This window comes from Sminthopsis crassicaudata, chromosome 3, assembly GCF_048593235.1.
Source record: "Sminthopsis crassicaudata isolate SCR6 chromosome 3, ASM4859323v1, whole genome shotgun sequence".
In the NCBI taxonomy this organism is placed as follows: domain Eukaryota; kingdom Metazoa; phylum Chordata; class Mammalia; order Dasyuromorphia; family Dasyuridae; genus Sminthopsis; species Sminthopsis crassicaudata.
The window spans coordinates 385,184,735-385,473,092 of record NC_133619.1 but is presented as its reverse complement, the minus strand read 5'-3'; the positions used below and the strand labels follow the sequence as shown (position 1 = coordinate 385,473,092).

Sequence of the window (288,358 nt, the reverse complement as noted above, 5' to 3'; positions counted from 1 at the left end):
TGTGGCAGCTCTTTTTGTTGTAGCTAGAAACTGGAAGATGAATGGATGTCCATCAATTGGAGAATGGTTGGGTAAATTGTGGTATATGAAGGTTATGGAATATTATTGCTCTGTAAGAAATGACCAGCAGGAGGAATACAGAGAGGCCTGGAGAGACTTAAATCAACTGATGCTGAGTGAAATGAGCAGAACCAGAAGATCACTGTACACTTCAACAACAATACTGTATGAGGATGTATTCTGAGGGAAGTGGAAATCTTCAACATAAAGAAGATCCAACTCACTTCCAGTTGATCAATGATGGACAGAGGTAGCTAAACACAGAGAAGGAACACTGGGAAGTGAATATAAATTGTTAGCACTACTGTCTATCTACCCAGGTTACTTATACCTTCGGAAGCTAATACTTAATGTGCAACAAGAAAAAGGTATTTACACACATATATTGTATCTAGGTTATATTGTAACACATGTAAAATGTATGGGATTACCTGTCATCGGGGGGAGGGGAGTGGAGGGAGGGAGGGGATAATTTGGAAAAATGAATAAAAAAACAAAAAACAAAAAAACTATATCTTGGTTCAAGGTCCAATGGACATTAATCCAGTGAGATTTCTACCTATTCAACAAGTACCATTCATGACAACTTTGCCAGGTAGAGTTATTGTTGTTGTTATTTATGTTATTGTCACTATCTGCCTTTCATTCTTGAAGACTATCATGGTGTCAGGCAGGTGATACCGTGACACAAGTGAATTAGATTTAAGTGGGGGAGGGCTGTGCAAAGTCACCATCCTCGCTTTCTCCTCTGGAGCCATCTGGGTCCAGTGGCCAGATATAGATCAGGACGACTGAAGAGGGCCCTCACGAGACAGAGTATTACCTAATGCAGGAACTAAGCCACTCTGGACTTAGGAAAGCATCCTTGACCTCTTCAACAAGAATGTTGGGTTTCAATAGAAAATTAGGCACTTGTAGTACCCTAATTCTGTCCTTCCCTTCATAGATGACTGCAGGGGCAGAGAAGACAGAAGCAAGGGCACATCAGAAGAGATTTAGATGGAAATGACACAGATCTCTGCCACAAGGGACACATAGGGAGACAGAACACAGGAGAACAATCAGGCCACAGAAAATGTTCTTTTGTGTCTGTCCTGCCCTTGACTATACCACAGATCCACAGGCAATGAACAAGCCAGGCAGTGAGATCAGTCCTAATGATGAACCGTGTACTTGGAGGCAGTCAGAGGGAATTAGAGATTGCTTCCTAAAAACAGAACTGGGTGGGGGGGAGAAGAGGGGAATTGAGATGTGCATTTCTCCCATCCACCCAACAACTTAACATGAAAAATTGTGAATGGCTTTAATGGATTAAAACTATATTTTAATCAATCAATAGAAATTTGAGCATCTACTATGTGACATCTACTGGAGAAAGAGGCTATGGATTGGACAAGTGATTTATTTTACTAGGAGAGGGTGTATTTTTAGTGAGGAAACTCCCCCTATCAATGTATGTCAGTAACTTCTGTGCAACTTAAAGTCTTTAATAGATGCTGGGACATGAGATGAAGTGATGCAATACAATCAGTATGTGAGAAGAAATCCTTCCAACACCAGTTATCTCTATATTACCCTGACTCTAGAGATAGAAAATCAAAAATAAAATAATACTTGGGAAAAGTTGCAGGTCCATAGCCTGCATGGTAATCATTTAGATATACCTCTAAATTTATTCATTTTGATAATTATAAATAAATTGTAAATTATATAAATATATTATAAAATATAAATTTTAAAATTATAAATAAATAAGTAAACAGATAAATATAAATGAATGAATAATGAATGAATGAATGATGCTATATGCAATTAAGCATTTCTGTTTGTTTTTCTGGCCAATGACACTATGACTTGGTTCCAAAACTGGGATTTAACAAAGTAAAATAGTTTCAGGGATTAGCCAGGCACTTTCCTCTGAGATAGGATCTTTAAACTATTCTGATTAGGTAAATTCACACTGATCATGTCCATAGACCTATAAAAGAAATATGGTTATCTAGAAAGAAGTGAAATTGTGGGAGGGAAGGACACTGGTCCTGAATACAGTAAAGTTGGCATTTTCCCAGAGCTCCCTCTGGTGTGAGATCAAGTGTATTGAGTGTGGACTTTCCCATACTGTTTTATATTGAGCATTAAATCAGATATATATCTAGCAAAATTATCTAGTGATTAATATATATATATATGCATATATATATACACACACATATCTGTATATGTATAATCAGTCAACAAAAAACATTTGTTTTATTAGGCATTGTGCTAAATGCTGGAGATGCAAACATACTCCCTGTTCTCTATGGCTCCCTTTTTAATAAAGAAGATCATCTTCCTTATTTATATTGCATTTTAAGGTTTGTGAAGTATTTAACATATGCCATTTCATTTTTTCTCACAATAACTATGAGAAGTAGATACTACTTTTATCCCCTTTTTACACAAAAAAGTTAAATGAGTTGCCAGTTAAGGAATTAAAAGTGATGTCAGGAAGAGTTATTAGAAACTGGTGATCTTAAAAAAATATCCTAAAGAAGGTGGGAACTCAGCTGAGTCTTGGAGGAAGTTAGGAAAATAAGGAAATGAAGATGAGGAGAGTGAGTGTCCAGACATAAAGGAGAGTCAGAGGTGAGGTTAGAAGAAAGAAATCAAGAAATGTGTGATCTGTACAGAACAGGACATAGGCTAACACAGTAAAATCATAGAGTGAATAAAAGGGAATGACATGTAAGAAAACTAGAAGAAGAGGTTAAGTTATGAAGGACTTTAAAGGTCAAAGAAGGGATTCAATATTTAATCCTTGGCAGTCATAAATAGCCACTGGGTATTATTGAATAGGGAAAAGACACCTGGTAAATTAAATGCTGGGCTTGTAAACTGTTAAGAGCTGAGTTCAAATCTAGTCCCTGACACTTACCTGCTAGATGGCTCTGGATAAATTACTTAATTTTTTGGACTCAGTTTCCTCAACTATAAAATGAAGATGATAGCACCTACATCACAGAGCTGTTTTGATAACCAAATAAAGTCACATTTGCAAAGTACTTAGCACAGAGCATGGTACCTAGTGGGCAGGATGTAAATGCTTATTCTCTTCCCCTCCCCCTTCCTTTTTTTTTTAGGATTTAGGAAAATCACTTTGGCATCTAAGTGGAGGATGGATTTGTATGGAGAGACTTGAATAAGAGAAATCAATTAAAAAGTAGAGAAATTTCATATTTATATACATAAACATGAACAACATTCAAGCATATATCGAATTCTAATATAAATACACATGTGTATGTTTACATACATGTATATATGTATATATAAACATGTGTGTGACACATTGTTGTTCAATCATTTCAGTCTTGTCCAATATTTTGTAACCCCATTTGTAAGCCCCTTTTCTTGGCAAAGATTCTGGAGGGGTTTGCTACTTCCTTCTCTAGAGCATTTTACAGATCAGGAAATTAAGACAAGCAGGATTAAGTAATTTACCTGGAGTCAAAAATTACTGAAACTGCATTTTAATTCAGTCTTTTTGATTCTAGACCTAGCATCTTAATCCCTGCATCATCTTGGTTTTGTGTGTGTGTGTGTGTGTGTGTGTGTGTGTGTGTGTATGAGTGTGTAGATGATGAAGATAGAAATAACAAAATTAGGCAACAAATTGGATATATGGAATGAATGGAATCAAAGATGACACCAAGATTGGTGGTAAAGTGCCATGAGTGAGAGGATGATGGTGTTTTCCACAGTTATAAGATGAGGAGAAGGAAAGCTAATGACAGGAAATTTAATGAGGTCTCTTTGTGCATGTTGAGTTTGAGATGACTCTGGGACATACAATTGAGTGTCCCAAAGACAGTGATGTGGGACACTGAGATCTGGAAATCATTTGCATAGAGATGATAATTGAACCCATGGGAGTTATTGAGTACAGGGGGGAAAAAAGGGAGTCCAGGAAAGAATTTGGGGAATACCTACTGTTAGTCATCATGACATGAAGATTCAGCAAAACCAAGCAAACAAAAACTGAAAAGGAGTAGTCAGGTAAAAGGAAAACTAAGAGAGCAATATCACAAAAACCTAGATAGGAGAGAGTGTAAAGGAAGAGATGTCTTCAATGTCAAAGATCCCATAGAGGTGAAAAGAATGAAGACTGAGCAAAGGCCATTAGATTTGGTCATTAAGAGATCATTAGTAACTTTATGGAATGCAGTTTCAGTTGAATGATTAGGCGGGAAGCCAAAATGCATAGGATTTAGAAGGGAGCAAAGAGGAGAGGAAGTAGAGGAATGGAGTTTAGATAGCTTTCTCAAAGATTAGATGAGATAGAAAGGGGAGATATAGGATAATGATGGGGATGGATAAATCAGAGTTTGTGTATGCAAAAATGCTGAGGGAAAGTAAGTTTCTAAAGCTAGACTTTGAAAATAAAATCTATAAAGGCAACCATTTTCTTATACTTGAAATTTAAAGTTGGCTATTATAAAATTTGAGTTATCTATCTATATATAGACAGAGAGATACAGAGAGACAGAGTGAGAGAGTTCTAAATAGATTTTTAAACTGAATTGGACTTTTATTTTTTCAATGGTTAATTTGGCTAGTTTATTCCAATGTTTGAATATTATTTTATTTTCACCCTAACTCCTGAAAATTGAACATATCACACGTCAAGAATTCATTCTGAATAGATATAAGCCTGCCATGCTCTCCTTATCTGTGTTCTTTACTTCATAAATCTCTATGTGTTTAGAAAAACAATGTCATGAGCAAGGGACATTTGAGCTCAAAGAAAGTGCTGCTCTATAAATGACAGATATCATGAGAAATTATTGGGAATCCCATAGGATTTCAAATTGGATGCACTGTGGTATACTTCATTTCTGAGTTTCAGTCTCCTCTTTGGTAAGGTGGGAATATAATGGGTATAATCAATTCAACCTCCACTCTCCACACCCTCAATTTGCAGGATTCTGGGCCAATTCTGATGGGATTAATGATTAAGGATTTGGTACTTTGAGATGACACAATGGATTCTTGTAATGTTAGCAGGAGGAGGGAGAAGCTTCAAAAGAACTGGCCACAGAGCTAAAAACTAGGTAACTTTAAAGGAAGAGACAATTAGTCCCTACTCTCCCTTTCTTTTTCTCTGTCTCTGCCTCTGTCTCTTTCTCTCTATCTTTCTCCCTCCCTCTCAGATGTAATGGTCCATTATTTTACAGACCTATGAGTGCAGAGGGAGGGAAGGGATCTTCTTCCCCATGGCAGTGATGTCAATAGTAGTGATACATATGTGCCTAAACAAGATTGAACCTGCCTCTAGGACTTTGACCATTTCTGCTTTGTGTTTCTTTCACTAGGAATAGTGACTTTGGACTGAAGGAGGCTATACAGAGCCAGGAGTTTTCAGAAAAATGGAACCCATGCCTGGGAGCATGAGCCAGGAGCCAAGGAAGCACCTTAATGAAGGCAAGCAAGGCTGCTAACCTCACTGATACAGCAATGAGATTTGTTAGTATAGAAATAATAATAATACTTTTTGCTATCACCTTAATAGTGTTACTGACCAGGAAATCACTTGTACCTATGCAGAGGGGCACTGCACTAAATGCTGGGGATATTTTTAAAAAGGCAAAAGACAGTTCTGGCTCTCAAGGAACTCATAGTCTAATTAGAAAGCATTCCATTAAGTATTATAGAAATCTGCTATTTTTACCTTTGTTTTGGGGTTAGATTTAAAGGAAAAGATCAGGAATTCCTGGCAATCCTTGTTTCCATGTCCAAATGCAATGTACACTGAATACAAAGTATGAAGCAGAGCACAACTCTATACTAATGTATCTCTACATGTAGAAACAGCCCAGAAAGTACTCGTTCACTGGCCTTTTTTTTTTTTTTCCCAATCTGGTACCAAACACGAGAAAGATTGAAAGGACATTGATGTTTAAAAATAGGATGCTTCACTTCATAATGAAATCTGAGTCTTTATCATTTGGTGTTTTTTTCCAAGAAGAAAATGCCAAAGGTTCCATTTTAGGAAAGTGATGTCAGAAACATGGAGATTAAAGAGAGCACATCCAGGAATGATCATTCTTTTCTGAATATTTATTGATTTGTTATTGGCATTAACAGTGTCAATAATTCATGGTAAAAGAGGAAGTCTCCATAAAAAGGTAAGCCATAGTCACTGTGTAATCAATATAGAGGACCATTGTAAATGATGGATCATTAGATACTAGCCAGATAACACTTGATCATGAACTCCAATACAGATCTTATTAATTATTTGTTTCCTCATGTTGAGATTGAGTTATATATAGATTAACCTGAATTCCCAGCTATACTTCTGTTCTTGAATATGCAATTTATTTCTAACAAATCTATTTAAAGCAGGGGCTCCTAACCCTTTTTGTGTCTTGAACTCCATTGCCTGCCTGGTGAAGCCTATAGATCCCTTCTGAAAATCATGTTATTAAAAGACTAAAATAAATTATGTAGTATTACTACCAATTACCTTGCAATATGGTAATTAAAAAAAAATTACATCAAGTTTATAAAGCCCCGGTTAAATATCCTTAAAAAAAACCTGTTATATAAAGTATTTGGTCTAAAAGTAAGGCCTCAATAATTAGTTTCTGCCTTAAAATTTTCAGTTTAAGTTGCAGCAAAAATAACACACTCACAAAAAGAGTTGCTTTTCTCTCCTGTCACACTATATTGGGTCACTTTGTGCCATGATATGATATAATGTAACTCAATGTGAGGAGACACATGTCCCTTCTCATTGGAGATTTAAAGAAACAGATTTTTTGGTTTGTTTTTGGTTCATTTATATATTTATTTATTTTTACCCTGTGGGAAGCAAAGCATGTCAGGTTCCCAGAAGTAGCTGAAGAAGTTTGTGATTATCTCTATGCTAGTTACTGCATTTTTTTTTTTGATGCAGTAGCATTTTGAAATCAACAGTGATTCTTTAATAGAATTTAAAATATCAAAATTTCTGTTCATTACATTGATTATAAAAATCAGATTATAATTTCAGGATGTTTTCAAATGCACTCTAAAAAGTCTTAATGTAAATCATGAAACCCTAAGCAAGATATTCATTTCAAAGAGTACTATTGAAGTGATTTTACTTATTGTTCAATAAATTTAGCTAAAGCTTCTTTCATTAAAAAATAAAATATCACATTCTATATTTGATTAAAGATTATAGTCTGATTATAGTCTTATAAAATATCTGGAGTTTTCATGCCAAGCTCCAACAAAATTTGATATGTATTTTTATTGTTCCTTCATGCTCCTTTGTAAAATGTTATAGACAGCCAAGAGTGATTTATTTGATTTGCAATTTTCAGCTGCTGTCTTTTGAGTACAAGTATGTGAAACCAAAGTAAAATACCAGGTGAAAAGGTAAATCCAGGGATGATGTAACTCCATGGATTTCCACCTCTGCAAATTCCTGGGTAGTTTGGAAATAATAAAAAGAATACAATTAAGGATAATATATCTTCTTATTTCCCCTGTGTTACTTCAGCCCAGGCTCTCTTTGTCTTGTCTTTGTTACATTACTTCTCCATTAAAACTTTAGCTCATCCCTAAACCTCTTTGACATACCCCAACACTATATTCTGCTCTTGGTCAAATTCCATACCATTCCCCTAATAAAAAAAAAAAAAAAAAAAAAAAAAAAGTATCTATGCATTGTAAATGAATGTTGTGAAAATCAATCATCTCAAAAGGGGAAGGGAGTACACAAAATTATATGTGTAAAGATAGTAGTATTTCGGGGACAGTGGCATATCACTGTACATTTGCTAATTATGAGCAATATACATTAATGTCAAAAGTAATGCCATTTCCTTTCATTTTATTGTTTGGAGATGGTTCTGTTTATCAGTTTTTAATGTGCTCTTTGAAAACTGACGTGTACTTTACCCACATCTCTTTAGGAACACAGGGATTCAGAGGCTGGATAAAATACTTTCATGCTTCCAACACAAACCTGAGAGGGTAATTAAGCAGATGGTAACAATAAACCGAATCTCAAAGCATCAGGGACTAGAGTCCCTTATTAAAAGTATGCACACACTGAAGGGAAGAAAAACTCTGGGGAAGGGTTTCAGCAGCTAACACCTTTGAGCCAGCCTGTACCTCAGAAGCAGGGGCTAATAGCACATTTAGAAAACCATTTGAACCCTTCACCATATCTCAAGTCAGACTGGTTCTATCCCCACAACCCACTAAATCTCATTAAAGTACAAACTGTGTTTAACATACAAACAAGTGAGTGTGAGTAGAGTACAGAGTGCTCTTATAAGGCAATAAAAATGGATTTCATGTTTAACTTTTGCATTTAGTAGTCTTAATTTATAGTGACTCAGTCCATGTCATCAGGAACTGTAACTGAGGGCACCCCAAAGTCTGGATACCTGAGTTGAAGAGAAAGACTTAAAGATTCAGAAGCAGCCTTAAATTAGGGGGGAAAAGAAAGTTTATTTGCTCTTTTCAGTCTGCCTAATGCCAATGGAATTTTTATCACACAAAGGCAATAGCTGCAAATAGACCCCAGTGATGCAGTGCTCATTCTCTCTTTTTTTTTTTTTTTCATTCCTGAAACTCTAGTGATCTAGCAGAATCTCATCAAAATACTCCAACTTATTCTGCATGTCTTAGAAGTTTCAATATATCTTAAACTATATCTCTAAAGGTGAAATATAACTATGAACAATTTTCTAGACATTTGGGGAGTGGATAGAAAGATAAATGGATGATAAAGATTCCAATTAATATCCAAATATGTTTCCTTGAAATTTTCCCTAACATTCCATTCTCTGCTTCATTTTTGAAACTGTGTATATAAAAATAGTTCTAATGATAAGTCAGAAATTATATCCTATACAAAAGTATCCAGGTGTGAATGTCACCTCTGCCACTTACTAGTTCTGTGAACTTGAACAAGACATTTAACTTCTCAAGCCTCAGTTCACTTTTATGTAAAATACTCTAAATAACCTAAAAAAATCTCTTCCATTGCTAATGTAATGACCTAATGGATTTAGAAACAGATATTTAGTAAACTATTTTACAAACACATCATGAGGAATATGATCTAAAAGAAAGCAGTTAAAGAGTTATTGTTGAAGAATGGGGGAGCTTATTTTACATAGATACAGGAAAAACTGTGAATCAGAATTCTCCAATCTATTTTTACTACTTATAGATGCTTAGAGATGGACACAGAGAAGCACAGAGAGGAAGGAAGCATATCTTTCATCTTCAATTTTCCCTTCTGTAAATTAAGGTAAGGATCAGTGTAATTCAAACTAAATGTTCTTTCTGGTCCTCTCTTCTAACACTTGATAAATATTTGAATCTTCAGACTATCATTTTTTAACTTTTTTAAATTTAATGTTTTTTAAAAATATTTTTCCTGCTTCTCCACACAAAAGCATGTTTTAAATTAAAATTTCATGTGGAATATGGCTAATATTCCTCATCTACAGTATGTTTCCAAGTGACATTTATTAGATTTCCAAATTATTTTAAGATTGAAAAGTATTAGAAGCAAGGAATAGGGGGAGAAAAAAAAACAGCATAATTTGGAAGATGGGAGAAGTATAGATGCCATATGGGGTATTAGGTAACTATTTTAATTAGCATATATACTTCCAAATTACTGATTAAGAACATTAGGGGACTTAAGATTTTGATTCATCAGGAATTCTCCTTTATGTCTATAGTAAGATTTAAAAATGAGACCTCTGACTCTGATTCTCAGATCTCAGAGCTATCTCATGTGCCTATGGAATCTGTTTTACCTGGAATCTCTAGTACTGCTCTGCCCCCTTGTGCTACGATAGTGAACTCAACAGAATCAGAGTTCGCCTTCATCTTTGAACATAAACTAAAAAAAAAAAAAAAAAAATATCCTACCACTGTCACTTTTCACTTTTCTGGCAAGTTCAAGGTCAGTGTCTAGCTATTTTCAGCTCATCTCGTCTTGATCCATGCAGAGAAATGACAAGGTAACGTGATGCGGGGTCAGCTGTATTACAGGAACCGTTACATAAACGGAGAAAGTGGAAATCAATCCTAGCTGACAGTGTCTTCAGGATAATCAGAGCTCACTCGATGCCGCTGTCAGCAACCCAGCATCAAACACCATGTTACTTCTGTCAGATCTATTTAATAAAACTCTATTCCCACTTTTAGCAAATCACATTTTTTAAAATGAGCCTGAATATCGTTTATAGCTCGGACAACCTGAGAACTTTGGATTTGGAAACAATCTCAACCACCCCTTACCCCCACCGGCTCCCAGAAAAGACATTTTTGCTCCTGATAACCGTGGTTCCTCCTGTTGGCGCTGGCAGCGAGTGGAAGCTACTAATGTGAAGTGTGCCATGCTTTGTGTGATCTGGTCAGGCTTTTCTTTCAGACTGTTGCATGTTCTGAAGTCGAGTCAATCCCACCATCCCAACGCACCCCTCCAGATCATTTGCTGGAACTGTGGGTATTTTTCTTTCGGATATTATTCTCTAGAATAGCCTTTTCCTTAAAAAAAAAAAATAAAAAAAAATCCTTTACTCCCCACCTTCTCATCTTTCCTAATGTACAATTAGAAGCATAATATTTAACAAGATGTTCCCTGTTAGTGGTCCGTGTGTTGCAATGAGAGCATAAGGTATGCCAGTTTAGGGAAAGAATAGCTATTCCATCCCACCCACCTTGTGCTCCCATGGAACTGCCAAGCATGCAGTACTCCATTGAAGAACAATTTACCATAATATTAGTTGTCAGTAAATTCAAAGACGGAACTCCTAAAGCTATAAAATGGATTAGAAGCAATTTAAAAAAGAATTAACAAACTAGAGTAAGAGTATACTGTCAACAAACAAATGCTTCATCATAGCACTGTAATTTGGAATTTTAATTACCCCTCTGCTTCTGTAACAAAACAATGTCTGAACTGGCAGCTATTTGAATCTCTCACAGGTCATTGAGCATTCTAGTTAATTACTCTATGAATAGCCTGTTTTTCTCCCCTCTGGAAACACGTTTCTAATGGCAGTCAAGGTCTGACAAATGTGTCATCTACATAATTAGCTAGGAAGCAACACAAAACATTAAACATGCTTTGTGCCGACAACTATCAAAACATTTCATTTGTTGTCAATTATTCATTACTTTGTAGGTTCTGAAGGGGTTGTTATTATGGAAATAAGTCCAGATGCTAACAAGGTTAGAGTTTGGGATTCAAATTAGTAATCAGAGGACTAACTTTAAAAAATGTATCTCATGTACATTCATAGCCATGTTCAATCACTAGGACGTCACAAGTAAATTTAGCTATGTCGAAGTTTCTGTAGTCCCAGGCTCTGCACAGACTGATGGTCCTTTGCAAGACGAGAGTTAGCTCTTTGAAGTGCCGGCCTCTAAACTGAACTAATAAACTTTTTCAACCTTTGGCAAGCCTAATTTGTGCTTAGTAAACAGAGTAAAGATTTTCACAGCATGAGATGATGTGGATTGCAACAGCAAAGGGAAATAAAAAGCACTGAAGGTTTTTTAATCTTTTTCCCCCATCCTGCAGCAAATTGTGGAAAGGTCAAAAGTCCAGTTATTAAAGCTTTTTGTCTGTGTGGAATACACTGGACCAGTTAGCTTTGGTAATACTTGAGCCTGATGTCGCCTGCACTTTTACGATTTCTGACATTCTGACTCCTTTATTATATCGTAATATTTTGTAGGAAGGCAAGAGCAGAAGTATTATCTTGAAAGCTACCCTCGCAAATGTAGATAGGCAGGATTAAAAGATATTCACAACAAAACTGACCTCTCTGTGCCAAAGAAAATGCCATCAGAAGGAGCATTATTGAAAAGTCGTATCTGTGGCTTAGATCTAGCTTGAGCCTCGTTCCATCAGGCTCTGGCTTCTCCTTGAAAACCAAAATGGCTTACATGTGCCATCCTACACAGCCCAATAGAGATTAGGAACAAAACACTGTTTTTACAATGATGAGATAAGAAAGAGTTAACTGCGGACTGCACCATATATAATGAGCCCATAGGAAGTAGGCAAAATGAGAGAAACAGGACACAAATCATCTTTGTTTAGTACTCTACTTTACCTCACCTAATTTACTTCTTTTGTATGGAGTGTCTGATCAGATCTCTGCACTGAAAAGTCAGATATGAAAGACATATGCATATGTATCACAGAAAGACAGAGACAAGTCTATCAGAAGAAATCAACGAGATGGGTTTTCTGAATCGCCGACAAAATAATATTGTGCTCTGGTGCCAGGAAATAATTTTATGCTGGATGCTGAGAATGCCCAGTTAATAAAGATGATCAGCCACTTGCTAAGAGGAAATAATTGTCAGTATCTATATTTTTCAAAGCAGGAACACATCAACATCTTACACTAAATAGGGCACATTAAAATAAGCTTTAATAATCTTTATGCAGAAGGAAACTAATCCATTTTCAGATCAGACGATCCACAGCAATAAAAGGAAATCATCAAACTAAAAACAATTTTAGAAATGGCTGCAGACTCTCATTTAATTAACATGCAACAGATAATATATTTATGAGGAAGTCAAAATATTTAGGAAGCCTATAATCCTGTAAGCCTTAATGTGGTATAAAAAAAACACAAATAAATGCAAAGTGTTACTGTTACACATGCCTGCCTGATCAATGGTTTTCACATATCGATCTATAAATGGAGTTGACAGTCTGTGTTGGCTGCACATTTTCCAAGCAGCTCTATTTTTGTACAAAACCAATACGGGCAATTACCTTTGTTGGAGATGCCAAGTCTTATCAATTCAATGTGATTTAGTGTCATTTTAATTAAATATCAGGATCCACTTCAGGACAATTTATACAAACAAAGCCTCATACTTGACTATAAGCTTGATTTGAAGTAAACACGGGCAAGCTCGGCAATCTCATAATATTTCTCCAAAACTCTGCTAAACAGAAGGCTTATATTTTTAGCAATTTTTATGTCTGCCTTTTTGGCTAGCCACAACTTTGGCAAGTATTCTATGATCACAGGAATAAGGAACAAAAGAAAAGTGTTTCCTGTCTTCCCAATAACATATTTTTAAAAAAAGAAGAAGAAATAAAACAACACAGGCTATTTAGTTACAGAAAAGAGGGTTCTGATATGTTAACATTTTTGAATGATAACACCTCTAAGTCTCAATCAGAATACCAATAAAAAAGACATGGAATTATTTGCATTAGTTATGAATGAAGCAATGAACTTCAGTCTGGTTTAAGAGAGGAAAATAGTGAATATTCATGCAGCTTTGTGGAGGAGACACCAGCATTAGATGTAAAAACTACTCTTGCTTGCTACAGCCAGTATTTGCAGTTTCATGATTTCTTCTATTTAAACTCTTCATTAATATCTATTCTAAACTGCCTAGTATGCTAGCACATTGCTATTATAAATAAGACCAACTAGAAAGCTTGAGAAACTGTATTAAGCCTTTCAAATGAGCTAGTTGCTGTATTGCGTATTAGCTTTTTTAGCCTTTAAAGGGGCACAATTCTCTTGCCTCTACATTTATACAAGCTGAATATTTTACCTATCTTGTCACATTATGGAAAAGAAGAATCAGTCCACCTTGAGACAGATAAATTCTGGGTGTTGTGGAAGTGATTACTGATTACTTAGACCAGTGAGCTCTTCCCTGTCGATACAGGTTAGCAGATCGCCTTCATTGATATACTCTCATGCTCCACACCATTTCCCAGGTAGCAATGCTCAGATTGCTATTTTAATTTTACAAAGGCTTTACTCTATTGATCAAGTGAAAAATGATTACTTGGTATCTAAAGAAAACAGGAGACACGTTTAATATATTTCTAAAAGATTAGCAATACAATAATAACAGGGGCATTGATAACTGATTTTCTCCATCTAAATTGCCTCCAGAAAGTTAAAGAGACAAAAATAGAATAAGCTTAATAGATGCACATAAGCATGCACATATTTTAGGTGCAAATTAATGTTTTATATATGCTTTAATATATTTATCTACTTCAAGCTATGAATCAGGACATAGAATAAATACTGACATGACAATGATACACTATATTTTAAATTGTATTCCGAACTCCTGAAATAAGTCAGAAAGTGCTTTACTTATAAATTGTTTATATATATACATATATATGTATATATATACACACATATATATACATATATATGTCATATATACATCAATGAAAATATAAAAATATGAAAATATAAAATCTCACATATGGGGAAGAAAAAATTGGATTTTGATCCCTGAAACTTTAAGGAACACTCATACTAATTGAGATCATAGTTTATTTGAACAGTTAAGCATCTTTCACTTCTTTTAAATGATTATTAACATTAATATCACCAAATATACAATACAACAAGTTTTCTAAAATGTTTCAATTCTAACAATCTTTGTAACAATTTTGTTATGTAGATGTTATTATTATCCTCATTTTACAGATGAGAAAATTGTGATCCAGTGAAGAAAGGTGTCTTGTCTAAGGTCACATATCCAGTAAGAGCCAAAAAGGAGGATGAAAATTCAAGTCTTCCTGACTCCAAGTTCCTATCCTCTATTTGTTACTCCATTTTGAAGCCTCATATAATGAGCATATCAAGTTTGGTCTGGATGAAGTCAAATCTATCACTGCCCAGTTCAAAAAAGGCTTTCTGTGCACTTTACATAGAAATCAAGTTTTAATTGAGTACCTATATGTATTCATTATGAGATCTGCCACTTACTACTTGTATTTACTGGGCAAGTAAATTAACCATTTTTGGACCTCCATTTCCTTATCTACAAATATAGATTATTCAATTTGATGACCTCTAAATTTCCTTTTAACGCTGAATCATCTCCACTGATCTCCTTTCCTTTATCTTCTACTTCTTCCACCACTTCCACCATCACTGCCATTACTACCACTACTACCCCCTGCCCCAATTGAGCTTTTAGTTTGGCTTGAGCAGATAACTTTAACAGGCTTGTTTGAATAAATATGCCAAAATACTTTTCATTCTGTCAATATCTAGTCAGAAAATTGTGCATGGCAAAAAGAGATGAAAAGAACTGAGACAGAAAGGAAATTAGTGCCATGGCAAGCTTTCAATATCGCACATCTGAGCCAAGTTTTCTTGGTGAAATGACATATCCTAGCGAAAATACCCCTTTTATGTGATTATGCACTGAGTAGACATAATCCAAAGTAACTTTTTTTCATTCCTTACCCAGGAATATACATGGTCCATACTAAGAATTCAGAAATGGAAGTTAGGATAATTACATCTCATTTAACTTCGCCAAACTCTTACTCTCTAACAGTCCAGCATACAACCCCCTAAACTAAAGTTATGTAACAAGGTAATATCAACAATGAGAAACTGCATGATAAAATCCTGCCCAAAAGTGAAAAATGCTAATTTTGTCTCATTTAGCAGCTGGATACAGAAATGCTCATTAGTTTTAAGAGGGTTAATCCTTTTAACTTTTGCATATTGATATGCCAATTATGCCTAATTGTACAAGAGGCATCAGTCAAGGTAATAGTGCATAAACACATGAAAGTTATTAAGTACATCCCAACATGTAATAAAGTAGGTGTTAATTGGTAGCTGAGTTCTGCAGGCTATTGAGGTGGATAATTCATTGAGAGATGGATCACTTGTAATTTCTCTACATAATTCCTTCTGCAGTCTCATGCTGTGATGTTTTCATGCTTGTCAAAAACAACTGCAGCCTAGTGCCTTTTGTTAAACACAGCCAATAAAATATGTTAGGCATCATTAAATATACTTAACTTTTAAACTTTTTCAAAGGTACAGTTCTTACTGATAATACATTATAGCATTTCCAATAATTTACTGTAAACACTGTCTGGAGTTCAGGGTTGAGGAACATTGTAGTTGGTGGAAAAGCTAAGTCAGGTTCACAAAGCGTTTCCAGCTGATGATGATACTTTCAAATGAGAAAGTAAATAAAGGGAAATGAATCTCTCATTAGTTACCTTGATCTAAAGAGATATTTCTCACTCCAGAAATATAATCATTGCCTTCCCAATGCCAAATTTGTCTAAGTCGACTGAAGAAAGGATGATTAAAATCATATATTTCTCCAGCTCCCGAGAAGAAATAGCTGTGGGTTAATTTTACAATTGAACTTGGAATGAAAAATGCAGAATAAATACAATTGGTAACAGGCTACCCAGCAAGTTTATTCCATTTAATAACTCAGTTAGGGATCTAAATATTTCATGGGCACCTACTATATTAACAGAACAGCCAATTAATAGCCCACATGGTTTAGAAGGGTGACTGGGATTCGGAGCCTGTCCCTAGCTAACCCATCTCTCGCTCTTGATCTTGCTGTGAGAACAAAATAGATATGGAGTCCAAAAGAGTGGCTAACATTGCATCAATAATTTTGTAACATCATATGGCCTCAGCTGCAAGTTACCACCATTATGAAAGAAAATTAACCAGAGGAGACTCATAGCAATCAGTTTGTTTAGTAGCTCAGGATGAGTGCAGGGGCAGGGACACAATTGGCAATAGAGTTCATCTCTAACTATTGTATTTCAAATCTTTCTGATAAAAAGAATCTCAACAAAATAACTACCTTGCCAAACCTTAAGCAGACATACTCCCTTGGTTCTTTAGACCCATCATCATATCCCAATATCCAATTATTTTTACCTCACAATATTTGGCAATTTTGAGAAAGGGAAACTCTTTGGGGGGAAATTTTTTAATTTTCAGTTTGTTCCTAGTTAATTTTAGCCCCTGGCTTTGGGAAGTGATATACTGTATTTGGAAGTACAAACACCACATGCTAGCATAGCCTCATTATTTTTATGACACTGAAGCATGATAGTGGAGGCCCTTAAAATGAGTCAAAGGTGCTCTTCAGTCTACCACCAAATCCATTTTATAACTCTGGATTAAGCCCAGCTCTTTCTCTCACAACTGGGGTGGACAGGTGGGCAGGGGAGGAGGATATTATAACTATAAGTAGGAAAGATAAAACACATTACAGAAGCAGTTTTCTTATGTGCATTCCAAGCACAGATAGAGTAAAAATAATTAGCTTTCAAATTTTTTAACAGTAAAAATCAGTATGCTAGTAAACTCGGGGTATTTTACTTACAGGTTCAGTGACCTTCCCAATATCAGTAAGGATCATGGATTTACTTTGGCTCAGTCTGTCATGGTGGCTGTTGGCATTTTTGATCCTCATTTGTACAGCTCCTGTGCTTTGGTTGGAAGAATTCCGTTTTTCTGCAGAGGTATCAGAATTGGTAGAACTCTGCATGTTAGAGTGCTATCCTGAAAAAAATGTAAAAAATATTATATTATTTTAAGTATATGTATTCTTTTAGCAGAACATACATAACATTGCCTGTTAATCATTAGAGTAAAAAGATTAAACAAATGTAAAAGACAGCTTCTGAGTACTAAAGACTTATAACTCTGTAGTTGTTTTAATCAATTTAAGAAGCCTCTAACGTGAAAAAAATTGTACAACCTTAAAGGACTTCAAAAGTAAGCAAATATTATTACTCAAATAAAATAAACACACAGGATAGTGTCAACTCCAAATAGTATCAACAAGGAAATACATACAGGAAAGTTTGCTATGTGGAGACTAAACTATCAACTCCATCACTTTCCGGACATACATTGCTGGTGGTGATGGTGTCTGTATAATTGGTGATATGTGTTGGTATTACATAGTTTTCTTTTCTTGAAAAATATTGAAAGATCCACACTCTTTTGCTTAGCCCATCATATTCCCTAAGACATATAAGTACAAGTTAATCATCAGGGTTTCTGCAAAAGTTTTTGGTCATAGAAAGGGCAAAGCTAACTGGTTCACATGAGTATCAAACTCATGTCCTTGGCCTGAAGATCATACTTTTTTATGTCCCCCCCACACACATACACAAAATGTAACAACAGAGAAGATTAAATTGTTATTCCCTGACCAGTTAGCATCTGCCAGATCACTGACTTTGCTGGACATAGGCCTAATGTAAAATTTGGAGAAGAGAGAGACGTTTATTTTTTTATGAACCTAGATATAAAAGATCAGTTTGTAAGAACTTAATGGTGCAAGAATAACAATACAGAAAATGGCAAAAGAGACGAATCATGATTATATGTCCCCAGTGGGATGAACCAAGCTATAGACATAAATTGGATGCTCAGGGGAGAGCAATATAAATGTTGCAGGAAGAAAGAATTTTTTTGTTTGTTTTGTTATTATTATTATTTTTTGTCCAGTGATATTGTCTAAACAAGCTTTAAGGGTATAAAAATAAATAAACTAATTGTCAAGACAATGAAACTGAGACAGAAAGGGAATCCTCTTTTTCATGTTCTTCCCAACTATGAGAATATTTTAAATAAAAATTGGGCAAAAATCTACAGTGTTATCATGGTCTCAGCATGCATATCAAGCCCCCTCCTTAGCATCTCTGCTCACAGTTCTTCAAGTGATTCCTATTTTATAGCTGATAGTTTCTATAGAGAGAAGCAACAAGAAGGAAGTAAAAAATAGAAGCCAAGAATGATGACTTCTTTTTATTTTCTGGGAATTTTCATTCTCTTCCAAGATAGTAAAAAGAATTAGTAGCCTAACCCTATTAAAATTTTTCCTATGCCTCCCTATTTCAGTATTTTTTTTCATTAGCTGCCTTACTATGATTAAAGAAATTGGGAGGTCCTAAAGAAATGAATTATCTCACTGGACCCATTTGATCTTCAGCCCCACCAGATTTCAAGTGAATGAATTGGTTTTAATCAGAGTGCTTAAAAATAGGCTAAGTCCATTCATACTACCAATATCTGAAGTCTTATTATCATGACAATCTCATGGAAAACCATGACACAAAATCTGAGACATGTTTTAAGAGTAATAAATACTTTTATTGTGACCAGTTTAAAAGGAAAAATAAAGCATATAAAGATGTAGTTATGATTATTAAAAAAAAGAAAATGAATAAAAAGAAAAGTATGATTTAGTAGGAAGAATTTTGGCCTTGAAGTCAAGAATACTAGAATGCATTTCCAGTCTCTGACTGGATTTAAAACCAATATTTAAGCCAGCCAAAAATCAGCTTTACTGGCTAATCTATGACTACATAAAGGAATTCTCTGGTAAATGGCAAACACTATCTATTCTTTTTATTACATACATGCATCCATAATTATACACACACACACACACACACACACACACACACACACACACACACACACAGCATGCATTAGATCTTACCTCTTGGTCTAAAGGGACTACATTCTAGACTCCTCTATAACTGATACGAGAAAAATGGTCAAAAAAATAACAAGCTAAATTTAATCATATGTAGAAAGATAAATGATTGTTTCTTTAATATCCTTTATCCACCTTTGAAGTCCATAGCAGAAAGAAAGCTTTTTTTTCTTATTATATTTTTTCATCTTATAATCATCATTACAAATCAGTTTCTCTCCATAAAGAACCCAATAATTAATCACCTTGAATTTTAAAAAAGCACTGAATTTGAAGATATTTATGAAATTATCTGCTACAATAAAAAATAAAATTACATCATAGCAAATCTTTAAGAGTGGAGTAAGGAATAGTCAGTGAAGATCCAGGTCACAATTCTGTCCTAGCTTTAAATGGTTTAGACCACTTTAGGAATGACAGGTTACATTGAAGCCCTAAGTATTACTCTTTTGGGGAGAAGGTGGAAGGAGAGAAGGGAGGAAGAAGTTCACCAAGCCTAGATTTAGATCCATTAGTGCTTTGAAACCAAAGCAAATACAATTTTCCTAGCACCTTATAGAGATCATTATGCAATGTAAATATGCATACAATATGTATATACTGTATATATGTATACATATGTGTATATACATATATATATAAATTAAATTTCAATAATTATTATTACATTCACAGTGATTCTAATCATATTATCCTTTAGCAATGGGGTAGAGGAAAGAGTATCTCCCTTTTTCATTCACTGGACCTTGAAGAATAACATTCTGTCATAAACAGTTTACTTTTTCTTTAGCTATCTTCCTTTGGAACCACTTCTATTGCCTGACCTTTAGAAATACCTGGTTCCCATAGTTGTAACTTTACCCCTAGATATTCTTTCCTAACTTCCCAGAAATCTCATATAAATCCCCATCTCCTGCAAGAAGCTTTTCCCAGACCTCCTTAATATCAGTCCCTTGTCTAAGATTAACTTCAATCAATACATATGTGTATATATGTGTGTGTATGTGAATAATATATATTATATGCATGTATATACATTATATACAATATATGTGTGTGCATATATATGTATATACACACATATTATATATGCTTTACTTGAACAGAGAAATTAAAATATTGCTTCCCCATTAGATTGTGAGCTTCCTGAGAACTTTTGCCCTTTCCTTCATTCCCTTAACACTTAGCAGTGTCTGGCTCATAGTAAGTACTTTGTTAATTGACTACCCAATTTTGTTATTTAATATTCTCCAATTCAGACCTTTTTATTTCAGATAGGCAGATCTCCTTCCAGGTTTCCTATACTTTGTCCCTATCATTTCTAAGCATAGGTTATTCACTAGGCCTTCAACTTCCAATATGTTTCTGTGCCAGCAATTTTGAGGGGTGGGGACTTGGGCTTTGTTGTTGTTGTTTTTTCAGATCATATTCCATATTCATGTTTTCTAGGCCTTCGGATCACTTCTTTCATTTGTATTCTCTCAGCTCTTCACAGTTTGTTTAACTTTTATGTGTGTGTATTCTTTTATTTTCTTCTCACAGTCTTATATGTAGAGAATATCTTCTTTCCAACTTTACTGTAAGCTCCCCGGGGACAATAATTGCCTCTTCTTTCCTCTACTCTTCATCATTTTAATACTTAACATATTTCTCACTGCATTTTATGTGTATAAAACACCCTGAGCACTATGTCTCTTTGGTTGTCCCTGTGAAGCATCCCCAGTATTCTTGACATTTCTCTGGGCAGAAAGCTTACTGTGGCAGGTAAACTAGAGGAGAAGAGATGGAAATCTCCCAAGTGGTGTCAGGAAATAAATCTGTCTGGCTGTGCTATTTAGTGGAAATTTAGTATTACAAAAAAGGGTAGGAGAGTGCTGAGACATTGATGCTTGCTTTTCCCCTTCATGGAAAAGGGTAAGAATAAATGGAAAGGTTTGGTTCTTTGAAATCTCCTACATCCACCCCTTAGATTCTAAGTGCCCTTAGATTGTGTTTTGGCTTCCTCAAATCCCACAGTTTCTTGATCCAGTCCTCCCCTTCCCAGCAGTGCTTCATGTTCCAGAACTACCTACTGATCCAGTCCTCTCTAACATACAATATTTGAATGAACTTTGGCACAGGGAATCAAAGTGTGCTGGATCACCTTTTTTTCTCAAATTAGCTAAGTGTCCAATTATATTGGATGACATAAAATTGTTAGCTATTAGGTGCTACTATATCCTACTAATCTTATGTTCAACAACAACAACAACAAAAGTCAGGATTTAGGTAGGATATTTTTTTCAACTTTAATTAGGGTATCTTAACTTGGGGTCTATGAATGGATTTTTTTTTTAGTATTTTAATTGCTTAATTAAAATAATTGTTTTCCTTTGTAGTCCTATTTTGATTTATGAATTTAAATATTTTGAGAAGAGGTCTATAGTTACTCAAGTGCAAATGAGATCAATGATCTAAACAAGGTTAAGAACTCCTTATATAGGTTACATGCTCACTATGGAAGTTATGGTGCTTCATCCTGAAAAATAGAAGTGCTAGAGGAATAACAAGTTCTCAATGGTTTTCAGAGAGTGGACTGCTTTCTCTTTTCCAACTTCATTCTCAATTCATCTTCCTGAATTGGAGATCTATTTAATGGATTAATCCAAAGAAAATTAGCTATATGGGACTGTTCTCCAAAGAAATAGGGAGAATATGATCAGTTATATACAGTGCTTTATTTACTATTAGCATGGAATACAAAAAATAAACAGTCCATAAATTTACCACTCAGTTTCACATCTAATACTCTTTCTCCAAGTTAGGCAGTTTCCTGTTAGGCTGTTCCAAACCCAAGAGATATAAGAAATACATAGCTCAATTAGCTTAGAACCAGCACCAATCTTCATCCAGTGACCAGGAAAAGAATTATAGACCATACAACACAATTTACAACTAGCATAAATTCATGCATTCAAAAAAGGTAAGTCATAAGTGAAGACTCAAACATGGAAATTAATCTTCTTTCAGCTTGGACTCATAATCTGGCATGAAGTGCAGTTCCTGAAGATTGGTACCTATTACTGCTTCTCTCCATTGCATTCTCTCCATGTTTATGGCTCCTGCCATTCTATCCTGGTGTCTCTCACTTGAAGTTCTTTATTTCTGTTTCTGGTAGTGGGCTATATAACACAACTCTTCATCTCTCCAAGTTCAGTGACTCTGAACCTCTCCCCATGTTTTCTTACCTAGTTATTCACAATTGTCACTCATTCACCATTCCACACAATAGGGAAGCAGGAAAGGCTCATAGAGTAAGGGGGAGACACAGCTTTACAAGCAAAAGAGACCTTAATTGTCCCCTAGTCTAGGGTAGCTAAGTGGCACAGTGGGTAGAGTACCAGGTCTGGCATTAGGAAGATGGGTCATTGTGAGTTCAAAGCTGACCTCAGATACTATCTATGTGACCCTGGGCAAGTCCCTTTACCCTGAGCTGGAGAAGAAAATATCAAACCACTCCAGTGTCTTTGCCAAGAAAATCCCAAATGGGATTACCAGGAGTGAGACATGATTGAAAAATGACTAAATCTAGTTTATACATGTATTTTACATGTGAAGAACCTAATAGCCTGGAAAGTAGAAGTAATTTGCCCAAGATCACACTAATAGCAAATGATTTATCTAGAATTTGAACCTACTTCCTCTGTCCTCAAAGCCAACTTTCTTGTGAATGTTTCATGCTATTTTTCAATAAGTATACAGATAGCAAGGTTACTCCAATCTTAATCAAATATATTTTAGGATCTATGTACCTTGGGATTTATAGGCTCCTGGATTTAAAGGTGAAAGGGGTTTTTGACACCATCTAGTCCACTCCCGCATTTTACAAATAGAAAACTGAAGCCCCTTGAAATTAAGTGACTAATAGAAGACACAAGATTGAACAAGGGTTCACCCAATACTCTTCCTGCTGTGCTGTACCATACATCTATAATTCTTAGGAGGTGCCATGAAAACCATCTGCCAAGAAAAAAGAGACTTGTCCACCTGAGTTTCTCTGGATTATAGGTCCCAGAATTTAGAACATAGTCAAAATTTCCTTTTTTATAGATAACCTGTCTCCTCCTTCTGCCTTCCAACTGACCTTAGAAATGCTGTGAGTAAAAATACTAATTACATCTATTTAGAAGAATTGCTTTTCATTTGAGTTTAACTATCATGTAATATAACCATCAATCATGCATTTTATTAAATAGGTCAAATTATTTTTGTTGTTTAGAATCATCTGATTCTAAAATTAAAGTTAGCTTTACTGTCTGTGGCTCACAGTATAGACATAATTTTTAAAGCATGATCATTTTCTACTCACAACTTATCAGGGAGAATGCCCATGCTTTAAAAGGTCTTTGTCTACAGTAGGAACCACACATGTTGTAGAGACTACAGAAATGTATTTTGAGGAAATGCAAAAAAAATCTGAAACCTTTGTTCACTTGTCCTATGTTCTACTTTGGTCTAGTTCCATCACCCTCTGAAATCCATTGAATATCCATTCATCCAAACAAATCCCCCTGAACTGGAAATTAAAATATAAATCTCCAAAGACTGGTTTCTCAGGTTTTTTTCTGGGCTTCCTGATTTTATACATGCCAGGAGAACAAGAATAGCTTGTGATATTTCAATACTTCCACTTTCAATATTCTCTTAAAAACAGGAAGCAGGAACTCAAAGATACTTGAAAGAAACCAGACAAACTTTTGCTCCCCACTACAAATTTCATCTCCTTGTAATTTGGGACTGATTTTCCCACTCACAACACAAGTAATAGGAGTAAATGTGATGCTTTATCTGTTTACAAATTTAAAACATTGCTCCTCAGATAATTGGTTGAACTATGTTAATTATGCTGGGACTTGGCTGCATGCCATTTTAGGGGGGGGAGGGGACCTTTTTAGATTCTCTTTCCCCTAGAAGAGATTTAAATAAGTACCTAAAGGGAATAAATAGCACAGAATTTGTGAATTTGGGAAGGATCTTGGAAATCATGCTACTCAATCTCCTCATTTTACAGAAGAGGGAATTGACCCTCAGAGGATGAATGAACTACTCAAGGTCACATAGCTAGTCAGTAGTTTATAGCAGGGAGCAGAAATCACATCTCCCAAATGCCTTTTTAATGGGACTGCAGCCCAAACATCTCTGATCTCTTCATAGCCTACAAAGCAAGGGTTAGCAGAGGGCCTGGCACATAGTAGGTGCTTGATAAATATTTGTTGATTGAATCATAGGATCTTCCAGGAGAGGGGACTCTGTGAATTATGACCAAGATAAGTTTAAAGATAAAGAAACTAAGACCCCAAATGGCAAAAGAACTTAACAACATCACATAGGTTTTGAGTAAGAGGGTAAGGATTCAAACCCAGGTTCCATGATGCTCAACCCAGTGTTCTTTCTATTTTATTATGTTATATAAGCCAGTGCAGAGAATAGGAAAGAATGACAAACTTAAAGTGACTATGTAATAGGTGTTTAATAAATGTTGAATTGTTGAACTGAAGTAAATACAGATTTTTGTGAGACTGACTTTGTGGGTACAGATTCCTTTGCTCTATTGCCTCTAGGGCCTTGCTGAAGTCCCTTAAATTCTGTAGGCCACGTTTCTCAAATAAGAATAAAATACACTTGAGGTTCTATGCAGCTCTAAAGCCTTGATACTATAATCCCAAAATTTGCTCAGAGTCACACAACCTGTAAATATCAGAGTTGTAAAATGAATGTCAGGCTCTTCAATCTGAACTCCACCATTTTACCTTTATCAATACAGCTTATATATTTTTTATTTTTTATTATAACTTTTTAATATACAAAACACATGCATGGGTAATTTTTCAACATTGACCCTTGCAAAAACTTTTTTTTTCCAACTTTTTCCCTCCTTCCCTTCCCCCTCCCCTGGCAGGTAGTCCATACATGTTAAATATGTTAAAGTATATGTAAAAACAATATAAAATACAATTTATATTTAAGATGCTGAGCACATGCATGCACACACACACACACACACATACACAAGAATACCATGCACTAATACTAGTACAATGATAAGCACATATCAGATACTCAGTAAGTTTTTTTCTAACCAACCAAATCCAAAAATTAAAACATAATCTAAGCAAGAAGTTAGATTGAAAACTGAGTGATAAAGGAAATGATATGAACACAAGCAAAACTGATTCAATTGTCATAGTGTTAAATAGACATAGTCTGCATCTTCCCAAACAATAGCTTCTCTTGCACTTCCTGTGGTGAAGGCAACAAGATTCAATACTTGTTAAAATGGATGTTTAATCTTAACTGAGAAAATGTTTTTCATTCTACTTCCTCCAAGATCACTACAGGAAAAGTACTAAGTTAAGAAAATTGCAATTTAAAAAATGATTCAATAATTTGTTATAATTTTTGAATAAATAATAGGTAGTGACCTTGATCTAGCTATATTGTAAATACAAAAGATATCAATTGTAAAAATTATAAAAATATATATTTACTTCAGTAAATACCTAGTTTTTTTAATCATTATTCTCTTTCTTCTTACAAGAGAGAGTTCAGAAGTTTTTGAAAAGGAAGGGTTTTTTGGTAGTTGTTTTTTTTTTTTAATCCTATTAAAACATTTACTGGTAGAAGAAAAAGCAGCTATGCTTAGATAGAATATACACTATGATATTTTTAAAAAGAAAAATCATCTTAGGTAAAATGAGGCATTATCCCATAGCAGAAATTGCTCTACATTTGGTGTTAGAAAACCTGATTTCAAATAGCTTTGATACTTTGATCTAAAGATCACTTTGACCAATTCCCTCTTTGACAGATGAGGAAACTGAAGCCCAGTGTTAAGATAGTGACTTGATCAACAAGGATTCCAGGGACATTAAGTAGCAGGATTTTTGAACTGGGCAAGTGAGGACTACTCTGAGTCTATTTCCTTATCTGTAAAATGAGGAGGCTGAACTAGATTACCTGCAAAGTTCCCTCCAGATCTTAACTCTATGACCTGCACTTTATGGACAACTCCGAGACATCCTTAATTTTCTTAAACAACATTTGGCTAGAGCTTTATTTTGTGTTTGGGTTAAACAGACCTCCTTTCTAGGAAAGATTCCTTTCCTACTGAAAACCTGTGGAATCAAATTCAATCGAATGTAAAAATAAAAAAAAAAAAATCTTCTCTCAAATAAAGTTGTTATATTGAGGAACTATATGCATGCAGATTAGTAAGGGCAAAGTGAATGCCAAGGGTGTGCCTCCCAGATGTTAGGGCAACCTGTTCTTGCTCTAACAGGAAGTGTCAGCTTCTATATATACACTGTAGATACCAGGCAATCAGATATGCAAATACAACTTTTTAGAAAGTCCATTCCTATTCCCTGAAAATATTTTTTGATCATATGTAATAAGGTGTCATTTTCTTTCTGCGCCTATTTCCCCCACCCCAGCCAAAATGATTCCTGACTGTGGGAGCTCTAGTAATGTGTAGCATAACCTCCGTGCTCTATTCTCTTGACAGGTCAGTAATTAACTCACATCACAAGTGTTTGTTGTCTCCACTATTGCAGCCATTTACCAAAATAACATTTTAATTCCACTTTCCTTTCAGTTCACTTTCTTTTTCTTTTTCTCCCTATGGTTTCTACATCTCTATTAAGTCTAATTTCCCCAGACCACTTCCATAAGCTGAGAGAATGCAATAAAACTCAGTTTCAGAAATGTCAAACATAATGAGAAAGGAAGATCACAGTAAAGAAATTTGACCATAGCTGCCCCATCGGGTGCCATCGTCTAGGCTGTGCAGGTGTTTTCCATAGGAAAGAAGATAATAAGGCTTCTCATGTATGCAGCACATTGAGTTGGGGGAATCCTTTGAGCATAGTAGTTACCAAAGACCAGCAAGACAGTTTTCTGCTAAGGTCTGCCACTGTTATTTCCAATAGATGGAAACAAGTTAAAAGGAAAAGACAGAAAATGGGAAGAAGCTATGTAAACTGTATAAGCAGGTTCCACCCTGAACTAAATTATGAAGTATTGAATCTCGCCCTAACTCCAGCCCTTTCACAGAATGCTTAATGTTCTCTTTCCCCACATTTCTCTCTTAAAATCCCCTGCTTCCTCTTCAGAGTTCTTGATGTTCTATCTACCTTCTATTTATAAGCATTTGTTTGCTTAATTCTAGCCCCTGGTAGAATGAGATACAGGATACAGGATGGTTTCGTTTCTTTAGAGAGAATTGTTGTTCAGTTGATTTGACATTTCCTTCTCCAGTTCATTTTACAGATGAGGAAATTGGGGCAAACAGTGTTAAACAGGGTTAAGTGACTTGGTCATTTAGTGTCTACAGCCAAATTTAAACTCAAAAAGGTAAGACTTCGTGACTCCAAGCCTGGCACTCTATTCACTGTGCCTCTGAGCTGTATTCAATAAGAAATAAAGCATATCAAAAGATATACACAAGATGCAGAGTACACTTTGTGACTCATAGAATTTCAGTGTCTTAAATCAGAACCTCTCATATTTAATCACTCCCTTTTTAGCTATAAGGTAAGAACTTGCCAAATCTCCCATATGAAATCAATAGTATTTATTTGATCATCCCATTGTCTTCCAAACAAGCATATAGTTTATTATTTTATGAGTTATAGCCTCTGAAACCTTAAGTGTTACCATCAGGACTTTGAAGCTCTAGCCATTTTTGAAGTCGTCAGAGAAGATGCATTCCATGTCCTTTAAAATTGCATTTCTTTATACATGATTTTTCAACTTTGCCCTTGATCAGTCACTGTACCTTAAAACCCCAGAGTAAAATCCTTCTATTCTTTACTTTACCCTCTGTACACCCTAGGCTTCCTATAAATTCTATCAATGTGCCCTAAAGACCTTTGGGCTTTTCCATCCACCCTAGAGATGAACTCTTCTATATATGTATCCTCTCCCCCATTAGAATGTGAGGTCTTCAAGTGCATGGATTTTCTATTTATACCCTCAGTCCTCAGCATAATATTTGGCATGGAGTAATTAATGCTTTTAAAAATATGTTTGTATATACAAATATATATTCGTATATGTATATATATGTAAATATATATGTGTACATGTATATATAATATGTTTATCTTCTCCCACAAAAAAGAAAAAAAAATAGAAATTCAAAGGAGTGAATCTCTAGTACAGTAATTTAATGCATAGTAGTACCAGAAAGGAAAATATTTTTCCTTAGCTACTTTCAAATGACACTCCATAAACAAACATCTTTTTAGTCTACTCATAGCACCTATTTCTCCACTCTATCTAAGATTTTATAGTAGGGTAGATAAGACTTGGGAGTTTCATGTTATAAGCACACAAGTTTTGACTCATATATGTGGTATGAGTAATATCCTAACTCCTTCTCTTATGCAAGTTGAGTTAGTTTTTCCTTTAATGGTTCTGAGACCATCTTTTAGACTTGCTTGGTCCTAGACACTTAAGGTCAGGCTTTAACTAGGATCACTTCCTCGATACTTAAGTACAAAAACAGTCATGAAGAACTCCAGGCTCTCTGTGATTCCTAGCTAGTAGAAAAATATGGGGAACCCAAGCAATGTAGCTTTATAAAGCTGAATCAGCTCAAGGGTTCCTCAACACTTATCCATGTGGAATATGGATGTACTATAATTAAGTCAATCTTCTTCTGGTAATTAAAAGACCTACAATAAGTCAGGCCTACCTCAAAACAACACCTTAAACATTTCTTGTCACCCAACAATTATGAAGAAAGGTAAAGAATATCAAAGTGATATAAAATGTTATCCTTGACCAAAAAGAAAATTAGAAATAACATTATAAGGATTACAGCTAATTAAAGAGAAAAAACAAAGGTGAAGTTAATATTAGTATAGCTAAGTTATCATTAAATATTTAAGAGAATTTATTCTGTCCACTGAAATGAATTTTGAGTTATAGAAAAGGTAGAGTGAAAAGAAAAAAATGTCTAAACTTTCAGAATTAAGCCTAGGGAGTGGACACAAATTTTAAAATGTCTAAACTTTCAGAATTAAGCCTGGGGAGTGGACACAAATTTTAAAATGTCTAAACTTTCAGAATTAAGCCTAGGGAGTGGACACAAATTTTAAAATGTCTAAACTTTCAGAATTAAGCCTAGGGAGTGGACACAAATTTTAAAATGTCTAAACTTTCAGAACTAAGCCTAGGGAATGGACACAAATTTCTTGTGACTGCAGCCTTCCTTAATCAGAGATTAGTACCCAAGGGGCATAAAGCAAGAATTCATTTACTGTTTCTGTCACTTTTAACTATCTGAGGGTGTGGGAAAGTTGTTATTTTTTGTCCATTATATCCAGGTATCAGCGGTAGAAAATCAGCTTCATGATGAAGGAGTTAGGAGAACATAGCTATTTAACAAAATGTATAGTGTCCATGGACTAAAGCTTAGCATCAGAAAAATACACATACATACATACATTTGGTCTGAAGGTCTTTTCATCACAATAGATGACTAGTTGAAGGATATGTATAGGCAGTTTACAAAATAAGTCATCAAAGCAATTAACAACTGTGTGGAAAAAATCACTCAAATTACGAATATTAAAAAAATGAAAATCAAAATGACTATCATGTGGCACACATACTTATCAGTTTCACTATCATAACAAAAAAAGAAAATGGCAATTGTTGAGGGACATATGCAATGACAAACTCATTAAAATAATATTAGTCAAGCTATAAATTATTGAATCCATTCCGGAAAATAACTTCAAACTATTCCCAAAGTCATTAGAGAATAATACTATCACTGGTCTGTTCATAGATGAATAAAATAAAAGCTTTTTAAAAATTGAATACAAATATTTGAATATAAGTTCATCAAATCACTAAAAGCATTTTTGTAATGATTTTATTAGTAGGAAGGACAAAGGACATCTTCCCACATAGTTCTTTTTTCTTCCTTGGGGTAAATTTACATTTAGAAATTTTCATTCTTTATAGCATAGAAATTATGAATCTTTGAGATGGGAATGTCTATGAAAAATTCTTTAAGGACATGATAATATTTTTGGATCAGTGCTATTTCTGGTTAGCTGCTCTAGTGGGCTAAGTTCAATGTGATTTATTTGCTAAATTCTTAAGGATATTATGAGGTTTACATTTGTAGCATAAGAATTTATTGTCTTGCTCTGAGATACCACTTCACACTTCTCAGATCGGTTAAGATGACAGAAAAAGATAATGATAAATTCAAGAGGAGATGTGGGAAAATTAGGACACTAATACATTGTTGGTGGAGTTGAGAACTAATCCAAGCAATCTGGAGAACAATTTGGAACTATGCCCAAAGAGCTATCAAACTGTGCATACCCTTTAATCCAGCAGTACTACTACTGGGCTTATATCTCAAAGAGATCTTAAAGAAGGGAAGGATACTCATATGTGCAAAAATGTTTGTAGCATCCCTTTTTGTACTGGCAGGAATTGGAAACTGAATGAATGCCCATCAGGAGGGAAATGGCTGAATAAGTTATGATATATAAATGTTATGGAATATTATTGTTCTATAAGAAACATTCAACAGGATGATTCTAGAGAGGCCTGGAGAGACTTACATGCACTGATCCTGAGGGATATGAGTAGATCCAAGAGAATATTGTGCACAGCAAGATTACATGATGATCAACTATAATGGATGTGGCTCTTTGAGCCATCTGCATCCGGAGAGAGGACTATGGGGACTGAATATGGATCACAACATAGTATTTTCACCTTTTGTTATTTGTTTGCTTGTTTTTTCCTCTCTCATTTTTTCCTTTTTGATCTGATTTTTTTTTGTACAACATTATAAATGTGCAAATATGTTTAGAAGAATTGCACATGTTTAACCTATATTGGATTACTTGCTTTCTAGGGGATGGGGGAAGTTGGAAAGGGAGAGAAAAATATGGAACACGAGGTTTTGCAAGGGTGAATGTTAAAAACTGTCTTTGCATACATTTTGAAAAATAAAAAGCTATTATAAAAATGATAACAACAATAAATAAAAAGGATTTGTTGTTTTTTTGCTTTATGAAATATATCAAACTTCTATATAATTCTAGACACCAAGTGTGTCTTGCTAGGTATTTCATAGGTGCTACATTTTCATGCCCTTCAGTGATATGTTTCATTGTTCTATTATTTCCTTGTAAAATATGAATTGAGCAATAAATTCAGGCTCCACCTATAATGCTTAGTAATGGTGATTGAGTCCTAAATAACATTCACAAGCCTATGGTTTCATAAACAAAATCGCATGATCTGGCCATTTCTTCATCACTTCTTTGGCTCCATGCTACTTGTTGCTTACTTTTTTGTTCTATTATTCTTTTGCTTTTTGCTACTAACAATCATTCTCAAGCCCCATCTATAGTTAATTTTTCTATTATATTATTAAAATTATATATTTATATCTATCAATTATATAGATTATAGATAGATATATAGATAATAGATAAAATATTATATATTTAGATATTACCCAAAACATTTCTTGTCTTTTAGTTGGCCATGATATTTATAAATATCCCTTAATCCATGGATTCATTTTAAACTGTAGACACAAGCTAGAAGTCTTCAGTCTCCTTTTTTCCATATTATACATTAAGAATTTCATACTTTTAAAATCCAAATTACATTTTCCTATCATTGGAGAAAGATTCCAAAATATGGAGAAAATACTTAAGTATATTATAATGGACATATGTAATTTGATATCATTTATGTGCAGCAAGTGATTAAAAAGATTTTCTTGTGATTTGACATCAATTTTTCTCAACATCATTGAGTGGTGATATATTGAAATAAAGAGTAGTTTTCTATGTGTTCATTAAATATTCTAATCCTTTTGGTCTATTTTAAATATGTGAGGCCATGAATGTGGAATTTTGTTCAAAGCTTTGTGATTATCATTAAAGGAAATTAAAAAGTTACAAAACTTTCAAATACTTATTCAAATATTACCAAATGAATATCAAGCTGCCATTTTATCATGACTTTTCCCATTTCAACATATTTCAGAGCAGTATAAGAAATTAAATGAGAATATGGAGGGGGAAGTTTTGTGGAAGCTTCAGACAACATGCAAAGACCAGCACCAACATAGGAAAAAATTAGAAGCTCAAAAATCATAAAATAAATGTATTGTATAATATCAACATATTTTACCTTTTAATACTGTAATAATTCAGGCTATGGAACAAAAGGAGGGCCCAAATATTTTACACAGATTTTACAGATTGTAGAGGTACCATGCCTTCAACCCTTGTGATATGAAAAGAGTAACTATATATCCTTCACACTTTAGGACATATCCATTTATATTTGCACAGCCACAAATTGTGTTTTTTTTCCCCTAAGTGTTCATAATATTTTAAAAAGTGATACAAATTTGGAAGGCTTTGCCTAAAATACAAAATACAAATTCGGCCTATATTTAGAAGACTCAATGATATTCTTAACATTTGATTGTTAAGCTAGCAAAATCAGACTTGTATCTGATCAAAGATGATAAAGTTCTCTAGTAATTCATGAGTAACTGAAGCACTTAAGACAGTTGTACATTGGGTCTGGCCCTGGAACTTTTCCCTTTTGCAGAGACTAGAGTTTCAATCACACTTCTTGACGTAACTTAACTGTTTCTTTGTTCCTTTTCTAAAAATACAAAAACTTTCTGATTTTTGTTTGATTTAACTTGTGTTTTTGTGTTTGATATCTTAAACCATAGAGACGACTAGAAATATTCCACATTCACCTTATTCAAGAATTCTCTTTCTTCTTCGATTTATTTTTCAAGCTACTATGGTAAAGCTTTTGATTAATATTGATAGCTTATTTTGTTCTTTGTATAGCTTTGATTTCTTAAATCGACTTAACCTTTTTATTTTTACTTTCAATTGTCAGTTAAGGGAATCTTGATTTTCTAGTATACTCCCCCCCACCCCGAATCTATAAAACATTTTTTGTTGTTATTTTTAATTGGGCAATGTAACATTCAGATTTTCTACTGAACAAACCAATTAGTTTTTGATATTACCTTTGAAGACTCTCTACAAGTCTTCAGTAGTTTTTTGAAGTCATCTCTGCCTTGGGAATGTCTAGTGCCTGTCCCTGAGGGTTAGTCTTTGATAACACTATTTTTCCTACTGTGTTTCTTAACTATGGCAATGACCAATCTATATGCGTTTGTGTGCAAATACCAAAATGATTTTACCCTTTATGTCAAATGCTATGGGAGGATTTATATGTTCATGATAGTAGCAAGTGCCAGTTTTAAAAATCATTCTGTTTTAGTGTAGTTGGTCTCAGTTTATATATATATATATATAAAACTTATATATATATATATATATATATAATATATATATATATAAAACTTATATATATATATATAACTTATATATATATAATATATATATATATATTATATATAAAACAGTTTATATATATATATATATATAAAACTTATAAATGCCTTTTGGAAATTACAGCTCATGTATGATCTTCAAAATTATTTGAGAAATTGATATTTTTTTATCTGATTCATTAATAGGTATAATTAGTGACATCTATAAAAATTTTACTTTGAATAAATTTATTTTTTTCCCTCTTTAGATCTTATCAATTCATTTATTTCAAATTTTTAAAATAAACTCTGGGTTTAAGAATGAAGTTTTTTTGTTTGTTTGTTTGTTTGTTTTTTTATGATTTTCCTAAAAACAGTTCATAATTCTTAGGAATGAGTAACACAGACAAAAAAAAAAAAAAGAGGCATAATATTCTTGCCTAGAACTAACAAGATTGGTTTCCAATTTTGTTTATTGGCTCTTAATGAGATCATTGATATCTGATCCATTTCATGCACAGCCAAGACTGGCCCATTTTAGGAGTCAGCACTATCTTCAATGAAGCATTTTTATCAGATAAAATACAGGAATTCCCTGCTTATGCCAATGTATCTTACCTTCTTGTTCTATTATAACCCAACATAAGGTAGCATGGTAAACAGAACTGGACCTGGAGTCAGAAGTCTGGCTTCATGTGACTCTTGACAAGTCATTTAACTTCAGTCTCAGTTTCCTCAACAGTAAAATACTAAACATAAAAAGACTAAAACAACATAAAAAAAAAAAAAAACTAAACATAAAAGATATCAACAGCACCTATCTCTCAGAGTTATTGTGAGAATCAAATATATTTATGAAATGTTTGGGTGTCTGGCAGATAGCTGGAACTTAATAAATTATTGTTTCTCCTTGTCCTTGTTCCTTTTCATATTTGTTTTACTTTTATAAGCAGTTGTGCCATACTAACCAGAATTAAAATCAACAGTAGGATTGTTTGGACTCAACTCACCAAAGCCTCAAAAAAAGAATACAAATTTGTCTCAGGCCATGGAAGATCTCAAAAGGGATTTTGAAAATCAAATAAGAGAGAGTAAGAAAAATTGTAGGGGGGGGGGGGATGAGAGTGATGCAAAAAGAAGCACAAATAGCTAATGAGGAGAAAAATGTCTTAAAAAGCAAAATTGGTCAAATGGTAAAGGACAACCAAATCTCACTAAGGAAAATAATTCCTTAAAAATTAGAATCGAGCAAATGGTAGCTAATGATTTTATGGGAAGTAAGACACAATAAAACAAAATCAAAAGAATGAAAAAAATAAAAACAAAGTGAAATATCTCATTGGAAAAATAATTGATATAAAAACAGACCCAGGGGAAATAATTTTAAAAGTATATGTCTTTCTGAAAATCCTTTTAAAAAAAGAGATTAGATATCATCTTTCAAGCAAAAATCACAGAAAACTGTCCTGATATTCTAGAACCATAGGGTAAAATAAAAATTAAAAGAATCCATCAATCACCTGCTGGTAGAGATCCCAAAATGAAAAGGAATATTTTAGCCAAATTATGATATTGTCAAGTCAAGGAGAAAACATTGCAAGCATTCAGAAAGAAACAATTCAATTATCATGAAACCTTAAGGTTGATTGAATCTTATTCTCATCAGAACTGACTCAACGAGGAAATAAAATACACACAAAGTATGGATATAGAAATCTATCTTACCCTCAAGGAAAATTGGGAGAGGATGATAGAAAAGAGGGCACATTAAGGAAGGGGCTGATCAGAAGCAAACCACTTTTGAGAAGGAGACAAGGAGAGAGAGAAATGAATAAATGTAGGGGAAATAGCAATAGTATATAATAGTAATCGCGATAGTAATTATGGAAAGAATTTTAAAGCAAATTTCTTTGATGGAGACCTCATTTATCAAATGTATAGGAAACTGAGTCAAATTTATATATACATACATATATATATATATATATATATATATATATATATATATAAAAGAGCCATTCCCCAATTGATAAATCAAAAAGATGTGAGTTTGCCCAAATGGTTATAAAATTATGCCTTCCCTTTGATATAACAATACCACTACTAGGCATGAATCTCAAAATAATTTTTTAAAAAGGAAAATAAATTTATAAAAATATCTACAACAGTTCTTTTCTTAGGGCAAAGAACTGGAAATTTTTTTCTTTTAAAATATTTTTTTTCCAGTTTCGTATAAAAGAGCAACTTTTTTTTTTTTGGTTATACAGGTACATTCTTTTCTTTTCTCTTCTTTTCTTTTTTTTTTTTTAACATATTTCCTTATGAATACTATTGGGAGAGAAAAATAAGAACAAAAAGTAAAAATCATGAGAGAGAGAAAAAAGAAGAAAAAGAGGGGGAAAAAGTTAACATAGAATTTAGCATAACATTTTGATTTAGATTAGGTTTCCATATTTCTCTCTCTGGATGTGGATGGAATTTTCCTTCCAAAGTTTTTTGGGAAAGTGCCTTTCACAAGTTGGATGAGCTCTATGGTACATGGTGTACGCCTGCTATGCTGAAGAGTCACTACAATCTTCCCATACACAAAATGACCCACACAGATTTATCAGGATTTTGAAAAGTCCAGAGATCCGCAGAGCCTCTGTGTATCACACAAAAAGATTCATCAGCAAGGACTTGAGAAGAACCCACTGAAGAGCTATCATGGTGAAACTGAATCCATGTGCCAAGACAATGTGCAGAGAATTAAATTCTATTTTAGGTTAAGAATCAGAAAATCAGAGAAGATAAAAAAAAATGGCTGTATTAAAGAAAATTATGGAGGCAAAGAAAGGAATAAATGAGAAAAAGAAGCTTTCAGGAAATAAGAAGCAAAGAAGATTCCAGGGCAGAAGATATCAGGGAAAAAAAGGCTGCAGCAGTGAAGAAACTTGTGGAGAAGCCCCAGCTGAAAAGAAACCTTTTGCAGAAAAGAAACCTTCCACACACAAAAAACCTGCAGCTGAGAAGCAGCCTGCTGCAAAAACTCAAAATGCCAGTTTTTCTATTGGGCCACGATACATGATGTCAGTATTGTGAATTTCTAAAGAATAAATGTTCTTGGGTGAAAAAACCAAAAGCAAAAAAAAAAAAAAAAAAAAACCCACAAAGTTTATTGGATCACTGAACTGCTGAGAAGAAGCCAAGTCTGTCATAGTTGATATCCCACAACCATGCCATGGCTGTGTACAATGTTTTCTTGATTCTGCTTGCTTTAATCAGCATCAGTTCTTGTAAATCTTTTCAGGCCTTTCTAAAATTAGCTTGCTCATCATTTTTATAGGACTGTATTCCATAACTTTTATATAACATAACATATTCCCCAACTGATGGACTTCTTTAGCCTGAAGAAAAAGGAGACATGATTTTTACCGGCATCCTCCTTGAAATGGAAGTTCTGGAAAGAACCAGCCTATTAAAGAGAGAATCTACAGAGAGATGAATGTTATTTCCAAGATGTAAAGTCCAAGAGTAAAGTGAATTTCCAGAGTATAAAGGTTTCTGGGGCATCACAGAGAGTCTGGGAGAGTTAGGAGAGTAGTTTGAATTATTAATATAATGCCTTTAGTTAAAACTATTTTAAAAGACTTATTGGTTGAAGTCAGTATAACAGATAAGAAATAAAATTTCTAGGAAACAAAAATTTCAATAAGACATAGGACCTGACTTCAAGGAGTTTATAATCTAGTAATTTTCCTTTCATTGACATATCAAAATGAAAAAGTATGAAGTTCCAGGACTCCATCACTAAAGGCTGTGCATGTGCTTAAATTCATTAACAGCATGAACTTAGTCATCACCTAGAGCTCAAGGCTTGGTCAAGACAAATAATGCCTGGCTTCAGGGACATTTACTGCTGGCAAGAACAAGCTATTCCCTGAGGTTATTTAAGAAGTGTCAGCATATACTCTCCATTCTGGGTGGGTGGATTACTAGTAGGACAATCTGTACTGGGATTTAGGGGAAAGGATCATAATGTATTCATTGGGGGACAGAGACAGAGGAGTGCATAGAGTGGAGATATAAGCCTGTGTGAGAGAGTGCAGGAATAAGTAGAAAAAAACTATTCACACAGGTGAAGGAGTGGCAAGAAATTAAGTGGAATCAGAGAAGGTTATTATGTGTTACAGGTAGGCTCTGCAAAAGTGGCGAATATGTGAGGACTTTTGCAAATATGAGCATTACAAAAGTTGGAACTGTGCTCTAGATATTGATGAGCTCATTCCATCAATATTACTAGCATGTGGAACTGTGAAAAACAGAGTGGTCATACAATACATTGGGCAGTATCCTGAAAGTAAAGTTTTCATATACTCTGAGTAAAGTTTATTTTGGAAAGGAAGTGGGGAACATCAGAAGTACAAAACTAGTAATGATAAGTCTCTAATAGATGTTGATCTGGAAGTGTCCAATGCTGGGTGCTCTCTTCTCTGTAGCATGTGAGACTTCCCCACCTGACTTTGTGTCTAAATTAGTCCAGACAGTTTCAAGAATTTATATAGTATTGTCATTCTGTACTCCTAGGAATCACTTTTTACATGGTCTGATTCTGACAAGTATTCCATTTTAGGCCATTCTGGCCCACTTTGTACAAAGAAAATAAGCAATTGAATGAAGTAAGAGTGACATAATATTTTATGCCAAATAATGAAACATGCATAAATAAACTTATTCTTACAAAAATAATGAATGTCAGAGAAGTGATGAAATGATAGATAAATTAAGGAATTGTTGGAACTTTGAATTGTTCCAACTATTCTGGAAAGTGATCCGGAAGTTTGTGAAGTGGTGACTAAAAGGAACATATTCTTTGATCCAGAAATTCTGCTTCTAGAAATGTATTACAAAGAAGTCAATGAGAAAAAGAATGTGGAACCTTTACTTAGGGAATAATCAAAACAAATAGGGTACCTGAATAGTACGGAATTTTACTGTGCTATAAAAAGGAAACGTTAGCATGAAAAGATTTATGTGAACTGATAAAAAGTTAAGTAATTAGAATTACAAAAAACTACATGCAAAATCACTACAACAGAATAAATGGAAAAAACATCTATAAATTGGCATGCTACAAAACTTTAATAATCAAGTTCAGCTCCGCCCCCCCCAAAAAAGAAGTATGAGAGGATACCTTTATCTATTTTACCCCCTCCTAATGAGTATAAGATTATGAGTATAGGACACTGAATATATTAAAATAGGGCTTTCTAGGAGGGAGAAGTAAAACTATAACTGAGGATACTTGAGCAATGAAGAAAATGACAACAATACATTTTCATTTGGAAAAAAGAAATACTTGTCTATATTGAATACCTAAAATGGATGTTGAATCTATTTCTCCTGTCATAATTCAATTGAATTCAATAATATTTATATAGTTTTTATGATGTTCAAGGTGCATTATAGGTACAAAAATAGTTCCTGCCTTTGAAGATTGTTATACTGGAGAAAATTAGAAATCAATTTTTCTTCCTCTCATCTTTTTTGAATTACAGCCATTTTTGTGTGAATCTATCTCCCTCCATTCTTCATCTGTGAATTCCATAAAAGTGAGAATGAAGCCTTATTTTTCTGTTTCTCACAATGCCTATCATAGGAAAAAAGATCTTCATTCAATATTTGTTAAAAGAGTTATCTTTTTAACTTCAGCAAACATGCATTGGTTAATTGATTGATTGATTTAATATTTGCCTCTGTAGGTTTAGAAAAAGGTCATGAATATTGATTCTTCTTTCTGAGGTGTATACTTCTGTAGCTGAAATTGAAGAAAATCATTAATATATATACTGTTTTCTAAGTAAAAGGGTAAGGAGTATATGAAAGTGGATCCTTATAGTGGCTGGATTCGTATAACTTGTAGCACTAAACTGGAAATAAAAATCAAATCTTAATGGCTTGAGAAGCACTTGGAAAAAATCCTGAGATGGTAAAATTAGAAGTAATTTGGAATGCAACTCTCCTCCCATATTCTTTTCATCCTCAAGTAAAAAAGTAAATGTAGCAAAAAAAAATGACTCATACAAGAAGGGAAAAATTGAAAAATTTCAGTACAAATGCAATTCTTAGAGATAAAAGCAATTCAAGGTCATTTCTATAGAGGTTAGCTATGTTGTTTCTGCTTCTCTCTTGCCTACCTTTCCCAATATCTTTGACCAGGTTATGCCACAGTAGGGCCATAACTTTCATAGCTTTTGAAATATGGGGCACTGATTTTAAGAGTTAATTCTCAGCAGTATCCAAGAGGGGATCCCTCTCTAAGGGGAGATTGAGGGTTATAACTCAGACGAACTTTAAGGCTCAAGAATGAGGAAATTATAATAACTAGAATGGAAATGTATTTTGCATGACTACATGTATATACCTATATCAAATTTCTTGCCTTCTTAATGAGAGATTAAGGGAGGGAGAGAAAGAGAGAATCTGAAGTCAGCATTAAAAAAATATTTAAAATTGTTTTTACATGTAATTGCCAAAAAGAAAATATTAAAAAAAAAACATTTAAAACAAAAATAGGGAGAAGGAATAGCTGTGTATAGAAGTAGAGCACTGGTGGCAAAAATGAAGAGGAAGGGGGTGTTTCAAATTCGCATCTCTGGTTACAACTATTATACCTCAGCAGATATAATCAACTAGCAGAAAGAACAAGAGAAAAGTGAAGAGAATTCAATGGTAAATATCTCTTTAAGTTCTCTCCTTACAATATCTCAGGAGACTTTACCTATCCTTATCTATCAACTTATCTACTCTCTATCTTACCTTCACTCAAGCTCAAATTTATCTCAGAAATAAAGATAAAACTATGCTTGTGGTCATATCCCTCACCAAGAAAGGACTCTGTTACTTTAGGACACTACATCTTACAGCTACAGTGGGGCAGGGACACTCCTAACAATTCCAGGGCTGAAAAGAGAGCTTGTGGTCAGGTCTCTAGAAGGATTTCTTAAACCAGATGCACAAATCTCCCTGAAATTTGAGACTACAGATTGAAGAATTCTCATTCTCTCTCTGTCTCTCTCTGTCTCTGTCTCTGTCTCTCTGTCTCTGTCTCTGTCTCTCTGTCTCTGTCTCTGTCTCTCTCTCTGTCTCTCTCTCTGTCTCTGTCTCTTTCTGTCTCTCTCTGTCTCTCTCTGTCTCTGTCTCTCTGTCTCTGTCTCTCTGTCTCTCTCTCTCTCTCTCTCTCTCTCTCTCTCTCTGTTTCTCTCTTTCTCTCTCTGTCTTTTCTCTGTCAGTCTATCTCTATCTTTTTCTATCACTCTCTATATTATACATTTTTTTTTCATGAGGGTCTTTTTAGGAGGGAGATCTATGTTTTCTTTCACAACTTGATTTTTATGGAAATGTTTTGCATAACTTCACATGTGTTTTCTTAATGGAGATTGGGGGTGATGATAAGGAAGATAATGTAGAATCCAAAGTTTTAAAAATAAATACAAAAATTAAAAAATTTAATTACAATATAGGCATATATAGATTAAAAATGGCAGGTGGCTGGTGCAGTGGATGGAGCATTTCTCTTGGAATCAGGAAGACTGGTCTTCATGAGTTCGAATCCAGATGCAGACACTTAATAGTTGTTTGACCTTGGCCAAGTCACTTAACCCTAATTACCCCAGGTTCTTAACAATAAATTAAGTTAGAGAAAGAAATGGCAAACCACCCCAATATTTTCACTAAGAAAACCCAAAAATGTGGTCACAAAGAGTTAGACACAACTGAAATGAGTAAAAAAAAAATTATAATTAATTTGCATAATTTAAATAGACGAGTTCTAATCATTGTCTCAGATGAGGCAATAATTAAAATTGATACAAACAGGGAAAACACACTATGCACAGAGCCATCATAGACAATGGAAAAAAATCTAATATTAAACATATTTGCATAAAATTGCATAGCAGGTAACTTAATAAAAAAGCTAATTTTTTAAAGTTAAGGATAATAACACCATTATTTAAGACATCTTAATATTCTCTCAGAATTTGATTAATCTGATGAAAACGTATAGAGAAAAATACAGAGGTAAAGCAATTATTGGAAAATTAGACTTGACTTATGACAAATTCTGAATATCTTAAAAGAATATTCATATTCTTCAATATCACATGATATTTTAGAAGAATTGGTAATGTGAATATCAATATTAAATAAATATTAAGAAGCAAAATAATAAATGCATTCTTTACAAAACGGAAGAACTGAAAAGGACGAGATTTGTGATGTCATTAATTTAGGGAAAGTTAGATAAAGAACATCTTCCTACTAATGCAAGTTGGCTTCTTCTTTAAAGTTTTAGTATTAGAAAGTTGCCTAAAGCATTAAGAAGTTAAGCATTTTTTCCATAGTAACACAACCAATTCTTATCAGAAAAAAATATTGAACCTGAGTTCAAGTAAGTAAGACTTGAGTCTTACTGAATCTGATGGCAAGTGTCTGCATGCTATTGCCTACTGATACCCTTGCAAAATATAATGCAATAAAAATAGATGTAATATGTGCAAAAGGCACAAAAGGTACAAAGTATTTAATGAGGAAATGAAAACAGAAAGTATGAACAAAGTGACTATGTAATTTAAAAGTATAGAAAAAATGACCTAAAAACTAGTCTGAAGGGAAACGTTATTAGCAGAGAAAAAAAACAAAAACAGAAAAACATAAATAAAATGATTAGAATTTTTATTAGCAATGACTAGTAACACTGATTAATTATTAATCTGATAAGAAAAAGGAAGATGAAAATCAAATTGTCAAAAATTTTAAGAATGAGCAAGAATTCATTAGAGAAAAAAACTTATAAGAATTATCAGAAATTTTTATAGAATTATATAATAATAAAATAGAGAGGTCAAAAGAAATTGATATATAAAATTATAAGGTTGAAATAAGAAAATAGGAGATAAATATCTTATATAATTCAATTGCAGGGAAAACTTGTAGGCATAAGGAAAAATTATTTCTCTCATTTCATTATAGAATCTAAGTATATAAATAGCTTTCAGAAGAACTGCAAACTACCAATAAGTATATAAAAGATTTAAAAAATCACTAATAATAAAAAATGAAAATTAATATACTTTATATTAATATACCTAGTCAATTGTTAAAAATAGAGAAAAATGGAAATATGCAATACTGAAGGGTTTACAGGAAGAAAGGCATAGGAAAACTGTTTGAAGAGCTTCAAATTGATGCAACCAACCTGAAAAACAACTTATTTTGTAAGAAAAGTCACTAGATTCCACTCAAAAGCCAGAAAAGGTCAAAAACAAAAAGAAAGGCTCAAACAGATCCCCAAAATATCATTGTGGCTGAAAAGAACAGGAAGCAACGAATGTGCCAATCATTGTGGTAAATTACTGTAATAGAATCTTATTACACCATAAAAATTGAATGAGGAATTGAGTAAAATACTAGGCACTTCCCATGAACTGACATAGAATGAAGTAAACAGAGTAAAGTGAACAATACGTACAGTGATCCTAATAATGTAAACAAAAAGAATAATGGAAGGAACACAAATGCCAAATAATTGCAATGACCACTCCTGTCTCTGAAAAAGAGTTATAGAAATATTGTCTTATTTTTGATAGAAAGAAGGTGACTGAAATATATATACCATTTGATAGTAGCATGTTAGTTGGTTCGGCAAAGATATTTTGTTGTTGTTATTATAAGAATGCTTCATTTTGAGTTGGGATTTTATCCAGAATTGACTGCAATGTGAAAATAAGACATTAATAACACTTAATAACATATATTTATTGAGCATCTAATATGTTTACAAACTTTGCTATTGAGAATATCCACATTCTCTCTGGAAGCCTAAAACAAGGTCATTCATTCTCATGACATTTAGAAAAAGAGTACCAAGTAAAGGATTCACACAGAATAATTCTTCTCCATAGAAAAAAGACAATCGTCAATGGATTGGAGTTGCTTCTATGAACACTCTCTTAAAAAGGGAATAAGTATAAGAGAATTGTGCTGGGAAGATGGGACAGAGAAACTGAAGGAAGATAGTTGAGAGAACAACTGGTTCATTTCAATCTAACAAACATTTAGTAAGAATTCATTGTTTAGGCTGCTGTGCCATGTGTTGATGACAGTAAAGATAAAAAAGAAATATTCCCTGTTCTCAAAGAGATTATATTCTGTTAGGGATGAAAAAGAATGCAAAAGGATTTGTAAATACAAAATGAGATAAAAAGAAAAGAATACTAACTGTGAGAGTCAAGATAAAGATAGACTCCCTCTAAGACTTCGTTCTTAAAACTAAGAATGAAGAGGTGGTTAGGAGAAAATAGATTCTAGGTATTGGACACAGACTGTATAAAAGTAAGAAGAAAGGAAGTAAACCTGATATTCTCAGAAAAGAAATAGTTTGATTTAGCTGGAATGTGGAAGACAGAAAATAGGATTATGTGAAATCCTCTTCCTCAAGAATGTTATTTCTCTGCTAAAATGTCTCCTATGGAATCGTCAGTTCAAGGAACACTCAGAAAACTTATATTAGGAAAGTAAATGCAATCAAAGTCAGAGGATCAGGAGGAAGAGGAAGGAAAAAAGGAGGAAGAATTGTTGTAGTAGTAGTAGTCATCGCTCAGATGCCTTTCACCACTTTTTTTTCCTCCTTCACTCTGTTTCACATGACAAAATGCCCTTACTCTTTCCCATATTAGTTCCTTCTATTTTTTTTTTTCCTAGAGATCTCGTTCCATCTCACCTCCTAAACAGATTGCCTTCTCTGTTTTAGCCACTCTTTGACTTTTTTAAAATCTCTCCCTCCTTACTGCCTAAAGACTTGTTAATGTCTCTCCAATCCTCAAAAATCCCTCACTTGATCCTCCCACCTCTTCTAATTAATCCTCCAAGATCTCTTTCGCCCTTCTTAGCTAAACTCCTCAAAAAATTCAACTATAATATAGATGTCTGCTTTCTTTTTTTCCTCTTCTTGATTCTATAAAATCTGGCTCCTGACTTTAATAGTCTACCAAAACTGCTCACACCAAAGTTATCACTACCAATTTAGTTGCCAAATCCAACAATTTTTTTTCTATCCTTTCTGCTTGACCTCTCTTTATCCTTTGACATTATCAATCATACTTTTTTCCTTGATAGTCTCTTTTTTCCATCTTTTCTCTCTTGTTTTTCCCCTACCTATCTGACTGCTCCTTTTCTGTGTTTTTTATTGGATCTACCTCTAGATCATACCTTCTAAGCATAACTGTCCTCTAGGGTTCTGTCCCCAACCTCTTCCTCCATACTATTTCACTTGGTGATTTTATAATTACAGATGTAATTACCATCCCTATGCTGAAGATTCTCAAATCTACTTTTCCTACCTCAGTCTTTCTGCTGACCCTTAATCTCACATCAGACAAACCCAAATGGGTGTCCAATAGGTATCTTAAACTCAGTATTTCTCCCCTCTTACCTTCCATATTATTATAGAGAGCTACACCATCCTCCAAATCCCTCAAACTCACAATGTAAGTGCATTCTGGATCCCTCACTATCCCTTATCCCCATGGCCAATTTACTTCTGAGGCTGGCTGATAACACTTCATTCAAAATCTCTCATATTTAGGCTCTTTTATCTCTTCTAACACTATCTTCACTCTAGAGCAGACCCTCATCACTTCAACCCTAGTGTGCTGGTGGGGGTGCCTGTCTCAAGTCTCTCCCCATTCCAATCTACATTAAACCACAAAAAATATTTTTCTAAACAGAGTTCGTATCATATATCTCCCCACATACCTTTCCCAATAATCTCCAGTGGTCTCCTATTGCCTTCAGGGAAAAAGTACAAAATTCTCAGTTTGGCATCCAAAGCTCTTTTAATCTAGCCCCCTCACATATTTCTAATTCTCTTCTAATCTTTCTAATCCACATCAATCCCTTAATACATATGTATTTTTCTATCCATTGTAATACTGGCTATTACACAAATGGGAGTCAGGTCTGGTGAATTCTCTAGCTGTCCCTCATACCTGGAATCCCTCCTTTATTCCAACTACTCACTACTTTGGCTTCTAAATCAGCTAAAATTCTACCTTGTACAAGAAGCCTAGGCTAATTCCATAATTCCAGTATTTTCACTCTTATTTTGTATTACTCCTGTCTATAGCTTATTTTGTATACATTTGTTAGACAAGAAGTTCCTTGAGGACAGAGATTATTTTTGCCTTTTTTTTTTTTTATCCCAAGTGCTCAGCATTTTGTTTGTTGTGTTTTGTAGTAGTGGTGGCAATATCAGCAATTGCAGTAATAATTGTAATAGGAATAGGAATAGTAGTCATTATTGTAAGAGATGCCATTGGTAGTAGCAGTAGTAGAAGAAGTTAGTATTTACATGACACATTAAGGTCTGCAAAACGCTTTACAAACATTAGCTAATGTGATTCTCACAACAACCCTGGGAGGCAGGCGCTATTATTGATCTCATTTTATAGTTGAGGAAACTGAGGCAAAGTACCCAGGATCATATTTGTTGTAGCTATTACTAAATGCTTTCAAGTTTTCCCTGATTCTTTGTGGTTTTCTTGGAAAAGATACTGGAGTGGTTCCGCATTTCCCTCTTCAACTCATTTTACAAATGAGGAAACTGAGGCAAACAGGATTAAGTGACACCCAGGGTCATACAGCTAGTGAATAACTGAGGCCAAGTTTAACTATCCCTTGAGTTTCCTGTTTGCATTTGTAGGGACTTGTGAACTGAGGGACATCACAAAAAAGGTATCCCAAAACATCTACCACTCCTGACTGGAAATGACTTTTTTTTTTTCACCAGTCTCCCTTCCTGATTTTCTGGGGATCTTCACTGCTATTTTCACTTCTTTTGATTAGAAAACAAAGACAACCATATCTTCTGAAAACTATTATTAAAAAGTTTACCTCAGGGAAAAGAGCAAACCCTTTTGATTTATTTGTTTTGCTTTGGGTGGGTGGAGGGCTGAGGAAGGAATATGGTGGGGGAAGAGGAAAAATTTCTTTAAGCTACAAAAGCATAAATTAATATAAATATATAAAGTTGTCACCTAGAAAGTATGGAAAGACACAGAGAATCTAAGCTAATAAAACATATGCTAAGTTCCTAAAAGATGGGAGAGAGACAGGACGAAGATAGTGCTGATATACTTAACCAGATATCCAGTAGATATTCTGAAGCTCTAAGCCAAAAATGTTTAGATCTAATGATGGGACACTGAAACAGAAGGGCAAACAACAGGCAAATATTGAGGTGTCCTAGAGAAATAAGCAACACAAAACAAAACAAAAAAAAACTCCCATCTTAAATTTGCTGATAACTGGCCCTGAGTTCAACAATAATTCTACTTTTCCTTTAATATAACTCAAAATCATAGAATTTTATAACTTGAAACAGCCTTAGAGATCATCAACCTAGAGATGACAAAAACGAGGCCCAGAAACATTTAAGGGATAGGACTAGGATTCAGTTCGCCTAATTGAAGGTACTACATTTTTAAACTATTCCACACTGTCTCTCACACTAGGAAGCACATTTATTATGTATGAATTCTGCAAAATATTAGCTGCATCCCATACTTCCCCAGTCTTTCATTCAAGTAGTCTTTTAGAAATCTCTCATCCCTGGTCCAGTAGTAGTTGGTTTTATGATCAGACTTGGATGAAGGCATAGAAACAGGCTCATCAAATTTTCAGATAACACAAAATAAGGATATATAATCAATAGTAGAGATGGAAGAGTCTGAATCCCAAGACGGACTGGAACAAGGGTCCAAAGATAGAAAGATGAAAAATTACAGGTACAAATATTATCACTCTACACTTTCTTAGGTTAAAATATTTCACTGCAAATATAGATAATAGAGAAAATATGGTTTGACAGCAGTTTATCTGAATATTTTAAGGGTTTTAGTTGGCCTCTAGCTTAATATGAGTCAAAATGAATGTGACATAGTTGCCACAAAAGCTAATACTATCTTTTAATATACATTATATGTTGGTCAGACTCTATCTGGAATATTTTGTTCAATTATGGGCATTACATTTCAGAAGAAACACTGAAAAACTGTTTTATGTCTAAAAAGAACAATGGCCAAGATGATGAGGGAACTCAAAACCATGTCAGATGAGGAAAAGTTAAGGTAATTGATTTTATTCCGTCTGGAAAAGAGAAAGTTTTGGATGACACTGATGGGCAGAGATGTGGAAGGATGTCATGATAACATTCTTCAGACATCATGTGCTTAATCTACTTGCCTTAAGAAAGAGGTAGAACCAAGTGGTGAAAATTAGAAGCCAATTTTGGTCCAATATATGGAAGATCACCCTATTAGACCTGTCCTAAAATGAAGTGGGTTGTCTCATGCAACATCATTTCCCTGTCACTGCGAGGATAGAAATAATGAATTTCTTATGTGCCTAGGATGTGCTAGTCTCTGTGCAAGGTATTTTTACAAATATTTCATTCCATTGTCACAGGACTAGAGGGAGGATTTATTATTAACTCCATGTTATAGTAGAGGAAACTGAGGAAAACAGACTAAGTGACTTGTTTAGGGACACACAACAAATGTATACGACCAAATGAGAAGTCAGATTTTCCTGACTCCAGGTCCACTGCTCTTATCCTGGGCCATCTAGCCATCTCTATATGTTCAGGAAGAACTGAGTAGCTTTTTGTCACAGTTTTGGTTGAAAAGTTTACTACATGGCCTAGAAAGTCCATTTTAGATATGAGAGTCTATAATTTCAAAGTAATGCCTCTTAGTTATATTGATCAAAGATTTTGCTCACTTTTCTTCATTTTCTTATTAGTTCTGATATTCTAATAATTCATTCTAATGAGAACAGGCAACCAGGAGATGCAATGGATAGAGGATCAGGCCTGGAGTGAAAAAAGATCTGAGTGATTCAATCCAGCTTCAGACACTTATTAGCTATGGAACCTTGGGAAAGCTATTTAACTCTGTTTGCCTCAGTTCCTCATTTGAAAAGGTGTGAAGAAGGAAATGGAAAACCATTCCAGTATATTTTACAGGAATACCCCAAATGGGATCATAAAGAGTCAAGTCATGCTGTCAAACCATATTTCATCTACTCTCTATTTGTGCAGTGAAGTATTTTAACCTAAGAAAGTATAGAGTGATAACATTTGTACTTGTAGCATTTCATCCTTCTACCTTTGTAGTTCTCATTTTCCTTATCTTTAAAATGGGACAGTTGCCATCAATGGCCTCTGAGATTCCTTTCATCTTTAAGTCTTTGCTCTTTTTTTTCCTATGATCTAAGTAAACTCAATATATTACCTTGGAATACTATTTCACATAATTGTGCCAAAAAAGGGTCAGGGCAGGTTTAAATTTCTACTGGTTATCCTCAATTCATTCACATTGTTCTAAATACTTTCCATTTTGAACATTAAAGATAAAATTATTTTCTTCACTTTTTCCTTTAGTGATTGTTTTGATTTTTCTGGTTTACATGTTTTTATTATTAATCAGAGAGAAAACTTAGAACAAAAGACAAATTGGAGAGGAATAGCAAACAAAAAAAGAAGTAACTTTTTATTTTAAAGTAGTTTTCTTTAAGTAACATCATCCCATACCCCATCAAAGTCCAGTTTTCAAAAATTTATGTAATAATTTGAAGTGATGCATCCTGCTCCTGGAAATTCTATCCATTAATATAAAATTGAAACCTCTCTCTGTCTGTAGATTATAGTCCTGACAAGGAATGGATATAAGAGGTCATTATGCTCAACTGCTTCTTTTTACAGATAAGGAAGGTCAGGTCCAGCTAAGTCATTTTTACCCAAAGTGACCCAGAGAGTAAAAACCAAAGATAGGATATGAACCTCTATTTTCTGACTGCAGAAATTATAGACTACAGAAACTATAGACAAATTATTATCTGATGGACAAGTTTCCAATGATGAGACTTTCCAATCTTACCCAGTCTAGCTTTAGCTTTTGGGTGGTTATGTATTAGAAACCTTCTAATCTGGTAGACTTCTGTTTAGACTTCATTATACTGACCACCCATGATCATATACATAACACCTTGAGGCATTGGAAAATCACTGGGAGAAGCATAAAGTCATATACCTCAAAAACTTCTGTTAAGTCCTTAATGTCTGAACTACACCTAGAAAATTATTGATGAGGATGTTTATGTGGCTATCCATTTCCTTTCCTTTTATTTTATTTTAATTGTATTTATGGTTTAATTCCACAAGGAACTATATCATCAGTGAGGGAAATCCTTATATCAATGAAAATCAGCACCTGTTCTACAACTTAAACTTTTAAGAGTGTCTGGGGTACTGAAGTGAGTTGCCTAAGTTCACATGGTTGGAGGTGTCAGAGAGAGGTCTTTCTCTCAGGTAAGCTACTTTCATCTATTATTTCTCTGCTGTATTATGTCATAAAAAATAAACAACACAAAGCAAGTGTATTAGCAAAGTAAATGTAATTATCTGAGTTATATCTTTTTTTAGACTTGTATTCCCTTTCATCCTTAATAGCTATAAAAATAAAATATTAAAAATGTAATTAGATTATATTTCAAAAAGCATAAATATGATTAAATTGAGAGATAATTCCAAAATACCAAATGAATGTGTGTTGTCAATGTCTTCCAATATTTGTCTAAATTACAGTGTGAAAGGCCTAGTGCATTAAGACCTAATCTATATTTTCTTACAATTATTTTACCTAATAGGTAGCTAACTTGGATACTAATAACATGATATTCTATGATAGCACATGTGTTATCATTTTTTACTTTTCCTCAAATTAAACAATGTCCAAAAGTATTCATTATTACCTATATTTAAAAAAATGAAAATGATTATTCTATGTAGGCCATGTACCTGTTTTGTAGGTATAGTCTATAAAACAATTCATCTGTGGGCTTTCCCCCAAGAATAGTCATACAAACAAATATAATGATGATTTCAGTGAGAGTCATATTTCAGAGATGAAAAGGAATTTGTTAGCTATCGAGTCCAACATACAACATATTCAAAAAATTATAAAAATTTTCCTTGCATTATTTCTGGTAAGAACATCTAAGCCATGTGACTACAAGAAAGAAGATTAAATATAATCTTCATTAGGCATGGAGTCAACAATTCAACATCTTCTTTTAGTGTTTTTCAACTTATAAATATCTTTCCTTAAATGCATCAAGAATTGAACATACCACTTTAGATATCAGCAAATCAAGTCAAAGTACAATGGAACTGCCACTTCCTTATTCCTGAAAGTTTTCTTTCTTCACCCCAGAATCTTATTATTTTTGATAATTTTTCCTTTGCCCCTTTAGCCCCTCTCAATTCATCTACTTACTGTATATTCTACTCATTACTATTTTCATTGAAAAGTTTGCATATAAACTGGAAATCTACACATTTCTTCTTTCTTTATCTTAAAAAATATATAGGACCAAGTACAGGAAAGAAAATTATTTTTGGTGATTTTTAACAAATGGTTCTCCTTTATATGATTATATGAGTTTTTTCCCCCATTTGAAAAGCAAAAAAAAATTCTTAATGATTTTCAAGACCTCTAATTTTGGTCTTGATAGTATGTTATATACTTTATGCCATTCATTCAATGTTAGTCAGATATAACTTTGTTTGCAATAGGATTTTTCCCTCCAGTGCCATTATCTAGAAGGAACAGTACATATTTTCAATGAAACAATTAAACATGCTATGACTAAAGTTTTGATTAAGAATGTGTATGCATGAATATAGTTCATAGATATAGATATGCATCTATTTTAAAGGCTAATTAGATCTTATCTATCATAAAACCTCATGGCATTCCAATTCCCATTGATGATTCTTACTACATGAAATTTTTATAGACATAAATATTACAGGATATACTTTTCCACACAAAAGAAAAGGTGAAATTATAATCACAGGTCAAAGTACTTCCTACAACGATATAGAATTATCATAATCTGCTATTTTTCTTTAAATAATATCTTTCAAAGCAAAAGAAGTCAAAAACTTTCTTACCTTCTCACCAGTGTCTCCTTGTTATTGAAACTGCCATCAGCTTGTAACAGTTAATAACTCAACAAAAACGGAAAGAGTAAAGTCACATGTTGAAAGAGGGGGCCTATGTCAATGCTTCTTAATTTTAGGGCAGTAGCAAAAAGGAAAAAAAAAACAACCAGCATATAAATGAAACCACTTCCTGACAAGATACAGTTCACACGTCACTTCAAACCCTGATTCTTAAGAAATTACCTTGTATAGTCAACATTATCAATTATTGTTGAGATGTAATTATTCATTTTGAAACACTACCCATCAACATAGATTTTTTTTTGCCTCTTTGATTTAAGAAGGTAAATGTGTGGTTAGGAAGTAAGTGGGGGTAGAGTAAGCAGGCTCCTAACTAAACACTGAAGAAACTTCCCTTTTTTCTGCATTCTAGCAAGTGCTAAAGAGAAAAGACAATTATTTTTCACAGTATTGTCGACGAAGACATTTAGAAGCAGTATCAGCAGAACCATTCTGAAAATCAGTGAGCTATCAAGATGCTGATGATTACAGTCTTCTGACTGATATTTGGGTTCTTAGGGGGAAACATATGAAATAACTATTCTATTTGAGGAAAAATTGCATACAGGAAGGAGTTTGGATATTGTTCTTACATAGGAATAATGACTTTATTTTTGTCTGAAAATTTACAGATATGGTTAGTGAAGCCATTGAGTAGTGTGTTAACATGAGGAAAAGCAAGGCAGCTGGCTTCAGGATGGTAGAGGATAACGTGAAATGTATCAGGAGCTCTCACACATGAAGCACTCACCAATTTTGGTAAGATAAATGTCACTCTAATACAGTTGATCATTCAATCACAACTTGAGAGTGATACTGAGGGGAGTCCAAAACCTGCCCAAAACCTTCCTAGGTAATTCATTTCCCTTTTGTGAAGCTCTAGTTGTTAGGAGGATTTTTTAAAATTAACTTAAATTTTTGTATTTGCAATTTCCACCCATTGTTCTTTTCTCTGGCCTCTGCAGCCAAATAGAGCTATTCTGATATATCTTACACATGATAGCCTTTCAAGTGCTTAAAGTCAGCTAGATATCTAAACAAATATGGCTTAATATGTATAAACTATTTTTATCTACTTTCCCTTTGACTGTATTATATGCTAGAACTGAAATATCTACCAAAACCCCTTTATATCTAAGTCCTTCAGAACTTTCCTTAAGTCCATCAGAATTTATAAGGTGGCTGAAGGAAGCACAGATATGAGTGAAGGATGTGCCACGTAGTTTTGCTTCAAATTCTTCCATGACACAAAATGGATTAAGATCCCCTGATCTAGGATAAATAAATTAGGGCATCCTTATAATACAAAGACAAACCCCCTACATAAGGAAGATATACTCACATGCATACACACATTCAAGAAAAGACATCTTTTATGGATGAGATCATGGAATGAATATGTAAGAGAACAATTATTTTCTATATATATATATATGTATATATATATATATTTAAAGGGTCTTCAAAGGAGAACAAGGTATATTTTGGGCTAACATTTGTAGTTTTATTTTTGTGATGAATTAATTTTTACTTATGTGATTTAATAACAGTAGGATATTGCATAATTTGTAAGATATTAGCTCTTATCAAACAAAGTATTGTTCTTTTCATTTATTCTGATGGCCTTTCTCTATATTGGCAAGTGGGAGCAGATGATATCTCAATGGGCCATGGAGAATTTTTGAGCCTACTAAAACAATCTATACAACAAAAAACATTTAAAAATCAGAGAAACACTATAGTAGCCATAAAGCTAGCTTAGAAATTAGAGAAATCATATACAAGCTCTGACTAATACTTATTAGGAATGTGAACATGTCAAGTTAGGTAACTTTAGTTTGCTCAACTGTTAAACTATATTAATAAGATCTAAAAGACTTATTTTATTGGAAATCCCAAATGAAGTAATGTATATGTAACTTTCAGAAGAGTTTAAAGCACATAGAATGTCAGCCTTCGTGTTTTGTTTTCATTTTATTATTTTGATTTCATTATTTTATTACATAAAATGTTACATTTTGGTTTTTTATAATACTACAAGTTTGTGATTTCATTGGCTTGAGGAAATATGCTCTACTAATGAAGACTTAGAAATGTTTCTCAATTTACAGGCTTAAAAATTGTCTGGGGCAATAAGAGGCAGTGTCTTCCCCAGAATTGTAGTCTTTATCTGTTAGACAGAAGTTGATACTAGATGATGATGATAATGGAAGTAACATTTTTATAGCATTTTAAGGTAGTTACATATTATTTCTTTTGATCTTTACACCAATTTGGTAAAATTGGTACTATTTTCTACTCTATTTTATATGAGGAAACTGAGATTAAAATCATTTAAATAACTTTCCATTAATAAATATCTGAGGTAGGATTCTAACCCAGATCTCCCTAAGTATAAGTGTAACACTCTGCCCTATACCACCTAACTTCCAATTTGTTTTTCATGAAAATTATTTTTATCAACTAATTTATAAGCAATAAGTATTTATTGAGTATCTACTATATATTGGACATAAGGCCAAGAACTGAGGATATAAAGAAAAGGCTAAAGAAAATAGAATAAGTATTAAATACCCACTATGTGCTAGGGTACTATGTGCTTACTCTATGCTAAACAATTTACAAATTTTTTTCATCCTCACAACTGTTTAAGTGCTATCTTTTTTCCTATTTTACAATTGAAGAAACTGAGGCAATCAGCAGTTAAATGCTTAGAGTCATACAGCTAATAAGCATTTGAGGCTACATTTGAATTCAGCTCTTTTTGACTCCAGACCCATAACTCAATTCACTGTGCTACCTGACCACAAAAAAAAATAGTCCCTGGTCTCAAAGAAATTCTGTTCTCATGGTGGAGACAGTATCTATATACATAGACCTATATAAGAGGTAGACTAAGTAGTTGGAAGGTAGCCTTTGGAGAGAAGACAACTGCAACATTGTTATAGGACCAAGAGGAAAACAATGAATATTCCTCATGGCCATTAAACAAAATCATTGGAGAGAACTCAATACTCCCTTTTAATGGGATTTCTAGGTTCTGGTCCATCTGTAGATTGAGGTCATGGGTAATGAGGTGAATAAAGATGCCATTACAATCTTTGAGTTATGGGAAGTGATTGTTGTGGCTGAAACCAGTCTGGGGTTCAAACAATAACTTCTGACTTCTGATCCCATCAGCCTCTACAGAAGACCTCCAGCAAGTCTTTGGATCTCTATCTACTCATGATTCCAGAATGAGCTTTAACCTGTACTTCTTCCTCAGTAGTAGTAGTAGTTCTAGTGCTGCTCTTGTTACTTTCTACCTATTCCTTAGCCAGAGCAGTGGCACCAATGAGAAAAATTTTAAAAAGTGATGAATATGAATTGTAGAGCATTCAATATAGTTCTTGGAACTAAAGAACACTTAACTACTTTTAGTGATGGTAATGGTTGGTTATGATGACAGTAATGGCAATGGCTGAGTAGAATTATATGGCTTCAAGTGGACAAATCCAGTTTATAAGGTCCAAACAATATCACATTGTTCCAAAGCCAAGAATTAGTTAATGCCAGCCCTACAATAAATGCCATAGGAGTGGTGAATTCATTCACTTCCTCCAAGCTTTATATAAAGTATATTGGATGTGTGCCATCAGTGACCACTTACTTTGTAAAAAGACTGTTTTGCATACTGCTCAAACCATGTGTGATATCTGGAACACTCAATTTGCATGCTCAAATTGAGCTAAAACTGAATATATACACAGCTGACATTGCAATGTATACCTAACTCTTCCTTCCCTAATTTCTCTTCATTGCTACTTTGCTCAGTGATTTGCATTTGCATGACTATTGGATTTAGATAAATGAAAGATGTGAATTATTTCTTGGCTTTTGCTAATGCTTACTGGCACAAAATTGTCCTGGAATAAAAAGGAATAGTAAATAGTAACAAGGGGAGGATTTAGATCACTGGTGAAGGGTAGAGAATCATCAGAATGAAGAACTAGCAAGTCCTGAAATTAAAATCAAAGATTTAACTAGGGCTCTTCTTTGTTGTTATTTATTGGGCTTCCAAATTGTTTTCCACTTGTCCTGAAGACTTAAACCAAGTTTTATAATTCAGCTTTGATATAGTTACTGAGAAAGCCAAGGAAAATCAAACAAAATTTAAAGAATAATAAAATTCATAAACATAAGCTCCAACTAAAAGTTATTATTTTAAATTGAATTTAGAGTTGAATTTACAATATATTTTTCCTTTGCACAAAAATATGGGACCATCAACAATAGGACAATCTCTTCTTTTCCAAATTCTCAAGAAGCATCCCATCATTTTGGGACTTGAGAAATGTGAATAAAGGAATGATTAAAGAGCAGGGACAACTGGAAGGTGATATATCCAATTTCATAATTAAAGGGGGAAAAAGCTCAGCCTTATTGTAGTGTTCTAAAAGAATCTCTTGATGCCTAAGGTTAGGCCAGAGTTGTTTTTCTTTTTTTCCATCATAGTAAGTTAAAAAAGCATCAAGAGTGGAAAAGCAATAAACCCCCAAACAGACTATTTTGGCTGGAATTCTCACTTTGTTAACAGACCACTTCAAACAATAGGGATTTTTGTCTGTTTTTGTTTTTTTGAAAAACACTGTGCTGAATTACACAAACATTGATGTCAAGGAACTCCTTTCCTCTCATCCATATTGTTTGCATGATAACCATTCTATCCTCATTAAAACATAAGCACTTTAAAGGTAGGAACTTTTAATTTCTATCTTTGGCACAATGAACAGAACCTGAAAGATTTAATATTTTTTAATTCAAAACTGACCTCAGTGAGGCCGAGGCAAGATGGCAGAGAGGACACACTCTTCATTCTGAACTCCTCTTCTACCCTCACTACTAATTACCAAATTCAGCCTCAGAAATAGCACTTGACTGATAAAATTCATGAAAATTGGAAGTACAACAACTTACCAGCCAAAGATAATCTGGAAGATTTCCAGAAAAGGTTTGGACTGAGTGGTGGGAGCAGACCAGCACAAAAAGAAGATAGAACTAGAGGCTAGCATACTGAGCAGACAGGAGCAGGGGTGGGGGTCGGTCTTCCTGGTGGAGAATTTGCCAGGAGGACTCTACCACAGGTTGGCTGCTCTGCTTTGGTTGCAAGGCACTATATCAGCAGAGAAGTTAAAGCCAAAGGTAGCATGTACTCAAAAAAACACCAGAATTTAACAGGACCTGGCCTCACCCATCCAGCACCTGGAGTGAGGCAGCATGGAGCACAGCACAGCTGTGCAGCCACATTCTTTAGTATGGGGCTCTTCCCAGGGCAGCCACACATATGTGAGGAGGGGGAGGGGGAGAGGGGAAGGCTCTGCAAGGGACAGTGAAACTTCCGCTGCAGGGCTCTTCACAGGGTACTTCTACAGCTTGGAGGTTCTTAGCAGCCCTGTGCAGGACAGCTACAATCCATCTATCTATCCCAGTTCTTCAGAGGACTCTAATAACCTCCTTGCCCTGATGGCAGACCCCTAAGGGCTTTTAAAAAATGAGAAAAAAAGCCAAGCAAACTCTAACTATTGATAGCTTCTATACAAAAAATGAGTAGGTTTTCAACTCTGGGGAGACTAATAGCAGACATTCTCCAGATAAAACCACAAAGAGAGATGTAACCTGGTCCCCTTTACACAAGGCCCTCCTAGAAGAAATTATAAAAGATCTTAAAAGAGAGCTAGAAGAAAAATGGGGAAAGGAAAGAGAAGCTCTGCAAGAGAGCACAGAAAAGGCATATAACTCATTAAAAGAAAGATTTGAAAAAGTGGGAAAAAAAGAAAACAACTTCCTGAAATGTGAATTGGAAAAGGTAAAGAACTCCCAGGGAAACAGAATTTGTGAATTAGAAAAGATAAAGAATTCCCAGGAAAGTAGGATTTGTGAATTGGAAAAAGAAAATAACTTACTAAAAAAAATAGTGAAATGGAAAAAAGTTTTATAGAGCAAAACAACTCATTTAAAAACTCAATTGGACATATACAAAAAGAAGTAAAAAAAGCTAATGAAGAAAATAACTCATTAAAAATCAGAACTAAACAAATAGAAATGAATGATTTGTTGAGATATCAGGAATCAGTTAAGCAAAACCAAAAAAATGAAAAAAAAATGAAAAACAATGTTAAATATCTACTTGGAAAAACAACAGCCCTAGAAAATAAATCTAGGAGACATAATCTGAGGATTATTGGACTTCCTGAAAATTATGATGAAAAAAGAGTCTAGACACTATTTTACAGGAAATCATCATAGAGAACTGCCCAAATATAATAGAATCAAAAGGTAAAATAGGCATTGAAAGAATTAATCAAACACCTTCTGAAAGAAACCCTAAAATAAAAACTCCAAGGAATACTGTGACTAAATTTCAGAACTATCAGATTAAGGAAAAAATATTACAAGCAGCCAGAAAAAAAAAAAAAAAAAAAAAATTCAAATACCAAGGAACAAAAATAAGGATTACTCAGGATCTGACATCTTGCACATTAAAGGATCAAAGGGCCTGCAATCTGATATTCTGAAAGGCAAAAGAACATGGTATGCATCCAAGAATAAACTACCCAGATAAGCTGATCATTTTCTTCCAGGGAATAAGATGGACATTTAATGAAACAGATGAATTCCATGTGTTTCTAATGAAAAAAACAGAGTTAAACTGTAACATTCTATTCTCTAAATTGTAATCATTCTTTGGGAGCAGGTTTCTTGGGGAGCTTTTGGAGGCAGCCTTAGTTTCAGTTCAGTTTCAATAATCACCTCAAATGCAGCCAGGAGTTAAAGTCCAAATCCTTTAGTGTCTCTTCCAAAATCTTATCTCCTTCATATGGGGCTTGGCTAGTTTTCTGGAAGCCTTCCTCTCTCCTTGGTTCCCAAGAGCTCTTGCTGCTAGTCCTTGTCACTTCCAGCTTCTGCCTCTTGGCCTCCTAATGTCTCCAGCCAGTATAAAGGTAGAAGTGGGAATGAATCATGACTCCGCCACTGAGAGTGGGATTGTGTGTTTCTATGGGCTTGTGAATCTCCCAGAAGTCAATCCTAGTTGTGAATCTCCCAAAGTCCATCACAAGGCTTTTCATTTCTTCCTTATGTATGCTCTTTAAATGTGTGAAGTCTAATGCGTGAATCAATGAGTGAACTCCTTTAAAGGTATGAATAATGTACATTACCTTGTCTCAAGTTCTGGCCCATAACATCTCCTTGTAGGGTTAGATCAATCATACTGAACCATGCTAAATTAGGTAATTATTGTCTCTTATCCATTCCAGGGACTTAGCACCTTGTAAGAATCCTAACACTAAACAAAAAATTTGACCTCCAACTATAGGATTCAATAGATGCAGAAAAAGGTAAAAAGAACTCTTGAGAACTGTATTTCTGTTATGGACATACATAAAGCATGAATGTATAATTTGATTTTACTGATATAATATAAAAAAGGGAAGTAGAAATTGAAAGGAGATAGTATCAGAAAAAGGGAAAAGGAAAGATAAAAAGAGGGAAAACATGCCACAAAGAGACAAAGGAAACCAATCATATCTGAGGGAATTTAGGGAGAGGAGGAACATTGTGTGAATCTTACTCTCATCAGATTTGGCTCAAAGAGAAAATAATAGACATATTTGGTTTACAGAGAATCTTCTTTCACCTCATTAAAAAGTGGGAGAGGAAAAGGGAAAAGGAAAAGAGTAATAAGGGAAAGGTATAAGAAAGGGAAAGGGATTCAAAGGGAGTGGGAGGGATTCTGTGTGGGCAAGTGGTGCCCATAAGTTTAATACAGGGGAGAGGAGTAAGGGGGGAAAGAAAAAGAAAATCATAATCTGGGGATAATATGATGGCAGAAAATACAGAATTAGTATTTTTAACCATAAATGTGAATGGTGTGAATTCTCCCATAAAGTGGAGGTGAATAGCAGATTGGATCAAACCCAGAATCCTACAATATGTTGTTTACAGGAAATACATTTAAAGCAGAGAGATACATACAGAGTAAAGGTAAAAGGCTGGAGCAGAATCTATTATGCTTTAGGTGAAGTCAAAAAAGCAGGGATAGCCATTCTTATCTCAGATCAAGCAAAAGCAGAACTTGATCTAATTAAAAGAGATAAGGAAGGAAACTATATCTTGCTAAAGGGTAGCATAGACAATGAAGCAATATCAATAATAAACATATATACACCAAGTGGTATAGCATCTAAATTCCTAAAGGAGAATTTAAGAGAGTTGCAAGAAGAAATAGACAGCAAAATTATAATAGTGGGAGATCTCAACCTTTCACTCTCAGAATTAGATAAATCAAACCACAAAACAAATAAGAAAGAAGTTTAAAGAGGTAAATAGGATATTAGAAAAGTTAGGTATGATAGATCTTTGGAGAAAACTGAATGGAGACAGAAAGGAGTACAATTTCTTCTCAGCAGTTCATGGAGCCTGTACAAAAATTGATCATACATTAGGATATAAAGACCTCAAAATTAAATGCAGAAAGGCAGAAATAGTAAATGCCTTCTTTTCAGATCATGATGCAATAAAACTACATCCAGTAAAAAGGAAGGAATAAATAGACCAAAAAGTAATTGGAAACTAAATAATCTCATCCTAAAGAATGAATGGTTAAATCAGTGAATCAAAGACACAATTAATAATTTCACTCAAGATAATAACAACGAGACAACATACCAAAATTTGTGGGATGCAGCCAAAGTGGTAATAAAGGGAAATTTACATCTTTAGAGGCTTACTTGAATAAAATAGAGAAAGAGAAGACCAATGAATTGGGCTTGCAACTTAAAAAGCTAGAAAAAGAGCAAATTAAAAACCCCCAATCAAATACTAAATTTGAAATTCTAAAATTAAAAGGAAAAATTGATAAAATTGAAAGTAAAACTACTATTGACTTAATAAATAAAACTGAGTTGGTTTTATGAAAAAAAAAACAACAACAAAATAGATAAACCTTTGGTAAATCTGATTAGAAAAAGGAAAGACGAAAATCAAATTGTTAGATTAAAAATGAAAAAGGAGAATTTTCCACTAATCAAGAGAAAATTAGAGCAATAATTAGGAGTTACTTTGCCCAACTTTATGCCAAAAAATTAAGTGAAATGGATGACTACCTTCAAAAATATAGGCTTCCCAGATTAACAGAAGAGGAAGTAAGTTACTTAAATAGTCCCATTTTAGAAAAAGAAATAGAACAAGCTATTAATCAACTCCCTAAGAGAAAAATCCCCAGGACCAGATGAATTTACATGTGAATTTTACCAAAGATTTAAAGAACAAAGCTATTTGAAAAAATAGGAAATGAAGGACTCCTATCAAATTCCTTTTATGACACAGACATGGTACTGATACCTAAACTTGGTAGGTTGAAAATAGAGAAAGAAAATTATAGACCAATCTCCCTAATGAATATTGATGCTAAAATCTTAAATAAAATATTAGCAAAAAGATTATAAAAAAATCATCCACAGGATAATATACCATGACCAAGTAGGATTTATACCAGGAATGCAGGGCTGATTCAATATTAGGAAAACTATTAGCATAATTGACTATATCAATAACCAAATTAACAAAAACCATTTGATTATCTCAATAGATGCAGAAAAAGCAATTGATAAAATCCAACATTCATTCCTATTAAAAACACTTGAGAGTACAGGAATAAATGGACTTTTCCTTAAAATAGTCAGTAACATCTATTTAAAACCGTCAGTAAGCATCATATGTAATAGGGATAAACTGGAATCATTCCCAATAAGATCAGGAATGAAACAAGGTTACCCACTATCACCATTACTATTCAATATTGTATTGGAAAAATTAGTTTTGGAAATAAGAGTTGAGAAAGAGATTAAATGCATCTAGCCATACTGGAGAGCAATCTGAAACTATGCTCAAAAAGTTATCAAACTGTGCATATCATTTGATCCAGCAGTGTTACTGCTGGGCTTATATCCCAAAGAGATCTTAAAGAAGGTAAAGGGACCTGTTTGTGGCAGCCTTTTCTGTAGTGGCTAGAAACTGGAAATTGAAGGGATGCCCACCAATTGGAGAGTGGCTGAGTAAATTATCGTATGTGAATGTTATGGAATATTATTGTTTTGTAAGAAATGACCAGCAGGATGAATACAGACAGGCTTGGAGACACTACATGAACTGATGCTCAGTGAAATGAACAGAAACAGATCATTATACACTTCCACAACAATACTATATTATGATCAATTCTGATGGACGTGACCCTCTTCAACAATGAGAGGATCCAAATCAGTTCCATTTTTTCAATAATGAACAGAACCAGCTACATCCAGCAAAAGAACTCTGAGAAATGAGTGTGAACTATTACATAGCATTTTCAATCCCTCTGTTATTGTCTGCTTGCATTTTTGATTTCCTTCTCTGGTTACTTTTACATTATTTCAAAGTTCAATTCTTCCTGTGCGGCAAAATAACTGTGGATATGTATACATATATTGTATTTAACATACACTTTAACATATTTAACATGTATTGGTCTATCTGCCATCTGGGGAAGGGGAAAGAAGGGGAAAAGTTGGAACAGAAAGTTTTTCAAGGGTCAATGCTGAAAAATTACCCATGCTTATATAATATTATAATAATTATTATTATATAATAAAAAAAGAAATTAAAAAAAAAAACTGACCTCAGACATGTCCTAGATGTGCTGTCCTGGGAAAGTAACTTAATCCTGTTAGATTTAGTTCCTCATCTGAAAATAAGCTAGAAAGGAAAATCGTAAACCATTTTAGTATCTTTACCAAGAAAACCTCAAATGGGTCATAAAAAGACCCATACTGACAATACTGAAAACTGTGAATAACTGACTGCCAACATCTTATGCTATGCCTGGCATGTAGTTGGTGCTTAATAAATGCTTATTAAATTAAAATGAAATGAATTGCTCTAAACATATATAAAAATATATACATTTTCATTTGTGAAATAGGATGAAACTTTAAAATTGTTCCATTTTATGTAGAGTTACTTATAAAGCACCTTATGTTAAAAAGAGTTTCCATATATTATATGAATTGGAAGCTATGATTTCTTTGCTGTAGGCAGTTCCTAGTGAAGAAACACTCTTCAATCCAAGTAAACCACCATTTCTTTTGCAATTTAAGTCTTTAGACTCAATTACCTGGACCACTGAGACATTAAGTGATGCACCCAAACTCACTTCCTGACTTCCAGGCTAGTCTTTTGGACCATACATCATTAATATGTACTATTAGAGAACAATGTGTTGTCACCCTTATAGCAGGAAATAACATTTTTCTCTAATAGTATATATTAGTGATGGTATGAAGAAAAAGGAGGGAATAAGTTCCAGGAAAGTCAAAGCAATCTCTTGATTGCTATCTTCACCAAAAGTCTGGAGTATAATAAGACTTCAAGTGTTCCCCCAACCAGCAGATCTGCTTTTATCCCAGACATAAGTTCTCTATTCAGGAAAAAAATAAGGGTAGAGAAAAGGTCTGATTTTTTGATCATGATCACCACAACCAAAAGTCACCAACTAAGGTACCAAGTATCAGAGAAGTTCACGAGCTCTGGGAATGGAAGTGTCCCATTCCTTGATGTGGGAACCCAACCATGAGTTCTGCCTCCAGCCCACCCTTCACAACCATGATGTGGAATAGCAACTTAAGATGGGGACCAGACATTCATCCCAGCTATCAACCAGTCCCAACAGGGCATACAAGCCAGCCTAGTGGAAAAGGGTACCCTGAAGGAGAACTATGAGATTCTGCAAGTTCCAGGAAAGTAAAATCTTGACTTTGCTTTCTCCCCTCTAACACTGAAAGAGCAAGCCCAGGTTACTGAGCTCAAGAACTTTTGGAATAGCAAAGCTTGTGGTCTAATGTCTTCAAGCATCATCCTGGGAAGCAATCAAGTGGAGATTCTGCCCAACAACTTTCCTGAAGGTAGTACAGCCATACTTACACAATGTAAAAAAAAAAGTTCTTGACACAGCATCTTTGCCACTATCAAATCTTTGAACATCAGAAGTGGAAATCACTTTATCAGTGGAAATGACATTACATACAGAAGAATTATTACCATATGTTTTATTGTACTGTAAGGAGCTTTGACTTGCAGCTAAAATCCCCTATGTATATTATCTTCCCTATTGGAATAAGAGTTCCTTTAGAATAAGAAATATACTCCTTTTTTATTTGTATGTCAGCTCTTTGGTCACTGCTTTGCACACAGTCAGACCTTTATAAGTGTTTCAGTCATTGGTTAGTTTACTCATTCATTGTCTGTAGAGTTTCCATTTAGCCATAGCTGCCCAGAGTAACATAATAGAAACTTAGATTTATCTAAGTACTTTATTGAACTTACATGGCTATAGACTATTGTGAATGAGCTTTTTGCCTGGAAAAGACCACATACATCAGTCTGAATAGCCTGAGTCTTTTCTACTGTTATTACCTCCTCGATGTAAACATTTAATAAATGCTTGCTGACTGACTTTGTTAATAGGTCATTGCTGCCAGTCCTCATTCAACTAGAGGAAGGTTATGTATCCTTCATATAACTTTAAGATAACATATTTAAAAACAATACTAGTAATTATTCTAAATACCACTGAATGATCTACATCACTTTCTCAAGAGATTAAAGATTTATTTTCCAACACTTTCTTTAAACAGAATTAAAAGCTAACCAAGTTTATGTAAATGTTTTTGAATAGGATAAAGAGGAAGTATTTCCTCATATCTTCTGTAGTAGAAAGCTCCATGCCTAAAAGGGAGCAACAAGGTAGAACCTCCCAAAGGACAGGTGAAGAGAAAAACCTGAAATTGTAAGGTCAGGAAATTTTTTAAAATGCATTGTTTGAACACGAAGAAGTAGTAAAACCAATGTAGCATTATAATAATATAATAAATAATAATAAATTACTTTAAAGTTTGCAAAGTGCTTTACAAACATCTCATTTGATTCTCATAACAACTTTGGGAGCTAGATGTTATTGTTCTCATTTCACATATTAGGTAAATAAACTATTCAGAGATCAAAACATTTACACAAAGTTAGTAAATGTCTAACTAGTAAATGTCTTAGGCAGTATTTGAACTTGCCTTTCCCTGATTACAGACCAAAAACTCTATCCACTGACCTTTATATGCCTGTTAGAGTTGTATTAGTCTAAAAAATTAGGTGACAAGTCTTAAAAACAGTTTTACTTATATTCTGGGGTTTTTCTTTTTGATTATTGATGTTATTCCCCAGTGACTCTTTCCCTATAACCCAGAACTCTCCCTTGTGAAGTCAAAGAAAAAGAAACAACCCATTGACCAGGAGTGGAAAACATTTCTCATTTTGCACTTATGGTCCACCACCTCTCTACTCAAAGATAGGACCTATATTGCCCCATCAATTCACAACCCTTTTTTTCTACTTTCGTGGAGCTGGGAAAGAATCTCACTACTCACGCCAATTCTGGGGTTCAATAGGATCTGAGATGTCAAGTGACATGTTATGATGAACCTAAAAATCAGTTTCAATACACTTCAATAAGTATCTATTAAATGCTTTCACTATACAAGGTTTTTGGAACACAGACGTGAAAACACACACACACACATACACACACACATACACTGCTTCTAGAATTTTATCTTCTACTAAAGGGATATAAAATATACATAAATAAATAAAATTCAAAGTAATTTGAAGAAGGGCAGATCTGAGAAAACTTCATGTAAGAAAAGAGTATCAACAGATAATATATATATTTAATAATACTAATTATATTAATTGTCTATGATATTTATACATTGTTTTAAGACCTATAAAATACTTTTGTACATATTTTCTCACTTGTTTTTCACCACAACTCTGTAAGGCAGGTACTACTATTATCTCCACTTTACAGGTATAAGGAAACTCATACCAGGAAAGTTTAAGTGACTTTCCTAATATCACACAGCTAATTAAATGTCTGAAGCAGAATTAAAAGCCACTTCTTTTTTACTCTAAATGCAGTCTTCATTAGACTGCCTTATTACCTATAAACTGAGACTTGAAATAAGATAAGGAATCTAAAAGGTGGAGATGTGGAAGTAATACATTCCAGGTGTGAGGACAATTTGTATTAAAGCATTGAAATTTCAATGTTTTAAAGCAAGGAAATTCCAAGTTCAGGGAATAGTAGTAGTACATTTTGTTAGGTCCTAATATAAGCCTTCTTATGAACATAGCATCTCTCTTCCTAAACCTATCTTTAGAAGGATGGAGGCAACAATAAAATCTCCCCTAAGTAGGGACCTTTTAAACATATCTGCCAGATTATGCAGCTGAAGCTGTTCTTAAAAATTCATAGCTCATAGATAATAGCCAGGTGGCCCAAAGAGTCAGCCAGAATAACCCATCTTGATTCCAGAAAACAGATGATGGAAGGTATTACACACAGCTTGAGAAAAAAGTACATGGATTTAATATGCTGAACGAGAAATACATTTTTGTACATGACCAATGTGGGAAGCTGTCTTATATGATTTTGCATGTTGTTACATGATTTTTTTTCTTTATTTTATTTTCAATGAGGGTAAGAAAAATAGTGAAAAGGAAGGAAGATCATGCCTTTTCCCAGTTTTTCTTTGCTAGTGACTCCTTGGAGATACTGTTTCTTTGGGAGGAATTTGAGTGTTTGCAGTTCCCTTGGGAAGAATGAGTTATTTGAATTTACCCATTTAATGCTATTAACTTCCTTTAAAAATATGCTTTGTTAATCTGATCATCAAAACTATATTTCAACCTCTCAATAATTGGGTTTCATTATCTTTGAATTTTTACAGTCACTGTATTTAATAATATGAAGGTATTTTCTATCAGATTAATGCAAAACTGGGGTAGAATTTAAAATATTAATCAAGAAATGAGACATGAGGCTTAATCTGAGGTAGTTCCGGGTAATTAGTTAAAACTGAAAATTATGAAAATTTTATATATAAGAGATTATTTTATATTTTAAGAACTTAAAGTCTACTAAATTTGAGTCAGAGGAAAGGGACAAATATTTGTCACAATGAGAATAATTTCATTATCCTATTCATTAAATTTAGTAGTTATATATCGTCTCTGATTAAGAAGGATATCTAAATTTTCAGAAATAGTGATAGTAGCCATAACAGCTGCAAAGATCAAATGACTATCTAAATTGAAATGAATGCAAAATATATAATATTTCTTACCTTTCAATATAGTAACAAAGATCTTAACAACTCCTTCCTGACCACCAGTTTGTAGGTTATCAAATCAATGAAAATGAATTAAGCATTTACTATGTGCCAGGCTCTGCTAAGCACTAGAAATATGAATTTAAGCAAAAATAAATATATTTTCTGTTTTTAAGGAGTTCACATTTTTATGAAGGAAGACAACAAATAGAAAGGAGCTGAGTATTGAGATGTACAAAAGTAGCTAGAAGGTACAGTAGATAGGGCATCAGCCTGGAGTCAGGAGGACCCGAGTTCAAATTCAAGCTCAGACAATTAATACATATTAGCTTTGACAAATCATTTAAGCCCAATTGTTTTACCAAAAAAAAAAAATCAAGAGGTACTCACATTATGGGGAGGGGGAGAATAATGGTGGCAAAGTTGGGAAAAATAAAGGATGGCTGGTCCATTCTTGAAATGAAGCTTCAAGGAGGAATTTGCCAATGAGAGAAGATCCCAAGAGAAAAAAGGCAACTGAAATATAGTGACAAAATCCAGAGAATGAAGCATGCCTGTTCCATGCACTTAATTAAATGCAGATTCTAGGAGGAACCACCAATGGTAGAAAAGGCTTAGGGGATGATATTTATTTTCATTACCTCCAATGGGCAAGCTGACATTGTTCTCTGGTGTTCTTCTTTCAACTTTGTCTGGAATAAATAATTTAATATTCTATTGCTCTAAGTCTTTTAGTGTCATAAACTACTGAAGATCTAAACCTTAGTTAATTTCAGAAGTTCCCATTTCTCTAATTCCATGGATGCCAGATGAATATTTGAATGAATATTTAACACTAAAAATATTCCATGAAGTGTAAACTATATCAGAGTACTTGCTCTCTTGGGGAGGGAGTAAATAAGAGAGAGAGGAAGAACAAAATGTGGAACACAAAATCTTACAAAAATAAATTTTGAAAACTATCTTTATAAGTATTTGGAAAATATTCTGTGGTATGAATATGAGTCCATGAGAACCCAGAGAAGTCCAGTATATGGACTGCAGAGGATTATATCATAATTGCTAGTTTCTATGTTTCATTATACTTATTCTCTACTATTCTGTCTTTTTATTAATTTGCTCAGGCTTTCAATTTTTTACAAATAGATCTTCATTGTTCTCATTTGTATATTTACCTTTCCCTATGTATTACACACAGCCACACACTCTTCCTTTCCTCCCATTCCAGATAACTATTCCTTATAATAAAGAACAAAGAGAAAAGATGGGTGAAAGTTCAAACATACTGAAAAGTGGATTAAGAATCAAAGAATCTTGGTTTAAATCATAGTTCTGTCAATTACAATCTCTGTGATCTTGGGCATGAAATTTAACCTCTTTTGTCTTCAATTTTCCATTAGATTGAAAGCTCCTTCATTAATACATTATTTGTGGAGTTATGAACTGAGTCAACTATTCTGGAGAACAATTTGGAACTGTGCCCAAAGGGCTAGCAAACTGTATACTCATTGTAAAATAGGGAAAAGGACCAGCATACACAACTGTCTGTATAGTCCTTTCTGTGGTGGCAAAGGACTAGTAACTGAGTGGATGCCCATCATTTGGGGAATTGCTGAATAAGATATGGTATATGAATTAATAGAATATTATTGTTCTATAAGGAATAATGAGCAGGCTGACTTCAGAAAAGCCTGGAAAGGCTTACATGAATCAATGCTGAGTGAAATGAGTAAAACTAAGAGAGCATTGTACACAGAAACAACAAGATTATGTGATGATCAATTGTGATAAACTTGGTTCTTTTCAACAATGAGGTGATTCGGGACAATTCTAACAGACTTGTGATGGAATGTGTCATCCACATCCAAAGAGAATACTATGAAGATTGAATGTGGATCACAGCATAGTATTTTCATCTTTTTGTTGTTTGCTTGTTTTTCTCATTTTTCCCTTCTGATGTGATTTTTCATGCACAGCATGATAAATGTGAAAATATGCTTAGAAGAATTGTACATACATATTTAACCTATATTGGCTTGTTTGTTGTTCATTTGGGGGAGTGAAGAAGAAAAAATTGGAACACAAGGCTTTGCAAGGGCTAATGTCCAAAACTATCTTTGCATGCATTTTGAAAAATAAAATGTATTAATATATAAACAAAAAGATTGAAAGCTGTCTTTTGTTTCTTTTTGTATTCCAAATGTTTAATATAGTATCTAGGTGCTTAATAAATATCAACTGATTGCATCTATATTTACATGCCTATATTGTAGAAAGATCTGTTGGATAGAGGTTGGATAAACATGTATCTTAGTGATATTTTTGTTCTTAACGAGGGTCAAAGTTGAGATAATTAATAAATCTGTTAATCTTTATTAAGTACTTATTATTTAGAAATACAAAGACAAAAGTAAAATAGTCTCATTACATTCTAATTAAGCAGAAAAAGCATGTCTACAGGTACATGGAAAACACAAAATAACATAGCTAATAACTATATACAAGACAATTTTAGAAATGAAGGCACTAAGAGTCAGGAGTGGGGGGAAAAGAGAGCAAAAAAGACCTTGCTCAGCAGACTCTTTAAATGAGTCTTGAAAATTATGAAAAGATCTTAAATGAGAAGGGAAAGAAAGATGAGGAGCATGGAGATGGCTGATAGAAAACTAGAAATGGGAGAGAGATTATATGTGTAAGGAACTTCAAAAAAGCTAATATGACTACACCAAAGAGAGAAGGGGATAATGCTGGAAAGGTAGGACAGTGTCAAATTGAAAAAAATAACAAATATAAATTTCTATTTGATGCTAAAGACAAAAAAATTTAGTAGGAGACTGAGAGGATGTCACATGACAAGAACCACACTTTCAGAATACCACTCTAGTCAAGGTAGAGAATGGGGTGAAGATGGGAAAGGCTTGAGATAGGGAAACCAATGAGAAGATTCTTGATATAGTTCAGGCAAGTAGTGATTAGATGATGAAAGTCTGAAATAGAGTGATTCTCTCTGCTATAGTTATGAGTAGAGAGAAAGGGAAAAATGTGAAAGATGTCATGGAGATAGAAATGGCAAGATTTGGTAATTGGAAATAGGAATAATACAGAGATGATAATAACATTCTACTAATTTAAACCTAGAATGTTGTTGAACGCTACAAAAATAGGGATGTTCACAAGATGGTTTGGTTTAGGAGGTAAAGTAATTAATTATCTTAAATTTGTCAAAATTTAGATGCCTACAGACTATTCAGTTGGTGATATGGGGGAGACATTTATATATAGATAAATGTTTGACACATATAAAGTAGATATAAGATAACCTTTAGGAGGGATGCAAAAGTAACTGGGAGGACCAGGAAAGACCTTGTGAAGAAAGTGACTCTGAGCTGATTTTAAAAAGAAAACAGGAATTCCAAGAGAAAAAGGAGAAAAGGAAGAACATTTCAAGCAAATAGAATACCCAGAATAAATGGGTGAAGATGCTAATGTGACTTCCTTAAGCAGGTACAGAAAAGGTTTGGGTTTTTATATTTATGAGTCATCTGCATTGAGATTAGAACTGAACCTTTGGAAGATTATGAAGTTACTGAGAGAGTCCAAAGAGAAAAGGAAAATCTCCTAGGCAGACCTTGTAGTATAGAGTCTGTAGTAAAACAAAAACTGGTATTAGTAATGCTAATTTATCTCTTTTTTGTACTTTTTCATCTTCCTTTCTCTCATTCTCTTCCCTCCTTATTTGTCTACTTTTTAAACCCTCCTCAGTATCTCATTATTTAATTCATACTTTTACTTTCTCCTCTTCCTATTGTTCTGGCTTTTCTAAATTCATTTGGACCCAGAAACAAGTTATAATGGTTTCTAAAGATCATATCTCCCCTACTTCACCACCATTATTTCTCTGATCAAAGATGGAGATTTTAATTCTCAAATGGTTGGTTTTACTTTGTTATTGCTTATAAAACTGGTAAACACTGATTGTATGAGATATTCTTTGCAAGAGTTAGTTTTTCTTTTTCTTTCTCAGAGATTTCTCTCTCCTCTTGATGTGCAAGAGCATTTAAGTCCTTCATCCATTACTGAGAGAATAAAACCCAAATCTGAGCCTGTAGAACCTCTTGTCACACAAGTGTTTGAAAAAGTGATACTTAAAGAAAATAGAAAATGACACTTTCTCCCTCAATCTTTTGAAGACAGAATGATTTCCCCCTTCATTCTACAAAAGAGATTCCTGGCTCATTTTCCTTAGCAAAAACTTTAAAGTGCATTAAAAAAAAGGAAGAGAGAAAGAAAGAAAAAAATTTTAAAAACCTCATCAAACATCTTGTCCTCTGAGACAATGTCATCTGAGTTCAAAGGATGTACACAGCCCTGCCAAAATGATGTCTTGTTTCAATGATAAGACCTTAGTTTCCTCTTTTCACTGAGTGTTTGATACCGAGAAATCAAATCTGTTTTTATGTACACTCTGACTATAGCGAAGCAAGGAAATTAGAAGAAATTATCTTTATTTGCAGACATCCAGAAAAAAAATCCCAATTAAAAAATCCTATAAAGAATCTTTAACTCAGTCACAGTTTTTTCTTCAGTCTCCAAAAATCTCTTAGTTCTTAGATCTAGAAAAAAAGATTTTTTTTTCTTCATACATCCTTTATAATGCCAGTGTTTCCAATTTATAATAGCTGACAGATTTCACTGTCACTTTTCAGGCTTACAAAGTACTACACACATGCAAACACACACACATAAACATATACATACACATATGTGTGTATATATATACATATATGTGTGTATGTATGTACATATATATAATCTCACTGATGTTCATGAGGTACATTACTACAGATTAACTAATGCCTATCTGCATTCTTTGTTGTGATTGTTTATCCTTTCAATTCTGTCCAACTCTTTGTGATCCCTTTTGGAGTATTTAAGCAAAGATACTGGAGTATTTCTCCATTTCTTCATTTTATAGATGAATAAATTGGGACAAATAGGGTCATATAGATAGGTGTCTGAGACCAAATTTAAACATCAATAAGACTCTTCCTAACTCCAGGCCTGAGACTCTACTATAACAAGAATTCTACATTTAAGAAAACTGTAGCTTTTGGAAGCTAAATGATCTGTTCAATGTTACCTACCTATTAAATGTCAGGGACAAAGAATATTTCTTCCTAATGCTAAGGAGAGTATTTTTCCCTGTTATCACATTACATTTATTAGGAATAGTTTTAATATTTTTTTCAATGATATCTGTCCAGCTTTTGTAGGTATTATCTTTTTAGATTTTAACTCAATTAAGGGGTTGACACTGAGCTTCAGAAGCCTTAGTAAGGCTGGTATGTGCAAAGTAGAAAGAAAAAGAGTGTTAGAATATTGAAGAAAGAGAATAGTTGTGGTTGTATTGCTGAGCAGCTCCTGATTGACTATCCCAGCAAGGGTGTGATATGACGTATCATTCTGCCCTCAGATAGGTTAACCACATACCTCTGGGGTTAAGCTGTGGCAGCCAGCCCCCATTTTTGGAGAGTGCTTTAGAGATCTATAAACATTTTTGGAATTGTGGCTGCACATTTAAATTTGCTCACTAGTTTTTAATAAAAATTTTACTTTTAGGGGGGCGGAGCCAAGATGGCGGAGAAGAAACACACTACTCAGTGAACGTCCTCACTCCCTCACAACCAATTAGATAAATTAAGTCTCAGAATTAGCTCAGGACTGATAGATACCACAAGGACTGGAAGCACAACTTACCAGCTGAAGAGAATCTGGAGTTTCAACAGGAAAGGTCAGTTCTCAGGGGAGGAATAAGAAAGACCAGCACAGACGGTGGGGTAGGGGCACACTGCGCCCATTGCGCTGGGAAGGGCTCTGGGATCAGAGAAGCCACTGAGGTAAAGGAATCTGGCACAGGCTGTTAGCTCTTCTCTGCTAATTATTTAGCAGTTCAGAAGAGAAAGCCAAAATATTTTAAAACTCAGATTAGATTTCCCCCCCCCCCACCCTGGGGGTGACTCGGCAGACTCGGCACCAGGGGGTGTGGCCTCAGCTACCTCCTGAGAATAGTTAAGAGACTGACAAGTGGGTGGATACGGCCCAAGGCAACACACTCGGCCTAGCTTAGCTGGAGGGAGTGGAACTCAGCTCCAGGAAGTCCCAGAGAAGCGGAACCTTTGAACTAGGGACCGCGGTTTCTGGCAGACACTTCCAGTTTGAGCGCAGGGGCTTCTCACGTCACCTGCTGCAGACACCCACTCCCCACCCGGACACATAGGCTGGGCTTCCTGCTGTCTTCACTATTCTACGCCCTCGAAGCACAGCAGTGCTAATCACCTCTGAGGCACTTCCAGGGAGGGGGTGGGGAACTCTCTCCCAGAGCTCTCTCTTAGCGCGGGCGCAGGGGCCGCTGCATCCATCCGGTCTGGGAGGAAGCTGGTAAAGAAGTAAATAATTTCCTACCCCAGGGACAGACCCCAAAACATTTTTTAAGTATGAGCAAAAAAGCTAGAAAAACTATAGATTCCTTCTATACAGAGAAAGAGCGGGTACCCAACCCCGAGGAAGTTAACAGCAAAGATTCAGAAGATAACAACCTAAAGGGGAACGATTCCTGCCCCCCATCACATAACTCTCTCCTAGAAGAAGCTCTTAGGAAATTGAGGGAGATCGAAGAAAAATGGGGCAAGGAAAGGGAAGTTATGATAGAGAATAACAACGTCCTGAAATTGGAGTTGGAAAAAATAAAGAATTCACAGGAGATGCAGGGAAACAAAATTAGTGAATTAGAAAAGGTTAAAAAAACACAGGAAAGTAGGATTTCTGAATTGGAAAAGATAAAAAAAGTCTCAAGAAAATAGAATTTCTGAATTGGAAAAAGAAAACAATTCTCAAAAAAAAAAATTAGGGAAATGGAAAAAAATTCAATAGAGCAAAATAATTCATTTAAAAACGAAATTGGGCATTTACAAAAAGAACTAAAAACTGTGAAAGAAGAAAATAACTCCTTAAAAGTCAGGATGGAACAAATAGAAATGAATGATTCACAGAGAACCCAAGAATCAGTCAAACAAAACAAAAAAAATGAGAAGCTGGAGAACAACGTCAAATACTTACTGGGAAAATCTATAGACCTGGAAAATAGATCTAGGAGAGATAATCTGCGGATTATTGGACTTCCCGAAAACTATGACCAAAAAAAGAGCCTAGATTCTATTTTACAGGAAATTATCAAAGAGAACTGTCCAGAGATAATAGAAACAGAAGGGAAAGTAGATGTGGAAAGAATTCATCGAACTCCTTCTGAAATAGACCCTAAAAAAAGAACACCACGGAATATTGTGGCTAAGCTGCAGAATTACCACACAAAGGAGAAAATCCTGCAAGCAGCTAGAAAAAAACAATTTAAATACCAAGGTGCCACAATAAGGGTCACCCAAGATCTGGCTGCCTCCACATTAAAAGATAGAAGGGCCTGGAACCTGATATTCCGTAAGGCAAAAGATCAAGGACTGCAACCAAGAATGAACTACCCAGCTAAGTTTAGCATCTTTTTCCACGGAAGAAGATGGTCATTCAATGAAACAGAGGAATTCTATATGTTTCTAAGAAAAAAACCAGACTTAAACAAAAAATTTGATCTACATCCACAAGACTGAAGAGAAACAGAAAAAGGTACACAGAACCCTTGAGAACTGTAACTCTGTTGTGGGTATATAAAAAATACTCAAGGATAATTTGATTTTACTGATATAAAAGAAAAAAAGGGGGGTGTAGTAAAGGGAAGGAGGTCGGTTCAGAAAAAGGGGAAGGAGTGATAAAAAGAGGGAAACTACATCCCAGGAAGAGACATAGAAAATACACCATATCTGAGGGAACTTAGTGAGGGGGAGAATCATTGTGTGAATCTTACTCTCATCAGAAGAGGCTCAAAGAGTAAATAATTAACATGATTGTTTTTCAGAGAATTTTCTCTCACCTCATTAAAAGGGGGGAGAGGAAAAGGGAAAAGGAAAAGGGGAATAAGTGAAGGGACTTGGAGGGAGGGGGGAGGGATCCTAAAAAAAAAAAAAAAAAAAAAGAGGGAGGGTTACGCGTCACAAGGGGGGTCTGTAAATTAAATATCGGGGAGGGGGATCAGGGGGGTCAAGGGAAAAAAGCATAATCTGGGGATAATACGATGGCAGGAAATACAGAATTAGTAATTTTAACTGTAAATGTAAATGGGATGAACGATCCCATCAAACGGAGACGGATAGTAGATTGGATCAAAAAGCAGAACCCTACAATATGTTGCCTACAGGAAACACACTTAAAGCAGGGAGATACATACAGAGTAAAGGTAAAAGGTTGGAACAGAGCCTATTATGCTTCAGGTAAAGCCAAAAAAGCAGGGGTAGCTATCCTTATCTCAGATCAAGCAAAAGCAGAAGTAGATCTCGTTAAAAAAGATAAGGAAGGAAACTATATCCTGCTGAAAGGTAGCATAAATAATGAAGCCATATCAATACTAAACATATATGCACCAAGTGGTATAGCATCTAACTTTCTAAAGGAAAAGTTAAGAGAACTGCAAGAAGAAATAGACAGTAAAACTATAATAGTGGGAGATCTCAACCTTGCACTCTCAGATTTAGACAAATCAAACCACAAAACAAACAAGAAAGAAATTAAAAAAGTAAATAGAACATTAGAAAAACTAGGTATGATAGACCTTTGGAGAAAACTGAATGGCAATAGGAAGGAATATACTTTCTTCTCAGCAGTTCATGGATCCTATACAAAAATTGACCATATACTAGGACATAAAGATCTCAAAATTAAATGTAGGAAGGCAGAAATAATAAATGCCTTCTTCTCAGATCACAATGCAATAAAAGCTACATTCAGTAAAAAGTTAGGGGTAAATAGACCAAAAAGTAATTGGAAACTGAATAATCTCATCTTAAAGAATGACTGGGTGAAAGAGCAAATTATAGAAACAATTAACAATTTCACCCAAGATAATGATAATGATGAGACATCATATCAAAATCTTTGGGATGCAGCTAAAGCGGTAATAAGGGGAAATTTTATATCTTTAGAGGCTTATTTGAAGAAAATTGAGAAAGAGAAGATTAACGAATTGGGCTTACAACTTAAAAGGCTAGAAAAAGACCAAATTATAAACCCCCAACCAAAAATTAAACTCGAAATACAAAAATTAAAAGGAGAAATCAATAAAATTGAAAGTAAAAAAACTATTGAATTAATAAATAAAACCAAGAGTTGGTTTTATGAAAAAGCCAATAAAATAGATAAACCTTTGGTAAATTTGATCAAAAAAAAGAAAGAGGAAAATCAAATTGATAGTCTTACAAATGAAAAGGGGGATCTTTCCACCAATGAAGAGGAAATTAGAGAAATAATAAGGAGTTACTTTGCCCAACTTTATGCCAATAAATTTGATAACTTAAGTGAAATGGATGACTTCCTCCAAAAATATAGGCTCCCTAGATTAACAGAGGAGGAGATAAATTGCTTAAATAGTCCCATTTCAGAAAAAGAAATAGAACAAGCTATTAATCAACTCCCCAGGAAAAAATCCCCAGGGCCAGATGGATTCACATGTGAATTCTACCAAACATTTAAAGAACAATTAGCCCCAATGTTATATAAATTATTTGAAAAAATAGGGGATGAAGGAGTCCTACCAAATTCCTTTTATGACACAGACATGGTACTGATACCTAAACCTGGTAGATCAAAAACTGAGAAAGAAAATTATAGACCAATCTCCTTAATGAATATTGATGCTAAAATCTTAAATAAGATATTAGCAAAAAGACTTCAGAAAATCATCTCCAAGATAATACACTATGATCAAGTAGGATTTATTCCAGGAATGCAGGGCTGGTTTAATATTAGGAAAACTATTAATATAATTGACCATATTAATAATCAAATTAATAAGAACCATATGATCATCTCAATAGATGCAGAAAAAGCATTTGACAAAATCCAACATCCATTCCTACTAAAAACTCTTGAGAGTATAGGAATAAATGGATTATTCCTTAGAATAATCAGGAGTATATATTTAAGACCGTCAGTAAGCATAATATGCAATAGAAATAAACTGCAACCTTTCCCAGTAAGATCAGGAGTGAAACAAGGTTGCCCACTATCACCATTACTATTCAATATAGTACTAGAAACGCTAGCCTCGGCAATAAGAGCCGAGAAAGAGATTCAAGGAATTAGAGTAGGAAATGAGGAAATTAAACTATCACTTTTTGCAGATGACATGATGGTATACTTAGAGAACCCCAAAGACTCTGCTAAAAAGCTACTAGAAATAATTCAAAATTTCAGCAAAGTGGCAGGATACAAAATAAATCCACATAAATCCTCGGCATTTTTATATATCACTAACAAAATGCAACAGCAAGAGATACAAAGAGAAATTCCATTCCAAACAAATGTTGATAGTATAAAATATTTGGGAATCCATCTACCAAAGAAAAGTCAGGAATTATATGAGAAAAATTACAAAACACTTGCCACAAAAATAAAATCAGATTTAAATAATTGGAAAGACATTCAGTGCTCTTGGATAGGCCGAGCGAATATAATAAAGATGACAATACTCCCCAAACTAATCTATTTATTTAGTGCTATACCAATCAGACTCCCAAGAAACTATTTTAATGACCTAGAAAAAATAACAACAAAATTCATATGGAAGAATAAAAGGTCAAGAATTGCAAGGGAACTAATGAAAAAAAACTCAGAGGAAGGTGGTCTAAGTGTACCTGATCTAAAGCTATATTATATAGCAGCAGTCACCAAAACCATTTGGTATTGGCTAAGAAATAGACCGGTAGATCAGTGGAACAGATTAGATACAAAGGACAAAAAAGGGTACATCTATAGCAATCTAATCTTTGACAAACCCAAAGATTCCAACATTAGGGATAAAAATTCATTATTCGGAAAAAACTGTTGGGAAAACTGGAAATTAGTATGGCAGAAATTAGATATGGATCCACACTTAACACCATATACCAAGATAAGATCAAAATGGGTCCATGATTTAGGCATAAAGAGGGAGATAATAAATAGATTAGAGGAACAGAGGATAATCTACCTCTCAGACTTGTGGAGGAGGAAGGAATTTATGACCAGAGGAGAACTAGAGATCATTATTGATCACAAAATAGAAGATTTTGATTACATCAAACTAAAAAGTTTCTGTACAAATAATACTAATGCAAACAAGATTAGAAGGGAAGTAACAAATTGGGAAAATATTTTTAAAAACAAAGGTTCTGACAAAGGTCTCATTTCCAAAATATATAGAGAACTGACCATAATTTATAAGAAACCAAACCATTCTCCAATTGATAAATGGTCAAAGGATATGAACAGACAATTCTCAGAGGAAGAAATTGAAACTATATCCACTCACATGAAAGAGTGTTCCAAATCACTACTGATCAGAGAAATGCAAATTAAGACCACTCTGAGATACCACTACACACCTGTCAGATTGGCTAAGATGACAGGAACAAATAATGACAAATGTTGGAGGGGATGTGGGGAAATTGGGACACTAATACATTGCTGGTGGAGTTGTGAAAGAATCCAGCCATTCTGGAGAGCAATCTGGAATTATGCCCAAAAAGTTATCAAACTGTGCATACCCTTTGACCCAGCAGCGCTACTACTGGGATTATATCCCAAAGAAATACTAAAGAGCGGAAAGAGACATATATGTGCCAAAATGTTTGTGGCAGCTCTTTTTGTTGTAGCTAGAAACTGGAAGATGAATGGATGTCCATCAGTTGGAGAATGGTTGGGTAAATTGTGGTATATGAAAGTTATGGAATATTATTGCTCAGTAAGAAATGACCAGCAGGAGGAATACAGAGAGGGTTGGAGAGACTTAAATCAACTGATGCTGAGTGAAATGAGCAGAACCAGAAGATCACTGTATACTTCAACAACGATACTGTATGAGGATGTATTCTGATGGAAGTGGAAATCTTCAACATAAAGAAAAGCCAACTCACTTCCAGTTGATCAATGATGGACAGAGGTAGATACACCCAGAGAAGAAACACTGGGAGGGGAATGTAAATTGTTAGCACTAATATCTGTCTGCCCAGGTTGCATGTACCTTCGGATTCTAATGTTTATTGTGCAACAAGAAAATGATATTCACACACATGTATTGTACTTAGACTATATTGTAACACATGTAAAATGTATGGTATTGCCTGTCGTCGGGGGGAGGGAATAAGGGAGGGGGGGTAATTTGGAAAAATGAATACAAGGGATAATATTATAAAATATATATATATATATAATAAAAAAAATTAAAAAAAAAATTTTACTTTTAGCATAGTGAACTATGTACCTGCAAGTCTATATAGAATTAGTCTCAATGCAGTAGTGGCTTGCAATACTTAAATTATCCCCTAGTTTTGGAATGGGGGATTTAGCCAGAGAAATGAGAAAATGTCTTAGTCCTTATATCACCACCCTCCAGACTTCTCAGAAAGAGTATCTAGGCTTTATGCATAATGAAAGTCTATGATTGTTCTATCCAAAAGAGAATATTTTGTTAATTTTCCCATAAAATATTATTAGGAAGCTAGGTGGGATAGTAAATAGAGTGCCAGGTATGAAATCAGGAAGACTTGAGTTCAAATCTAACCTCAAAAATTTTAGCTGTATGACCCTGGGCAAGTTATTTAACCCTGTTTACCTCAGTTTCATCATCTCTAAAGTGAGCTGGAGGAGGAAATTGTAAACCACTTCAGTATTTTTGCCAAGAAAACCCCAAATGGGGTCACAAAGACTCAAACATTACTGAAATTACTGAACAACAACAAAAAAAGATAATAAAAATGCTTACTTCATATGTCATCTCTCCACATATTTTGTGTTTTCTCTTTGTAATCCATCTTCCTCCAGCCATGAATTTCCCTCGGTCAAAATTTTCATTGGTTCCTCATTTACTTTAAGATAAAATACCAACCAAATTATGGTATATGAAATGTTATGGAACATTATTGTTCTGTAAGAAATGTCCAACAGGAGGAATACAGAGAGGCTTGGAGAGACTTACATCAACTGATGCTGAGTGAAATGAGCAGAACGATCATTATATACTTCAACAATGATACTATATGAGGTTGTATTCTGATGGAGGTGGAATCTTCAACACAGAGAAGAGCTAATCCAATTCCAATTGATCAATGATGTACAGAATCAGCTACACCCAGAGAGGGAACACTGGGAAATGAGTGTAAACTGTTAGTATTTTTTTGTTTTTCTCCCCAGGTTATTTTTTTACCTTCTGAATCCAATTCTTCCTTTGCAACAACAACAACAAAATTCGCACATATATATTGTACCTAGGAAATACTATAACATATTTAATATGTATGGGAATGCCTGCCATCTAGGGGAGGGGATGGAGGGAAGTAGGGGAAAATTTGGAACAGAAGGGAGTACAAGGGATAATGTTGTAAAAAATGTTATAATTATAAAATTAATAAAAAAGATAAAATACCAACCCTTCAATTTCTCATTTAAAGCCTACTCCAACTAAGTTTTCTAATGTCATTTCATATTATTACCTTTTATACACATTATAAAGTGGGCAACTAACTGTTCCCAAATTCAGTTTTTTACCTCTTTTCTCCAGGCCTTCATACAATCTCTCTCTACTATGGCTACAAAAGGCTTCCTTCTGACCTCTGCCTCTCATTGCTTGCTTTTTTCAGAGTTTAACTCAAGCAGTAACTTTTCTGTTAGTACTCTTACCTTGATTTATCTAGTTACAGAAGGTATGTCCCTCATATTTATGTAAATATAAGTATAATGTCTACCATTTGTGCCAGTTACTCCTTTTGAGCAAAAGACTAGAATAATAGTTACCATTTATATAAGGGTTTATTTACCATTTGCAAATACTTTATAAATATTATCTCATTTTTATCCTCACAACAACCTGAGGAAATAGATGCTATTATCTTCTTTTTACAGATGAGGAAACAGAAAACTTAAGTTACTTGCCTACGGTCACACAGCTACTAAATATCTGGGAAAAGATTTACATTCGGGCTTCCTAATTTTAGCTCTTATGTTGTATGTGCTGAGCCACCTAACTTCTGACAACTGATTGGGTAGTGAAGTGTGGGTGGAATATGCAGTTTCCTAATCTCTATAAGGAATGTTATAGGAAAGCAAATAACAGAATGTAAAATTTTGGTGTTCAACAGCTAGAGCTCAGTTGAAATTCATTCCATTACAAATTTGTATGAATCTCATCAACAGAGAACAGCAGAAAAATTGTAGAAGGCAGTTAGTTGGATCAATCACAAAAAGAAATCTGACTTTAATGAATAGATAATAAAATGTAGCTTCATATAGCTGCACTGATCTCTACTGGGCAAGGTATTAAAAAAGGAAAAATGAAATTGATAGATGTCTCTGGTTCCTTCAGTAAGAAGTATGTCATAGTAGGGAGAAAGTCTACTATAAGAATAATTCACAATTCTTTTACACTTTAAGTTTGCAAAACAATTTCCTTATAACCATCCTGCACAGTAAGTAGTGCAAAGTACTATTCTCACATTTTACATTTTATATCACAGAACTAGTCTGCATCTGAGGTAGGAGCTGAACTCAGATCTCCTGATTTTATTTGCAGCATTCTTTCTCAAGAACCAAACAATCTGACCTTCCTAATGTATTAATAATTATACACTATGGCAAGAACCTGGATTGAATCAACCTAGAGAAAATTTCAGTCCAATCACAGAACATTAACATCTAGGTATATGAAAACTAATCATCACTTCAAGCTTCAAGGCAAGGATCTATAACCTTTCAGAAAGGGGCTCCAGAGTTCCTAGTCCTTTTTCTTTAGGCATAGGTGAAAAAGATTGAGAAGTAGAAATAGTTTTGTTAAAGTGCATTAGCAAGTCACCACATTCCACTAATTAGAGATGCATCAAAGTAAAGAGGTTTCTCCTTTCCATAAAAATATGGACATTCTATTTACACCAAACTAACAGAAACAATCTTGCAAACATTTTTTAAACTCAAGTTTTTTAGTCTCTTACCAGATTTACTTCTGTTTCTCTGAATAAGAGATGGAGTTAGAAAGCATCCAATCTAGAAAAAAAAGAACACAGCTTCAAAATTTCTCTTTGCCTCTCTTCTTGGGGGCCAAGGGTGTTATAGATTGGACTTTGAAATAAAATAGAGCCACCAAGTACTCCAAAACTTCCTCTTTACTTTGTAAACAATTCTCCACATTACCCCAAATCTTCTTATGTTCCATATTTAATGGAATACTCTCTATATAATTTTGAAGCCTAGCTAGAGAGGCTAGGAAGTAAGCTTTTCAGTCCAGAAATATTGTGGTCCATCCCATACACTTCTTCCCCAAAAAAGTTAGAATGACTCTTACCAAGTAACTTGTTATCAGTCTCTCAAGCATAAGACCACCAAAACTGCCACAAATTTGCTATAAAGTGGTTTAGAGGAAAAGCTGTTGGCAGAGAACTGCCTATAAGCAAAGGTTAATATGACCAGTGCTTCTTATTCAACTGGCCACTGGCACTATAAAGACCAGAAGATCCCTCTCACTCACAGCTAAAATAATTACTAACATATGTATAAGTGCTTTCCAGCCCTGAGGACCTGGAAGATCAACGGATAATCATTATTTTTAAATTTCTAACCTGAAATACTTCAAACACACAGATCATTTCCTCTTTGCTTAGATCTGGAAGTTTTGTTTATTTTAATTTTATTATGTTGTTTGATTTGTTGCTCACATCATCACAATGAAATAGGTAGTATAACTATTATTATACCCATTTTATAGAAAAGGAAACTAGCTTTATACAGATTAAGTAATCTCCTCAAGTTCGGCAAACAAATAAATGCCAGATCCTAGGATTCAGGGCCAGGTTTTTTCACTCTAAATCAAGTCTTCTTAAAAATACCTCATAGCTCCTTCTCCAAACTAGGCTAGGATAAGAATGAGTCTTCTGTATTAATTCTGGTCATTCTATTATCCAATAGAAATGTGGAGAAAGCAAAGAACATTTCTCTTGGAATATAAATGGTCCACAATAGGATTTTTTGTTTCTTTAGTTTATGGGCCATTTTCAATCATCATTCTCTATACTTGACTGACATGCTTCAAAGCATCTCTGTCTCTTTATCCCTTCTGCCACTGACAAGAACTTATAAGACCATCATTTTGGGAAAGACCCGGAACAATACGCCTTTATTTTCCTCACTTGATAGGGTACTTTCCAAGATTCCCCTATTACCATTTTTTAGCTCCTTTTTGTCTATTGCCTTGTATATATGTCTTACACCTGTAAAATATAAGCTCTTTGCAAACAAGGACTGTTTTGTTTATATTTATAATTCTAGTTTTTAGCATCATGCTTGACACAAATTAAGCACTAAATAAATACTTATTTATTTGATTTGAGCAGGATGAGGAATTTTATTTAAAATCTCTATCCAGAGTTGTTTTCTTCTCTCTGCTCCCATGAAAGCAGGATTTTATTGAAGGGCCCTGAGGGTCTGCTTGTGCTGTAATGAGTCTGGAAATCCCTGAGGGATGGACTTGTATTAGTGGTATTATGGTTAATCATTGATTAGAGATGAGGTTTTAGTCATGGATTCTTGCCAGATCTACCAAGCTGAGATGTTTTATATAGATAGCTTGAGAAAATAGTAAAAAATGACATTTTATATAGGAAAAAAAATCCCGACCTCTGAATTTCAAGTTAAAGGAAGTACAAGTAAAAGAGAGAATAATCCATTGTTAGAAAGCCAGTATATTGACTGAGAACAAAAGAAATTTCTGGTATGATTAAGAGAGTAAAGAGAGTCACCTACTTGCTTTTGCTTAATATCTCCTAAGAAAGGGTGAAAATTCAAACATTTTGGGTCAATCTTGATAGATAATACTTGGTAATGTAATTAAAAGAAGTTCAATTAAATTCATGTTATGTTATGTTTAGAATGTGAGATGAAATTATTTATACCCTTTGACCCAGACATCCTATTATTTATCACAAGTAGACAAAGATAGAAAAAGAAACATTCATAACACTTTCTATAGTAGTAAAGAATTTGAAATTAAATAGATTTCCACTGATTATAGAATGGCTAAATAGATTGTGGGATTGTGGAACACAGCCGAATATTACAGCTCTGTAAGAATCAATGGATATGTAGAATTGAGAGATATCTATTTAAACTTGAATCAACTGTAAATAAATAAAATAAACACAAGAGGGGAGGGAATCCTACATACAGTATGACCACAAAAATGTTATAAAAAAGCAACAAAATGAAGTAAGTGACCATTTATCTCCAAAGAAGAGATAAGTATATATATATATATATATATATATATATATATATATATATATATATATATATATATATCACCCTTCTTTCTCTGCAGAGGTGGGAGATTATGTCTTTGGAATATTGCGTGTAGTGTCAGAGTCAATTGAAGTACTGGTTTGCTTTTTTGAACTGCTTTGTTTCTTTGTTTCCTTCTTTCTTTGTTGCTTCTTTGTTTTTTCATTCCTTCCTTTTTTGATTTCTTTCTTTAAAAAAATTTTTTACAGGGAAAGATTTCCTAGGTGACAAAGGAGGAGGGATGAAGTTCAGGAAGATATCTGAATATAAAAACAAAGTAGATTGACTTTTAAGAATATTTAAAAGTCAGCTAGAAATAAGATAAAAAAATCCATGTGCTATTAAAAAAAAACTTTGATTTTTTTAAATTTATAATTTCCTATAATTTCCTATTTTTATTCCAGTATCCCTCCCCATGTCCTTCCTAGAGCTCTATCTATATTAAAAAAATTTTTTTTCAAGGAAAAAAAAATAAGATAAATAGGAAAAGAAAAATCAGCAAAAAAACTATCAAAGCCTTAAAAAGCTCTGAAAATATATGAAAATTATGCATAAAAATGCATAAAACACTATGAATTTTGTAGTTCTGCAAAGGAATGGATGAAAATGTCTATCCATATCTCTTCTTTGGAGCCATGTTTATTCTTTATCATTTTGTAACATTTGCTTAAAACTATTTTGTGGGTGTTTTTCTTTCTATTACATTATTGTGGTTATGTTATATATTGTTTTTTTCTGACTGTTCCTAATTCACTCTGCATTAATTCATGTAAGTCTTTCCATATTTTTGATGTCATTTTTATATCACAATTTGCTTAGTCATCCCCCAATCAACTATTTCATGAGATATTATTAAAAGGAAATGGCTTTTGGCCAAAGAAAATGCAAGGAATCTAAGCCATATGTTATTCAGAAATCTCAAGCCTTAGAATAATCCAAAATATTGTAATATGAAACTTTCCCAAATCTTTCAGCATTAATTTTTAACTATCGAGTTTTCATTAAGAGCCACGGCAAACTTTTGCAAAACTGACTTGGTTTTTAAACAATTAATACAATTAAAAAACAAAGTCTGAGGTTTAAGGTATATCCCTGTACCTATAATTAATATATTTTCAGATTGGAACCTCAGAAAATTCAACTTTTAAAATTTTTAGAGTTCCTTTTTCCTTATATTATTAATTATCTCTTTAATTTATTTACATTACAACTATTACTTTCTGATATTTTCTTTACAAATATATAAAAATTTCACAATATTCAATATATTTTTATGAACTGTCATGGGTTACTTTGTGATTATATACACATATACAGTTAGGTATGTGGATAGATGCATATACACTTATATATATATACATATTTCACATGTAATATATAATTTGCACATATAATGCATACTACATGTGCATATATGATATGTAACACATGCATGTGTATGTGTATACATAAAATGTACATATATACACACATATACTAAGTTAGGGAAAAATAAAATGTAAAAAGGATATCTAATTGATGGAGAACTATACTTCTCAGGATGCTATAATCTCTCCTTAGAATAAAATAAGTATTCCATTTTTTATGAAGCCATGTGTCCATGTATTTTAGGCTGATTTTAACTTCCAACCTAAAATAATTCTAACAGCTGGCCTGGTACTTCAGGTTCTGTTTGGAAATTTAATAAGATGATCTAACAGTAAAAAGAGGTTTGTTTAGTTATAGAAGGAAAAAATATCCAGGAAGGATATAATATTGTTTCCTTTGAAAATAGCTTTCCTCTGAAGCTTTGAAAGTAATTTTGCCTCTGTGTTAGTCAGAAACCTGAGAGAGTCAGCCACTCTTGTCTCCTGAGGGTCTACCTATTGTACTTAAGCCACTAGTAAGTTTTTGTCAATGGTGTGAGCCCTAGTCCTGAACCAATAAAGTCAAGAGAATGGTTTCAATAGCTTTGAAGGAAAAACTATCTGTCCCCATCCCCACCCCTACCCACTCCCAGCAAATCTGGCAGATGTTGCTTCTAGCACATCATGACAGCTGTTGGTATGAAGTAGAAATTTAGGGAGGAGTATGTGTGTTTAGGGGAAGGGAGGGAAGGATGTGATTGGATCTCTTTAATAAGTTGTGATCATGAAAAACAATGAAGACTTTTCACAAAAGCAGTAGGAATATCAGGAAGTTTGCCTATAGAATATTACAAAAAAAAAAAAGTACTGCTGGGAGAAGAGCAAGGTGATGAGGTGATTGCTATGGAAGAGTTATCATGTATCCTGCTTGAAGTAATCAAGCTAGAGCTCTATCAACTTAGGTTCACATCTTCCCTGAGTTCCCTCATGGGACCTTGAGCTGCTGAGATATAACCCCTGACTTGAATATAAGAACTGCAAGCCTTTAAAAAACTCATTTGCCATATTATGCTGGGGTAAAAGTGGAAAGAATTGTGTGCATTAAGGAAATGGGTACTAACTCTATTTAGTTTTACTGTAAATTTCAGATTCAGTTAAATGTATTTTCTCTTTTTTTCTAGTAAATTTATTTATTTTAATACACATTACTTTATGAACCATGTTGGGAGAGAAAAATCAGAGCTAAAGGGGAAAAACCATGGAAGAGTAAAAAAACCCAGAAAAAAGAAGTGACCCTAGCAATTTTTATTTACTTTCAGGCTCCATAGTATTTTTCTGGATGCAGATGCATTTTCCAAAATCTATTGGGATTGCTTTGGATCACTGAACCACTGAGAAGAAGCAAGTCTTTCATAATTGATCATCATACATACTTGCTGTTATTGTGTACAATTTATTCCTGGTTCTGCTTGTTTTGCTCAGCATCAGTTCATGTAAATCATTCCAGGCCTTTCTAAAATCAGCTTGTTAATTATTTACAGAATAATACTATTCCATTATCTTCATGTACCACAATTTGTTCAGCCATTTCCTAATTGATGGGCATTTACTGATTTTCCAATTCTTTGCTATCACAAAAAGAGCTGCTACAAACATTTTTGCACAAGTGGATCCTTTTTGTTCCTTTATTATTTATTTCCTTGGGATATAGATATAGTAATGGCACTGCTGGGTCAAAGGGAATGCATAGTTTTATACCCCTTTGGACATAGTTCCAAATTGTTCTCCAGAATGGTTAGATCATTTCATGAATCTACAAACAATGCATTAGTTTCCCAGTTTTCCCACATCCCCTCCAATATTTATCATAACCTTTTCCTGTCTTCTTAACCACTTTGAGAGTTATAAGGTAGTACCTCAGAGTTTTTTTTTAATTTACATTTCTCTAATCAATGTGATTTAGAGTATTTTTTCATATAACCATAGATGGCTTTAATTTCGTTTTCTAAAAATTGTCTATGCATATCATTTGATAATTTATCAATTAGGGAATGACTTAGATTCTTATAAATGTGACAGAATTCTTTATATAGTTTAGAAATGAGACCTTAGAAACATTGGTTGTACAGGTTTTTTCACAGTTTTGCACTTCCCTTTTAATCATGTTTCTGTTGAGTTTGTGCAAAACCTTTTTTAATTTAATGTAATCAAAGTTGTCCATTTTTCCTTTTATATATGTTCTCTAGTTCTTCTTTGATCATAAATTCCTCTCTTCTCCAAAGATCTGATAGGTAAATTATCCCTTGCTCTGCTAATTTGTTTATGGTATTATCCTTTATGCCCAAATCATGTATCCATTTTGAGTTTATTTTGGTATGGAGTAAATGTATTGTTTCAATGCTCTTTCTTGCTTGAATCTGCTACATTGTAAACAACTGAGGACCTGGACTGAGTTAACCTTATTATTTTCTAGTTTAGGATCATAAAATGAAAGATCTACAGTTTAGAGGGAATTTCATAATTTTGTTTACTGGGAAACTGAGACTCACAAAAAATAAGTAGTTTGCCCATGGTAACATAGGTAGTAAATATAGAGGTAAAATTTTAACTCAGGTCCTCTGAATCCTGATTCTGTAATTCATTCCACTGAACCTCAGGCGTTGCTCACTGGGACGGGTAAAAACAAGCCAGAAAGTAACCATTTAAAATCCCTATGGCTTAAATGCAAATGCATGAAGATCCAGAGATCATTGGAGCACAGATAATTATTAGATCCCAATTTGCTTAAGTTTTGAGTTCTCAATGATATAAATTGTAAATGAAGTTTTAGAACACAATTCATTTATAAGTTGGAGACTATCTGTACACTGTGGGGAAATTAGCCTTAAGTGATAGTCATATTTTAGTATAACTGACTTAAATGATAATACTAATCACATATCTTTCCTCTTAATATGAAATTAAAATTAATCTGGAAGGAATGGAAGCTTTAGCTGCCAAGGATGTGGGGATAATGGAAGAATAGGACCCCATTCTGTAGTACACAATACTGCTTGGTGAAGTAAGGTTTTCAGGACAGAAATGGGCTTTGAGTGGTGGGCAAATGTTTAACCAATGGCCAGGGAATAGAAATAAGAAATGTTTACAAAACATACTTTTAAGTTTATTCTGCATTTTAAACATTTTCTCCAACACCTTTAAAAGTCTAAACAAGCAAGAAACATTAAATCGAGTCCTGACTAATATTTTGTGTATTTATGAGGTAAGGTTAACAGTTAGCTCTAAAGGAGTTGATAGGGCCAGTTCCAGCCACTCCTGGCCCTCAGGAGAGTGAAGAGATGAATAAGTAGAGATGGAACACTTCATTCAAAGAGGAAAATGAAATAATACTAACTTAGTCTCTGGGAAGAAAGGATGAAGTATGTATAACAGAGTGAGTAAGGGAAGACAAGGAAATGTCAAAGACAAATCTGACTTACTTTGCTGATGGTCTTCTGTTATAGGTAAAGGTCTTAGTCTGGGAGAAAAAGCATACTGGGTCTTCCCTCACAGGTTCTGTTATAGCTCTTTGAGTGACTAGCTATGAAATGTTTTAAGTTTTGCCCTGACTCTGCATCTTCATCTATAAAATAAGGAAAACCTTCATTTTTAAAAAGTGGCCTAGATGATATCTAAGAGTGTTTTAGTCTTTCTATTATTCTGAATTTGAGTTTGTTTCAGTAGCGAGGCAACACAGTGAATAGAATGCCAGGCCTATTAAAATTGGGCTTCAGATGATTATTAGTTATTTGATGCTGGACAAGCCACTTAACTCAGTTTGCCTCAGTTTCCTCATTTGCAAAATAAGTTAGAGAAGGAAATGGAAAATCAGTCCAGCAATTTTGCTAAAAAAACAAACAAAAAAGCCATGGGATCAGAAAGAGTTATATATGAGTGAACAGCAATCAAAATCATTAAAAACACTCCCTGATTTAAATCTGAAATGAAATATTTAAGTTGGTTATAGTCCTTCTGCATGAGTGGGTCTATCATTATTTTCGTAAGCTAAATTGTTTGCAACTTAATGATGTTGTTTTCTATTGTTTTCAATATGTTTATTGTGGTAAAAAAGATAGTTTAGGAGGGCTTGACTGGGTCAGTATGCTTAGGGTTATTCATCCAGAGCCATTGTATACTTTTATACAGAGCCATATATACTGTGTGTGTATGTATATATATATATATATATATATATATATATATATATATATATATATATATATATATATATATATACAGTTGTAGAACTGAATGGAACCTTCTAGGTCATCTTTCCCAATCTCCTCATTTTACAGATAAGAAAACAGAAACTCTGAGAAGTCAAATGATGAACCAAGATCACAGAGCTACTCAATGGCAGGGAGATAACTAGAATAAAAATCTTACTTTATTTAACATATCATGTTTCTCAGAATTCAAGAAAAATAATGACATCTTAAGATGACAGAAGAAGATAATGATAAATGTTGGAGGGGATGTGGAAAAACTGGAATACTAAGACATTGTTGGTGGAATTGTGAAAGAATCCGGCCATTCAAGAGAGCAATTTGGAACTAAACTGTGCATACTTAGTTTTTTCATTGAAAATCACATGAAACCAAGCCTTAAAAACAGAGTTTGATGGAGTTCATTCCATCAAACCAAGTCTCCAGTTCAAGATAGTTTGGAAAAACTTCAAGAAAGGTCAGTCTCCCTGAGATGAAAAGATGTTCAGTCCAGCTCAGGCAGAGCCTGGGAAAGCCAAAGAGAAGGTCTTGAACACAGGAAATCAGCAATTTGAGACCCTTAATCCTAGCTCAGGAAAGGAGCAGAGCAGCTTACAGCCCCATATCAGAAAGCAAATGCTAGGAAACCAGGGTATTTCCTGGAAAGGACAGATAAAGATATTCTTTACAAAGACAAGAGGTCTCTCTGCAAAAAGCCAAATTTCAAAGCTCAACAGGAAGCTTGGGACAGCATCCACTTTAACCCAGGAACAAAGCTCAAATATAAAAGTAAAAAAAAAAAAAAAAAGAAGAAGAAATACCAAAAGAAAATAAAATGAGTAAGAAACACAAAAATCCTTGGACTAGAAAGCTACTATGGTGACAGGGAAGACCAAAACATCCTTTAACTTATTCCCTTACTAGGAAACAAAATGTCCACAGAAGAAATCTGAAAGAGTGATATGAATTGGTATCAAGCACTAAGAGGCTTCTTGAAAATGCTCATAAAATGATAAAAGGTAAATAAAAGAGATAAAAGAAAAATAAGAAAAGAAATAAGAGATATGCAAGAGAGTCAACAGCTTGAAAAAAAAAGTAATTCCTTAAAAAATACAATTGGCAAAATGCAAAAAAAAAAAAAAAATCCACTGAAGAAACAATACTTTTAAACATAGAATTAACCAAATGGAAAGACAGATACAAAAGGTAAATAAAGAAATTTACATACTAAAAACTAGAATGGAGCAAATGGAAACTAATGATTTTGAGATATCAAGAATCAATCAAACTAAAAAGAATGAAAAAGAAGGAAAGAAAAAGTGAAATACCTCATTGGAAAAACATCCTACCCAGAAAATAGATTCAGAAGAACAATTTAAAAATTATTCGCCTACCTGAAGGTCATGACCAAAAAAAGAACCTACATAACATTCTTCAAGAGATCATTAAGGAAAAAATGTCCCAATATTCTAGAAGCAGAGGGAGAAATACTCATTGAAAGAATACATCAATCACCTTCAGAAAGAGATGCCACAAGGAAAATCCCAAGGAATATATTGTTACAAAACTCCAAAACTACAGTCTCAAGGAAAGAATATTGCAAACTGTCAGATAAAAACAATTCAAATATTAAGGAGCAATAATCAGGATTACCCAGGATCTGGCAGCTTCCACAAAAAAAAAAAAAAAAAAAAAAAAAAAAAAATTGGAGGGCCTGGAGTACCATATTCTGTAAGGCAAAGGAACTGGTACTACAAACAATAATTAATTGTCCAGCAACACTGAGCATCATCTTTCAGGGAAGATGATGAAGCTTCAATGAAGTAAGAAACATTCAATCATTTCTATTGAAAAAAATGAGAATACACAAAACACAGGATTCAAAAAAAGCATAGAAAAGTGAACATGGAAAAATATATATTATTTAAATTTTAAATTATTTTCACCCCTAGATAGGAAAATATAATCTGCAACTTGTGAAAACTGTATTGATTACAAGGGCACTCAGAGACGGTATAGTTGGAGAGTGTGGTAGTGAATGGATTCTGATGTAATGATGTCAAAGAAAAAATTTGGGGGGTGGAAAAAGTTCTTAACTGGAAGAAGAGGAAAGTAGTCGTACAATGGGATGAATTGGGACACAACAAGAGGCACAAAAGACCTATTACAATAGAGAAAGCTGGATGAGCACTATCTGAAGCTGGATCTCATTAGTGTAGGCTCACAAAGGGAATAACTTAAATATTCAGCTAGGTATGGAAATTTATCTAATCTTATAAAGAAGTAGGATGAGAAAAAGGAAAAATAAGGGAGGGGTTGGAGAGAAGGGAGAGCAGAAGCATTAGGGTAAAAAAGTAAGAGAAGGAAGGGTGATAGAAGATAAGATAGTGGGCAGAGTGGGTCAAAAATAAAAACAAACCAGTACTAAGGACATGAAGGAAAGAGAGAACAAAAAGTATATACAGGGGAGAAAATAGGATGGAAGGAAATACAAAGCTGGTAATCATAACTGTGAACATGGGTGGGATGAACTCTCCCATAAAATGAAAGTGAATAGCAAAGCAGATTAAAATACAAAATCCTACAATATGTTCATAAGAAACATATTTGAAACTGAGAGACACAAAGAGAGAAAAAGTAAAAGGCTGGAGTGGAATTTATTATGCTTCAGCTGAAACAAACAAACAAACAAACAAAAAAAAAAAAATCAGTGGCAATCACTCTGATCTCAGATAAACCAAAAGTTAAAGTAGAGCTAATTAAAAGACATAAGGGAGAAAAGAACATTTTAATAAAGGGTCCTATTAAAAATACTTAAGAGCATAAGAATAAAGGGCCTTTTCAAAAAAAAAAAACCAGTATCTATATAAAACCAACAGCAAGCATTATTTGTAATGGAAAGAAGCTGGGCACATTCCCAATAAGATCAGGAGTGAAACAAGGATTCCCATTATCACCACTATTATTCGACATTGAACTAGAAATCTTGGCTTTAGCAATCAGAAAAGAAAAAAGGAATTAAAGAAATTATAATAGGCAATGAGGAAATAAAACTATCACTCTTTGCAGATGAGATGATATGATGATATTATCTTTGCAGAGATAGACGTAGATAATCCTATAAAACGATCCAAAAATCTACTTGAAACAATTCACAGTAATAACAGATTTATAGGATATAAAACAAACCCACACAAATCATCAGCATTTCTATATATTACTGACAAAGTCCATCAGTAAAAGAAAGAGAAATTTCATTTAAAATTACTGTAGACAAAATAAAATTCTGGGGACCTCCCTGCCATGACCCAAGAACTATATAAACACAATTATAAAATACTTATCACACAAATAAAGTCAGATCTAAACAATTGAAAAAATATTAGTTGCTCATGAGCTGGTGTAGCTAATATAATAAAAATGATAACTCTGCTTAAATTGGTCTACTTGTTCAGTGCCAAATCAATCAAACTGCCAAAAATTATTTTATAGAACTAGAAAAAATAGTAACAAAATGTATCTGGAAAAACAAAAAGTCAAGAATATCAAAGGAGCAGGGGCAGCTAGGTGGTGCAGTGGATAGAGTACTAGCCCTGAAGTCAGGAGGACCTGAGTTCAAACCTGGCCTCAGAGACTTAACACTTCTTGGCTATGTGACCCTGGGCAAGTTACTTAACCCCAATTGCCTCAGCAAAAAAAAAAAAAAAAAAAAAAAAAAAAAATCAAGGTAATTAATGAAAAAAATACAAAGGAAAGTAGATTAGCAGTACCAAACCTAAAACTATATTATAAAACAACAGTCATCAAAACCATTTCATACTAAGAAATAAGTGGTAGATCAGTGGAATAGATTAGATACACACGACACAATAATCTAGGCCTATAACAAATTCCAGCTTCTGGAATAAGAATTCACAATTTGACAAAAATTTTTGGGAAAACAAGAAAATATGTCAGAAACTCACATAAACCTACATGTCATAATATATATATATATATATACCCCACATTAAAATAAGGTCAAAATGGATACATGATTTAGAGATGAATGATGATACCATAAACAAATTAAAAAAAGAAGGGATAATTTATCCATCAAATCATTGGAGAAGGAATGAATTTATGACTAGATAATATTATAAAAGCAAAATGAACAACTTTAACCACATTAAATTAAAAAGGGTTTGCACACAAAAAAATAAAAACAGAAACAAAATTAAAAGAGAAGTGTAAAGCTGGAAAAAAATATTTATAGCAGTGTTTCTGATAAAGATCTTATTTCTAAAATATATAAAGAATTCTGACAAATTTATAAGAATCCAAATCATTCCCTAATGGATAAAGGATCAAAAGATATGAAAGTACAATTTTCAGCTAATGACATTAAAGCCATTGGTCATATGAAAAATGCTCTAAATCATTATTGATTAGAGAAATGCAAATTAAAATGATTTTGGGATATTATCTCACAACTCTTAGACTGGCTAAGATAACAGGAAAACATAATAACATAATATGGGGAAACTGGGATGTATTATTGGTAAATTCATGAAATAATCCAATCATTCTGGAGAGCACTTTGGTATTATGCCCAAAGAGCTATAAAACTGTTTATAACCTTTGATCCAGGAGTGCCATTACTGGGTCTAAATCCCAAGGATATCTTAAAGGAGATAAAAGGACCCACATGTGCAAATAATGTTTCTGGCATCTCTTTCAATGGTGGCAAAGACTTGGAAAATGAGTACATGCCCATCAATTGGTTAATGGCTAAGTAAGTAGTGGTATTCAAAGATAATGGAATATTATTTTTACATAAAAATGATGAACAAGCTGATTTTAGAAAAGCCTGATTAGATTTACATGAATTGATGCTGAGTGAAACAAACAGAACCAGGAATACATTATATACAGTGAAAGCAAGAATGTGCAGTGATCAGCTTTGAAAGACTTGGTTCTTCTCACTGGTTCAGTGATCCAAAGCAATCCTAATAGACTTTGGATAGAAAATGTCATCTGCATCCAGAAAAATAACTAAGGAAATTGAATGTAGATCAACACATGCTAGTTTCACTTCTTTTTTCTTTCCCACTTTTTCCCCTTGTGTTCTGATATTTTTCTTCCAACATGATTTATAAAGTAATATTTAAAAAAAATTTTTTTTAAATTCATGCTTATTCTTTAATCCAGTTGTCTCACCCAGACCCCAAAGAAATCATAAAAGAGGGTAAAGGACCCAATATGCAAAAATATTTGTAGCAGTAGTTCATCTAGGAGAAGTAACATGAATTCACTGAGAAGTGGGTGTTTCTTAGCATTGCTTTACTCATGTTGGGTACCAATTTCCCACTAATCATTCTTATTTTGTCATTTACAATGTAAATTTTGTTCTCCTTTGCAGAGAAACAGAATTCAAATGAAAACTCAATATCTTAGGCATGTCTTTATTGTTAATCATCATCTTTTCATTTACCTGAAACAAAGGCTTTGACCATTCTTTGATCTCCCTTCTTTTTCCACTATAGTTGTTTTTTTTAGTTTGTTCTTTGTTTATTTTTTAGCTTACCTCATCAGTCTCAGAAAAATCAAATAACAAAGAATAAAAAGACCAAGAAGATATTTGTGTCAATAAAATATTTGCTTTAAATATGTAAAAAAAAGAAAAAAAGAAAAATAATGATGCATATTAATACAATATTTTACAAAGTTTTTTTTCAAAATATCCCTATGATATCCTTTTAAAAATTTAAAAAATTATCCCTAATTTTAAAACTATTTCTGATTTCATTTGAGCGTAGGAACTCCCAGTGTAGAAACACCCTCTAATATGCAATTGGAAATTCTTCTGCAACTTAAATTTAATTGACCAAGGCCTTAAACTAATTGGAATGAGTACTTTAATCTAGGTCCCCATTCTCAAGTCCAAGGCTCTTTTTACTACATCAAAGTTACTTCCCAAAAGACATACATCCTTGTGTAAGTCATACAGAGAACAGAGAAAAAGTTGCCTAACACACAGGCAGCTTTTTAGGGTTTAATCCAGTTTGTCTCATGTAGATATGATGACAATTAATGAGACAAAAGCTTTGACCAACAATTAGTTAATTATCATAATAAAGTGCGATTTGTGAGAATTCCTAAGTATTCTTGATTAGAAATTGACTTTTGTCTTTGTCTGCATGTTTGCATTGCAGAAACATTTCCATATTCAGAAAAGTTGGCAGTAAAAATGAACCTTTATCATACCACTTCTTTATTTAAAAAATCCACTTCAGTTTGATATGTAGCTATGTATAAGTTATAAGGCATATCAATGTTATAATATTCTGTGTATGTGCATGGATATTGATGGTTGGTGTGAATGACTAGATTTGGAGATTCCCATTAAAAGATCTTTCCTGTAATTTCTTGCAACTGAAGGTTACTGGTACATTTTAAATCAATTTTAATCCCTTTATAAAATTTATTTACAGGCTAGTGATTTTAGGTATTCAATGGTGCTTTGCTAAGATGGCCTTTCATATTTTTAAGTTGCTCAATAAAGACAAGTTTTCTATATGTATGATCCCACTATGTATTAAGGCCTTGATATACTGGTATAAGCTTTAAAAAAAGAAGAAAAAATCCCTTATCCCCATTCAAGAATTGCATGTTCTGTATGCATAATTAACTATATAATAACTTATCAGCCTCACTTAATAAAATTTTAAATGCAAGATCTGTTTCTTATTTTTAAAGTCTTTTCATAATGTTTGATTAATTGCTTAAAACTGAATGAAAAGATAAAGGGAACTTTGAAATCCATACCTTGGAGTATTAACATGTACTCAGGACTTGATGTAAATGTCAGAGAACGAAAGAGATCTAATGAACTCCTTATTGGTGAAATACTGTATTGTAGCTGAATAGAATTGCAAATGCCATGGGGCTAAGCACTCACATCTGATCCTGAAGCAAAATAATCATGGAGACGTTGGCTTACTACATGAACTTCAGTGCAGTGTTTTATGATATCTTGCTTGTGTCCATGGAAGCAATTTAGCCCAGTAGCGGCCACATTGTGGCCAGTCATTTCATTGTGGTTTAGCATTTTCTACTAAGGTTAGAAAATTGTCCAGAAAATAATATGTTTAGCCTGTGGAGTCTTTTCTTTCTGACAAATTACAGCCCCATAAGTTTTCATTTTCCCCAATGTCTTCTCTGCTATAATAATGGCTTCAGGATTTAAATCCTTTGCTGTTATTGTGACTTCAAAGCCTTAAAACGGCAATTGAATGAGGCAGTTCATCTGTCATTATTCAAATATGAAGCAATTATGATGAAATAAAGATAGAATTCCATTGAGAAATACTCCAATCAATTTTCACTTATATTTAACTAGAAACATAAAACGATACTTAGAAGACTAAGTTTAGGTAATAAAAATGAAGAATAAAAAAGCATGAATTACTGATCTATAACATACTCATTTGTGAAGGTTACAGGCCATGTAAATAAAATGTGTCACAAATATTGATGGGAAGTTGAGTGTATGATAAAAAGTATTGCTTAACTCATTGAAACTGGGCCCAACCTTATCTTTTCCACTGGAGGTCAATATCACAAGATAGTTTCTCAACAGAACCTAAATACATCAATATCATTTTCATTGAACCCAAGAGAATAATCTATTCGGTTTCTTCATTTAATTTGCATGAAATAAGTCAGGTGCAATTGTATAAAACGCAATATCCAAAAAATTAGCTTTGTTTTCTGCTAATGAGACATTTAGTAAGCTTTATCAGTGTCATTGGCATAGCTGCAGGCATCCCTTTGCCTCTGAATTGTATTGCCTTAAGTTTAGAATCATTTCTTTGGTTTTCATCCCCATTTGGAACAGCCTAACTCTCAGTTTTTGACTAAGCAAATTGACCCTAGGAGACCACTAATAAAAAGCTCAACCATGTTTCAAGTGAAAATAAGCACAGAAACAAAGTGAAATATAAACTATAATGTATTTCAAAATATCAAAAATACATTTTTTATTTATAATGTTCACATTCATTTATAATAGGATCACATGTCTTAGAGCTAGAAGAGACTGCAGCAATCATATGATTCAACCCTTTTGTTTCACAGATGAGGAAAGTGACAGCCAGAGATTCTGAAGTGCTAGATTTAGTGGTGATTTTATGGAATACATAGTGAAGAAGGGTTTTGGTATGGGACAATGATAAGAAATTTAAGTTCATGAATCTGTGTTATTATGAGAGTATATTTTAGATTATCTTTTCTTAAAATATATTCAAAAATATTGTGTTCAAATTAGGTATGACAATGACTACTGTATTTGACTAGTTTATAAAATGGAAATGAATTGTAATGATTTCTCTACTTAGAATGACTAAGAGAGTCTAAAGGATATTTGTCTTTTAAAAGAAAATTTCAAATTGATGTCCTATGTTTTCATTCAAATAAAATTTTAATTTTTCCCTTCAAGCCATCATTCCTTATATCTCAATGGAAAAGATACTATATGTATATCTATCTATCTATCTATCTATCTACATACATACATATATATATAAAGAGACTATATATATGTGTGTGTATGTATATGTACATATATATTTATGTCTGTATGTATGCATACACACAATATAAATACTCTATATTGTTGAAAATCACTATTGTTGAGAAGGACAATCTAAGAGAGTTGCAAATTTGGAGACGGAGGATAGATTTAGTACAAGGGCCTTGATAGTAAAAGGATATGTAACAAATCAGAAACTGAAGAGGGAAAGAATAAGTGTTTATTAAATTCCTATGTGCCAGCCCCTGTGTTAGTTAGCTATTATCTTACTTGATCTTTACAACAATCCTGGACGGTAGCTGCTGTTATTATCCCCATTTTATAATTGAAGAAACTGAGGTGGACAGATTAACTGAGATTAACTGACTGTCACAAACCTAAGAAATATCTAAGGCTGAATTTTGAACTCAGATCTTCCTTATTTCAGATCCAAGTTCTAACCACCCAGCTACCTATAAAGAAAGCAAACAGATCTTTTCATGTTTCACAATTTGTCTTGGGTTTGACCCAGATTCAGGGGATTTAATATAAGAGTAGGCAGAAGAATGTGCATTAAACATTTTTAAAGGTTAATATTTGGCCTTTGAGAACAGAAATATAACAGTGTTTTGATAGTACTCCTTTCTCCCTGGACCCAAGTTAAAAGATTAGTCAGTTTAAGTACCAATTTAGTGATCTGGAGAAAGAGTTTGGGCTCCCTTGTGCTTTATAGTCCATCTTCTTATGCTTTTAGTCATGATTTACTGGAATCATATCTTTCCTTTCAACTCATTATGACTCATTCATTTCTAACCTGCACAGAAAAGTCAAAGGAAAGCGAACTACTTGACAGATAGAAGAATCACAGTCAGAAAGGGAAGATGAAAGCTTTCTTTCCTTTGAGCTGATTAAAGGGGAGGGGAGAAAGGGGAAGTCCAAGAGGTCACTTGGGGTTTATCACATCATACTAAAATGCCATGAATTTTTAGTACTAGGCTACCACCTGAGGTCCACAGACAGAACTATTTTTGCAACTGACACTATTAACCTCTCCTCTCATTGGATCCAGAACCTCCTGATCTCACCAACTACAGAGATCAGCTCTAATTCTGGATATTTCCATCAGGAAGGCCTTGTTTGGTCACCCATTTAAAAAATCAGAATCAAGAAGAAAAAGCCAGTAGCTTTTCCAGGGTGAAACTCACCTTTGTGAGCCACTAGTCCTCAGGAGCCCAAGGGGTGAGGGAAAGAGCACTGCTCACCCCACAAAGCCCTTCAAGTCAAAGGACCTGAAGCAGAGTGGGTCCTACTTGCTAAACCACTGAATCAAGGCCAAGAGGGTGAGCTGGAAGTTGTCACTTCTTTTAACTGAAGCAATAAACAGAGGGAGGGGGATGACCAAGGGACCATTCAAGATTTACCACATGCTACTAAAATGCAAAGTCCCTTAAGCACTGAGCCACCACCTAATTGGAAACAGGCCTTAAAGCATCATGTGGTCACCAGAACCAGGAATGGCAACTAAAAGCATACTCCATGAGAAGAGAGATAGTATCTCTAATAAATTCATTCCTCCAATGATCATTTAGAAAACTTAGCTCAAAGAGATGTAGTCTGGAAAATACAAATAAATTTAAGATGTGGTCCCTGCCACACAGTAACTTAAATTCTAAATGAGAGGACAAAGCAATTTAAATAGCAATGCAGAAAATGGAACACACTCTTGGCCCTCCCATGCAGATTCAAAACAAGCATAACAAAAGACCAGTTGATGGAGAAAACTGGTAAGAAGGTTTAAAGAGAGATTGAATTTGAACATGATAAGAGATAATGGAGAAATGACATAAATGTTGGGCAGCTCATGATTATGATATCTAGGCAGGTTACATTTGGGGTAGAGGGGGAGAGAGAATCCCTTGGCACTTTTCCCATATTAAAGGGCCAGAGATGAACATAAAAGCCTACAAATGATAACAAAAATAGGAGAATTAGAGAGTAGTTTCCTTTAAGTGAAAATAGCATCTGCATGCTCAATATTCTGTGCCAGAGGAAGAAACTCCAAAGGAGCATATTATAAATCAAAGATTTAGAACTAGAAAGAAGAATGGAATAAGCATTTTTAAAATACCTGTTATGTGCAAGACTATATATTATTTGACCCTCATAACAAATTAGTTGGGTAATAGCTTCTATTATTATCCCCATTTTACAGTTGAGAATATGAGGCAAATAAAGGTTAAATGGCTGATAAATATATGAAGCTGGTTTTGATCTTAGGTTTCTTCAGACTCCAAGGTTAGAAATCCACTCATGCACTCATCATCACCTAACTACTTCTATAAGATATTTTTAAATATTGTTTTTTTTATTAATTTTTATAATTATAACATTTTCTCTGACAGTACATATGCATAGGTAAATTTTTTTTACAACATTATCCCTTGTACTCCCTTCTGTTCCGAGTTTTTCCCCTCTTTCCCTCCCCTAGATGGCAGGCATTCCCATACATATTAAATATCTTATAGTATATCCTAGGTATGTGCAGAACCAAATTTTGTTGTTGTTGTTGCAAAGGAAGAATTGTATTTGTAAAGGTAAAAATAATCTGGGAAGAAAAAAAAATGCTCTCAGTTTACACTCATTTCCCAGTGTTCCTTTTCTGGGTGTATCCGATTCTGTCCATCATTGATCAATTGGGATTGGATTAGCTCTTCTCTATGTTGAAGAAATCCACTTCCATCAGCATACATCCTCATATAGTATCATTGTTGAAGTGTATAATGATCCCCTAGTTCTGCTCGTTTCACTCAGCATCAGATCATGTAAGTCTCTCCAAGCCTCTCTGTATTTCTCCTGTTGGTCATTTCTTACAGAACAATAATATTCCATAACATTCATATATCATAATTTACCCAACCATTCTCCAATTGATGGGCATCCATTCATTTTCCAGTTTCTAGCCACTATGAAAAGGGCTGCCACAAACATTTTGGCACATACAGGTCCCTTTCTCTTCTTTAGTATTTCCTTGGGATATAAGCCCAGTAGTAGTATGGCTGGGTCAAAGGGTATGCACATTTTGATAACTTTTTGGGCATAATTCCAGATTGCTCTCCAGAATGGTTGGATTCTTTCACAACTCCACCAACAATGCATCAGTGTCCCAGTTTTCCCACATCCCCTCCAACATTCATCATTATTTGTTCCTGTCATCTTAGCCAATCTGACAGGTATGTAATAATATCTTAGAGTTGTCTTAATTTGCATTTCTCTGATCAATAGTGATTTGGAACACTTTCATATGAGTGGAAATAGTTTTAATTTCATCATCTGAAAATTGTCTATTCATATCCTTTGACCATTTATCATTTGGAGAATGGCTTGATTTCTTATAAATTAAAGTCAATTTTCTGTATATTTTGGAGATGAGGCCTTTATCAAAACCTTTAACTGTAAAAATGTTTGTTTTCCCAATTTGTTACTTCCCTCCTAATCTTGTTTGCTTTAGTTTTGTTTGTGCAGAAACTTTTTAATTTGGTGTAATCAAAATGTTCTATTTTGTGATCAATAATGGTCTCTAGTTCTCCCTTGGACACAAACTCCTTCCTCCTCCTTAAGTCTGAGAGGTAAACCATCCCATGTTCCTCCAATTTATTTATGATTTCGTTCTTTATGCCTAAATCTTGGACCCATTTTGATCTAATCTTAGTATGTGGTGTTAAATGTGGGTCCATGCCTAGTTTCTGCCATATTAATTTCCAGTTTTCCCAGCAGTTTTTGTCAAATAATGAATTCTTATCCCAAAATTCGGGATCTTTGAGTTTGTCCAACACTAGATTGCTATTTTTATTCACTATCTTGCCCTGTGAACCTAACCTATGCCACTGATCAACTAGTCTATTTCTTAGCCAATACCAAATGGTTTTGGTGACTGTTGCTTTATAATATAGTTCTAGATCAGGTACAGCTAGACCACCTTTATTTGATTTTTTTTTTCATTACTTCTCGACCTTTTGTTCTTCCATATGAATTCTGTTGTTATTTTTTCTAGGTTATTAAAATAGTTTCTTGGAAGTCTGATTGGTATAGCACTAAATAAATAGATTAGTTTAGGGAGTATTGTCATCTTAATTATATTCGCTCGGCCTATCCAAGAGCACTGAATGTCTTTCCAATTATTTAAATCTGATTTTATTTTTGTGGCAAGTGTTTCGTAATTTTGCTCATATAATTCCTGACTGTTCTTTGGTAGATATATTCCCAAATATTTTATACTATCGACCATTATTTTGAATGGAATTTCTCTTTGTATCTCTTGCTGTTGTATTGTGTTGGTAATGTATAAAAATGCTGAGGATTTATGTGGATTTATTTTGTATCCTGCAACTTTGCTAAAATTCTGAATTATTTCTAATAGCTTTTTAGCAGAGTCTTTGGGGTTCTCTAGTATACCATCATGTCATCTGCAAAGAGTGATAATTTCCTCATTTCCTACTCTAATTCCTTGAATCTCTTTCTCGGCTCTTATTGCCGAGGCTAGCATTTCTAGTACTATATTGAATAGTAATGGTGATAATGGGCAACCTTGTTTCACTCCTGATCTTACAGGGAAAGGTTCTAGTTTATCACCATTACATATGATGTTTACTGAAGGTTTTAAATATATGTTCGCTATTATTTTAAGGAATAGTCCATTTATTCTTATACTCTCAAGCGTTTTTAGTAGGAATGGATGTTGGATTTTGTCAAATGCTTTTTCTGCATCTATTGAGATGATCATATGGTTTTTATTAATTTGATTATTAATATGTTCAATTATACTAATAGTTTTCCTAATATTAAACCAGCCCTACATTCCTGGTATAAATCCCACGTGGTCATAGTTTATTATCCTGGGGATGATTTTCTGAAGTCTTTTTGCTAATATCTTATTTAAGATTTTAGCATCAATATTCATTAAAGAAATTGGTCTATAGTTTCCTTTCTCAGTTTTCGATCTACCTGGTTTAGGTATCAGTACCATGTCTGTGTCATAAAAGGAATTTGGTAGGACTCCTTCAATCCCTATTTTTTCAAATAGTTTACATAGCATTGGAGTTAGTTGTTCTTTAAATGTTTGGTAGAATTCACATGTAAATCCATCTGGTCCTGGGGATTTTTTCTTATGGAGTTGGTTAATAGCTTGTTCTATTTCTTTTTTCTGAGATGGGACTATTTAGACTACTTACTTCTTCCTCTGTTAATCTGGGCAAGCTATATTTTTGAAGGTATTCTTCCATTTCATTTAAGTTATCGAATTTATTGGCATAAAGTTGAGCAAAGTAGCTCTAACTATTGTTCTAATTTCCTCTTCATTAGTGGTGAGTTCTCCCTTTTCATTTTCAAGACTAACAATTTGCTTTTTCTCTTTCCTTTTTTTAATCAGGTTTACTAAGGGCTTGTCTATTTTGTTGGTTTTTTCATAGAACCAACTCTTAGTTTTATTAATTAATTCAATAGTTTTTTTACTTTCAATTTTATTAATCTCACCTTTTATTTTTTGAATTTCAAGTTTTGTGTTTGTCTGGGGGTTTTTAATTTGTTCCTTTTCTAGTAATTTTCGTTGTAAGCCCAATTCGTTGACCCTCTCTTTCTCTATTTTATGCAAGTAGGCCTGTAGAGATATAAAACTTCCCCTTATTACTGCTTTGGCTGTATCCCACACATTTTGGTATGATGTCTCATTATTGTCATTTTCTTGGGTGAAGTTATTAATTATGTCTATGATTTGCTGTTTTACCAAATCATTCTTTAGTATAAGATTATTTAGTTTCCAATTATTTTTGGTCTATTTTCCCCTGGCTTTTTATTAAATATAATTTTGATTGCATTGTGGTCTGAAAAGGATGCATTTATTATTTCTGCCTTACTGCATTTGATTTTGAGGTTTTTATGCCCTAGTATATGATCAATTTTTGTATAGGTTCCATGAACTGCTGAGAAGAAAGTATACTCCTTTCTGTCTCCATTTAGCTTTCGCCAAAGATCTATCATATCAAACTTTTCTAGTATTCTATTTACCTCTTTGACTTCTTTCTTATTTATTTTGTGGTTTGATTTATCTAATTCTGAGAGTGCAAGGTTGAGATCTCCTACTATTATAGTTTTGCTGTCTATTTCTTCTTGCAGCTCTCTTAATTTCTCTTTTAAGAATTTAGATGCTGCACCACTTGGTGCATATATGTTTAATATTGATATTGCTTCATTATTGATGCTGCCCTTTAGCAGGATATAATGCCCTTCCTTATCTCTTTTAATTAGATCAATTTTTGTTTTTGCTTGATCTGAGATGAGGATGGCTACCCCTGCTTTTTTGGCTTTGCCTGAAGCATAGTAGATTCTGTTCCACCTTTTTACTTTTAGTTTGAATGTATCACCCTGTTTCAGGTGTGCTTCCTGTAATCTATAAGAGATTTTAATGAACATCTTGGTAAACTCTAATTTAATCTTTTATTAGATGTAGCAGAGGTTTCATTGTTTTATTGGGGCCACCTTAGGAACATGTGCCTCAAGTGCCCCAAGAAATGTTCAATGACTGAGGAAAATATGTAATTTTGAGACTTACTGAAAATGAAGAAATGAAATGAAGAAATCTCCGTATGGCCCCAACCATTTAGTTACCCAAATCCTGAAAGGACTGGGCATTTTAGTAGAACTTGGCAAAGAGTGAGCGGTTCCTTGATGGGGTAAGGGAGGTGAATTGCTATATTAGATAAATGGAAATTTCTTCTTACTATTCTTCTCCTTTGACACTCCAGGGGGCATTATGTAGTTGCAAGGCTCACAGTCAGGGTTGGGTATGGACTGTTCCTTCTAAATTCTGGAATCTTGTTGACTTGGTCTACTGGCAGGAGTTTCAACTAGGAGAATTCAACTGCTTTATATTTCATGTTTATTCATTCTTGAACTCAAGTGATGAGATGCACATGTACAATCTTAGAGGAAACTTTGTAAATTCTAGAATTTTTGGAGCCATGAAAAAATGCACCCAGGGCAGTCTTTCATTAAGAAGATAATCTCTGGCAAGAAGAGTATTGAACTAAATCTTTCTGTTTTATCAGCAGACATATATCAGCAGTGAAATGGACAGTGCAGAACCAAGGTGAAATGTGAAATGCCTGCCTTCTGCTTCATATCTTGATGATGTCTCATATTACCTCCATATGCCTGCAAATGCTGAGTGGTTCCCATTGCAGCACAATATCATGTAGTATCTCCAAAAAATGATCAACTGAAAAGATAAATATTTATTGAGAATTTGCTAAGTACCAAATCCTGAATTATTTACATATAATGTATTCAGAAAGTGGTTCATGCAATTTATTCCTTTTATCCCAGATAACTACATTTGGGTCATACAATTATAGAATCCTAGAGTCAGAATTAACCTCAGAAATTATCTTGGATATTTCTATCTAAAATATCAAGTCTATTTATAAGCCTTAAAAAGTTTTGATTGCTCTTGGCAAGACAGAGTAATCCAACATGTGGCACACTGGATAGAGCAATGAGTTCAGAGTCAGGAAGACTTGTGTTCAGCAATACCCTCAGACATTTATGCTGTGTTACCTTGAGTAGAAGTAATTTAATCTCTGTATGATCCCAGTTTCCTCAACTGGAAAATGGAGATAAGAGTAATATCTAAATCCCAGGATTGTTGTGAGGATAAAGTGAAGTAACACAAGTACTTAGTATGTAAATTCCTATTGTGCAGAAACCTTTATTATTTATATCCAAATGCAGAGAGTAGATTTATTGTTCATCTTGAAATGTCTTAAGTCACTCTTGGAATAATTGTACTGATCCCCAGATGGCCCCAATCTTCTTCATCATCAAAACAATTGTTCTTGGTAACCTATACCCTCTAAAGGATCAGGACATAGTTTCAGATAAAAGAGATACTTAAATTAGCAATGATTAATCAATTGCTTTAAAGTTACTTATTTTTTAAAGTTTTATTGATGTTAATTATATTATATATGTTAATTTCTGAATACACCCTGTTCCTTTTATAGCCAAATAAATTTCCTTTGAAATAGATTAAAACAAAGCCAAATAGTGCATTAAAAACTGTTCTGACAACATATACAATATTTTACCTTCATTATTTATTTCTCCAATGAAAGTAAATTTTTAATTCCTTTGGAAAATATTCATATATTTTAACTATTCATGTATCAAAAAACAGATCTTGATCATATACATTAGTGTTAATCTTCTATGGAATTTGGATTTTTGTCAGCTATATTTGATGCAAAGATCAATCATTAATTGTTCACTTCTTAACCTGGCTGCATTATATTATAAATGTCTTCAATTTATGTAATCAATATTGTCTATCATTTCTTTTCTGTGGTCCTGCATATCTTGTCCTACCCTCCTACTTCTATCCTTAGTTATGAAGGCTATCACCATCAAATTTTTCTGCATTCTTTTAAATGATACAATGTTTTATATTTATCAATTAACATAAGAAATATGGGTAACTAGGAGGCCAGGCTGAAGTGCTGGACCAGGAGTCAAAAAGATTCATCTTTCTAAGTTCACATCTTGGCTCAGACACTTACTAGTTGTGTGAACCTGGGCAAGTCACTTAACCCTGTATGCTTCAGTTTCCTTGTCTATAAAATGAGTTAGAGATGGACATGGCAAACCATTCCAGTATCTTTGCCAAGAAAATCCCACAAAGGGTCACAGAGACTCATCAGTTACAACTGACTTGACTGAACAATAATTTGATATATGGTATAGTATATGAAGTAAATTACGGGCCAAGAAGCACTATTTTGCTAAACTACTTTTAAGCTGTCCTAATATGTGTTGTTGGGCTTTTTCAGCACTAGGTTAATGAATTTATTTGTTTGTGATTCTTTTTTATCTAAAATATTTCACTGACATGCTTTATTTTTAACCAATAATAATAATAATAATTTTCATACTTATTTTATCCTATAATTGAAATTTGAGACTGTGATTTCCTTTCATTTTTTTCCATTATTTCCCTAGAGATTCTAGATTAAGTGGCTGAAAGAATGATTGTAGCATTCACAAAAATAAAAATAAAAAATTGGGACCCTGAGCAGATTTAGGGAAAATAGCTTTATCCTGTAGAAATTATTAAAATGACAAGACATTCAAATGGAAATGCTCTGTGGGCAGCAATGTACAATTAAAGTTTAGGTGAGAAATTTTTAGAGTTATAAAGATGAAAGATATAAGGTAAGAAATATCTTGAAATGGAGAAGGCAAGGTACAGAAAGAATCTCTGGCCAGAAAGCTTTTTTTTTTTTTTTTTTTTTTTTTTATTGTCAGTAAAATTGTGGCTAATGTTATCTGCCAAGAAAGAATAAAAGATCCATAGAAGTGGAGACTGAGAAGAGTGAAAACAAATTTTGAATGACTCTAGTTGAGCATATGCTCAGACTGAAAAGAGATGGACAAAAGGGTTAATGAATAATCCAGAGGATCATAATGAAGTGATTTGGTTTGGAATATTGGTTTGGTGGAAGGTGATTAGAATATAATAGTTAACAGTGTGTTTAGACTAGATAAATAGTAAAATATAGTCAGAAAAGAGTTAATGAAAATATCTAGAGATTAAAAAATTAAAGGGCCAGTGTCAGATGCAGGAAGAAAGATATAATGGGCAAGGGAAGAAAAATTGGTTAAAAAAAAAAAAGTTGTTGAGTTTAGGGAAGGAGAATATCAGGTTCATTTGATTGGTAGTCCTAATTATGCAGATTTGTTACAAGAAATTAATTACTTTTTTTTTTTCCTTAATGATCAACAGAGAGAAACAGAGACAGAGAGAGAAGAGAAGAGAAGAGAAAAAAAAAAGAAAGGGAAAGAAAGGGGAAGGGAAAAGAGGAAAAAGAGAGACAGAGACAGAGAAAGAATAGAGTTCTGTTAATATTTTTTTAAATTAAGAAATATGTGTTCGGGGAGAACTGCACATATGAAATATTGCACGCACTTCAAATGAGTTAATTCTACTATTAGTTTTGGTCAACAGTGATATTTTGTCATTAGACCTCTCACAAAATGAATTATCTAAACATTTGTAATATAACAAATACATTAGTAAACTAAAATAATAACAATAAAGTCTAGGGGTCATATTTTCTGGTTGACATGAGAGGGTAATAGAATGATAGCAATGGAAGAAATCTGAAGTAACAGATAACCTATATCTTTAATTATACAGATGCAAAAATTGAGGCCTATATAGTCTAAATAATTTAGTATAGCTTGTTAGAGGCAGAATTTTATCTACAATTCAGGTCTCCTGAATATTGAATCTTTCCAAAGTCCATTTCACTGGAAAGTGAATACCATAAAGGCATAGAGCCAAACTTTATCTCCTGTAAGAATGCTTGATGGTAGACAAACTGATCTAATAAAGCTCTACAAACTACAGGGTTTAAGAATATGGTGGATTTTGATCCTTCACCACATTAAAAACAAAACAAAAAAATAAATCTTTGACAAACTCAGGAAGCGTTTCATATCAAATTCCATCTCATTCAAACTTTTGGTCCTCTGGGAAATTATTCCAATTCTTTGGTCTATGAACATCATCAAAGATAATAGAGACAATAATCCAGAAACTGTTATTTGCTGATGACTACTGCTTCAGTAAGGAAATAAACACACATACAGAGAAACTCATGTGCAAACACATTATCAGGGTTGGTGATAATAAAACCCTATCAAATTAATGGAGACAATGTAATATAGTAGAAAAAGGGAGGGATTTGAACAGAATGCCTGAGTTCAATTCTTTTCTCTCTCAGTGACTAACATGTGACCTTTCAATTCTCTTAGCCTTACTTTGCTCATATGAAAAACAAAGGAGTTGGGAAAGATGAACTATAAGATCTATTCTAGCTCTAAATCTGTGAGTCTGTGTTCATAAATAATGAATAACCTCAAAAATAATAATCTATCATTCTTTAAATATATGTATCAATATGCATTTTAAAATATTTACTATGATCTCATTGCATTCACTAATAATACATGCAATTTTGAAAATAATTTAAAAGTCATAATAAAATATATTTCAAGATTTACAATATTCATTGTAAAAACATAATCAGTTAATTCTCAGAAAAAAATCATATTACTTTCAATTCATTATTTGGATGTATATGGCAAATTCTGACCATTGAAATTCTGAAATTAATTCTGAATGAAATATACAAAAACATCAATGATGCTGTTATTATATATTATACATATATAACATAATATACATTATAAAGCAATAACATTCCTCTGAAAATGCAGCTTACAATAATCTTCTATTTTTTCTAACTGCTATATTCTCACTAAATAATATGTAAAATACTGACACCTAATGTTAACTTTTTGTATTTTCATTTTCTGAACTTTTTTGACATTTAAAAATAAAATCCACAGAAGTTACTTTTCCTTTAGAAAATGTTTCAAAGTTTCAAATATATTGTCAACAAAGTACTTATGTGCCTATTGTATACGTTATAGATTAAGTAATGCACATAATTAAAACCAAAATGACAACTATAGGAAGGACTTAGACTAGGAAGGGACTAAGAGATCTAAAGCAGCCCCTTTATTTACAAAGGAAGAAAATAAATCCTAGAGGTTTGAAGATAATTCCCTAAGCATGCACACATATTAAGAAGCCCAAGTAAGCAAATGCATAAAAAGTTAGCAATTTATAGTTTTAGACAACACAGATTAAATACATATTTATACTACCCATATATTAAAGATAGTATTTAACAGCATGGTACTATATAAATAAATACAACCCTAATGGTCAGTTAAGCATTATTAAAGCAATACTCATCCTGGTATAGAAATGATCATAGGTTTAGAAAGGTATGACAGACATAAACTCTGAAAATCCTACCTAAAATTACATGAACCCAAGCCTCTTAACATAGTCTGATGAAATGAAACCTTTCTCTAGCTCAAGCTAGACTGGAAAAACTTCAAGGTCAGTTTCACTGGGATGAAAAAGGTGTTCAAGCCAATCAGATAGACTCTGGGAAAGCTGGTGAGAGGATCTAACCACAGAAAATCAGCAACTAAGACATTTAGTCCTGGCTCAATGGAGGAGCAAATCAGTGCGGCACTTTTCAGTCCCAACTCACAATCCAAACTCTGAGAAACTGGGCTGTTTCCTGAAAAGATCAAGCAAAGCTATCCCTGCAAACACAAGCCACTCCTGTGCTCAAAGCCAAAAGCTCAGAGCTACACAAGAAACTTGGAACAGCTTCCCTTTCACTGCAGGAGCAGAGTTCAACCATGAAAGAAAAAAAGAGGAAATACCAAAAGGAAAGGAAAGAATATGAGCAACAAACAGAAAAGAACCTTGATCATAGAAAGCTACTATGGTGGCAGGGTAGACCAAAACACATACTCAGATGAGGACAAAATGTACACTGAAAAAAGTCTCAGAGTGATATGAATTTGTCTCAACCCCAACGAGTTTTCTTAAAAGTTCTCATAAAAACTTTAAAAGACAAGAAAGTGAGAAGAAAAAGTGAAAAAGGAAATGAAAAGTATGCATGAGGGAGAGTTAACAGCTTGGAAAAGGAAGGGAAAAAATTGTCTAAAGAAAACAGCATCTTCAAAAGTAGAATTAAGCAAGTGGGCAGCTAGGTGGCAGCATGGGTGGAGCAACAGCCCTGGAGTCAGGAGGACCTGAGTTCAAATCTCTTCTCAGACACTTAACACTCCCTAGCTGTGTGATGCTGGGCAAGTCACTTAACCCCAATTGCCTCGGGATAGGGGAAAAAAAACATAAGGGAAAAGTAGAATTAATCAAAAGAAAAAGGAGATACAAAAGCTAACTAAAGAAAATCCCACATTAAAAACTAAAACATGGAAAATAGAAGTGTCAAACAAACTAAAAAAAAAAAAAAAAAAAAAAGAAAGAAAAATGAAAAAAATGGAAGAAAATGTGAAACATCTCATTGGAAAAAACAATTGACTTGGAAAATAGATCCAGAACACACAATTTAAAAATTATTAGCCTAACTAAAGGCCATGACCTAAAAAAGAGCCTGGTTAACTATCTTTAATATATCATTAAGGACAACTGTTCTGATATTCTAGAAACAAAAGGGGAAATACTCATTGAAAGAATTCATTGATCATCTTCTGAAATAGCTCCCTCAAGGAAAACCACAAGGAACAATATTCCAAAACTCCAGCACTACAACCTCAAGCTGCCAGACAAAAATAATTCAAATATCAAGGAGCTACAATCAGGATAACCCAGGATCTGGCAGCTTCTACAATAAAGGACTGGAGGGTCTAGGATATCATATTCCAGAAGTCAAAGGACCTAAGGTTACAACCAAGAATTAATTATCCAGTGAGACACATCATCATCTTTCAGGGAAGGCAATGGAGCTTTAATAAAGTAAGAGGCTTTCAATCATTTCGGTCAAAAAAACAAAACTAAACAGAAAATTCAATCTACAAACACAGGACTCAAGAGAAGCACAGAAAGGTAAATAGAGGGGAAAAAAAAAAAAAAATATATATATATATATATATATTTTATATATATATATATATATATATATATATAGAGAGAGAGAGAGAGAGAGAGAGAGAGAGAGAGAGAGAGAGAGAGAGAGAGAGAGAGAGAGAGAGAGAGAGTTTAAAAGTTTTAAATTGTTTATATCCCTAGATGGAAAACCATATCTGTAATTCTTGAGAACTCTATCAGTCACTGGGACAAAGGGGAACCTCACATGAGGGTATGGTTCTAAATGGACTCTAATATGGTGACATCAAAGAAAAAGACCTTAAATAATGGGAAGAAGTCTACACTGGAAAAAGAGGAAAATGGAGGTATAATGGGACAATTCATATGAAGAGGCAGAAAAGACTAATAACAATTAAGGGGGAAAGGAGGGAAATGAGCATTGCCTGAAGCTTGATTTCCTCAGTTTTAGATCTAAGAGGAGATAACTTAATCATTCAGTTGGGTACAGAAATTTATTTAATCCTATAAAGAAGTAGGAAAAGAAAAGAGGAAAGAAAAGGGAGTGCAACATAGAAAGGAGAGAAGAAAAATGAGGGGAAAGGGTAAGAGAAAAGGTGAAAGGGTCATAGAAGATAAGGTAGTGGGTAGAGTGACTTAGAAAAAACACTACTAAGGGAAGGGAGAGGAGTGAATAGGAGATAAGATAGTTGGTGGAGTGGGTAAAAAAAAAAAAAAAAAAAAACAAAAAACCAGGACTAAGGACATGGTGGGAAAGAGAGAGCAAAAGTATATACAGGGGAGAAAATGGGGTATAAGGAAATACAGAGCTAGCAATCATAACTGTGAATGTGAATGGGATGAACTCTCCCATAAAATGGAAGTGTTTAACAGAGTGGTTGAAAAAACAGAATCCTACAATATGTTGTATACAAGAAACACATTTGACATAGAAAGATACATGTAGAATACAGGTAAAATGTTGGAACAAAATTTATTATGCTTCAGCTAAAGTAAAAAAAAAAAAAAATCAGGGTTAGCGATTCTGAATTTAGATAAAACAAAAGTAAAAATGAGTATTATTAAAAGAGATAAGGATAGAAAGTACATATTGATAAAGGGTACCATAAACAATGAAGTAGAAATAATACTGTGTACCAAGTGATAGAACAGTCAAATTCTTAGAGAAGATTTTAAGCCAGTTACAGGAAGAAATAGATAGCAACATTATATTCTTGGGAGTCCTCAGAATCACACAAAACTACAAAACCACAAAATAAAGAAGAAAAAATCTAGAGCGGTTAATAGAATCTTAGAAAACCTAGATATGATAGTTTTCTGGGGAAAAAAATTGAATAGGGACAGAAAAGAATACACTTTTTTTTCTCAGCAGTACATGGCACCTTCAGAAAAACTGACTATATATTAGGGCTTAAAAACCTCATAATCAAATCCAGAAAAGCAGAAATAGCAAGTGCTTCCTTTTTAGACCACAATGCAATAAAAATTATAGTCAACAATGGGGCAGGGAAAAATAAACTAAAAATCAATTGGAAATTAAACAAATTCTAAAAACCGAGTGGATTATACAAAAAATCACAGAAACAATCCATAATTTCATCCAAGAGAATGACAATAATGAGACAACATACCAAAAGCTACGGGATGAAGCCAAAGCAATTCTTAGATTAAATTTTATATCTCTAAATAGCTACATGAATAAAATAGAGAAAAAGGAGTTCAGACATGCAACTAAAAGTTGGAAAAAGTACAAATTTAAAATCCTCAATTAAATACCAGATTAGAAATTCTGAAACTCAAAAGAGAGACTAACACAATTGAAACTAAGAAAGCTATTGAACTAATAAATAAAACTAAGAGTTATTTTTATGATAAAAACAATATAGATAACTTTTGAATAATATGATTAGAAAAAAGAAAGAAAAAAATCTAAATCATCATCATCAAAAATAAAAATGGTGAACTTCCACCAATGAAAAAGAAATTAAATCAATAATTAAGAGCTATTTTGTCCAACTGTTTGGCAGAAGTATAACCAAAATGGACGAATATCTACAAATATGAATGTCCCAGATTAACAGAAGAGTAAATAAATTACTTAAATAGTCCCATTTTAGAAAAAGAAATTGAACAGACCATTATATGAACTCCCTAGGAAAAAAATCTCCAGGGCCAGATGTTTTCACAAGTAAATTCTCCCAAACATTTAAAGTTCAAATAATTCCAATACTATAAACTATTTGGAAAAATAGGTAAAGAAGAAATAATGCCAAATTCCTTCTATGGCACAAATATGGCCCTGATACCTAAACCAGGAAGTGCCAAAACAGAGAAAAAAGTTACAGACCAACCTTCCTTTTGATTATTGATGCAAAAACTTAAAATAAAATATCAGCAAAGAGATTATAGCAATTTATCAGCAGGATAATATACCATGACTAAGTGAAATTTGTACTAGGGCTGTTCAATATCAGGAAAACTATTACTGTAATTGACCATATTAATAACAAAATCAACAGAAATCATACGATAATCTCAATAGATACAGAAAAAGCTTTTGACAAAATACAGCCCTCATTGCTATTTAAAAAAAAAATTAGAGAGTATAAGGATAAAGGGATCTTACCTTAAAATAATAAACAGTTATATATCTAAAACCAACATCAAGCATTATTTATAATGGAGAGAAGCTGAACTCATTCCCAATATGGTCAGGGGTGAAACAAAAATGCTCATCATTATCACTATTATTTAGCATTGTACTAGAAATGTTGACTTTAGCCATAAAAAAGAAAAAGAAATTAAAGAAATTAGAATAAGTAACAAGGAAGTAAAACTATCATTCTTTATAGATGATATAATGATATACTTAGAGAATCCTAGAAAATCATTCAAAAACCAATTCAAAACAATTAAGTTTTAGCAAAGTTGCAGGATATAAAATAAACCCACACAAATCATTGCCTTTTCTATATAGTACTGACAAAGCCCATCAGCAAAATTAAAGAAAAATTCCATTTAAAATTACTGTAGACAAAATAAAATATATGGGACACTACCTGCCAAGACAAATCCAAGAACTATATCACTTCAACAAAATACTTCTCTCATAAATAAAGTCAGATCTCAGCAATTGGAAAAATATCAATTGCTCATGGGCAAGTGCAGCTACTATATTAAAAATGACAATTCTGCCTAAATTGATCTATTTTTTCAGTGTTATATCAATAAAACTGCCAAAAAGTTATTTTATTGAAGTTCAAAAACAATTTTAAAAAATTCATCTGGAAGAAAAAAAGATCAAGAATATCAAAGGAATTAATGAAAAAATACAAAGGATGGTAGCTTAGCTGTACTAAATCTAAAATTCCTAAATTATAAAGTAGCAGTAATCATAACAATTTTTGTACTGGCTGAGAAATAGAGTGGTGGATCAGTGAAATAGATTAGATATATATGATATAATAACCCAGGCCCATATCAATCTAGAATTTGATAAAAGCCCAAATATCAGCTTCTGGAATAATAATTCATTATTTGACAGTTTTATGGGAAAACTGAAAAACTATATGTCAGAAACTCAGGATAAACCTACATCTCAATGAGTACATGAATGATGCATAAAGGATGATATCATAAGCAAATTAGGAGAACAAGGGCTAATTTACCTATTAGATCTTTGAAGAAGTGAGCAATTTATGACCAAAGAAGAACTATAGAGCATTATGAAAGGTACAATGTACATTTTTATTACATTAAATTAAAAAGGTTTTTGTTTTGCAGAAAGAGAACAAAAGAACAACAGAAACAAGATTAAAAGAGAAATGTAAAGCTGGGGAAAATCTTTACAGCCAGTGTTTCTGATAAATGTCTCATTTCCAAAATATATAAAGAAATCTGACAAATTTTTAAGTATCCAAGTCATTCACCAATTGATAAATGATCAAAAGATATGAACAGATAAATTTCAGATGGCAAACATAAAGCCATTTATAGTTATGTGAAAAAATTCTCTAAATCACTATTGATTAGAGAAATGAAAATTAAAACAACTCTGAGGTACTTCATAACTCTCAGATTGGCTAAGATGACAAGAAAAGGTAATGATAAATGCTGAAGGGGATGTGGGAAAACTGGGACACTAATACATTGTGGAATTGTGAAATAATCCAATAATTCTGGAGAGCAATTTGGAACTATGCCCAAAGGGCAACCAAACTGTTCATATCCTTTGATCCAGCAGTGCCATTACTGGGTCTCTACCCCAAGAAAATCTTAAAGAAGGGAAAAATACCCACATGAGCAAAAAAATGGTTGTAGCAGTTCTTTTTGTGATAGCAAAGAGCTAGAAAATTAATAATTGCCCATCAATTGGGGAATGGCTGAATAAGTTGTGATATCTGAAGATAATGGAATATTATTGTTCTAAAATTATGAAGATTTTTAGAAGGACCTGAAAATATATACACAAACTGATGCTGAACAAAACAAGCAGAACCAGAAATACATTGTACACAATGACAACAAGAATGTGTTATGATCAACTATGAAAACATGGGTCAGTGATCCAACACAATTCTAACAGACTTTTAACAGAAAATGCCATTTGCGTCTTGAAAAAGAACTAAGGAGGTGGAATATAAATCAACATAGGTTATGTTCACTTCTTTTTCCTGCTTTTTTCCATGGTTTTTCACTCTTGCTCTTATTTTTCCTCTCCCAACACAATTCATACAGTAATGTGTATTCTAGTTTACCTCTCAGACCTGTGGAAGAGGAATGAATTTATGTCCAAAGAAGAACTAGAGATCATTATTGATCACAAAATAGAAAACTTTGATTATATCAAATTGAAAAGTTTTTATACAAACAAAACTAATGCAGATAAGATTAGAAGGGAAACAATAAACTGGGAAAACATTTTTACAGTCAAAAGTTCCAATAAAGGCCTCATTTCCAAAATATATAGAGAATTGACTCTAATTTATAAGAAATCAAGCCATTCTCCAATTGATAAATGGTCAAAGATATGAACAGACAATTTTCAGATGAAGAAATTGAAACTATTTCTAGCCATATGAAAAGATGCTCCAAGTCATCATTAATCAGAGAAATGCAAATTAAGACAATCTGTCAGATTGGCTAGAATGACAGGGAAAGATAATGTAGAATGTTGCAGGGGATGTGGGAAAACAGGGACACTGATACATTGTTGGTGGAATTGTGAATACATCCAGCCATTCTGGAGAATGATTTGAAACTATGCTCAAAAAGTGGTCAAACTGTGCATACCCTTTGATCAAACTGTGCATACCCTTTGACCCAGCAGTGTTGCTACTGGGCTTATATCCCAAAGAGATATTATAGAAGGGAAAGAGACCTGTATGTGCAAGAATGTTTGTGGCAGCCCTCTTTGTAGTGGCCAGAAACTGGAAACTACGTGGATGCCCCTCAATTGGAGATTGGCTGAATAAATTGTGCTTTATGAATATTATGGAATATTATTGTTCTGTAAGAAATGACCAACAGGATGATTTCAAAAAGACCTGGAGAGACTTACATGAACTGATGCTGAGTGAAATGAGCAACAATATACTTCAACAACAATACTGTATGATGATCAATTCTGATGGATGTGGCTCTCTCCAACAATGAGTTGAAGCAAATCAGTTCCAATAGAGCAGTAATGAACTGAACCAGCTACACCCAGCGAAAGAACTCTGGGAGATGACTATGAACCACTACATAGAATTCCCAATCCCTCTATTTTTGTCTGCCTGCATTTTTGGATTTCTAATTGTACACTGTTTCAAAGTCTGATTCTTTTTGTACAACAAAATAACTGTTTGTATTTTTTTTCTAAATAACTGCAAAGAGAATTTTCAACATTCCCCTTTGCTAAACTTTGTGTTCCAAGTTTTTTTCCTTCTTCTTTCCCCTCAACAAGAGAGCAAACAATATGATATAGGTTAAACACATGCCGTTCTTCTAAAACATATTTTCATATTCAGCATGTTATGCAAAAAAAAAAATCAGATCAAAGGGGAAAAAATATAAAAAAGGAAAAAAAAAACCAAGTAAACAAACCAAAAACAACAACAATATATGAAAATACTATGCTTTGATCCAATCTTTATAGTTCTCTCTCTGGATGTACAAGTTCATTCAAATTGTCTTGAATCATACAAATATATTCAACTTGTCTTGAATCACCTCATTGTTCAAAAAAGCCAAGTCCATCACAATTGATCATCATATAATACTGTTGCTGCTGTATACAATGTTCTCTTAATTCTGTTCACTTCACTCAATGTGTAAGCCTTTCCAGGCCTTTCTGAAATCAACCTCTGCTCATCATTTCTTATAGAAAAATAATATTCCATTATATTCATATACTATAATTCCTTCAGTCATTCCCCAACTGAGGGACATCCACTCAGTTTCCAGTTCCTTGTCACTATAAAAAAAGGGCTGTTATAAACATTTTTGCACATGCAGGTCGTTCTCTCTTTTATGAGCTCATTGGCATACAGATCCAAGCTAGATCAAAGGGTATCAAACTCTGTGTGATTGATTTAAACAAGGTGCTAACTCAGTGGAATTGATAAGACAATGGTTATCTAGTTTATCATGGAAATTAATAGTTCTCTAGTTCAGTATGATTGATTTAATCTTTCAACAAATATAGTTCCCATTCACACATTTATCTGCACGTTTAATTTCCATGCATAATAGCCCTAGTTTTTTTTGTCATTTTTAAAGAGAGATTAAAAGATAGTAAGTTGAAATGTTCTGGTTGCTTTTCTGGAGGTCTCTAGACCAGTTTTAGTTTCATCTGAGTAATCACCACTAGAATAGCTAGAGATAAAGTCCAAAAATGTTTATTGCCTCCTTCATCGTCTTGCTCCTTGTTTGGGGCCCGGGTTAGCTTTCTTGAGGTCCTCTGGAATGTGTCTTGGTTTCTGTTGGGGGGGGGGTACTGGAAGACCACCACCATGGTCTCTGTCTTAAAATCTGTCTCAGTCTGAGAGCTTGTGCTTCAGCCTCCAGTCCTCTGTCTTCCCCGAATCTGTCTTAGTCCCCCTGAGTCTTGGTTTCAGTGAGAAGTGAAGGAGGAGAGCCACCATGATGGTGTGAGATGGAATGAATGTCTCTCCTTGGCTCCAAGATCTTCTCTGGCTAAGTTTGTCCCAGTTTATATGCAATATACTGAGTATAATCCAATCATTATATCACTAGGGAACCATTATTTGTTGTAAGATTAATTCATTCATACTGAATTAGAGAACTATTAGTCATCATGCTAAACTAGATAACCATTGTTTTGTCAATTCCACTGAGTTAGCACCTTGTTAAAATCTTTGTTTCAAGTACAGAGTTCTGGCCCATTGTAGAAAGGCATTAGAATTAAAGTGAAGTTGGAAAGGGTTCTTGCTTGAGAGAAGATTTAGCTAAGATCTGAAGGAAGTCAGAGAAACCAGGAGGTACGGATCCCAATTTTTTAAATTGAGGTTCACAACCCTATATAGGGTCCTATAATTGAATGTGAGTATTGCACTTTTATGATTTATTATCAGCAAATATATTTGTATAGCTATTTGTATACCTATTTTGCATACCTGTTTACATGGGGTCATGTAAAAATTTCTTAGGCAAAAAGGGATGTCCAGTAGAAAAAATTTGGAAAGCCCTGGTAGAGATAATGTGGGAGAGAATTCCAGAAATGGAGTAAAATCAGTAAAAATGCAAAGAGTTAAGGGATGGAGTGTCTTGTGCAAGAAACATCAAGAAAGCCAATATAGCTGGATCTTAGGGTATGTTGTTGGGAAAAGTATGGAGGAGACTTTATTGTATAAGTATATTGGAAAGGTTGGAAGGACTAGGTTATAAAGGGCTTTATAAGCCAGAGAGTTTTATATTTGATCTCATCAGTAATGGGAAGTCACTAGAGTTTATGGAATGGGAAGTGATATAGTCAGATTTTTACTTTAGCAAGAGTACTCAAATAGCTAAACAGACCAAACAGAAGCATATTGCAGTAGTCCAGGTGTGAAATGATATGTGATGCTAGTATCCAAGGAAAGAAGGGGATGTGTTTGAAAGATGTTGTGAAGGTAGAATCAACAAGACTTGGCAAATATTAAATATAGAAGGTTAAAATGAAGAGACAATGATGATAGCTAACATCGTGAGTATGATAATTAGGAGAGTGGTGGTACCCTCAGGGGTAATAGAGAAGTTAGGAAGAGGGGAGGTTTTAAAGGGAAGTATAATGAGTCCAGTTCTGGAGTTTAAGATGTTTACAGAATATTCAGTTTACTATGTCAACAGGAATTGTTGATGTAAGACTAGATGTCAGAAAAAGGGGGACAAAATGTTGAGGTAACAATTGGAAGAACAATTAGGATGATACAGTGGAGAACATAACAGAGTAATAAAATTAACATCAATTTAATTCAACAAAAACTTATTAAATGCTGTTCTTCATCTTTTGTTCTGGAAGAATATTAATGATATCATCAGGAAGATATCTTAACTTATGGTGATTTGGAGATGAATGAGACAGAGTTGAGCAAAGTTATTAATCTCACTTTTTTCTCTAGTCATCAAGTGGCAAAACAAAGGTCAAGATGACTGGCCCAGGATGCTATGGGTGACCTTGGCCTTTCTAAATTATTATCTTTCAGTATCTCAATCTATTCGATGATTAAGGGCTGGGTAAGAGATAATATATGATTTAATGTACCATCACAAAGGTATCTAGCACAGATTAGAAAACAACTTTTATTTATACTCCTTCTAATATCAATACTTCAACAATGAACTTCAGGGATTTGGGTTGAGACTATTATTGACCATTTAATGAAAGCCAGAGTGATTTGGGTTTTAAGGTGGAGTCAAGTAACTCATTTAAAACACAAGGGGTTTATAAAACAAACCCTGTCTTTCTAGAGTCATATTTCAAGAAATCATAAAGGAAAACCATACAGAACTAAAAATAAAATTCCCAGCTTTTTGAAAAAAAAATTAAAAGGAGCAATAGAAATAGAAAAGAAGAGGGGAAGGAGAAGGAGAAGAAAGAGATGACTATTCTCAGATAACATGGTAAATAAAGTTAATATTAAGCTTCATAGGAGAACTAAACTTCTCCTATGAACCCAATTCATTCCTTCCCACAAATATACATACATATATATATATATATATATATATATATATATATATATGAGAAGTAAGCTTGAAGTTAAACCATAATAATTGTAATGAGGCACATGTTTAATGAGGTTGCATGCATATCTAAATAATTAACATTTTCTTAATTACTTTCTAAATTCTTAAAAAGGAATAAGCATCAAATCGAGCCCTGTTCTATAGCATTTGGCCATCTCCAAGGAATAAATGGTGCCACTGAAAATTTAGCAATTTTCTCAATATGAACTGGTTTCAATACCTTCTTGTAGAAAACCGAACATTAACTACATCAGAGGAGCTCCCCATCCTATGTCAGCAATGGGCTGTTGATCTTGGTATCATCAATATAGAATTGGAAGGATATTAGAAGTCCTCTAATAAGAATCCTTTGCTTTTCAGATGAGGAAACTGAAGCACAAGAAGATTGAGGGACTTACCTGAATCCATATAAGTAATAAGTAGATGATTCAAGTTTTAAACCCAGGTCAGCTGACTCCAAACCTAACATTCTTTCCATTGTAGTCTATCTCCTCTTGATAATTAGTTTCCTTGAACATATTTATTTTTAGCAAATGTCCCCTTCTGTAGACAACGTAAAATATATTATATATGTTTATATGTACATGTTTATCTTATAAATAATATAAAATATTGTTCACTTTCAAGAGTAAGTTTGGGACCTAGATACAATTGTTCCATAAATTAGAACTGGTTTTCCTAAATTATATAGCAAAGCAGAATTCATTTGACAAATAATTATTAGATACACTTAAAAAAAAGAAAGCACTATATTGAATGAACATATCTTTCTATTTGATCCATCAAAATAGCAAATCCATGTATACAGTTGCCACAAGTACAATACCTTTGGTCCAAGGCAAATGGTTAATTTAGTTTTCAGTCATGATAATTTTAAATTTTAGTCTCAATTTTTTTTAAGTTAAGAAAAATTTGATAATTCTAAGTGAGATTTAGAAATCAGTCCTGAGATAAAAATAACTTAGAAATAGCTAAATAAAACTTGACTCTGAGGAACAGAGTCCTGAGAATCCAATAACTCAGTTTTGTTTTTCAGCGACTCTGTAGGCTTCTGGCACCAAACTTCTGTCTGGCTAGAAATTGCTACAGACATTGTCATATGTCTGGCACAGACAATTGGATAAGTTTTGCTTCTTGGAGTTCTCCTTGTCTTTTTTAATCATCTGCCTCACACATAATCTCTGTCTCTGTCTCTCGCTGTCTTTCTCTCTGTCTCTCTGTCTCTCTCTCTCTCTGTCTTTCTGTGTGTGTGTGTGTGTATGTGTGTCTCATTCTCATTCTCTTTATTTCCCTCCCTCCTTCTTATCTTTATTTTATATAAATATAGGTATTTTATATATTCATACATACATTCAAACATAAAGCACACAAACCCCTACATATGCATTATTTGTTTTTCTTTCTTCCCATAAGTGTTTTATATTAGAGATTCAGCAGACAATAGCTGTCCTCTTAAGGATCTAAGATCCTTAGAAACCTCTCTCACATAGGAAGAAAGCCCTTAGGTCTATAACTAAAAAAGGAAGGTTATTTTTCTCTTATGATACCCAAAATTGTCGACTATTTTTCTTTGTTTAACTATCAAGTGTATATGTATATATGTGGGTATATGGGTATGTATGTTTAAGGAGAAGATTGCTTTTGTTATCTAGCATTTGACTTCATTATTTGTCACTGACATTCATTAAGCAATGAATGCTTAAGTCATCATTTTTTGAAGAAAATTGAGCAGTATGCCATTCTAGAGAGCCCTGAAATGTCATGCTTTCCCAATTTGTAAATATGGAAAGTGATAAAATTGAATATCTTATGGTACAGGATTCAAAATTCCACAGAATCATTGAGATATGAATTGTATCACATTTTGATTGACTGAATAAAACCATGCTCTTTACATGGCTCATTTCATTTTTGAAGAATGTATTACATATTGCAAAATAATTCTTTGTGGCTGGATGAATCTGACAGCCACCTTCATGGCCTTTGGAACAAATTGTTCCCATCTTCCCATTCCTCTGGGAGAAGTCTTCAAATATTTGTAGTAGATGTACCCCAAGTCATTGACAGCCTTGAGACATGTTAGTTACCTTTAACCTCCATCTACCAAGATGCAGCTACAGGTAAGAGTTATAATGTACCTAATGCTTTATAAAAATAATTATAAAAATAAACAATCCTATAAGACTTAACTCAGAATAATGAAATGATGAACCATGAATCCAGAAGAATGATGAATGCTGCCTACATCATGAAGAAGAGAGGATGGACTAACATATAAAATGAGAAATAGTTGTAGATGTTTGCTCAATTATGCTTATATGATACAAAAGTTTTAAGCTCTCTTTCTTTTTCCCCCCAGGAAAGAGCATTGGAAAGGAAAAAATAGCAAATGATTTATAGTTGGAAATTTTTTTTTTAATTTTTAAAGAAACAGTCTTATACAGCAACTGAGTGAAAAGATTATGCAATCCTAGAACTTAGTAGTTAATATTTGAAATAACTGGAATGACTAGTCAGCAGTTGGGTTGTTTGCTTTATATAATAACTTAGGTGAAGTAGAACAGAAGTGTCAAACATGCTGCAGCAAAACTCCCAAACCAGATTAAAATGTAATTGGGAAATAGTTAACCAAATAAATAAAAATGCAATAAAACATAGATCACATTACATTTTAAAACTAAGTCAATATGCGGCCTACTGGGATTGTTATGTACAGATTAGTAGCCCCTGTTTCTATTTGAGTTTGACAGCACTGATGTAGAATATAATACTGGATCACAGATTTAGTACCTCAGAGCTCCTTTGGTCCCACTCATTCATTTTGCGTATTGGAAACCTAGCCTCTGGAGTTCCCTAGCTTAGAGACTTGCCCATAGATTCAAGCACAGGTCTAAATCTGTGTATATAACATATATGTTCTCCAGAGTCTCTCTTCTACCTATGTGAATCTTGATGATGCAGTCAAACCTTCTGAATCAAACATATGCTTCAGAATATCACATCTGCTCTAGTGGAAAGAGCATTAGATTTAGGGTCCAAGGTCATGTGTTCACACTGTAATCCTGCCATTTCCTTAAGGAAGGCACTTAATCTTTCTGAGCCTCGATTTTCAACAGAATAGGTTGGATAATATCTTAGATAAATTTTTCCCAATTCTTTTACTTACTTTCTGTGTGAACTTGGGGAAATTATTTAACTTTTCTGTGCCTCGGTTTCTTTATCTATAAAATGGAAGGGTTGAAATAATGATTTCTAAGGTCCCTTCTATCTCTAAATGTATAACCTGACAGTTTCATATTAACAGAAGAGCTTAAAAATCAGGGTAGGATTGACTCTAATGCTCAGAAGAGAAAATTTCTAATTTTTTGTGTTTTATTTAGTTTCAATGCTTTTATAACCGACAATGCAATATGGTACATACTTTCTCCCAAAATTATTTTTTTAAGTTATTAAAACTTCCATTTTCTAGTCTGTGCGTTTAAAATGTATTTAGGATGTCATTCAGTAATACAGATTCCATTTAGCTATCTGCAAACTGTTTGAATGCCATCAGAATCTCTTGATTAAGTCACAGTTTTCTCACTAATTAAGAGCCATGTATTATTCCCTATATCATCTGTCAGATAAACAGTTTTTGTGTCTGCCAAAATAATATCTGGAGGTGTTCTTGTTTACATCATGTACTGAAAATATAAATAAAAAAGCCTGATTTACCATGTGTCACAATAATAACCTGAATTTCCTTTTCTTCAGTACCTTTAACCCAGATCTTTTTGTTGACATAGCTGATATTTGAAAGATATTATCCTAATCTCTATTCCCAGTTAACAAAACATTCCCCTTCATGTTTTTAATTGTGATATCCATAAAAGAATGGGAATTTACATTTGAGTTTTGTAAATATAGAGATGGAGGAATAATCTAAACTAGGAAGTATAATCTGACTTTAAATTATGTTCCATTGAAATAAGTTAAAAAGTTCAATTCAATTCAAGCATTGATTAAGCACCATATATATGTTGGAGGATCTGTGCTAGGTACTGAGAATTCAAAGACAAAAATGAAAATAATTCTAGTCCAGAAAAACTTAAATTTATTGAATTAGATGTATGTTGGGGATGGAGGCATGTGGCAATAGATTGGAGAAGAGGGGAACATATAAATAAATAAGGAGTATGTGTGTGTGTGTGTGTGTGTGTGTGTGTGTGTGTGTGTGTGTAAAGTAAATGTTAAACAAGATCATTATGGAGTAAAATATTATTAATTAACTTTTATACTTATCAAGAATAATATTTTTTTGAAGTGAGCAGGGGTATGCATCAAAATGAATTCATTGGCCGTGTCCTGAGAGCTCCATCAATACCTTAGAAGGTATGGAATCTTGACCCTTGGAATAATTATAATTAATGACCATAAATACTTCAGTGTTCAATATTGTTCCCTGTGTTTTGATTTTCAATAGAATGTTTTTTAGCCCTAACATTAATGATGGACTTCTTTGAATTTCAAAATATATATATATATGTATGTATTAAATGCATTCTGCAAACAAAACACTATATTAAGTACTGAGACATATTTCCATTTTAGATGTAAAGGGGTCATAAGGTATCCACATGAGGTCTGTAATAACAGTGAAGGCCACAATGTTTTCATATTTTATCCTTCCTAGAAAGATTCTTGAAGCTCATCAAAGCTCAAAACAATTTGCATGATCAATTGAGAGATATTTGAGATCATGATAGAAATAGAAAAAGTTAAGTGTGTTTATTCCCCACTTTAGAAAGACTAAACACTGGATGAGGGAATCAAGTGGCATTTCTTCTCCACATTAAATTCTCTCTCTCCCTCGCTCCTTCCCTCCCTTCCTTCCTCTTTCTTTTCCTTCTTCTTCTTCCTCTGTCTCTCTGTGTGTGTGTGTGTGTGTGTGTGTGTGTGTGTGTGTGTATGCACTTGAAGGATGTTTAATATAATGGCTGAAGTGAATGAACTGAAGTTTAAGTCAAAATCTAGGTTCAAGTCAAGGCTCTAAAACATATATTAAAGAATGATCCCAGGCCCAAAAAGAGGGACCCCAAGTGAAACATAATCCAATCACAGATTATAAAGTGCTTATTGTCTAAGAAGAACTTTAGGGGAGAAAAAATCCTGCAAGGGAGCAGATATCTCAGAGCGATACTAGTTGTTCAAAGGAGAGTGGGGAAAAGGGTGAGATATTTATAGTTTCTAGAAGTTTGGGGGGCAGGAATCAAGGGTTAAGGGAAGGGGAATATCAATAGACATAATAAGCCCAGATGGTTAGAACATCCTGAGCAAGGTTGTGAATCTGCAGATGCTGCCCAAGATTTCTCTTGAGCTTTTTAGTTTTTGGCAGTCACAGATATCTCCAAATTCAGCTAGAGTTCACTAGCAAAGGATGACTGGTATGTCAGACAACTCTGATGCTCAGAAATCCTTTTAAGTGATTGTTGTGTAACATTGTTATTCTGCTCCCCTGTGAAAAAGGGAAAATCTAGAATATAGTACAATAATTACAGGGCCCATGTTCACACATGTATCCCAGGTTTAAACAATTGACCCTTCAGGGCACTAGAGACTATAAGCTGCAGAGCAGATACTGATCTGAATTTCTCACTAGGACATTGCTACACCTATAAAGTGTCTGGTAAATAAACAAAAACCCAGCCTGAATCTCTCCTGAAATGCATTCTCACCACATAGACATATTGAGCTGGATGTCTCATCACACTCCATATGCTCAAAACAGAGTCATTACCTGTCCCATGATATCTCCAGGTCTTTGATAGTTTTCTATTTCTATCAGACACTAGAGCCCAAGTATATAGTTACAGAGACATTCTTCCCTCTTGCCCTGGCTTCATTCTCCACAACCAATCAATTATTGTTTTATTAATTCTATTTATACATCCCTGGCATCCACCTTTCTCTTTCCACTCACAAGAAAACTATTGTATCTCAGGCCCTTAAACTAAATTTACCTGGACTATTATAATGATAACTCTACTTCAGGACTCTCCTTTCTTTGACTGTTCTTCCTTTTATATATGGTTAACAACTTCCCTAAGACATATTTGCTATTTACTATTATATTCTAAAATATTTAATGGGTTCCCAATAAAATAATATTTTCTAAGATTGGTGTTTAAGACTCGTATTCTTGTAAATTTGACTGAGTTCTCTCTATATTTTAGAAATGAGGCCTTCATCAGAAACACTTGGCTGTAAAAATTATTTTCCAGCTTTCTGCTTCCCTTCTAATCTTGGCTGCATTCATTTTTTGTGCAATTTTTTTTTCAATTTAATGTCATCAAAATGATCCATTATGCATTTCATAATCTTCTCTAGCAAAATGTATAAGTATACACACACACACACACACACACACACACACACACACACACACACACACACACACATATATATAATGTGGTTGGCTACCTTCACTATTTGATGAAAAGATTATCTTTATTTTCTTACTTGTCTCTCTGATATGTTATTATCTGAGATCACAAAAATCACGTTATACTCACACTGGGTTGTCAAATAGATATTAATTATAACTGGGCACATATTTATTTCTGATTTTTATCTTATCTGATGTTATCTACATAAAAGTCTCACAAAGAATTCACTCTCTTACTGCATTTTTTAGAAAAAAAAAGTTGTTTAAATATTTGTAATATATTTAACATTTTTTCTTTCTAAATATGAACTTTTATATATATATAAGTTCATATTATTATATATTAGTATATATAATAAACTAATAGTATATTATATAGTATAAACTACATAGTGTGTGTGTGTGTGTATATATATATATATATATACTAAAACATACACTTTCCTTCAAGTATGAAGAAAATGCTACTTTTATCCACTACCAAACAAAAATGTGCTTTGATTTTTTCATCAATGATGATGAGTTTGTGTTGATCCTTGCATCTTATTCCTTTTACCTATTACCTTAGCCATAATTTAGGGGTATAAGTTATGCTTATAAAGGAGAGCAGAGCTAAAGGGTCTATATGGGTCTAATAGTTACAGTAATTTGGAATTCTAATCTAGTGGTTCCAACATTTAATAATGGAAGCTTCTTCTAATGGTTGGAGAGATGATGTCCTGAAGCATTATGATATTTATTTATGTCTAGTTCACCTGACTTCTGACATCTACAATCTTTCAGAATACATTCATGAAATCCCATAATCATAAATTGTGAATTATCTGGTATAGAAGTCCTCTTAGCAGCACAAAAATGTTATTAAAAAACAGCTCATGCTTTGGGCTCTTTTGAGAAGTAGAATAGTTTTGGCCTTTACTTGGATATCTATGTGTAAAATAGGATAGAAGGAGATATATTAAGAATAGAAATGATAGAAGTCAATAGAAAGAAACATGGGAAAAACTGCTTAAAAACCATAGCATTCTGGATCACTTAATGTAGGAAATATGTAATGCTAACACTATATTACAATATACTGTATCAAGGAAAGTGTATGAATGTATTCACCAACAGGAAAATGTTTTAAAATTATATTATATTCAGTAAAACAAGCTTCAAATATCATTGAAGTACTAACATAGACTTTAAGAAATCAGGGAACCATATAAATATTTTCATTTATTCATTGATTATCCATTTGAAAATTGCATTAGATGTGAAGTCAGAAAAGCCGATATTGAATTCTGAAGTCATGTTATTTAATACTTGTATATGACTGAGGAAATCACTTGATGTCTCTGACAATCAATTTCTCTTCCATAGAATAAGGAAATGAACTATTTGGATATTCTATGCTCATTTGCAGTTCTAAATCTTAGGATCCTCTATATTTTGAGTTCTTCCTATGCTTCTGTGTTATACACCATATTGGTGTATGTATATATACATACATAAGTAACATACGCGCAGATATGGGAGGCAGTCAAGTACAGTAGAAAGATTTCAGGGCAATGACTTTTAGAGTCATTTAGAATCACGAATTCAAGTTCTGCCTTTGACACATTTATCTGAGTAAGTAACAATTTCTTAGCAATTCTAAGACTAAAGAGTATAGAGGAAATAACATTTTGTATCAGCAAAATGAGCTTCCATGCTGAGAGTTCTCTGAAAAAAAAAGTCCAGTCCCATTCCCAATACCCTCAATAAACAAAAACATAAACAACAAAGGTCAACACCAAAACTAAAAACAAAAGTTTTGTCCCATGAAGGAATGAAAATGTCCAATCTTAGAATATTTAAGAAATTATATAAAATTGTGTGAAGTGTTGTGAAGACCATTGATTGCCTGTAATGAAAACTTTTCTGACCTCACTAGTTTTAAGCCAAAGTAAGAGTGCAAATAAATGGTTGTAGAAATTATTTTGTAGTGGAACATCTAAGTCAGAGCTTGTGTCTCTTCACTGATTGTTACTAAGAATTTCCCATCTGGACAAAAGAACAGTATAGTCAAGTTGTTTGAATAAGAACTGGAAGGATGCTTTTCAGATCATTGTTTCTTTCATTCCTCCCCACTTTCTTCCTTCTGTCCATGGATATAAAGAATTCTTCAACCTCCATAAAAACAATTATGGCATTCAGTATAGTACATCAGAGATAGGAATCTGAGGCAATTACCCAGGAGAGTCTCTGAAGAAGTTAATGTATTTTGGAGCACAATGTTTGGGAATCACAGAGCAAACTATTCTTGCTTCCCAACCTCCACAATTTGTGCCTGAAGCATTTCAGGCTCACTTCCTCCTTTCACTCATTTCTTGCTTTTCAACCCCCAACTCATTTTCAGGATAGAGTGGAATAGATATTGAATAGAAAAAAATACACTTGCAATTATTTTCATGTCTTTTCTGGACATTGAGGTCAAAGGATGATCAAGTTAAAAGGCAAAATTGCACAGTATGAGCAGTGGAAGAAAAGGTATTACAGAGATAAGGGCACATAGTGGAAAACAAACTTCCTTTTCCTTAGTTTGAAACTAGGAGAACCATTACTAAAGTGATTGGGAATATATCATTGCTATCAAAAGATATACTGAACATAACCTCTTGGATAAACTGGAACTAAAACAAAACTTGTGAAATAAAAGCTCTAAAGATATTAGAATTGAAGTTGCTGAATTAAAAATATCTAAAACTACCTCTCAATTTGTATTTGTAATCAACTCACAATATTACTGAATGTGAAATAGCAACATCTGACTAACAGACAATATAGATCTATATTTTAGACAAAATGATAATAGATAATCTCTCCCTAGTCCAATAAAATGAGCAAATACACTAACTCTCCAAAGAAGAATGACAAAGGACTCTAAAAAACTCCAACACTTTTTTTTTTTCTTTTCCATATAATTGGCTTTATATAACACCATCACCTCAATAGGGCTACATTGCTGCAATCAGAAATAGCCAGGAAGTGACAGCAGAGACACTAATATAATTAGGTTTGTTGAGCTAAAAATAGTTTTGTTCATTTTAGTTTTGCAGCAGAAATTGCAGAGGCAAGAACATTAATAAATTTGTAAACATCATGGAAAGAATTGTAGAGAGGAACTGGAGCCACTCGAATGCCACTTGGTTCCCGCTTGTCACACTGGGAAAAAAGGATTTAAAAAAAGGATTAGTATCTTACATTGTTCAACTATATCTATCAAAGAGATGTTAGAAATAGTCCTAGAAAATCTAAGGTCATGGTAACTTACAATAAAATCATACAAATTATTTTTGTTAAATGTGTATATTTTATTCATTTGGGAATTCCATAAAAGCTAAGTGTTTTTCATTGTGTTAAGAATAGATTAACATTTATTGGTTAAATTGTTAAAAGCAGTTTTCCAAATTCTGATTAAAATACTACGCATTTGATAAAGATATCTACAGCCATAGAAATATATATACCCACATAGCAGAAAGATATATATGTACATATATATCCATATATCCATATATATTATATATTATTTTTCAGACATTTATTAAAAGTCATCATTTGGAAAAATTATATATGTATATATATATATATGCATATATACCTATGTCATTTTGTAACTAATTATATTAAAGCGCTGAAGTTTGCTCATTTATAAAATGGAGATAAATAATAATACCTACTATATAGAATTATTGTGTTGTAAGGATCAAATGAAGATAATTTAAAAATACTTGGTAGGTCTCAACATGCTATATAAATGCTAGTTGTTATGTGTATATGGAAGGAGTGAGAGAGACAGAGACAGAGAGAGACAAAGACAGAGAGATTTATGTTTTAGAAATGGCTAAAAACTTTAGGTACGTGTTGGACTAGTGAGAATTGACTGGTTAAAGTATTGTCAAACCTAAATACAAGGCTTAGCTCTAAGTAAATGACTGACTTGGGGACTGAAAATCCAATTAGATGATTCAGTCTTGAAACAAATAGTAACTAGAATTATAACAAAATTTCTAAGATTAGTAGATTTAATGGGTCTGAGCTCACATTTTATTGCAGCAATAATGAATCTGAATGAACAGAACAAATGCTAATGGAAGCAGATTATATACTGATATAAAGATAATATTAGTAGTTTTGTTGTTGTTTAGTCATTTTCGGTTGGTATCTGACTCTGTGACCCTATTTGGGGTGTAAATGACAGAAATAACTGAAGTGATTTGGCATCTCCTACTCCGTGCTCATTTTATAGATGAGAAAATTGAGGCAAACAGGGTTAAGTGACTTGTCTAGTCACACAGCTACTAGGTGTCTGAGGCAGATTCACAAAAATGAGTCTTTCTGATTCCAAGGCCAGTGCTTTATGCCACCTGGCTTCTCCTAGTACCACAATTTAGTACTAACTTTTATACAACATTTTAGTGTTTTCAAACTACTTCAAAATGTTGTCTCATTTTGTTTTCATAACAGTTCTGGAAGGTGGGTGCTGTTATTGTCCCTATTTCCATGAATCCCTGCAACGAATATTAATGACTCATTTTATATGTAAATTATCAAAATCACTGACATCTTTTCTGACCTTTTAACATAGATTTGTGTTTCTTATATGGCTGTTGTGAGATAAAATGTTTATATATAGCTTTTTATTCCATCTCACCTCTGATTTCATTGATTTTAGTTGTTTTTCACAATTTCTACAAAACAAGTTTTACCTCCATTTACTATGAGTTATTTAAAAGATATCTAAATTAACATCATTTAAGATCATTATCAGGAAACTTTTCAGTCTGTGAGATTATGTCAGCTTGGTGCTATTTTTTTTTTTTTTAACCAGTATCCTAAGTATCTCTGTCTGTCTGTGATTGGAGAGCTGTAGACTAGGGTAGTGCAAAGAACTCCGCCCAAGGCTCCATATAAATCAAAGCCAACCATCTCATCATTTCCCACTTGGTTATAATACTTTGAACTAGACTCTATCATACCCCATCTTTCCCACTCTTCTACTTCCCTCTGTCACTAACGTCCCTTTATATCCCCATTCCCAAATTTTCAGCTTCCTTTTTTGTGTCATCTTTCATATTTCTATCTCCAGAATATAACACTGTAGCTGGCATATAAGTGGCACTTATAAATATTTGTTGACTAACTGATGAGACCACTAATAGGCAATATGGCATAATGTATTAAAGGCTAGTTCTAGAGTCACAAAGACGTACATTAAGGTCCTATATCTAACAAATTCTAGCTGTATCACTTCTCAGGGTCCCAGGTAAATCTCTAAGATTATACATTACCTTCTCTTAATTTGAATTCATGTAGAGAGATTACTCATCAAAATTTCCCCATATTAACAAAATTATGGGTCAAGAAAATTTTAATGAAATTACTAACCAGAAAATAAATATATTTGAGCAGGTAGGTATTGCAATATTAAGAGCAATGGTTCTGGAGTCAGGAGGGCCCCAGTTAAAATGGGGCTTCATATACTTACTAAGGGTGTGACCTGGGTGACTCACTTAATTTTAATTGCCTCCCAAAGAAAAGAAAATAAATACATTGAAATATTTAATGTCATCATTACTTATTTTGTTCATATCTTCTGTCTTGTGAAAATGTGGTATGAAAGACTTAAAAGGATGAAAAATTTAATAGTCAATGCAGCAAAATATACTTTGATAATTCTCTGTAAATTAGCATGTTCTCATTTTTTCAAGTTCACAAGCAATTTTATTAATTTTCCCAGAATATGAAAGTTTCACAATAGAGGGTAAATTTTTCTTTAGTTAATGCAAGAGGAATATTCAGATCATATTTAGACAAGACTTAATGAAGTTGAACCTCTTTGACTGAATTGATAAGCAAAGAGGATCAATTCATTTGACACAATAGATAGGGCTGTTTTCAATGAATTGATCTGTTTAAACTGACCAAATAAATTGGCTATATTAATACTGGTTGTCATTTAAAAATACCAATGGTATTTCCAGTAATTAAAACATTCTATCTTTATTCCATGAAGTGATTTTTCATAGTAATTATGTTGTTCACAACATTCCTAAGGAATATTATGTAAAATAATCATAATTATTCAAATTTACGTGACACTTAAGCTTTGCAAAAGACTATTCTTATAACAACTTTGTGGTAGCATCCATATGAGGAAACTGAAGCTCTGAAATGGAGAATTAAGTGAATGGATTATGTTCATAGTGGTAGCAAGTTAGGACTGCAGCCCTGATTTTCTGATTTCAAATGTAAGACTTTTAGTTTTTATGACACCAACTATTTCAGTTTAGACATAACAATTTTTTAAAAGTCTTTGTGTGCTTTCCATATATCTTTATACATATCAATGACATACAATCATGACATGTTTCATGATTGAAAAAAATCTATTAGGGATCACAAATAAGATGAAACAAAACATAGTAAAGGGAAAGACATTATTGCTTTTTAGGAGAGGGATGGGGATGAGCTGTCTTTTTTTTCAAGTCTTAAATTTAGGTTGAAAGGGCAGTGAGGACTACTAAATCCAATGCTACTGTTGGTCAGCTTGGAAGCTTTGATAGATCTAGTCTTTTTATAGTCTTGACTGGTTTTATTTTTCCTTAGGCAACTTAATATCCCCTGACTTCTGAAAATTTACTATATTGATGCTGGACTTAGTATAGCATCTGATCACTTTAACCCTACAGCATCTTAGAACTTTGTAGTTCAACTCTCAGCTTCCCCAAGCAGAAGAGATAAGAGTGAGTGACTGCTCTTGTCCAAAATATCATCTTGAAAGAAATGTTTTTCTTTATCATTTAAAAAAATTGTCTATGCACATTATATAGAACAGCACATTGTTTTGGGAAAAAAAAAAGAATGAAAGTTTTTATTTTAAAAAAAACTATAACAATTATGCTGGTTCTTACTAGAAAAGGAAAGATTGTTTATGGGGAAAAATGTTTAATTTTGACCCTGAGAAATGGAGTTTTTAAAAATTGTAAAAACTGATCTGATAAGTTCATTTATGAATTTATAATTCTTAGTAGTTATTATGTGCCATTTTTAATTGCTTCCAGTAAAAATCTTCTTTCTATGCAGCTTCTTATAGATAAAACACTACTATTAATAATAATAACATGAAATAAAATAATGTAATGAAATATAATATAAAGAACAAAAAGATAACTTATAAATATTAATGTGACAGCTATTAATCTTAAAGTAGAAAGTATAATGGCCTAGAAATCAGAAAACCTGAATTCAAGTTCTAGCTTCAGTACTTTGTGAATTTGAGCAATCATCTTATATCTCAGTCTTCATTTCTTCATTAGAAAAATGAGAACAATAATACATTTTTTACAAACTGCATAGGGTTGTCAAATAAGATAGTGTCCGTGAAAATACTTTGTAAATGATATTATACATACATGGATATATAGATATATATATATATATATACATATATATATCTATATACATATATATATATAATAGTTTAGTACAATAAACTCACATTGATCTTTGAGGAAAAAATATACATGAAAATATATGTATTTTAAGTATATAATGATACCCTGAAAATAAGATAAGGACCCTAAGAAAAAAATACTTATTGGTATCACTTCTAAGATTACAATATCCTCCAAATTTTTTCATATGTTCTCTCTCTGCATATCTGTTTATCTTTACATAAACATACAGACATATATACACATATACACAGAGACATATATATCTTCCTGCATATTCTCTCTCTATATAAAACTTCTCATATAAATTTTCTACATATATTGTATATATACATATTTTCTTATATATTCTCTTTCTGTGTGTATGTGCATACATGTGTGTACCTTGTGCCTAATATATAATACCAATCCAAGCATTTTACTGTATATTGACTCAGACTAAAAATTAAAAGGAAAGTTTACTATTCTTCAAACATTCATTTGTTTTTGCTTTAGTTATAAAAAATCATGCTATTACTATGCCTAATAGTTTTTTAAAAACAATAAAGCTCATCATTATTATAAAATATTTTTAGAATGAAGTTTCTATCACAACTTGTTACAAAAATGTGTTAGATATGAAATTGAAGTGGAGAGAAATTGCTGGAATGTGCATTTCATTTTATCAAAATTGTTATCCTTATTCAAAGAATAGGAAAATCTGTTTCATAAAAAACATGTTTGTTTTTTTCTTTTTGCAGAAATTACAATGCCCATGAATATGAAATATATAAAATACTTCTTCATGGAGTAATATAACATAGAGAGTATGAAAAGACTATGAAATCCAGACAATATCAATCACTAAAATATAAACTTTGGGAAAACAGTTACAAAAAAAGGAAAAGAAACTTACAACCACGCCTCTCTTTTCTAGTTCTTGAAAAACACTTTTCATTGGAATTGAAAAGGTGAGTGTTAGTTGGCATCCTCGATGTTCTATATGTGAGGGAGTCATTATTCTGACGAATGGTTTATTTGGTGCTGCTTTATCTTTGCTGTAGTAATGTTTGATCAGGTACTCCATATAACCAGTAAGCAAAATAGATTTTTTCCTTAATGTTTTCATCGTTGTCTGACTAAAGATCTGCCAAAAGTAAAACAATTAGATAAAGGATTTCTTACTGAAATATAGAGACAAAAAAGGAAAGCATAAGACATAGTCAGATTAAAGACATGCTAATTTCAATATTTCCAATATCACATTGTACATAAACCATATCTGCAAAGCACAATAAAATATGCTCATTTGAAGTGTCCTGTAATAGTGAAGTGGACCTGTTTGTTCATCACAATATAACATTTTTCAAATATTATTCCAATTGTGCAAGAAAGAAAATAATAATGAGCTAACATAATTATTTGTCCTTTATATCATTTAGATCACATGGTAGTCTGCTATCAACTATATATATATATATATATATATATAGTTGATATATTAAAGTATGCTCGAAAATACAAATATGAAATATTAAAAATATCTTGAAAAACCACCTGGATTCTTTCCTTCCTGGCTCCATTCTTAGCTAGTACTTAAATTCCCTGGGTCTCTAAGATGTCCTCATCTACAAGATGATTACATCATTTCTAAACTCCCACTCAGCTCCAAATTCTATGACTCTCAATGATTTGGAAAATTGTCTCTAAAATTAAATTTTGTTTTCTAATTAAAGAATATGATAAGAAGCACGGTATGAAGTTCACTTGCAAAAAAGAAAATGACTACTATTATCTAAAATCATTTTTTGGATATGTGTATATATATATATATATATTTGTTCCTCTCTTATTTAACAGTCTCTTGATAGAAAAAATGCAGTTAAGTCTATCTCTTTTTAGATAGGAAAAAATAGAACCCCTCACTATAGAATAAATATTAGTGGGGAAATTGGAACATCTTGTTCTGAAAAAATATAGTCTTAGTATGAACATATTGGCTCTTGCTGAGTTCTCCTGTGAAAGGATAAGTGGCAGGGACATACACACAGACTGGTGTAGTGACATTATGGGTCAGAGAAGACATGCTTTGTTAGCTTATCTCTTAAGGTCAAGCAAAGTTTAAAAATATATTGGATGTATAAGAACTAACTGAATGAACTGTCAGAAAGAGCAAGAAGCATCTTAGTGCCCTTTGGTGTCCTTCCCCAGCATCACATTATACAGGGAGAAAAGAAACATCACCAGGCTCACTTGGTGATGTTTAGCCTTCAGTGATTGCATTTGGAAAGGTTCGCTTATAAAGTTACTTTTTTCTAGGTAATTTAAAATTAAACATTGCTTATAGTGTTAAAAATATCTCTTGAACTAGAACCTAAAACATTCCCAACAAACATATTTTCATTTAAATTTATTTGGCATGTAATCTCTAAAATGTAGTTACTTGGAAATATAAAAAAATGCATTCTGTGATTCTACCATGGAGATATTGGCTGTTTTTGAGACTCAGTCATCTTTCCACATGGATTCTAAAAATACATCCAGGAGAAAAAAACATTTACCAGTCTGTAAAATTTTTGCCAGTAATTCTAATATTTCTATCATTTTCTCTGGCTTCATTGAATAAGAAGCTAGAATATTTTGATCAATGTAGATGGATAAGTAAAGCAGTGCTTGATGTTTTGAGTTTATTAGATATCTTGCTGTATTTAATCAAAATTACATGCAAAAAAGATCAGATAAAATATATGGTGAAAGATAATTTTTTTAAATGGCAGAACTAAATAGAGTTATCTGTTCTCATCTTCGAATCACAGAAGTTTTCCTTTCCTCATGTTTCCTCATATCTCTCAACTCTCTTTCTTTGCAGTTACTAATTGCAGTTCTAACAACTATATAGGTCCTTTCCCTCTGCCAACATTAGACTGAATGTCCTTGATGATCTGTGAGAGAATAAACAAAGCACTTGTCTGTAGTCAAAAAGATATGAATTCAAATCTGGACTCAGATATTTATTTGCTGGGCAAGTCACCCAATTTTTGTCTGTCTCAGCTTTCTCAACTACATGGAGATAATAATAGCATCTAAAATGAAGATGATAGCACAAAATACTGCAATGATCAAATGATATATTTGTAAAATACATTTTTAAATTTTATTATTGATATAATACGTGATGCCACAAATAGTACGTGGTTGGCATGAATTTAGAATTGAATTTTAGATTTAATTTTCTTTTGAATTATTCAGATTATCTATCTTCATTGTCCAACTGTTAATCCCAATTATTTGCTATGGCAAATCTGTCCTTTCTTGAGTAATTCCTGGGTGACTTTAGACAGGTTACTTAATGCTTCTGGTCCTGAATTTCCTCAGGTATGAAATAAGGTTAGACTAGATGACCTCTACAATTCTTTATAGCTGAATATATAATCCAATGATCCTAAATGCTTTTACTGATTCTAATGAGATAGGATTTTTAAAGTTACTTCATTACAGTCATGTTCTTTAAAGAGGCATGCTATATTGCATAATGATTACTGTATGTTAATTAAAACTCCAAAATTTTTATATGATTAGCTAATGTCGAACTAATGCATTGAATATAAGAATCATTAAATATATCACTTTAAACATGAAATTAATGTTAATAAACATCATAAAATATATCACTTTAAACATTAAATTAATGTTAATAAAGAATACTAGGATACATTTTCAATTGAATTTTAGTAGTATTTTTAGACTAAAAGAAGTTATTTTTCTTATATCTCTACCAATAAATGTGAAGAAAGCTAGATTTGTACCTTTTAAACAAAAACCTTCATTGTTAACATGTGAACATAGCTAATTGTAGCTATTTTCCTATTCCTAAAACAATTAAATTAATCAAGTATTTGTTAAGTAACTATATATGTGAACACTTGGCCAAGCTCTAGAGATTCTTGTACACTTGTGGCCAGACAATTGCCACATCTAAAGTGGCACAGAGGAGCATTAATATCTGGACCAATCAAGAAAGTACTATGGATGAGCTTTGATGAGAACTAACTAAGCGGAGAATAGACAGAATGGAGAGCATTCCAGGCCTGTATGTTGGCAATGTTGAAAAGGCATGGGGGCAAGAAAAGAAATGAGTTTAGGGAACATCAAGGAGATAGGTATAACGGAAACAGAAGTGTGCTTGGTTTTATAATGGGAACTCAGTCTGGAAAGATAATGTTGAGCTTTAAATGCCAAACAGACGAGTTAGCATTTTATCTTAGTTATAATAAGGAACTGCTGAAATCTCTTGAGCAAAGATATAATTTACCTATGGACTTTAAGCTACAAGAGAGATAGGAGAACTCCCTCTTTTGCCTAAAGAATATTGAATTGAGGATACTAGCTGAGATAAGAAACTAGACTCAGAAGGTTCATAACCAAAAGTCCAGTGGAGCTGTGTCTGCCACCTACCAGATGACATATGGAGTACCATATGGCATCTGGCAATAAACTACATTATACTAGTAGGGAACTGGCCCCTGGCCATATAAGTCCAGTGTGTGTTCCCTATTATTGTGCCCATTTTCATGTATTTCTTAGGTATATCCATTCTTTCTCCTGAACATGAGTTTATTTATTTGGCATTACCCTCATTTGTGAGAGAAGTGTTTTTGCTTTTGTCTGTTATTTTTATGAATGTTATCTCATCATTTACTTTGTACTAATATTCTCTGTCTCACTGTTAAAAGCAATGCATAAGCTAAATTTTTTGATTGAATGGACACAAAAAGAGTACCTTGAATCTGGGGTTCTTTTCTGGGTTTTTCAGTGTGTATGGTGGAAGGTGGGACTGAGTGGTTCCCCCTAGACACTACATATGGTTAGAGAATTTTTTTTAAAAAACGCTTTCCTAAGAGAAAATCTATTTGAGTAAGAACTCAGTTAGAATAGCTCCTGCCATCTGAAGAACCACAATTAGAGACAAGAGAAAGAATAAGCTGAAAGTAAGAAAAATGAAGCTAACTACATGATATCTTTTCATTGGTTTTATGGTCTGTCAAGCTTTAAGTTTAAAAGCTGAGCATATAAAAATCATGCAGGTGAACATTTGAAGAGGGTAAGTAAAGTTCTGCTTTTAGAAATAGAAGTTATAAATCTACCAAATTCTAGAAAAGGTGAGTAAAGATTTATTAGAAAGACAAGGCAACCCTTACTTTATAAAGATTTCTAATGAGTATCTGGAAGAAAATTTCAAGAAATATTTAAGAAGTTTTAGTTAAGGGAAATCTAAAGAAGAATCCCCAAGTAAGAGTTCTTTTTTCAAATATGTTTTGCTATAGCTGGTAGTACAAATGACTTTCTATCAAAAAATCATTAGAAGCAATAAAGTTTCTATTTAGATTAATTTTGAATTGTTTTCTGAAAGTGTATGAAAGCTTATGCATAAATAATATAGATAAAAACTTGTGTTTTTAAAATCATTTGTCAAAGTTCCTTTTTTAAAAGACCTTTGACCTTTGGTTAATTTAACATTAAATAAATAAGTTATAAGCATTCAAAAACAAAAACAAAAACCCTCTTCAGTCTGGCAAAGAGCACAAGGACCATCTAACGAACAAATACTAAATGTTTTATAGCTATGCCAAAGTCTTCACAAGTGTCATATAGTGTCAAATAAGAGAAAATACACTGAGCTTTGGGGAATTAAACCTATTCACTGAACATATGTCCAATTCTTCTGATTCTTCCAACTAACATTATATCAGCACAAAAATAGATAATGGTAAATATGTGGATAAAATAAGGTACACCCAAAATATATAGGATTACTTACCTCTAAACTTGCTTCTAAGGCACAAACCAACAAAATAGGGGGGTTTGATAGTCGATATCCATTGACACCTGGGATTAAATCCAGTTCTGAAAAATTAAAATTATATCACTTTTAATATTATATGACAAAGAAAAAGCTATTTGTGAAGGTACTTATTAAAAGTGTTGCTCCTATTTTTAAAGTTTCTGAAATATTTTATTAGTTTTTTTTGAACACTACTAAAAACTTTGAACTATCTATGAAAATTTATGCTTAGTCCACACAGAAATAAATGATCTTATAAACAACCAAAAGATCTGATTAGTCCAATTTATTGCTGCGTTGATTCATACAAATAAATAAATTCCTACAAATTCATTGAGTTTCTATTAAATATAAAGTATGCTAAGTACTATGGGGGAAAATAAAGAAATATGAAATCCAATTCCCATTGTAAAGAAATCTTCTACCAGAAAAGATGTGTTTGTGTGTTTGTGGATGTGTGAATGTGTATGTATTCATGCTTGACAACTTTTTTAAAAAATCTATTTTTTTTACATCACCTTAAATGCTGAATGTGTCTCCCCTTCCTATCCAGGCCAAAAAAAGGGTGGGAAGGAGGGAAGAGGAAAAAAATCCATTCAGAATAAAATAACCAACATATCAATGAAATCTAATATTATTTATTATATTCTGTATCCCAGTCATCTACCTCTAAAAATAAGTAAGGGAGGTAAATTTTCTTCTCTTTCTTTGGGATTAACCTTGCTAATTATAAGTATACAAGATTCGGGTTCTATTTTGTTGTTGTTTTCATTTATATTATTCCATGCTATACCAGTTCATGTGAATGTCTTTCCATCACTTTCTAAATACTACATATTCATTGTTTTTAAAATATTTCATTCATGATTATAAATAATTTACCTATTTCTAGATCTATAGGCAAAAGACAGTATTTGTTAAGAACCAAATAATAATATAGATAACATGTATTAATAGATAACATATATTAAATCAGATTCACAGCAAATTTGCAAGGAGTTGAGGGGACAAGGCTTTATAGAGGAGTTAAATTTTGCAAAATTATTGGAGGATGTATAGGAATAAGATAAGAAAGAAAGAACAGGTAGATATTAGTTGTTGACATGTAGTTCGAGGATAAGTTAAAACTATCCTTATTAAAACAGAAGATTGTCTTTTAGGGAAGTGGGGAGAAGTAAAATAGAAATGGCAGATTGAAATCTGGAGTACCAAGATATTTGGGGAAAAGATTTTAAATGGATAACATAATTGTTAATCCACTAATTAGCAAAGACTCTTTTTACTTCATATTTATTGAAAAGTGAAAATGATACTACTTGTCAAAATTTTACCATGTTATAAAAATAAAATGACAAGAGTTTTATTAAATTAAAGAGGAATGAAAGGAAATTTTATTTCTCAAAATTATATTCTGATTTTATCATAAAAGAATGTTTAAAATAAAATGTTCTATAATAAGAATACCAGTCTTTGTCTTGGTTTAGTCTTTTCCCTGAAGGGACAAGAAAGAGATAGACAATGATTTCTTGAATCCAAGAGTCTTCGGTATGAATTTTAAAAATATAAGTTCTGCTTTTAAAAGTGAAAAGACTGGGATCAAATTTATCTATTTAATAAGTTAAGCTATCATAAGACAAAAATAAAAAAAAATCATTCTCAGTAGCATCTATATGTCACCTACTATTTGTCAGGTACCATGATAAACACTTTACAAATATTATCGTATAAAAAACCCCAACAATTTTCCATTTAAATAGCTGTCTATAGTATATAGCATTTTGATTTTAAAATTATCTTGAACTTTTTAGGAAAGTAAATTATCATTATAATGCATAAGTAACTTTGTTACTTAAAAAATAGACGAACTCACAGAATCTTTGGAATTCTATTCATAGAATTTTTGAATTAGAAGAGATTCAAGAATTTAAACCAATGCTATTAATTTGTAGAAGAGGAAATTGAGTCCTGAAGAACTTAAATGACTTATGACTCATGAAGCAGGTTACTGAAAAGAATTTTTCTCCTAACAATCAGCCCAAGGTGCTTTCGACTATATCAAATACTATATACATCTGAAGGTAAACACTTTGCCATAGATGCATCCTGATTTCATCTATTTCTAAGGCAAATCCATTTGAACTGTGTCTTCAGCAATACATTCTAAACCTTGAAACAACACAACTTATTGTATTTTTAATTTCATAGAATTTAGTGCATTGACCAATTTTGCATTTCAAACCACGTACAATTAACTTAATTCAAATCCGTGTTAAATTCAATAAATAGAGGCAGTTAGGTTGCACAGTGGATAGAGCATCACCCCTGATGTTAGGATGACCTGAGTTCCAATCTAACCTCAGATACTTTATACTTCTTAGCTGTGTGACCCTGGGCAAGTCACAACCCCAGTTGCCTCAGGAAAAAAAAAATTCAACAAATATATATATCTATATGTAAACACACATATTTATGCACACATATATACATATATATATATATATATATTCCTACTATAATTATGCTCATTATGCTACGCAGTGCTTGATTAAAAGATGGGTAAAATACAGAATTTTCTCTCATGGAATTTTAATCTTGTGGGGACATAAAACAAAGACTCAAATATTCATAATATCAAGTGGAATATGATGCAGATTAAATTTAAAAGTTCTATGTTTTCTACCTCTCCACATAGTCTCACCAAGATGTAGTTATTTAATGTTTATCAGCACATTACCACACCCTCTATGTGAACCTATGAGTCCAGGTGATAAAATGAAAACCTGAGCTAAGGCAATAATAATAAAGTAGAAAAAAAGGAATAAATATGAAAAATCTTATAGCAATAAAATTAATAAGCTTTGATACTTGTGGGGGAATAAGGAAGAAGTAATCAAAGAGTAATAAAAGTTTTGAGTCTTTATGTATAGAATAAAGCTATCACCATTAACAAATAAGTTATGTTATTAATTGCAATCAATTGAAAAGACTGGTTTGAGGAGGAAAATGAGAATTTTTGTTTCAGACTTGCTGGATTAGGAAAACATTCCCAAAAGGCAATTAAAAATGGAGGGTTGAAATTCATGATTAAGTAAAAGTCTAAACAATAATAATTTATTAATTTGCAAGGCATCATGATACATATTGAGGATGTTAAGACTAAGAATTATATTTTACAAATTTAAAATCATTTTGAGAATACTAGGAATAGCTATCACGCAATGAGACAGCTAAGTGTGCAATGGATAGAGTGCTGGACTAGAAATAAGGAAGACCATCTTCTTGAGTTCAAATCTGGCCTAAGATATTTACTAGAGATGTGATCCTAGCCAAATCAGCTAACCCTGTTTGCCTTAGTTCCTCATCTGTAAAATGGGGTGGAGAAGAATATGGTGAGCCATTTTAATACTTTTGCCAAGAAAACCTTAAATGAAGTCACAATGATAAGCATATTCATGTTCAATATAGTGGGTACTAAATTTTTGAGGGGAAATAAAGTGAAGCAGAGACAAAGGATAGAATCTCATTAATTTGCAATCATAAACTGAATGTTCCATATTTATGATGATAACTGTTCTCTCCACTTTATTTTATAAAGCATCCTTACTGTTTTAAAAGAAATTACAAAGAAAAAAGGATTAAATTGCCAATGGGCTTACATCTGGCATATTTTAAACCTAGATGAATTTTAAAATTAAGTAAAAATAAATATTACATATAACTTTAAATATACTTACTGTTATCCATGTTGAATCTACTCTCAAGTTTGTGACCAAACCAGCCTATTAATCTAAAATATAAATAACAGTATTTCAGTTTATTTCTTTTGAAAAAAACCTTAAATAATACAGTTGCTAATTATACATTTGCCCAAAGACTAAATATATTTAGAAATAAAGTAATAAAACACTCAGAAAATGAAATGAACACTTCAAGGGAAAATAACAAAGTATAATTTATATTTATAGAGTTGCTTTGAATTTTAAATGTACTTAATATTGGAGGCATTACATGTTTTATTTGTGTTACCTTTTGAAAAGAAAATAAATAATTTTAAAAGATTTTCTCTCAGCTGAAAGCAAAATCACATATAAGAATAACTTTCAACATTCTATTTTAAAAGCACAAAATAAAGGTTATTAGGATGAGAATGAACCTTGTACTAGTCTCCAAATAGAAACTTCAATGAGCAATAACAACAAACATCCATTTCTAACTATATTACCATTGCAATTATTTTACATTCCTATGCTGAATTTTCCAAGGATTCTTACAATGACATACTTTCAATAATGTTTCTTATTTTATTTTTATATCTGGAATAATTTTACTTTTTCTCACCTTCACAGCTTATATTTTTATCCTTCATTTCAATGTTAAAGCTCCCCAGTGAAGGTAAAACTAACTAAACTTGTATGATAAAGTAGTTGAAACAAATGTTTAATTGTGACATATTTTTTCATAAGGCTCTACATGTGTCATTATTTTAAAAGATACTTGATTTTATTAGCATGGAGACTTCTTTCACTTGCATAAATTGCAGACCTTAACAGATAGTTTCATAAACTAATGTGGCTGTGCATAATCTCTGCAGTTTAGTAATTTGTCTTTTTGGGGGTCAAATTTTTTTCATTATTTTGAATTCATTCATTTTTAATAGTTTGGGGTTCATTGTTAAAGTCATTATTTTCTTGACTCTACTTATTTCATGTATCAGTTCATGTAAGTTTTTCCTTCATTTTTCTATATTTAACATAACTGTTATTTCTTACATATTAGGAATAAATTCCATTATATTTAAGACTACAGTTGTAACCACTCCAAGTCAATGGAAATCCTTATTTCCATATCTTTGCTTTCACAAAAAAAAGTACTGGTAAAAAAAAATATATGTATATATATAATCTTTTTTTTTGAAATGCATAGCAATGGAAAGAATTCTGGGTCAAAGCATAGAGATGTTTTAGCCAATTTATTTGCAAATGCAAAATTGTTTTCCAGAATACATTGCTATACTCATTCACATTTCTACCAACAATGCATTATTAGTAAACTTGAATGTCCTCAATTCTATTACACTGATTGTTCTCATTTTCCTCATTATTTCCATTCAACCTCTGACAAAGATCTGGCTGACCATAAAACCTCTGGGATTTCGAACCATCAGTTTAGGAAGAGAGAAAACTAACTTGAGATGGAGATGGGATGTGCTGATGAGAAATTCTGGAGGAAGAAGAGGAGAGAAGGGGGAAAGCAATGTTAGGCCCACAGCACAGTATCAGACCAGACTAGCACTTGGTACTGGCCACATTACAACTTAACTTCTTGATGAACAAGGTACTGGCTCACTCAGAAGCAGGAGGTGCAAGTAGAGAAAGCAAATTAAAAGATGAAAAGAGTAACAACGGGCAATTCCTATCCTACTCTGGTCTTATTTCCATATGTGTTTTTATTAAATGTATTCTGTTAAAGGACACATATGTCTCATTTTACATTATTTCTTATTTATATTTGTGGTAAGCCTTATCCTCGTATGGGCAAGGTGTATTTTTGTTTTTCATATACGGGCATATGGAGCTACATGGGAGAGAAGGAGCAGAGCTCAATTTGTAGCCAAGTGCTAGAGTTTTGCTCTATAACTGAGGACATAAGGACAAGTCATTTCATAACTCCCCTTCTTATGAACAGAGTCATTATAAATTCAGGCAAAAATCTACTTTACAGATATGACTCAAGCTCTACAATCTTTTGTCATCTTTGACAATTTGTAGGATATGGGGTAAAAACCTGATTTGCACTGCTCTTTGGATTATCATTGGATAACAATGATTTGGAATGTTTTTATATGGCATTAGAAATTCGTGATTTTTTTGAAAACTGTTCATATTTTTGGACCACTTGTCTATTGGAGATGGTCATTGGTTATATTGTTTTTATATCTTAAATTTCAAACCCTTATCAGAAAAATAAGACACATTCCCCTACCTTCACTCCCCCCTTCTTTTTTAATCTTAGATGAATTAATTTTATATAAAATAGTTCAAATATATGTAATAAAATTATATATATATATAATTGCTCTATTTCTTGTTTAGTTAAAAATTAATTTCCTACCCATATATGTGAAAGGTATATGTTCTGCTACTAATTTCTTTTTAGTTATACGACCATTAATATTCTGGTCAATTGTTCTTTTTGAATTTATTGTGAAAGGTGATGTAAAACATTAGTCTAAGCTTAGTGTCTGCCTTGCATTCTATTTTTCCCAGTAGTTATGAATTTCTTCCTGAAGTAATTTATTTTTGGATGTTTTTTGAACACTAAGTTAAGCTCCATCATTTCTGATTCCTCTTTGTCTAGTCTGTTCCATTGATCTACTTTTCTATGTGTTAATCAAAACTAAACAGTTTTAGATGATTGTTATTTTATAATATAGTATGAAGTCAGAAAGTGCTATTCCTTCTTTATTCCTACATTTTTCTTTTTTTTCTCATTATTTTCCTCAGTAATATGATTACTAATGCTTTTAAATGAACTTTTTCTAAAGTATCCTTTCATCTAGCTCTTTTAAGTATCCCTTTGATTATCTGTTTGGCATACTACTACAATTGTAAATTAATTTGGGTAGTTAGGTCATTATTTTATAGTGGCATGACCTATTCATAAGCACTGAATATTTCTCTATCCATTTAAAATGTTATTTAGGGGCAACTAGATGGTGCAATGGATAGAGCACCAGCCCTGAAGTCAGGAGGACTTGAGTTCCAATCTGATCTCAGACAATTAACATTTTCTAGCTGTGTGATCCTGGGCAAGTCACTTAACCCAATTGCCTCAGCAATAAGTAAATATAAAATGTTATTTAATTTTAAGGAGAATTTTGTAATTGCATCTATACAAGTATTAAAGGTGATCTGATAGACAGACTCTCAAATATTTTTGTGTTATGTATGTACATTAAATGAGACTTTCCTCTTTATTATTCCCTACTACATTTTAGAGTTGCAAACAAAGCAATTGGTTACTATAGGTTTATTTTCAGAAGCTTTAACTTTAAGTTATTGTCTCAATTAATTTCTTTGGATTCCTTCAAAATTTCTAATTAAATGTCATCAGCAAGTACCTTTTATTATTTTCTCTTATCTTGTTATTCTTGCTATATACTATATAAACCTATATAAAGTGAAAGTCAAGAGAAAGAAATAATTTTTCCCTTATATTTATTGGGAGACCTTTTGTCATATTGCTACATGAAGTCTGTTTTTGATTTTGATAAAGATACATATTATGACTATACATTGTAGAGGCTTTTTTTTTAGCATATATGAAAATTGTACATTGTCAAAGGCTTCTGTGTCTATTAAGAGTGTGATTTTTAAATTTTTAAAATTTTAAATATGATTCAATTTCCTTAGCATCAAGGATATTGTGGTCTACTGGAGAAATATTAATATATACACAAATAAGTAAATTTAAAGTATACTGTATACTAAACAAACATAGGCCCAAGGGCGTTTAGGGCCAAGGGAGCACTTAAAAAGCTTGAGGTAAAAATACTTTCCTATCTTATGACTTATTCTAGTTATCATATGGAAATTGAAAAAAAATCTTCAGATTAAAGGTTAATATGTGAACAGACTTTGGAGAATGGTGTCATTGACTAACAGTTTTGGAATAACTATAGATAAAGAAGCGTTCAATTGCACCGGATTAGTTATTGCACTAATTAATCAACTTTAGGTTTTATGCAATTTCTTAACCTTCTGTTTCAGTAGCTTCATCTGCCAAATAAAGGACTATTTTAAGTTTTTTTCCCCTAAATTTCCATAACCTTATGTCATTATTTATTGAACACTTATGATGTGTCAAGTGTTATGAATCTTGCAGGTCATTACATCTGAGATAACTGTTGTACATTGCAAAAAACTCTGCTCTTGGAAAATGTGTTTTAATTCCATCTCTGATACTTATTATTTATGTTACTTTAGACAAGTTATTTCAATCGTTTTTCTCATTTTGAAAATTTTGATAATAATGTTTTCATGACCAATCTAATAATAGTGATAGAATGTATTTTAGAAACTATAAAATGATCTTTTTAAAATATATTCTTCAAATATTTGAATTATAGTGTTTCTTTTTTAAAAATAAACCATGAATGCCAATATTTAGATATAAACTAGACAGTTAACATCATTTTCCTTAAATTTTTAACCTAAATTCAAAAAAAGCAAATTTCCTTTAGAAATTACAACAAATTAAAATAGCTTTTAGAATTCCCTATTTCTGAAACTCTAAAATTATACTTAGTATATTTTTAAGTGGAAAGCAAAAAATTATACTTCAACTCAAGGTTTTTTTTCTCTTTAAAATAATTATTCTAATTTGAACCAATGACACAACATAATACAAGGAAGAAGTGTTTTCCATTGCTTGATGATCATATCATTTTTCCAAGCTATCTTTTATTGGCTTCTTTACAACAAAATCTTATTTACTTTGGCCTCACAAATTTATTATTTGTAAATATTGAAGTGGGATAAACTGAAATTTTATTGTGAAGATTTTTCAAACCAGAGTAACATATATATACACACATATATACATATACATACATATTCATTTGAGGGGAAAATATTAACCATCTTCATAGTCACATGGTCTTTAAATTTTTAGAAGCACTCATGAACATTCTAATAATTGATACGCTCATCTAAAACTATATTTCTTTATATAGTTTAAAAATTAAGGGAAATTATCTTATATGAGGTTTTTTCCAAGGATAGGACATATTTTTTATTCAGTAGATAAATTATTTCATTGATGCTGATAAAGTCCCTTGCTTATTTATTTAGCTTGACTATATCTAGAAATTCTGAAGCATGAAAGGATTGGAGTACAAAATTTGGATGAAAATCATATTTTAAAGCTTTACAGTTTCCTTATATGTAAAATAAAACATCTAGTCTTTATGATGCCTCTAGTCCCTTTAGCTTTAAAACTATGACCACATAAACTTCCTGCTAATTTGGCATGTCTTGCTCAAAGGGAAAAAAATTATCATGACTAATTTTGCCATAATCAAGAGAAAAGTAAAAGTAAAACTGTGCCCAATAGCTTTTTATCAGTAAAAGGCAGTGATAATATGTTTTATTTCATATTTGTTAGGTTGTTTTTGGATAGTTTTCAATATTGTTTTATATATTTTGAAGAGAATTTTAAGAAAAATTATGTTTTACCTTATGAAGTAATATTTCAGCAAATTTTTTCTAAAGTTATAAAGTTCAAGTATAGGAAGCTAGTTGATACAGTAGATAGAGTGCTAAGGTTGGTGCACATGGGCCCTGAAGTGAGGACATTGCTGGTAGTGGTGGTGCTGTTATTCAGTTTTTATCAGTCATATCTGAGTCTTTGGATGCCATTTGGTTTTGGTTTTGTTGTTTGTTGGTTTGTTTTTGTTTCCTAGCAAAGATATTAGAATGGTTTTGCCATTTTCTTCTCCAGCTCATTTCACAGATCAGAAAATTTCCCCAGGGTCACACAGCTACTAAGTGTCTGAGGCCATATTTAAACACAGGAAGATGAGTCTATCTCAGACACTATTTTGCTGTGTGGCCCCAGCAAATCACTTTATGCCTCAGTTTCCTCAACTATAAAATTTCCATCATCTTTCATCTCCTATAAAATGGGGATAAAATAACTTTACATATGTAAAGCACTTTGCAAAGTGCTAGGCACTATAAAAGTGTTCACTAGCTATTATTACTAGCTGAGTGACTCTGGTCTAATCTTTTAATCTCTGTCTCAGCTTCATCCTCTATCAGATGAGGATAATAATATCATCTCCCAGCAAGGATTTTGAAGATAAAATGAAGTAATAATTAGAAAGAACTATCAAAGCACTAAATAAATGCTATTTTATTACAATTATTACTACAGTATATATTAGAATAATCATTCTTTCATACTAAGGGTATTTGTGTAGAATAGTTTGAAATTACTTGTCTATCTTATTTAACTTTGTATTTGACAGGCATAAGGAAAAGGAGGGATAGAGACTAGGATTTTATTGGCATAGGGAACTCCCAGGTAAGAAAACTTTTTCTAACAATGCAAGTTGGAATCTCTCTCTTCAACTTACAGTTTTAGGGAGCTGACTAGTTCATGAAGAGCTAAAGAAGCCTTCTTTACTTATGGTCTTTTAAAATAGATTAGCCACAGAAGAGAGGAGAAATATAAGGTGAAAGATAATGGCTATGGATGGATCAAACGAGGGGTTTTAAGAATGGAGTAAACATAGACATATTTGTAAGTAATAGGAAAAAGAGAGATCAAAGATGTTCAAGTCAGAATAATAGAGGGGGCAGCCTGCTTTAAAAAAGTATAAGATAGATTGGTATCACTAGTATATGTAAAGGGGCTTGTCTTGAAAAGGAAAGGAGCCATCTCTTCATGGGAGACAAAGGTAAAGCAAGAGATGATGGTAGAAGGCTTCTGAAGGATATGAGATAAGGAGGAGAGAAGTAGCTCTGCAAATAGTTTTAATTTTTCAGTGAAATATGAAACTAGATTCTTAACTGGAAGAGTGAGGTGGGGTGGAAGTGGGGAAGAAGTTATGGGAGCTTTGAAGAAGAATGAAAAGCTTTGGTAAAATTGTTGTGGCAAATGTGTTAGTAAACTTATTAGAGTAGTGTAAAGGGACTGCTTTTCCATCTGGGAAGCCCAGTTGAATTTATGTAGAACTAATTTGTAGTGGATCAGAGTCAGTATATTTCATGATTTCTTCTACATTGGTTCTTCAATATGTGTAATTCAGCAACTAATAGTGAGAGTAAACTAAGACCAGGGTTTGGCAAGTGAAGATCTTTGATAAAATAGTCAAGAGACTTGAGTGAAGACATGAAATCAGAATTTTAAAATATATAAAGGAATCGGTTTACCAAAAGATTAAGAAGGGATTGCGAAGAGTAGTTGGTGAAGAAGTGATGGACTAAGAAAGAACTAAGGGTTGTAGGAACTGAAGGTCAAAATGAAAATGAAAAACATGGTTTGTAGTTGTGAGGCAGAGGGAAAGGAGGATTATAACATTATTATTAGATAAAGGTATTTAAGAATCCATGGACCACTTGTGGGTGAGAGATAGATCAAGAGCATGTTCTCTATGTGTAATTATGGTAGGATAGAATAGCAGGTCATTATTATAGGTAAAGAATAAATTGAAAAATTAGGAGGATAGAATATCTAAGAAAGTGTCAGTATGAATGAAGAATTCCCAAATTATAAGGGCAGGAAAAGAAGAGAAAAAGACTAAGGCAGGCACTGATTTTCCTTATTAAGGAAAGAAAGATAATAGAGATCTGTAGACAATAGTTACGAGAATCTTGATTAAGTGATAAATATGAATTGAATAAACCTCACAGGAACAGAAGTTGCTAAGTGATGATTATAGAGGAAGAAACTGGCAGTGACAATGAAGAGCAACTAGTATTCCAACTCTTCTATCACAACCAGCAACTCAGAGGTATAGTTGAAAGTATAACTAGTCCTGGGAATAGTATTCAGGGAAGTTGGGCTATCAGGACGAAGCCAGGTCTCAAAAAATGAGAAAATACAATATTGAAGATGAAAACTAGTTTCTGACCTATGAAGCTGGTACAATAGAAGGATTGAGAAGCTTTAAATTGGGATATTGAGGGGTCAGGGAAGGTTTAAAGGGTATGAAAAAAGATCAGTGAAAAGACTATAGTTAGGGCATAATATAAATCTTAACATACTAACCAAATGCTAGCTCTTTTATTATTAACTTAGTGGAATTAGACATAAGCAGAACTTATGTTCTGCTTATTGGCAAGTGAAGATTTTTGATAAGATGAAGAGTCAAGGGACTTGAGTGAAGAAATGAAATCAGAATTTTAAAATATATAGAGGAATTGGTTTACCAAGAGAGGGTATTTGGTGAATAGGAATTAAAAATAGTGAAAGGGAAGAACTTCTGACACATAAGATCTGTAATTGGGGTCTGGACAAAGAGCAGAGAAAGGAAACAAGGAAATAGAAACACTTATCAATCATACAGTCTAGGTAAAAAAAATATATATTTCTCAATCAGTAGCCTTATTCATTGATTGGGTCTTGGTTCAATCAAACTGAGATTTATTAAAAAGCTTAAAAAGACCAAGGTCTCTCATGGCTCTATAGACTATCTCCAGTCCTCCTGATCTATATCTTGTCTTGAATCCAGATGGAGAAGAAATGAGATTTGTGTCTTTGCACAGCTATCCCTCATGGCATCATTTCCCTGATGTTATGGTTCTCTTTGAGAGCAAAGGAGAAACAATAACAGTGTTTAATACAATCCCTTCTCATTGCCCACTTTGAAAAAAAGAATCAGGAAACAGAGAAAAAGCATAAGAGAAAAAAGATGAAAGGAAATCCACAATTAATTATCATAACTGAAGATGTAAATAGGATGAATTTACTCATGAAATGGAAAAGCATAGAGGATGCATTAAAAAAGAACCCAACTGTTGATAAGAAACCAAATTAGTACATGAAAATGCACTCAATTAAATTAAGGAGCTAAAACATATCTATTATGTCTCAGCTTGATTCAAAAAAAGGGTAGCTAACATCTCAGACCAGAAAGGGAAAAAAAAAAAAAAAAACTAGTTAAAAGAGATAAACAGTGAAAAATACCCTATGAATTAAATTCAGGATTGAATAAATGCTGAATTAAATGAATTAAAGTCAGCATTATATCTCTCTTTCTGTATACCTGTCTCTCTGTGTCTATCTGTCTCTCTATCTGTCTAAATGGGTTAGCAGCTAAATGCTTAACTTAACATATATTATAGAACTATAATAGTAAAGAACATCATTGTCCCCTTTTCTGATCTAGACAACTATAACTCCCCAAAAGGAAATTAAAAACCTAAATATAATTTAGGAAAATTAGATATGATTGATCTCTAGTGGTTATTGGATTAGACTGCAGAACTATATCTACCCTTTTTTATGAAAATTAACCATATGTTAGGGCATAAGATTTAATAAATTCTGAAAAACAAATATTGAGCACATCCTTTATTGACTAAAATGAAATAAAAATTGAATTCAATAAAAATCAATTGGAGGGTTAAAATTGGGTAGAAATAATATAGCTTAATTTTCAAATAGTGCAAAAAGAAAAACAAGATAATTATTTTTAAAGATAATGACAATATACAAAAAAGTTAAAGATGCGGCCAAAATAGCTTTTAGATAAAAGTTCATATATCTAAAGACTAGATCAATAAATTGCACTTGTCACTAAAAAAAATAAAAAAAAAATTCACCAAATTTTAAAATCCTAATTAAACTTCAAACTAATAATTCTGAAAATTAAAGGCAATTAACATGTACAACCAAATAGAAAAAAAAAACTGAATTAATAATATAAAACTAGGAACCATTTTAAAGCAATAAAATAAATAATTAGCTAATTTCATTAAATTAAAAAAGAGAAAATCTAAATTATCAATATTAGAATAAAAATAATTTATAGCAAATCAAGAATAAATGGAATTAATAAAAACTATTTTGTCCCACTATATACCAAGAAAACTGAAAAAGTAAATGAAATGAATATTTACAAAGACATTATTCAGATAAGTGGAATAATTAAAGAATTTAAATAATTAACTACAGAAAAAGAAACTGAGCAAACCATTAATGAGCTCTCGAAAACGGTAGATAAAACTCTAGAGCAGATAGATTTACAAGATAAATCTATCAAAAAATCAAGGATGAAACTTAAGGTATACCTCCTTTGAAACAGCTTCCTGGTAGACCCCTGACATACTTAAATAATTTACTCATCATCTAAGGGGATAATGAGTAGACTCCATGGAGTTTGGGCCATGGAAAGACTTAAGCATGAATCTCAAGCCCCACAAATCACCATATGTTGTCATATCAACTAAACATGTTTCAATATTAGTAGAAGAGGTCAATTACTTAAGCCAAGTGTTATAATTTTTGTAGCATATCCTTTCTTTACTATGTCTAAGTATACTTTTTAAAAATTGTTAATTCATAAATATTTCATTTCATTCCAACAATATATCTCACCTTATAGAAGACCACTCTGAGTTGAGGTAATCTCTAACAGAATCCTATCAAATTCCTTCTATGTTATAAATAAAATTAACTTAACCAAGAGGAAGAGAGGAGAGGGGAGGAAAGAAGAGGAAAAATAAGCAGAGAAGGAAGAATAGAGAGAAACAAAGCAAATACCAAAGGATAATATCTCTAATAAATATGGATGAAAATGTTTAAATAAAATATTAGCAGATAATATAGCAACATTCCAAAAAGATTATACACTATGGTCAGGTTAGATTTATATCAGGAATACAGGTTCACTGTTAGGAAAACTATAAACAAAATAGACCATATTAATAATAAGAAATAAAAAGCATATTTATCAACAAAATAAAGAAAAATGTGTTTGCCAAAATATAATAGCCATTATTGTTAAAAGAGAATAATTATAGGAAAAAATAAAACAAAATTATCATTTTTACAGAATACTTTTGCACATTCCCTAGAGAATCAATTAAAATTTAATTGAAAAAAAAGTTCATTTACAAAGTAGCTGAATATAAGATAATTACACACAAGTCATCAACATTTCTGTAAAATACTAATAAAATCCAGCGGGTAAAGGCTTTAAAAAATGTATTTAAAACAACACCAGGATAAGTAAAGTACTTGGAAGTCTATCTATCAAGATATACACAAGAAACATAGTAACATAAATATAAAATATTTTTTTATGGAATGATGACATCAATAATTTGAGAAGTATTAACTGCTCATGGGTAGGCCAAATAAATGTAATAATGATCATAGTATTACTTGAATTACTTTACTTATTCAACACTAAGACAATCTAATTGCCAAAGAAAAATTGTAAAGAACTAGAAAAAAAAATAGAAAAATTCATTTGGAAGAACGGGTCAAGAATATCAAGGGAAATAATGAGAGGGCAAAAAGATAAGGGAAAAGATCTACCAATATTGTCTCAAGCCGTACTGCAAAGCAGTAATCATCAAAAGAATTTTATACTGGTCAAAAAAATAAAAAAATGGAAAAATTGACTAAATCAGGTATAAAACACATAGAAAATAACATATATTAGTACCATAGCAATCTAAGGTTTAATAAATACAAAAAGCCTAGGTATTGGGCTAAGGACTCACTATTTAACAAAACCTGCTGGGCAAATGAAAAAAAAAAAAAAAACAGCTTGATATACATTAGGTTTAAAAGAATATATCACATTATATTTAAAATATACAACAAAATGCTTGTGTGACCTGAATATAGATGATTTCATCATAAATAAAAACTAGAGGAAAAAGGAAGAAAATAACTTTTCAGAATTATAGGGAATAGTGTATTATTAGTTCAGGACTAAATAATGAATAGAAAGGATTATAGAAGATAAAAGTGATCAATTTTGGTTAGATAAAAATTTTTAAATTTTGTACAAACAAGTCTGATACAAAGGAGATAAAAAGTTAACTGGAAAAAACATCTTTGTAACTGTTTTCTCTAATAAATATCTCATTTCTAAGACATTAGAAAGTGATTCTAGTTTATAGAAATGAGAGCTTTTGGTCAATTGACAAATAGTTTAAAGATATAAACAGGCAATTCTCAAGGGAAGAAACATAATAGTCATGTGGGAAAAATATTCCAAAGTGCTAATAAACAAATGCAAATTGAAGGAATTCTGAAGTTTTACCTCATATCAGATTGGCAAAAATGATAAAAAATAAAATAACAAATGTTGGAGGGGTTCCAGGGAAGTGGATACACTAATATAGATTTGTGGAGGAATCTATAAAATTATAGAAATGAACTTGAAAATCTGCTCCAAAAGTTACTAAACTACATATACTTTTTAAGTCAGTCATAACACTCACAAGTCTATTGCCCAAAGAAAACAGAGAAGAAAAGGATGCACATAAACAAAAATATTTATAGTAGTTCTTTTTGTAGTGGCAAAGAATGATAAACTGAGTATGCCCATCAATTATGGAATGTAATGAAATGTCATTTCATTTATGATGATGAAAGAGAAAGTTTCTCTGAAACTTATGAAGACATGTATGAAATGATTCTGAGTGAATTGATTAGAACCGAAAGAACAATGATACTACAATATTAAGACAATAATAATTGTGATCAGTATAATGATTCCAACTGTGATTCCAGAAGACAAATAATAAAAAAATGATGGATTTCTATGCAAAATTAGACATGAATTTTTGGACATAACCAATGTAAGAATTTGTTTTACTTGGCTATACTTATTGATTCCTAAATTTTTCATTCCCTTGGGAAATGGTGGGTTAAGAAAGAGAAAAATCAATGCTTCACAATCCCCCAAGACACTAAAAATAAAATCTAAGAGGAGAGGATGTAGAAAAAATGATGTAAAATGGAGAAGCTAAATGGAAGCTGACTTTTTTGATATATTAAATGGGGAATCTATATGTGCTGGAAAACACTTTCATATATGACTAAGAAAACATTTTATTGTTCTTGATATGTCCTTCATTTACATTTTAGAATGGTATTTTAATACTTAAGGCTGATGCAATAGAAGCAGAATTGGACAATCAAGGGAAGCACATAATAACTTCCATTTAAAACCATACAGAAAATGAGGTCACAAAAATTCAGGTGAGTTTCTCAGAATACCCGTGATGGCCAGGACTGATTTCTACTGCATTAAGCTGTATCTTGAAGATGAAGAGTGAAATCATTCACCACTTCCCATAACAAACAATACAAGTTAGAGAACTAAAATGCAGAAAATTTCCTCATTAACTATCCCTTTCTTTTATAATAGCTCTTCCAAAATTTTTCACTTTTCACCCTTTCTCAAACTGTCCATGCCTACCAGTAGCCCTACTCTTACAACTGAAGAATTTTCATTGCATTTATAATAATAATTTTTTAAAATGCCATTCATTATGAGTTCCCTCAACTCTAAACTTCATCTTCTCTCACTTATAGGCCTTTTGCCTTCATCTCTTTCTTCACCTATATTTTACTTGAAGAGGTTGTCCTCCTCACCCTGTTACTTATCTTCAATTTCTCGTTTTCTATTTACTCCTTTCCTACTGTGTGTAAACATATTCATGTCTTTTTTGTGCTGAAAAAAAACCCTTACTTGATCCATCCTTCCCCACGATCATCCCATATTTCTTCTGCCCCTTGTATCTACTCTTTGATAAGGCTATCTACAGTAGGTACTTCTACTTTCTTTCTTCTGACTTTCTTCTCTTTTTAAATAATATTTTTCCCAATTACATGTAAAGACAATTTTGAACATTCATTTTTTTAAAAAAATGAGTTCCTAATTTTCTCTCTTTCCCATTAGTCATTCCCCAAGATGGTAATTTTAAAAAGGCAATATGTATAGAAACATATTTTTATATTATTTTGTGAAAGAAGTAGGGAAAACAAAAGAACCAGGAAATAAAGTAAAAATAGTTTGTTTTGATTTATAATAAAACTCCATAATATCTTTCTCTGAATGGGGATAGTGTTTTCCAACAAATCATGGAACATAAATGAAACAATATTTCTGGGATAAAATATACAATAGATATTGAATCCACAGAAACAAAGAAAGACAATTTTTGCAAAGTACAACAAGATAGGAAAACAATCTATACAATGACCACAATAAAAGTGAAAATAACTTCATAACAATCAAAAATGTTTGCTTCAGAATTGAAACAGCCAGGTTTGACTCCAAAGAAAACATTAAAATGCACATTCTTCTATCTCATCCTTCCCATTCCAGTCCCACCCTAGCCCTCAGCCTTCTGAGGTGACAAGCTATAAGTGTGGAATATATATATCAAATTTTTCTAATATGCTGTTTCTGAAATTTTTTTTCTTATCCCTGTTCCCTTTAGGAGGAGAAGAGGTGAAAGATTACAATTAGAAATATTGGTACATTAAAAATTACATCAATACTTATTTTAACATTATAATAAATAATTTTACATTTAATCTTCTAGATTTTTCAAAAAACTGAGAGCTTTTTAAAAATATTATTACTAAACTTTGGCTCACCAGGGACATTTTCTGGATTGGTATCTATCTACTACTCAGAATCTAAAATATTTCTAAATGCTCACAGTTAAATTCATTAACTTTTAACTTACACTTTGTAGTGGGGGGAAATCCTTGCTCTTTGTTAACTTCCAAACTCTCCCACCATCTCTTATCAATCTTTCCTACTTTGAGATTAATGATGTCCAAATTTATCATCCAATATAAACCTGGTGTCTATAATTTGCCAACCTCTCTGATTCCCTGGAACATTCTCTTTCCCTCAATTAGTTCAGGGTTTGGATCAGTTTTTCTCTGGATTGTAAATCCTGTCTCTCTATATTAGGTGAATTTAACATACATATTGATGTTCCTCCAAATAGCTCCTCAGTTCTTCAGTCTATTCAAGTTCCTATGACCTTTTCTATTCCAGATGATCAACCTTGATTTTGGTTTTCTCTCATGCCTTATAACTTATAAATCTATTCTTTCTCTTCATTTTGACTTTGAATTCCTCCTCCTCCATCCCTTCAGTTCTGTTCTCAGCTCTTGTATTGACTGAATGCTACAGTTTTCCTGATCTCAAATCCTGTAACTTAGTTCAGCTCTGCATTTTCCTCTGCATTCAAATCCCTTAACCTTTTTGTCCTCTAGCTGTTAACAATCTGCCATTCTCCAATCAGTGATTACTGTCATCATCTGCCACCTTTATGCTTGTTCATGTGCTCTCATTTCAGTGGGAGATCTTTTCTATATATCCCCTTTCCCTGCATTCACATAACTCAGAATCTTCCCGTTATTTACTTCTTCTGTCTCCTTCTTCTCATTGCAGTCAAACCCTTCTATGCATAACTTAAATTCCATCTACATTTTGTAGCAGATTGTAACCATTATCATACTTTTTTTCTATTTCTCATTTTTAATCTTTCTCTACTTAGTAGCTGCTTCCCTACAGTCTGTAAGTTAGAGCATATCTTCCTTCATCCGAAAAACAAAAACAAAAACCTCATTCGATTCAAATATCTTCACTGACAAGGGTCATTTCTCTTCTTTCTCTCTCAGTTAGTCTCAGCAAGAAGCCCTCTACCTTAGGTTCGTCCTTAAATTCTCTGACACAAAAAAATGAGGTGAGGAGGTAGTGTACTACAGGTATGAAGAATATTCTGTATAAAAGTATGAAAATGGAAGAAGGAGGTTATGAAGACAGCTGCCTGAAAAGAGACTGACAGATCAGTCCCCCCACACCTACTCTAGCAAAAACCTAAAAATAACATACCAGGCTGAATAATGAGATCCAATGAGAAGCTAAAGTAAGCAATTTCTTTCAACCCAGCATTTCACAAAGTCAGCCAGAAGTCCATGGGCAAAAAATGGAGTTATTCAGCAAAGCCAGTACCAGTTCAAACAAATAAACTGGCTGCTTCTCAGATCAGAGAGAGTCCAGGAATACATAGCCTGAATGGTTCTGTGACCAAAATCACCTAGAATAAAATGCACTCCTAGAAAGGACTACTTTGATTAGAAACCCACACTGAGGAACTTGGAAGCCATCAGATGCAGCATTGGGGGGGGGGGGGGTTCAGACCAAGACATATTAAAGCTGAGGTCCCTGTGAAGCCTTGAAGGGCTCTAAATGTCCACCACTCTAAAGATCAAAGATCCTGGATGGGTTAAGCCTTAGGAGTGGAGATTAAATGCAAAAATACTAGTGACTAAGTCTAGAACAAGCAGAGCAAATTACCCTACCCAAAAAGACAACAGGATACAAAGTCTGAACAGGAAACAAAGCTCCAATTTAGGAATAAAATTTCAGAAAATGATAAAATTGAAGAAAACTTTGATAACTGTGTGTGGGGTACAGGGAGAGGTGTTTTTCATTTATTGATGTGAGTTTGGAAAAGGGGAATCAGAAGTAATAGAAAAGGAGGAGTATAAAATAACTTCAATGTTGTAAGGCTGGGACCAGAAAGATAAGGATAACGTTGATGATTAGGAACATAAAATTAGTAGTTTGATAGAAAAGATGAGAGTTATACTTAAGCTCAAGCCAAGTAGAAATGTGTAATAAGTCCACTTATCATGTTATCTGTATATTTGGGAATGCAAGGAATAAAACAATTCTAAGAGATAGAGTTGATCAGCAGCTGATAAACAACATTTCATCAATGTTAATTTTACTCTAAGCACACAGGTCATACCAATAACAAAAATAAATTATGGAGATTGAAAAAGTACCCAGGAAAATTTGCATTGTATTTTCTTCTCTAGTATCTCTGAGGATTCTCCATTAAAGTGATCTCTTTTGTTATTAATGTTTAAGGTTTGAAAACTTAAGTAACTTCTTAAAGCAGGAGTATTCTCCCAATTTTAAATATCCATATTTATCTTTTCTTTTAACAATGAGTAATTTTCATGGATACCAGACAAAGACTGGTATATATAAACCTCAAAATGATCATTTCTATCATTGGAAAAGCTATATGTGAAGATATGCACTACTACGCAACAAAAGAATTCTTAGATTTAAGTATTTTCCAGAGCATATTAGAAGGGCATATTTATGCTCATTTTTCTCCTAAGAAAATGTACTTTTTTGGGGGAGGTATATGGGCCAAATAGGAAGAAAAATATAAACTAAAAATGATGATCTATTGAAGTACTTGTTTCTTTGATATTCAGTTCAAACCTTCATTAGACTTCCTTAAATACTGTGCATTCACTTTCTTTCTTCCATCATTCTTTCCTTGCTTCCTCCATCCCTCCGTACCCCCCTTCCTTTCTTCTTTTTTCTTTTTTCTTCCTTCTTTCTTTCTTCTTCCTTCTTTCTCTCTCCCTTTCTTTCTCTTCTACTTCTTTTACTTTTTCCTTTCTCTCCTCCTTCCTTTCTTTCCTCCTTCCTTCTTTTCTCTTTCTTTTGTTATTTTGTTCGTTCTTCCATCATTTCTTCCTTCTTTCTTTCTTTTCTTTCCTTCCCTCCCTCCCTCCCTTCCTTCCTTCCTTCCTTCCTTCCTTCCTTCCTTCCTTCCTTCCTTCCTTCCTTCCTTCCTTCCTTCCTTCCTTCCTTCCTTCCTTCCTTCCTTCCTTCCTTCCTTCCTTCCTTCCTTCCTTCCTTCCTTCTTTTGTTTCTTTTTTTTCTTTCTTCTTCTATAACAAAAGTCCTGAAGGACTGATGGTTATTCCAAAATTCACCCTTGCCCAGCATTTTTGTATCAATCATGCAAACTGACAGTGGGCTAGCACTCTTCCCCTTCTTGTTAGAACAAAAGAGACCCTTAATAAAACTCACTGACAATCAATGTGCTTTAAAAAGTACTTTCCATCTGTGTCCTTCAATCAAGACTCTATGAATATGGAGGAGCTGTGAGATAATTTTAGAGGCTAACACCCTATGCAAAATTATCCATAAGTCCCACCCTCATCCCTCACTCCAGGCCACTCAGAAATTCTAACTATTTATCAGGGGGAACCTAGATGTTCTTCTTTTCATGGCTCGGATTTTAAAAGGCTCTTGATTGGATGTTGACTAGCTAACAGGTAAAAAAAAATTCTATTATGTCATTCAGAATATATGAAACTGTTAGATAATATAAATAAGGAAAACAATAGAAGATATTTTAATAATTCATAGTTTTTATATCACTATCTTCTGCTTCCATCTTGGGGTTCATGAAAACCATCCCAGACAGTTAAAAATCTTTTGAAAAATGTATTTGTAACAACATAAAAATATCTCAGATCCTCATATTCTTATAATAATGATAATAATAATAAAACTTCCCCTCATGTAATTTAAAGTTCTTCCACTATCATTAATTTCACACATATTTATTTTTTATGCTGGTTAGTGAAAATTCATAGCAGTTTGCAGGCACTTATGTAGAATCCCACATACTTGACAATTGATTTAGGTGAACAAAGATTGGGGGGGAAGCCACATCTAAGAAAATTACTTAATCACATTTAGTTCTCACAAACTATTATTCTTGAAATGGTGCTGAAAAAGAAGGAAATTCAGATGATCTAGGAAAAGGTCAAATTAAATCTGTGCATAACAGTTTGGGTAAAAGATGCTTAATGTAGCTTAATGGCCCTGACCTCTAATTTGCTCACATGATTTATGGGCAAGAAGCAACTTGGAATAAATACTGGGTCAGCAATTTTGAACAATAGCCAAAATGTACATATTACTTTGACATACAAAATGAAATGTGTTGCTACAAATGTAATTCATTGTCACCAATGTAAAGAAAATATAAAGGAGGATTTCATAGTTACTTAGAAGATTAAAATAGTTGGAATACTCTTTACCTTAATATAGGCTTGTCTCTTCTGCTAATCCTTTCTTAGTAAACAAATTATTAAATTTTAAATAATGTTCCTCTTACTTGGAAAGACCTATTCCCTTCCTTTCTCCTTATCCAAATACTACCCATCTGTCTAAATATAACACTATGGCTAGAACCTCCTCCTGATCTCTTCTATAGCACTTCAACCCACTATGAACATTCTCCTGACCTTTTAGGGAATTTCAAGTAGCACTTATTAAGAAACTTCTATCCCCAATGTCTGCATCAATCAACTGACATTTATGATATACTGTCTTCTCTTGTCAGTGAAATTTTCATTTGCATATGTTATATCTTCAAAGTGAGATTTAAGCCACTTGTAGCTCTCCCCAAAAAATCAATCCTGTTCAGTATTTTGTTTTGTTTTATTTTTTACAAAACAAAATATAAGATATACAAGCATCTATTCTGTTCAAGTTGCTATGCCATCCCTATGAATACAAAAACAAAAAGAAAGAAATCATGTTTGCCCTTAAGGAGCTACATTCCCTCTTTTGGTGGGAGCAGATTAGGAGGTGTGATTACTACATAAGTAAATAAATTACACCTACATATATATGTACATATGTATGTAGGAAGTATATATATATTAGACATCATGAAGTGGAAAGGACCTGGATTCAAATCTCACCTCAGACATGTTTACTACCTATGTGACTTTAAGGAAGTCACTCAACCACTCTAGATCTCATTTTTTTCATCTCTAAAATGAAAGAATTGAATTCTATGGCCTCTAAGATTTCTTCCAACTTTAGACCTATGATCTATAATATAAGTAGAAAGCAATTTAGAGAGGGAAATTAAAATTTATTTTTATTAGCTACTATATCTGTCATAATGTTATGTACCTATTTAGATCTCAGGAAATATTTTGAATGAATTTAACACGTGATTAATACTTTCTGTAGTTTTTATAAAGAATATACTATTATTGCTTTCATCTACACTGTGCAAATATGACTTACATTTAGAAATTTTGGGGTTATTTAAATTAAAGTTGATGATCAAATTAGATAACTGAATAAAACCTTAGACTGAGGGATAAAGTATATGCTTATCAGTGGATATCACTCTAACTTGAAAGAGTAGAGGGTAGACATCAGAGAGCTCCTCTCATATCCTTTATTTAAGGAGGGCTGTGTACATGCATGTTACACAATAATCAAAAAAACCTAAAAACTCCAAACTCTAGCTTCTGTGAGATAAGAACTCACTATTTCACAAAAATTCCTGGGAAAACTGGAAAATAATATGTCAGAAACTTGGTGTAGACCATACCAAAATAAGGTCAAAATAGATACATGATTTGGGCATAAAAGATGTTACCATGATCAAATTAGGAGAGCAAGTGATAATTTATCTATCAGATCTTTGGAAAAAGGAGGAATTTATGACCAAAGATGAACTAGAGAACATTATGAAAGGCAAAATGAACAACTTTAATTATATTATATTAAAAAGGTTTAGCACAAATGAAGCAAATGAAATTCATTTCACAAATGAATAACCAGTGTTTCTGCTAAGGATCTCATTTTAAAAATACATAAAGAACTTTGTCAAATTTGTAACAATATAAGTCATTTCCCAATTGATAAATGGTCAAAGGATATGAACATAAAGCTATCTATAGTCATATGAAAAAATGCTTTAAATCAGTCGATTAGAGAAATGCAAATTAAAACAACTCTAAGGTATAAATTCATACATCTCAGATTGGCTAAAATAACAGGAAAAGATTATGATAAATGTTGGGGAATGTGGGAAAACTAGGACACTAATGCATTGTTAGTAGAGTTGTGAAATGATCCAGCTATTCTGGGGAACAATCTGAAATTATGTCCAAAGGGCTACAAAACTGTGCATACCCTTTGACATAGTGGGCCCACTACTGTGTCTTGTCCCAAAAAATATCATAAAGGAGGGAAAAGGACCCACATGGACAAAAATATTTGTATCAGCTCTTTTTGTGTGTGGCAAAGAAAAGGAAATGGGTAGATGCCCATCAATTGGGCAATGGCTGGATAAAATTTTGGTATATAGAAGGTAATGGAATATTATTCTATTCAAAATGATGAACAAGCTGATTTTTAAAAGGTCGGGAAATATTTACATGAACTGATGCTGAGCAAAACAAGCAGAACCAGAAATACACTGTACATAATAACAGCAAAATTGTGTGATGATAAACTATGAAAGGCTTGTTTCTTTCTCACTAGTTCAGGGATCCAAGGCAATCCCAGTAAATTTTAGACAGAAAATGCCATCTGCATCTAGAAAAAGAATTTTGGAGATTAAATGTAAGTCAACACATGCTATGTTTATTTCTTTTTTATGTTTCTTTTTTCTCATCAGTGGTTTTTCCCTTTTGTTCTGACTTTTTCTCATAACATGATTCATAAAGAAATGTATATTAAAATATACATTTTAAAAATATATATATTTTAAAAATATATAATTACAAATAAAAATCTGGAGGGGTTTGGGTGAACAATTCATAATTTTTTATTTATCTGCAGGACTTCATCATGTTTTTGTACTAGATACTTTTTTTCTCTTCAATTTTCCACTTCCATTTTCCTTTAGATTGTGAGTTTCCAGAGAATAGGGACTGTCTTCTGTCTTTTTTTTTTTTTTTTTTTGGATACCAAGTGCTTAGTACAGAACCTGGCACATATTTATTATCTCTCTGACTGAAGTAAATTGGCAGTTCAGTAATATTTTCTTAATGAAACTAATAATAGTTTGACATAATCATACAAAGTAAAGTATTCAATAATTTTTTTTCTGATAAATGTGATCCAGTGAGGGGTGAATGATAAAAAGGAGCCTAATTTAAATATCACAGTATATATAACAATAATTTTAGCATTATGTATTTTTAGACTTTCCCCTGAAAATTGGGAAGTGGGGATGAGATAAAACTTATTGAAACCACTACTAATATCACATTTTGCGCACACACACACACACACACATGCACGCACATTTCCTTTCCCTTTCTTTTGGGAGCAATGATCAATAAATAATGTGTACAATATAAATGAGTTGACAAATTCCTTTTTTGTAAGAGAAAATAAAAAATTTGGTACCAAAAGAAAAAATTGTTAGTATTCTAATATTAATAACTCACATTTATAGAGAATATCAAATTTTATAAAGTACCATGTTCACAATAACCCTCGTTAATAATAATAGTATTTACACAGTAACATTGGAAATTATTTTCTAGGTTTCAAATAATAAAAAAAGAAATAACATTACCTACTATACAGCAAGAAAAAAAAAGGTAAGATTAGAAAAATTATCTGAAAACTTTAATGAAAGTAACTAAACCAAAGTAAGGTCAAACATGTAGAAATTTAATAAAAACATAAACTAGTTCCTATAACGTTCTTTTACCAAGCCTGTGGATTACGATATTCTAAAAGTATTTTCAGAGTATTGTTATTTCAGATTTATTATTAAAACACTGGCAGGAAAAAGGAGGATAAGAAAACAAATAATGAAATTAAACTTACCTTAATAATTGACAAATTTGGACTAGATTTAGTTTTTAAAAAAAAATTAGATCCAATAGATCTCAACAATTAAATTCTATTCAAAGTTTAGCAAACAATAAAAAGCTATTAGGGAATTATTCATTTGAAATAACTTGTTAGGCCACTAGGTGTCATCCTTGTTTCAAATGAGGTGAGAGTTCTTTTAGCTATGACAAAAATAAATAAATAACAACAGCCCAAAAAACCCCAAAAAACCCTGCAACTTCGGTAGCAGTTAAATTCCACTCTATTTGATTATCCAGCATACAGCAAATTGTTCTGCATTTAAATAAGGTATAAAATTGAATACTTTGACAGAGACAAATTTTCTTTATTCTCATTGACTTTTGGGATGTCTGAAAGAACTAGAGGACAAAAGAGGAGAGAAATGGAAGTAAGGTATATTTCCATTGTATGGCCCACTAGTTCACCTTGAAGTCATAATAAACATGTCATAATTATGATTAATTCATGAAAAGATAATCACTCAAACTAAAAAGTTTTTAAATCTGAGTTAGTGTTTACTGTACTCCTTGACATGACTTTTATTAACTCTTCATTGAATCAATAAAGTTTTAAAATATGAATTTTACTTTCGAATTTTTGGGGTCATCTTTATTCAAATACACTATTACTTGCAGTTTACTTTTTTACCTGGAGTTTTTAAAATGGGAATAAAATGGACAGAGTTTAAACTAACAATTGATATCCTAGGTATTTGTTGTTTTTGTTCTACCAAAGCATGATATAGGAATATATCAAATTTTAACTCCTCTCAAAAGCTTTATTCTTTCCTTATGTGGGGTTAGGGAATTCACTAATAGTTTTAATTCCACTGTCAATGAGGTCACCAAGATTTCGACAGATTCACAGATGTCTTATTGAAGCAATGTCCCCAAAATAAAGGACATTTCCCAATTTAGCTCCTGGCCCCTAAGCAAATTGTCCCTATATTTAATAATGTAACTAAATTTGTTTTCAAAGTTAAAATTTCTTCAGGAAATAATATATAGTATATAATAATTAGTCAGATCATCCTCATTACTGGTAGGTGGTTCCATAAAAAATATAAAGCATTACCACAAAGAGGTAGAGTTTTGAAATTAAAAATAATAATTACAATTCAAAATTTGTTTTTCTGGTCTTTATACTACTTTTAACAACAATTCAACAAAGTTTTTTTTCCTATTATAAACCAAGCAGTAGAAATGCAAAAATAAGAAATCTAACTGACCAAGAACAGCTTAATATGTACCTGGGGAGAGAGAACATGTATACTAATGAATATATTATAATTAAGCGGGAAAATAGGCTCTGTGTAGAAAAATAAGATACTTTGCATTTCTTAGGTTTTATATATAATTCATATTATAATTTATTATATTACAATGATCTAATTTCTAACTATGAAAATCTTGTTTATCTCCTCCCACTGTAATTCAAATATATGTTTCATTCCATAACACAAACTGAATGCAGAAGCTAGGATTGCAGGTTGTTGAAAGGATGGATGAGCAAACCATAGGATTCTTCAGGTCTCAAATGAGTCATTCTCACTATAGGAAATTGCAAGGCCTTAAAAATAGTTTTAGAAGCTAATCAAGAAGGGGCAGCTAGGTAGCCCAGTGGATAGAGCACTACCCCTGAATTCAGGAGGAACCGAGTTCAAATCTGTTCTCAGACACTTAACACTTCCTAGCTGTGTGACCCTGGGCAAGTCACTTAACCCCAGCTTCAGGGGGAAAAAAAAAAAAAAAAAGAAGCTAATCAAGAAGTGTGTTTTATAGATGGAAAGAGGCACAGCAGCATTCAAGGCAATGACCATTTAGTTAAATTATAAGTTTGATCCTAAATCTCCTGGTCTACAAACTTGATAGATCCCCTGTCAATTCTGTATTATATCAACTAACCTGCTCTATAAGGTTTTTTGAGGGAGAAATTTTACAAACTTTTAAGAGCCATAGGAACGTATGTTATCATAGTATCGTTTGTATCTCAGAGATCTAGCAAGAAGGGACTTTCAAGATCATTTCTTTCAACCCCTTCCAATTTACAATGAATAAACTAAGGTCAAGGGCAATGAAGTGACTTAGCCAACTAGTGTTTAAGCTAAGGACTCAGTAATCTATCCTTATACTATTCTAGTAGGTAAATGAATAAACTACTCTGAGGTATATGATTTACTCAGGATCACACAGCTATTAAACGTTTAAAATAAGTTATGAATTTAGACCTTCTTGATTCTAAGACTCCACACCACTGCCTTTAATATTCCTGCCATTCTCCAAAAACTCATATTCTTAAATTTTGACAATGGAAAGACTTTTCTCCACATTTCCACATATCACCTTAACTATTTATTTCCCTTTCTCATATTTTAACATTTCCTTCTTTATTGTCTTCTTTCTGTCTGCCAACAAATAAGATCCTGCCTATCCTAGCCTAAAAATTATTCTCTAAAAATCTCCTACTCCTTAAAGCTATCATCTTATTTTACTACTATTCTTCCCTGCTAAAATTACTTTTTAAAATAATCTTGGACTTTTTGTTACAATGTTTGTATTACTACCTCACTCTTCAACTTCTAGTAAACTGGTATTACCTTCCATAACTCTATTGAAATCGTTCTCTAAGGTCACCAATGTTTTTCCAATTACATTATATAATAGCCTAGTAATTTGTCTATCTCTCTACCATCTTACTTTCTTTACTTGTTTCCCTTCCATCCAATTTCTCTCCTTGGCTCACTTCACTTCTACAATCTTTTATATGTCTTTGAAATCCTAAATTCATATCTCTAATCTAGACAATCTTTCTCTGAGAGATTCTACATTTCAAAATACCAGCTGTATACTGACACATCACTTCCCCACAAATAAAAGTCATGTTTCAAACAACTCTCTACATTTCAAAAACCCATCCTTCTTTTTAAATATCAAATTTTTGTTATGTTGTAAGACTTGAAAACCTGGAGTTATTCTTATATATCCCTTCTCTCCACTTGCCAAATTTCCCAATCCTTCTTGCACAGAGTAGCTAACTTTCCATCTATCTTTTCCTTGATCAGGTTTTCTCATCACCTTCATGCTGAATTATTATTAGACTGCTCTTATCTCCTTCTCCCTTTTTACAATCCATTCTTCCGAACATTGCCAAAGTAACCTTTCTAAAATGTAAGGACAGAGACTGCCTTTTGCCTCCTTTGGATTTCCATTAGTCAGTGGCCTGCCTTGTCCAATTGAATTGAATTATGTTCAAAACAAATTTCTCTAATTTGTCAGATTTCTCATATATTTGGTCTTTGACTTCTGAGCAGCTGGATGGCCTGATTTGATATGTTAATATTAGCTTTGCAAATTAAATCATAGATGGCTTGATAATTTTGTCCTCAGTTTCCTCCTTAGTTCAGATAAATTTTAACACTGCCTATGTTTTATCTTTGCTCTCGGCCTATAACCAGTCAGCAGTTTTTGTAATCATATTTCTGGGGGCAGTTAGGTGGCACAGTGGGTAGAGCACCAGCCCTGAAGTCAGGAGGACCTGAGTTCAAATCTGGTCTCAGACACTTACTAGCTGTGTGACTCTGGGCAAGTCACTTAACCCCTTTGCCTCAGCAAAAAATAATGATAACTTAACAGGTTGATCATCCAATTGTAATATTCTGTCAACAACCACTTACTTTGTGCCAGGCATTGTGCTATGAAAGCAGTGGGGATATAAAGAAATGCAAAAACACTGTGCTTTCAAGGCATACATTATAGTGTGGGAGACAACTGGTAGATAGGTTTATATGAGAGATATACAAAGTAGATTGAACATAATCTGAAAGGGAAACATAAGCACCTTGAGGGACAAGCCTTTTTGCTGAAGGTAGGCTATTATCCAAGTTTTAAAGGAAGCCAAAGAAACCAGTGGTGGATGAGAGAAAGAGGGTACAGCATTTCAGTGGAAAAAGAAAACCTGTGCAAAACACAGCAATGAGAGATGGGGGGTCATGTTCAAGAAATATGAGTAGGCTGATGTAAGTAGATTATAGAGTATGTGCAATGGAATAAAGTGAGAGCAGACAGAAAAGGTAGGAAGGGGCCACATTATGAAGGGCTTTGAAAGTCAAACAAAGGACTTTATATTTGATACTAGAGGAAAAAGTGAATTACTGGATCTCATTGTGGGGAACTGTGGGGTTTGGCAAGGTTGGGTCTGTCTTTCAGAAGGCAACTAAATGGATGGAAGCTGGATTGCAATGGGGAGAAACTTGAAATGAAGAACTCATATGACAACTTCATATAATAATTTAGGCAACATGGCATTTAGAGCTTCATTTTCTAGTACTTTTCTTGATGTGCCATACTCTAATCAAATTGAAGTATTCTTTGCTCTTGGATCTTTAATCTATGAATCTTTGAACATTGTATCACCTGTACATAATTCTTCTTTTATTTCTATATATTTATATTTTTATATTTTTCATAATCTTGCTGAAGTATTTCTGCTTAATTTATTCTCTCAGTTCCCTTAGTTGGAAGTGATTGTTCTTTATTTGAATGTTCCAGGCTACGTTTGACTTCTCCTAATCACATAATCATTATTTTGGGACTATTATTATTATTATTTGCATAAATTTATTTTTTGTTATTGTATAAATAATTTTATAAATTTTTCAAATCTCCCCACTAGACTATAATTTCTTGAGGGCAAAGATTGCATAATTTGTCTTTTGCATCTTTGGCTTTAGCACAATTAGCCTTGTTGACCAATTAGTTAACTAATACATGTGGAATTTGACTCAGCAGCTCCATAAAATTAGAGCGTTAAAATTGTATTATTTTCTAGATGATATTGATGGTTCATATGCCTGCCTGTCTGTCTGTTCTCAAATACCAAGGCCACTGATTCAAGGCAAAAGGTTTCTATGTGTTTAATATTAACATTTCCATAGTTTTTAAATAGTAGTAATTTTTACATATGGATTAGTACATAGTACACAATGTTATCAGGCCTTCTACAACAAATTTTATCTTATTCATTATAGAAGGTAAAGAGCTAGATTCTTATTTTTCTCATCTCTACTAATTAGTTGGGACTAAAAATCAAAAGCACTAAGCTTCCATTATCCAAGTTACACTACTGTTAGCATAGGTAAGAACACTCAGGATGCATTAAATACTTAATGTGGTATTGTGTTGTTGATATATATGATGATGATGCTAATGTAAACAATTCTAGGCATCTAAGGCCAGAGGCTGCATACATTTAGAAATATACATTATAATGATCACACATTAAAATAGCTTTTTGAAGTTTATATAATATTTCCTCACAATAACTTCGATAAATAGGTAGTACAAGAATAATTATCCTCATCTGATAGATTCTATTCAAAATTAAATGCCTACTATGCACAGATTCTATTCCAGATGACAAAATAAGTAGAGTCAGAATAGCCCACCTTTCTCACAATACTCCGAGTGTTTTTTTTTTTGTTTTGTTTTGTTTTGTTTTTTGTTAATGAAGTAAAATGAGTATTGGACAGGGAAATGGTGAAGAAATCCAAGGAGAAAAATGTACTGAGTGCATTTTGCTAACTTAGATTCTCAAAAATATAACCAGGAGGCTATGGGCATTGATGCCTAGAGAGAAGGACTTAGGCTGAGAGTACAAAGCTTCCCCAGGTCTTCAATCTAAGGGGGAGAAAATTCTGTTTTTACATTTTTGAAGAACTAATTTTTTTCAAAGCTCATTCATGATATCATAATCATTTTTACATCAAACAAATCTTGTGAATCATATAGGTAAAATATTACTTACCCCCTTTGTATTTTTTTATATATATATTTATTTATTTTTTCCTGAGGCTGGGGTTAAGTGACTTGCCCAGGGTCACACAGCTAGGAAGTGTTAAGTGTGTGAGGTCAAATTTGAACTCAGGTCCTCCTGACTTCAAGGTTGGTGCTCTATCCACTGTGCTATCATGCTACCTAGCTATAGTTAAGTTATAATCACAAAATTAGTAATAACTGAAAGCTGACAATTTCCCCCCTCAAATACATGTGTATTTCTTCCTGTGTAAATTACAACTCAAGCTATTTTTTGAAGACCCTTAAAGGAAAAGTGCTGTTTTCAGGGTGCAAGCCAGAGCAATTTTGGGAGAGGAAAAGAGACCCGTACTATAGGATATACTTTTCCAGGCCCTAAGTCTAATTTTGGGTCATCTAGCAATTTTTAAAAAGAATTTAGTTCTATAATAACTCCCTAATAGTTATATTTCTATGTATTTACAGTACTGTTTTATTACCTTAGACAATAAAGGCTTATTATTTTAGATTATAGATAAAAATGAACCATCTTTAAAGAACTATTTGAGTGTTTTTTCATGGCAGAGAGATAAGCTTGATTTTCTAGAAGACTATGCAGGGTAAATTCAACCTCTGGCAGATTCTACCAAAGTGGAAGGCTTTTGAGTAGGGCTTATTAATAGACTATATGCCTGAGGCCTGAGGAGCTGCCTAGTTAAATTTAGAGAATCTCAACACCAAGCTGACCTCAAGATGATGAATTTGTAAGCCATGCCATTTCTCAAAGACCATGTACTAAGTTAGAAAACAACTGAGATCTCTGCCAGTGAAGGGAATACTCAAATCACTAAAAATCAGTGAAGTTAAGTATAAAGAAAAACATAGTATGGAGTACAAAAACATGAGATTAAAGGGAAGATAAGAAATTATGTTTGAGAACATTTAAGATATGTCAAAATTATTCTCTTAAAAATGTTAGAAACAAGTTTCTGTGAATGAATATTTTGATTATATTTTTGATTTTTAAAAAATTATATGTGTATACAATCATATATATATTTAGAGAGAGAGAGAGAGAGAGAGAGAGAGAGAGAGAGAGAGAGAGAGAGAGAGAGAGAGAGAGAGGGAGGGAGAGAGAGATTTAGATATAGATATAGTTTACTTTGATCATCTCAAGGAGATTAGGGAATGAGGAAAGCATCAGTCTTTATAGAGATCACAAATGAAAATCATCACCTTTCAATATAGTTTAATAATTAAAACAATTAACAAAACTACAATTCTTTAAAAAGTATATGAAGGTTCAATTGAATTTCAGAAAATTATCTTAAAATTTGGAGAGTTTATATGCACCAAATCACAGATACTCTGACATTCTCTTAACTAAATTACTGATTCAAATCAAAAAGGGCTGTAATTCTTATAAAGATTATACCACTTTGCCAATGGCTGAGAAGCTTCAGAGAACTAATCAAACATTATTATATTATCTATCAAGAGTCTAGACAGCCTCATACTCTAGCATAATTGCTGCATTTTCCCCCTCTTTCCAGGATATGTTTTAGTTTTGGTACTAGATAAAAAATTTTTTAAATGTATCAATAAGTTCTCCAGACAACAAGAAAAAGTGCACATTTTTTGTGATGTTAAATTCACATTCCTGGTGTCCCTGAAAAATGAGAATGGTGATATAAAATAGAAAAGTATTGCATTTTTACACAGTCAATCTGTCGTTCAACTACTCCAGTTTTTCACGGATTATAAAATATTTGAGAACAGGCAATATTCCTATAGTGGATCTTCACTTATCTTCAGCTTTAAAAGTAGGTATAATTTTAATAAAAACATGCCACATTTAAGAAGCTATTAGACACAGCACTGAAGTTTCTTTTGATTTGTGCATGAATGTTAGACAGTTAAATTTTTTTAAAGTATAGTTTTAAAAGGAATATTTGAAATGATATCTTTACATTCAATTATCTTTTGTACCTTAGTGTAGTTACTTTTAAAATATTAATGATATCTCCCTTTATGATTAAAATTGTTATTTAGTCAACTATGCTCTCTAGCAAAGGTATTTAGCTGCAGACCACAAATCTATATTGGATCACTTAACTGAATGTGGGGGGTTGTGAAATTATGACTTATTAATAGTAAATGCTTGATTTGTATATCTATTTTATATTCTTATATACTTTGGGTCACATTAAAAATCTCTTGGGTGAAAAGGGATCACTAGTAGAAAACATTTAAGAAGCCTTGTTCCAAAGAGACCATCTGTGATTGTTAATAAAACTAAAATAATTATATTTTATTTAAATTTTCATTTGAATGAGAAACTTAAATTTCACAAAATTCTGAATAATTATTTTCTATTCTTTTACAGAACATTTTGGAGAAAACATTTAAATTTGTATAACAATAAACATACTTACGCTGGTTTCATCGTGTGTGCATGTTTTTCATGAATGAAGGCACCAGCAAGGGCTCCTGCTCCTGAATTTAAATACTGGACAGAGAAATTATATTTATATATACTATGTCTTTAAAACTTATGTGATGAAATAAAAATTTGAACCAAAATTTATACTCATAGAAGTTATTATTGTTGTTGTTTTTCTATTTAGCTACCATTAAAGGACAAAACCTACTATTCAAATGTGAATGTAAATTGGTAAATGACAAATGATTAAAATGTGAAAAAATATATTTGAGAAAGAATATAAAAAAATTTTAATTTTGGTAAATATTAAGAAAACAGATTTTTAGGGATTAATTAAACATGGTTAGTTTTGCAAAGAGCAAGTTCTCTTGCCAACATAATCAAATCTCTACATGTACCAGAATAGTAGGTCTGGTAAATGGAGGAAAAACTGATTGATGTAATTGAGCTAGCCTTTAGCAATTCATTTTTATCTCATCTGATATACTTGACAATAAATGGAAAATAGTCTGGACAGAACTAATATTAAGTTAGTACTAAATTGATTATAAGATTAGACCCAGGAAGTTGTCTCAGTGAATCATCATCTTGAGAGGTATTCCTCTGAAATTATTACTGATCTAAAAGTTCTTTGACATTGTTTTAAATTACTTGGATAATATGAGACAAAAGTAATTCTTTTTATGCTCAAATGTATAAGTATATAGTTAAGTTAAATGGAATAAAAATATTCAGTTTGTCTAGATTATCTATATCACTCAACCACAACCTGAAGTCTTATAAATTAAAGTCTTAAGAGTTCAAACACTGGAGATAAAATGAAATGCCATATACCATACCTAATTGTCCATACCAGCATAGTACCAGAGAAAGGTTACATATGACATCAAGAGTAATGAAGGAGATATGGTAACATAACTTTGTGAATAGGATTATTTGGAAGACATGATCAGAAATTAATAGAACATGTTTCAAGTATAGCATTTATAGTGAATCACACCTGAGACTCCTGGCTCAGAATCATTTGAATTTTATCTCAAGATTTTGTTTAGCCTCAATTTTTGGATTCCATCTACTCAATTAGAAATTAATTTCCTCAATAAACTGGGAAAACATTTTTACAGTCCAAGGTTCTGATAAAGGCCTCATTTTCAAAATGTAGAGAGAATTGACTCTAATTTATAAGAAATCAAGACATTCTCCAATTGATAAATGGTCAAAGGATATGAACAGACAATTCTCAGATGAAGAAATTGAAACTATTTCTAGCCATATGAAAAGATGCTCCAAGTCATTATTAATCAGAGAAATGCAAATTAAGACAACTCTGAAATACCACTACACACCTGTCAGATTAGCTAAGATGACAGGAAAAGATAATGATGAAGGTTGGAGGGGATGCGGGAAAACGGGGACACTGATACATTGTTGGTGGAATTATGAGTGCATCCAGCCATTCTGGAGAGTGATTTGGAACTATGCTCAAAGAGTTATCAAACTGTACATACCCTTTGACCCAGCATTGTTACTACTAGGCTTATATCCCAAAGAGAACTTAAAGAAGGGAAAGGTTCCTGTATGTGCAGAATGTTTGTGGCAGCCCTCTTTGTAGTGGCAAGAAACTAGAAACTATGTGGATGCCCCTCAATTGGAGAATGGCTGAATACATTGTGGTATATGAATATTATGGAATATTATTGTTCTGTAAGAAATGACCAGAAGGACGATTTCAGAAAGGCCTGGAGAGACTTACATGAACTGATGCTGAGTGAAATGAACAGAACCAGGAGATCATTATATACTTCAACAACAATACTATAGGATGATCAATTCTGATGGATGTGGCCATTTTCAACAATGAGATGAACCAAATCAGTTCCAATAGAGCAGTAATGAACTGAACCAGAGAATCTATGCCACTAAAAGGGGGTTCTCCAAAACTCCCTACCCTTGTGCCAAATCCCAAGGGGGTACAGGGGAGCCAAACCTCTCCATTTGATTCCCCTAAACCCCGAACCTGCCACTAAACCTTATCAGACTCCCTGACCACCAAAAACCCTAATTTCATTTTGGTTCCCTAAATCTAGACCTTATCATTTGGTTCCCTATTAAATGGAACCCCATACCTAACCTCATACCTGGATCCCCAAAAACTAGACTTCACCTCATCATATTTTGGTTCCTTGACTCATCAACCTCATCAATCCTTTCAAAATTCAATTTTGACTATGTCACAAACCCCACTGCCCTCCATTCAATAAATGCTAGTGGCTTCTTAACATTTTTAGTATCAGATATAAAATCCTTGGTTTGATATTCATAACCAGGCTCCCTTACCAAGTTTTCCAGTATAATTTATACCTCTCCTCTGTGATCCTGTGATACTAGGCTTTTTACTGTCCCTTGAACAGGACATTCCATATCCCAATTCTGGCTATTTTCATTGACTACTTACCACATTACTACTTCATATTCATCTTTTAATCTTCTTGGCTACTTTCAAGTCCCAGCTAAAATCCCACTTGTTAGAGAGAGCCTTTTCTTAATTCTATTACCTTCTTTCCATTGATTATTTCCAATTTATCTTATACATATTTTGCCTGTATATAGTTATTTAATTACTGTCTTTCCCATTTGAATAAAAACTTTTTGAGAACATAGATGTCTTTTGTTCTTCTTTGTATCGACAGAGTTTAGTACAATGTCTGGCACACAACAGGTGCTTAATAAATGTTTACTGTGATTTTCTGTGGGGAAAAAAGAGAACCGGATAGAATACTTCATTTAAAAGAATGATGTGATGTCAGAAATGCTTAGAATGCCTTTCATTCTTTGAAATATTTTCAACTATTTCAAATTCAACTTTAGCTATATCAACAAAGAATCAAAACTTAAATATAATAACAAATGTTTACAGCTGTTAAGGTTTGTAAAGTAATTTACATGTATCATTTCCTTTGTTCCTGACAATATTTTGAATTAGGTCTTATTATTTTCATTTAACAAGTAGAAGAAGAAACTGAAGCTCAAGGAGATGAAGTCTTTAACAATGGTGACGCTGCTACTGTGTCATAGGTAGCAAATGAATTAAGGTTCCTTCTTGTCCATCTCTGCAGCATGCTGCTTTTATTATGAACATTGCCCTCTTCTTCTCCTTACCAGAACTTTGAATTTCCCCTCTGATAGGTGAGCTGCTTTCTCATCTTATTCAAGTCCAATTGTTCATAAGTACTATGCCTGTTCTTTTCATCTCCCTTACAGCAGAATTCTGAAGACACTCCTAGGGTTTCTTCTTGCCCTCCTAACTCTTCTTCACATTTTGTCTTTCTCTATTAGAACTATTAGTTCCTTGAAGACAGGTACTATCTTGCAATTTGTATCCTCAGAATTTAGCATAATGCCTGACACATAGAAATAATTTAATAAATACTGAATCTATTTTTCACAGGGGACTAGTCTCCATGAGGAAGCACAGAGTGCCGATGATGGCACAAAGTAGAGAGTGGGGAGTCTGATTCAAAGAGAGTCATGATGTCATGTAATAGAGGGGCTTTGTACAGAATTTCAAGAAGGTAGATACCAGCATCTTTGATTCATGGGTGATAGATTCAAATAAAAAGCATTTTTAAAAGTTCTAATCCTTCCTGTCTCATGGTTGTTTACCTTCTCTTGGTTCCTTTCCTAACTGTATATAATGAAATATAACTCTGTAAGGAGTGAGACTTTGTTCCCTTTTCTTCTATATCTACATGAATACAGGTCTTGATTCTTTATCTCAGCATTCATTCTAAGATTTTAGGTGAAGGAATTTAAGCGAGGACCTTATAAGTTCTGAAAGCTCAGGGGTATCCAAACCCTTCACCTTAATTGAAAACTCAATACAGAAGCAGGTAAAGTTTTGAAGTCCATATTCAAGAAACCACATTTTAGCTCTGGAGGGAGCAGACCAATGGTATATTGGAATTAGTTATACCTAGCTTGAGAGAAGTATTAAATTCTCAGTGTCAGCATTTACACTTCAAGAAATAAGATAACACTATAAATCACTTCAATTTATTACTCTGTTGATTTCTAGACTTGAGAAAGTAAAAGAGGAATTGTTAACTAAAAAGTGTGTCCTGTATACAATTTTTGAGAACCAGCTATTAAATATTTACCAGCACACCCCTAGAGAAGGCCAAAGTCTCTTCCCTTAGAGCACTGTATGACACTGGAAACTATATCTACGATAGAATAATCCTAAAAGAAGAAGCCCAACCAAGAGAAAAGAAGGACTAGGTTAAAAACTGTATTTATTAATTCCTTCCTATTCCCAATTCTAGTCCCATCATTGAAACCAATCAAAAAGGCTGCTGTCAACCACATAGGAATCAAACAGGAACCATTTACCTAATATTCACGCATGATACTTTAAAGTAATGCCCAATTCCATTTTATGTCATCATAATTCTCCAGGAAACAGAATCCTTATCCTCTTCCAAGCGGGGACTTATATCAGCAGCATTTTATGCATAGTTATAGATATCTAATTATATATGTTACAATTTATCCTAACCTAGCTATTTACTACACCAGAATACCACTCCATAACTGAAGATTTATAATGCTTGCATTGCTTTTGACAAACTTTACTAAACATCTTTTCCTATCTTACATTAAAGACTTTTTAATACAGTACAGATTTTATACAGTAGTCAATATTATTACTAAAAGTTCTAAAAGTTCAAACCTATACCTCCCCTTTTAATAATCAATGTCATTGTGTTTTTTTGGGGGGGTGAGGGAGACTGTAAGGATATTTGGATAATTGTTGAGAAGTAACAATTCTTTTAAGATAATTGAAGTACTGGGGAAAATATTTCTAACAGAAAGTTAAAACACCTGTTTCTATTAATATGTTGAATTCAGATCCTGCTTTAGATATTTAGCTATGCAACAATGGTCAAATTACTTAACTTCCATTTTCCTCAGTTTCTTCATGGGATAATAGCACCTGTCTCATAGAAGATGATTGTGAGCCAGGTGATTAAGACCAGTTTCAATGGACTTATGATAGAGAGAGGATTGTGGGCCCTGAATATGGTTTATAACTTTGCATTTTCACTTTTTTGTTCTTGTTTGCTTCTTTTTTGTTTTCTTTCTCATTTCTTTTTTATTTGGGGATCTGATTTTTCTCATGCATCATTATAATTGTAGAAATATGTTTAGAAGAACTGCACATGTTTAACATATATGGGATTATTTGTCATCTAGGGGTAAGGGGAAGAGAGGGAGAAAAATATTTGGAACACAAGGTTTTGCAAGGGTGAATGTTGAAAACTGTCTATGCATATATTTTGAAAATAAAAAGCTTTAAATAAAAAATAAGAAGGTTGTGAGGATTAAATAAACATATATAAAATGCTTTGCAAGCCCTAAAACCTTTATAAATACTAGTTATAGCCAAAAAACCCCAAAAAACCAGTTTTTATCCTGGAGTCTCTAATTTATTGATAGGATCAACATATAAACAGATAAGGATGTATGTGATGATTTTAAGAAAAAAGGAGAAAGGCTTAACAACTGAAGCAATTCATGCTAGATTTCCTATAGACAGTAACATATAAACTGAGCCTTAAAGGGAATCAAGCACTAATTGGTATTAGTGAAGAGAGTGTGCATTCCAGTCACTGAACTCAGCTCATGCAAAAGTCCTTTGGATGCAAGTCCTAAGTTTAGGAACATTAAGTAGGACTTTTTCTTCATTTGGGTTTTGTGTTTTTGTTTCTTAGATACAGTGTGTAAAGGGGAATAACAAGATAATATTGGAAAGATAGGTTGGAATAAATAAATAAAAACTTTAAATTGCCAAGCTCAAGAGTTTGTATTTCATTCTAGAGACAAAAGGAAGCTACCAGTTTATAAAGCAGGAGGGGCATGCAAAGCCAGACTTGTTTTGTAAGGTGATTTTTTTCCTTCTAAATATATTTGAAGTGTTTTACTAACAAATATTAATTCTGATCATAAGAATATACATATATATTATGTCATTCTTATCTGTAATGTTTTACAAATAAACTTTATTTCTATACTGGTATGGTTCTTGATATACTTACTGTGTCTTATCTTCTCCACATGTAAAGGTGTTTGCTGGTTAAGGAAGTTTCTGAATTTTTTTATGTCCTCTTCACTATAGCAAATATTCATGCCATTTAAGTTGCAAATATCTTTATCATAGCCTGTTTTATACATCATGAACACTGCAAGATGAGATAACTGCAGATCTTATAAATAACATTTCTTAATGGCTCTGAATGCATGAAGAAACCAGCTTATTTATTCACTTTACTATGAGTCATTCTTTCATTTATCTTCAACTCTTTATGTTCTATAGTTCTATCTAAGGCTAGAATTTCAACGTGGATGCTGTTTACTTTCTCTTATAATGAATCAATTTATTGATCATAAATTAGGAGTACGAAATAAGCTTCAACATATTACTAGTTATATTTTGTTCATGTCAACCAACATAACAAGAACACTCATGATATGCAAACAGAGGCAGATCCTGTAATAAGAATGAAGAATAAGAGATAGATAGATTGACTATTCAACTGGTATGCAAGAAATATTTAAATATCTATGTATATTAAAACAACTAAGTGAAGACCTCCATTGCATTGAACAAATACTCTAAGGAGCAATAGTCTATAAAATAAGCACAAGAGTTGCACAAAATGAGATGATGAAGCTGTGTGGACAGGTAGGTTGGAAATTGGGGAAAGTAGTTACATTGAGAAAAATAAGAACCATTTCAAGCATATATTTAAAACCAAAATATTTAAATAAATAAAATATATATATATATATATATTATTTTTTTTTACCTTGTAGGAACACCAGCAGGCAAAATCTACTCCCCAGTCGTGTAAATGAAGTTCAACATTACCAACTGCATGGGCCAGATCAAAGCCAACAAAACAACCCTGGGGAAAAAATACAAGACACTCTTAATTTCCTTAATACGTAGGCAGAATGAGTATAGAATTCTTCAATACCTTTTGAAAATTTTCCATGCCATAAAATGGGTTAAACAATTTTTTTTTTTTAAATCTATACATTAGGATGCTTTAGTAGTTGGAAACTGTGCTAGTTGGAAGAAAATTAGTAAAGATGAGATAACCAAAACACCAAAGAAAAGTGCCTTGAAAAAAATAATTTTTTCTAATATATTAACCAATTATTTGTTAATGTATAGTGTTTTACCTGTAGTGTTTTGTTTTGCCAGTTAGATTATAAGCTACTTATCTAGCCATTCTGGAGAGCAATTTGGAACTATGCTCAAAAATTTATCAAACTATGCATGCCCTTTAACCCAGCAGTGTTGCTTTTGGGTTTGTATCCCAAAGAGATCTTAAGGGAGGGAAAGGGACCTGTATATGTAAGAATGTTTGTGGCAGCCCTCTTTGTGGTGGCCAGAAACTGGAAACTACGTGGATGCCCATCAATTGGAGAATGGCTGAATAAATTGAGGTATATGAATATTAGGGAATATTATTGTTCTATAAGAAATGACCAACAGGATGATTTCAGAAAGGCCTGGAGAGAATTATATGAACTGATGCTGAGTGAAATAAGCAGGACCAGGAGATCATTATATACTTCAACAACAATACTAGATGGATGATCAATTCTGATGGGCGTGGCCCTCTCCAACAATGAGATGAACCAAATCAGTTCCAATAGAGCAGTAATGAACTGAACCAGCTACACCCAGAGAAAGAAATCTGGGAGATGAATATGAACCACTACATAGAATCCCCAATCCCTCTATTTTTGTCCTTCTGGAACCTTCCCCTCCAAAAGTGTGGGATTGCTGGATGGGACGTCTTCTCTTTGACTCAATCCCAACTGCTCTTCAGACTCAATGTTGCCTCTTTTTATCCTCCCAGAGAATGGGTTTGTGGGTATTCCAAAGGTACAAACTCCTTTAAAAAGTGTAAACTCCTTTAAAAGTGTAAACTCCTTTCAGAAGACTAAAGGTGTAAACTCCTTTTAAAGATGTGAACTAAAGGTGTGAATTGTGAGCTAGAGAGTTGCCAAGTACCAACTTACCATCTAGTAAGAACCTGACACACTTGCATTTTGGATTTCCTTCACAGGCTAATTGTACATTATTTCAAAGTCCGATTATTTTTGTACAGCAAAACAACTGTTTGGACATGTATACATATATTGTATTTAATTTATACTCTAACATATTTAACATGTATTGGTCAACCTGCCATCTGGGGGGGGGGGAAAGGAAGGGAAAAATTAGAACAAACGGTTTGGCAATTGTCAGTGTTGTAAACTTACCCATGCATATATCTGGTAAATAAAAGCTATTAAAATAAAATTTAAAAAAAAGATTATAAGCTACTTGAGGACAGGAGCTTTATCTCATACTTCTCTGTTACCTTCCACAGATTTTTAGTTAGTTTTGAAAGAACAGAAGGTACTTAATAATTGATTAATCACATGGCCTACTGGGGAAAAGATACTAAAAATGACTCCTAGTTCTTACTAAAGCACTTGCATTGAACTTTTGTTAAATCACTTAGGCTCTTCAGCTTCAATTTCCTCTGCTATAAAATGGGAAGAACAATTTCTCTTTTGTCTGCTTTACATTTGCTGAAAGGATCAAATTACTAAATCTAAGTATAAACACTTTATAAATTATAAAACATAAGGCATTTCTATCTAAATAACTGAGGTATATTGTTTTCAAAGAGAAAGTTTGTATCAAAATTTTATTTAATATTCTACATCTGTTATGCAAATATGTGTGAATCAAAAAACATATTAAGCTATGCTTTTACTTTATGAGGTCAGAAAGATGAAAATCTAAATTTCTAAAATATAATTTATTGGAATGATACTTTGAATTATGTAAACTATGACTATATCCTGTGTATAGTTATTTATTTTTTCACCCTCATTGAAATATAAGCTCTTTGAACATAGGAACTCTGTGTCTTTCTTTCTATCTCTATTACTTAGGAAAATTCCTGAACATAGTAAATGATTAATATATACTGACTGATTAGTAGAGAAAGATTACATTTACAAATATTCAATTTTTATTTAACTTCAAAGAATACTATTCTTTTAAAAATTTAAATATACCACTTATTATCAATCAAAAACCTTTTCTAAAATGTCAAAATATATACATTAAAAATTGTATTAATGATAGAAAACTGATTATATTTTTTCATTGTTATTATTAATCATTTATGGGCAACTGTTCTTTGGGGAATAAAAATATATCCACTCTATTATTTAAGTCGCTAGCTTTGTAGCATCATATTTTCTGTGACATTCATTAACACATGTATGCAATGTATTATAAGATGCATACAACTTTTCTTCCTGAATGAATAATTATGAATACATACCCTAATTAAACTTTGATTAATCTGATACAAAAAAAAAAGGTTCCCATGCTGTAGTTACAAGAGTCATGAATTGGGATTCAGGATGCTTAATATCAAAGCCCAGTTACTGACTTACTTGGTTCAGTAACTTGTCCCTGGACCTTACTTTTCTCATCAGTCAAACAAAGGGGCTAAACTTAATAAGGTATAAATGCCTTTTCAGTTTTTCTTCCTTTAAGTCTGAGACAGGTTTGATTCTTACTTTTTCTATCAAAGATAATGATCTCCAAATATGAGAGCATGGAACAAAAAAGAAGTGAATTAAAAGACAAGATAAAGATTTAGTAAAGTAACTTAACTTTCATTGAATTAAAAATCAACTGGCCTGAAGAAAGTATATCATAAGAAACTACTAAAAGTGAGGACTCAATTTTATTTGCTTTTCCCTAAATAAAAAAGAAGCCACTGGGAGGCAGTATTTGATTTACTAAGGAAAAAAACTACAAATTGAATATGCTCCTTCTACAGGTGATAGATTCTCCAGGCCTAATGAAGTTCAGGCAGAGGTTATATGTCTGCTCCTTATGGGTACTGTAGAAGGGATTCACACCTGAGATATGAGTTCGACTACATGGCTTCTCAGACATCTTCATACTCTGAAATTCTATAATTTTATAAGAACATGGCCAATGAAACTTAAACAGATTAAATGAAACATCAATAGACTATTCACAAAAATTTCACTAGATGGCAGCATTTAAAATGTTTTTCAAATGAATAGTTTACATGAACCACTTTAGAAAAGTAGTTTGTTAGTGTGGAGGAAAATGATAACCTCTTTCCTACATAGAGTTCATTATATAATATTTTTATAATTTATAAAAGAAACTAGAGTCACTTTACATATTATATAATGTGATTAAATTGAACATTTTAAAAAGCTATGATTTCTAAATTATTATCACTAACACAAGAAATTTCAAGGAAGTTCTCCTGATTATCCACTAGTTTTTATCACTATCAACACTTATTTTACAACCCAAATGTGTACATCTCAGCTTTTCCTACTGAAATATAAATTCCTATTAATATTATTGCGTTTTCTGTCAACCTATAAAAACCTAAAAAAGTAGTTAGTATTCAAAGAGTTTATTTTCTTGCTATCCTTGATATAAAATGTGATATCTACAAACAAGAATTCATCATTATCCATCACATTCAATTTAAATTAGTTCCCTGTATCCATTGTAGCTGCCTCTTATTAAAATTCCCAAACTTTTAAATATATGTTTTATTTCCCTTCAGTACTAATATTATACACTGTTATGTCAGTACATAATTGTGGCCTACATTAGAAGTCCTAAATACTGGGCTATAACCATAGTCCCCTCACCAAATCATTAATTAAATGATTTCTTCTTTTTTCACTCACTCAAAAATTTTGTCTAGAATAGGAAAAGAAGCAATTCTATGCGTGTGACATCCTGAAAACTTTTTACTATTTTTTTTTCCAAGTATAAAAAAACATTTTTTATTAAAATGAATGGTAGTATCACCCTGGCCATGCCATTTAATCTCTGCCTGAGTTTCCTTATCTGTAAAATCAGGATATAAATGGCATTTATCTCCCAGGTAAATGATCAAATGAAATAATGATTGTGTTTAGTATTGCCTGGCACAGGTAAGCACTATATAAATGCTAGTATTAGCATCCTCATCATCTCCATCCTAGACCTAGACTACAGTGTACCAAAAGAATTGTTTTAAATATAACTATATTTAATGTCATGTTTGTCAGACTTCCTTCATGTACAATATTATGAATACATGTGTAAATATAAATAAAACAGGAAGGATGTGAAATTTTTTAAAGTGATGGATTTTTCAACTGGAAATTGTAGGTCTTGTAGAGGCAGAACAGATGACTACTGGTAGGGGTGATTTGGGTAGACTTCTACCTAAGGCAGAGAGTGGAACATTTGACTCTTCACTATCCCTTCTATTTTATGATTTAAAAAAAAATAATCCACAAATAAATTAGCTATTCAATTTTTAAAGGTATCTAGCAAAGGAGATTTGATAATCTCTTAGACTAGCTCAAAGTTTAGCAGTGCTCATTATCAATTTGATCTAATTTAACATTCATTAAACATATATTTGTGCAGAATCTTCTACTCAATATTAAGAATCTATGAAATAAATATAAGGTTTCAAAATTTCCCTTTTTTTCTTATATGTATAGGTATGGAATAATTCTTTGTAAATTTAACTAGTAGTCTTATGAATGCATTTACTGGCTTATACTTGAAAATTAAGATGGGTCATATGGCTTGATAAATATAATAAAATGAGATGAGTTTGCTAAATTCTATGCTTAACTTCACTAGTATTTTGATAATGAAATTTTTGGGACTTATTTTGGGTGCATGTGAGACAAAATTAATATCATCTTAGAAAAAAGCCACAGATTCAGGGTAGGCAAAAAATGAAAAAGAACTGAAAGGGTACATATTAAAGGAATCAATAAGTATTGGGTGTTTCTGTATCCTTCAAAACTAACATAAGTAGGCCAAATTTTGCTGTTTCATCTTTTGCCTGAAACAGTTGTTAGTTCTCTCTTTCACTCTTATTTTAGAGTAAGAATGAAAAACAAAACAAAACAAAATAACCAAATAATGCTATTAATCCTCTCATAGCCTACCCCACAAGTTATTTGTCCAAGATCATATAGGTTTAAGTAAAAAACTCACTTTCAAATACAGTCAAAGCTAAGTCCAAATCTAGCACTCTGTTCATAATGTTTTTGTAACAAAGAGTCTCTTGAAAAAAATATAAAAGGAAGAAAGGGGAGAATTTCAGCAAAATTAATAACATATGCAACATTCTATACACCTAGATCCACACCTATACAAGAAGGGATTTGTATTTTCTCCTTACTTCTTTGGAACCTTGATTGATCAATATTAATTATAGAGTTTAGTTTCTTCTGTTGTTGTTTAGAGATACAATGCTATACAGATGTATATAGTGATTGTGCTATGGATATTTTGCTTATTTCACTTAGTATTAGTTTATCTAGTTATTTGTTTTAACATATTTGCTTCATATGCCACAGCAATATTATGTTACATTTATGTGCCATATTTTATTTATTCATTTCCCAATTGATAAGGCATTTACTCTTTAGGAATTTCATGTGTCGGTGAGAGAAGTCCACACCACAAAAGACTAGAATATAATCACCTGATGATGGTGTAGAATAACTACAGAGCTGAGTCTATGTCTTGATCCTTTTATAAAGTGCAAACACCTCTCAAATTGAGTCAAGAAAGGAACTATATAATTGACTATAAAAGTAAATTATTTATAATTCCACATATTTTCTATAGCTAAACTATAAGATGCTTTCTGAGATGCTTTTGGAAGATCTCCTCTCATCTTCTTGGGGAAAAGAAAGGAATATCTCTCTTTTCTTTTCCAAATGTCAGATTTGGAAAGGACTCCTAGACCAGGAGGTCTTCAAAGTATCATTCAAACCAAATCTGTCTCTTAGCTTGTTGATTTTGTATGACTTAGTAACCTTATGAATGCATTTTACTGGCTTATACTTGAAAATTAAGATGGGTCACATGGCTTGATAAATATAATAAAATGGTTTTTGCATTTTAAATAAATTTTTATTTTATATAAAATGTAAAAACAAAACAAAACATAAAACCTAACAATCTATTCTTACCTCATAGATTATATAAAAATAGGCAGCAGGACAGATTTGGACCTGGGACATAGTTTGCCTAACTCTATTCTAGACCATAATAGATGTGTGCAAAAAAATACATTCTTGGTAGATGTATATAGAGATAGACATTATTGCTTTATGGAGGAAGTAGCTTTAAGAAAGTTGATCCTTTATAATTGAAAATCAAGCTGTTAACTGAAAACCCCAAATAAGGACTTTATAAAGAGACGTCAGGAATTGTGAGCTAACTTTGTTATATATACACATGTGTGTACATATATATACACACATATATACAATATATATATATATATCCTACACATGTTCCTCACTATCATTATACTCTTAAGTTTCAGCTCAATCTTCCTAAGGATGCTAGACATAATTGTAGAACAGTGAGATATGGATTTATGGAAAGAGGCAGGTTTTGTAATAACGCCATTTGATTATATACCTCTGATAAGAGCTGAGGGCATTGGCTGATTATTAATTGGAAGCACACTGGTGGGGCTGATAAGCTACAATAGGTGGAATAGCTAACTACAGTGTTATCTCTGGAAAGATGGCAACCATCCTTTGGGAAATTAACCTTAACAGGTTGGGAATATATTCCAGGAGTATTACTCATGAATGACATAGTAACATCCACAAGAATTCAAGAGAAAGGAGAAATCCTATTGTGAATGTATGGAAGGATATAGATCAGAGCTGCCCAGAATGGGCAAACATGAATGGATCACAGTATATATCACTGGAAGGAATACTGATAATAAAATCATAGATACATTAGAATACTGGAGTGAAAATAGGCCAAGTTTTATTAATACTCAGCAAAATCAACTTGTTTTGGTTTTGCTTTAGAGTTGAGTTAATTTTTTTTTAATTTAACTAGAGTCAAATGTAATTCTTAAAATATAAACATCTAAGTTAAATAATAGCCAAGGTTAATTTTGACAAACTTAGTATACTTGGATTCCTTCAAGTTACAACTAAGAGTGCCATCTGATCTTCCCTTGTTATCAGTATAGTCTTCCTTAAGTTATATTTTAATTGTCTATGTTTTTAGATGATATAGCTCCTGCCTTTATTTCTTTGTTTTTTTGCTGCATTCTTGACTTCCACATTTGAAAGATCAGATTTGTGATTGCATTAGTGTGGGAGTAACTCTTAGCAAAGAATTCTTCTGTAACTTGTAGCTTTAAAGAGTTGCCAAAGGGCATTGAGAGTTTAAATCACTTGTCCATTGTCACACGGATAATATAGACAGGAGGCAAAACTTGAAACTTTTCATTACACCAAGCTGCACATGGTTTTGCACACAACAGTAACTTAATAAATGTCTAACTGAATTAAAATAAGCATTAGTGAATATTGCAATAATAGTTTACCTCAAACTTCCAGCTCAAAAGACATTGCAACTAGAGAACCCATTTCCAGGTTGAGCTTTGACTAATTTGACAGATAAAAAAAATCAAGCTTAACAATAGTGCTTGATAAGATGACACAAAGTAATGATAAGAATCACAAAATACAATCCTGAATCCTACTGCTATGAGACAAAGAAGAAAAATAACATTTAATTAAAGAAAATGAAACTTGGCAGTTCCATGTGCTATATTTAGGAGCAAAAGACTGTTAGGAAGTTCATATATATTGCCTAAAAATGTGCAATTTTTGAACTACATGTCCCTTCTAACTCTCAACTTGTGATCTTTTAATATAGACATATCACATTCCAGCTAATACATTAGCATTTTTAATACAACTACCTTTAAAGAGGTAGAAAGATGTATCTTACCAAATAGAGACAGGTATTATCCAGAGCAACATCTTTAACAAGAAAAAAATCTTATCCCTTATCCATAATCTTCCTCTCTCCTTACTTACTCTATTTACTAACTGTATGAACATGGAGGAATAATTTAAAATTCCTGGACCTCAGCTTTGTATCTTAAAAAAAACAAAAACAAAAAAAAAAAAAAAAAAAAAAAAAAAACAGAATTGGTTTAAACTAAATGGCTTCTGATATTCCTTTTCACTTTACATCAAAGATCCTATGATCTATTCAAACCAGACCTTTCACTCTGCGAACTCAAATATCTCTTCCTACATAGTTTGTTAAGATGCCCAAAGGGTATGAGTTTTTAACCTATGAAGTTCTATATCTAGATTACAGCACAAAAGCTTTATTGCATTAGTTATGGAAAAGATGTTAGCATTTTAAATTAGCTTGAAGTTTTTGACATGTATCTGACTACAGGTGATGGCATTATATAGAAAAATCGGTGAATCACCTTTATTGGAATTATATTCTAGCTATCAAATATAGTGAGACTGACTGAAAAATTATTTGATATAAATTCAATGAATTGACTTAACTATAGTAATGGAATTTTCCAGAGGGCAGAAGGAGGAATATTTCAGACTTTCAGCAGGATGGTTTTGCTAGTAGATGAATTCTAAATCTATAAAACTATAAAAGAACTTTTTTGGCAATAAGCAACACAGGAATTTTTAATTAAATCATAAATGAGGCAAGTTCTCCTAGTTGTTCAGGACAAAAAAAAAAGATGAAAGAACAAGCCAAAAAAAGTATTTATATGTGCTACTTCTTGTCCCTATATAAATTTCTATGGATTAATGACACAGGTATATACCAAGGCCTTCCTTAATTTTAGTGTTAACATTTAATGTCTAAATTAAGAACACATTAAATTTATGTATTTCATAATACATTATAGTTATCCATCAAATTACTTTGAATTCCTAATCAGAATTTGGTAAAAGTGTAAAATTCATTTTCATTCATTTCAGGAATTGAATATGTTTTAAACAGATTTTAATCTCAACCTTAATAGGGTTCAGATACAATTTGATTATTACCATTAATTGGTAATAAACCATATTGGTTGTTGAAATACTTTGGTTCAGCTTTAGTTGCTCTGCTTAAAGTGGGAAAATTAGGGGTATATGTGATAAGAAAAGGACATATATTCAGAAAGATGTAAATTCATAACTTTCCTTAGACCCTTACAATTTATGTGTTCCTTATAAGTCACTTAAGCTTTCTCACCTTCAGTTTCATCATCTATAAAATGGGAATAATAGCACCTCTAATATAGGGATGTGAAAATCAGATCAAATGCAATAAATAAATGAATGTTAGGCATTATTATTATCTAGCCATGGGATGCAGGAATGAATAATAGATAAAGGAGTAGCCTCTTTGTATGGAAGACTTGAGTTTAAATCCTACCATTTGAGTAATACTAAATGCATAAGCATAGACAAATCATTTATCTTCTCAGTGCCCTCTGCAACTCTCTAAGATTATGAATTGCTGATGAGTTACTTATTTAAATACTTTAGATACAAACTGTAGCTTTACTTACCATTTCTACTCTAAACATTTTACAGAAAATGAATACTAAGGATGTTGTTTTCTCTTTGCATGCATATACATAAAGAAATACTAAGCTGCCAAATGGTTAGCAATTCAACTGTCATACTGTAAATTTATAACCAATTTAGCGACAGTATAACTTCTTGAATTTCTTATAACAGATAAAGGGTGTATTAACAAGATGGTTAAAGTCCTTTCATTTTTGTACATACGATTTTATGTCTAAATTAAGAAAATATTATCTTTATTTAATTATTTATTACATTTGAAAGATAACTACCAAACTATCTTCTGATGTTTACAAAATTTAATTGACTCTTCTTTTTTTAGGTACCCAAGGCAAACATTCAAATAAAAAGAGACCCTGAAATATATTCAATAGCAAATTTTTAAAATGCTACCAAAAAAGTTGCAGAATTGTCAAATCAAAGGCAGTCATATCTAGTAGGTGATAATACTTAGCATTCTTTGCAGCTCCTATTCCCTTTCAGTGGCATACAAATGATTCACTCCTATTGGGAACTCACCTGTCTTGCTAATTATAGGCAAAATTCTGTGATAGCAACTGCTAGTAAGGGACAGAGGCAATAGATCATGGCTAAAATGTGTGAATATATTCAATTTTTGAAAAGATTATTATGATTTTGGGGACAACTTATGAAGAGCTGTTTTCTTATTTTCTATTAAGCACACTTCTAAAAAAATTTTCACCATGTAAATAACAAAATATATTTCACTATAAGTGAAAGATTTTTGCAACATTCAGTGCAAAAATCAAACAAACAAAAAACCCATGGGAATGGTTCCCATATACCTTTGCTTGTCCAGCTTTTGTAATAGCAGGTATATCAAACAGTTGCCCAGTATAGAACTGCACTCCACTGAACAAGATCACAGCAATAGAGTCTCCTTCCTTTTCAATTACTTCAAAGATATCTTCTATTCTCAAGGTGTCCTCTCCCTAAAACAAAATGAGCATATCAACTTTAGCAATAATGAAGCTATCATTTCTTATTTCATAATCTATATTTTGTTGTAATCTAGGTACTTACATAAGAAGATCAAAAGTCAACCAAGCTACAGAAATTTAGCCAATACCACAAAATAACATGAAATATCAACATGTACAATCATTCATGTTTTATTCAGCCTAGTAAGGTTTTTCTTTGGTCTCTTCCTCCCCAAGAAAAAGGAATATTGTAAATTATGCCATTACTTGTAGACTAAAGTTAATGAAAACTCTGAATAAAACTGATTAGGTGGTGCAAAAACTTGAACTGAATTTAAGGGTGAACATCTTAGTCATACTGATGTCTTTATCACAACTACAGAGATTTTTTTGCTCACAAACTGTCTTCAGCCTGATCTTTGGAAGTTATAAGTTTATCAATTATTATCAATAAGATGGCTGTAATTATGTAATTTATGAAAATTTAAAACAAAATCTTAATCTTATAAAACTGTAGGAATAAATCAATCCAAAGTTTAATGGAAAATAGCAGATATGAAAATGCTTAATTCATCTAATCATAATTCACAATGTCTTCAACAAATTTTTTAAAAAGCATAGTATTTTTTTGACTTGGTCTAGATCAGATTTCCAAAAAATGAATCACAGATCTTTGATAATTTATGAAGAACCATTATATCTCTATAGTTTGTCTCTTGGTTATAAAGCTTGTATTATGAGAATCTGCACACTTCCATTTTTCTATGGATTATTACATGAGGAAGCATATATGTGGTACGATTTTATCTTTCTGGAGAATTCCTGATGTAATTCTTTCCCTGAGATCATGTGATCTGTTCACAGTCATGGGTGAACAGATGGGTCCACGTCTCTCTGACTCTAAAACTTGCACTCTACCCATTATTCAACACTATCTCTATTGTATATATCAAAAAATGGTCAAACAATGATCAATGTCATTTCATTGAATTCATTTTCATTGAAAATTTGTCAAAAACAATGTTAAAATCCATGTCAACACTCGTGTATTATTTTTATGATATTAAACAAGAATGAATAAAACAGGCTTTTCTTTGAGTCAGGCTCCAAAATATGGGAAAATTTTAGAAATTTTAGAAGAAAATGACTACTCATCCAGACAAAATGGCACATAACTTGGTTATTTAACTATACTAAGTTTTTTGTTTATTTTATTTATTTTTTTTAAATTCACCTTGGGTCACATTACCAACCCACAACAGCAAGACTTGTATTTGTTTTCAAAAATCATTACATAGTGTGTGTGTTGTAGCAATAGGATAATTTAAAAATAAAAATTGTAGGGCTTGATTTTAAAAGAACCTTTTAAAGCATTTTAAAGCATGACCATATAAATAGACTACAGTAAAGAGACAGACCAGATGTTTAGATGGTAAAAAAAATTGATCTTATTTATATATGACTTATTTCTGTCAAAAGACAAGGTTAGCAGATGTAGAAGATTGAAAAGTATTTTGTTTTCCCAATAACAAGAATCAGGAATATAATTTGTTAGAAGAAAAAATAGGGCTAATAATTACTAATCTCAAACAACATAAATCAAGAAAGAAATCAACATTATATGTCAGTCATATTAGCACTCTTTTAGATACATCTCTACATATATGTAACTGCATTATATGTGTGTATGCTGATAAGTATATGTTTGTGTGTATATAGATATACATATCTGTGGGAGGGGATGAACATATATATGCGTGTGTGTGGATATAGATAGAAAGATAGATAGATAGATAGATAGATAGATAGATAGATAGATAGATATAGCTATAGATCTGTACTTAACTGTAACTTACTTGGGGGAGGTGAGTCGATAAAAGGAGAAAAAAGAATAAAGTAAAATCTATACAACAAAGGACAAAAAAATAACCTACAAGGAAGCAAAGGAAAGATGGATAGTCATGAATATAATGTCTTCTATTATTATACATTTTCTTGAAATGGAAATTTATTGTTACATATTTTGAATCTTCCCTCATGTTCTGCTGGGCACATGACGATGTTTTGTCTTGCTTTTTTTTTTTTTTCTTTTTCTATTTTTAAGATTATTTTTGTATTTAATTTTAAAGTTTAAAAAATGTTTTTAATAGTTTGCTTTTAAATGTAAGATGTAAGAGGAGTGACAACTAAGCTGCATATAATGACTGAAAATTGCAAGGCTTCACACCCTATATGTCTCAATTTCTTCAACTGCAAAATAGGAAAAATTAATAGCACCTATTTTGCAGGATTACTGTGAAGATCAAATGTGATATTTGTAAAATGCTTAGTAAAATAACTGGCACATAGCAGACCCTTAATAAATGTTCATTCTTCTTCCCCCCTTTCCATAGCATACATCATAACCAGTATTTAGAATTCTAAGTCTTGCATATAATTGACCACTCTCTTTATGATGTTAAATACGCTAGTGATATCGATAGATTAATATTTAGACCATACTACTGAATGCTTTTAAATAGTAAGTTTAAAAGTCATTAGTTCCAATTTTCTATTTAAAGGAACATTCTAAATAATAATATTACAGGATAATTTTATTTCTTTTTAAGTCCTATTAATCTAAAATAAAGGAATAATGAAAAATCAATTAAGTTATAAAATACCTATAATAAGTTTTAAACAGAAGAATTATAAATATTCCTTTCTTTCTTACACACCTGTCTTGGTTTTATCATCAGCATACTTTTTTCCACATCTAGTCCACGAAGTCGCAGTTGTGACTCAATTGCATACTGGGAGGAAAAGAAGGATGACTAATTAAATTGAAGCCAACATGAATAAACAAGAGAAAACAATGATTTTGAGAATAAATTGCCAACTAAATCCACATAGCTTTGTAGATCTCAATGATCTCTTAAAAATTCTAAAGCTAGATGTTTTAATGAATAAAAAGTAATACTTTGACTTAGTAATGTCTAGGCTTAAATGCTACCTTTGGCATTTAATAGATGTCAAGAAATCATTTAACATTTCTGAGCCCTATTTTCCTTATCTGCAAAATGAGAATAATAATACCGGCACTATTCACTTTACATCATTGTTATGAAGCTCAAATGAATGATATAATAGATTATTTAATATACTTTAAAATAATAATATCATAAATGCCAAAAAAAAAAATTCAGTTTGATCATAGTGAAGACTATGGAAAGAACTCTGAGTCTCAATTTCCTCATCTGTAAAATAGAAGTCATTATTGTACTACCTCTTGATAAAGAAAGAATTCTAAATGTGAGGAATATGTAGTGCAAAGAGCACTGGACTGATAGTCAAAAGACCTCAGTTTTGATCTTGACCTTACCCATAATCAGGTATGTAAAGGTATTAAGTGGAGTAGTTGGTCTGGGGTATAGAATCTAAATTATGTAGATCTATTTGAAAAAAGAAATTAAGAAAAAAAAACAGCCTCTCCCTTTGAGCAGAAGATATTGCATCACATTTCTTTCTTATTTTTGGCAAGGCAATTGTAGTTAAGTGACTTGTCCAGAGTCACATAGCTGGTGAGTGTTAAGTGTCAGAGGTTGAATTTAAACTCAGGTTCTCCTGCACTTTATCCTATTTCACAGAAAAAAGAAAAAAAAAAATCAGTTCTTTTATTACTAGTTTCCTCTCATCATTAATCCTTTACTTCTTGCATGTTTATGAGAATTTTGGAGATTATGATGATTATTGTCAACACCAACCCTTCTACTTATGAGCTTATTTATCTTAGACCATTCTCCTCTGGTAATCCATCCATTGGATAATTTTCTCTCTTATCCTATTTTTAACCTTTCCTTTTTCAAAATTCCCTCTCTGCTTTTTACAAATTTGTCCAGATGTCCCTCCCCATTGGTAAAATATTTTGACCCTACCAGCCTCTCAAGTTATTGTTTTCTATTTCTCTTTTCCCTCTACTAGTCAAATTACTAACAAAGACAGTCTTCAATCACCTACTGTTCAACTCTCCCTCACTTTTCTTCTCCTTTTTTTCTTTTTCTCTCTCCTCTTCCTTCTTATATAAAAAAAAAACACAGCGTAGTACTGACCACATAGTATATGCTATATAAATGCTTGGGTTTTTTTCCTTTTTCCACTTCTTTATTCTATATATCTTTTATTTACTATATATAATATATATGCCCTTGGGAATATCATCTCCCTAATGCAAGAACTGTTAATATGTTTGTATCTTCAGAAGCTGGCACAATGCCCAACATAAAGAGGCATTCTCAAAAAAGAGTTACTGTTAGAATAATTGATATAAGAACAGTCTATACCAAGAATAATATATTTTAAAAGAAAATGTCCCTCTGAAATAAAATTTATTTAATAGATAAATTATTCATTAGAAATAATTGGATGATAACAAATAATTGAATCCTTTCATGTCATGTCATAGGATTTGCATATAATTTTCTTAATAATGTTAGTAATTGACATTTGTGTAGTGCTTTAAAGTTTGCAAAGCTTTTTACTTACATTATTTAATTTGAGCTTACAATAACCCTGTAAGAAGAGTATACAAAGGCACTCTTATGTCTCAACTACTTTGTCAGAATCACTAAGTATAACAAGATATACTTATTATAATCCCTTGTGTTTCCCCACTCCTATTTGAGAACTTTAAAAAAAAAAAAGGTAACAGTTACCATGTTGTAGGAGAGATGCCCTGGCTGGAAATGGTTGGGATAAACTCTTCTAGAAGCTTGCATCCCTAATGCATCCAACCTGAGGACTAAAATCACTGTCCCTAAGAGTATAGTTATAAATTTGGTAGCTATAACAATAATAGTAGTAGAAAATCCATTGAGAGCTATAAGGTTTAAGAAATGTTTTATATGCCTTATCTAAGAGGCAATATGACGTGATGGATAAAGTATAAGCCCTTAGGTAGGGCTTATACTTGTGCTTCACACACTTAATAGTTTTAGAACCATGACCAAATCACTTAACAGAACTTGTTTTCTCATTTGTAAAATAAATGATAATAATATTTATACTTCTGAACTCAAAGAACTATTGAGGAAAATGAGCTTTCTAAAACTTAGTATTTGCATAAGGGAGAGTAATTATCCCATGATATTTATGCAACCTTATATGAAAGAACAATATGATAATTATGATAGAACAGACACTTGATTACCTGAAATAGTCTTTGAGGTTAAGTGACTTGCTTATCATTACTTAAATGACTACTGATTCAGGGGCAATGTAGGAAATCAAGTATTTCCTAACTTTTCAAAGAGAAAGCTAAATATACAAAATAGTTAATTCAGATTTATAACATAAATGATATAAAAGCAGAAATCAAGCATGTTGAATGATAAAAATAAAATTTACTTCATATCAGGGTTGAAAAAAAAAACTTGGCATCTAATTTGTCTTATCTCTAAAGTACAAATATATTTACTTCTAAGAGTTGGGTAAATTGTCGGCAATAGCAGGAACATATCGTGAACTGTACTTCTAAAAATTAAGTTTAAAATTGTTTTTTTTTTTCCATAAAAAATAGAATAAAACATTATTCTCTAGCTATCTATGAAAAGACACATATCTGTTGTAAGAGGCTGAAGGGTTAAAAAAATAAGGTTCATGTTGATTTAACTTTATAAAATAAAACATCCACAATTAATAAAACATTTATAACTTCAGTTGTTGTAGGCCAACAGTTCATTCAATGTCTTTAAAAAGATTAATAAATCAATGTCCCTATTGAATCTTTCCTGCACTAAAATGTTTGACTTGAATAAAAGGAATAAAGCTACAATCTATAAAAAATGCCTAAATCAAAAGCATTTGACAGATCTTTTTTATTTTAAGGTTACTTGAAAAAGACTAGTGCATAAACATTCAAGACAGGAAAGTGATGTTCTCAAGAAAAAGGAAAAAGAATATAAATAAATATCTATATATATGTATGTATTTTAAAGTTTCTTACGTGGTCAGAAGGAAAAGCTTTGGCTTCCAGAAGAATTTTAAATCTTGTTGGCGTAGGCTTAAAAAATGATAACTGAAACAAAATAATTTTATTGGATAATATATTAATAACACTTGTAAATTCAATCACTTTACAACTTTTGTTTTATAATCTCTATACATTTTACAAACATAAATTAATTGAATTTAAGAATTAAAAATATGAGAATTTTACTGTTACTAATAAAATAGAAACATGAAAAAAAGTAGTTCATGCCAAAATATTATAATTTTTATTGAAATTTAATTGACATTGTCCATCCTCTGCACTGAATAGTAGAATTCTCCGGTTAAGGACTCTTTAACATCGTGTTTTTTTGTTTTTTTTGTTTTTTTAAATAAAGCTTTTTACAAGGTGACTACAAAGACAGGGAATTTCAAACTGCTCAATTTTTTTCCCTAGCCTCAGGGTTCTTTAACTGCTCATGGAGAGATAAAAGCCTAGATATCTCCTATGTCTCTTGCTCTCTCACTTTCCTACCTAACTTTATAGGTGGGAACTTTTTCACTCCTAATTTTCTCAGTCCTAAGACCTTTTGTTTTTAGCACATTCTCTATTTATGTGCCTATGTTTGTCTTTAACTCTGACAGACATGGGGTGCCCCTCCTAGAGCAGCAGGACTGCCTTGAGCACTGCTACTCATCAGAGGCTGAGTTTAATGCACAAATGACTACAGACCTCAGACTGTCCATCTCTGGCTGAGATGCTCCCCAACTGCAGAGATTCGAACAGGGAGGCTTGTGTGTCTCCCTGCATGAGGAGTGCTATTCGATGCTAATAATTCTGGGGTTATAAGGGAGAAACTGGTCCTTGCCACAAGTCCTTGCATTTTTCTAGTTTTAATCTGGTTTATTTGGCTTATTGTCCTGACTCAGTTTCCCTAATTATCCTGACTCAGCCTTGCCTCAGTTTCCCGCTTTTCAGTTCTGCAAAATCTTCCCAGCCTCTTTATCTATAGGAATACTTGATAAGCATAAAAGAACTTATGTTTTAGACTATCAGAATGCTTCTCCCATCTCAAGCTATCTGAAAGTCAGATACTGTCGTATCAAGATGCCTCTCCCATTTCTGAGGTGCCTCCCCCAATTATGTCATCTCTTTCTGGAGGTTCACTCCAGCTCTCAGTAGTCTGACTGCTCCTGCCTCAGTCTATTTCAGTCTTTCTGAGGTTTTGTTTTTCTTTTTTAAAAGCCCCACCCTTTGTATAGCGAGGTGAACAGCTAAATTTATCAGGACCTGATTGACACTGTTTGGAACTCAATGCTCCAGCTGGGTATTTTTTCCATTAAGACGTCATGGCAAAAAAAAAAAACTCCTGAGAACTTGACAAAAATTAAAAGGTTTTGCATATTTCTCTCTTGGGGATGCCCAAAGAGAATGAAAAGCTGTAGAATTGAGGTTTTGGGGGCCTATTACTTCTCTTAATGCAGAGACACACTTGGCTAGAAAAAAACGCCTCCACCTCATAATTTGAATACTGAATAGATTAGCTGAAAGGTATCCCATCTCCTTCCACCCACCTTGAAAGGAGCTTCCTTTGCATTTTAACACTTCTGCCCTCAGACAAAAGGCGACTAGTGAAATACACCCAACACACTTTTTCAAAGCAAAAAGAAAACTCAATGTTTCTTCCATTCAGCTATGCTTTTCTTTCAATACAAATCTCTCCCAGACTTAGGCCTATAGGAAATTGTCCAAGGAGACCCCAATCTCTGCCCTGAATTCGAGCAGGAGAAACTGCCTTCTCACCACCACAACGAACACCACAGGGGTTAACCTGGCCCCCCCAGCGTCCTGCTCCCTGGGAGGGATTTGGGGTCCAGCCCTGTTTCCCTTTTCTCCCAGGACAGTTTGAACACCTCAGAGGCTAGTAAATGGGTGCACAGCACTGATACTGTGCACTCCCTCTGACCCCTTCCACCCCTCTCTGTAAAGAATGAGGAGTAGGAGGAAAAGTTCAGGATCTTTGCTTATTTTTCTGGTAAGATTGAGGAACCAACTCCCTATTATTTTAAAGAAAAGCAGTACAGTTAAAACATTTCCAAGATCTTACACTGCATTCTTATCTCGATCTACAGCCCAGACAAGCGGGGATACGCCCATCCCCAGACCCTGCCTCACAAAAGAGCAGTGGTTCATTAAATCCACTAGAGTCCACACCCTTTAATCCTGATCTGGGAGAAATTAGCTTTCCTGGACTAGGGACTATATATAATCTTTTGCTCTTAGCATTTTCTCCTACTTCCCTTTAATAGTTAGATGGGCCATCAGCATTCTACAAGAAGCCCACAGAGGGGACCTGATTCGTTTTCTCATTCCTGAATGTCACCATCTCCACCCTGGATTACACCCCACTTTTAATCTGCTCCCAAGATCTATTTTCTCTAGGCTTCAAACTTTGGATTCTCAGCTGCCCTTCAGCCTGGAGAATATGGGACTACTGACTAGGGAACAACTGACAAACAGCCCTCAGATGCCCTGCTGCCATCTTCCACACCTCACGCCTCACCTTCTGGCATGAAACAGCAAGTCTCTATGACCCTTGTCAGCTCAAAGCAGTAAAGAGGAGATCATTGCCCCCTTTCCCAGATGCACTTGGAAGTGACTGCTTGAGGGGGGGAATGAAGAGGGGACCCCATTACTCTGAAGATCCTTGGAGAAAATCTTCAACCCTGCCTCAATGAGGGACACTGCTGCAAGTCTTCTTTTCCTTTAAATTAATTTAAATTTTAATTGCTTAAGGGAAGAAATGGTGAAGAAACCCCAAAGCTCTTAAAACCTCCTCAGACTCTGCCTCAGGGAAGGGACTCCACCCTAAACACAAACAATTTTCATCTTTGTTATCAGGCTCAGACCAGAAACCCATTGAATTCTATTCAAATTCTAACCCTGGCTGAAACTCAGCCTGAAACCAACCTGGGACTCCACCCATGAGCCCCTTCAGCTTGTCCAAAGCCACCTATTATAAAAGAGCCAAACTGGAGTTTGCAAAGGTCCCAAACATGGCAGCCATATGTCTGCCATGTCAAAGGATTCCTGCCCACTGGAACTACCCTGGCTCTTTCCCTCTTTACCTAACACCTTTTAACCTTACTTCTAAACCCCATAATAAACCTCTTTTATCAATCTAGGTTTTCAGGTCTGTAAATTCCTTTACAGGGGACTCTTGCACCACTAGTAGACTTCATTTAACTGTATCCTTGTGCTGAATCTAAAGGAGTTTACAGGGGAGCTCTGACTCCCTGTACCCCGAAGCTGACACTAGACCTCAAACCTAATTTCATTTAGGTACCCCTTATCTAGTTCTCATCACTCTGATCAATAGTTGTTTAGAGCCCCTTCTTATATGATAAGACATAATCTTAATTTTTTCATCTAAAAACTGTCTGTTCATATCCTTTGACCATTTATCAATAGCAGAATGGCTTGAGTTCTTATAAATTTTCCATATATTTTATAAATGAGGCTTTTATCAGAATCCTTAAATGTAAAAATGATTTCCCAATTTATTGCTTCCCTTCTGATCTTGTCTGCATTAGTTTTCTTTGTACAAAAACTTTCTAACTTAATATAATTAAAATTATGTACCTGGTGTTCAATTATGAGTTTCAGTTCTTTGGACACAAATTCCTTCCTTCTCCACAGATCTAAGATTTAGACTATCCTTTGGTCTTCTAATTTGCTTATAATAATCACTCTTTATGTCTAAATCATGAACTCATTTAGATCTTATCTTGGTATGTGGTAACATCATGTTCTACAAAAGTAACTTTGAATAAATTTCTTTATTTTTAGTTTGCCAGCTTCATTAAACTGCATGATGTTTTTGTTTGATTGGTTTTGGGTTTTGCTTCTCTGCCTTCAGCTTATTTTCAGGCTTCTTTGAAATTCCTTTAGATCTTGTCATTGTCATTTATTATCCCTTGAATCATAATCAGCCTTTCTTTACAATGTGTATCCTCTGGAGGAATAACTTCTATGAAGACTAGGATTATTTACATTACAGTCATTTTTCCTCAGTGACACTAACCTTTTATTTATTTTTATTTATTTTATTAAAACAATAACAAAAATAATACTAAAATGTTACTGAATTCCTATTAATTACAATGACCAACTGTGGTTTCAGAAGAAGAGGAAGCTCTTGCCTTTCTTCTAAGTAGAGAGATGTGGGAGCAGGATGATATATATGCTTGCCAGATTGAGTTGCTTTATTCATTGGGCTTTACATAAAAATTACACATAAATACACACACACACACACACACACACACACATATATATAATTACAAAGAAAAAATATTGTTATAGTATGTTGGAAATGATTCTGAAGTTTAAAAGTCACAGGTAAAAGTTAATTAAAGTACTAAAAATTTAGAAAATTTTTCATTTTGAAAACTTAAAAATTTTAATTTTTTTAAAGTTTATCAAATGTGTGTAAAGGTGCACACAAAAATACTTAGATTCTATGGTAAAAACTTTCAGAAATGTGAAACTACTGATAAGATCCCAAATCAAAAATATTTATAAATATTTTGGATATTAAAGTATCAGATTTCCTTCATTATCTTTTCATTCATTTCTTTCTCTTCATGCTTAAAAATGAAAACTCCCAAAATACCAAATTCATGATACTTGATTTGTGGTATTGTTGATAGAAGATTATATTTAGAGAAGAATTTCTGGGATAGAAAAGATCAGTGTCTCTTATAATTTTTTTTTTTTTTTTTTTTTAGTGTCTCTTATAATTTAAACAAAATTTGGTTTTGTGTATTCTTTAAGAGCAGTTTCTCTTGCTGTTTCTATAGCTCTTATTCCTTATGCTCTAAATAAAAATTGATCTTGATCTCAAGGCCCTTAGAAGCTTATGATTATGAAAAAGGCATTATATCGTGATCTAGCATTTTCTAGCAAAGATTGAAAATAATCTAGCAACTTATTAAAAATAAATACACCACCACAAGTTCATGAATTAAAGATAAAGAAACATCAGATTCGGGAACCAAAAATGTATTTAAAGATTGTTGGGAAAGCAAACTTACCAGTAGGAGATGCAAATTAACTGTCAGACCATTCATTAGGGCTATTTCATCCTTATGAGCTCCTATAAAGTAAACAAACATTATATCAGATTTTTCTTTTGATCCTTCATAAGCTCTATTAGAGCAGGTGGAAAAAGAGAATACATAAAATTCAGTCACTCTTTCTTAATGGCCTTGAAGGCAAGCACATATTTTTGAGGGTTGCCACAATGAAATAGAAGCTTACACTGTTGCCTCACTCACCATCCAGACACACACACAAAGACACAGATGCACTTAGTTTTTTTCAGTTTTGATGCAGCAAATAAAAACAAGACAATAAAGTATTTTCTCATTCCTGTAAACTAACAACTGATTTATTCATACTATTACATTCTTAGCCAAATTCCCAAACAGTACATTTTTGTGTTAAGTATGCCTCTAAAATATGGCTAAAAAGATATTACAACTAATCACATTTTTATACTAGTGGTAGTAATGTCTCCCTAAAATGCATCTTTAATAAAAGAAGACTTCTTTGCATAACATAATTCTCCATTATTATATTGAAATACATAACAGTTTACAAGATAAAATAGCTAGAATACAAAAGCTTTCATTTTATCCATTCACACAGAGATATATATAGATGTATACCAGCCAACAAGGGAAAAGTGTAATCTATATCTCCAACTTGACTGTTAATATCTGACATCTTTAATTCTTACTAATCAGTTCTTTGGTATGAAAGGAAGGTAAAGGAACCAAATGAAGGTTCATAGACAAGAGGAAACAGGACACCTAAGAATTCAAAGCAGGAAAAAAAAAAATCAATACTTTTTTTGCTTTGAGGCTCTTAATTTTCCTTTTTGAAAGCACATTATTTCTTTTCAAGTTATAAATTTTCTTCAGAATTGAAAGCATAAATTAAGTACGCTAGTGAGTAATGTTGTGTTTTTGTTTTATATATATATATAAAATGATTAGGTTGTATTCAATGATGTCTGATTTATTTTCTAGTTCCAGCATTCTACCAATCTATTGCTGATACAGATATATATGTTAAAAATAAATAAGACTATCAATTTTACGTTTATACAAAGAGACTAATAGTGTCATGGAATATGGATCATTAGAAAGGTCATTTCAGGGGAAGAAAGTGAGAACACATCCACATTTGATTGGATTTTTCAAGTAGATGAGTATATAAACCTATATATATAGTAAATAGAGTATATAGGTCTAATTCTTGTCATAGAAGCTGTAATGTTATGTAACATAATTTGATACTTTCTCAATTTACCTAAAAAACAAATGAAGTATGAAATATGTTGGTAAGTATTAAAATATCGTGGGATTTATTCTCCTTAATTATAAGATGAATACTTCTAAGAGGAATGTAATGGTCTCATTCCACCATTTCCAATATTAATTGTGTTTCTGCTCAGATATGTTAGCCAAGACCATCAATGAATCAATTATCTACTAGGACTCCACCATCCCCTCAGTTATCCGGACCCAAAACTTAGAAGTTCTTCTTGACTCCTTATTCTCTTATTTTCTATATCCAATAAGTTGCCAAGTCCTGTCTACTTTGGAATTTTTTCTTATATGTTATCTTCTCTCATACAGCCACCACCCTGGTAAAGGTGCTCTGCAGCTAATACCTTGACTATTAAAACAGCTTGCTTAAAGGTTTCCCTGCCTCAGGTATGTCCCCACCGCTGACTATTCAGTAGGCCTAAAATGCAAATCTGGCCCTTTTCATTCCCCCCCCCCCCCCAAGCCTTCTATTATTCAATAAACTCCTGTGGCTTTCTATTATCTCCAGAATCACATTCAAAATCCTCTGCTTGGATTTTAAAGTCCTTCATAACCTGACTCCTTCCTATCCTTCAACTCTCATTCCTCTTCAGGCTTCACACTCTCTGGAATTATTCTACTATTGTAAATAGAAACTTCTTCATTCTAAAAGTTTACTTTTCTCCTAGAATTTTCATACTGGAAACAGTGTCTACCCCATGGTCTCTTCCTTTGATTTTTCTTTTTGAACTTTTTACATTATCTATCAACCTTTCCTCTGCCCAACCTGCAATATATAACCTTTTCTAAATGCTATTGCCACTACATTATTTTTAATTCTGACCTGAATAAATGGTCTGTAGGCATTGTTACTGGTATTTCCTCACCACCTTTGGGAGGGTAATTGATGTAGAAAAACGGGTGATGGTTTGTAATCAGAGAACCTGTTTTCTAGCCTTGGTCCTTCAATTTGCCACCTGTGTGGCATTAAGCAAGTAATTTTACTTCAATGGGCTTCACTTTTCTCAACTTTAAAATAAGAGAATTGGCTTAGATGGCCCCAAAATTTCCATCTAACTCTAAATCTATGAAGCAGAGTTTTGGCAGGGGAGAGGGGGGTTGTATGTTTTAGTTGCTCAATAATTTTGTAGAGATCAGTAGATGCAATTTCAATGTATATTTTACTAGGTCTTTGCCCCATTCAAAAGGTTATAGAGCATAAAACTTTGAGAAATAAAGATCTAGGGAATAAAATTTTAAACTGTTTTGCACATTGTTTAATATTCTGTGGTTCCTTTAATTACAATTATTGATAAGGAGAACAATTGTAATGCTTACAATAAGCTTATATTTATATAGCATTCTAATGTTTATAAAGTGTTTCACATATATTAGTGCATTTCAGCCTCATAATGACCCAATTAATGAGTATTATAGTATTATCATTTCTATTTTACACATAAGGGAACAGAAACTCATAGAGGTTAAGAGACCTCCTTAACTATAAGTCTTAGAGTTAGAATTTGAAATTAGGTCTTCCTGATACAAAACTTCCAGGTACAAAACTATCTATTATACCATGCCTTTTTCTACATATTACTTGACCACAATTTATAGAAATTGGTCAGTAAAATGACTAAATGTTTACATAAATAAACATTTTAAAAAGGATTACATAAAATTTACAAATGGCAAAATGAGTACAAAAATAAACGTTTTTCTGTTTTCATCATAGCATAATATCTGAAAAAAGCTTTATCTAAGTAATTGATATAAAAAAATAAATAACTTAGTGTCCTCAAATGATCAATATTTTATCACAAGTATATATTATTGGAAAATTGTTTAAAGAGAAATATGAAGCGTATGTAGTAACTAGTGAATTATGTGAATTGTAAAAAAAAAATACAATGGGTAGAATTCTATCTCACTATTAACTATTAGCTCTATGATTTCAGGCAAGTTATTAAACATCTGCAATAATTTAAAATATAAAATAATTGAACTAGACCATCTCAACAATGCCCTTCAGTTCTAACATCTTGCTAATTTATGTACCATGAGATGCCATGGCTCCTTAAGATAAATTGAAAGGTAGCAAACTTATATTTATTCGTCTATTTTTCTTGGAGTTTTAAAGAAAATCTGCCATGAGTGAGGTTAATTGAATCTTCTGAAGCTGTTCATTGTACTTAGAATAAAATCAGAAACAATGTTGTACAAAGAAAATTTCCCATAAATTGAAAAACAAAGTATAATCCATTTACTGCCTTTTATTTTAAATGGTATTCCCCTTGACTTATATCAACAGTTTTTAAGTTTTGAAAATGAGAGATATTAAAGAAAACTTAGCATGTAATTTATGGAAATTTTTCATATCTTTGTTCATTAAACACTAGTGCTAATCTTCATCTTCTACAGAACAATGTGATTTAATACAAAAAACACTCAATTTGAAGAGATTTGCATTTTAGTGTTCTCCCTGTAGGCTTTGGATAACTCACTTTACTTTTCAGATTCTCATTTTAATCATCTACAAAATAAAAGGTTGGATCAAATTATTTCCCACATTCTTTCCAGCTCTCAATCAATGAGCCCATTATCAAACTGGAAGAAATATATTCCTGAATATGATTTGCTGTACAAAACAAAAGAAGTGGCTTTTTAAAATAAAATAACAATTCAATCTAAATATCACCTTCTTTGCTTGACAATATTCAAAATTAAATGACCCCACATTTGTCATTTAAAGCTCATGACTTTTGAAAATTATATATAAAGCTTTCATTTAGTGAGTTTTATGATCACAAAACAATTTTAGCCCATTTCAAAAGACAATTTTTGCCATTTGTGACTGAAACTATTATAGGAACTAATTTTCTCTGATTTAATTAACCTATAACAATATCCAAAGACTATAATCCAAAAGCCAAAATAAAGTCTGTCTTCTTCCTATTACAACTTTTGTGAGAAGGACACTAGTCCCAAATCCTATACTTGAACTTATATTTCTCATATAGAATTTATAAGCCTTATCCTACCTAAATTTTCCAAACAACTATCATTGTGTTAAGGCAGACAGTGATGCATTTTACTCTCATATCTGATGAACTTTGACTATAGAGCACTTGATAAGTACTGCTTCTCTGATACTTATAACAACAACAACAACAATAATAATAACAATTTTACACAGAACTTTCAGAATCAAGGCATAGTGGATAGAAAGCCAGTCTTGAATCAAGTCAGAAAGAGCTAGGTTCAAGTTCTGCCTTTGAGATAAACTATATATGCCATTATTTAACCTCTTAGAATCCTGAGTAATTCTCAACGACTCTATGATGCAGAGGTATAGATGATTGGTAACAGTGGTGAACTTTCCACTGATTGAGATTCTCTTGCATGAATAAGATCATAGGTCAAAGTTATCTATTTATCCAAAATCTGCAAAGCATTCCAAAAAAGTTATCTCATTCAGGACTCACAAAAGCCTCATGAGGTAATTAACTATTATTATTCCCATTTTATAGATGATGCAAATGATTTAAGAAGATTACTTGATGCTTCTGTTGACTATACCAAGCTATTTCTTCATACTAATGTCTAAATTGTTGTCATTTTCATTCTTGCACATAGACAAAAGAATCACCAATTTCTAATATTTTGATTTAATAGGAATATACTAGGAGTAGAATGAAGTGGTAAAATACATTGTCATTCCATTTTATTCCATTCGTCTCAAGGTGAGCCCTACAATGTTAGATAATCAATTCCAGTTTTTTTCAGTTATGTTCTTCAGTTTGGACATGATAAAGAAACTTGTTTTTACTGCTCTTGACTCCATTTATGATATATATTCAATTCTATAACACCTTAACAATAAAATGCTTGCCTATTTAATAAATAAGTTGCTATAGAACTATAAACTTTTAAAGGAAAAAAAGAAATCTGTTACAGGTTTTAGTGCCTTTATGAATAAATCTTATAGCACAGTATCTGCTTCAGTTTTTTTTTTTTTTTTTAATATAGCTAGGAACATTGTCCTTTCTTCATAGAATGCTAAATAGTAAGCCCAAAGTAATACTAAAATTTAGTTTATGATTTGATATTAAACATAAAAATAAAGGAAACCCAGTTATTCTCCTATCTTTAGCTATTATGGAGAATGAAAAAAATTACATGTTCATAGATAAGGATATTTCATAGATGCTTTTAAAATTCTTTGTGTTCTTTCCACTATTGCCTAAATTCAAAATGACTCCTAAATAATCAGTCAATATTAAGACAGCAGAATTAAACCCATATTTTATACAATGCATATCTAATCCAGGATTATTATGATGTTAATTGGCTCCATCTGAGGGAAAAAAAAAAAAAAAAATCACACAAACTGTTCCTGGGTGCTAAAACCTGAATACAATTATAAGTCACATTTTCTTACTGAATAATATTTCACACAAAATGAGGGAAACTGCTAAATAAGTATGTTTATTCATTCAGAATTGGCTGAGTGATCAAAATCCAAGACTTATCATTAATGTTAGCTGTTAACTCATCTCCACTCAATGGAATCTAAGAAATTTTCTTGTTCTTATGAGATCCAATATATTTATCACTAACTTGTATAAAGGTATAGATGTCTTGCTTATTACATTTGCAGCAGACACAAAACTGGAAAGAATAATTAAGAAAATGGATGGGTAAAACACTGGGTAAAATCTGGAGGAGGACCTGAATTCAAATCTGGTCTCAAACACTTAACACTTTCTAGCTGTGTGACCCTGGGCAAGTCACTTAACTCCAATTGCCTCAGCCAAAAAAAAAAAAAAAAAATCTTCAGTTAATTGAAGAAAATCACATATTAAAAACTGGAACAGGGCAAATTAAAGCTAAATGTCATAGGTTCCTAGAATAATGGATTTAGAGTTAGAAAAAGAGCTCAGAATCACTGCTAATCAATCAATTTGTTAAGCACTTATTGTACATGTGTACATGTGATAATGATAAAAGAAAATAGCTATATTACACTTCATTCATTGGATCTAATAGGACCATAAATTGTTGACTAAGAGGATGAATATATGTGTGACTGAGACAAGAGCTGACTGATCATGCATGTAGAGAGGAAAACAGCAAGTGTAGAATGGACAGTGCTGTTTTTCAGTGGATATATGCTTTCAACACATCAAACAGTGATAGATACAAATGAAAAATAATTTAAAAGTCTAAAAGGGATTCTGTTATGTGCTATGAACTATGTAGAACATAAAGGATAATACTATTCTTCCATTCATCAAGTTTTCCTTATCTTTTTAAGGAGGGGTGGGGAGAAAGAAGACAGAAATTTATAAAAGCATTAAGGAAATCCTTCAGCATATAAGGTATATTGTTTTGTTTTGTTTTTGTTTTGTATCAGCCAGATTAGGCAGTTTAGGTCACTATACATAATGCAGTAAAAATCTTTGCCCAGTGTTAGTCATATACTACCTATAGCTAACCTTTAGTGTTAACAAGTGATATAATTTAAAATGCAGTAAGGAACAAACAGAAGCTTATCATTATTACTCCCACAAAATCAATTCCTTTACAACTGATGTGTAAGCTCTAGGACAAGCCATTTGTATTCTTTTAAAAATATTTTTTGTTATTTATACTCACCTACAATGTTATTCATATGGTGCACAATGCACTCATCTCCTGTAATCCAAGGACGTTTTCCTATTTCATGACCATAACCTCCCCTGAAATGGAAAAAGGACACAGAAACACTTGAGCTTTTTGTTTGGGGAAAAATTTCAGCATCAGAAATTGACAGATTTCCAAACCAATCTTCATTTACTTCTTTGTAATTATGGAAAAAAAATTCGTAAGCAACAATAACAATAACTCTTTAAACTTGTTTATTTTCAGATTTTTTGCTTATTTTTCCATTAGGAAAATAAAATTAATTAGCCTGTTTTTTCAATATTTAAGTCTGATATATTTTATATTTTATCTGCACTTGAACTGATTTCTTTCATTTACAATATGATCATCTACTATGAAATCAATTTTGTAAACCCCTTATTACCTACTGGCCTTAAGATCAGAAGGACAAGGACTAAAAGCCTAAAATAAAGTTAACAGTTTAATCACATAACTGCAAATTGAATAGGTTTGAAGAATGTCATCATCTGTATGATACCTATAATAAATAGCATTTGAAAAATATTGATTATATTAACCATCATTCCCTGATTGATTGATTTTCTGGTAATTCTCTCCATCTTTTTTCTCATTATAATTTTTTCTAGAAATTGTATTTTATTTACTACATGTATTAAATGTTTGTTATGTATAAGGAAATTGACTAAATGCTAGGGAAATTACAACAAACAATTCAATAAACATTAAGTACCTAAAATATTCTAAGCACAAAGATTTAAACAGGTAAATTCTTCACCCTTAAGATCTGTGGGTTGGAATACATTATGTACTAGGCAAAATAGAACAAGATGAGTCAAGAGAGAAATCTTGAAAGAAGTATTATAAGAAAGAATATTATCACTCAGAAGATTAGGGAAGAGTTCACAGAGGGGGTGACACCAGATTTGAGCTCAGAGGAAGTTAAGAAATCTGAGGTATATAAGAGAAGTATGTTCTAAGGACAGGTTATAGTTTTCATGAATAGAGGGGGAAGTTAAAATGTTGCGTTCAGGGAATAATTAGTACTTCAATTTGGATGGAACATTTTGGTACTCCTGGAGTTTGAAAGCTAATAGTCAATAGAGTTTATTTAATTTTCTATAGTGTAGTATATTAATTATTATCTAGAGACTCAAAAGAAATAGAAGAATTCTCAATAAAAATTACAAATGAATGGTTAGAAAATCATATAAAAAGGTATATGAAACACAAAAAAGGACAAAAACTCATAAAATTTTGTCCTGAAATGAAGCAATGAGATGCTATTAAATCCCGATCTCTCTGAGCTTCAGTTTGCTTAACTGTAAAATTAGAGGATTTTAAAGGCTTTCAAGATCACTTACTATTCTAAATCTATGATCCTATGATAATTTGGTCTTAATTTTATTGATTAGAAATTTTACTATATTTAATTTTACTGGCAAGAAAATTGAAAATAAGAAAGGATAAATAAGTCATTCAAGAACATACAGCAAATCAGTGGCAGAATTATGACCAAGATTCTCCTCTAAGTACATCTAAATCTTGTGTTTTATCCAACCCAAGTACAAGCTATGCATAAAGTAATAAAGATAATTCAAAAATTGCTTTATGATTACAAAATATTTACATGCATATTATCCAGTTTGATTATTGCAATAACTTTGTGAGATAAGTAGTATAACTATGATAATGATTAAGGAAATATGTAAATTGAGGATCAGAGAAATAATGACTTATACACAAGTAATATACTACTAGTTATGGCAAAGAGAGAACAATAACTAGGGATTCTGACTCTAAATCCAGTAGTCTGCTCAGTTAGTTGTATATGTTCCGGCTAATAATCAATAAATAACTATTAAACACCTACTTACTTTCATACCCAGAATCTGCCTCAGAAAACTCCCACATCCCATCTGTCAGATTCTGACCATTCCTTAGTCAGATAGCTTCTGGTCTAAGGATAATTCCACAGATTAAACTCCTGAGACAATAGTGAATAAGGCACTCTTCAATTCATTGCTGACTGATAATCTGGTCGTAATAATCTGGTCAATGAAAACTAAATTCATTCCTACCTATAAGCCATAGAATTAGCCTATCAATGATAGAAGCTGGATAGATGTCTCTGCTGTTTCTCTGCTAATTTCTTTTTAGAAATTCAAGCCCACTTTGAAATGGTATTATTTGCAATAAACTTTGCCCCTTGACTAGGAAATGGGTACAAGCCTGCCAATTATTTTGGGACATCTTGTGACACCGGTATGTCCTCCTTTTCCAACCTCAACAATATGATAAAATGAAATGAAAAGCATACTAGATTTATAATGAAAGGACCTGGGTTCAGAGCTCAGTTCTGCTACTTATTATCTGATGATTTTGGCTAAATCATTTATCTGGACCTCTAATTCTCATGTCAGATTTTTTGGGAGACTATGAGATTCAAGACTCTTCTTGAGAATGTTTTATAAATCTGCCTTTCTGCTTGCCCTTCCTCTGCTGACTTTTAAAGAATATTGGATGAATTTACATTATAATATTCTTCCAAATTTAATCCTGATGTCAGAACCAGGAAACAACCAATCAATCCATCATTAACATCTATTTAATTACTATTATATACTCAATGTGATAATAAATGCTAGAGAATACAAATATGTAAAGATTTAGTACCTGACATTAAAGAGACTATTGAAGGAAACATGACATATACTCATAAAGCAATAACAATATCCCATAGTCTATAGTAGCCTATGACTAAGTGCCTAAATGCTAAAATTTCTAAAATATAAAGTTAGTTAGTACTTTTGATTTTCAGAGGAGAGAACTATGTAGAGATATAGTCCATAATAGTTAATCAAGTGCAATTATAGGAAAGATTCTCCATAAACAGTTTCTAAATGTCAATTGAAAAAAAGTTGTGACTATCCTTATACTGATTCATAGAACAATATTAATCAAGAAGTCCTTAGTAATTACTTATTATGCACAAGAAACCTATTATTATTGTTTGCCTTCATTCTTGAAGAGGGCCATGACATTGAAGGAGTGTAGCTTCTAGGGGAGACAGTAATAGGGAGGTCCCCCCAAAAAACTTTAGAGCGCTTCTGTTCTAATAATCTGTCAGTGATTCTAAAATCTTCTGGCTTTTGAATCTGTGATCCCAAGGTTCCCCTCTCCCCAACCTTGGAGTGCTATCATTCCAACAATCTGTCTGTCAGTGACTGCAAAAGTCTTCTGGCCTAGGAATATAATAATATTTTCTCTCTTAGACTTTAGGGAAGATATATTTGTGATCCTGAGGCCCTCTGATTCTAGAATGTTGTAGTTCTAACAATCTGCCTTTCAATGATTATAAAGTCTTCTGGCTTTAGGATAGCCCTAGATCTGCTAGTCAGTGATAACCAAATTCCTGAGACCACTCTTCAGTTGTACTTTTAAGCCATAAAATTAGCATATCAATGACATGAATAACTCAGAAAATGTGTCTTCTTGCTCCAAATTCTTTTGGAACTTAGACTGCTTCAAATGAGGTTACAATTACAATAAACTTTGCCCCTTGACTTGGAGATGGGTTCAACCCTGAAAATTCTTTTGAGACACCAGTTTGTGACCGCCAACCTTTAGAGGTCCCTTCTCAACCTAAGCAATATCAGGGAGATGATGATGTGACAAGCAAATGAATTGGATTTAAGTGAGAGAGGGTTGTGCAAAATCACCAGGCTCACTTTCTCCTCTAGAACCATCTGGGTCCAGTGGCAAGATATAAATCAAGATAATTGAGAATGACCCTGTTGGCATCTTCTTTGGCTTTTTAAAGCTAAAATCTTTAGCAGCTCTCAATTTGACTGAGGCAAAGCCCATTCAGTGATTATGGGTAGGTAAGACTTAAGGCAAAGAATGGTCTCTTTTACCTACTTTAAAAAAAAAAAAAAAAAAAAGGAGAGGGAGGGAAAAAGCCTCAGGGTTTCTGCAAAAACAGAAACAATTGCTATTTACTTTCACTCTGGACCCAAGCAAAGACTAACTGGGGCTTGGCCTGGTTAAGCATTGAGAATGGGAGTTATTAGAGTTTTTCTTAAGAAAGAAATTAACTAGTAAATGTCTTAGGGGGTTATGCAAACCATTAATTGTAATTTTAAAGTGACATCTCCAAATTCAATGAAAGGCTATGAAGAAAATTAAAGCAGTCTAAGTCAAGCCTACATCATTCTCACCAAGCTGTGTTTGACATTAGAAAAGACAATATTTTTAAACTTGTGAATCAAATGTCTAAGGACTTTCATTCCACCTCCCAAATTGGTTCAAAAATGTTTGCTTCTGGCAATTAAGAGTAGGAATAGGAGTTTTCCAAAAGTTTTCTAATTAACTTTCTTTTTAAGGGGAAAAGGGACCAAACAGTACAAATACTTGAGTACAGTGATTTTAAAACATGCGTTTTATATGATCTGATGTGGGGTTTGTCACCAAATGATGGCAGACACCAAAAGTTGGGATTCAGTCATGTAAAAATTCATATGACAGTTCTCTTTGGCAAAGTTAACTTTATTTAGGGAAATAAGGTGCAGACAAAATGAAGACATACAATAGACACTAGGAATGGTAAATATGAAATAGAGTTGGGAGAACATATGAAAGACAAGTTCCTCAGTGGAATTCACAATTACCCAGTAGAAAAGGATCACCCCAAGAGGTTAGGGTATGCAAGTAGCTGGAAGGCTAAATTCTGAAATGGACTCAGGACTCTAAAAGACTTCTCAGTAAAGAAGAGAAGCTTAGTGTAGTTAGGGGAGATACCATATGGCATAGGGGAAAGGTGAATGGGACTAATTGGATTAAGTGTGAGACTAACTCACATGATCCCTATTCCCAGAGGCAGAAGATCAAGTCTTAGAGCTTGTGTTGCAGGGAGTCATATGGTCTCTAAAGGTCAGAGCCTCTGGAAGTTACAGAAGTGATGTGACCCACAAGAAGCAGACAACATTGTCCAAGGATGGTTATGTCCCTCTAGTCTATCCAATGAAAAGATTGGGGTCTTTTCCTATTTAACTGGGTGTTCTACTTCCTGCTGGTCAGGTCAAGCTCATGGTGGGAGCTGGGATAGCTTCCAGGTGTGTCTGGGCCCCTCCCTACAGGGACTAAATAAAGGCTTTGCTTTGTATCTGAATTTGGTAAAAATTTGGTAAAAGGGGGTCTAGCACTTGTCCCACACAAAGCGGAAGAGGAAAGACACCCCAAAGTAGAGTGCCCTGGTAGGCTGATCCAAAGGCAGGTCTTGGGATGGCCCATAGGTTGATTTTTATAGGGAAAATTTAACCCAGGGATATGCCTGCCTGAGATTTCTATGGAGGGTGAGTCTTGGAAGTTTGACTTAACCACCTTTTTGTTTGCCTAGATCACCTTCCCAAATGGTGGGACCTTGGAGCTAAACTGATCTTTATCAGAGTCTTCTGCCAGTTTGCCTCAGGGATCAATTCTCTTAAAAACACCATTCCGGACACCTACAGATCTACCTAATCTTAATCCTCGTTCCTTTAAAATACTCAAAGTCAAAAGCAAAATGCAAAATAATTAAAATGTTATTGAAATAGTTCTCCTCTTTCTGAGTTTTCCATTTTTTAACCTCACTTCTTTCTTAGGATGGATTGAATACTGACATCTCCCTTCATCAATATGTGGCATGTAATGCCATTTTAAAAGTAACAATCAAATTATATACACATCAATGTGTCAAAGTATATAAAAATAAAATTAATATAAAAACTGATTTATATAAGATAAAGACTGATTTAAATAAGATGACAATTACCTTTAAAAGGACAAAACAATACATAGTACTAAGAAGAAAGAGTAGAGTAGTTAGTTATTATTATTCATACTATTATTAGATTGCCTGCAGCTTGCCTATTTCTCCACTTCCAATATAAATGCTAAAGACAAAAATCATTATCCTTAAATGGTAGTTAAAGGCAGATACTTGGATCTTTTTTATTTTAATCACATAGAACTCTATAGCCTTTGCTGATAGCACAATATATCTTATTACATTTAGGTAGTAAAATTCTATGCTCTGCCTCAGAGAATTTATATCACTGAATATTATGCTACCTTACTTCTAACGCTGGTAGACATTTTTTGGTAATAATCTTTAAAGATACATTTCTGAATTCAATACCTCCCATATCATACACAAAGTCTACTCATTTTGTCAGCCTGGGAGCCTGCAGTACGAAAATGAATGTGGAGTTACACAAATAAGCCACTACATGACATGGTCCATCATTAGAAAAAGTTGATGTAGATGAAACTACAGTTAGAAACATCTGCATTGTACTTGAGAAAGAGTATATTACTATCATTAAAAAAATATTTAAAGAGTTTCAGCAAAAGAACTCTCTCTTTATAAATTCTCTGAAGGAAAAGAAGACATGAAAGACAGTTAATTTATTATAACAGCATATACCAGAGAAATCAAATCACTCCAACTCTATGTTTACAGTGATGTCTGAGGGACAATGTTTGTCTCAATCGTATGGCTATAAAATCAAATTAGAAAGCAAACAGAAAGCAAAGAACCTGGAGAATTTTTCATATTTAGTTAGCCTTTTTATTCACAGCTTAGATCATGCTAAAACTATCCTAGAAAGAGGAAAATCTATTCTATTTTGAAAGTTCTTACAATAGTTTACAACTTCATATTTCCAATTAACAAACAAAACTTCTGGGGAAAAATGTGTGCTTATAATCAATAAGGATTGTCATACTTTTTTGAAATCCATGGGTTTTTTACATGAGAAAATCCCTAAGGCTAAATGTGACAGTAACAATTACACAGGAAATAGAAATTCTCATTTTGTCATGTACCGACAAATATCTAGCTTCATGTCTATTCAATTCAAAATGAATGAGATGAGGTGAGATCTTTCAAGACAGTTGTGAAAATCGAGTAAGGCTTCATCTACTTCAGAGTTCAAGTAGGCCTGAAGGACTCTGAAGGGCATTGCCTTCCCCTCCTATGATATCCTCTCCCTATTTCATCCAAATATGGGCAACTATGTACTTATTGGTCAAGTTCAATTTCATGGGTAGATCTCGAGTTTAGAATGTAAGACTCTCAGCCAATGACGATGAGGGTCAGTGGTGGGAGGGGGTGTTTTGCATTAGGGAATAAAGGTACTGTCCTGCCCACAGGAGGTGCTTCCTCTCTTGGATTGTCTACTAGTAGGGTGGGACGCCCTTCTCTTGAGAATGTACAATAAACTTTGCTTTTCTCTAGAGCTCTCTCCAGCTTTTTTATTAAAATGGTGACCCCTCACCATTTCCGTACCACACAAAAAATGTTCATGCATTCTTTTTTTCTTTACTGAGGTCACATTTGAACTCAGAGCTTCCTGACTTCAGGGCTGGTGCTCTGTCCATTGTACCAGCTAACTGCCCCTCATGCATTCTTTAACTATTTTTCTTCTTTTAAAAGTTCTTATAATGTCATTCTGAAGAGAGTGAATTCTGAAACTCTCTTTTGACAGAGACCCACCCTTCCGAGCAGTTAAGTGGTTACATTAAGATTAGCCCACCACTCCCAGTAGCTCCAACTCCTGGTTATTGAGTGGCTAGAAACTCCCAAGATAAGTATTTTTTTTTCAACTGGAAATCTAGGCCTGAGGGCAGTGACAATGTTGAAGGAATCTCATTCAATGGAAGCCCTACCCCTAGACTGCCAATAAAATGACCATTTTGAACTCCAAATTTTTTCAGAAATCTGAAACAGGAGTTATGCTTTGCCAACAAAGCTCTCTTCTTGGCAAAGCTGCCTGCCAGGACTCCTGCCCCCTTTGAAGAGACCCTCTTCTCAGTTATAACCTTTTGTTATTTCTCTGCTAGGACCTTTTGCCACTGAGGAATCTGTCTTCCTAGCAAAGCTGGCTTCTCGGTGCCCTTTTGACATTCAGACATTTCTTGGTCTGTGAATTCTTTAGACCTGTGAGTCTCTCCGACCAGAGGGGATTTCCACAACTCTCTGCCCTCCCAATAACTGCATCAATTCTTTTCATTTGCCAAGCTCCATTTAAAATACAATTATGATTATCATAAACAATTATTGCTTAGTGAATTTCTCATAAGAGATTCTTAATTAATATCTCTTGAATGAATGAATAAGTATATTGATAAACTTGGCATTCCTAGGCACACATAATTTGGGAATCATATAGTCAATTCCTGCAAAGTTTAGAGAATTCTTTACATGGTTTTTATGTAACTAATAGATAAATCTATCTCATCAATTATAGAACCATCTTTTGCTATACTCTGTAAGTACCTTTTTTCTACAACCTCTCGGCTCTAATCATATCTATCCCCTTAAAATACCTTCAAAAAAACTCTTCAGGTCCATTGTTTACTACTTCCAAGAAACTCTAATTGCAATTAAAAAAATTTTTTTTAGCAATAGAAAATACCATTTTCTCAAAATACTCAATTATCACATGAGAAGAAAATCATAAGAATGCAAGTTTTCTATTTCAAATATTGAGACTTGCTATTTATTTTACAACAAACGTTTTAAAAATCAAAATGTCACTGAGAAACTGTTTAAACCATACAATATTGAAATTGAAACTCAGAAACAAAAAAATAGCCCCAGACATGTCTTTGTTTCTCAAGAATTCCTCCTTTCAAACTTTTGCTGTAGCCATTTTTTTTTTTTTAAAGACAGTTTAATGTTTGGTCTGTAAAATGGTACAAATCCATCAAGTTTTTATCTCATTTTGTACATGTAGATTTGAGTCACTTCAGACAACTGGCTGTGGCATGATTTTTAAAAAATGATTTATTTAATGAATGGTCCTGTTACTCCATATGCCTGTGATTGATATGGCTGATTTCCAAAATGATGTAGCACCAGGTGATTGGCTTTAGGAAAAGCACTAAATGTTGGCATTTGGTCATGAAGAATTCACAATGGTCATTCTCTTTGGCAAAAGGTAGGTTTACTTAGGAGAAGAGGTTACAGATAAAATGAAGAGATACAATAGACACCAGAAACAGTAAAGATGAAATAGAGTGGGAGAGCACATAGCAAGGAAAGGGGTTTTAATATTTAATAATGGAAAAAAACAAGTTTTCTAGTGGAACTTGCAATTAGCTATGAGAAAGAAAACACTCCACAAGGTATGCCCTTAGTTGGCAGGATAAATCCTAAGACGGATTTAGCACCCTAAAAGAGTTAGTTAGGTATAAGGAGGAGAAGTAGAGTTTGAAAGGAGAGACACAATAAAGCACAGTGAGGTTATAAGAGCAGTCCCATGGCATGGGGGAGGGATAAGGGGAAAGTCACTGATCTAAAAGAGAGCAATAAAGATGGCAAGTGCCATAAACAGATTCATAGGAAAAAATTAACCTCTGAATATGACTGGGATTTCTGATAGGACATAGAAAGGTGAAGCTGACCATGATTCCCACAAAGGGTGGCCCTCAGGGTTTGACTGGAATTCTGGGAGGGGAGAGGAGATATGGAATTAAACTGATCCCTATCAGAGCCTTCTCCCTGCCTGCCTCAGGAACAATTCCATCCATGCTCCAGTTTCTCTCTGTCAACCACACATAACAAAGATACTAGGCAACTATAAAGAACTTACAATAGTGAACCTGATGGACCATTTAAGTATGGTAGATTATATTTTACAGACCATGTGTGAGTATAATGAAAGTTTCATTATCTGTTTTTGTAGGCATTATTTAACAGTGAAAAGAATTTGCAATTATTTTTGCTTACTATTTTTCCTATTTAAAAAAATCACTCTTAAAATAGTCAAAACATTGAAAAGTATTAAAGTACATCAACTGCCCTTTCTAATTAATGTTTACTAAGTCCGTTAAGGAGAGAAGAGGAAAAGAAATTCTCCATTGACACAAAGAAAAAAAGTAAAAGAAGGTGACCCTCTATTAAAGAAAGTCCTTTGATTGATAGGTGCTTTCCTTTTGTATCTTCATCTCAGCATGGAAATGTGGTCTAACTGTAACCTTTAAAAAAAAATCAACCATTAACTTGATAAAATAGGATAATCATAAAGAAATGGATAGGGTTGCAATTTAAAAAAAAGAAAATAATTGGGGTGGGAGAGAAGCGGGGAATGCAGTGCTGGGCTAAATGAATAACCAAGAGGCAAGGATACTTTCTAAAGTTCAAATTCATTCAACCTAATTTCCTGCTCCTTCAAAGAAATCAGGTCAGAAAAGTGTATTAACCATTTTCATTAACTCTGATTCTCACACTTTAAATAACAAAGTAAGCTAGTTCAGAATGCTTTCCAATGTAGTGATACCTTTATAGTGTGAAAAAGGCATCACAGTCTTACAAGTGACAAAACTATCTTGGGCTTCACAAATTAGTCAAACTTCTCCCCTCACTGCATTAAATACTTAGGTGTGAACCACAAAGGCTCAGCTTAGTTGTATTATAATCAACCTGGGAATAATTAGATCTGTTACTACAATTTCTTATTACTATAGTGAGTTCAAGCTTTAGGCTGTCAACTTTAAATTCTGGATTATCAACAAAAAAAGATTTTCCAGTATGGAAGGCAGAGTGGTATGGGGATTGAATCGGGAAACATTCAGAGTATCTGGTTCAGCAAAAACATCAATTCTGAAAAGAGTCAAAGAGCCAGAATTTTCATATTTCATACTTTTGCCTTCCCCTCTTTCCTTTTTTGCTAATTAAATTGTATGAGAAGAAGGCTATAATTTTGGCATCATGAGCATCTAAATTCAGATTCTATCAGCTTTCCTGTTAACTAACTGTGAATTTGAATAAATCATTTCAATCTCACTAGGTCTCAACTTCTTTTGTTTTTGTGTCACAGTTTCCTTTTATTGTTCTGTCTCAGTTTCCCTAAATTGTTCTGTCTCAGTTTCCCTGAATTGTTCTGTCTCAGTTTCCCTGAATTGTTCTGCCTCCGTCCCCTGGTTGCAACCTCCTCTTCCTGACCATTAGGACTCATATAACTTAGGGCCAGCTACTCTAGGGTCATAAACTGTAAATGTTTAATTTCAGATAAGGGGGAGATCTTCTATTTCAAATATTCTGGCTCCTAAGTCCTCTTAATTATCAACAATTTATGGTCCTTACCCTGACAACTGTCAGAACTGGATTGAAGATCCCTTCCTAGAAATTCCTGCTCACCAGTGCTCTTTATCATCGCCCCTCCCACCCAATTCTCCCCCACCTCCTTTCCCTATAAAGAATCTCTGGAATCTCACATTTCATCCTGAATTCTTTGAGACAAAAGTCCAATTCAGCCTTGGGGGAAAAATGGATTTTGATCCCTCCCTCTCAGAAATTCAAATAAAATATTAAAAACTCTCTAATCTCTATCTTGCCTCAGTTTCTCTGGCATTACACTGCAGAATGAGAAGATTGGATTAGAGCAATAGGGTCAAAATCAAAGTAGAATAGAACTCTCTGACTATTATTAGTTTGCTGACTTAGAAAATCACAAATTAATACTATTTACTTTGAATTGTATTTTTATTTATTTTATTAAACATTTCCTATTTACATTTTAATCTGGTAGGGATGCACTCTATAGTTTTCAGATCTCATTTTGATATCTTTGGGCTAAAGGATTTCTAAGGTCCTTTCTAGCTCTAGAGCAATGATCTTGTGCTTTTGTGACTGAGAAAAAGAGAAATCCATTTGAGATGCTATAGCTGAAGTATGCTTCTTGAAAGAATTGATACTTGACTTTGTTCTTAAAGAACTTATAAGTAAAGGGGGAGAGGGGAAACAGGTCAAACAATAGCAGAAAAAGCAGAAAGGAATGAGGAAAAAGTAACCAGGAAATTTGTTTGACTGGAAGTTAAATGAAAATTCTCTTAGGTGTAATTAAATAGGTTTTCCCTTTCTTCAAATTTGTAACTCTAAACGTGAGAACTATGTATTGGTACATTATAATATTCTAAGTATAAGTGCAGAATGGATTTCTAAGGGATTTTGTGGTATTATCATTGGTGATTAAAAACAGAGCAGAACAGACAATTATTTATAAAGGCTGATTTGAAATTCTTATCTAACTTTAGAAACTTGGATTAAATTATCTTTTTAGCTTCTTTCTGCAGAACTCTTATAACTCATATTGTCACTAAAATTAAATTAAAGGAATAGATTAAATACTTCAAGATTTCTTGTAGATATAAAATTCTTTGATCAGCTAAATATTATTATACAGTAGGATAACACACACATTTCTGTTCTTAGCTTCAAGATCTTTTATGAAACTTTGAATCATAGTTTTTAGAAAGTACTCACATTTTGGCCCACTTTTCCATTTCCTCTTCCAGGTATGTTTTAACTTTTCTTGGTTGAAGGCCAAGAGAATTTCCCAATAAGTAGATGCACTTTTCATCTTTATTTACTAAAGACAGATCAACTGAAAGAGAAATGAAACCTGCTTATTTGAAAAATAAGGGAGTAGAAAAATTTTCCATTTGATATTTTGGCTAATATAGTACAAGCACAATCATATGAGCAGGGAAAAAAAAAAAAACACACCAAAAACCTTATCACTACCCCCCAATAAGAGAAGAACTCTTATTGGATAGAGGAATAAAGACCTCCTTTCCAAACCTCTATTTATATAGGATTTCCAGGCTAATCATCTCTTAATTACCCCTTAAGGTGAAATCCTTTCAATTTTTCCATCATGACCTAACACCTGGTAAAGTCCCTCCGACTTCTGTCCCACTCTGGTGTTTCCTTTTATGTGTTGTTTTCCTTTATTAAATTGAAATTATTTGAAGGCAGAATCTGTCATTGTTTGGAGGTACTGTTGTTTATCTTTTGTTCTGGAAGAGGACCAATGATATAAAGAAGGTGATATCTTAATTTGAAAGTAAATTGGAGTTAAGAAAGGCAGGACTGTGCAAAGTCATCAGTGTCATGCTCTCCTCCAGCACTGAGTCCAGTGGCAAGACACAGGTCAAGGTGACTTGAGATGAACCCATATGCAGTGGGAAATATATATATATTTTTAAAGCTAAAGTTTTTATTTATATTCCAGTTGCTTTGCATGGTGTTTGACAAAGAGTAGGCAACTAAGAAATGTTTATTGACTGACTTTTAATGTTAGATCCTCAGGCTACAAAGATAAAAAAATTTAGTCCTTTCCCCAAAAAAAAACAAAAAAACAAAACAAAAAACAAAAAAGACCTTAAAATCTAATGTGCATGTAAAAAAGAGAAAAATAAGAGAGGGAGGCTGGGTTGGAAAGGATTTATTGTTGTTCAATTGTTTCAGTCTGTTCAACTCCTTGTAACTCCATTTAGGGTTTTCTTGGCAAAGATAATGGAATAGTTTACCAATTTTCTTCTCTGAATCATTTTATAGATGATGAAACTAGGATTCTGAGATAAACAAGATTAAGTTACTTATGCAGGGTCACACAGCTGATAAATATCTGAGGCCAGATTTGAACTGGAGTCAGGAAGACTCATCTTCCCAAGTTCAAATTTGAACTTGAGAAAAAGAGATATATACTATCATATTGAAACACAATCAAGTATATTAATTCCTTATCTCTCACTATAAATATGTTTGATATCTCAGGCAAATGAAATCATCATGTTATACCCAAATCAACTACAAATGACATAGGAAGGAAGACACTATCTACATTCAGAGAAAGATCTGATGAATAGAAGTATGTATAAAATGATTTTAAACATACATATACATATTGTGTCTAATAGTAGTTTTCTTTCTCAAGGGAGAAGGGAAGAAAAGAAGAAGAAAAGTTATTTACATGATAACTTTGTTATATATTTAAAAGGAATAGAAAGTTATATGTAATAAAGTCACAGTTTCATGTACAATCATTTTTGTAACAATTCTACTGTTATGGAAATGTTTGTTTTATTTCATAAATTAAAAACAAAATAAATACAAATTTTTAAAAAGCTGACAATGAGCAAAAAAAAAAATGATTTTGTTTTCATGAGTTTTCTATTACATCTGTATAGAAATAGATAACCTTGATTAGGTACTCTTATACTTCATTGAGTCCAAATAGCAGTGTATTTGTTGGAAATAAAGCTAATTTCTGCAACTCTTTAATTAAATGTTTTAGTTTTTTAAAGGATAACTTATAAACATACATTTGAATATACCTTTTTTTTTTTTTTATAGATTTGTTGCCTCTTTTTCATCTGTATTCTGATCCAATGAGAAGTATAAACATTATTCATACTCCTAAATTGGGATCATTAACAGTTCTTTGTTATCCTGAAGAATAAATAATCATCTTACCAAGAAGAGAAAACGTGGCCTTTTATTTTGAATTTAGAGCTGTTAATTTGTCTGCTGGGTCTCAAATTCCAACAAAAATATTTGGCCCATTGAGAGTTAAGAATATAACTCTCATACATTTCAGCCCCATCCAAAGCAATATGCAAGACTACTGAAACAACATATCTATTCATTGCCTTACTATTCCATTTTCTCTTTAAGACCCTGTTCTGCTTTACTTTATGCTATTTCCATTGTTATACATCTGCATATGATTTCAAATTCAAAAGACATCTCAATAAAAGGAAAGAGAAAGGATTCTAGATTCAATTATCAATTATTGTATAAGCTGCGAACATATTTCCCAAGTACTTTCTTCCTATTTTAAAGGAAGTGCTAGATCTGAAATTTTGATATAATGCTTTGTATCCCAAGAGCTTAACTAACATATGATATGATTGCAATGAACAAAATTGATCATAATGGAATTATATTAAGAAAAAACGACTTTATTCATTCTTTAAAGATTAACTTTAAAACTTCCTGTTCTATAAAGACCTACTTTGACCATTGCAAAATATGTAGACCCTATATTTAAATTCTTTGATTTCTGCTTTTTTTCATATTTCATCAAAACAATCATAAGGTTCTGTCAGGAGGGATCATATTTCTCATACTTTATTTTTCTCCATAGAACAGGCATAATATACAAAAATAGTATACAAAGCTATCATAGTCTAGACCAATGGCTTGCCAAGTTAAAATGAGATGAGTTGAGAATGCTAAGAAGTATGTGATCAATCAATTTTATGAGAGTAGGAAAAGAGGTCACCACCTACCCTTCCTGGCTTTTTAAATATAGAACTTATTTCTAACAGAAGGACATTATAAAATCATAGAATTTGAAAGATGGAAGAGAACTCATAGACTATTTTGTTCAACCCTTTCAGGGGAAGAATCCCCACTTTAGCATTCATCATCTGGTTATCCACCCTCTTATTTAAAGATCACAGAATGGGGACCCATCACCATTCAAGGTAACCCATTCATTTTAATTTGGCTTAATTTTAAAGATTGTCAACAAGCTTAAATTTCCTTTTTTTTTGAGGGGTTCAATTTCTGTTCATTGATTCTGGTTCTGTCCTGTGAGCCAAACAGAAAAAAAAATCTCCACAAGACATCCCTTGTCATACTAGAATATAGCCATCATGTCTTTCCTGTGTATTCTAGTTTTCAGGTAAAACATACCCAATATTTCAACTAATTCTCAGGATATTTATTCAAGGCTCTCCAGACATAAAGCTACCCTACTCTGGTTATTCTCCAGCCAATCAACATGCTTAATAAAAAAAGGCGGGGAGGGGCACCCAGATCTGATAGTGCTATCACTATGAGACATGAAATGTGTGAAGTACAGTGGAACTAACACTTCCCTATTCTTAACACCTATGAATCTGAATCCAGCCCAAGACTGTATTAGCTTTTTTTGTCAGTCACATCACACTGCTAACTAATAGTGAGCTAATAATCCACTGACCATTATATCTTTTTTTTTATTTTAAGATTAACTCCTGACTATGCTTTTCAAGCAATGTAAAGTTTTTTATATTCAAATGTCAGAATTTCATTTTATTAAATTATAAACGCATCAAGATCTTTTGGGAATCTGACTGTCATCCAGTGAGTTAGTTATCCCTCCAAGTTTTGAGTCATATCCTACATGTCATCAGATCTCTAGGATACTACACTAGAGCCTTCTTGCCATATTATCATTGAACCACTAAAAACTAATCTTAGAATTTGAACATCCAATTACTGTTGAATATATCTAATTATATTCTCATGAAATTCATATTTGTCCATCTTCACATAAAGGAAAAATGAGGTACTAAACTGTATCCAATGAATTTTAGTCATCTGTTAGTTTAGTAATCCATTCCGAAAAAGGAATGAGTGTAGCCTGATAGGGTGTTATTTTATTTTATTTTTTTTTTATACCAAGGCATACATATCTATATTATATGTTAGGCACTACACAAAAGCACTGTGGATTCAAAGAAATGAGAGAATTCTTGCAGTCAAAGAACTTGTATTTTCTTTTTCCCATTTTAAAACTTATTTTTTTCCAATTTCAAAGCATTTATTTTCCCTCCCTTTGTTTCCCTCTGCACAACAGGTTAAAGGGAAAAACAAAACCATTGCAACAAATAAGTGTAATTAAACCAAAATAATTTCCATATTAGCTATGTCTAAAAAAAGTATATCTTATTTGCATATTATACTATGTAATTATGTCAGGAGAAGAGAATTATTCTTATCATTAGATCCTTGGAATCAAGATTGATCAGGAGTTAACTTTAAAAGTTGTTTGTTTTAATGATGTTGATAAAGTATAAATTGTTCTGGTTTTAAGTATTTCACTCTGCATAGATCCATACAACTCTTCCCAAGTATTGTTTCCCAAGTTGTTGTTTTTTTCATTTCTTATATTGCAAACAAATATTTCATATACATATATATGTGTATATATATATATGCATATATACCATAATTTGTTGATTAATTCTCAATTGTGAGATATCTCCTTAGTTTGTCACCATAAATAAAACAGCTATCCATATCATTGCTCCTATAAAATCTTTATCTTTTTTCTTATCTCAAGGGTATATCTGTAAGAACACTATCATATCATTTGCAAAAGATAGTTTTGTGTCTTTGTGTTCTTTTTTTTGGTCAAGAAATGAAGACAATGGACATCCTCGAATTATTCTCTTCTTATGCTTAAAAAAGATCTGTCTGTATTTATAGCCATTATAGGTAACAGCATTTTATGTTTCCTCCTTTTTTGTTGTTCAGTTGTGTCAGAATTTTTTTTTTTCCTTTTTGGAATTATCTTGGCAAAGATATTGAATTTTTATTAAATTTTTGCTTTAGTTTTCATTAGAGATGTTGATCTAAGGTTTCTCTGTTTTAACTCATTTTAGGTATCAAAATCAAATTTGTATCATAGAATGAATTTGAGAGTTATTCTTTTAAAGTATATATAATACTTTTGGTATTTTTAAAAGTGTATATAATACTGGTATTTTTGGTATTTTTAAAAGTGTATATAATACTGGAATTAATAGTTCTTTGAATGTTTGAGAGAAGTAATGCATAAATATAGCTGGTCCTAGACTATTTCCTTTGGTATTTATTTGAAATTATATCTTTTCTTTTTGGAAATATGACCCTCATTGAATATAATTTTAAATCTTATTGTGATAAATAAAATATGTATTTAAAAGTTTTGTAGAGATTTTGAGAAATGGACAACTTTTGTAAAGGTATCATGCACAGCTGAGAAATCTACTCTTTTGTATTTTCTTTCAATAATTAACAGAGATTTATCATATTTAACTTTTTTTCTCAAATTATATTCATATTTTTAGTTTTCTTCTCTTAGCTTTCACTGGCATACACTCACTTTAGAATTTTATTATTTTTCCCAATAATTCATTCACTTAGCTTTTCCTATAAGTATTTAGATGCTATATAATTCAGTTTTTGTTAAATATTTTAAAAATATTATTTTGTTAAATAAGTACATTTTAGCCCAATATGATTTTCCCATTTGACTCCTTATCAGTCTATTTCTCTGAGATCATGATGGTTGCATAAACACAACTCATCTGGAAGGGCAGCTAGGTGGTGGCAAGGAGAGAGCCCTGGAGTCAGCAAGATCTGAGTAATCTGAGTCCAAATCCAGCCTTAGATACTTAGTAACTGTGTGATTCTGGGAAAGTTACTTATTACTTAATAGTGACTGCCTCCCTCTTCTCTGCTCCCTCCCCCTACTCAAAAATCATCTGAAATATATTTTGTTTTAGTTCCTCATTTTAATTCTGTGTGAATATTTATATTTTAAGTTTATTTCTTATAAACAAAACACTATATGATTCTACTTTGTAATTCATTCTACTAATTTCTATTTTATGGGTAACTTCATGCCATTGCCATTTACAGTTACACTTAATTAAATTTTTCTTTTCACTGTTCTCAATATTTTTGTTTTCCTCTTTGCTATCTCCCCCCTCTTTACATAGAAGAGGATTTTGGAGTAGGAGTGTATGAGGCACTAACACTCTTTGCTTAATGCAAATAGTGTCTACTCCCCTATCATTATTCTTTCCCTCTTACTCAGGCTTCAAGTAAAAATTCTTTTTATTTTTTTTCTCTACCTCCTTATGACCCCTCATCTTTATCCCTCCTAGAATTTGGTGTTCATTTTGCTTAGGAATAATATCTCCTTTTTTTCCTCTCTCCTGGGTTCCTGTTTTCTCTGTTGAACTGAATATATTTCTATAAAAACCTTTTTCTCTTTAAGTTTTTGTATATGTGTATTTGTATGTTCTACCCTCCTATGACAAGTTTAGATGAAAGTGACCCTCTCCCCTCCCCTTTTTCTTGTTTATATAGAATTCTACTTCTACCTTTATAATATAACCCCTAATATATCCTTTCCTCTCATGTCTTTCCCTTATTTTAAGATGATCAAAACTTGTTGAAAACTCAAGGAAAACCTTCATCTTATTTGCTTGTCTCTATGAATCATTATGACAGTATGTTTCTTAATGTCTGCTTTACTATCCCCCCTTTCTCCTCATTAAAAAGCAAAATATTAAACAGGTAAAAACTGAAAAGCTGTTGATAAAACCTAATCAGTATAACTAGAATAAGTGAATCTGACACTTGGGGAAAATATCTATGCATCATACATCTAAGAAAAGCTTGCTATGTAAGATATAGAGGGAATTAATAAAATATATAAGACTGGAGAATGAACAAATTGCGGCATATGAATATAATGGAAAATTATCATTCTGCAAGAAATGATCCACAAGAAATAAATTCTCAGAGAGAAACCTAAGAAGAGTTGTTTAATCTGACACAGAATGAAGTGAGCAGAAGCAGAACAACTTATAAAATAACAATGCCAGTATAAGGAAAAAAGAAAATCTCTGATAAATGCAAATTGGTAGCATAATTCTAAAGCTGTGGAGTCAAACTCAAAAGAAAGATTGCCACAGGCCACATATTGACTTAGAAAATCACAAATTAACATTATCTATCCTGCATTGTATTTTTATTTATTTTGTTAGACATTTTCTAATTTTAATATGGTCCTGGCCTCTTGTGGTCTGAAAGTAATGAATGTGACATCTCTATTCCATAAGATAGATAATCTATGAAAATTATATCTAGAAAGAGATGATGGGTTTAAGATGAAGAATAAAACCTGATTTTGGACATCAATATTGTTGGAATTTGTTTGCTTGACCATGCTTATTTGTTACAAGGGTTTTGTTTTTCTTTTAAATGGTAGAGTATGTGGAAGCGAGAGAAAAAAGCTTGCAAACTGAATAATTAAATAAAATATAAAAAACATATGTAAGGCCAATAACCATTTCCAAATAGTAAAGAGATCAGAAGTTATGAATACATTGGTTTTAAAAAAAGGAATGTCCAACTTTTAACTAAATAAAAAAATGTTCCAAATAGTAAGAAAAATATTAATCCAGCTGTGGAGTTCTGTATCATATTTAAATGAGAAAAAATAACAATATTAGCTGAGTTTTAGATACTGACATATTAATACACTAATAGTGAAGCTTTGAATTAATCCAACTATTTTGGAATTATGTTTAAAAGGTTAGTAGGTGGCACAATAGTAAAACCAGTAGTAAAAATCACCTTGCCTGAAGAGTAAATGCTGGATTAAAGTTTGGAGAGACTTCAGAAAAGGTTAGAAGGTTATTGTAATAATCCAGGCAAGACATAATAAAAGCTTATAGTAGAGTGGGGCCGGATGTGAGTGGAGAGAACAGAGTGAATAGTAAAGATGTAGTAAGGATAAAAATAACATTATTAACAGATTGAATATGTGAGAAGAGTTCAAGTGAGGAGTTAAGATGACACTGAGGTTGTAAATTTGATTAACTGGGAGGATGGTTGTGTTCTCAACATCAACCATAATAGGAAAGTTGGGAAGCAGATAAAATTTGGAGGAAAAGATAATGTAATATCTTTTGGAAATATTTGGTTAAGATGCTTCCAGAACATTCAATTTGAGGTGATCAAAAGAAGTTTGTGATTGAAAGTGGAGATTAGGAAGGAGAAAGAAAATGGAAGTAAGGGAAGGAGATAAACATTTATAGAGTCTACTGATGATAAGTAAGCACTTTACAAATATTATCTCATTTTATTCTTACAACAATTCTGCAAAATAGATGATGTCATTATTCCCATTTTACAGTCAAGGAAACTAAGATAAATAAAGTTTAAGTGATAGGTAACATAGCAAGTAAATGTCTACGGACATATTTGAATGCAGGTCTTCCTGACTCCAGTTCTAGGGTGCAATCTACTGCACTAATTAGCTGCTTCTAGATATATAGGTATGAGTATCATCTCTACAGTGATGATAATTGAACTCTAGGACCTCATAAGATCACCATGTGACATAGAGCAGGGTTCTTAACTTTGTTGTATGTCATGGACCCCTTTAGCAGTCTCCTGAAATCTCTTGACCCTTCTCATATTTTAAGAATAAGAATAGTATTTTTTAAAGAATAAGAATAGCATTTTAAATGCATAAAATAAAATATACATAATTACAAAAGAAATTAATAATTCAATTATCAAAAATTTTTTTTTTTAAGTTTGTGGTCCAAAGATTAAGAACCCTTGATAGGAAGAGAAAGGAGAAAAGCATCAAGGGCAGAGTATTGGAGGACATCTATTGTTAGTAAGTATAATGTGGATTATGATCCAGCAAAGAGACTGGAAAGAAATAGCTAAGAAGGGAAGCAGGAAAGAGCAATCATGGATACTCAGAGATTTTGTCCAGAAGAATATGGTGATTAACAGTATCAAAAGCTATTCAGAGGTCAAGAAGGATGAAATATGAGAAATAATATTAGATTTGGCATATGGTAACTTTGAAAAAAGCAATTTCAGTTTAATGATGAAGTTAGAATCTAGAGTGCAGAGAATTTAGAAATGAGAGGATAGGAAGTGAAGGGACCTTGTATATATTGACTTTCCTCATTCATTGAGGAAAGATGATGGCTAATAGGGATCATTTGCCAAATCTTGATAATCCTTTTTCTTTTTTCCTGACTCACAGCTAACACCCCATTATCATCATCATAAATTTCCATTAGGACTATTACAATGGCATCCTAATTAACATCTTTATTTTAAATCCATTCTTTCTTTAATGTGCCCTCTACATAGTTTTCAAGTAGAGCTGGAACTATTTTATTTTTATTTTTTGTCCCCAACATTGAGACATTATATAATATTGTGGATAGAGAATATCCTTAAAGCAAGGAAAATGTAAGTTCAACTCTTATCCTCATATTTACTGGTAGTGTGATTTTTGGGCAAGTTAATTCTAAAACATGGGTATGATCATGTCACTCCCCTGATCAAAAGTTCTAGTCATGCCAAATTACCTTTAGGATCAAATACAAACTTTTCTATTGGGTACTTAAAGATCTTCACAAATTAAAAATACCTTTCCAGCTTCTTCCCCTTTTTGCACTTATTAAAGGTCAATCAAACTGATCTTGCTGTACTTTAAACACATCTCTGTGTCTTTGCACTGGTTATCTCCAGTACCTAGAATGTATTCTCTTCTCATTTCCAGTTCTTAGAAACCATAGTGAGAGATCACACCACCTCCTACAAGGAATCTTTTTGGATTGTCTCCAGCTTAGACTTCAGCTCCTACTTAAATAATATTACCTTGGATTTATTTTGTATGTACTTACTTGTGCATATGTTGACTCCCTGACTATAGAATGAAAGCTCTTTTTGAGAGTAAGGAATATTTCATTTTTGCCATAAAAAACTCCATAATTTGGTCTCTTCCTAACTTTCAAGTCTTCTTACATCTTGAATCTTCCCCAGGTTTTCTGATAACCTGTGATACTAGCTTCAAGCCTTTTTCTCAGACATAACACTCTATTGCCTGACTCCAAACATTTCACTGTCCCTCTGGCCTCTTTCTCTCCCTCCTCATCTCTGCCTTATTGCTTTCCTGACTTCATTCAAGTTCTAGCTCAACTCCCAAACTCTGTAAGAAGCCTTTCCTTACATTTCTTAATACCAGTGCCTTCTTTCTGTTGATGTTCATCAATTTATCCCATACAGGTGGTGTTTATGCATAGTTTTTTGCGTGTCTCCCCCATCAAACTGTAAGCTCCTTGAGAGCAGAGCATGTGTCATATACATACTGTTTTACACAGTATCTGGCCCACAGTAAGCACTTAAAAATGCTAGTTGGCTGCCTTATCTTTGTATATGTTACTTCTTCCTAATATAACGTAAAGTCCTAGAAGCCAGGGGCAGTTTTCTTTTCACCTGTTTATTCCTAGCATCGACTCAATGTGCAATAATAAATAGAAAATTAGCTTTTAATGTCTCTGACTCATGCCAGCTATATGACTATGTAGGACATTTAATCAATGGTCTCTAAGTAATGGATAAAAAGGCCAACCTGCATTGGTAAAACTAGTTTCCTCCTGTGAGAGAAAAGTATTGTTCTTATCCTCTTTCCTAACCTTAATTCCTGACATAGTGTTTGGCACATCATGGTGCTTAATAATTGCTTAACAGCTAAATAAATGATCTATAAATATCTATAAATAAAAATGATCTATAAATATCTATATAAATAAATATAAATAAATCTATATAAATATATAAAAACATATAAATATATAAATATACATTAAATATATATAAATATATTATATATAAATATATAAATAAATATAAATAAATGATCTATAAATATCTATAAATAAAACATCTATACATAAAGACAGTCATACACACAAATGATAGATTAAGTTGGAGAAAAAGTATATGTACTAGTATAATAATCTAGGTAAATAATGATGAAATGTATTAGGGATATGTGTGTATAGTGGGAGACAGTGGAAAGAAAGAGAAGACAAAAAAGTGACAAATTGATAGGACAATAAAAGCTTTCAATATATGGGGTATCATTATACAAGATGAAGAATAGGGACACAGAAAAAGATAGAATACTGAAATTCCAAATATGGAGACTGGGTAGATAGTAGACTAAGTTAGAGGAGAATGCCGATTTAGAGAAAAAGATAAAATTAAGCTTATTTCAATTGTATTGGAGATAGAAGTAGGAAATTTTGGTGAAAGTCTTCTTAGAAAAGAGGTCAGAGTCAGAGAAATAGAAATTGGGGATATCTATAGATTGATCCATGCTGGCTTGTCTCCTTAAACTCATCATTTATCTGACTTGCTCCTTCCTTAGAAGGGATAAATAGTAAAAGGTAAGAATAGATTTTCATGTGAAAAAATATTTTTTAGTGTCTTAATCAAGAAAATAGAAATCATGATCTTACAACTCTTTGTGTGTGTGTGTGTGTGTGTGTGTGTGTGTGTGTGTGTGTGTGTGATAGCATGTTCAAATAGTAACCAACAAAAACAAGAGAAAACAAATATGAAAATAAAGATGATAAGTTTCTGGAAATTTTGTAATGGTGATAAAAATAATACTTTAAGTTGCTTGTGCTTCCTTTCTATTTCTCCTTTCAAAAAATACAATAGATTTTGAAGAAAAATTAAAATACATGCAATGCTTTTTAGTCTTTTTGTTTCTAAATGTATTTTGCCAGTTTAGGAAAAACATGATATATTATTCATAATTTGATCATAAAATTATATTATATGAAATAAATTTAAAATATCGCTTATCCAAATAATACACTTGGATTTAATCAGTGGATTATATTTAAAAAATTTTTGTTTTAACTACAAAGGGCAAAAATTTAGGAATTGTGCTGGTATGCATTTGTGTGTGTGTGTGTGTGTGTGTGTGTGTGTGTGTGTGTAGGCAATCAAAGTTAAGTGATTTGCCCAGGTTCACACAACTAGTAAGTGAGGGTGGATTTGAACTCAGGTCATTCTAACTCCTAATCAGTACTCTGTCCACTGGGTCATCTAGCTGCCCCATATCTCTTGTTTTTGACATTTATACTGGCAAAAACTTAAGAATAAATGAAATCACATTTTTACTTTCTTTAGTGTCTTGTAAAGCATTGAAGTTATACAAAAGATCCCAGTGGGCCACATATGACTTAGATGACAAGAAATTAACAATATGGTTATTTTTATTTTGAAAAACATTTCCCAATTGCATTTCAATCTAGTTCTGGCCTCAGGGAAGTTTCATAAGCTGCTTATGGCCAGCAGGTTGGGAGTCTGACAAGTCTGTTCTATAGTATTAAAGAAAGAGAATTTTCTAAAACGGTTCCATGGAAAAAAAAACTGGAAGCTGGGAGGGAGGAGAGGATAAAGAAAGATCTAATTCAGTAAAATTCTTGCCATCTAGCATTTGTTTGATTTTTCTTATTGATTCCACAGCTCCTTTCCTTTCAGCTTTTAATAGTTTTGTTTTAAATCCATTTTTTTTTAAACAGAAGTTCCTAAACATGGAGTATTAGTAGTAGTAGTAGTAATAGTAGTAATGAAAACTAACATGTATGTAGCACTTACTATGTGCCAGGCACTGTGTTAAGTTACATTTATTAGAAGATAATGTGAATTATTTCAATAAGAAGTTTAGTCATTAAATTTAGGATTTTAGGACTACAAGGACCTTAGAAATTATCAAATTAATTTGCATGCCTATAAATGCAAAATAAATTTCCTCTTCTAAATGACACAAAAATGTAATTTCAAACCTTGAAGAACTATTTTATCTCACCAACAATAGCAAAATTAAAATAGCAGAATAATATCCTTTATGCAATAATAGTTCTTGGCAGCTTTTTCATTTCACTTAACTTCATAGCTCTATTAGCTTAAATAATACTCCTTATCTAAAAATCCTTCCTTACTTAGAGCCTATAAATTTGTATCTGCATCAATCTTGAGAAAATAGGAAATGCTCACCATGATATCTATTGAAATCAGCACTTCTGGAAGAGAATTCAGTTATATTTATGCAACCATTTTCATTGATTTGAAGTTGAATATGATCAAGTATGAAAAATAACTCCCTGTGTTTCATATATTATATATATATGCATATATATAAATGTATACATATGAATATATATATGCATATATATATGCATATATATATATATAAGTGAAATGTTCCCCTAATCAATATCACTGTCAATCTCTTAGAAAAAGTTGATTTTTTTAAGGAAGCATTTCTAAGACATCATCTTTTTTTTTATTCTCCAGTATACCTTATATATGTACTTCTTTCACTCTTACCACATGAAGAAACATATAATCACACATTTTCTCTCTCAAACAGCAGGTACCAGAATAAAATTCACTTAAAATACAATATTACCATCAACTGAATAAACCAATAGAAGATGCTAAAATATGTTGTATTGAAAGTAATTGCTTGAGCTATAAGTACTTAAAGACATTACAGTCTAAATCCATTAAAAGGAAATGTCGGCCTATAATTTTCAATCAGTCACTATATTGTTCAAAGAAGATAAGTGACAGCATAAGCACTTTGTAAGTACTATGCTTTAGAATTTTATTCAAAAGAGGAATGTGAACATAAAACATTTGGGGCTGAGATAGACTGATAGGTTTATTTAGTTAGCAGTACCAGAGACCTGCTGCTCTCAGATCTGGCTGCAAAGGATCTATTATGCAATGTTTTAATATTTTCCGATGTTCTGCCTTAAACCATAAGGAAGTCTGGCACATTAGAAGGAGAATTGGGATTAGAGCCAGGAAAACCTGAATACCTGAGTTCAATTGTCACACTTATAAGCAATATGTACATGTCCTTTAACTTTATGCTCCTCTGGCAATTCTACAATTCATCTCCTGAGTCACTCAGAACCATAACCTCATCAGTAGAAGGTGTTCCCATACTGAGAACTCTCATTGTTGAAGAAATAGCAAATCTTTCCCATATTTATGCATGATAAGCATGTGCAGAAGATTAAAAACTTCCCCATTGATTGTGTTTCTCACTTAAAGGCAGATCCTTCATTTTTGGAATATGGAAACATTCTTGGAAGTGCTTTAGCTCATCCTGTTCATCCAGATACAAAGCAAGTTTCTCATCCGTCAGATTGCAACCAAGCTGAGAGGCAATGCACTCCAGAGTCCTTACTGGTGACTCATGAGAAGTAGAGTTCATCCTAGATTTTAGACAAGAGAATTAAACCAAAATATTATTTTATATTTTTCTAGTAGTATTTAAACAGAGTGATAACTTCTTGATGATGACAATGATTCCTTGAACCCAAATATTTGCCAAGTCATATTATTTTTACTTTGGCAATAGCTCTATTCCTTCCTCTCAATTACAACTGATTCTACCTGTGTTCAAGGCTTGATTTCTTCTCAACCAGACTATTTTAACATCCCCCATTGATCTTCTGGCCTCTAATTCCTGCCTCTCATTTAACCTTTCTCCATTTCACCCTCCATACTGATTCTGAAATAATTTTCCTAAAGTACCACTCTGATTATACTATTCTACTTAAAAAATCTTTACAAGCTCCTCATTACTTCCTAAATACAAATAATGCATTAAAAACTCTATAATTTGAATCCTTTTTATCTTCCTAGACTTAATTTATACTATTCCAACTTCCTAAAATCTTATGTTACAAAGTTCTCTCTGTCCTCTCTTCTTATGCTTCAGTCTCCCATCACTATGCTTTTGTACATCAAGTCCCAGCTAAGTAGCATCTCCTCAAAGAAATGTTCCTTGACCCCTCCTTGGCAGGATCTCTCTTGAAATTTTATCATTCTCCTTTATTTCAGAGTCACTTTTGCATAGCTTTTCCCTATCAGATCTTATGAGCAATGCCTTTCCAATTCTAAATTCTATTATTTTTCTAGCATATATCTATGTTCTCAGTCTCTGGCACAGAAGATTAAACCGATTAAGTTTTTAATAAATATTTGCTAACTGAATCATTTATTTTGGAAATATGGATGCATTCTTTGAATGTATTAGCTCATCATCTTTTTAAAGATACAATACAAACTTATCATTGCTTGGGTTGCTTCCAAATTAAGAGACATTTCAGCATGGACACTTATGAAAAGAGTTGAATCAGTAATGATGGCAATGATGATATTTATATTTTTAAGGTTTACAAAGCAATTTAAATATATTTGATTTTCATAATAACTCTCTAACAGAAATACTTTCATTATTTTCATATTATAGATGAATTAAATGAAGCTTAATTTACTTGCCCAGAGTTCCATGTATATGACATAGTTTTCAAGACCAAGTGTTTTTGATTCCAACTTTAGTGCCTTTTTTGGCTTTGTTTGGTTTTTCTTTTTTACTACTTTTACTAGTAAAAGCTAGAAAACATTCTTCTCTCTACAAATAAAGGTAAGTTGTTTCTAATATTTCCACAATATTTCTGACATAGAGAAGTCCAAAAAATTGGGTACATGTTGCTCTCCTTGAAATTAGATTATAGCTTGTGCTTATATTCACATATTTTCTCAATTTATTACCCAAAGATAGAAAAAGAAACTATCTTAAAGGGCACAAATGAGAATACATCTTTTTCCTTCATTCCTTTGGGTAGAAAATCTTTTTTATTTTTAGCTGATTAAAGAGACACCTAAGTTTCAGTTTCAGCCTAAGGAACAGACGTCTCGAAATTCTTTGTTCCTCCGACTTTAGACTTTCTTTTGTAGGATTCTTATGTTGAAATGTATCTCACAGTGTTTATTTTGAACCTCCCATATACAATGAATATAATCTTAATTTATGGTAGGAAATTTTATCTAACATATTTATTCAATGCCATTACAATTAAATGACTAAAAATTATTTAATTGAATTAGAAAAAAATAAAATAAAATTCATTTTGAAGAACACAAGGGCAAGAATTTCAAAGAAACGAGGGGAAAAAGATGCAAAGGAAGGAGATTCAGCAGTATCAGACCTTAAACTGTATCATAAGGCAAGAACATTGTTTAAGTGTAAAATAGATGATTTTGATTATTTTAAATTAAAGTTTTATTGTATAAATAAAACAAACATAACCAAGAATAGAAGTAATTCAGGAAACTTGGAACAATCTCTCAACTAGAATGTGATTATGTTAGAATACTGTTGTGGTGTTGGAAGCAACAAACTGGTTGAGTTACAAAAACATAGAAACAGAAACATGGAAAGACTTAAACTTATGAAGGAAGATGCTGTCTACTGCTGTGATATATAGTATAATATAATACAATATAGTATAGTATAGTATAGTATAGTATAGTATAGTATAGTATAGTATAGTATAGTGTAGTATAGAAGTATAATATAATACAATATAGTACAGTATAGTATAGGTATAGTATAGTGTAGTATAGAAGTATAATATAATACAATATAGTATAGTAGTAGTAAGTATAGTATAGTATAGTATAGTATAGTGTAGTATAGAAGTATAATATAATACAATATAGTATAGTATAGTATAGTATAGTGTAGTATAGAAGTATAATATAATACAATATAGTACAGTATAGTATAGTATAGTATAGAAGTATAATATAGTACAATATAGTATAGTATAGTATAGTATAGTATAGTATAGTATAGTATAGTATAGTATAGTATAGTATAGCATAGTATAGTATAGTATAGTATAGAGGTATAATATAATACAATATAGTACAGTATAGTATAGTATAGTATAGTATAGAAGTATAACATAGTACAATATAGTATAGTATAGTATAGAAGTATAACATAGTACAATATAGTATAGTATAGTATAGTATAGTATAGTATAGTATAGAAGTATAATATAGTACAGTATAGTATAGTATAGTATAGTATAGTATAGTATAGTATAGTTAGGAGTATAATATAGTACAATACAGTATAGTATAGAAGTATAATATAGTACAATATAGTATAGTATAGTATAGTATAGTATAGTATAGTATAGTATAGTATAGAAGTATAACATAGTACAATATAGTATAGTATAATATAGTATAGTATAGTATAGAAGTATAATATAGTACAATATAGTATAGTATAGAAGTATAATATAGTACAATATAGTATAGTATAGTATAGAAGTGTATGAGTATGTATTTGCATATTTATAGTTATCTAAATATATAGATATATGTATCCATATGAAAGTATATGTTTATATATCTGTATATCTATCTATGAATAAGGGAAGGGTCAAAAAAAATCATGTAAAAAGTGAACAACAGAGAACAAAAAAAAACCTACAAGGAAGCAAAGAAAAGCTGGGTAACTTTGAAAACAATGTATAGTATTTATTTTGCAAGTTTTCTTGAAATAGAAATATAATGCTTTATATTGAATTCTCTCATGTTCTGCTGTATACAGGGAAATATTTTATTTATTTTTTTTCTTTTCTTATTTTGTATTTAACTTTTAAATTAAAATAAAAAACTTACAAAAATTTGCTAGAATTTTTTTTTCATTTCTTATCTCTCCTTTTATACCACAGCATCTTTATGAGCTGAAGCTTCATCTTAGCAAGTAAAAAATGAAGATGAACTTGATATAAACACTGCAAAAACTATTACTCTGTAAAAATACTTAATATGATGCTTCTGATCCTAGGTCATGTTAGTATTGAACACTTCATGACACAATAATGAAATATAAGGAAAGACTAGAAGTATAATCAAATTGATAATTTTGATCAAAGCAATAATCTTTAAAATAACTACTCAAATCTGCAGAATGGAATGATATTACTATTTCTGAAATTTGACTAATTTCCACTATTAATAATTCACTAATCAATGGATTCATCCAACAAAAACATTTTGTAATTACAAGCAATGAAAGGAATAAGTAACAGAAAGACTATGAAGGCCTAAACATAAATAAGTACTTTAAAGAGTTAAGATACAGGAATTATTTCAAGAAAATATTTTCTTTTTGTTTAGATTTACAATTTCAACCATTTAGGTAGTTTCTGGAACTCTGTCTTCCCAGAAATCAGCCGGAGCCAGGATCACTAAGCTTCTTTATTCTTGATCTTTTATGGTCAAGGTCAGGGGGTTAGGTCTAACAATCTCACACACACCTTCCTCTCTCAAACGCCAGGGGAGACTGACTCAGCCTCAGAGTCTCAATTCCTCTTCCTCCTCCTACTCCTCCCACACACGTCACTTCCCCCTCTTTGTCCCACCAAGCAAGTCAGCACAGAACAGCTGGGGAGGGTCAACCTTCAAACAAGTTAATAGGGAACTGTCCAATTGGCAGTCTCACATGCTTCATTATCCAAGTGCATTGCTCAGTTCTAGCCTTTTACAGGTAGTTCCAAATATGAACACTGCTTATCCAGCAGATCAGCACTTTATACACATCTACAATCTTAAGACAGTAAACCTGGACACTAAGAAGTTGGATGACATGTGCATGCTCAGTCATCATGTTTCAGAAATATAACAAGGCCAATTCCTTCTAATTTCTATTTACCCACCATATTGTCTCTTGAGGAAAACATTAAATATGAAAAACTGTATTTCTGTTTTCACAATGAACAATGGAGAGTATACCAAAGCAAACATCAGGTTCTAGCATATGATGAAACCTATGAATGAAGGGAATAGGGACTGAACCTATGATTTCTTTGATACAGGAAACTCCTGAACAAGGAAATTCCCTTTATTAATGTAATTCAACAACTTCTCTGCAATTGAAAGTCTTGAGTCATGTAACTTGTCCAGAGTCAGCTATTATAAGTCAGAAGTAGGGAATAAGCCCTTGTCTTTCTGTCTTTTAGACCTTTTGTACCATTATGTCACAATTGTCTTTATGAACCAGTGATAATAGAAAATAGCTATATCACTCAGGAATGATTACCAGAATGGTTGTGTGAAAGAAAATAAAAGAAGAATTCATGGACTATTCTACATTGAACTAAAATTATACTTATGCTGGATTTTTTTTGTTTTAGATTAATATAGGAGGGGTGGCTATCTCTAGCCTAACCATTTGTTAGTATGAATACAAACACATAATACATTCCCAAATATATTTATTCAAACAATAATCCATAAGAATGAATTGAATAAGTATGTGAAATTATAATAATAAACAAATGTTCTGAATCTATATACAATTTTGGTGGCTGGGAAGATGTTAGATAAATCAGAAACTCTCTAGATTACCCCCCCAAAACTATACTTCAGGGCAAAAGTAGGGTAGTTAAAAAGAAGTAAGAGTTGGGACAAAAGAATAGCCTTGTTGAAACAACCTGAGAGGCTCCAAAGAAATATCCTAGGACAGAAGTTTGGCCTCTTGAAATGTAAACAAATGTAAAGCCCCCCAGAGCAGTTTCTCTGAACCAGCTAGAGGCAAGCCCAGGGTAGCTGGGTTAGAAGATAGCCTCAGCCCCAGCCACAGGCCACTTGGCAGACAGTGTGAGTTAGGGCTCTGGCATCTGATTAGGGGAAGACTGAGGGAACCTCTGCTGATAAGGAATGCCAGACCCAGCTGGGCTGCTGAGAAGTGGCCCTGGGCGAGGAGCTGGAGTATGTCATTATGTGCAGGAGGAGTGGGGCAGGAGCAATGCTAGCTGTATTCAATGCTAGCTGCATGAACAGGAGGGTGAAGTTCTTGGCTCCTGGTTCCAGGATAGAGAAGAGAAGTGAAGGAGTACTTGAGGCCAGAGGCACCATTCTTCATACCCCACGACCCAAGACTAGAGGTGATTTGCACAAATCAGCTGCCATTAATAACTAATTTTTTTTATATGTATATAAAAAAAAAATCCTTTCTTACCTGAAAGAGTAAAGCCAAATAGTTACCTGTCTAAAAAAATTCATAGAAATTTGAAAAGATATTAAAAATGAGAGATTGAGGAAAAACTTTTAAAAAGTAAGAACAATCCAAGAGGGAAGTGGAGCCAAGATGGCAGAGAGGACACACACTTCTTTCTGAGCTCTCTTACTACCCTCCCACTAAATAAGAAATTCAGCCTCTGAAATAGTGCTAGACTGACAGAATTCACAAATGTTGGGAGTGCAGCAAATTACTAGCAGAAGATAATTTTGAACATCACCAGAAAAGGTCTGTTTTGATCAGGCATGGCACAGGAGGAGGCTAGGCACAGACACAGAGGCCAGTGCATGCTGAGCAGACTGGGGGCAGGATGCAGTCTCCATGGGGCTGAGAATCTATGGGGAGGACTCTACTACAGTGTTGGCTACTCTGCCCTGGCAGTAGATCAGCAAAGAAGTTATAAAACAGCTAACACAAATGCAGAGGACAAAGAATGAACCCTAAAGTGCTGGAGTCTCACAGGGCATGGCCACGCCCACCCAGTACCAGGAGTGACTCAATGAGATCCCAGTGCAGTCGCTGTTCCCAGGGCAGCCACTGACCCCATGTCAGCCACTGTCCCTTCCTGGTCTATAGAGGAAGCTTGGAACCTCCTTGCAGTAAAAGCAGATCCCAAAATTTTAAAAATAATGATTAAAAAAGCAAAGCAAGCTCTAACTATAGACAGTTTCTATACTGAAAAAGAACAGATTTCCAACCCTGAGAAGACTAAAAGCAGATTGTCTCCAGATGAAGCCTCAAAAGGTGATATAACCTGGTCCCCACAACACAAAGGCTCTCCTAGAAGAAATTAAAAAGGATCTCAAAAGAGAGCTACAAGAAGAATGGGGAAAGGAAAAGATAGCTTTGCAAGAAGGTTTGGAAAAGGAATATAACTCATTTAAAAAAAAAAGATCTGATAAAGTGGAAAAAGAAAACAACTCCTTGAAATGTGAAATGGAATAAGTAAAGAACTCCCAGGAAAACAGAATTTGTGAATTGGAAAAAGAAAATAATTTCTTTAAAAAAATTGTGAAATGGAAAAAAGTTCCATAGAACAAAACAACTCATTTAAAAACTCAATTGGACAATTATAAAAAGAAAAAAAAAGTGAATGAAGAAAATAATTCATTAAAAATCTGAACTGAACAAATGGAAATGAATGTCTTGATGAGACATCAAGAATCAATCAAGCAAAACCAAAAAATGAAAAAATAGAAAAAAAAAGTTAAATACTTGCTTGGGAAAACAACAGATCTGGAAAATAGATCTAGGAGAGATAATCTAAGGCTTCTTGGACCCCCTGAAAATCATGATGAAAAAAAGAGCCTAGACACTATTTTTTAGGAAATTATCAAAGAAAACTGCCCAGATGTCATAGAATCAGAAGGTAAAATAGCCACTGAAAGAATTTATTGAACACCCCCTGAAAGAGACTCCAATATTAAAACTCCAAGGAATATTGTGGCTAAATTTCAAAACTATTGGACAAAGGAAAAAAATACTACAAGTAGCCAGAAAAAAAAAAATTCAAATACTGAGGAACTAAAAATAGAATCACTCAGGATCTAGCAGCTTCCACATTAAAGGATTGAAGGGCCTGGAATCTGATATTCCTAAAGGCAAGGACCTCGGAATACAGCCAAGAATAAACTACCCAGCAAAACTGAGTATTTTCTTCCAGGGAAGAAGATGGGCATTCAATAAAACAGGTGAATTTCATTTATTTCTGATGAAAAACCCGGAGCTAAACAAAAAATTTGACCTCCACATAGAGGACTCAAGAGAAGCATAAAATGGTCAAAAGAAGTCTTGAGAACTGTATACCTTTTATGGACATACTTAAAGAGTGCATGTATGATTTGATTTTACTGTTATAATATAAAAAAATGAACTAGAGGTGGAAAGGGAATTGTACCAGAAAAAGGGAAAAGTGGAGGTAAAAAAAGGGACATTACATATCACAAAGAGATATATTGTATTGGAGGAGAAGAAGGAGGGTATGTAGACTAATGGAAATGGGAAATGTGTGTAGATTAACAAGTAGGATAAAGCAGAAGAGAAAAGGTAGGAGGAAAGAGTGGAGGGAGAGAATAAGAGATGGATTCTTAGAGGGATGGTAGGGTAATAGCAAGTCAAGATAAAGAGTAAAAGTAAAGGAGTCAGTATGGATAAAAAACAAAAGATACACACCAATATAATAGTAATGATCAGAAGTGAAATTATTAGGGAAAAAAAGCAGGGGTAGTACAAAGTTATAGTTAAAATATATTCAATCAAAAGAGAAAAAAGGAAAACTATATCATGTCAGCCATATTAATCAATATTGTTTTAGACTACTTAAAACAGCTAGATAGTATAAAGTTGGAATATTGACATAATGTGGGAAATGAAGAGTTAGTGGATTTAGAAAAATATGGAAAGACTTGTATCTAAGAAGGATGATGTTATTCACTTTCAGAGGAACAAAGGACACACAAGTGTAGTATAAACTTACATTGATGTATATTAATGTATGTGTATATGATTATAGATATCTCTGTATATATGCATGTATCCATAAATATATATTCATGATTAACTAATATACTTCTGGGAGGTGGGAGGGGGGAGGGGGAAGGAAAAAATATAGTAAAAAGTGAACAACAGAGACCAAAAAATCCCCTACAAAAAGAAGCAAAGATGAAAAGTTCTGAATGCAACATGTAGTATATATTAAATATGCTTTTGTGAAATGGAAATTTATTTCATATTTTCTTTTCCATTTTGTATTTAAGTTTCTAATCAATCAGTTAATTAATATTAGGTTAGGTTGGATTGTTGTCCTTTGTTTTTGAAAAAGACCAAAATAACACCACTATGTTAAGAGTGGAGCTACAGTGTGTCTGACTGTGGCTGACCAAATCAACATAAGCTTGGAATATTCTGCCTTAGGTTGGACACAAATAGATTCCATGAATATTTGAAGTAGCTTATTTAACTCTGCACCTTTTCCATTTTTTCTGGGCTGATTTAATTCTGCTTTGCTCACAGAGCACAACACCTTCTTTAATGAGGGTGTGCCGGGCAGTCCTGTGCCAGTGTCTCCCATGCCATACAATCAATTCTTAAGTTCTTGAGAGTGTCCTTCTATTGCTTTTTCTGACCACCTTGGGAGTGCTTACTCCAAATTCTCCATATAAGTCTTTTTGGTGAATGGATATTTGACATTTGAGCAATGTGGCCAGTCCAAAAAATGAAGAAAAAAAAGAAAAAAGTTCCACTTCTTACAGTGGGCCTAAGAACTTATCTTACTAATAACCCAACTTAGTGCTTCACTCGCCTAATCTAGGCCACCCCCAAAAGATCCACAGAGAGTGATTTGACCAAGATCTCTAATTGAACGAAGCCACTTAACTTGTCTGGGAAGATATGCTTTCCCACAGACTGTGAATCTCCCTTCTTTTATAGACTAAAGGGACACAGTTTCAGAGTTCACCCCCATCAATGGGACACCAGGAAGGTAGAGATAAATAATGCTGGTAACTGGAGACATGGGATAGGTTCAAATCTAAAATGTAAAAACAAAACCTCACACTCTGTCTCCACCCCTCAGGCCATTTGCCATAACCAGGGGGGGGCCCCTCATAAACGTCCTCAGTGGCTGCATCTGGCCCGAGGGCCGTAGTTTGAGAACCCCTGCATCATTAAAACAACCTGATCTCAAGATACCCTGTGAAGACAAGCTTTCCTTCCTTTTTCCCTTTTTCTCTCTTTTTAAATGCCACTCAGTTAAAACTATGGCCACACTGGGCCAGATGCTGGAGGGTACCTCTCCAGGCAGTTCCTAAGTCAGCAAACAAGTTCCCTGGTAGTAAGGAGAGAAGAGAGTGAATAGGCGTTCTTCATCACCCCGCCTAGGATTTTCTTGGAGCAAATATCCTGGACTGGTTTACCATTTCCTTCTCCAGCTCATTTTACAGTTGGGGAAACTGAGGCAAACAGGGTGAAGCAACTTGCCCAGCAACCATAAAGTGTCTGAAGCCCAGCCCTCTTTCTCCTGCACCACTGCCGCCTCTGGAGTGAGGCAGGAGCTCAGCAGGACCATTCCCATAAGTTGCTCCAGACTTTACAGCTACAATAAAATCTGGAGTGCAGGTCAAAGGTTGGTGCAGGACCCTGATTTCCTCCTTTCTCCTCTTTGTTGGGTGGGTAGAGTCAAAGCCCAGAGAGCTGATGGGAGAGTTGGAGGGCGTGGTCCACAAGCTCCCAGTGAAACCATAAGTTCCTCTTTGAAAAGACTTCAGCAGCCACTGGAGCCCCTGGCCTCCCTGACAGCTCATCAGCAGCAGATCTACTTTGCTGAAGGGGATTTTCTGACCATGAATTCCCCCATCAGTGATGTCACCTTCCACATCGGGGCCTCTGAGATCTTTAGGACCTGAAGTCAGGCTGGTGTGAGGATCAAATGAGAAGTTGTTTTATAAGGCACTTCCATAGTGCTGTTTTTGTGCCATAGTAAGTGCTTTAGAAATTGTCAATTATTAGTTTTAGTTGTCTTCATATTCCAGTTGGCTCCTGGAAATTTCTCTTCCCCTTTTGAGAAGTACATAGGAAAGCTCTGAGGTTCTGTAATTCATTAATTTCTAAATTAAAGCTTTTCGACTTTCTAATTTATTTTCTAAACTAAAACTTTGAGGTTGAGCCATTAATTTCTAAACGTTATATTTTAAGGATCAGAGCTTAAATAATAGTCGCTAAGCTTTATATACCATTTATTATGTACCAGGAGCTTTACAAACATTAACTTATTTGATCTTCACAATAAAGCCTGGGAGATAAGTGACTTACCCATGTGCATTTGTGGGGCCCTAGATTGAAGAGAGTGCTGGAGTTGAAGGCAGGAATTCTTGAGTTTAAATCCTAATTCAGTCACTAACTATGTGGTCTTGGCAGAACACTTAATTGCTGTCTGCCTCAGTATCCTCATGTGCAAAATGGGGATAATAATAGCATTTATCCCATAGGATTGCTGTTAGGGTTAAACAAGGTAATACTTGAAAAGTGTTTTTGCAAACATTAAGATGTTATATAGGGGGCAGCTAGGTGGCGCAGTGGATAGAGCACCAGCCCTGAATTCAGAAGGACCCAAGTTCAAATCTGGTCTCAGACACTTAACACTTCCTAGCTGTGTGACCCTGGGCAAGTCACTTAACCCCAGCCTCAGGACAAAAAAAAAAGATGCTATATAAATGTTAGCTATTGTTATTACAATTAATATTATTGTTATTACCATCAATGGATCCACTCAGTAGGCTTAATATGAGCAAGAGGCATTTTATAGCCTGACATTCCCAGTATGGATTGATCTGGTTAGAGTCTTTTGACAAATTGTGGATCCCATTAAGGATGCTCTTTAGTATTCAGAAATTTGATGCTTTCATTACAGTTATCATCTGTTCAATTCAAGAAGCACTTATTGACTCTATAGTGTGTCCCAGGAAGTCTATTAGGTACTGGAGAGAGACAAAAAAAAAAAACAAAACACAGTCCCTAACCTTAAGGAGTTTATATTCTACTTAGGAGTGGGAAGAATACTATGAACACAGGTGAATAAATCTGAAATGTATACAGATTTAATATAATATTATTCTCTCTGGGCTTTGGTTTCTTCATCTGTAACATGAAGGGATAAACGAGATTTCCTTTGAAGTCTCTTCAGACTGAAAATCTGTCTGGTGTTTGCCTGATGGTGTGTTTTTGGGTTTCCTTGGGCTGCAGCACCTGTGGTCTGGTAGCCAGAGGACATCTACTTATCTGAAGCTCTGTCGATGCACATAGTGGTCTGGCCTCCAGAGGACTCCTGCCTGGCTTGGGGCCACTCCAAAGCATGTGGCAGTCTGGCTGCTGGAGGATGCCTTGGTTGCCTGCGGTTGTGCTAAGCAGTTGGCATTTCTGCTGCTGGAGGAGGCATGCCCATCTCGACTACATGGATACACATGATAGTTGCAGAAGCTAGAATCTGCCTGTTCTGGTTATTTTGCACATATAAATCCCCCTCCCCCCCTTTTTTTTCCTGACTAGATATTACTGCTCAGAGGATTAGAATTATCTGTGACTGTATCATCTATGAAGAAATCTTGTATCATTTTAATATATTTGCATGAGAGAGACTTTGTTGGAGAAGAACCTTTAAGAATATATTTTACTCCACCAAGTCAACTCCTTTAAAAAATCAGTCAATTAGGCTGAGTATTATTTTCATCTTTCAATCATTTGAATAACATTAAAGATATGATCTGTTGTGGAAAACAATGCCCAAAGCCTGCTTATTAATTTTACCATATTTCCAAAAACATTGATAGAAATATTTAATATGATCAGTATATAATGAATTAGAAAATGTTGTAAGGGACATTTGAACTTTTAACTTTTAGCAATATATTTGCCCCCTGACAATCCTACAAATTTCTGACCTATCACACATTGGCTTTAATTAAGTAATCACCACATTTCCACTACATATATATATATATATTCTATAACATGATGTGATATGGATATTTTAAAGTTTTACACGATTCCTTGTTAGATGAAATCACAGAGATAGTTTTGGCTAATGATCCTCCAGTTATTGACATCAAGCATATCAATATCCAAACTGTGAGATTACTAGAGAGAAGCATGAAAAAGAGAATTGCTTGTAATAAGACCAAAAAAAGTATGAAGGGACAATCAAGAATTACGGAAAAGGATTGAATTAAAAAGTAGCAAGAAAACCAGAATGTTTGGAGAGAAAAGAAAAAGGTCAGGACATTACATTAGGGACAACAGAAAAACAAAGGGTAATTACAACTTAACTTTTCCTGCACTGCTTAATATGGCATTATCCACTGCTTTCAAGAAATGGCTTTTTTTTCCCCTGAGGCAATTGGGTTTAATTAACTTGCTTAGGATCACACAGGCAAAAAGTGTTAAGTGACAGGTCAAATTTGAACTCAGGTCCTCTTGGCTTCAGGGCTGGTATTATATCCACTGGGCCAACTAACTTCCATGACTGACTGTCCCTGCCTACCTTTCTTTAAATCCCCTTAAATAATACACAAGCAACACATGTCCACGACTGCTTAGAAAAGCAATTTTGATCTGTATCTGTCTTGTATAGACATTGCCCTGAGAGTAGATCATGAATTATCCAGGTCAAAATAATCATGTAGTCTTAAGAAAGAGTCATATGAACTAGATTAAGTGTACAATTTGTGTGAAGCAAATAAAGCAATGTTGTGATGCAATGATGGTTTTTATTTAATTTTATTATCCAAATAATTCATTTTAGAAACAAAATCTAAGGCAAAAGATTCTAACTTTATTATTAATATCTTTTTTATATGTTAATTCATTTCTTAATATAGCTTTCTTTCTTACTCCAATAAACTTCTTGCAACAACAACAAGAACAACAACAACAAAAAAAAAAAACAAGAAAAAGGAAAAGGTATTAGCAAAATCAACTAGATGATTCATCATATCTGATAATATATGAATAAAGGAAGGAATGTCCCTCCTACCTCAGATTAATGTATTCACAGAAGATGAAGAATATAATTAGAAAGTATAAACTAAATGTTAAGAAATTTTTGGTAGCCCTCAACAAATGGTGAATAAATGTTTAAATAATTTGAAAGTTATTATGCTATGGCAAAGACATATAAAGACAGAGATGGGAGAAGATAAGTAGAGGATATGTGACATATGAAATATTAGACACCTATATTCTCCTACCTCTGTATTGAAGTAAGGGAAGTTCATTTTCTCAACTCTTTTCCAGGTCAAGCTTGGTCATTATAATTTTCCAGTTATTTCTTTTGTATTTATTTTTATCCCCTTCCATTAATCCATGTCATGAATTTCTTGAATTCATTTAACTTATTAATTTTTCTTTCTTTTGCTTATTTATTGATCTGTTCCTCTACTCCCTCCTTCTTAAAATCTTAGTTTATGTTACATTCCTTCTTTTGTTTTTGTTCAGTCATTTTATAGTCACTTTGGAATCTTAGTGATTCCATTTTGTGTTTTCTTGGTATACTGGAGTGGTTTACCATTTTTTCCCCCCTTTAGCTCATTTATAAATGAGGAAACTAAGGCAAATCATTTACAGACTTGCTCAGGGTCATATAACTTGTACATATCTGAGGCCAGATTTGAACTGAAGGAGACTCATCTCTTCCCGACTCCAGGCCTACTCTGTCCTTAGAGACACCTGGATGCCAATTTCTTTATGGCACCCTTTTCTAATAAATTTTCCTTTATCTTTGTCCTTTTTCTTTTTTCTCTTCTTTGAAAACTGATTTTCATCACTCAGCCTATATCTTTACTTGTTCTTTTTTAATTTGCTGTGTCATTCATGAATGTATAATTTCTGTATAATCAAATTTCATTTCCTTCCTCAAATGAAAGAATATGTGTAAATATTTGTAAAACTCTTGGCCCTATACCTGGCATATAGGAAAAAAAATAATTCATTCAGTTCCTTTTTTCACATTTTTTTTCTATTATTGCATTTGTAATTTCTTGTAAATCTCTTAACACTTTGTAACTGCTGTACTTCACACAAGAAAGACAGAATGAAAATGGTGTTATATGGTGTCTCAAATGTATCCCTGAATTATGAAGACTGGTTTTACTCTTTTCCTTTAGCATAATTGCTCAATATTGCTAAGGGCAGATTATCCAATTTATGTTTCTGTGTTTAACTTTTAACTCATTTATTCCACCTGCTTGTATGGGACGGAATCATGTGAATTACAATTCTTTTTCAAAAAAGATAATTTCTTAATATGTGGATTGCTTCCATCATTCAAACAAATTTTGAAGATTATATTTCTTATACACAGAGGATCATGAAATTTAATCTACAGAGCATTTTAATTCAGTTCTTCTCCTTTCTCTTCATGTTAAGTTCATTTTAAATCATATGATTCTGTGGACCTCTGAGGGTCTTAGTTTTCTCATTTATAAAAACAACAGCTTCATAGCCCATATTAAAAACCCCTTCCAGTTGGAAAATCCTGGTTTTGTTTCTATTCCTAGTTCTAAATACCAGTTTTTAAATCCTTCTCTCTAGTTTATTTATAACATAATTAATATTTCATAAAACTTTAAGGGAAAACTTCCTGAAAAACCAAATTGCCACATAAAATTTATTCACAAGAAGGGGGAAGATTACCTGTTTAAGATATATATTTGTATTTGTATTTTCCTCTGAAGAATGTAGGTTTTCACATAATCAAGCCACTTTTATGAACTCCTAAATTTTCATTATATAAATAGATTATGCATTTAGGAAAGTAAATAGTGATCTTGGAAACCAGCATAGATTCATAAAGAATCAATTATGCCAAATTATTTCCTTGTTTTACAAGTTTCTTAAACTGCTATTTCAAGAAAGTTCTCTAGACAGAATATGAAATCTAGACACAACATGCCTAGATTTCAGCAGGATATTTGACAATGTTCCTTGATATATTTATTGATAAGATGGAGAGATATGGACTAGATAATAGGACAGTTAAATCGATTTGTGTTTGAATAACCAGATCAAAAGAATGATAATTCATGAATTATATGAATCCAATGCTTGTTTAGTTGGCTTTTTGAACCTGCAAGGGACTTTATCTTTACAGTATTCGATTTTCATCTAATTAGATTTTTATTAGTGCATTCATCTTATTTGATTTGTCCAGCAGTCTAGTTTGTTGAGATGTTTTTGTATATTGGTCCTGTCAATGAATATAGTCTCTATTATCTTACAGTTTCATGTCATTCCTAAATTTTATAACTGTCATCCAAGATATGGGTAGAAATGTTGAATGAGAGAAAAGTCCCAAAACCATATTTGGTGCTATTTCATTGGAACACCCTATAGTCTGAAACTAGTTCATTAATTATCATTCTTTTGATCTGGTTATTCAAACACAAATCAACAGAACTATCATTATATAAATAGATTATGCATTTAGGAAAGGAAATAGCAATGGAAAGAAATTTCTGAGATGGAGATCTTAATTGCATGTGACAGAGCAGAGAAAGATAAATATAAAGAGCCAGCTTTGAAATCTGAAAAATACAGGTTCAAATCTTGGTTATGATATATACATATTTTTGAGCTTTTAATACTCAAGTCAACTTCCTTACTGCACTATATTAATGAAAGGGATTCCCACATTGGGAATCCCTTCCACTGATGTATTTATGGGAATGGCCCCAAAGAAATGATAAGTCCAAAAGGCTCACAGATCTTCAGAATAAGCTGTTTACTTTTCATGTGGATTGATTGAGTATTGAAAAAAAATACAGAATGTTATTATTTGTGGGATATGGAAAGAAGAGGTACCTTTCTTTGAGACTCTGTTTCCTAATATACATAATGAAAAGACTGGGCTTAGGTAATGTCCACAAAACTCCTTCTCTATCTTAATGTTCTCTTGAGATTATAACCCAGGCATAAGTATTGAGTCTTTCTTCTTTTGTAACAGAAATGCAGGCCAAATTTAAAATCTTGAATATAAAAGAAAAAATCAAATGTTTAATAGTTAGCATTTAAATTATTAAATTATATGTCTTCAAATGAAGACTATGGCATTAAACATCTTGAATTTTCTTTTACTCTAAAATAAGAATCTTAATGTTGTTCTTAAACAAATTTAACACCTTTCATTGTATGTATGTATGTTTGCTGAATTTAGAGGTGGAGAGAAGAGAGTGATAAACTTAATCCTTTTAGGTCATGCTTTCTGATAATAATATATTTGTATAGCATTTTATAGTTTGTGAAATATTTTTCATATATAATTTTTCATGTATAATGTCTCATTTATATATAATGTCTTACTATGAGGGAAACAAGAGCATGTATTATTATTCCTATTTAATAGATGATGAAACTGAAGCTGACAGAGGAAAAATTGCTCAAGATTATGTAGCCAACAAATTGACAATGCTGGTAAATGCATGAAATGTACACAGTAGGTCCCAGATCTCCTAACTCCTAATGCAGGGTTGAACTGTTAAGGAAAAAATAAGTGTGTTTACACACAGGCACATATAGATAGAAATACACCCACATACACAGATAAAAAAATCTTTCGATGCAGTTCTGCAATGGGATATGCAGTGACTTGACATTATAAATTAAGATCTTTTTCCTTAAGAGCTTTTTTAAAGAGTCAATGAAATAATACCAAGTAAATATTTGTTATATATTTTTTTTCTATTTCATTTGCTGGTTAAATTAATCAATTAGTTTAACGACCATAACGACAAAATAGTTAATGTTTACACAGTCCTGAGCATAAAATGTCAAAGGAGCAAATAATATCTAGTCTGAAAGTTCAAAGTTTAGAAATGTTTAAGCCAAACAACCAAAGCACATTATAATAGTGGCCTCTGAAAAGTCATTTAAAAAAAAAAAAAAAAAAAAAACAACAACTTGTTACAATACCATTCAAAGTGCTGGTCAGTAGAAATAAAAATTTTCATTAAAGCAGTACTTGCATTAGCTTCTTATGACCATAGAGCAGCACACAGTTACATTCACTGGACATTTTAGCATCAAATTAAGATAACACTAATTACAATGAGACTGATAACCGTTACACCACCTAATGTCAATAGATAAATGCACACACAAATAGCAGTTTTAGAAAATTATCTTCTTACTTAGAGAGATACTCTTTTTTAGGCAACTGTTTCTGAAAATGAAAAGGAAAGTATTTTGTCCCAAGCTTACCCCAATTTCACTTCTAAAAAAAAAAAAAAAAAAAAAAAAAAAAAGCATTTATTTGAAGGAGGCATAAAAGAAACAGCTGAAAGTGTAAAGCTAATTTTAAAGGTAGCTCACTTTGCTCTCTGAACTTAAAAGCTACCTGTGTAACCATCTAGATATGGGCCTGTGCAATGACATTTTAGAAGTATTGAATTCAGGGTATTTTCCAATGTCCATACTTTTAAAAATTCACTGGAATTTTTCAGTGGCTGTAGAAATCTCTGGTAAAACTACTTCCATTTGTGTGGGCAATTCCTTTTGAGGCTCTTATAGTTGGTTTTGTGTTTAAACAATATTATCTTCTGAGAAGAAAGGGTAGGCTACAAAACATGTGTCACAGATGATCCCAAGGAGATAGTAAGAAATAGAGACCAGGGGCTTCTAACAAAGCAATTATGTGTGTGTGTACATATATATATATATATATATATATATATATATATATATATATATATATATATATATATATATATATATATATACATGTTCATCTAGTATCTTTATGAATGTCAGAATTTTCTCTGTGTGTGTGTGTGTGTGTGTGTGTGTGTGTGTGTGTGTGAGAGAGAGAGAGAGACAGACAGAAACAGAGACAGAGAGAGAGGGAGACAAAGAAACAGAGAGACAGAGACAGAGACAGCTAGGTACTGTGAAATAATTCTCACCTGACCAGGCTTCTGATGTATTCCTCAGCTTCAAGTAATAAAAGTGATCAGTGGACCTTCTGCCAAAGTGAGCACTGAGTTTCAAAAAGAACTTTTATAGCAAGTTCCTCGTGACTGCACTCCCTTTGTGGGGATTTTTCTCTAGGGTTAGCTCCTCCTCTTTTGTTGCATTCTAAATATGAACAGTGACACTGTCCATTGCATCACTGCCAAAATTCAAGCAAAATGCTTCCTCCAGTTGTGCTGTCAACTTTCTGTTTCACAATTTCACTGAGTTCAAGCCAATTCAGATCTCTCTTCGATGATGTATCCTGAAAAGTGGAACTATGGGTATACTAGCCCCTTTCCTTGGGAGAGTTTGATTGTAAAATTTTCTATATGACCATTTTTACTTAAAGATCAGGAGTTAACTACAAATTGGAATTTAATTTATTGTTTTGATTGTTTAGAATCTGGCTTTAAGAAGCCATTAGTAATGCATATTCAACTTAAAATGTGTGCATATATTCCTTCCCTCCACCCAGCTGGGTCATTAAAGATTTAGTAGCACATACCTATATTGCTCTATCAACATTGCTTGAGTTCAGCAATAGGAAGATTCAGACCATAAAGTTATCACCAACTGGTGGCCGAGTGATTGGAGGCTAATAATAATGATTGGCTCTATATAGCACTTTAAGGTTTGCATGGTGCTTTGCATCTGTTGTCTCATGTGAGCTTCGTGATGCCCCTGAGTAGACTTTCAGGGTGTAAAATTTTAGTCAGAATTTGGAAATCGTATCTAGATACTTTACTGAATACAGAGTGGGAATTTATTATCTCTCAGGCTAAATATCAGTAATATTTGGATAGAAAGAAAATGCTGACCTGGGGTTCTAGTTCTGGCTACTAACTGTAATGGTTTATCAACTTCTCTGGGATAAGAATCGGCCTGTATGGAGGGACCACAATAATTTTCAGCTGGAACTCTGGAGAATCTTAGTTGGATATACATTGAGGACCCACACCCTACCCAGGAAGTGATATAAATGATTCAGGTGATACAGCTTCTGAGGGAAGTTTTTCCAGGTGTATGTATATATATATATATATATATATATATATATATATATATATATATATATATATATATATATCTTCCATTAGTTTTCCATTCTTTGACTAGTATATAAACCTAGACATTTTTTAAGTTTCGTAAACTATGTGCTTATAAGGAAAGTTAGTAACAGCACAATGAGTGGCATCCATAGTGAAGTTGGATGTGAACTATAAGCTCAAGAAGTGTAACTCAAAATGGAATTGGGTTTCTTTTATCACATTACAGCCTCATTTGCAAGGGTTTACATGTCCACTGTCCTTCAACTAAATGGTATACTTGCCATTCCTCTGAAAACATTTTTTTCCTGTCTCCATATCCTTTCTCTTCCTAAAATGTCTTCTCCTGGAGCTTCTTCTTTTCTCTCAGCACACCTCCCAGTTTTTTCATTTAAGACAAACCGCTTTTGCAGGAAACTTCATGGTTTAGATTTCAGTTCCCCATGGTTTCCAGCTACATTACTATAAGTGTACATTTTAATAAAATAATAATTAATAACTAATGTTTTTATAGCACTTTAAAGTTTGCAAAGGACTTTATAGATATCTCATTTTATCCTTTAAATTCTTGGAAATAGGTAGTATAATGATCTATTTTACATTCAAGGACACTGAGGTAGGTAGAGATTAAATGACTTGTCTAAGTCACACAGTTGGTTAGTATCTGATGAACTTGGCATTCTTGGAAGTCAGGAGAAAACCTATTCAACATGGTGGGAATAACATGTGTCCTGAATATGAGTCAATAGCACAACTCTGAAGTATAGAGTTTTTAAATAGTAGAATTGGAAATGGGAAGAATAGTTTGCCTCTGGTGGGCAGATGAGATAGAAGGAAATGTGGAACAGGTAGGATGATGCTTAATAAAGTCTAACCCCCCAAAAAGATGCTGAGCAAGCAGTCAATTTTCCCTTGTATATGGGAGCTCTAGGAAGTTAAGTTGTAAATCATCTTTTATTGAGTGCTTACTACATGCTGGACTAGAGATACAAAACCAGAAATGAAATAGTCCCTGCCCTCAAAGCAGTCACATAATTATGAGGAGAATGTGGGTTTTTTTTTTTTTTTTTCTTGCAGGTCATAAAAAGAAAGGTTCTCCATAGTTATTTTATCTGCTGTTTGGTCTTTCCTTGTCATTCAGACACAAATCTGTTCATGTTTTTCCTTTGACTGAGAATATAGAACAACTTACAGTATTTTGCAGATGAGTGGACCAATGTCAATGGCATTGGACTTTCTGTCTAAGTTGGTGGTAAGTACTCATATAGAAACTAAAGGCTAAGTTACTACCCCCTTTTTCCCTAAAAGATACCAAATTCGCCACAGTGATGCTCTGTGATGGCATTCAGGAAGACAATGTGGTCTGGAGTGCAAGAAGAATTAAAGATAGCTGTTAAAGTGCTATATGTCAGTTTGCCAAAATGTCAGATTGTATACATGTTTGTGTCAGGAAAAAAAAAAGTAGAAAATAGAAGAATCTGATTTTTCTGTCTTTACTCTGCCTGTCACCTGATAAGAGGGCAAAGCTGGCTATTAGGGGATAGAGAATAATTTTTATATAAGCAAATTGCTTATATAAGCAAAAGAAATAGATAAAATAGGTAGATTTTTAGAAAGTACTTTAAGCTGTCTATAAATAATGCATATAATATAAAATAGAGAAAAAAATGAATTCATATTCTTCCTTAGACCATATTAGACCCTAGATAAGACCCATGATCTCTTTGTGACAAAATTTCTTTTGTCAGATGGGAATAATAGCAGCATATATTTCACAAGGTTGTTGAGAAAATCAAATGAATGAACATTTGTAGAGTACTTTGTAAGCCTTGAAGCTAGGCAGTATACTGAGTTGAGTGCTGGAAATGGAATCAGCTAATTGGAGTTCAAGTGTTCAAATACTATTTCAGAGTTTTACTAGTTGTGTGTATATTCTAATTGTGTGTGCAAGATAACTCATCTATAAAATGAGGACATTTTATGGATTAATTTGTAATTTCCTATGGAGGAAATTCCCTCTTAGAAATGAATAACTTTATCTTAGAAACTGCTCTCCATTTTAGTTAAAATGAAGTCGCATTTCTCTTGATTGTAGGACCCTTAGTCACCCCCTTCTTCTGTCCTTGCTTCTAGATTGATTAAAAAAAAAAAGTTCTCTTTCTGCCTAATAATGGTAAGTATTATATCAAGATTAATGCTAATATCCATAGTTCCAAGAGAGATATGTAAAATTCTTTGGGAGAATAGGAGAGACTTGCTTTCTTAAAAGGACCTCCCTGTGGGCAAATGCACATGGTTCTGTATGTTTTGAATTTCTTGAATAAAGTTCCTACTGCCCTGCTTAGAAGGAAGATGGAGTCTTTTTACAGTTGGTTGGAATGTATGAGATCTATACCCATCTGGGCATAATAAAAATGTATTTATATAGACATATGCAGATATCCCCAAATAGGTATACTTGAATATGCAATATAGCTATATTCACAAATACATACACATATGCACACACACACACATATATATATATATATGTATATGTATATATGACTGTGCATATATTTGTAAGTAACTATGTAGCTTTCAGGAACTTTAGAGATTTTTATTTCATATGATGCCATATCCCCTATTCTCCCAGTCATTTATTACCAAGTGTACTGATGATATGCTTCTCCATACTTAGCTAGGATAGGTTTTAAAAAAGAGATTCATCCTGTTATCAGGGGGCATACTCGGATGGTTTGTAGCATATCAGAATTTTTTTAAAAGCTTTTGATTTTCTGCAAAGAATCCAAGGGCATCTCTATGCTACAATGAGACATTGGAGTAGAACAATTGTATACTTTTAAGGAGTAGGAAACTAGATCCCTAAGAAGTAAAATGATTTAACACAGATTGCAAAATTGACTACAAATAACCAGAATTTAAAAATGGGCCTTCAACCAGCCCAAGATAATGGGATTTTACATTTAGAGCTAAAGAGGCTGTCAATGATTATTTAATGCAGAAGTTATCTAGAGAATTAAAAGGAAACAATTAAATGATAGCACTCTAAATTTATATTTATATACATATGTGTTTATATGAATATATACATACACATATATTGCTTTTATTTTGCATCTCATATAATCTAAACATATATTTAGGACTTCCTTGACAAAAATAAGAGGAGGCAAGAGGCAAAGACTTTCTCAACTTTCTATAGCATGCCTTATCTTTACTGTCATACTTTTGACTGAAAGATGTAAAAATCCATTTTTGTTTATATGTTAGTTATAGAGAACAACATGTAATCTTGTATACTCCTTTCTCACAGAGTCTTTTGTGCATTTGCCCTATGAGATTTTTGGGTAAGTGCAAACAGAGATACTCCTTTGTGTAGTCAAGGTTAAGTGACTTGCCCAGTAAGTGTAAAGTGTCTGAGGCTCAGGTCCTCCTGACTCCAGGACTGGTGCTTTATTTACTGGACCTCATAGCTGCCCCAAGAGAAAATCCTTTTTGATATTTATTAATGTCACAAGCAGGGAGATATAGTCTCTCCAAAATTGTTTATGGGGAAATTCTGTAAAAGGACCAAATGGAAGAGAGATAGATGGTGAACTCCTTCAGATACACCTGTTTAGAAGTGATACTTGATTGGATCAAGCTTCAGAATTATATAAGGATTACTCTGTAAAAGCCATAATTACTCAAAACAGTTCAACTTCACAGTACATACATACATACATACATACACACACACACACACACATATACACAAACTGAAGAGAAAAAACAAACCCACACAACAAAACTTGCCTTATATACTTTCTAAAGTAGGAAAACAATTGAACCAGTAATCAGTTTAATTTGTGTGTTACTGTGTGTCATTTATGACATGTTGTAGGTAGATGGATTGAACATTTGAATAGAAAGATAATATGAATTTTACTGGATAATTGTACTTTTGAAAAGACCTTGAAAGTTAATAAATTATTTTAACTTTATAATAGTCATAATGGCTTTCTTTAGATCTTGGATCTTTGGCTCTTTGGATCATATTTCAGTCATAAAGTATCCAAATTATCTAAAATTCTAAGTTAATAAGAATCTGAAATAATGAAGTTTAAACTTTAATTGCTTGAAATGACACTAAGACATTTGCAACATGCTATATGTACCAAACAATGGAAAGCTTCAAAAATGCCAACTATTCAGTTAATTATTCATATCCCATTGGGCAAGCAAATTTACCTCTGGCCTTCAGTGTTTTTTGTTATGTGTATTAGGAGACATCTGAGTTCCCTTACTGTTTCTCTTGATTGTTCTGAACAAAAATGGCAACATAAAATGCCTGGTAATACTTAGAAGAATAACTGCTTAAGAATAATAGAGAAGGAGAAGATTCTGAGAAGAGGGAAGAACACAGCATAAAATAAAAATCCTCTTCTCTCCTAGAAATAAGAAAAAAATAATGCCTTAGGTTGAATGTTGAGAGGGAAAACAAATAAGAGTTGGGACACTATCTTTTGAGAAGATCCAAAGAAAGCTGGAGGATGGAAGTTTGGTCCCTTTGAAGTACAAACACCTCTAGAAAAGTTTCCCTGAAAGAATGAAAGGCAAGCCCTGAGGCTACTTGTTTGAAAAGTAACCTTAACCCCAACCAAGAAAATTTTCATCTAGAGACAATGGCGAGCCTAGAGGTGATTACACTGAACAGCAGCTTAAAAAAATAAGGTAGAGAGGCCTCTCATTGGTTTTCCATACTGGGAATTGAGGTTTTCCTTATTTTCCCACTGCACAGGTTGGGGGCTCACAATTTACCTTATGTACTTGGGTTGGAGGTCTCACAATTGGCTCTCTGAGCAAATGCTAACAGCTACCTATTATATTCCCCACACCATACCTGTATTGGGCCAAAAGAAGACAGAATTCCTTCCTGATATCCTTTCCTGAAGTCCTTCCAACATATCTTAAGCTCAAAAGTGATTTCATTGAATTTTTGAGGGTTTCTCTATTCCTGAGTTCCTTTAGAGGCTTGGTTTATTGTTTGAAGGAAACTGAGGAGAACTCGGGCAACTTCTAGCTTTTCTCCATCATATTTGAGTTAGATGCCCAATTGTAGCATTGGACAAGGAGAAACCAGTAAATTTATGAGACCAAGAAATAATAAAGAAAAATGTAAATATGAAAGAATAGAAAAGAATGTAAGACATCTCATAAGAAAAATAACAAATCTGGAGAACAGATCAAGAAGAGAAAATATAAGAATATTGAATTACCTGAAAGTTTTGATTAAAAAAAAAAGAATCTTGTCGTGAAAATATAAGAAATAATTAAAGAAAATTGTCCTGGAGTATTAGAATAAGGGAGGAAAGTAGAAATACCCTTCCTTCCTAAGGGTATAGAAGAGTATGTAGTTAATAGGAATGGGATAAAGAGGGATAGGATGAAGGGAGAGAAGATAAGGTAGAGATGCTTGGAGGAGTATAGGTTAAGCAATAGGAAGGAAGGTGGGGGATAGAAATGAAGTAGAGGACTTGGAGGACTGGGAAATAATAAACTCAAACATAAAATGAAGATCATTTATAATTATGTAAAAATACAGGGTTTGTAATTGTGATCTCAGACAAAATTAAAGCTAAAATATATTTAACCAAGAGAAAGTTAGGAAAATTACACTGTTGCCCATATTAATAAATATTGTTTGAGATTATTTAAAATAACTAGATAGTATAAGGTTGGAGTATTTCTCTGACATAGGAAATGAATTGATAAAGTTAGAAAAATATGGAAAAGCTTGGATCTAAAAAAGATGTTATCCACTTTTAGAAAAACAGAGGACAAATAAGAATACGCAGCCTTTCATAGATGGATATGAATGCTTATGTGTATATATGACCATATATACATGTATATGTATGATATATGTTTTCCTATATATATGTGTTTATGTGTATATGTTTGTATGTGTATCCATACTTAAATGTAATGTTGGTGTAGGGGCAGGGGAAGAAAGGGGAAAAAAAGAATCAAGTAGAAAGTACACAGCTGAGAACTAAGCTTTTTTTTTTTTCCCCCTGTGGCAATTGGGGCAAAGTAACTTGCTCAGAATCACACAGTTTAGAAAGTGTTAAGTGTCTGAGGCCACATTTGAACTCAGGCCCTCCTGACTTCAGAACTTGTGCTCTATCCACTGTATCAACTAGCTGCCTCTAGTCCATGATTTTTAAAAATTATCTCTCTTGGATCTTTTTTCCAGATCACTCATTTGTCCAGGAAGATATTTTATATTGTCTTCTACTTTTTTGTACTTTTGGTTTTTATTTCTTGATTTCTTTTAAAGTTATTAACTTCCTTTTGCTCAATTCTATTTTTAAAGCAATTATTTCCTTCAAAGGTTTTTTGTGCCTCCTTTTCCATTTGTCTAATTCTATTTTTTAAAGTATAATTTTTAAAAATTTTTATTGAAGCTCTTTATTTTCAAAATATATGCAAAAATAAATTTTCACCATTGATCTGTGCAAAACCCTGTGTTTCAATTTCCTCCTCTTCCCCCCCACTTCTCCCCTAAATGCCAAGTAATCCAATATATGTTAAACATGGTAAATCCATATGCAAATCTAATATAGGAATGCGTATTTATATGTTATCTTGCTGAACAAGAAAATTCAGATCAAAAAGGAAAAAAAATTGAGAAAAAAATAAAATTCAAGCAAACAATAACAAAAGAAGTGAAAATACTATGTGGTGATTCACACTCTGTTCCCATGGTCCTTTCTCTGGGTGTAAATAGCTCTCATCATCACAAGATCATTGGAACTGGCCTGAATCATCTCATTGTTGAAAAAAGACACATCCATCAGAATTGATCATCATATAGTCTTGTTGTTGCCATGTATAATGGTCTCCTGGTTCTGCTCATTTCACTTAGCATCAGTTCATGTAAGTCTCTCTAGCCCCCCTCTGAAATCATCCTGCTGATTGTTATAGAAAAATAGCATTAACCATACCATAAACATACCATAACATTCATATACCATAAATCATTCTCCAATTGATGGGTATCCATTCAATTTCCAGTTTCTAGCCTACAAAAAGGGCTGCCACAAACATTTTGCACATGTGAGTTCCTTTCCTTCCTTTAAGATCCCTTTGGGATATAAGCCCAAATAATGCTGGGTCAAAGGGTATGCACTGTTTTATAACTCTAAGGTTATAGTCTCAAATTGCTCTCTAGAATGGTTGGGTTGCTTCACAATTCCACCAACAATGTATTAGTATCCCAGTTTTCCCACATTCCCTTCAACATTTGTGATTATCTTTTCCTGTTATTTTAGCCATTTTGAGAGGTGTTTAGTAGTACCTCAGAGTTACCTTAATTTGCATTTATCTGATTGTCCAATTCTACTTTTAAAGGAATTGTTTTCTTCAGTGGATTTCTCCTCTCCCCCCCCAGTTTGCATAATTTTGCTTTGTAAGAGTCTTTCCCCACCTTTTAGTGAATTTTTGTACCTCTTTTTTCATTTGTCCAATTCTGTTTTTTAAGACATTCTTCTCACATATGACCTAATCTGTTTTCTAAGATGTTATTTTCCTCAGTATTTTTGTGTGCAACTAAGCTGTTGACTTTTTTCCCATGATTTTCTTGGAACACTCTCATTTTTCTTCCCGATTTTTATTCTGCCTCTTTTACTTGATATTCAGAATTCTATTTTGATTTCTTCCATGACCTAAAACCAATTTATATTTTTCTTGAAGGCTTTGGGTGTAGGAACATTGGCTTTGTTATCTTCTGAGTGTGTGTTTTGATCTGCCTTGTCACAATAGTAATTTTCTATGATCAGAATCTTTTTCTGTTTGTTCTTTTTCCTAGTTTGCTACTTGATTTTTAACTCTTTGTTAAAGTAGAACTCTGATTCCCTGGTGGAGGGTGCACTGTCCTAGACTCCAGGGGGTTTTGTGCAGCTGTTTTCAGAGATACTTCCAGGAAAAGTTTTCAGTTCTTCTAAGGAGACCTTTGTTTACTCCTCTTTTTTTTTTTTTTTTTTTTTTTCCCTGAGGCTGGGGTTAAGTGACTTGCCCAGGGTCACACAGCTAGGAAGTGTTAAGTGTCTGAGACCAGATTTGAACTTGGTCCTCCTGAATTCAGGGCTGGTGCTCTATCCACTGCACCACCTAGCTGCTCCTGTTTACTCTTCTTCTGGCCTGTGCTCACAAATACTCTTTTTTACCCTTGAATTGTAAGGAGAGTACCAGCTCCATTTTGATTGCAAGCTCTGTTGTGCTAGTGCTCTTCTTCTCCCTGGAACTGCCACCTAGGACTGCAGCCTGGACCCAAGTATGAGCAAAGCAATAGAGTTCTGCTTTAGTGCTAGCAAAGAGACCCTTATAATCTTCTTCTGACCCCTTACAGTCTGTGGATTGTGAGTTCTTGAAACTGCTGCCGCCCCTTCTGATTCAGTAACTTCCAAAGCCTACTCTTGGTCTTCTGGGGTCAGGGCTGTGCCTGTATGGCTCTGCAGGCAGTGCTCCCTTCTTACCCAAGGACAACAAACTTTCCTGGTGACTTTGTCTTTGGTATCTGTAAGCTGAGAGGTCTGAACACATCACTGCTGCCAAAGAGGCATTCATTGTAAAGCTTGTTCCTGGTTTGCTGGGACCAGGCCTCTGCTGGCCTGGACTGAGCTGAATTTTGTCCCTGGTATGACAGGCTTTGTCTTCTGACCTTGTCTTGGGCTGAAAATTATTTTCACTTTATATTTTTGTGGTTTTTATTGCTTTAGAATTTGTTTAGAAACATCACTTAAAGGTTTTGGGGGGAGAACTTAAGTGAGTCTTTGCCTTTAGCGTCTTGGCCCCATCTCCCTGGTTTCTTTTTAAAAAACAGTTTATTGTTCCATATATTGGAAGCATGGAGATTGTGAATATTGGGGATGTCAACAAATATTAAATGATGTTCTTAAGTTTTCAAGAATCAGTTGAGCAATTGAGGGCAGTACTCCATGATAACAGATTATTATGGGTGTAGTTTATTGAGTGGATTTTCCAAATTATTCTGCATCCTCTATTTATAGCTTGGGGATTTGTCATCTGTCAGTGCATGAGAGATTTCAGGCTTCTAATGTGTAGTGCTAGTCACCAGGTCATATTTTATATTGCTAAGTTTTCTATAGGTGCTAAACTTTTACTGCTGGAAATCATGTATTACACTGGCTCTACCATTTAGTGTTAGCCTTCTACAATCCCAGATCTCATTGACCTAGTGCTGAACAATTACTACAAATCCTTCTGTTTCTTGAAAGAAATTGGTAGGTTTTATTGCTTCTTTATTGATATCTTGTCTTAATTCATGTATACATCATCTATAGAGTATCCTTTCAGTTTGTAGATATCATTGGTTTCATAGTTTCTGCTCAGAGGTAAATCACTTTTTAAAAAAAAAATTAATTATGGTTTTTATTTACCAGATGTATGCATGGGTAATTTTACAGCATTGACAATTGCCAAATCTTTTGTTCCAATTTTTCCCCTCCCCCTCCCCCAGATGGCAGGTTGACCAATACATGTTAAATATGTTAAAGTATAAATTAAGTACAATATATGTGTCCATGTCCAAACAGTTGTTTTGCTGTCCAAAAAGAATCAGACTTTGTGTACAATTAGCCTGTGAAGGAAATCCAAAATGCAGGCGGACAAAAATAGAGGGATTGGGAATTCTATGTAGTGGTTCATATTCAACTCCCAGAGTTCTTTAGCTGGGTGTAGCTGGTTCAGTTCATTACTGCTCTATTGGAACTGATTTGGTTCATCACATTGTTGAAAATGGCCACATCCATTAGAATTGATCATCATACAGTATTGTTGTTGAAGTATACAACAATCTCCTAGTCCTGCTCATTTCACTCAGCATCAGTTCATGGAAGTCTCTCCAGGGCTCTCTGTATTCCTCCTGTTAGTCATTTCTTACAGAACAATAATATTCCATAATATTCATATACCACAATTTATTCAGCTATTCTCCAATTGATGGACATCCATTTAGTTTCCAGTTTCTGGCCACTAAAAAGAGGGCTGCCACAAACATTCTTGCACATACAGGTCCCTTTCCCTTCTTTAAGATATCTTCGGGATATAAGCCCAGTAGTAACACTACTGGGTCAAAACGGGCATGCACAGAGTAAAACACTTTTAATTACAATCAACAAATAAAATAGAACATACCTCTTTTCACCTTTTGCCATTGTTCATTTGATAACTGCTTGCTTCAAAAGTTTTTCTGTAGATTTTTTTAAACTTCTGTCATATGTTCTAACACTTAGATTTTTCCTCCTTTATGATGTGGAGGCACTGGTCTTTTTATAGCTACCTTAAGATCCTATGAGTTTTAAAAATTGTATGAGTTTTTGAGAGATTTTCCAAATCTATTATAATTCTTTAAGCATACATTAAGACTGGTATTGCATAGTAATTAGTTGCTTTAAACTTGTTTTTTCTATTCACTTTTTGTTTCAAGATATTATTAAATTCTATAACATGTTTGCTTATCTAAAGCTTTAATATCTTTATGTTGTCTGGGGGATATATTTTTTTTATTATCACTTTTATCCGTAAATTATATGTGAACTTGCAATTATATGTTAACTTGATTTGAACTTGAAACTTTTAATCTCTGTTTTTCCTTGTTGTACATTAAGAATCTCAAACATACCAAATCCAAATGATATTTTGATATCATTGGAGAAGTATTCTATGAGATTAAAGAGCTACTTAATGTTTTATAAAGCCATATAGATCAGTATTATTCGTATACATTAAATGAGTAATAAGATATACCTAAATGAATGTACAATTCCAGAGAACAGAAAGAAAAGATTTTCTTAAGTAATGGGAAGCAAGAAAAGAAAACAATAGAATGGAAATGATAAGAATTTTCTTTAGGAACATTAGAGATATCAATGGAACATTTCATAGAAAAATGGGTATGGGAAAAAAATAGTAGGGACTTAAAAGAAGAAGACATTATGAAGATGTGCCAGTAATATATAAAGGAAAGATTTTAACATCACTGAACTTTGATGATGTGATTACTGATCTAAAGTCAGACATCTTGGAGAATAAAATCAAGTGGTCCTTAAGGGAGCATTGCTAACAATAATAGTGGATATGATGGAATTCCAGCTAAAGTATCTGAAGTTCAAAAAGATGGTGATGTTAAAGTGCTGCAAGCAGCATGCCAGCATATTTGAAATTTTAACAGTGAGCACTGGAATCAAAAAGATCAGTGTATGCACCAATCCTAAAGAAGAGCAATGCCAAGGAATGTTCAAATTACTGAATAATTGTGCTCATTTCACATGTCAGGAAAGTTGTTCTTAAGATTCTGCAAGCTGGGCTTCACCAATGTATGAACCAAGAAGTAGTAGAAAAAGTCTGGTTTTCAAAGAAGCAGAGAAAATAGAGATCAAATTATTAATGCTGGATCATGAATAAAGCAAAGGAGTCCCAGAAAAAAAATCTCTTCCTGTTTTAAAGCCTTTGAAGATGTAGATCACAACAAAATATGCCAAGTCCTCAAGGAGATGGGGATACCAGATCATCTTGTCTCCTGAGAGATCTGTATGTGGGCCAAAAAGCAATAGGAAACAATCATGAAACAAGAGATTGGCTTAAGATTGGAACAGGAGAATGATAACACTGTATATTCTCATTCTATCTGTTTAATTTAAATGGAAAGCACATCATGTAAAAGTACAGATTGGATAAATCAAAAGCCAGAATTAAGATTGCTGGGAGAAATGTCAATAATTTCAGATATGCAGATGATACCTTTTTGATATCAAGAAGTGAAGAGGAATTAAAAAGAAGGGAAAGTAAAAGCTAACTTGAAACTTAACAAACAAACAAACAAACAAACAAACAAACAAAACCTAAAAAATGGAAGCAGTGTAAGATTTTCTATTTTTAGGCTCCAAAGATCACTGCAGACAAAAACTTCAGCCATAAAATTAAAAGATGCATCTTGGACGAAAAGCTCTGGCAAATCTGGATAGTATACTAAAAAGTAGAAATATCACCTTGTTTAAAAAAATATATATATACATATATATATATATATATATATATATATATATATATATATATATATATATATATTTCATGGATAACACACAGAGCAAGCTCTCACAAGGTGGTCAGAAAGCAATTAAGCAATACAAAGACACTCCCAAGGTCTCTCTTAAGAACTTTAGAGTTGATTATATGACATGGGAGACACTGACACAGGACTGCCCATCATGGCAGGCCATCATCAGGGAAGGTTCTGTGCTCTGTGGGCAAAGCAGAATTGAATTAGCCCAAAAGAAATGAGAGATGTGCAAAATTAGAGGAGCCTCCCCTAATGTTCATAGGAACTATTTTGTCTTACTTCTGTCTGAGCTTGCATTGATCTTATCAGCCACCATTGCACACTATAACTTGAATCTAATGAAGGAAGGACAAACAACAGCAACAACAGTCTACAGTCAGAGCTGTGGTTTTTCCTCTAGCAACATATGGTAGTGAGAGTTGGATTATGAGGAAAGTTGTGTGCCACAAAATGGAAGCTTTTGAATTGTGCTGGAAAAGACTTTCAAGAGTCCCTTGGACACCAAAAAAATCAAATCAATTAATATTTTTTTACTGGAACATCAGATACTGAAGCTGAATCTTAAATATTTTGGCCAAATAGTGAGAACACAGGACTTGTTAAAAAGACCCTGATCTTGGGAAGATTGAAGACAAAAGGAAAAAGGGATGGTAGATGATAAGATAAAAAGATAGTCATGGAAACAATGAACATGAACTTGGACAGGTTTTTGAAAGATAATCGAGGATAGAAAGGCCTGGTGTACTATGGTCCATGAGATCATGAAGCATTGGACATGAAACCACTGAACAACAATAAAAAGATAGTTTGGTTTAAATTTTTCAACATGGAAACCATTCTTAGTTTTTTGTTAAGAAAGATAATGGGCTTAAGGCTTTAAGGGAGAAACTAATAACCTTAAACTTCTTCCCTAAAAAATAAGTATTTTATATTAATTTTTATTGATCTTGTTAAATTATTGGAATACTTTATATGGACATCAATTACTTTAGCATTCTCCCTATATTTTTCTCTACTATAGATATATGAAAAAGTCCAAAGGGCAGAATTGAATCCAAGGCTTTGAGATAATTAACAAATGCAGTGTATTTGTTATGATTCTTTCAGGCAGCTTTTAAAATAATTACTAAATTAATAATAAATTGCTCTTAAAAAGCCCCTGGGACTTTTGGACTCATTGTTTTCTTATAATTGCTTATAGATTTTATGTGTGCATAATCCAAATTGAGAATTCCTTTTATAAATTACATAAACATATAATGGGCTTATTTTTAGAATGCTCCCTGATGTTCTCATTCTTTATTAATAGTGGTGTCTTCTGTTAAAAAAATGTGGGATCATGAAAATGGTTGAGTTAAAGGCATAGGCTTTTCTGATCTCTCTCCCCCAAACCCATCCAACTACCTTTAAATAATGACTCTACACACATTTTAGAACAGCAGAACCTACAAAAAAGAGTGAAAAAATTTTGAAGCCCAGGAATAACTTGAAATGTTAGTAGGAAAGGTCTGTCACATCAAAGTGAGAGTAGACCATAATCTAGTCCAATGCAGATTACACCAGCATCTTTATACAGATGCCAGAGACCATTGATGATCCTGAGGGCACAGGTGTTAGTTGGATGTGAAGGGGTAATAAACTTAAGGAATGAGAGAAGAATATAATTGGAGAAAGGGAAAGGGAGAGGTAGAATGGAGTAAAACATCCATAAAAAAGATTAGAAGGAGCTTTTACAGTGGAGGAGAAATGGAGGGAAGTAAGGGAGAGTGAGTAAACCTTATTGTCATCAGAATTGGCTCAAGGAGGACATAACATACACACTCGTTTGGATATAGAAATCTATCTTATCCTAGAGAAAATTAGGAGGGGAAGGGAAGGGAATAATAGGAATGTGGTGATAGAAGGGAGGGCAGATTAGGTGAGGGGGTAGTCAGAAGTAAAATACTTTTGAGGAAAAATGGGGTGAAAAAAGAGAGAAAAGAATAAGCAGGTGGGAAATAAATTAGCAAAACTAATTGTGAAAAAAATGGAAGCAAGTTTCTCTGACAAAGGCCTCATTTCTCAAATATATAGAAAAGCATCAAATTTATGAAAATAAGAGCCATTTCCCAATTAATAAATGCTTAAAAGATAGGAACAGTTTTCAACCAAAGTAATCATAGTTATATATAGCCATATGAAAAATGCTCTTACTATTGATTGGAGAAATTAAAATTAAAACAATTTGGACTACTATTACATACACATAAATTGGCTAATAGTTAAGAAAATGAAAAATGACATGGTGGATGGGGTATAAGGAAAATAAGATATTAATGAGTACAGTTGTAGAGTTGTGAATTATTCAATTATTTTGTTAAGCAATTTGGAACTATGACTAAAGGGTTATAAAATCATGCATACACTGACTTAGCAATACCACCACTGGGTCTGTATTCCCAAAGAGAATTTTTTTTTAAAGGAAAAAGACTTATACGTACAAAAATTATTTATATAAGCTCTTTCAGGGGGCAAAAAATAGAGGGAATGCCCCTCTATAAAGTAATAGCTGAATAAATTGAGGTTTGTGATTATGATGTAATGTTATTGTCCTATAAATAATGATGAGCAGGATGCTGTAAGAAAAACCTGAAAAGACTTCCATGAACTGATGCAAAGTGAAATGTACTGTGTTCAAAGTAACAGTAATATTATAACATGATTAGCTGTGAGTGAGTTAGCTATTCTCAGCAATACAGTGATCCCAGACAACAGTGAAGGACTTATGATGAAAAATACCATCCATAACCAAGGAAAGAACTGATGATATCTGAATGCAGATTGAAGCATACTTTTCTTTTTATTTTATTTTTTTTGAGGGTTTTTTTTGTCTATGTTTTATTTTATAGCAGGACTATTATGAAAATGTTTTGCATGACTACACATGTATAACCTATATTGAATTTCTTGTATCCAGAGTGTGGAGATGGGAGTGGAGAGGGATGATGGGAGAGTATCAGGAACTCACAAGTTTTAAAACTGAAGGTTAAAAATAGTTTTTACATATAACAGGAAAAATAAAATACTACATAAAAAGTAGAAGAAACAAATGCTCACATAAAAAAATGTGGGATCAGATTTACATATGAGCAGAAGCTAATTAAGTGTCTTGCTAATAAATGATGCATATTGTGAAGTGTTTGGGTCAATAATTGATTATATCTGGTCCTTCCACTTTTCAGGTTTTCAGAGAGGCCAGGCATTGATGTAAATTTTCTATCATTCATTATATTAAAAGTATAAAAGTTTTAAAGTTCTAATCAAGTTATATTTTTGTTGTGTTGGATTTCTTTTGACTGTACATTGTACATAAATCATAAATTTTCTTCATCTTCCTACTTTTGCAGTTCTATTATGCCCTATTTTTTCTTATTTCTCAAGCTTACTTTGTAAAATTTTGACTAATATAGAATTATTTATTTTGTTTTTCTTATTGATTCAATTCCTTATGTCACTTTAATTTTATTTTTTGCTTTCAACTGCTAATAAAGGGGAGTATATTTTCTACATTTTTCTGTTTTGTTGCTTTAACTTATCAATTTGATATTTATATTTTCTATTATATGTAACAGCTAGATTTGGCTCCTCAAGGGCTTTCTGCAGATCTTTCATATCTTTTAGATTACTTCTAAATCACGTCTAAATCATGATTTGATTTAAAAGTTGTTAGGATTTTTCTTTTTAGGGGACTAGCTTTTATATTAAAGTTCTTATTGGGCTATCACTTCTGCATATATTACTATGAGCAGGTACTGAAATGTTTTTATGGCTTCTATCAAATAATGTGGGATAATGTGTCTGTTCATGATCAATAAAAGCAGATAGTTTTTGTAAAAAATAATTACTCTATTTTGGTGTAGTTATCTAATTAATATTAATTCTAGTTTTTGTAAAAAATAATTGCTCTAATTTGGTGTAGTTATCTAATTAATACTAATTCTATAATGTCAAGCGTAGGGCTTTCTAGATTTCAGTTTAAGTATGCCTATTTTATTTTTAAAATTAGCTGAGTATTTAATTATTTTTTTTTTTTATTATTAGTTATAATTTCTTGAGTTTACATTGAGTGAAGATTTTCAGTGACCTCATGTTCTTTTCCTTTTCCTTCAGATTTTTTTTTTTTTAATTATTATTTAATCTAAGCTTAGAAATGAAGTTAATTTGTTATGATTGTCTTGGTTGGTCAACAATATGTTATATGACTTAAAACTGAAGGTATTGTCTTCACAGCAGTGAATCCTGGAACTAGATTCCGGTCTCAGGCTCTGAAAAGTCTGGGAGAAAGCATACTTTTCCAGACAAGCCTTTTCCAAGTTAAGCAGTGTCATTCAATTGGAAATCTTGGTAAAATCACTTTCCATTGATCTTTTGGGGGTAGCCCATATCCCCTTCACATTCCCAAGACTCTGAGAAAAGCCTTCAAAATGATTTTATTCTGTTGGAGATCTGGGCCTGATATTCCCATTGAGTGGCTTGAAACTCCAAGATAAGCACTTTCTTTTCAACTGGAAATTTAGACCTGGGGGCATTGACAACAGTGTAGGAATCTCATTCACTGGAAGCCCTACCCCCAGACTGCCAAAAAAGTGACAACTCTGAGCCCCAAATCTTTGCAGAAGTCCGAAGTAGGATTATGCTTTGCCAAGAGAGCTCTCTTTTTGGCACAGCTGCCTGCCAGCACTCTTGCTTGTTGTGAAGACATTCTCTTCTCAGTGATAACTTTTATTTTTCTAACAGTACCTCTGGCCACCGAGGAGGAGTCTGTCTTCCCAGCAAAGCTGGCTTCTCAGTGTCAATAAAATTTTCTTTTGCCTCAGACTTTTTGAGTTTGCAAATTCTTTCCTGTTGGACCTGTGCACTGACCAGAGTGGATTCTCACACCTCAATTCACTACCATTAGACCGCATCAGTCTGACAAACAAGCAATATGAAAGCCATTATCTAAAACTAGTGAATTTTTTCCAGTTTTGTTTTCGATATTGTGTTGGTTCATATTAGAACTTTTTGCATCAGTTCATTTCTCATACACACATGTATACACACATCTATTTGCTGATTTTAATGACTAGTATCATCTGCACTGAAGCATTTCTAGCAGACATAGTATTGGAATTTCTGATTTGTTCTTGCCTGTTGTATCAAAACATGAAAAAAATGGCAATTTAACTGCTGTCATCTATGTTAAGCTGATCCTTATGATAGTTTTTTTTTTTTTTTTTTTTTTTTTTTTGATTGGACCAGCTTGTAATTCAGTTTCCTAGATTCACAGGAGCAGTTTCATCATTTTGACTTGAAGTAGCTACTGGTTGGAGTGGCCAAACAATTTACCTTGTTTCAAAATTCCTATTATGCTTTTAAAACTAATGTTCTCATTGTATACAACATGACTGATATTAACTAGATTCTCATTAGCATGAATAATAAAACGTGAAATGATTGTATGTACTTGAATTCACAGTATTAGATTTATTATTTTATGGAGTATGCAATTGGTTTTAGACCAGTGGAAATAGTGCAATTTTTATCATGATTTGCACTAATCAGGACTTACTTATATATCATCCTGGTTGGTATTATTTTATCTTGCCATTACATTGCTCCCACCCCTGCCAACACACACACATACATGCACACACACATGCATACACACCTAAGAATCATGAATTGGATTTTGAGGTGTTATTATTTTTAACAACAACAATAATAATTATATTTATATATCACTCTGTTAAATTATTAGAAAACATTGTATGGGTTGTTCTTCAGGATTTATAGAAGTTCCTTTTGCAGTGATAAAGAACTGTTCATCATATGGGGAGCGGCTGAACAAATTATAGAATATGAATGTAATGGAATACTGTTTCACTGTAAAAAATAGTGAAAAAGAGTTCAGACAAACCAGGGAAGACTTGTATGAACTGATACAAAATGAAGTGAGCAATACAAGGAGTACAATTTGTGCAATAAGAAAGAACATTGTAAAAACAAATACCTTTGGAAAACTTAAGATGTTAGATAAGTGCAATGACCAACAATTCTGGAGTTTATAAAGAAGCTACCCACTCAGTGTCAGAGGAGATGATAAAGAATGAAACATTAATTTTTGAAGAAGGCTATAGTGAGAATTTGTTTTGAGTATCCCTTTCTCCTTTGGAGGGGGAAGGTAGATGGGAGGGAGAAAAAATAATTGCTTATTAAGGTAATTTTTAACCCCTAAGTGTTTGAATTGGCTTATAGGAATTGGGGGAGGTAAAAAGTATGAATTTGATTTATTTCTAGATCATCAGCTTGGCAAATAAACATAATGATAAACCAATGGACATCATTTTCCTTTTCAGAAAAAAAATAAATAAAAAGAATATTTAAATTACCATTTGGCCACTATCAGACTTCTTGTGGCACAATGACCAGATCCTATAGACAAATATACAGGGAATAGGAAAGTGGTGGGGAGGGAGTAAAATTTAAACCTACTTCTTTACACAATGTCTCAGAATTTAATTTCCTTTGTTCTCTCCCCCCCCCCCCTTATTTGAATCCAAAGATTAACTATTGTAGTTTAGCCTTAATAGGATTTAAAATTAGCATTCCTAGAGGAAGGACTAGAACTTTTTAAGCTGATATTTTTTCTAAGAATATATTCTTCAGATTCCAAAGACATAAAGAACTTGATGGAATTTAATCTTTATAAAAATATGTATGTCCCTATTCATGAATACATTTAAATAATACTGCTCTTCTTCTTTCTACCCCCCCCCCCAAAAAAAAAAGTATTGGTCAGATATCACTCAGCAATATGATATTACAAACTTTTTTTCTGTTATTTTAGGTGCATAATAAAAGGGAGATAGTAAACTATAGAACTAATCAAGCCACACAGAATATAAAAGGAGCAATCTTTGTATCTTAAGTTTTCCAAAGGCATTTGTTTTTACAATGTTCTTTCTTATTGCACAAATTGTACTCCTTGTATTGCTCACTTCATTCTGTATCATTCTGTATCCCAATGTAAATGGGAGGTAAAGATAATTCATCTATTAAATGAAGGAATTGAAATACATGGCCTCTGAAATTTAATGATCCCCAGATATCTAGTACAAACTCCTCACTTGACAGATAAGAAAAACTATGGCCCAGTCATTATAGTGATTTGCTTAAAATCACATAGATAATAAATAGTAATTCTAAGAATTTCCCCCTTTTATTTCTTCTTCCAACTTTGTAATGTAAGATAATTTAAAGTTTCCTAACCCTCTTCCATCTGGTGTTTGAAATTCCAATGCCTAGCATATGGTAAGCTACTTAATAAGTACTTGACTTTGTTGATAGATGCAGATCTCAATTCCTTTTAATCAAGATTAGAGCTTTACTATTCCAACTCTCCTAATAGTAAAGGTATGGTCAAAGGAAAATAGATGATGATGAGCTAAAAGCATAATGCATGTAATTTAACTTTTCCATATATAACATGGAATCAATAACATTGGCCACATAATTTATCCCTAGGAATGTAATACAGCTTGTAGATCACTGTTTTCAGGATGGTTGGGATTTAGAACATTTAGGATTCACAGGGAATGATTACTTATATAAAAGTCCTAAGAGTTCTTAATATTCATGTTAACTTTGTGAAAATAAAAAAAAAAAAAAAAAAACCTAAACTTTGTTCTCTGGATCTTCTCCTTGTATTCCTTCTGTTTTGATAGCATAAGGTGTGTGTGTGTGTTTGAAAGAGAGAGAGAAAGATAAAGACAGAAATACAGAGACAGAAATACAGAGACAGAAAAGAGAGAGACAGAGAGAGAGAGAGACAGAGAGAGAGACAGAGAGAGACAGAGAGAGAGACAGAGAGAGACAGAGAGAGAGAAAGAGGGAGAGGGAGAGGGAGAGAGAGAGAAAGAGGGAGAGAAAGAGGGAGAGGGAGAGGGAGAGACAGAGAGAGAGGGAGAGAGAGAGAGAGAGAGAGAGAGAGAGAGAGAGAGAGAGAGAGAGAGAGAGAGAGAGAGAGAGAAAACCAAAATCTGGTGAAAAAGAAGTGTTATGGATAGAAGATACTTCTTAGGAAGTTGCCCCAAACCCCAAATCATCTGTTCCCTCTGTCTTTACCCTTCCTGTAATATCACAGATATTTCAATTCATTCCACAACTTTGGATCTCTCTCTGTGGTCTCATCTATAAAATGAAATGTCAGATAATTTCTCAAATCCCTCCCAGCTTTAAATCTATAATTATATTATCCTACAATCTAATGTAAAATGCATCATTCTTTGGTAATGATGGATGAACTACCTATTCTTTTACTAGATCATCACTGAAATGCTTTTCAATATAAATAAAATCTATTAGAGTTTAATGGTAGTCTTATATAATCTAATAGTATCTACAAACTGATTGGCTATCTGTTCCAATCTACTTATTTTACAGATGAGGAAATGATATCCCACAAAGGTTGAGTAAGGACTAGATTTGTCTTTGTGGTTGCATTTATCTGTGAATTTTTGTAATTTTTAAAATTTTAATGTATGCACAAGAATTATTTTTGAAGGAGAGCCATTAAATACTTGAGTTTGGTCTACTGAGTAAAATGCTTTCCACCTCCCCCATCCCCAAGACCAATAAATAAACACAGATATTTAATCAATTCAAAGAGTAAAGATGTGGCCCAGTATAAAAGACTAATTTCTGAAAGGTTGTAGGTTTCCTTTTCATGTTTTCTTTGGGAACATGTTTTCATGTTTTTATTTGTTTAGGTAATTTTAATAAAGGTTTTATAAAGATGAGAAACTAGGAATATGGGTCAATGCTTATTGATATTTTCTCATTTACATTTTGGGAGATTTAATGTTGTTTGTATGTTTCTCCCAGGCTTTTTTTTTTGGGGGGGGCATATCTTCTTCTCCCAGAGGTATCCACATATATAAAGTGATCCCTCAATGTCTTCTGGCTAATGTGGTCCCTACCAAAGGTTTTTTCCATGTGTACTTTCTCTGTCACAGATGCCTTTTCTTAACTTCATCTAAGTCCAATTTCTACTTCTTGTTTGAAACTTAAGAGTCCACTAATTTTGTTACTAATGACAAAAATAGATTTTTATTAAAAAGTTAACAGATTTGTTCTAATTTACATCAGTTGTCCTCATGATAAGTTTGCCTATTATTTTTTTGTGTTGTCCTTTTTTGAGTCTCACACCACACATTCTATTCATTTCTTTCTTTCACTGTTTTTTCCCCTGTTTTGTAAATTGATTCAAATTATAATATTCTGTCATTCTCCACAATATTTTACAAGTGAAATTTCATTCTGAATTTTTATTGTTCTTAGTTGCCATCTCTTCCAAGTTGAATCAAATATTTGGTTGTTTCTAGTTTCTTTTGATTTATTCATTGTGAGAATTTTATGTGGATTAAATTGTAAATGTTGATAATAATAGTCAATGTATTTATTTTTGTTCATTTCCCATTTTTCATTGTAATGTAGTTCATTTGAATAGGCTTAAACTTTTCTAATTTTCCACAATTCTCCTTTATCCTTCCTTGATCCTTTCTTTATCCTTTATTCTAATTTTACTTAATTCATGGCTTGATGACAAACAACTGATTTTCATATGTCTCTTACCTCAGTAACAACTGTTTCCTGTATGTTAGGAAATACTCATTTTCATTTTAGTAGTGGTATTTACCACATCCTATGCCTTCTGGCTCTTTTAAAAAAGAAAATATTTATTATAAATATGCATGAAGCATATGAGTAGTGTCTAAACTTCTGGGCTTTATATTTTCTCAAAAATGAACTGTATTTTCAAAATATTTTTGCCATTCTTCTCTGCATTCACTTTTACACTGAAATCTTCAATCATCATAGTAACTATTAACTAACTTTGGAGAATCTTTCATAATTTTTTTTTTTTTACCTTTTTTGTCCTCTGCAAAAGATGTTGCCTTGGGGCAACTTGGTAGCACAGTAGCTAGAGCACCAGCCCTGAAGTCAGAAGGACCTGTGGTCTCAAATACTTAACACTTCCTAGCACCATCACCCTGGGCAAGTCACTTAACCCCAATTGCTTCAGCAAAAAATAAACAAATAAATAAATAAAATCGTTGCCTTGTAATTTACATTTTTCATTATGGTAGTTTTTTTTGTTTGTTTGTTTTTTGGGTTTTTTTGGTTGTTGTTGTTATTGTTGTTGTTGTTTAAGCTTTTTTTCTAGGTATTGCAAGAAGAGATTCCTATGAATTTCTATGAAAAGATATGAACTTTTTAAAATATCATAGTAAATCATTTAACTTATAACTGTGTCCTAAACTTTACCATTTCTCATATTAGCATAGTTAAGACTTGACACCCTTTAAATCTGAATGAGGACATTGATGAATCTATCTTACTTTCACATAGCTATAGTCAAAGTATTTTGTTGTATTTTTCTATCATGAATAAGAAAGGAAATATTCCCTACTTCCTTCATCCTGGGTTTTGGGTATCTTGAGATTAGTGTTATGGTGACTCTTAGCTCTTCTCAATGCAGGCTATATGAACTCTGCTCCTGGAAGATACCAGAAAGACAAGAGTTTAGAACTTTAAGAACAAGATCATACAAAGTCTTGGATATTAAAGAGTCTGGGTTTTATTCTGTAGGCTATAGGGAGCTACTGAACATTTTCAATATAGCATAATATAAAGAGCACAAGATTTCAGTCAGGCTATAGACTTTAAAAAGGAATCCTGACTCTAGTATATGGTAACCTCAGTGTATATTGATTTTTTTTTTCTATAACTGTAAAATTGGGATAATAGTCCTACTATTAAAGTGATAGAATGTAAGCTCCTTGAGAAAAAAGGACTATTTCTTTATCTTTGCAGACCTAGCACTTAGCCAGTATTTTCAGGGACTTGTAAACACTGTGTAATATTGTGCCACAGTTCCCTTTTATTATCCTGACTCTGTTTCCCTAATTGTTCTACCTGTTTCCCTAAATTATTCTGCCTCAGTTTCCCTAATTGGTCCTGCCTCAGTTTCCTTAATTGTTCTGCCTCAATCCCCTTAGTTGCAAACCCCACCTTCTATTCATTAAGACTGATATAACTCAGGGCTACTTACTCTAAGGTTATAAATTGTCAATGTGTAAATTCAAGATAAGGGGGAGTCCAGACTTCCTGGCTCTAAACTGGATACCTCCTTAACTCACAGTTTGTTAGAATTTATGGTCCTACTCCCTATCCTGTCATTGTTCTTCTTCATCCCAATTTATCAGAATGTCTGATGCCTCCCCCAACCCTGTCAGAACCGGATTGATAGTCCCTTCTCCATCTCAGTGCTCTGACTCCGCCCCTGCTTCAGTCTACTTCTGTAGACTGTATATAGACTGTACTTCTGTATATATATATATATATATATATATATATATATTTCATGGGAAGCACACATTAGCGGTTGGATGCTTTGGACATCAGCCCTGAGAGCAGCATGCCCTTTCAAATAAATTATTAAAAACTCTCTAATCTTTATCTTGCCTCAGTTTCTCCGGCATTACAGTAAATGCTTTTGAATCTAATGGAATTAAGCCTTACAGAGAATATAATGTAGGAATGGCATAATCAATCGCAAATACTAGGACAATTTCTTAGAAATCAGTATATTGAGGGAGAATGAAGTTGAGATGGGAAAATTGGAGCTGGGATAGCCTACAAGAGCCATAATCAGTCAAGAAGTACAGACAAGTCTGGATAAAAGTAATAGGGGCTGAAATTTGAGTGATGGAAGTGAGAATGGATATAGATGTGAAACCACTTTCAAGAGTTTAGAATTCTTGAACTTAGTATGAAACTTTGGTTAGATTTTGTTTCTATAGCAACAAAACTTCTTGGTCTGAGGGACAAGACTAATTTGCTTTGTACTTAAATGTTCTCTAGAGTGTTCTAGTGAGGTTTCAGTCTGTAAAACAATCAGAGAATCTTTGACATTTCTCTTTTGGTTCATAAAAAAATGTAGAATCTCAGGTTCTTTCTTCAAATAATGGGTAAATACAGAAAATTGATTGGAAAAACTCTTGTTAGGAAGGAAAGGTAAACTTAATTCATTATGATTACTTCAGTTAATGCTTCAAATCCATTTGAGAAAAAATTTCTATTCTGAAGGACTGATTAGGGCAGTTAGGTAGTGCAGTGGGCAGAGTACTGGACATGGAATTAGGGAGATTTCATATTCCTGAGTTTAAATCTGAACTCAGATACTTACTAGTTGTTTATGATTTGGGATAAGTTATTTAAACCTATAACTTATCTGTAAAATAAGTCAAATATGAAAATGATGAACCATTCCAGTTTCTTTTCTAAGAAAACCCCAAATGGAATCCTAGAGTTTAAAACACAAATAAAATAATGGAACAATACAACAAAGGACCAGTTATATAGATTTTGAAAAGAAAATTATAAGAAAGTTTCTACAGATGAGTAAAGGGTTTAAAGCACATTTGGTTTGGACTATTAACAAATATTTAGTCCTAGGAGAATTACTGAATTGCATTCTCAATACTTTTCAGAGCTGATTTTCATATTGTGAAATCAAAGTCAAATATAGAGTGCTTCTACATACACACAGATTTTAGAAAGATGGTCCATTTGGAATGTACAACATTATACTCTTAAATATCATTTGAAATGGTAACAACTATGGTCATAATTTATTTTGAAATGTAGGTAGAGGAAAGGAACTGAGACAATTTCAATATTTGGTTTTTAAGTTAGAGTCAAAGGGTTGACATAACTATCCATTGAGTTTTTCATCAAAGGAAGTCAGGACAGTCCATATTTCAAGTTCTGTATCATGTGAAGCACAAACAATGAGATCTATTTCCTTCTAACAGTTTTGAAATTCTATACCATCATGCAACCAGGTGTAAGCCCTTTATCTTTGTATTTAAAAATTGGACCCAGCTTCCTGATTATTCAAGAATCAGAATTACAGATGGATATTTCCTTTAAAGAACTTTTGAAGGATTCTGTGATGATATATGTCACCCCTACTATCTTCACCTCTGCTGGACAGAGTGGCAAGATATAGAGCTGGATGAGTGGAGATGCAATGGGAGACCCTGGTCTTTTTAAGCTGAAGTTTTTAAAGGTCTGAGGCTAGGTAAGAAATGAGTTAAAGAATGGCCTCTTTTACCTAGCACAAATATTTATCAAAAAGAAGTATTTATCTAAAACAGAGGAAACTTGATATGTAGTAGAGAAGGGTAAGTAAGAAAATCATGTATTTTATCACCATTACTATTAAATGTCATATTAGGAATGGTAGCAGTGAGGCCATGTAAAGAAACTAAACACATGAATATAGACAAAGAAGAAAAAACACATATTTCAATGATATGCTAATCTATAGAAATCTAAAAAGGAATCAAAAATAATAAAGTCATTACAATTACTGCATATAAACTAACATCTAAATCAATGGAGATTCTACATGTTAAGAACAAAGCCTACCAGGAAGAGAAAGAATGAAAAATTCCATTGAAGATAACAACAATATAAAATATTTTAGTGTCTATTAAAATACACATACTGGAACTGTATGAATACAAATACAAAATACACTTTCCAGAAATGCAGATATAAATAATTAGAGAAATGTTAATTATTCAAGATGGAGATGTCATGCCATTACAATAAAAATGATAATATTACCTAAGTTAATTTACTTATTTAATGCTATCTCATCTAAAATATCAAAGGATTACTATTAGGAAAAAAGTAAAATTTATCTGGGAAAAGATTCTCAAGAGAAAGAATGAAAAAAAAAAAGTAGAAGAGAAATGTACTTAAAAGTACCAGAACCATTGTTATTGTTTAGCCATTCAGTCATGTCTAAATGACCTCATGGGTCATAGTATGCCAGGCTCTTCTATCCTCTACTATCTCTCAAAGTCTATACAAGTTTATGTTCATTGTTTCCATGACAGTACTGTATCTATAAAAGAAAATTTATTTAATAATTTGGTTTGTGTAAAAATACAAATCAATTGGTAGAGTTAGATATGCACAACATAGATAAACAAAATCAGTAGCCCAGAGTTTGATAAACAATGATACTCTAGTTATTTTGGTGTTTCTACAAAAAAATTCTAGATAAATTTGAAAGAAGAGTGAAAAAAACTATGTTGTACTCAGTACCCCACATTGTATAACAGGCTAAGTTCCAAATAAACATGTGATTCACATATGAAGACTATAAACAAATTAGAAGAGCAAGGAAGAGTTTTTGGATTATCAGTGCTTCTTCTATACATATTCCCAAGGTCATCACACTGGGAAATAGCTCTTTTGGACATGCAGCCTGGGAGCTATCCCTGCAAGAGCTGCAACCATAGCTTTTAAAGACTAGAAAAAAAATTGCCATCAAAGTCCTTGGTGCTGTCAAGTTGTTCAACATAAAAAAATGAATATAAATTTTTTTCAGTGGCAATGATGTTAAATAAGAGGTATTAAATCAGCTCTGCCATTGTAACTTATGAGACTTTTCCAGTCGACTTGCACTTAAAATGTTTTCTACATGTCATATACTCCATTAGAATGTAAGTTCTTTGAGACCTGTTATTTTTCTAGTTGTATTCCCAGTAGTTGGCCTAACATTTTGTACATAATAAATGCTTAAATGCTTTATTTATTCATTATTGGAAGAAGTTACTTTTTATATCCATGTCTAAGAAACCAGTTAATGACTAAAGGATAGATAAAATCAATTAAAATGAATAATTTTATTTCATTATTTAAAAAAAACAAAAATCCAACATAGTCAAAATTTAAGGGAAAATAAGTGATTGGTGAAAAGCAAATCTTTGCAGCAAATTTCTCTAATAATGGTCTCATCTCTAAGATGAAAGATAAAGTTTTTCAAATTTATAAAAGCATTACCATTTCCCAAAATTATATCGTCAAAGAATATGTACATGCAGTTTCCAATGGAAGAAATCTAGACAATTAACATACATTAAAAAAAAAAAAAATCCTCCAAATCACTAATAATTAGAGAAATGCAAATTGAATCAGCTTTGAATTTCTGTCTTACACTTATCAAACTGGGAAAGGTTAGTTCCCAAAAATGACAGAAATTGGAAGAGCTGTGAGAAAATCAGCATATTAACATGCAATTGGTGCTATGAATTGGTCCAATCATTTTGAAAAGTAGTTTGAAAATATTTCCCAAATCACTAAATTTTGAAAATCCTTTCACCTGTAGATCCTGGGTCTACAGTCTAGAGAGATCAAAGAAGGAAGGAATGATTACCAAAAATTAGAGGGGGTATTTAGAGCACCTCTTTTTCCTGTAATGTTAAAAAAAAAACTGGAACTTAAGGGAATGCCAATTTTTTTGAGAATATCTAAACAAATTATGGTATAAGAAAATAAAAAAAAATATTTTGATATAAGACATTATAAAACAAAGATTTCAGAGAAAATTGGAATAATTTATATGAAATGGTAGAGTGAGAACAAGCCAAGTGATTTATATAATAATATTGTAAAGAAAAACAAATCAGTTTCAGGGCTGATCATGAATAGTACTCATCTCTTAATGTAGATTATGGACTTAATATATTTTAAAATTAAAAAAAATTCAGATATAGCCTCTCTTACTCTGTGTGTATGTTTACCATTTGTTGCAATTTTGTTTTTATTTTTGGTGGGTTAGGGGAATAGGGAAGTAGAGGTTAGGATTAGGGCAAGAAAAAAAGTATCATTAAGGCCTCATTTTTGTATTATTATAAATGTTCAAATGTCCATTTTATTTGGTTCAAAATGAAAATAAAAGTTAATAAAATAAAACCCCAGAAAATATTTGGCTATCATTTTCACCCTGTTTCCATGGGTACCTGGAATCTGTCCCTAATACCTGTGATCTGATAGGTGAGTTTTCACTTGGTCTGGGCCACACCTCTATATTATTTCCTTTTAATTTCTAACTTCTGACATTTAATAATGACTTTTTTCCAACCTACCCTCTTTGAATTGCCTTTTATACAAAGATTTTCTCTATTGGAATTTAAGTTCCTTGGAGGCAAAGACTGTCTTCATTGTTTAAATATGTTAGCTCCAGCTTTTAGCATTTTCTAAACACTTAATAGATGCTTTATCATCCATTGATTTATTCATTCTTTCTTGAATTATGTGTTACATAAATGGAAGATACAGAAATTATTTCTCTCCCCCCCCAACTAATCAATAATAAGTACAATATGATCTTATATCCTCAGACAATTGTGAAATGATCAGTATGTGGTTCATTGTTGCCGCAGTTGGACATACTTGTACCTTGAATCCAACTTAGTGATGTCATTTTGTTCTTATCTAAGAATGAAGGACAACCACCAATTATTTGAGAAGTCTACTTGTTTCCTATTCATGCAAATACCTTTTATTTTTGTGTATATGACTACTAAAGATTTCGTATAGGTGAAAGAGTAAGCATATCATTTAGGAATTGTTAATATTCTTTTGGTTTCCACATTTAGTACTAACAAAGTCTGCAATTTTTTCTCTTTTTAGTGTTTTTTTCTTCTTTTGATTGCTTGAAGCCACTTTCACAATTACTTCTTTTTTTTTTTTTTCTACTTCCTAAGATGTATGGAGTCTTTCCAGGAGGACTATCATATTATGGTTTGAGAGCTTGCCAAGCCATTGTTAGGGCTGATCGTCTGCCTTTACTGTCCATCTTTCACTCAACTCTCTCCATGACTCCAAGAAGCTGAAGTATGCATAGTAACCATATCCCTGAAACCATCTTGTCTAAACTAAACTTGTCTAGACTAAACCAGGTTGAGGGAAACCAACAGATCTCCAACTTTCAGAAGATTAAGAGGGTACCTGAAACATGTGAAAATCTAAACCAGAAAATGGATAAATGAAAACAGTTTGTTCCAATGGCTAGGAAGCAGATGCTGTCTAGGGCTTAGAGCTTGGTCAGACATCAGAGGAGCCAAGGCCATCCACTGAATCCCAAGTTATTGCCAATCACCTTGATTTTGTCTGATAACTCTAGAAGAGACAGTTAGACTGATGACTTTGTGCCACTCTGACTCACTTAAATCCAGGTTGCCCATGAGTCAAATCGTCATTAATCCTCTTTGATAACAAAGGATAAACTTTCCATTTTCATTCTTCAATTACTTTAGTTTGGATTTTGCTTAGTTGTATCTCTTGGCAACCTTTTTTTAAAACTGATTAACCACAGATCGTTTCTGTCTCCTTTATAAGATGATACTACTCATGATCATGCATTAACCTTTTTTATAAGATTTTACAAATTAATTTATAATTTAAAATTATATTAATTTATATATTTATATATATCCAGGTTTCTTTTGGCTGCCTTTTCTCCTTATTGTTAGTCAAATATTTGCTAAGGCAAATTAAGGACTCTTTTAATCTCCTTTCAGCAACATATGACCCTGAAATCTCAAATGCACCAGACAAAAGCCCTGTCAAGTTCTGCAGTGCTGGAAAAGTTTTGATTGTGTTCCTTGCTCCTACTTTTCAAGTGTCAGCTCAAATAAGTACAGAAAGGCTCATTACTGTAAGGATGGATTTTTAAGTATGCATTTTTTTTGGCCAATGAAATAGAAATAAATACTAAATAGAACTCAATCTCTGCTTCTGAACTGATGATGACAGATTAGTAGGAATGAGGTAGAAAATGGAAATCTTACAGACTACAAACTTTAATTTGATTATTTGTGCTCTGTCAGAGCTCCTTATTGAATAACTCACAAGTAACTATATTTATCTTGATATTCTTGCTCTAAATAAAATCAGAAGAAAGAAATTATAGTTAAATTGATCAATAGCTCAGATACATTCCTGGAAGTTTGTTATATCATATGTTCAAAAAGGAAAAGGAAAAGAAATGTTTTGGGCTTCCTGTCAGAAAAACAAAACAAAACTTTCTAAGAATTAAAGCAGTTCTGAGTGTCCTGAAAAAAGTAAATTTTCCCTACTTGGAAACTGGACAAATTCAGATATCTTATGTGAAGATTCCTTTTGTGTAAGACTTGCACATGATAGTCATTGAGATTTTTTTTAGCTCTAAAATTCTGAGTCTGTGACCTATTCACCAATTTTGTGCAAGAGAAAATACTTCTATATCTTCTCTCTCTTGATATGAGTGACTCCATCTTTAAATTAGCCTTCTTGTTAGTGTAAATGAATAACCCATCTACTTCCTTGCATTTGAGTTCTACCTTTGTTGTAGTTCTTCTCCAAGTCTGACTGAAGAGAAAAATAAAATTGGCCTGTACTTTGGAAGATACATATATTATTGCAGCAAGCTTCTGTTTTCCTTTCATGGAAGAAATAATCTGCCCTTTATAAATTCCAAGACTGACTATGAGCAGTTTGTAATCCAGTTTAACTGCTTTTTATTTTTTTCTTCTTTATTGAATTCTACTATATGAATAAGAAATCGGTTGTGTCCAAAGCTTACTTGCTGGGAAAAGTGCTGGAAAAGTGTCAGAAAAAGTAGCTAGTCAACCAGTGCCTCCTCATGCATGGCTTATAATAACAATAAATGAATAAATAATAAAATTTCTTTCTGATATTTACTCTAAATTATATATTGAACTGTGGATTTTCTTTTTTAATGATAGTATAATATATGATAGAATTTGAAAGTTAAAAGATTATGTAAAAGTGATTTATAAAAGTTCATAGATTAAAGACATTCCTAGGAAGGATAATTGCTCCATATTTCTGAACAATAAGAAATTTCCAAAAACCTATAGTTACATCTTTCTAAATCTCTACAATAATATTGGGAGGTAAGTGCTTTTTTCAGGTGAGAAAACTGAAGCAAACATAGAGATCAAGGAACTTGAATAGAGTCACACAGCTAGTGAGTGTGGGAGGTCATATTTTAACTCTAATCTTCCAGAGAATAGGCTCACTCTCCCTAAGAAATTATGAGATGGACAGTTTCAGAGGAAACTGGGAAAACCTAGGAACAGATGAAGATTGAAGTGAACAAGTAAGATAACAGTTTACACAATGACATCAGTTTTACCAAGAAAAAACAGCTTAAAAAGACTTAAGAACTCTGAAAAATGTAATGACAGGCCATGACTCCAGAGGACTGATGATGAATTATATTACCTATCTTTATATGAGAAGTGATAGATTACAGTTGCAAAATGAGACATATATTATTGGGCTTAGCCAATATCTTTTTTTTTTTGTTTGTTTGTTTAACTTTGTATATTTGTAATGAACTTTTACTTATAAGTGTGGATAGATTTAAGGGAGTCTGAAATCAAATGAAAAAGTTCTTGTGGTTGAGGCTAAAGCTATCTCTGAATCCAGCTAGCCTCAGGGCTCCCAGCAAGCAGGGAAGAGTTAGCCTTGAAATGTTTACACTTCACTCAACTTAAACCTTAGTCCTTGGATTTTTGGGGGGTTATTCTAGGGCTGTCCCAGAAGTATTCTTATTCTGCTCCAAGCCTTATTTGTTTTGCACAG

The 288,358-nt window shown here is 32.9% G+C and overlaps 2 protein-coding genes across 5 annotated transcripts in view; both read right to left on the bottom strand.

Moving 5' to 3' along the window:
- The window catches only part of ARHGAP15 (Rho GTPase activating protein 15), an 818,431-nt gene extending 755,775 nt beyond the window's left edge, over positions 1 to 62,656 (bottom strand). For 2 of the 3 annotated variants that reach the window (XM_074302034.1, XM_074302036.1), the window contains exons 1-2: positions 51,840 to 51,967; positions 17,254 to 17,432 (exon numbers count right to left, since the gene is read on the bottom strand). In XM_074302034.1, coding sequence (XP_074158135.1) covers positions 17,254 to 17,418 — 165 coding nt within the window. In that variant the 5' untranslated portion in view covers positions 17,419 to 17,432; positions 51,840 to 51,967. Of the gene's footprint in view, positions 1 to 17,253; positions 17,433 to 51,839; positions 51,968 to 62,586 lie in introns of those variants that run through there. The other variant, XM_074302035.1, reaches the window with a different exon arrangement.
- Positions 62,657 to 130,852: 68,196 nt separating this feature from the next.
- On the bottom strand, positions 130,853 to 255,742 carry KYNU (kynureninase). 2 transcript variants are annotated; one of them, XM_074302011.1, is made up of 14 exons: positions 255,598 to 255,742; positions 237,304 to 237,473; positions 223,279 to 223,399; positions 210,963 to 211,045; positions 204,024 to 204,085; positions 198,943 to 199,014; positions 195,680 to 195,754; positions 192,828 to 192,974; positions 182,340 to 182,438; positions 175,466 to 175,539; positions 144,968 to 145,020; positions 141,210 to 141,295; positions 136,308 to 136,538; positions 130,853 to 131,117 (listed from the first exon to the last, which is right to left on the bottom strand). In XM_074302011.1, the coding sequence occupies exons 2-14, from the start codon at positions 237,470 to 237,472 to the stop codon at positions 130,995 to 130,997; spliced, it is 1,395 nt and encodes a 464-aa protein (XP_074158112.1). In that variant the 5' UTR covers position 237,473; positions 255,598 to 255,742; the 3' UTR covers positions 130,853 to 130,994. The 2 variants fall into 2 exon arrangements, with proteins under 2 accessions (XP_074158112.1, XP_074158113.1); XM_074302012.1 differs by lacking the exons at positions 130,853 to 131,117; positions 136,308 to 136,538; positions 141,210 to 141,295; positions 144,968 to 145,020 and adding an exon at positions 165,796 to 165,966.
- Positions 255,743 to 288,358: the final 32,616 nt, after the last annotated feature.

Bases quoted from the DNA above. Each gene is read 5' to 3' on its own strand.
- KYNU (XM_074302011.1), bottom strand. From the start codon at position 237,472: ATGAACTCTACTTCTCATGAGTCACCAGTAAGGACTCTGGAGTGCATT. The intron at 204,086-210,962 runs GTGAGTATAAAT...TTTACTTTATAG, and splicing joins CCATATGAATAACATTGTAG to GAGCTCATAAGGATGAAATA. The intron at 131,118-136,307 runs GTAAGTTTCTTT...CTTTTTTCCCAG, and splicing joins TAGAAAAGAGAGGCGTGGTT to TGTGACAAGCGGGAACCAAG.